Raw genomic sequence first — 288,358 nt, 5'->3', positions numbered from 1 at the left:
CACAAATTATAATTATAGGGCCAGATTATTGAATATTAAACACTAATTTTCACTTTTATAACCTGGGACAAAAAGGCACTTGTGATACAGAGCATTCAGTTGCAATTTCTGTGAAATCAGTCATGATGAAAGATCTCAAAAACTTGTAGAGGCCAGCTAAAAGGGAATAGGCACTTTAGCAAATGCCTTTTATCTTAAGTTTGTTTTTGTTTACAGTGTCGGTTAAAGGTTTAAGGCAGGGTTTAATGTAGGTGGGACATTGTTGTCAGCACGATAGAGAATTAACCTTTTAGCATCATTCACCAGACATTTTATTTCTGTACTGCAGTGATGTTCAACAACGAATTTAATACAATGTTGATAAAACTGAAAAGTTTCACTTTTACAGCAACTCACTGGACAGTTCACTTTGAAAGTGTTGTAAAATGTGTGAGAGAAATGTAATGTCATGATGCAATTTTTTTTGAATGAGCCTGGATTAAATAATAATAATAAATCTCATACGCTTACACAGAGGGTCCTTCTCAAATTCTGGTGTGAATGCAGTTCTTTTAGTGTTTATGTTCAGATGAATGAAAATGCTAAACAGCAATAAAAATGCTAAATTGTGAATGTGTCAGATTTTATGAATGCAGGTTTGTGTTGAAATTTAGGGTTCAGACACTTCAGTGTTGGATGAGAGGGGTCATTATTTTATCAGGCTGGGTAACCCTCATGGGCAGCATGTTGCACAGCTGTCCTCAGATTGTATCACTCAAAGAGTCTTTGTCATTTTTTTCTTCCTTTAGGCCTTCATATCTGAACATCAGATTTCATCAGTAAGCTTAATATTTTAAGACAATGTGCCTTTTTCTGTTTTCATCATGTTTGGAATTATTAAGATTTTGCTGGATGTCACAACTAAATTGTATTTTTTTCAGGTACTCCTATAAAAGTTACGATTGATTGTTTAAAAAAATAATAATTTTAAGTTTAAAAATGCTGAATATGACATGCGACTGCAATTTATCTTGTTTCAAACACACACTGGATTCTACACTACAACCCCAAATGAAAATGAACTGCAACCTACTTATAACTATCACCTAGCAGCTCCCTCATTTATCATGAATTCTCATATACATCACATCAAATTCAAAACATGACATGCTCAGATATTAGATGACACCAGTCTGTTCTGGTCGAGTCAAACATGCCAAAACCATCCATACAGCTGCCAACCCAACATTGTGATGGCTACTTCTAAAAAAAATTTGTCAGTGTAGGACAACTTCAGCATTATTTTCTTTATATTGTTACAGTTATAACAATTAGGTTATAAAGTAAACTTCCCATGACAGTCAGTAAAAGATAGCTGGTAATTTCTCTAGTGTTTAGTGTTTTTCACACTGAGCTTAAGTGCCATTGTCAAAAATGTCAATCTCCATGTGTTAAAATGTATATAGTTTGGGCTTATAAGACATCTGTATCTCAAATTCTTCCGAAAGGTCCACATTTTTCTCACTAATTAGGACATTCATCCTGGAGATTCATCCTGGGTGAAATGCTGCAACTAGGGTCAGCGTTAAACCCATAGCTAAATGTAATGTCAACATTAGCCTCAGGGGGAAATTCACTAAGACTGATTTATGCCATGCCGACAGTGCCATTTTTTAAGCACTCGATTCAGCAGGAGTTTTCATACTTTTTGACATGAACTCACAAATATGATGGCCCCCTAAAGCACAAAAAAGTATTTTTTAAATACAAAGCCAGCTATATATACAACCCAGTCTCACTGTAAAAACATGCCTGTGGCAACATTTCTGCAGCATAATTATATCAAGTTGCTTTTTGCATGTTTTTTGACACTTTCAAATTGAAATACGCATTGAGCAGCAGTAAAAGTGCATTCAGTTTTATCCAAAATGCATGAAGGTGAAGTGGTGAGTGGTGCTTAATTCTCTATTACATTTAAAAATAATATGCCATCTCTAATGAACCCTACCCTAAACCTAACCGATAGTGTATATAAAAGCAAACGTCAGATAAAAACGTGTTTGCTGAAGTGACCATACCATTTTAGCTTGCTTCTACTAGTCATTCATGCTCTTTTATCAGGAATTGTTTCACAAGACTCCAAAAGCTCCACACTGCAATTGCAATAATGTACCAGTTGAGCTATAGAGCAAGTTTACTATATTAGAAAAGCTATAATATATTATGTGATGCAAATGTCAAAATTCAGTTTACAAATCATGCACTATGGTAAAATAGTTTTGAGGTCATAACTTAGTATTGTCTTTATTCTTAATTAAGAATAATAAGTGTGAAATAGAATTAAAGATGTGTTTCACTGCTTAAGTATTCACTTTAGCTGGAAGCTGAATTGAATTGTATATATAGGTATGTGTAATGAAGTATAAAAATAAAAAAAAATGATTTTTTCAATCAGCTTAGGTTTCATTTAATATATAGTGTGAAGACTCATTTATACAGAGTGAGGAAATATAAAATTATAAATAAATACATGTTTCCATGTGCTTATGTGTTATTTATTTAAAATCTACAAGTTTGAAAGTTTGAGTTAGATTAGTCTCCAACAGGACTGTAACACAACAAGGTTGTAAAAGCGGACTAGTGAGTCAATGTTTCTGTTTAGTGTAAAGATGTTTAATGTCCTTGACAAACTTGGTGGTCCCATTTAGCAACTTGCAACTTAAGCAACCCTCTTTTACAAGATACTTAAAAGCTTTAAAACAATCACAAGGAGGTTGTACTGATGTATTTTATGTCATGGAATATAATGTGAAAATATCTTGGACTTTCTTATGTTTACCACATGCCTTATTTCAGGCATTTATCCCAAATCTGTTCAAAAGGCTTTCTAACTCATTTCCAGGTTTTAGGGCTCATTACTACAGCACAGTACATTTTGTAAAAAAATTTTTTTTATAAAATCTCTCAAATTTTTCCACAGACCCCAAAAAGCTTATTGTCGTCTCTAGAGGGCTCCACAGTTTGAAAACCTCTGCACTAAAATAATTAAACTAGTTAACTGGATTGAAGGCACTGGTCTTGCACTGAAATGCTGTGCATTTTAAACAACAGTTCAGGAAATGGCCCTGACTGGTCAGAGGCCCTGACCGGTCAAACCCCCAGAGGCATTGACATGCCACATGTTTCTATAAAGTTCTGTGCATCTTGCCATCCACAACCAGGTCTGAGTGCTTACACTCATGATGGTTGGAGAAAAATCACAGCACTAATGCAGGAGATAAATAGAATAATAGAAACATTAGGATACTGGCAGGGCTGGTGGAAAGAGGCAGGCTCTGTGGAGCAGCTGTTGTATCATGGGATCGGTGATTTGGAGCCAGAGTGAGATGTTTCAAATAAACGCAAATGAACGACAGCTGGCACAGCTCTGGGTTTTGTTTGCCAATAAAGGCAGAATTAGACGAGAGTTGCCCAGGCAATGGATCACTATTCAAACGCTGTTGGACACAAAATTGGAGATTTCTACCGTTATGATAGCAAATATAGTTACGAATTATGAATGATGCCATAACTGTCAAGCGCAACTGACGTAAATGAATAAGTAAAGATGTGAAGACATGAAATGATCAAAGACCAAAGCTGTTACCAGTGTGATCAACAGAGAGGATATGTAAAATGTCATATTTTAAAAAGCAAGTAGCTAGTGGATTATCTGAATGTTTGATAATGAATTATCAACTGTATAAAAGCCTTGTTTGTTTAGGCTCATGTACACCTGATCCTAATCAAATGCATTATTAGCAAGGTATGGGTGTAAACACATCCTTCAATGGTGTAACTGACAGATATTCACCAAATAAATAGACTAAAATAACTGTGAGGAAGTCTGTAACACGGATGCTAGTTCGAGTCATCACTAGTAAAAAAACTTACTGATGGGTTGTTTTTAAGATGTGTCAGCACTGCTGACATTGAACCGTGATGTGCTATTATAATTTTGCAAATGTTGCATTGTATGAGGGCTTCCATTTTGCTGAAATGCTCCCACGCACTGTGCCGGAAAAGAGTTTAGCGTGCTGACAGCCTAACAGTTACTGTATATACCTGTGGATGGTGAAATACATGAGCTCTGAGCTCTACCAAAACCTAATGAGATGGCATATTAATTAAAATTACCTCTTTATTGATTTATTGATTTATTTTTTTTATGAAAATGTTCAGGGGTGTCAAATCCAGCTCCTGAAGGGTCACTTTCCTGCAGAGTTTAGCTCCCCTTAAGTTTCTAGTGATCCTGAAGACCCTGATTATCTTGTTCAGGTGTGTTTAAATTGCTAGAAGGTGGCCCTCCAGAAGCATGATTCGATACTCTTGTTTTAGTTAAGAACTTTAGTAAATTCTACTCAAAAGTCATAATTCTTTTGAGTTATTTCAGTAAATTGTACTCAAATGTAATTTTTTTTTTCTCAAAATAAGAGCCTGTCCTCCAACAAAAAACGACCATATAGGTCGTTTGTGCAAGCACCTTATTACGACCTATATTTACGTTTTCCGTTTTATATTTAAGTTAAGCAGCCTCTAGCGGGCGTAAAAATAATGACAATATCGCGTTGCGTCTGTCGTCATGAAATGACGTTTAACGTCATTACCAATCAAAACGCACGTTTATTTAAATGCAATGTGTGGACTTTTTACACCGATCTCACAGTAATTCATACATATTTTACTAGGTGGCTTTATCGTTCGAATGACCACACCTAACCCCACCCCCTAAACCTAACACTCACAGAAATCATGCTAAATTTTATTGAGCATATACATTTTACGTGCACGTCCGTTCTCCGGGATCGAACACATAATAGCTTGATTGCATATCAAGGTATAACGCAATAATCTACCAACTGAGCTACACGAAACGCAAATCACAGTGCAAATAAAAGAGAACAAAACATTTTAATATGAAAACCACCTTTTTAAATTGCCGATAGGGGCGCAATTGTAGTATACGCTCTGATGGGTCGTATTTCAGGGATTTGGACAAACGACCTATACGAGCGTATTAGTTGGAGGACAGGTTGCAAAATAAACAAATAAATAAAGGGAAAACAAACTTTTTTTTTTCTCATCATAATTTTGACAAAAAAATATATATATACAGTATTTTACTTAAAATCACTTTATTATGTATATTGTCATTGCTGTAAAATTCCACAGTTCTCAGTTTCGGTACCACAGTGAAAACTTTTGGAATTATTTACCTGTTTGAGTTAACTATTTTAAATTAATTAAGTAAATAAGTAAATAAATAAATAAATAAATAAATATAGTAATCATGAAAAAAAAAACTAATTTAAAATAAATAAACAAATATTTAAGTAAACAAAGAAGTGTGTTTACTTTGCAGCATGAAAAAAAAAAAAACGTATTTAAAATAAATATTATCTATGTAACAGCTGTCAATCGCTTCAGTTCAGAGTTCTGCAATCTCGCAAGTACTTCACTGCACAGTGAAATTCTTATTTTTTTAAAGTTGTACTTACATTCTATCATGAAACATGAATCATGAAGCGATTTGGAAGCATGCAAAACTCTGTAAATGTTGTAAATATAAACTATTAACACTTTTCTTAAAGCAGTCACACAAATTGGCACGGGAACATCTGAAAGCAGCTTCCTGTCAGCAGGTACAGAATTGACCATGTACTTGGTACCACTGGTACTGGTGAGTGTTAAGCCAATAAAGTGCCATCAGCATAAGCTAACACATGCATGCAGGTACACCTCATTCATCACATATGGGCAGATTTTACAAGCAGACATCCTGGCTAGTGTGCTTGACCAACAGATTGTATTATATTATGCTGGCCGGGCATCTCTTGCACCATAACACTTTGTAGTGATAAAATAGCACAGGAATATGGTCAGTTTACTTGAATTATGCTGTGAATTATGCAGTCAGTGAGGCAGAGAGCAGCTACAGTATATGGTTTATTCATCTGCAGCATATAAAGTTTGAGGTAAATCAGCTTCTCATATATAAACCTCACACGTCTTTGCTTTTAACCTGACTCAGGCCTGCAGATACTGAGCGTCGAAAGCTGTCTTCAGCAGGGTGCACTGTTTTTCACAGCTGGAGCTCGGTAAATGGTAGACAGACAGTTACATCACACATGTCAACATACAGCTGATTTGAGCCAGCAGCTTTAGATGGGTAGTGTCATACATTGTTAGCCACTTTGGTACAGAAGGTGAGGTAATACTAACTTGATATCAGAAATTAAATTACCAAAGCTGAAAAAAGAAACAACACTTATGAGATGACATATTTTGTTTTCTTGTTTTTCTTGTTAATATTGTTGTATATTTTTGTTATATTAATGTTGACAACATAATAGACAGCAGCCGGTCAAATGCACAGATCTAATATTTTGATGCATTTTAAGAAATATTAAAATTATTTTAAATCAAGAAAAATCAAATACGGATTTTTTTAAACAAGTCTTATTGTCTATTAAGACTGCTCAAGGATCATAAATGTTTTCTGCTTTTAAATATTTAGATATTGTGCTTGATGAACGTTTGCATTTCAAATGCCAATTGAGTTTGATTGTTTAATTGATTGACTGATTATTTATTTTTTTGACTGTACCTCCCAGATTGTGGTAAACTTAATATAAGAATGCTTGTGTTTCTTTATTGCAGAAACTAGATACAGTAAATAAAGGTGCTTCACAATGCCATACTACACTCTTAAAAATAAATCACCATCACATAGAAGAACCTTTTTGTCTAAATGGTTCCATAAAGAACCTTTAACATCTGAAGAACCTTTTTGTTTCACAAAAGATTATTTGTTGAGAAAGATGGTTTTTCAGATTACAAAAAGGTGTAAAAGAGATGGTCCTTTAAAAAAAAATTTGACTGAATGGATCGTTGTGGAACCAAAAATGGTTTGTCTATGGCATCGCTTGAAGAACCTTTTTAAGCACGTTTTATTTTTAAGAGTGTACGGTGTGGAGGTTTATCTCATCATTGTACAGTGTACTGTACAATGAATGTACACAAACAGTCCTCCTTCATTTTAATTTATAAAGTTCTAATTGGTTTGTTGCTGTCATATCTTACCACAAATGCTAATATTTTATCAACTTTGTATTACAGCCTGCATTCTTACAATACAGTTTGTGTTTATTCCCTAAAATGAGAATTGAGGTAAAAGAGTTTTTAATAATTTATTTTTTTCATTTATTAAATCTTTCGTTATTGCAATACTCTTCAGAAAAAAATAAAATAATAAAAACAGTAGTAGTAAATACTTGATGCATACATTAGCAGGATTACTTTGGCTTTTAACCTGTGCTGTCATTGCTGCACTAACAAAAAAGTACAATGGTAATACCATGTTTCTTTGGGATAGTTCTGAATATTCTTGTATATGAATATTTAATAGTTTTTATGGAACTATAAATGTACTTCAAGGTAATAACATGGTAATATAACATCTAATAAATCATTATACAAAGTACACAATAGTATTTTTTAATTTTTTTTGTAATGGTGTTTGTTTGTTTGTTTGTTCAAACCAGTGCCTTAGCCACAAAAAAATAAACTATTGCTTTATGCAAGTTGAGGATGTTAAGTTTGTGCTTCACACTCAAAATATGTTTACTGCATTCATACTGGGACCAAAATGTTAGAATATGAAGGGTGAGTGACACCTGACACAGTTTATTAGAGGATTTTGGGTTCAGAAGATGGCTTTAAGGATTCAATTTATGTCTCATTGAATTCTGACAGTGGCACAACCAGATGGCAGATGCTCACAACTTAATCTTTCTCTAAAACAGATTCATCACCGTCTGTGTTCATCGTTACCACACTCACTGTTGCAAGATGCAACTCCACCTCCTGAACAGCATGTATTCGTTCCCTGATCTCTGATCTCTAATCCCCTTTAAGATCCACATATGTGCAACTGTGCACTTCAATCCTGGACAGACCAAAAAAATTAAATTCACAGCAGAAGTCAAACTCCAAAAAAAATTTAAATAAAATTTTGATATAAATTTTGATTTCTTTCCAAAAAAGGACACTTACAAACTCCAAAAGGACACCAAAGGAGCCCATATAAGCTCATATGAAAGAAACATCTGAATTTTATAGTATGTGAACAGTGCAACAGCAAAGAGTCTTTTTACATTTTAGAGAAGTCAAGCTGCGATACCGAACTGGACCACATGGAGATGCAAAAAAAAAAAAAAAACAACCCAAACCAAACACACACTAACTACAAATATATACAAATCCATACATATAAATTCATTATCTTAAAAACGTGAATATACAAAAAAAACTTACATAAATACTTCACACATGCATAAAAATAATGTGCAATCAGTGCGTCAAGAGCACTCATACATGCATTATTGTCTTTACAATAATTGTCTTTACCTTGATTGCAAATTATTAAATTATTTTAACGCATCAAGGATTGTAAAATTAATTGCATGCATTAACGCGTTAATGATGACAGCTCTAATATATATATATATATATTATATATATATATTGTATATATATAAAATGTATTTATTTTTAATATGTTTTGACAAAAGGAACAAAAGGTAGAGAGACCAATTCATGGGTCACTTTCACTAAAAATATGTTTTGACAAAAGGAACAAAAGGTAGAGAGACCAATTCATGGGTCACTTTCTCTATATCCTTCTGATGTACTGTGAGAGACAGCATGGCATTCGCTTTAAAGCCAAAGTGCTTATTTAGTAATAATTGATGTTTTTTTTTTGTTTTGTTTTGTTACAGTTTTTTTTTTACAGAAAATTTTTTGGATTTTAGGGGGGGGGGGGCTACATTTGTAGATGCACAAGTGGATTTTATATTCGTCCCATGGCTGAGGCTACATTTTGTAAGACATAAAAGCTGTTTGCAAAAAAAATCTTTTTAGATTCATTTGTTCTTTTTGTCCTGATGTTGTTTCAAAAGGCCTATTTCCATGGATTTGAGATGACTATAGAGAGACTCCCTAGAGAGATACATGAAAGCTAAAGTTCTTCTAGCTTTTTGTTTTCTCCTTGCTGTAGGTTTTTTTCAATCCACTTCCCTGTTGCCCTTAGGGATGGGCAGGACTTGTTGTTGACTAGTCGCCATTTTTTTTTTTTTTTTTAGCAGGGGTGCTTTAAGGGGATGAGCTTAGAGATGTTTGTTAACTTTTTTTGTATTATTGTCTTGTTTTCCATTCCATTACACATATAGGTAAAAGTAAAGTAAAAAAAAAAAAAAAAAATGTAAATAAATAAATAAAAACTCTTATTAACTTTTACTACATTTACATTAGAAGTAAAATGACTATGGAGAAAAATTAAGGTATTAAGTCCTGCTTTCTGGAAAAAATAAATAAATAAATAAAACTATAACTAAAAATTAAGTAAGTTCATGCTAAAATCTACAGAAACAGCAACAACATCTGGGGTAAGAAAAATAATCTCGTTTTACCCTTTAAGTTTATTTTTCTTGCCCCACTTTGTCTTGTTTAAAGTATTTAATATGAAAGACATTTAATTTTGATATAATTTTCAGAAAACAGGATTTGATATCTTAAGTCATTTTGGTTCTCAATTAAATGTATCTTGATTTAAGAATGAATAATGTATTAAAGTTTTTTTTTCTTTTTTTTTTTTAGTGTGCCTCTCTAAATTCACTCTAAATAACTTACAGTACATAACATATTCTTTATCTTCAACAATAAATTTCAGTTACTTTGTCACTTTTCTTTTTTTTTTTTTTTTTTAGCATTTCACCCCATGAGTATTTTTTAAATGCTTTGTCAAATTGAAGACATAACTTTTAACGATGCATCCTGAAACCCTTGTATTCTGTTTCATTTCATTGCACTAAATCTGGCTTTTTATTTATTTGTTTATTTATTGAATGAATCCTTTGCTACACCTAACAGATGCAATTTGATCGGGATCTGGTATTATTATTATCTTTATTAAGCAGCTAATCCTTAAAAAAAAAAAAAATCGATTAGATGTTTTTTAAGTATGTTGTTTTGCACAGCTCTATTTGCCCTCCTCAGATCTCCTCAAGGTGTTTTTCTCATCACTTGTGACCCTACTTAAAGTTTTCCCAATGTTTTTACATGCACTTTCCAAATCAGGAACATTGCTTTGAGCTATAGTGACAGCCGGAAGCCTCAGTGTCCTGTAATATGTGGATGTGGAAGCTAATCATGTTGATGAATCAATGAAAGCAGTGCACCTCAAAAGAGCCTTTGAAATCCTCAGAGCTAATGTGCATTTCTTAGAGAGATGTCTTTGCTGTCATTCAAGCTCAAGCACTTATTCATCATTGACTAGTCTGTTCCTGTATGCTGTGTTCTACATCTCTGTCTGGTGTAGTTCTCACTGTACTGCTCCAGTCACAAGGACAACATCAAGTTTAAACTTGAACAGTTAAACCAGAAAGATAATGAAAAATCTATATTAAATATTTTATTTTTTAACATTTATCTTAAAATATGCTATTTATAATGTTGGTATTTACTGTAACACATCTTGACAGTGATTAGACTGTTTCTTGTAGAACAGGGCTCAAGCTAATGAATATTTTTTTTTCCAGCCTGGTTCTCAAAATTCGGTTTGGTCCTCACACTGCACATAGTGTGACCCATTAAATATAACTATAAAAAACAATAATAGTGATGCTAATATTATTTGCACTCTATTATTTTTTTAAATAGAATAATAAACAAAATAATAAAGTGTGACAATACTATTATATTTCAAAATAAAAAGGGAGTATTAAATAAAAATACAGTTATTTTATACTTAAAAATAAAATGCTAATATTTACTTTTTGAATTTTTATCATTTTCAAACTTAAAATCAGCAGGCTTTTATTTTGGCATGTTGCTGGCAAGTAAATATATGCGCTGCTGGGTTCAGCACTGCTGTGTGAAGAGCAGTTTTAGGCTAATATAGTGTTGACAGGTATCAAACCATAATTCATGAGTGCCTGGTGTCAATAGAGGACATAACTTGCTTGTTAGAATTAATTGAAGTAGGCAACACAGTCATTTTCACAACATTTAAAAAGTTATGCCTCAACAATATGCTGCAGATTTCCCTCCAAACACATGCCCTTATTTATTCTCTCATAAATCAGATTTGGACAGGTGGCGTTGGTTTTTTTTCTTCTGCTTCACTCTAAAGCTCTCTTACCATCTGGGATCACCATAGTGCTCTTTGGTGGTGTTTCTAAAGAAAAATAAATAAATTCAGGCAGGACTGCAGTAAACGATAACAGCAAAGACTGAACTCAATGTAAATCTTTGACCTTCATTCTCAAACTTTGTTTGCTGGAGACTGCTGTGCCTTGTGGTTCTTATTTCTTGCATTTGTCAGATGATGCTTTTAGTAACCTCCTGTGTCTGGATCCCCTTTAGTGCTGGATTGATGCTCAGGGCATATAGAGCTGTTCGCTCATGGGAACTGAGATTTGAGTCTATCTTTGGTCATGTCTCAATTCCACTCCTCTCTCTTTTAGCCTCATACTTCATTCCTTACACTCTATTGTCCTATAAATATAAGGAAAAGGAGAATGTTGGCATTGTTTATTTGCACATGCTATTAGGATTTTTAGCAGTCAATTTACTCAAGTAATGATGCCAACATGGCCACAAAATAATTAGAATTTTGCCCTATTCACCAAAGATATGCTGCAATGATGAATGAAAATATATAGAGACATCCCTGTTAAACTTACCTGTGTTTACCACTAACTGTTAGTAGCTGATATTTGTGTCAGCCATATATTTGGTGGATATATTTAAAGGGGTCATATGACGTTGCTAAACTGTGACGTTGTCCTGGTGCGACGAGACAAATCCAATACAAACCATTACAAACAAGGCATTTGTAGCATCCAGTGGGGACATAATTACTGATTATAATGACTTATACTGTCTTTTTACGCGTTGTGTTGCATCGCGCCGCATAAACATAAAACCATGTCTGCATTTGTGATTAAAGAAACGACAAACAACAAGCTCTACTCTACACTGCTCAAAACTCGCGTTTGAATGGTCAGTGGCAAATCATTTAAATACGAAAACGTACTTACAGACTGTGAGTCAGCATTATTTGTCCAAACACACTCATTTCTAGTTGTGTCCTCCCCTCTGGAGTCTAAGGGTATTTTTGGGGCCTGGAGAAGTTTTGTCATGCCCTGACATTTGTGCTTTTTTCAGTTTCTTATAAATATCTAAATGGCTAAAGTCTAATCTCACTGTAATCAGCACAAACTAGGCTATAATAATATGTGAGCAGCATGTATGTACATGATTGTGTTTTTGAGAAAAAAAAATGTTATGCGTGGTTAGTGAAAAACTAAAAATGTTAAATCACTTGAAAAGGCAATAAAACACATACAGAAAATTGGTTCCCAGATATTTTGAGAACTGGAGCTTGTAGCCTAGAATTTTTTTTTTCTAAATGATGTGAAAATCACTTTCAGAAAATAATATATTGATTTAAATTTTCTAAGACACTTTTTGTTGGTAAAAGTCATATGCGAGTAGGCGTCAACTATCATGAATTCACACCTGAGAAGACAAAGGCCCGCATAATGAGCTGCATAATGAGCCATTCAGTCACCTGTGTCACTGAGAGGGATGAGTTACAAGAAAGAATGTGAGGACAAAATAAATCTATATAATTTTATGTTTGTAGTTTATTTAGAATATATTTAATTATCCCACAACATAATTGAGTGCAGTTAAACAGTTTATTAGGAAAAATCAAAGCCTGACTTTCAAACTTTTTTTGCATCATTACTCCAGTCACACAACCCTTCAGAAATCCTTTTAACAATCTTATTTTCTACAAAAAACATTTATTGTTATTATTATAATCATCATCATTATTATTATTATTATTATTATTATTATTATTATTATTATTATTATTAATGTTGAAAAAGAGCTGAGAATATTTTTTTTTAGGTTTTTTTAGGGGGGATAAATTGAAAGAACAGCAATGATTGTTACATTTGTTACAGTTACATTTATTGGTACATTTATATTTATTTACATCAAGCTTTTGAATGGTATAGTAGTGTATATTGTTATTGAAACTTCATAATATTCACTTGATTATACATTTAGTCAGGAATTATAGTTTGGAAAAAGTCTTTGGAAAAAAGTATAACTAGTAAAAATGTTTACACGTTATGTGAAAACTAGTACAAGTATATAAATCAATAAAAGAGACTTACTCATGTTTATGATCTCTGCTGAATAAAGTGCTTCATTCTTTTTTCTGAGGAAATCCAAATCTCAAATCCTCAACCACATCACATCTTTTTGGGGTGAATTATGTCTTATTCCTCTCATCGCGAAGCAAACAGTAAAATAATAAAAACTTGAAGAACAGTCTCGCTGCGTTGTCTTCTGTTGTGTGGGCGTATTCAAAAGCCGCGCGCTTCAGTGAAACATTTGAATCTCAATAGCGCGCTCGGCATTATAAGATAATGAAGGAAGACGTGAAAAACGGACATCGCGTTGTTTTTCATATGGATTACTTTATCATCAGAATATTTGTTTTTCAGCAGCACTTGTTTAGTTTAAAAAGTAGACATGTCAGGCTTTCTATAGATATCTCTCTCATGTCGCTTCGTTGAGTATTCACTGAGTTACAGTTCATTTTAATGACGCATTTGTATCTGAAGATCAGCGCAGACAAAGGCTGCAGACAGCACTCCTTGTTTGTTATCTTTATTTTATAAGTGCACAAAGTTTTGTTGTTATTATGTCTGTATACAAAAAAAAAGTAGACCCTTTACAGATTCGATTGATGTATTGCACTTATCTGTACGATCAAAACTGAAAGTGTAATTTAAGTTATTTTCGGGGTTATCAGGAGAAAATACCCCAAAACGCGTATACGCGTTAATCGACTCCAGTAAAGCTTGAAATAGATTTCTAGTTGTGTCCTCTTTTGGAAGGCCAAACAAAGTATTTTTGCTTTCACAATGAAACACACAGCATCTCCACGGCATGGCGGAGGCGGCAGCAACAATACTACAACAAGTATAAAAGTTACGCCTTCTTTCTTTGCATGAACATTTGGGCGGTGTTATGCAAATCTTCCCACACAGTGACGTAGACATTTTGGGTTGTGTTTAAACGAGGCATTTTAGGAGGGCGTGGACGAGTCTAAAATTTTATAAAGAATATCTCTTTGGGCTTGAGACTTTAGTCTTTGCAACTTTATGCTTCTTATCTATTCACAAACAGCTTGTAACACTCCAAAGATAAAGGAAAACTTGAAATCGCATCATATGACCCCTTTAATGTTATAAAATACAATTTATACAATAAATATAATAAACAGCAACTGTATAGTAAAATATAGCAAAACAGCACCTGATTAATTTAGATTACAAATGGCATGTGAATAATATAATATAATGGTGGCATAATGGATTGAGAGTTGGACTTGTAACCCAAAGGTCGTGGTTTCAAGTCTTGGCATACTTGCAGGGATTGTAGGTGGGGTGGGGGTGAATAACCAGCACTCTGTTCCACCCTCAATACAACGACTGAGGTGCCCTTGAGCAAGGCACTGAACCTCCAACTGTTCCCTGGGTGCCGCAGCAAAAATGGCTACCCACTGCTCCGGGTGTGTGTTTCACGGTGTATGTGTGTTCAATACTCACTGCTGTGTGTGTGCACTTGGATGGGTTAAATGCACAGCGGAAATTCCGAGTATGGGACACCATATTTGGCTACAAGTCACTTTACTTTCAATTTTAATATATTTTGACCAATGAATCAGTCCATTGCATACCAAAAAATAAAAATTACACAAAACACGAAAATGCTAACCATTTTTAGTTTAGCTCAGTGTCAAAGTATGACAATTTATGAGAATAACAATATTATAATACAATAACATATTTTTACTCCAAACTTGCCTTATAGTGTCAATCGAGTGTTTGAAATAACTATTTCTGTGAACTGAATTCTTACCACAAAATGAGGCAGAGGTAATATCAATGTCATATAAATATACATTATCCTTATGAAAATACCTGAGATGGCTATAAAAAAACACAAACCTAATAAAAAACACCTGAGATTTCATCAAAATAAAACAAATACTGTTGCAATCTTGTGTTTATTCCATGAATCATCAGACAAAACATTTCTCTCTGCATTTTACATAACTGGATGCATTTGTCCATTTAAGGAATTTTATTAATCCTGTGAGTCTTGCTTGGGGGCTTCCTGCATGTGGGCACCCTCTGGTGTCGAGTAGGAATGAAACACATGTGAGAGTTTAGCACAAGATAATGAAGCCTCACCACAATATTATGTGTCATATTATCATGTGTACTATTAATTTTTAAATGGCGTAAATACTGGTATATTGCAACACCCCTAACAGCTAAATAAATATTTCTTATTATTATCAGTGTTGAAAATAATAATGCTGCTTAATTTTGTTTTGTTTTTTTTGTTTGTTTTTTTTTTAAATATGATACACTGATTCATGATACATGAGTTCCAGTGATCTGAGGTGTTGCAGATGATGTAGCTGTGCTGTCTAATGCCTGCTGCAGCCACATCGGTAGAGACAGATTTGATAAACAGATACAGAGAGGAGCTTTCAGAGCCTCTGGACACACGGCTGCATTACTGTAACCTGCTGCTGGTGCCTGATGTGTCATAAAGCATTGTGCTCGAGACAGATCATGACCGGAGATGCAGGGGCTGGTAATTGATCATCTTCCTGGTTTTCCACTGTCCAGTGACACTGAAACAAACCTACACTCACACACACACACACACACACACACACACAGAGAGAGAGCTGCGGTCTAATTGGATGGGTTCCTCAAACTTGTCAGATTCACCTGCACAGCTGCATTTTCAGCTCTAATTGGACTCAGAGTCTTCATCAGGGAACGTGCTCTCTCTCCATCCAGCAGTATATTTCTGTTGTTCTTTCTGAGTTAGCTCTCCTTTGTCCTTTTTCATTTTCCCATCCCCCTCCATTTCTCTGCAGAATATCCTTTTTGTCCTGTTCAAACAACTTTGAGGTTTCCTTCCCATTTTTTTTTTCCCTACTCAATGGTCAGCCGGACTTTATGCCTCCTAATGTCTCCATTTCTCTCTGTCAGTGTTTCTGTAATCCTCCTAGAATAACTTGGAAAGGAAAGAACGTCCTTGGAAAGTCAATGGCCCAAGTGCAGGTGTAGGTGCTCAGTTTAAAACAATGTGGAGAGAAGGAGAGAGAACAATCTGGAACAATGAATAAGAGTGTAATAGCCCACTCTACTGCTTTTAAATATGAAATTCAGCTGTTGTGCTTCCAAACGTAGACAGCATATGTTATCTCTGTTAGGTTGTGTTTGTGTCAGGGTTGAGAGCTCATTAAAACAATCATAGAAGCTTATTTGATCTGCACAGGTGAAGCTCTCCTTCTACTCTTTCTAACTCTGCGAAAAAAAGAAAAAAAAAAACGTGTTAAACCAGCACAAGGTGGTTCGCTTATCTTCCAGTCTGGTTTCTTGGTCACTTATCAGCATGGGAGACCAGCTTAGGCTAACTAAGACCAGCAAACCAGTATGCATTTGGGGCTGGTCTCTTGGGCTCACCATCCATCCATCCATCTATTCTTCAAACTGCTCTGTAGGGTCGTGGGGATGCTGGATCCTATCAAACAAATAATAGCAACTATGCAGTTTTTATTTGTAGCATATTTATGTATACCTGAATGCACAAATAAACATAAAGTTGTTTTATTTTTTATTTTATTATTATTTTTTATTAATTTCAATCGTGATTCAATTCTCTACATGTAATTTTAACTAAAATAACTGCTTACCAAAAGCACACTAGAAATTATTTTGTATTACATTAATGTGTGTTTATACAATCTTACATGACAAGTTTACATTTACTTCATTGACAATCATACAGTACATAAACATTTAATAAGGTCATGATTTGTGGAGTGCAGCAAAGGCCAAAAATAAAGCCTTAATGAAGCATTCAGTGTACATTTGAAGAGGTTCAAGTTTGTTTTTTCATGAAGTTTGAAGCCTCACAGCATTTAGAGATATTTATCAACCAGAGATATTTTGAATAAAAGGACCAGCTTTCCCTCAATGTCCTTTTCCTCGCCTCTCCCCCTCCACTCCCCGATTCATTGCTCTTCGACCCAGCACATCAGAGAACATTGTTGGCTCTGTGAAGCAAAACATTACTGGCCATCACTGTCCTATCTGTTTTACACTTCAAGACTCAGGTCAGGACACAACAAGCTTCACATCTCTCAGCTTGAAACAGATCTTAACAGAACGATTGCTTCAAGTTTTTAACTTCTGAGCTGATCGCTTTAACGTGGTCTAATGGAAGATCTCTCAGACTGTCATCTGTGTGAAATTGTCCTTTGTTCTTTGGCTTACTGCATCTGTTCTTCTCTTCTCCTTTTCTTTTGTGTTTCTCTCAAATTTCTCCTCCATTACAAAGCCCAGCGTTCAATTTGTTTTCCACATTATGGTTCAGTTTTCCAGGAGCGGGGTTGACTGCTGCTCTAGCTGTTTGTGTTGTGTCATTTTTTTCTACTCTGAAGGCTTTACCCTGATGTATGACAGTCAAACATTATTGCTTTCGCAGAGTTCACTGACATCTGTATATCTTGAATAATGTCTGTGAAAATCAAATGATGAGATATATCTATGCAGTGGAGAGAATATAGGCCGGCGGTGAGGAGATTATATTTGTCTGCTATATGGCATGACAGGCTTATTTCTGAGATATTAAATTGCAAAGCCGCTCTCATTCTAGCTGAGATGAAAGTCGTAGCTTTGATTCTTTTTGTTGTATGAACAAAAGCAATATGCATTTTTGCAAAGGCGTTCACCTGCCAGAGCTATTTTGAAATCAGTGCAAAGTTGTTACATACGTACTGTGAGTGCATGTAGTGGAGCAAAAGGAGGAAATTGGTTTAAGACTTACATGGAATTGATACCAAGGGAGGATTCATTTATTAACAATATATAGAGAACTACTTATAGCATTGATTTCACATGAATCACTAAAGGAATTATATGAATCAGTTTAAGGCTGCTTACTGTTTGCATAGAGGAATTTTTTTTTTTTTTTTTTTTTTTTTTTTTTTTTTTACAGACAATGGCGTTAAGACAGTGGAGTGGTAAAATTTTCCGAACAGGAACTTGAGGCTGTTTCACACAAGGGGTCTCATTCATGAAACATGAGCAGAAAAATTGTTTGGATGCTGTTATTATAAGCAATTCATGTAAGAATGGTTTTACAAAGAATTTACACAAATTATCAGTGCATTGTGGGACTGCATTAACCATAGGATACATTTGCTAACTGTTTTCAACATCCTTTGTGTCACATAGTATTCAGTCCTACCTCAGAATTGTGTAATGAATAATTTACACTGTTTGTGTTTTAATAATGTTTAAAAAAAAAAAAAAAAAAAAAAAAAAGTAATACATCTGAAAATGTACACTATTCTTTAAAGGTTTAGGGTTGGTAAGAAAAATAATAATAATAATGTTTTTGAAAGTGTCTTATGGTCACCAAGGCTGCATTTATTTGATGTGTGTATATATATATATATATATGTATATATATGTATATATATATATATATATTGCGATATATACGCTCAACCAATCACAGTGCACCATTCCACGCACTCTAGACAACAAACGCTAGTCTCCCTTTTTTGCAGAATGCGATATTTACGCTCAACCAATCACAGTGCACCATTCCACGCACTCTAGACAGTAATGTCGGTGCTTTGAATGCATCCTAGTTTTCCTCATCTACTTTGTACTTTGTGATTAACAAACAAGGGCTGCTCAGTAGCTTGCATGTGATTGCCATGCGCATCTCTTCAGTAAAGCCAGTCCTGTGATTAATCGTACCGGTAAATCTCCATGTGTTTTCAGACAGAAATTATTCAGATGTGTTTAATACACAGAGCCGTAGATCACTGACAAGCTACTCTATATTGTGTTCATTAGATGAATCGCATATGATTATTAACGCACTATTGCGTAGCTTTTAAGTATTATTGTTTTTATTAATGCAATATATGTTTTGTTAATAACTAAAGCAAATTAATGTAACATTAGGCAAAGATCAGAGGGAAATGTCATTTTGGAATTTCTGTGGTCTAATGTGATATTTTTGTCCATGTTCTTGTCCATAATGAAATTTAATTTTATTGCTGTTATTAATTTATAGCATTAACAAGATGACCCGTTGAATTCATTTTGGAAGTGATGACTAATGAATGTATTTTTAATCCAGTAACTGTATATAAGATTAGTATTGAAGTTAAGAGGCTGTTATATGTGGATCAACTTACTATGTTGTGTATTTTCATCAGTTTCAATATGAAAAATAAATTTCATATTGATTCAATGGATTTACTGCATTTTGAAAATAAATAAATAAATAAATAAATATATATAATCTTTGAAAATCAAAATCTGGATTTGAATGTTTAATGTTATTATAACCTAAAGATGCTATATGAAAGTTTGAAACAGAAAATAATGGTTTTCATCTCACCACTTTCTTGGTAAAGAAAACACATTTTTACTCAAATTAATCAAAATGGATTTATAGTGTTTTGGAACCAAACTCTTTATATATATATAAATGTGTGTGTGTGTGTGTGTGTGTGTGTGTGTGTGTGTGTGTGTGTGTGTGTGTGTGTGTGTGTGTGTGTGTGTGTGTGTGTGTGTGTAGTGAAATAGTATTTCAATTTAAAATGCCCTTTTAAAATGTCCTTTTTCATCTTACATTTATCATCTTACATTACATTTTAAAATATCATTAATTTATTCCTGTTCAATTTAGATTTGTTATATTTTAATTTCACAAAAAAAAAATAAATAAATAAATAAATAAATAAATAAACCTGCAGCAATAGCTTAATAAAAAGACACATTTTCATTTACTGTGTAATGACTTCATCATTCAATTTTGTAAAAATTTTGTAAAAAAAAAAAAAAAAATTGTCAGAAAATCGAATCGTGAAGTGAGTGAATCGTTACTTCCCTAGAGGCGGTACATCAGTCTAATGAGGTTTTATTTTGAGTGGAGCTACCCGGCACAATGTCACAGAAATAGACACAAATCGACCTACAAAATGTTAGTGCAGCCCATCACGCCTGTGTCTGGTAAGAACAGTGTGTATATTGCACATTTTTTAATGAGCCTCATTTGCATGAAATGAGGTGTCTTTTCCAAAAGAGAATGACAGTGTAGTACACATGGAAAAGCGCAAAAGCAGTAGATATGATTTTGCACCAAAATACTGTTCATTAATGCGGCACACCTGTAACATTAGCTGCTCTAGTAATTAAAGTGAAGTACTTTGACCCCTGTGATACATTGCTGTATTTATTTACAAGTCTGATTGTTTAAGTTCACAGTGCTTACTCAGAGTTTCTTGTGTTTGTTATGTTAATGAATCTTGTTCAGTCAATCACCCTCGGCCAGAAATTACACCAAGGTTTTTCATCAGCAAACCAAGTCAAGTGATTTTCAGTCATATCACCTTGGAATGACATGTTTACACTTGGAGCATTGAAAAGTATAAAATCCATCCTCTCAGCCCTGAGAACTGGGTTGTGTAAAGAAAAGTGTAATCTGACAGGCACCCTGGGACCCGTGTTGTCAGTGTGCATGAGCGTCAGGATTTGTAAATTAGGAAAACATATTCCCAGCTCTCCATGACCCTTCTCTCCACAGTAGCCATTGACAGGGTGTCAGACACTACCACCAGGGTATTAGATGCTAATGCTTGCGTCAGCACTGCTTCTACTGACAGGATCAGGAAGGTTAGAAAGTGTAAATCTGGGCGTAGAGTTAAAGCACATAGACTGTATTTGTCCTCTTCACCTCTGCCCTGACAGCTGGGTAAATAAAGACAGACAAGACATTAATGACACTACAGATACTGTGCATACAGCGCATACAGCAGCTTAGACATGTCACTCCGCTGTCCTTCCAGGAAATAACCCTCCTGATCTCTGTGCCACATCTCAGTGTTTTCTGATTGTCTGGGCCAAACAGTGGAAGAGGGTGATAGGAGTGCACATATCGGCTCTGCTCCAAACCCAGTGAGCTGCTTTTCTCTCTACAGTCTGCATAGGCAGCTAACTTGCTTCGAAGGAAGTAAAACTACAAGTCAGTACAATGTACAATGATAGTCTCAAATGCTAATAACATGGTGCCACTGTTTACTATATATATATATATATATATATATATATTCGCAGCTATATAAAATATATATATATATATATATATATATATATATATTTTTTTTTATATAAATGAGGCATTAGTTAAAAAAAAAAAAAATAATGGGTTAGACTTTATTTTAGTGTCCTTGTTACAAGTTACATGTATTTACTATAACAATAACAGTAAATTGTGCCTAATTTCAAGCAACTAACGCTATAAACCCTAACCCTATAGTTAAGCACATGTTGTTAATTAATATTACTTATTTGGATGTAATCAATGTTACTCAACGATGCTTTAAAATAAAGTATAACCAAAAACAATCATTGTGTCTTCAATCCGGAGTGCTTGTTGTGTTAAGTCTGCATAGAAACCCCAAAATAATTCTATTGAACACAAGAAGTTTTATTTCATACACCCTCAGAAAAAAAAAAAAAAAGGTACAAAAGCTGTCACTGGGGTGGTACCTTTACATACTAATGTGTATTACCTTTACATACTAATACGTACCTTTAAGGTACCAATATGGACTCTTTAGGTACAAAGGTATGCCTTTTGAAAAGGTACCGTCCCAGTGACAGCTTTTGTAATGGTCTGACAAAAATGTAATATTTATATCACAGTTTGGAGCCCTGATGTACCATGATATTTACATGTTACTTGAAATTACTTCAAGGAATACCATAGTATATGTCCAAGAACCCTGCCAATACTATGGCCGATGTCAGAAAATTACAGTAGTATCAATAGTATTATGGCAATTGTGGTGCTTTGAATGTTCCTAATATTCCATAATACCTAAAATGTTCCATAGCTATCCAGCTTCCTAGGGTTTGAACCTTGCCAACTTTTCCACTTTCTATGATCTCTATGATTTACAATGGCAACCCAGTACAGAATACTACATACTACAATACCAGAATAGTTAATTGTAAACAAGTAAAAAAGAAAGTTTTTTTTTTTTTTAATGAACACTGACATTTAACTTTCAATGATTTTCTGATATCCCTATCAGAACAGGTTGTTTTTGTATTTGATCCATTAGCAGGTGTTTCAGTGTTGTGGCACTCTCAGCATGTCCCCGAGGTGCAGGTCTCTGTTGCAATATGTTTTTGATGTATTTGATCCATTAGCAGGTGTTTCAGTGTTGTGGCACTCTCAGCATGTCCCCGAGGCTCACTGCCTCATCTGGGGTCTTCACACCTCAGATGACTCAGGATTCACGGGCAACTCTGTAGATTAAGAAGTGTGGTCTAATTAATTCACTGTCTCTTCAAGGGATATTGGTCATTGTCCATCCAGTTTACATCCAGTGAATAATAATCAAGTGCTTTTTAGTCCCTGAAATAAAACAGCTCCCACGTCTAAGCCTGAATCACACCCGCGGGTGTCACTCATGATGCTCGAGAGGTTGTTTATAGCGTTTATGATGAACAGATAAAGGATGAAGTGATGGAGCGGGGGAGCTTAATGACAATTCAACAGGCTACATGGGTCTTTGTGATTAGCCGCTAGTAAGGGTCTCCTGAGTGGGCTTTGTTCTGAATGTGTGTAATGTGCCTGCCGTCACTTAACCTCATGCCTCAAGAACCCAGCAGGCCGGGGAACCAGCGTTGGGTTTATTACCATAAGAACTGATGCATTCTGACTTAGAGCAAAAGAGAGTGTTGGTGAGTTTAACCTGAGGGTCACAGTGTGCTTTCATTTTTTTCATCATTTTTTTTTTTTTTAATGGAATGAGTGGTTGAGTGGGTGCCATGCATACTGAGAACAAGAAAACAGATTTGAGCTGTGAACCAGGACTTGATTCTACCCCTCTGTCCACTGCAGGCCTCTTTTCACATTAGAACAGAATATTTGAAGGTATCAATACATTTTGTGTGTTATGTTTTTTTCTTTTGGAGCATGCACACAACGCTGACTACATTTACATTGACATCAGAAATCAAATAATTTACCTTATTCTGAATAAAATAATATTATTAGTAAGGTGCTTACATTAGTTGCTTTTAGAATATTCCTTTCATGTTCCCGTTTTACATGTTATAGTACATACATCAATTAATGGCACACGTCATTACGTCACTATGTGACGCCATCCGACGTCCCTTCCAGAATTTCACATATAAACATATAGTTCGTCTTTGTTATGATTCCATATGCAGTTTTGGGTGTTTCATTTTTAATTTACTGAAAGCTTCAAGTGCAGTTAATTATTTGTCACACTATACGTGCAAGCAGACGACGACGTTGTTGAAGCCATTCTCTTCTGTTTGCCGTCAAACAGTTGATCACTGCCATATGTATCCTGACGCAAAATGTGGCGAAAAGTCATACACGACTGTAATAATGTGATTAAGATGTGTACATTTCTATATTGCACTTCAATAATGCAACTAAAATAGGAATACTCCACATGTCTTAATTCGATTAGTGTTTACTTCGAGTATGACTTTAGCCGGATTAAGGTAATCTAAAATCTCAGTTTACATGGCAGATTCTTAATCAGGGTATTGTCTTAATTGTGTTAAAATTGGAATATTGATGTCCATGTAAACATAGTCACTGAGGCCAATTATAGTCTGATTATTGTGAATACATGCTAAACAAAGCCAAGCTCAATCTCATTATTCGGGTCCGTTAGTCCAACCACTTAAAATTGTTTATATGACTTTTTAAAAAGAAAAGTGATGTTTTTTACTCCAAATGAAATGTAACTTTTAAAGTACATGAGCATACATACATGGCGAAGAAACTTTGAAACCCAAGCTACAATCTACTTGTAATGTAAGTACTTCAACTAAATTACCCTTTCAAATTTGACATGAAATGGAAAACCATTCTATCCATTTTCAAAATATTGATTTATTTATTAGTTATTTATTTATTTTTCCTTGTAATTCTTAATCAAAATGTCACAACTTGTTCTCCTGGTGATTTTTTTTCTGCTTAAGCCCTGCCCTTTCTTAAATCCAACCTCAGTCTCACGATCATAACTGTTGGATGGAATCAACTCGCCATCTTACATTTTATTTATTTTATTATTTTTTTTATTTTATTTTATTTTTTTAATAATTCGATTCACTCTGAGGTACATCACAATACAGGAAAATATATCTGATGCTACTTCTGTTACATTGTGACTTCAAAAAAATTGTTACAATACACTACAAGCTGTCTTTGCCTTATTTGGCACAAATACAATGAGTGGTGACCACATTAAACTGCATTTGAACAAGTAAATTAAGCTAAATGCAACTAGTAAAGCTTGCTACAGTAACATTAAAAAGCATAATGACAAACAGCAGTATTAAGTATGAAATGTAAATATGACAAATGCCATGCAGGGACACAATCGGTTTATCGGTTAAACTTGATAATTTACAATAACTTTCTGAATGAACTGGCTCCTTTGAATGATTAGTGCCTCAGTTTAATTGACTGTAAAACTGAATATGCAGTACAGTTTGCCAATAAATTATGTTTTGTTATGCCACACTTTTACTTTTTTGTGAAACCATAAAACTATTCCATATTGAAGACACCTGAGCTGGGTAACTAGGTAAAGGCTAATCAAAAATTAATTTTTACTCATGTTCATGTCTTTTGGAATTTACTGGCAAAACAATTGGTTCATGTCACTCCAAGCAATTTTCCATAGTGCATTTATAATTGTGACTAGTGCTGTAGAGTGTCAAAAGTAGCGCCACAAAAGCAGCAAACAAAGATGTTCATATGACTGATGATCTATGTTTCAATTGACCTATCAGTAAGCCCCTCCCCTCGAACGCAGATGAGCCAATGGCAGTCGAGTATCAGTTGCACAGGGAGCAGAACTCTTTATCTTTTGGTTTTTTGGACATCTTTAGGTTTCAGCACCATAGAGAAGCATTGGAAGATCCAAAGCTTTCATCAGTTTGATGGTGTTTATGCTATAAAAATGGAAAACCGATGTGCCTGGGGTACTAGAAACACTGATTCCAGGTATCCCGCGAGGATAGGCAATATCATTTTTTTTATTACATTTCCTAAACCCAAACAAAACAGAGCAAAAACGTCCCTAAGCATTCAACCCCAATCCCAATGAAGACCAAAACGATAATTTTCTAGTTGCCATACTCTCATTAAGTTATAATTTTCATTTGCTCAAGCAGAACGCTAATGTCATATTGTGCTTCAGCAAAGTATCTCTGGGTATAAGCAGCGTTAAAGTTAGTGAGTCCATTCTAACGTATAAACCTAAATAGTCAACTGTTCTCATGTCATGTACAGTGCAGTTAAGTCAAAAATACATAAAAGAAGGTCTACATTTCCGTGCCTCTCCATATTAAACTGGTTAAAAGTAAATTAATTTAATCTTACCCTGAAGTACATGAACAGTGTTTATCTGAGATGTTGTCATGGCGATCGTAACGACAGTAACGTGAGACTTCTCCTGTTTGCATTGTGATCTGTATTTTTACATATTTATTTTGAAATTTAGCAAAATTATCTTGGGACAAGGTTTTCACTCTGACCGCTGTCATTGACAAACAGTAGCAACTCCGTTTGTTTATCCGAGTGTGCAACAGTAACTAAGTGGGGAGGGGCTTACCGATTTGTCAATTGTTCTGAAGCCAAGACCTCAAATCTTGGTCTCAAATCTCCTTTAATTGAGATGTGATGTTTTATTAACAGATTTCGTGAGGAGCACGCACAGATAATTAACACGCCCAATCCATCATCAGTAATTACACCATCTATCCAACCAGCACAAGAGAGAACCCCTATAAATAATCAAAGCAGCCTTACCTTGTCTCTAGTCTTTCAGCATCCCTCTACAACCCCAACTCCTCACCTTCAGCCTGTTCCTACCCCAGCACGGGGAGGAGCACTCTGGGTCCGGGCTAAAAGCCGAGCTCGGACCCCTCTCCCCAGACAGTACGCCAAATATGCATAACCTTTACTCAGTTTATTATATGTAAATGTGAACTCGTGAAATGTCCTTTCAAGACAGCATCAGATCATCTTATTTAGCGTGATCAGGAGTGCAAATGAGATTTGAGAGCTATGGTGAGGAAAGCACTATGCTTGAGGAAAATTATGTATCAATTGGGATTCATTTGCAAGTTGTGGCTAGATTGTTTGTGAACTGGATTCGAGTACACATTTTTTTTACCCAGACCACCGTTTGCAAACTGACATGCAGTTTCTTGGTGCTCTGCCATCAGATGAATGAATCTGCAGTTAATGCTTTGGTGAGAAAACATCGTTAAATATTGTATGCTTGTCAGTGTGTATGTGCGTACACTCTGCTCTATAACCTCTTTAGCTTCTATCTCTTATGCTCTTACATTTGCTCTTTAAATGAGATATTGAGTGCCACTGGAGGCCTGTTCTAATCTCAGCACCTAGGCTCACATTTCTGCAGTGATCGTAATCTCTAATCACATTAGCAAATACGCTAAACTCGTTAAAGTGATAACCCACTTTAAAGTGATGACCCCGGCGAGAAACTATTATGTGTTTAGGAAGGAGGGCTCTTACAAGCGGAGATCTCATATCCGTTGTCTTGTTCCATCCGTGCTAAATGTCTGCCAGACAAGACGGCTGCTCCATCTGCTCTTCCATTAGCGTGTAATGGGATCTCCTGCTCGAATGGGCTGTATTCTTATTTTTTTATGGGTGTTTGATAATTGGAAGGGCTTCTGGGAGCTGTATAAAACGTTCTCACTGTACGCAGTCCATATATTCTGTGCAAGTCTTCTTGCCTTCAAGATGATTTTTGACCATGCGACTTCTGCAAGGCTAGTATCGCTCTCCCGCAAACCGTCCAGGGTAGAGACGGCCAAAATGTTCTGGAAGGTAACTGCTGCTTTTTTCCTGTCTTCAGTTTAAGTGTGTTCAGTCAAAGACATTTGATTCAGGGACTAAACATGTTACATACTGAATTACTGCTTGTCTGTTCATGCGCTGTTCTTGGGTTGTTTAACAGCCTGTTGGTTAAATGTGGTTAATCAGGCTAATTGTTTACAGCAGTGAATGCAGGAGGTTAATCACAGCAGATGTTATGTCGTAGTGATGCAAATGTAAAGCCTGTAGCTATTACCAACCACAACCTCTGCTTCGTTTATCTGTAAATGCCTGTTTATATTTATGGCAATGATCGTTCCTTTGTGCAATGATTGTGCTACTAAGATATATTTCAGCACAAATAAGCTCATATAGAAGCCTTTTGGTGGAGAGCTAAAACCTGATTCTGGAGTTCACTGGGTGCCCAGAAACAGGTTGGGAATGCTAATGCTAGAGAGGTTTTAAATGGAGTGCCAGTTTTGTTGTTTTCTTTAATATGATCCATTAAAGATCTGTATATAATGTTTCTTGATAATGCTAAAGTATAAATGAATTCTAATCAACATGAAATCTAACAGTGCTGCTTTTATTATGCAACTGAATTTAAGCTCAAGAAAAAGCCAGAACTTGTAGAATCTTACTCTGAATTAACCGTGACCCCATCTCAGTCTCTTATCTTCTGGATGGAGACGACACAAGATTGCTCTGTCCTCCTCCCTTATAATGTCTCCTGGCCTCATGACTCAACTCCGATAATGTCTCTCTTTCTCCCGCTGTCCCTCCCACAATGTATTGCTAGCCTAACCTCACAAGCTCACAAATCAAACTATAATAATACAACCAAACAACTAAGTTCATAAATTCACAAATCCCCAATTTCCTTAATGGTCTTTTTTCTTTTTTGGGCACATTTATCCATGCTAGGAAATGTCCCTTCAGCAGCACAACCTTTTTTTTTTACCTCTACAATCATTTTGACCCCATAATGTGAGAGGAAATTAGATTTGAAGTCATTTGAAGTCTTTTGAAAAAGTTCCAAAGGCTCCAGGTTGAAATAACCTTCAAAAATGTGATTCATTGGGTCATTCGTGCATCTGGCCCTCAGGGATCTGGATCCTGATTCTTGATATTGCCAATGAAACCAGTGAATTAGGCTAGAATTCCCACAGGGCTCATTACAAAACCCAACTGTGGATAGTCAATTAACCACATTAGAAAGTTCAGCTGGAATACAGAGCCTGGGTAGATTCTTATTTAAAGAATCTGTCGGCGCCGATAGCCATGTGGACACATAGTGCAGTTGTGCTCACAGCGTCCCAAGTTCGATTCACATCTCAATGTGCTTTGATGAATCCACTCCCCTCTCTCTCCCCAGTGCTTTCCTGTCATCTCTCTACTGTCCTGTCCATTAAAGGCATAAAAGACTGAAAATATAACTTGGGAAAAAAAAGAAAAAAAAAATCTATTCTAGACTCTAAAGCCTTATGCACAGCAAAATCAACTCATTTAAGAGTTCAAATCAACTCTGTGTGAGTGAACATATTGTCCCAATATTTTCAGAGTTAAAGTAACATTTTTAAAAGTGATACTAATTTAACACTAAGACTACATTTACAGTGTAAAACAACTCTGGTCCACTCCACAGGGAGTTTTTCTTCAATGCAAGAGTAAAGAGTGAAAATTTAACACTATTAAGATGTATTTTAACTCTGAATATTTTTTAACTCCAGTTTTGTAAAGTGTTAATTAAAGCATATGACAAAGGAGTATTATCCAAAATAGTCTTTTAATTATAAGTCCACAAGGAATACACACAATAGAATCGCAGGAGTAATAACCGGCAATGACTGAACAGAACAGGGAGTATAAATAAGGAGACTATTGAATGAGTAACAGCTGCAACTCATAAGAAGAAATCAGGACTGAACAGAAACTAGGGTAACAGAACTAAACAAGGCAGGAGAACTGGAACAGAGGAAGACACAATCAAAAGTCCATAACTGTGACAAGTGTTATGAGTTGACATTAATGTACTCCAACGAGGTTAAACTAGGAGAGTTGACAATAACTGTCAAGAAATTAATTTATGTCAACTTGCAGTGTTACACTGAAAACATTGAGATTACATCAAAGTGAACCATAAAGTTAAATTCAACTTTAGTCTGGGAACACAGTAGAATTCTGCTCATTCTACAAAGTTAAAAATAATGGCAAAATACAAACAGTTGTTTTAACAAACTAGTTATTTTAACAAACAAGGCCCTGAACATCATGTAAGGTTCACATTTAAAATAAATGATGAAGGCACAGTATAGGCATTTCTGTCATCGAAATTAGTATGAAAGCTGCTTATCAAATGGTCTGTAATACTTCAAGTCCTGCACATGTCAGTGAATGTAAGTCCTGTGTGTAAGTCGCTAAATGTAAGTATAGTTGAGTCAATAACTTTGAATTTGCAACACGGTACGGCAGTGCTTGAGTCAACAACATTCAGCAGATGAAAAATTCACAGGATATATAAATCAGTTGTGTCCAGTTGCAAGCAGTAAAGTTCAGCGCATAGTTGTTTCACAGAGCAGCAAATTCAACTCACACCAAAAATACTCCAAAAATACTTCAAATCTAGACAACACAAAAACAAAAAAAAACAAAACAAATTCATATGTATGCTATTTAAAAAGAACAAAAAATATAATAAAAAAAATAATCTTGTATCCTTGACTCAAACAATAAACTATTTTGGATAGATTCAGAGTTTTGAATTGTTAGATTTCCGAGTAAAAAGGAACAAAGGAAATCATAAAAGTAATCCAGTGGTTTAACCTCAGTTCTTTGAAGCAACGCAAGTGCATTATTTGTTATTGTTATAAAAAAGCAAAAAAAAATTCATGACTTTATTTACAAAATATTAACATTCAATGCATGTTCACACTACAACATCTGCTTTCACATCAACACAACATGCATGAATTTTGATGTTTTCTCAACATGTTAGAGAGTAATATTTTGTAAATAAAGTGGTAAATGTTGTTGAACCACTGGAGTCATATTGATTAATGATGTCTTTATACTGTACCTTTCTGGGACTTGAAAAATTTAATCTCAAATTTCATTAAAAATATGTTCATTTTAGTTCTGAAGATGAACAAAAGTCTTACGGGTTTGGAACGACATAGGTGACTAATTAATGACAGAATTTTTATTTTAGGGTGAGCTAACTATTTAAGAATAAATTAAGACACACCTTAAGAAATCTCACTAAATAGTCAGCTGGCTGAAGGAGGCTGATCGTTGCTCTCTTATTGTGGTTTTGTGATGTTGGGGGCACTACCTTGTTGAGTCTAAAATTAAAGGTCAATAAAATATCTACCCATCAAATTATGAAAACTGTTTTTGACAACAAAACTAATTATAACTACTTATATAATAATTTTTGACTTTTTCAAAGCAAATTAACCACACAAATTCAAAATGAAAAATCTGTCTGTACTTCTCTGAAAGTATTTGGTATTTGGTAATGCCAAATAGCAACAAAGCAGTGATTATTTTTGGTGTTTGTGCCCATGATTATCTCATATGTTTTCTGTTAAATCTTACCATTATCAGGTTCTAGTATGTTACTGTACAGTCTTTAAATGCCAAGCCAGGTACTCTGGGCCACTTAATGCATCATAGAAGTGCTCCTAAACACACACACACACACAAAAAAAAAACAAAAAAAAAAAAAACACACAAACACACACACACACACACACAAACACAAAACAATACATTTAAACATTAATACATTCTAAGAATATGGTCCCTACAAATAAGTCAAGTCATGTCAGTCAAGTCACCTTTAGTTGTATAGTGCTTTATACAATACTGAACAGTGTCAAACAGGACAGGTATAGTGCTTTAAATTATGTCCAGCAACAAGTAAATTACAGTGTCAAACAGGACAATAGTTTGTCAATAATGCAAGAGGACAATAATAGTATTCATTCTCCTTTATTGATATATTATGAATAGAGTCTGAGTTTAAAATTATGTCCAGCAACAAGTAAAGTGTTAGTTCACCCAAACATGAAAATTCTATCATTCACTCTCCCTGAAGTTGTTCCAACCTGTATTATGTTCTTCTAAACACAAAAAGATGATATTCTGAAGAATGGGGTTACCAGTTTCTGGTCCCCATTATTTTATTATTTCCCCCCTCATTCTTTCATTATAATTTTCTTACTACCATCAAGTTGTCACCAAACATTACAAACAACCAAAAAAACAAAAACAAACATAACTTCAATGACATAGCCTCAACAACAGCATACAGTACATGATGAATTATTGATGAATTATTGCAAATCACATCTACATCGCTCAGCATGCCAAATTTTTAGCTGCTATGTTGAGAAAAGAATGATGTCTCCTAAAATATAATGTGTATGCAGGTCAATAATAATACTTTTACATTAATTTAATACATAAGAACATGTTTAATAAATTTGTAGCAGCAGTACCTTCAAATACTGGAAAGAACCTCCCAGTCCAGTCAAAGCTGCCATTGATTTTGTAGCATAAATAATACAAGCTTCACTCTCTCTAGTTATTTAGTGAAGTGATTAGTGAAGTGATGTGTGGCCAAGTATGGTGTGCTCTGCAAACTTATACATTTGTATAATAAAAATCATCACTCACCTTGCTTCTATGGAAAAATTGTGCAATGACAAAATTGTGGCCATCCAGGCAAAACGAAGTTGAAAAATGGGCGTGGTGGTGTTAAGTGTTAATTAAAGCTGAACAACTCAGCTGCCAAAATCAACACAAACATTTCACTCCTGCAGTGTTATGTCTTATACACAGGAGTGTTACAACTACCCTAAATCTCAACATTCACAAGTAACACCAATAAATTAGCACACATATATTTGCTTTGTGTGAGTAAAAGTAAAGGCATAATGACATCTGTCAAGGCTTCAACACACCACTGATCATGCATGACCTCCACATGAAAAGCATTGCGTTTTCAGTGCCATAATAGGGCGATTTTCTTAGGTTGGTTAGAAGGTAAGAAAAATTAGGGGTGAGTATGATATTTTCTTTTTAGATAGATGGATGCTTTTATTAAGCAAGGACACATTAAATTGATCGAATGTGACAGTAAAGACATCCAGCATATTAGAAGGATTTCTGAAGGATCATGTGACAATGAAGACTGGAGGAATGGCTGCTGAAAATTCAGCTTTGCCATCACATGAATATTGTACATTACATTTTAAGTTATATTAAACCAGAAAACTTGAATTTTATACCATTTTAATAAATGAAATTATCCAGAAATGAGGATCTGTGAGGATTAAAAGAATGTGGGGAAAATAAATGAACGTGCTATTTTCTCAGCCCTGATTAGATTTTCGGTGACAAATTCAGTTTAATGTGGAAATAGTTTGAACTTGAGCAAAACCACTGGACCAGTGTAATGCTGTAGCTGCACTCTTCACTTCATAGCATTCCAACCCAGGTTCATTGGAAACACGAGCTTGTGGTGACATTTCTGCAACACCAATTTACGCACCTTACTGTACGTTTCATGGCAGTTTCAAAGTGAAATGTTAGTGATGCTAAAACGCATGTTCACTATGCGTACATGGCCACATGTTTATTACATTGGTACAGGCACATATTGCTGCATTTTTATTAAGTTGCTTTATTGCGATGGTTCAGAATTCACATGTCCTGGGAGGTTAATGCTCTATCATGTTGGAAAATAACATTACCCTACACCAAACTCAACCCTAAACCTACCCGATAGTTTTAACTAAATCAAAAGTGATTAAAAACATTTTTCTCTGATGGAACTTGTGCTATTTTAACTTCCATGTACGGGGGTTTGATGTTTTGTCAAACCATAGTCTTGGGGGATTCGCTTCACCACACAAGTGTAACGCTGTATTGCGTGATCTACCAAGCAAACCTACTGAATTAGAAAATTCATATATATGAAGCTGTGTATGTGACACAAACATTCAGAAGTATCAGCGTTGCAATGTTAAAATTGTTTTGAAGTCACATACATAACATAATGTTGTGCAAAGAACTGTGCGAAAATTAGGATTTCTTAATCGAAACTCTAGTCCTTTAAATCATACTTTGTGTGAAAAGGAATAAAAGTTGATGGAGTTACTGCCTTTAGTGTTCATTTCAACCAGAAACTGCAGCGATTCATATAAATAGGTACGTTTTATTTTGAGTTTTGCAGACATGTAAGTAGAGGCACATATTTCCAATGAGCCTGGCTAACGGCATTGAGAGTTTTGTGGAACATTGTCTCAGGTCACATTTATTCATCTTGTTGAATAAAAGTTCTTCAGCACCAGATGTGTGGTTGCTGTGGAAACTGTAGTCTCACATAATTTAGGGAGCTGTCATCTCAGGTGTTTTCCGTGTGTGACACAGACCTGTCAGTCAAAAGAGATGCAGTGTGTGTGCATTTCAGATAAGAAGTATTAGGCACATCATGTGTAGAATGAAAATTGTTTTTGACCCTTGTTTGTGGCAGGGCAGCAGCAGATGTTTCTGCCTGTGAACAACACTAAATATCCCCTACCTGAATGACCAAAACGGTTGTGTCAGCCAAGACATGAGACCTCTCATCAATTCGGCCTGGACTGCAGCCCAGGACGTGACCCTGACTCCTGAACTGATTAAGGACTTAATGTTCATTCCGTAAAAGACAGCCTTCTTTAGTCCAAATAAGTCCAGTTTCACAATGAAAACATTGCTTTAGTGACAGTATGCCACACACAACAAAGCTGCTGTTTTTTGACCTTGTTTTAGAGGAATCCATATAGCCTTTAAACACAGGTCTATAATACCTGGAAAGATACCCGTTATCATCCATGTTAATCTCACTAGTAGTGGCTTGGCACAGAAGTACACAAGATAAAGGCTGGTGTTTCTGATGTTCCAAAAGTGTTTTTTTGTTTTTTTTTAGCAACCCATCTGAGCTGTACAGTAAATGCCATGCGACTGATACAGAAGTAGCTAAAACTGCAATAATGTCCTATATTTTAATAGTTGTACTCAATGCGAATCATAAGAATTTAAAGAAATTATTTGAGTTTGATTCTGATTCTGAACAGTTCTGCTACTGGTTTCTATACAATGATTATTCTTGAGTAATTTTTTTTTTTTAAAACTTAAATGTATTTTAATGAAAACTAAGATATTTCTGTCCCTCCATTGAAAGTCCATTACACCGGAACTTTGAACACTTTTCAAACACTTCAAAAACATAAAAACATAATAAGGAGATCATAACAGAAATCCATTTGAATCACGCGGTTTAATCCAAGTCTTCTAAACAGACATGATTGCTTTGTATGATGAACAGATTTAATTTATCCTTTTATTCGGATATAAGCATTGATCAGCATACATACAGTACATGGAGCACATAAATTATGATAAATGGAAGCTCAAACATACTTGCTAATCATGAAAAAACTAATGAGGTTTTTCTCACGCATTATACTTTTAGAACATTTTTGGTTACATGGACAAAGAACAGACATCTCTCATGTATGATATATACATATATATTTATATATATTTATATATATTTTTTTTTAAATGGCATGAGTTGAAGTCATATATACATATATGATATATACATATATATTTATATATATTTTTTTTAAATGGCATGAGGGTGAGTAGATTGATGACAGAATTGTCCTTTTTCAGTTGAAGTCCTAAAAGTACAGTACAGGTATTTTGACGGTAACACTAATATGAAATGATAAAGGCTAAATACAACCAAATCACAATGGAATTATGTGAAAGGCCACAACCAGCAAATACATCCAATATAACAAATTACAGAACACAGAATGTGAGCAAGAGCAACATTTTGAAAGCAGCCCTATGTGACATTTCCTCATAAAACTGTGTAATTCAAAAACAAAAACTCTCTGATTGAACCAGATGCCGACACCTTTGATTCAACTGCTTTTTGCCATGGCTGCTCACCCGTATTCATCAGGTGTCCGTTCTGTCAGCATTTTCTAGCCTAGTCAATTAAACTGTCAAATGGAGTGAAACGCAGAGCACCCATGCTGCCCAAATACTCATTGCAGGGTGGCTGCATCTAACCTGTATATTACAGACCCACGCATACTCGTTTGACTTGCATGCAAGCGCTTTGGTGAGTAATGACTCTTTTTCCATTTTCTCTCGCCCATCTCGCTGTTTCTTGATGTGTAAATTCAGTGCGGTGACCACTGATCCCTCGACTGAAGACAGCTGTTCTATATCTTTTCTCTCTGCTTCAGATAATGCGTTTCATGTATCGTCAACCTCTGTAATTGTCGGTAGTTGTGGCAGTCTGTTTTTTTGTTTAGCTTTTTCCACACTCCTGAAACGTTGATATATCAATGGCTTTCTTTTTCTTCCTACCAGCACAGGTCTCTTATTTTTGTTTGTCAAAAGCCTTTTGTAAAAGCTGTCTCTTCTCTCCAAAGACCACTCTCTTGATAAAGGAAACCATGATTGATGAAGGCATTGTGCTATGAGAGTCTAATGCCCGTCAGGTTTTTTGGGGCAGGAAGAAGGGTTGGCTGGTGATGGTGGACATAAGACGTCATCTAAACAAGATTTTGTCACCTGTGCAGAGCCCTATTACAGAAAGTCCTCTGAAGGCCTTAAGACCTCTGATAACTCTCTGTGTAAGTCCAGGAGAACCATCAGCAAACTTGGTTAATACCGCCACTGAGTGGAAAGGCTGGTGGGTTTATTCTTGGAAATCAATCCCTCAGCCACTTCAAATGGGATCACTCTGTCTTAATATGTTTCCAAGAGGAAAAAGGGAGGGCTTTTTCTTTTCTCCCCACCATTTTAAGTGCTTTTGCACGTCTTTGTTCAAAAAATGTTGCCTTGGATTTGAACCAATGACCTGTTAGTGTCAAGCTACAGGAAAGAGAGAGAGAGAGAGAGAGAGTTGTATTTTTCCATTAATTAATTTTCATGGAAAATTTTTATTCTTGACTTGTGCATTAGTACAAATAAGATTCAAGAGCTAACGCATAGGGGAATAATTGGTGTCGATAGAAAAGTCAATTCTGAGAAAAAAAATATTAAATTTTTCTGAAGGTTCCAAAGCAAAATCACCAGAAATGTTGCATCTTTTACTCCACTTCTTTTCTTAATAATAATTATTATATTAATAGTTACAATATAGCTATTTTTTATTTTATCTTTGTTATTATAAATAAGAACAGATGCAAAAAAACAAACAGTTGAACAAATATAAAAAATAAATAAATAATGCATTACCTTTTTTTCATTTTACATCTAAACAAAAGCAATTAAGAAAAACAAATAATCAAATGTAAAAATCCCTTTAGTGTGTTCATTACAAATAAATTGATTATTAAAATGACAAAAGCAGTTCAATCAAGAGTAGCGAGTGTTTCCTTCTTTTCTTTTATTGTTAGATTAATATTAATGAGACAGACGGTCTACATTAAGACCTACTGTGATGCACGGATCTAAACTAATGTTACACATCAGATGTTTTTCACCAACAGTTCCCCAAATGTTCACTTAAGACATAACAGATCATGTTTGCGTAAATACTTAAATACTGTAATTCTGTGTATATTTATTGGAATTGCGCTGTCGGAAGTGCCTCTCAGAAAACATCCAAATAAAGGTAATTGAACATCTAAAAATATAATTTGGAGCATTAGGATGGCCAGATGAGGGCTTAATGAACTGATTTTTGTGAAAACCTCAAATTTGACTAAAATCACATTTTATACTTTTTGTGTGTAGCTCAATATTAGCCGTGCGCATTCCGACTCATTTTGCCAGCACAGGTCACACACACACACACACACACACACACACATATATATGTGTGTGTGTGTATATGTGTGTGTGTGTGTGTGTGTGTGTGTGTGTGTGTGTATTAATATATACATAGTTAAGTCATGAAACTCTTCCAAACAGCTAATTGTTGCTTCTAAAGCTGGCAGCGTGGCCAATCAATCTTTTTGGCATGTGTTCTTAACCTTATTTATTCCACCCTGACATGGCTCAACTGCAGGGAAATTTTCATAGGCCCCCTCTCCTTCCCCAGCAGTGATACAACTGCACACTTCAAGTCTGCCACTTTCAGTGATGGAGTTCTTTAAATTAGGGTGGATTCTGATTAAAAGTTTTATTATTATTATTATTATTATTATTATTATTATTACTATTACTATTATTATTATTATTATTATTATTATTATTATTATTATTATTATTATTTTCATCAATCATTCATCAATTTGAAATCTTTCTGAAAGTGATTCCAACAATGTTCTCCACTGTCATTATTGTTATAGTTGTGGTGTGGACTTCTCTATGCTTGAAGAACTGAAATAATTATTGAAATGTTAGGGTTATAGTTATCATAAATGTTGTAATTAATATTTATGGTCTGAATGGCCATTTGTTGATCTTGATAGAGTCAATTAGGGTTTTTCTTTTGATACAAAGCAAATTTATACATTTATTTCAATATAGAGCAGGGTTCCTCAAATCATAGTTCAGCTGCAGCCCTGTCAAACACACATTAACAAGCTAATAAAAGTCTTCATGATTACTAGAACATTACAAACAAGTGAGTTTGATCAGGATTGGTGCATAACTATGCAGGAAGGTGAATCTTTAGGGCAAAATTTGAAGAGCCATGACCTAGTCTCTGTGGCCGTTTACTCTTCTGAGTGCACTGCATCAATATTTCATTTATGCATTGAACAGATGATGATAGACCCATAATATACCAGATATCTTTAACACTCAGCATGTTCCGCTATTAAGGGTTTAATTGTGCAAGTAAAGCCTTCAAAAGCAGAACTGTAAATAACTGATTACTGTAACAAATGAGTTATTTATCCTCTCAGCCTGCTGATAAATACAGTATTTGAAGATGCTGGGTTTGAGATGTAGAGAGAAACGCTGTTTTTTTTATTTTTATTATTATTATTATTTTATTTTTATTTTTTGTATGTAATTCTGACATTACATAATTGTGGTGGCAGCTCTGCCTTGTTTTCTTTCTCACTGCAGCAAGTACAATCTCCACTCATTGTACTGAAACCTTTGAGTACAGGCTAATTTGCCAGAGAGGCCTATGTTTTAATCAAATATTTATATAGCAATAACCCAGATGACAAAGGGCTCTGTCTTTGAGAGGGGCTCAAATAGCACATTATTGTTTCTAGACGTCTCTTTATGGAAGTACGACCCAACATGGGTAGCACAGCTGCTGAACAAGACTTTATAATAATAGCTGTTCCAAACCTAATGCTACATACTGTATAACCAGACACACATGGAATCTGCAGACACGTTTTCCATAATGACTGTGGGACAAAATCTAGAATTCTGTGCAATGGATTTAAATATGGTAATTTATGTTCAACTGAGGAGAGTTCTACTTTTGTTAAAGGGGCCATAGGATGCGATTTCATGTTTTCTTTTGTCTTTTGAGTTTTAAAAGCTGTTTGTGCATATAGAAGATCTGTAAATTCGCAAAGATTAAAGTCTCAAAACCAAAGAGGTACAGATATTCCTTATAAAAGTGAACGCTCAGCAACGCCTCGTTCAATATTTTCAAGGTGTTCACAGAAATCACAGCTGAAATTACTTGTGGTTCATTTGTCCGTTTGAAAATCAAAGGTCAAGTCGTTGACCTTGCATTTGTGGGATATTGAAGACTTTTCAAGCTGTTCTCATGAATTGTTGAGATATTCTGCTTTTAAAAAGCAGTGTCCTTTAGTGTCCTCACAGGAAGTGGTTTGGATTGTGCATGTGAACGTGTCCATGCTTGGCCTGCACACAGTGGGGTGCGAGGTGAGGTGAGTCAGTGTCAGAGGCAGACACATGGAGGCCGCTTACTCGGCAGCCGATAAGAATAGAATTACTGCTAGACAGACAGCTGTGCAGCGCTGTTGATGAGGTAGAAGTGGCGATAAGCCCTTCATTGCTGTTTGAGGAAGAAGAAACGATATACTGCTGACAAACAACTGTGCCAGGCACAGGCTATTCTTTGGTGATAACAGACAAAGTGCTCTGTTGTTCAGCTTCTACATGATGCCCATCAGTGATGTGGGAAAGATCTGTCCTTGTGTAAATCTGCTTACCTTTGTGACAACAGGAACAAAGCCAACTGGGCTTGTGTTTTCCACAGATGCAGTACATTAATCCAGTGATTCTATATGAGAGACACACACACAGAACTCATACAGTATGTTGCTTGTAATTGTTGTCATATATATTATTATTATTTGTTGCATGTCCTAACGTCTACCCAGAACACCCTAACAAATGTAAAGCAATGGTGTAGCCACTACCCAGAGCCACGTAGCAAATGCATGATTTAAAATAAATAAATAATGATTATAAATCTATACAATGAAAGCCAATGCCTATCAACATTCTTCAAAATAAATTATTTTATATTCAGAAAAAAAAAAAAAAACTCATACAGGTTTGGAACAACATGAGGATGGACAGAAATTAAAACTTTTTGATTGCCAATAGAGTTCAAAGGAACTTACGACCATAAATAGCGAAAAATGCTTTTGGGAAACACACCCCAGATCAAGCTTTGTGCCATGAGCTTTGCGCAGGCAAGAGTCACTCACATTTCTTCAGAGAATGTAAAAGTCTAGTTTTTAATGTTGTTGCTGTTAGGTAGGTTTTATTTGGATCTCAAGCAGCACAGAATTGTCTACATTCAGATATTGAAAGGATTTTGAGACCTCTCCATGTCTGAGCATCCCAGTTCTTTCATTCTCTTGTGTGGAAACAAACAATATTTTTCAAATCCGTCTTGCTTCTTCAGAGAGATGTGCACCATCATTTTTAAGCCTCATCATTTCACTTGCCTGAACAGAAACAAGGGGCTGTTATGACTCCTTTATGGAGGGAAACTAATTAATGTTGGACACTTGAAGTCCAATTATGAAGCATCTGCCTCTGTGTTTGTCTCTGCATTTTATGTCTCTGCAGAAGTGTTCCATAATATGCATAGAGATTTAGACCATGGAAAGATGAGAATATTTGAGAAGAAATATTTGTTGCCTTCATATTTGTTTCACCTAAATAATACTTGAGCAGATCCGAAATGTTGTAAAGCCATGGGGTTGTTTAAAAAGTGTCCAGATGTTCTCTCTGAAGTGCTGTGGTGCAGTATTGAGCGCCTCAGTCTCTTTTGTTTGTGTGGATCAGGTATATGTTGGCCTCTTTCCTAAAGTTGTGCTATGATGGAGTGGCTATCTAGATGTGAGAGGACATTATTTTTCATAGAAAGTCTTTTTATCTGAGCAACAGTGTAGAATATACAAAAATCTCAGTGGATCGGGTATGCCATATTTAATTTTGGATGAACAGAGATTTTCAGAGTAAGAATAATGGAGAAATGTTGTCTTAGTCTCAGATACTTACTGACCTACTTTTTTTTAAGTATTTGAAAGTGCAGGTTCATGGAAATAAACAGACCTTCTCATCACTATCAAGGACCGCTGGTGCAAAATCTATGCAAAAATAGCAAGAACTTTTCAAAATCATAAGCTCCAGTAAAATAAAAGCTATGGAAAAACTTGTTTTAAAAAATGAGGTGTGATGCTGCAATTAACGGCAAAGTATTGCACAGAGATTGCAAAGTTATTGGCTTTTGCATCACTTATAAGAGAGTAAATGAAATATCCACAGGCAGAACTGAATGTTCTTCTTTTTTTCCAGACTTATGTGTGACAATCAGTGCTTATTTATTTTAGATGAACACAAATCTAAACAGATTTATAGCTAATTACTTCAGCATTGTTACTAATAACCACTCACAGAGACAATTGTGCCAATATTTGAAAGAGCTACCACTTCAAATTACTGCTCCTTTTATTTTACTGATTTTTACCAATCCCAAACAAGACAACCTAGGGTGCATTTCCCATACAATAATGTAACTCGCTGCTTAACTAACATAGTGCAATGCATCATTGGAGAAATTAACTAGCTAGTCACGACTGTTTCCCAAAACTGTATTAACATTGTCGCACATCCTTTGTTTGGAGCACTTTGGCTATTTAAGTCCACGTCACACAAGAAATTAATTATGTGGCCAGGAGGGACAATCCTAAATTCCCCCCCCCAAAAAAATATTTTTACTGCATTTACAAAAATTTTTTTAAAAAAAATAGCAACTACGCCACCCAGTATTACTCCCCTGGGATATACAAAAATCTAGACACACTGGTTTGATTTTTCTTTCTTCACACAAACATACATATACATTACAATTATGATACACATATATACACGCATATCTATACATATAATACTTGCTCGAAAGCGAGTGGGAAGAAGTAGAACTTATTTGCTCCCACACCCGATTCATTCCCATATATTACACCATATGGTTGCTGCCATTGTCTGTTACTAATAATTTATAATATTTATATACAAATACGCAATTACAATAGGACCATCTCAATGCAATACAGTTTTTATACACTAACAATCACCCCATAATCACAGTCCTGAGAATACCAAGATCCCTGCCTCAGCCTTATATTTTGTCAACACCATTTATTTATATCTTGATTTAAACAGATAAATATTTGGTCATTGCTTGAGCTGTAACCCCAAACTATTCCAAAGTTTGACACCACACACAGACACACCAAGTCAAGACCTTGTCTCCTAGATGGCCACCAGGACAAGACCACAGGAAACAGATGATTCTTCTGCATAATTTGACTTTGCTGCAGCCTGGAATTGAACTGCTGGTTTCGTCTGGTCAGAGGAGAACTGGCCCCCGACTGAGCCTGGATTCTCCCAAGGTTTTTTTTTTTTTTTTTCTCCATTCTGTCACCAATGGAGTTTTGGTTCCTTGCCGCTGTCGCCTCTGGCTTGCTTAGTTGGGGACACTTAATTTCCAGCGATATCGTTGACTTGATTGCACAGATACTATTTAAACTGAACTGAGCTGGATGATGACATTGAATTCAATGATGAACTGCCTTTTTGCTTTATTGATACTATTTTCCTATTTAATGTTTTTCAGTTGCTTTGTTACACTCTGTATTGTTAAAAGTGCTATATAAATAAAGGTGACTTGACACAAAAACTTTTTCTGGTGGTTCTCACCACCTGGACTTTAAGGTTCCCACATCCCCTCAGATTACAGCCCCCCTCTCTTCCTCTAAAGAACTTTTGAATATTGCTGTAGAGTGGATCAACTTTATGGCCCTGTCCCAAAATGATGCATTCAGCAGTCCTCCTCTGAGTTGGCAGTTTGGTGATGTATTGTCGCAGCAGACTGCATTGTGAAGAACAGTGTAGACTTGGTAAAAAGAGCACGACGAGGGAGTGCTTGTGAGAAACCTTCTAAAATGACAAGTTTGAACAGCCTGCAGTCCTGTGCATTTTATTTAAGTTTATCCATGAAACTCACAAGATTGCCACTTCACATCAACATGACATTTAAGCTTACTGCATGCCAATAGTCTAAACGCTGGCTCTGCTAACTCTGTGAAACTAGTGATAAAGCTGCTTTAACTCAGTTTTCTTGGAAATATGCTAACTTCCCTGTTGGGAAATCGCTGATGTAAACAGATCCCTTTATCAGCATATGAACCGCCATGGATTACTAATTAGAAAGAGCTGTATGAGTAACACTTCTTGACCAGCGTCAATGAGGCACCTCATGGGCACCTGTTGATTCCTGCGTTACACACTTTATCTGTGCATTGACATGTCCCTTACCTGCAATTTAATGCAGACACCCTAATTAAAGGAACTCTGCAAACCGATCGCTGCATAAAAGAAAATGAGATGAAAGACTGAGGACCAGACTCAATTTCATTCCATCAGAGTGTCATGCTGTCTCATACATCCACTTTAATTGCAGAGAGGGTAATTTTCTTCATTGCTGCCTTGCAGATGTTTAATGGTCGTTTCATAATTACATGAGTCGGAAGTTGTCATCTCAGAAACAATCAGGAACATTCTTTCTCAGTGTGCTTTTGAGGCTCAAACAACGCTGCTTTAATTGACGTTCTTTTTTAGTTCCAGACAGAAAATGTATTTTTGTTCTGTGGATTTGAATGAATACTGAGAGAGATGACATGTATTATGAGTGAATCCATAGCTCTTTTTCATCACTTGCAGCCTCAGGCCTGATACTCTATGCAAGTATGTGAACGCAAACACTTCTAGCTACATTAGCTCAATTTCATGCATTGTTGCATTCCAAAATGTGTCAGGACACAATTCATAATGCAACACATTGTGTTGCTTCACGAAAATATTTGCAAGAGCTGCAGCATAGTGGCTTTTAGCCAAGGAAGTCTTCCAGGAAAAACGCTATCCGTTAGCATTCCAGTTCATCTCAACTGCAGTTGCTATTCTGGTGTAGGACACCAGTAGAATACACAGCTAGTTTTGAATGGCAAAACATGCTTTTTAAGTGCAGATTAGGGCTTTTTACACTTGAAATAGTTAACCCTGGTTCATTCTAAACCCTGGCTATAAGCAGTTTCACACTACTTATAATGTAAATAAATAAATAAATAAATATTACTTAGTATTTTTGCCTTGTTTTTTTCTAGTACAAATATCTAAACATTCTTGAATCTAGTTATATTTACTTGAGAACCAAAATGACTTTCAAGAAAGTTTAGATATTTGTACTGGTGTACAGTACTAGTAAGTTTAGTTGTACTGGTAAAACAAGCCAAAATTACTAAGAAAATCATATTTTGCAGTGTACCTGCATATTAGTGGTGTCAGTGCCATTGATTGGACAAATACAGCAACTTGTTTACCCAAATGTCTATAGCTTTGTGTATCCTTGTTTATATATTGCCCTTTATTCTCAAGTTTTTCCTGAATGGACTTTTTGGATTATAAAGGAGAGAATAAAACAAAGTCTCTTCTTCACTTAAATTCATGTGTTTTCCAACACCATTTGATATTTTTGCTGTGCTGTGTTTCTGTGACTGTCCAAAGTGAAATGAGGCACACGATTGGGTGTCTGTTGGTAAGCAATTAGACGTAACCTTTTAATATCACATTGTTTCACACTACAATATTATATTTACAGACATTTAAAGGTAACTCTATTGCTCCCTTGAGTACCAAAGTTTATTACCACAAAAGTGGTACAAGAAGAACAAACAATTAATAAATAAATGAATAAAACTATGTATGTTTAAGGAAAATGTGTACTTCCATAGATTATATTTGTGGCCTTATCTACATCCACCACATTCTGCTGTGTGTGAGAGAGGTGAAGCTGTGTTCTGGGGTAGGTGACTGTATCAAAACTGATCCACTCAGAAACTGCGACGCATTCATTCCCACAGGAGGAGATACTGATGGATTTAATATTCAGTGTGTTATGTATTCATCTGGATTTAAGACAAACAGCAGTGGCTCAGTGTTGGCTTTGCCCTTCGGGGCTGATTTGCTGTAATTTGCAGTGTGTAGAATCACACAGACGAGCAGAGATGGAGAACTTTGTTGCCACAGGCCTGTCATGTACACAGCTGTCTTAAGCTGATAGTGGTGGTTTGTTGATTACTTAGTAATTTTTCTCAATACTGTATATGCACAGTTATACAAATTAATGAAACTTTGATACCAGTGGGTGTCCTCTGACTACATTTTTAACTAATCTAGCATACATAGAAGTCAATCAGAATCAGAAAGAGCTTTATTGCCAAGTACATACAAGGAATTTGTTCTGGTGACAGAGTCTTCCAGTACACAGAGACAACAAAAACAGAATATATATATATATATATATATATCTATATATATATATATATATAATATATATATATATATATATATATATATATATATATATATATATAAAACAGAATCAGAAAATATGTGTATTTACAATTGTGGTATATGGATGGAATAGAATTTAAAATGAATTGAATAAAATGTAGGGTAGTATTAAGTAAATAAAAGTGGTATGGCACATTGTTTTATTGAACACTAGGGGAGAACATTTAACTGTTCATGAGGTAGACTGCCTGGGGGAAGAAACTTTTCTTGTGGCTGGCAGTCCTGGTGTTCGGAGCTCTGTAGCGCCGGTCAGATGGTAAAAGTTCAAAAAGGAGGTGGCTTGGATGTGAGGGATCCAGAATTATTTTCTAAGCCATTTCCCTCACTCTGGATGTATACAGTTCTTGAAGGGTGGGCAGGGGAGCACCAATCATCCTTTCAGCAGTCTGAACTGTACTCTGTAGTCTTCTAATATCTGATTTTGTAGCTGAGCCAAACCAGACAGTTATTGAAGTGAACAGGACAGACTCAGTGATGGCTGAGTAGAACTGTGTGAGCAGCTCCTGTGGCAGGTTGAATTTCCTTAGCTGGCGAAGGAAGTACAATCTCTGTTTGGCCTTTTTAACAATGAAGTCAATGTGATTGTCCCACTTCAGGTCCTGAGAGATGGTGGTGCCCAGGAACCTGAATGAGCAGAGGTACAGTCATTGGTGTAGAGGGCGAAGAGCAGTGGGGAGAGCACACATCCCTGGGGGGTGCCAGTGCTGATGGTGCAGCTGTTTGACATGAGTTTTCCCAGTCTCACTAGCTGTTGCCTATCTGTCAGAAAGCTGGTGATCCATTGACAGACAGAGCTAGGAACAGAGAGCTGGGTCAGTTTGGTCTAGAGGAATGCTGGTACGATTGCATTAAAAGCTGACCTGAAGTCCACAAACAGGATTCTCACAAAAGTCCTTTGTTTGTCTAGATGTTGTAGGATACAATGCAGTCCCATGTTGACTGCATCATCCACAGACCTGTTTGCTCGATAAGCAAACTGCAGGGGGTCCCAAAATGATCTCATGAGAATTTGTATGTATTTTATGTAAATATGGTTCTATTTTACTCGTGTTTCACAGGAAATGAAACGTACAACACAGCTATATTTTCAGCATTTAAATGTACAATACTGACATACCGACATCACCTAAAATGTTAATTATTTTATGTATGAACAACTTTACAGACTTGTTGAAATCTTATGAATACTGAAATTGCGGCATTAACATTTTATTATATTGTATTGAGTTGTCATAGCAATGACATTATGTTTTCAATTGCATTAGTAATGAAGTTAATATAAAATGATAACATTTTGTTCTGTATGATTTTTGCTGCCAAATCATTTTGAAAAATGCATAATGTTAAACAAGACTACACTTTATGCATTTTATGCTTTTTAGCTAAAAACACCTAACAATTTTTACGTTTTAAATGTTGTACGTCCAAATTGTACATTTCGGCATCAATGAAAACGTACAAAAATGTATGTTGTGTGCTTGTAAACTTTAATTACTAATACCTACGTATAAACAATGAGACCAGGCTGGGGGTCCAGTGATGTCCTTTTAGATAAGCCAACACCAGTCTTTCAAATGACTTCATGACTACATAACCACCATGTTAGGGCAACAGGTTTGTAGTCATTAAGTCCTGTGATTTGGGGTTTCTTTGAAATGGGCATGATGGTGGAGCTTTTGAAGCAGGCAGGGACTTTGCACAGCTTCAGTGATCTGTTGAAGATCTGCGAAAAGAGAGAAATCCACACCGAGGCAGCCATATGCTGCGCCATCTTGGCTTGACAATCATCCTAGTTGTCTGTAGCTTTTTACTTTGCACTGAATGAAAGTATTAATGTTGACATGAAATTAATAATTTACTTTCTGAATATTCTGTCCATGTCTTATTATAAATGATTCGTCATTGCATAATTTGGCTGATGTCATCAAGGTCTCTTAATTTTTCAACCTCTCCCTTTAACCCTGTTTTACAGAGAAACTTTCCAACATCCAGACAAGTCCAGGTGGATGACTACCTGTATGAGCACCTGATCAGTGGTATTTCATTGAGTTTCGTAGTGCATTTGTGATTGGTTCCATCCATGACATCTCTGAACTCTGACCCATGAAGTCTGAACTTTTCTTGATATGTTTGCGCTTAACTGGTTTGGGGGGCTAACATAGCAACACTAAAATACAAACCATACAAATATTTGGGGAAATTGTTTATTTATTTTTGATTTAGTAGGAAGTATTTTCAATGTATAATTTTCATTAATTAATGCAATTTAAATATATTTATTATCAGCATTTTACTCCATCTGATTTACTTCACTGAACTCATGCAGTGCATTCCGGGATTTCATTTTTCAATATATGCAAAGCTACCAAAAAGACAATTTGGCCAAAGCATGGCATCTCATAATTTAAGAAGCATAATTTTGCTGCCTACACTTTGTATCAGCCTTTGTATCAGAAGTGTGTGTATGCCCCATTTCACTTTGCTAATATGACATATTACCAAGTGTACAATAAGAAAAATGTTCAGTTAGGAAAAACAGGGCACTACATTGGATTGAGATTACAGAGACATGTTCCCCCCCCCCCACATTTTTTGTAATAATGTGCACTGAAAAAAACAAACAAACAAAAAACGAAGTAAACGGTCCTGATTTAATATTGAAACTAGGCAGTTCACTAGGGTTGGATCTTAGTATGTTTGTAAGAGGTCAGGTTGTCGTCCACTGCCATTTCAAATCCTCTGCATTTAATGGCTTTAACCCCTCTTGACTTCCAGCATAAATATTCATCGTAGGTCATATTAACTACCAAATCAAATAAATTATCTGGCCAGGTATGATCCGTGCCAGCTGAGCATCTTCTGGAGTTCTGAGAATTTCGGGAAGGTCAAGGTTTTGTGCGTCTGGCCGGGCGCCCGTGCTCTCATGGAGCCCAGAGACAGGACAGCTCAATGCAATCAGACCATAGTTCCATTAGCTTCACCCGGCTCTCTGCCCTTCCTGCTGAGGGACAAGGCAGGCCATTTCACAGCTAAATCAGACAGCTGTACGACAATTACCATCAGCACAAATTTAACTGCACACACATCTCGCGCCCAAAGTCTACCGCCTGTCTTGTCCCACTCAGCTCGCACTTACCTCCCTCTCACTCATTTTTATCTCATATCCATTCTGTCCCTCTCTAGCCTATTTTCCCTCTCAGCTACCTGCCTCGGCCGCAATTACACTGCAAACTTGATTCGTGGGAAGTGCTGTCTATAGGGGCTTGCATTGAGTTAAGTGCACTTTGCAGAGGGTTTTGTTTTGTCTGGTTGTTTGAGGTGTTCATCAGTGGGCATGACACATTAGTCAGCTTTTACTGGGAAGACAGTCAATTTGGCACAGTGAATTGGTGAGCTGAAATAGTCGCATGCACCAGTTTCTGGAGACTGCGGTAGGACGTTGAGATGCAAAGAAAGCCTCATGCCCATCCTCCATGGTTTTGGCCTCATTTTTACAGTTGTTAGTGGCATTAAATCAGAGCTCAATTAAAAACTCTTGCTCTCAGATCCGCACGGTTTCTGATAAAGGGCGAACAGAAGAGCTACATTTGAATTGCAGAGGTGTGTGTGTTCTTTTGATTGTCTCTGTGAATTCCGACTGCTTATCCTGCTGCTTATCTCAAACCATATGAGACGAAGACTTTTAATGAGTTATTTTATTACATTTTCTTCAGAGTCTTTCCCCACCGGCAATCTCACCTTTTAATATCCCGGCTTTTCTGCCTACAAAAGAATGTACCCAGGCAGAAGCTTATCTGGAATTTAAAATGCATGTATGATAATATGGGGGGTTGAAGCTTCTCTCTGGCACTTTTCAGAGTCTTTATTGGGGTTGGGCAGTAGGAGGGGACGGTATGATGGTGTGTTATTTAATATGTACTGAAGGTACTTTCTATCTGCTTAAGTGCTTCAAATATTCTAAAGCTTTGTTTTCATGCTTTTCAGTTTTACAGGTTTTAAAAGTACTATTTACATGGAGTATAATCCACCCATGGGTGTTTCTTCTGTAATGCTTTGGAAGTTATGAATCTAGAACAAAATGTTCGTCTGTCTAGATCGGCTAAAAGGACAGTTTATGGCAGTTTATAAGAACTTTATGGCAGAAGCTATTTGCAGTAAGTGCAACTATTGATAGATACTATGTGTAAATAGCACACATTTTTTTTGCTTTGCAGTGAGTATAAATAGACATTTAGGAACAATGCAACTTAAAGGGATAGTTCACCCTGTAAAACCCTGTAATCATTTACTCATCCACATGTTGTTCCAAACCTGTATGAATTTCTTTCTCCTGTTGAATGCAAAATAATATCTTTTGAAGAATGTAGGTAAGAAAGCAGTTGCTGGTAGCCACTGATTTTCATCTAAAAATAAAACAATGGAATTCAACAGCTAACAGCAACAATTGCCTACATTTCCTACATTTTTCAAAATATCTATAGAGAAAACTAGAAGTTGAGTCTAGGGATGACAATTAATTTATTTGATAATAAAAATCAAGTCATGGCTTCATGTTTTCAAAATCAGAAACAACAAATCATATTCAGAGTATATCTAACATGGCTCATATTCAGAGTATATCTAACATGGCTGTCATTCAGAGTATATTCTAACATCAGTGGCAAACATCAAATGTCGATGGCTCTTGCTACCTACGGACGATACATGCATTGATTTGGATTTGACAAATGTCAGAACAGTGAGTGGCTCTTTCCAGTCCAGGACATGTTTAAACAAATGTCAGAACAGTGAGTGGCTCTTTCCTGCTTGTATATGTGTCATTAATGCATTGTTAATGGTGGCCTCTAGAACATTGCCAATGGACAGAGATGATGGTGTGAGTTATTGGTGTACTGCTGACTGCTATTTTATTGCCTGTTCCTGCTGGGCTGACCCATTTTTTCTGCCACATACTTTCTTTGTCATCCTCTGATGAAATGGTATTGTTTTCCATACAAACTCCCCTCACTGACTTTGTGCAGTCATCTCTGGTGTTTTCAGCTCTGTGTTTCTGGTGTGTCTGCATGCTGTATTAACATTTAATAACATGAAGGGGCATGTGCCACCCAGATTTTTGAGAAGTACAGGTTCTAAATGCAAATTGCAAAATGAATTGTTTATTTGATGTACTTTCACGATTGTTGTAGGTAATAATTGTTTATGAATGGAATGCATCAGGAGGCATTGTCGAAACAAAAAATGCAATTCCTGGTGAAACCCTCCACCTCCTCCAGCACCGCCTGTCTAGATCTGCTTTGGGGATATTGTGTGTGTTTTATTTGATGTAGATTATATTATTTCAGTCATGACAACTTTATTTAATGGCTGTGAAATTGTTAATATTTTTGTGGTGTGATTAGGCTACATGCTGTTGCTGCTGCAGAGCAAGAACAGATAGTTGCTACTGTCATACACAGACATGCTGCTGCAAGCATGTAAGATATTCTGCTGCACAAATAGACACACATAATAATACCATAGCAGATCTAGATTAGTGATGCTGGAGAAGGTTTCACAGGGGATTGCATTATTTGTTTGTAAAAGGCCTCCTGACACAAGCGACGGTATGATGCAGCAGAGCCAAACTGCAGAGTATCTTCAGTGTTATTCATTAGCAGTTTATGTAACTTCATTTTAGACTTTGTTCATTCACTTAATGTGCTGAATGAAGAATGTAAACGTATGGTGTGTGTGTGTGTGTGTGTGTGTGTGTGTGTGTGTGTGTGTGTGTGTGTGTGTGTGTGTGCGTGTTTGAGGTTAAGAGTAAGGATGTTGCATACTGTACAAACTCCAGCAGACCAAGAGAGAGGAATTACAGACAGATTCAGTATGACAGAGGGAGACAGAAGGGAAGACAGAAAACTCTGTGCTGAAAGAATGTGATCTCCAGCTGGTGCTCAGCTCATCACAGATGAGCAAACGCATAAACTCATACATTTACATCAGCGCATTTTATGATTATATGAAACAAAATTCATAAGGAATTTGTTCTTTTTGTGTTTCAAGCAAACAACCCCACTCTGAAATCAGAAAAGCAAAAGTTTCAAGGAACTGAACACAGCTGCAAAAAAATTAGTATGAATTTTAGAGTTTATAATCCTCGCTCTAAGCACTTTACATACATAGCAATTTTGCAGTACTAGTTGTACAATTTAAACATGCAAATTTACTGTAGATTTATTGCAATTGTGATGCCAACATACTATTTTAAAACTATAAACACTGTACTATAATTATTGTACAAACAATATCTACCCATATTTCTTTTGTGAAATTGGCCATGAAAATGATTTAGTAGATTTGTACTGTATAATGATTAGCTGTGTTTGTACAGTATACAGCAGGGGTGTGCAGTCCACATAAGCTGCGAATGCTCATGCATCCCAAGTGGAAAAATGGATAAAAATTCATATACAGGTTGTATTTTTTTTTTTTTTTTCAGATGGTATACAGCATGAATTGCAGCATGAATAATATTTATATGCTGCTACTTTTTTTTATATTACTTGAGGATTATGTCTGTGCCTTTTTGGAAACAAACAACTGAGGTGAGACTAGATAGGCTAGATAGGCAGGTGCCAGCAGGTAGAGATCATGTGTGTGCAGGATGCAGGAGAATAAAATTATTTGCGAGGATTCCTGTAAAATAGAAATATCTTAACATAAAATATCTGAAAACAAATAAATTGTCATACATCTATTGCAGAAAAGCAACAAGAACAACTAATATAACACAAAAATGATTAATAGGCGCAAGTGTAGGCAGAGATTCTATTTGTAACACGTGATCGCAGTATTGAGCAATGTAGCCAAACACAGACATATCTGTTGATTTCTGGAATGCAGTGGCCAATCAAAAGTGTTTTAGTTCACCACTCAAAATGCAGGAGTTCCTGTGCAGTGCTGAAATTTGCATGCTCACAAATCCTCTGATTATAACACACAAAGTGTAAACATTATGAGAGATTCACTGTGCATATATTCATTGTGGTATAACATAGCTTTGTGAGATTGTGATGAACTGAGATGCCAGCTTTTTAGAGATTAAAAGGGAGTGCCGCATTCTGCCAGGCCAAACCATGCACCCAGCAGCTTAGACTTGCTTTTCTGTTGAAAATAACAGTGGTTTGTGAATGCTTTAACCTGTTAGCCAGCACCCCACATTATGTGACTCACAGCTGAAAATGACCTACCTAACTTAAAATTGTAACAGTTCCTTACTTTAGTGTGTTACACACATAATTTTTGGTGTCTTTGGAAAGAAGACCCTTTGGGCACTACTTTTTATCAACCAGAGTTGATAATGCTCAAAAATATTAAAAGTTATTAGTATTTTAGTTTTTAGTTTTTTTATTTGATACAAAAATACATGAAATCAGTCCTGGAGCAATCTAGAAAAGTAATGGGTTGAAAGTCAAATGTCTCATGAGTTTCTATTTCAAATCTGCAGAAGATACCATGAAAAATTAGATTCCTGCAACCATTTTCCTGAGACTATGTCTAGTCCCCCCCCACCCCCACAAATATAAAAAATATTTACCAACTGTATTGAAGGGTTCTACAAACTATTTTAGTCATTAAACATACCACTACATATTTTTTTTTTTCAATTATAAAACACTAGACAGAAACTTAGACATCACATAAGTGATTTATTTGAGCACTAGAAAAATACAATAAGAATAATTTGAGCAAGAAAAATAAGAAAAATTTAGATTTAACTTTGTATGCCAATTACAGAACATCCTGAGATCGCTAGAAATGCAGCATTTGCAATGAATTACAATGAAAATACGTGCTGACATTTATGTGCCAGTTATAGAGATGGTAAACATATAAATGCACCATAAAGTCAATAAATCGCACTCTATTCATATAGATGGCGTTCACATCGATAGCTGTGAGTACACAGTAATAGCGAGCTGATTTGCACTCAAACAGATGTAATCGTGCAGATACAGGCACATTCAACATAAAACACACTCACACATATATGAAAACTGTTGAAAAAGAAAAAAAAAAAAAATAGAAAAAGGCAATCGCTAAGTTACGCCTCCATCAGATGACAGGTGCGTCAGAGCGCGTGTCACGAGCCGTCACGAGAGAGTGCCAGAATTCAAATAAACAATCTTCCGCCTATCATTCACTTTTTTTGTGGATCATCTCATTCTGTTTGTGACACTATATGCTACAAAACGATGACATTTTTTTACTACCAAGACGCAGTTTCTGAGCGTGAGTTATTCCATAACAGACACAAACAATGCTGTCCCTGAAGAACTGAAATGTAAACAAAGGAATTATCACGTTATTGCTTCGTTGGACTAAACGTGCTCCATGAGATTTCGTTCAGTGGACCCTTACCTTCCTAACTAAACCGGGATTTATAGCTGTGGATATGTTTATGACTCGTTATTACGACGAATCTGGTATGTACTGCGTTTTCATTCTTCATGTTTTGATGTGTACTGTTTACACAAATTTAGCAAATACATTCTTTATAACTTTCCATTGAAAAACAGCGATCTGTCATCAATGCTTGAGGCTTAGATCTTTATAATGATATATAGTTTGTCAAGATTAAATTTGTCCCGTTTCATTTAATCTATTCGTAAATATTGACACGTGCAAACAAGGGGAGTTGAGGACGTCGGCGTCTAGGTGCAGGTTAACGGGTTAACAACAAGTATTTTAATAGGAGCGTTTATGCTGGGATGTTGTGGCTAGGCAACACAGAACTTAGATTATTTCATGTAAATTTCCAAAAAAAATTATTATCCAAAAATCACTTGCTACTGCCCACAGAATGGACATACTGTGTAGCAGTCCCCTGACCCAAACCTCCCCAGAACACCTGTAGGATGAGATGAAGAGTTAATAATACCATATAACTGTTTAAGTTTTATTGTAAGAAATAAAATGTAAAAATATATATGCATATCATTTCTTGTCTTGTTTGCTTGATACTTTCACAAGCCTCTCTTGTTAAATGGCAACTGCACATGCTCTGTGCTTAAATATTTTCTGTCACTTCAAAACTTCAAAACTCCTTTCCTGTTCCAACCAAACACAGATCTCATGTTGGATATGAAAATGACAACAGACTGAAAGACTAAAAAGAAAATCAAACATACCCTTACTCCAGCACATGATTGCATTTTAATAAGGCTGGCTCGGAGCTGTATACAATGGTGGTTCTCCAGGTTTTTCAGGCCAAACTTCTCTGATCTATGGACGAGTCTGGCCAGGATCACATGCCTTTCAAGGAGTTGCACACAGTGACTGAAGAAAGAAATGGCTCCGGCGATCAGCAAGACCATTGCCAATCTGGTGGTGCTGGAACATCATCTATGGCTAAATCTTAATGAGATCAGGGATGCTGAAAAAATGGCCATTCTCAACTCACAGGTCTCGCTGAAGGGGCTGTTTGGCCCCACCATGGATGGGTTTGCAGAGCACTTGAATGAGGCACAGAAGACATTGCAAGCGCTGTGTTATTTCCTGCCAAAGCACTCCACACCACAGCTACAAGCCGCCAGAAGAACCCATCCACTCAGAAGTCTGCTAAACCAGCACCGCCTCAGCTATGGCAGATGTCTGAGCCTGGGCTCGAGCAGTACCCCTGGGCGGCTAAATGGTATCCATACCTGAAGTGACAAGGACCCTGCCCCTGTGGAGTGCTGGACCCTGAGCTGCAGAAGCCATCCTGATTTGTATGCAGAGAGAAAGAGGAGAGGGTCAGTTCTCGCCTTGTCCGGAACTCCCTCGAAGAAACCTTGCGCTAATTCTCCATCCCTCCAAACATATCTGAACGATGGGGACTTTTTCTAGGCTGGACACATCCTGCAAGTACAGCGCATACCCAAGCACTTTATAGCCGAGCTGTGATAGTGGACCCACATAATTAAAAGAGCATTTCTCCTCTCCTCACTCTCGCAAATGCAAGACCACCCGGTTCAAGGCTTTGGCAGCCATTTCAATTTGGGTTCTAAATACAATAAAATGAGGTTACTCGCTCAAGTTCACTCGCAGGCCACCTTGTTTTAGAGGTATTATTCACACTTCGGGACGGGGCAATGAAGCTTATGTTCTTCTGTCCAAAGTATGAACACTGCTTGCAAAAGGTGCCATGGAAACGATACCTCTGGAGAACAGCAAGTCAGGCTTTTTTCAGCTGCTACTTCCTTGTGTAGAAATAAGTGTTCAGACTTCTGAATTGCTTTCTTATGAGATGGCCATTCAGGAGTTAACTTTGAAACAGATCCTCCCTCAGGTTTGTCCCGAGGATTGGGTTCTGACAGTGTATCTGAAAGATGCATACATTCACATCCACATAACCCCCTGCCACAGACTGTTCTTGAGATTCGCATTCAAGGGAGTGGCTTATCAGTACACAGTCCTACCATTTGGACTGTCTCTGGCCCCTCGCACTTTTACAAAGTGCATTGATGCAGCTCTTTCACGTCTGAGACAGATAGGAATCCACATCCTCAATAACCTCGACGACTGCCTGGTTTTAGCCAGATCAGAACGGGACTTAATCGCACACAGATTGCTGCTGTTCAGCTATCTGGAGCGACTTGTGTTGAAAAACAACCCACACAAGAGTCACTTGTCTCCAGACAACGAGCGGTCTTTCCTGGGAGTGTGTTAGACTCTGTCTGGATGCGGACATGGCTTATGGCAGAATGGTCCCTGGCTATTCAGCAACTGGCGGCATATTTCAATCTAGGGACTTTACGTCCCCTCAGGATTTTCCAGAGGATGCTCGGCCTAATGACAGCCGCCTCCTTTGTGATTCCTCTAGGCCTGCTTTCATATGCGTCCTCTTCAATTTTGGCTCAAAGCCCATGTCCTTTCCCACACCTGGTGCCTGGGCCAGTTTTATGTCAAGGTGACTCATCGCTGTATCAAAGCTGTTGCCCCTTGGACAACTTCTTGCCTATTCCAACTGGGCATGCAGTTGAGACTGACCTCCAGGAGGGGGACACCTCCAGCGCAGGTTCATCCGGCGTTCAGCTCCTGGTCACTCTACTAGCGGCACCTCCACATCAACTTCCTTGAGATGATGGCAGTTTTTCTGGCCCTGAAAACCTTCCTGCCAGCCTTAAGGGGGCACCATGTTCTGGTCAGATCGGACAACATGACATGGTAGCCTATATCAACCACCAAAGCAGTCTCACGTCACGTTTCTTTTACAGGATGGCTCGACACCTCCTACTTTGAGCACAGAGAAAACTCCTCTCAATCAGAGCAGTTCATGTGCCAGGCAGTCTGAACCTTGGTGCAGACATGCTGTCCAGAGGCAATGTAGCTCTGGTAGAATGGACACTAAATCCTCAGAAGGTTCAGGAAATCTGGTCTGTCTTTGGGAAGGCAGAGCTCGCCCATTTCGCCTCAGAAGACAACTCTCACTACCTGACTTATTTCTACATGCAGCAAGATGCGCTTGCCCATGATTGGCCCAGCTCTCGCCTGTACGCCTTTCCCCCAATTGCCCTGCTTCCTCAGGTCATCAAATGGGTTAGGGAAGTCAGATGCTCAGTCCTCCTAGTGGCCCCACTTTGGCCGATACCAATACTAGAGAGACCTTCTCTCGCAGGCAAAGGGCATGATTTGGAGCTGTGGAGCCTTCATGTCTGGAGCCTAGACGAGAGTCTATACAACTCCTATACAATGCTATTTGAGTGCTCAAATAAATCACTTATATGATGTCTAACTTTCTGTCTTCTGTTTTATAATTGAAAAAAACTATGCAGTGGTATGTCTAATGACTAAAATTGTTTGTAGAACCCTTCACTACAGTTGGTAAACATTTTTTATATTTGGGGGGGTGGGGGGTTCTAGACATAGTCCTAATTGTACTATTGTACCTATTGTACTTTGGTTTACAGTGGGGAAGTCGTGGCCTAATGGTTAGAGAGTCAGACTTAAATGGCATAAATGGCTGCCCACTGCTCCGGGTGTGTGTTAACGGTGTGTGTGTGTTCACTGCTGTGTGTGTGCACTTTGGATGGGTTAAAAGCAGAGCACGAATTCCGAGTATGGGTTACCACTTTTCACTTAAAAAAATAGCCAATAACAATTCATTAGTCTCAGAAAAATGGTTGCAGGAATCTCATTTTTCATGGTATTTTCTTCAGATTTGAAATATAAATTCATGAGACATTTGACTTTCAACCAATTACTTTTCTAGATTGCTCCAGGACTGATTTCATGTATTTTTACAAAAAAAAAAAAAAAAAAATCAGTGTGGTAAAAAAAAATTTCAAGGCACTTCAGTGTCTATAACTTTTAATATTTTTGAGCATTATCGACTCCGGTTGATAAAAAGTAAAGCCCAAAGGGTCTTCTTTCCAAAGACACCAAAATTGTGTGTGTAACACACTGGAGTAAGGAACTGTTACAATTTTAAGTTAGGTAGGGCACTTTCAACGGTGAGTCCCATAATGGGGGTCTGGTTAACAGGTTAATGCCAACAAAGTTTTCTAGTCTATGCAAAAGAATGTTGTGTAGTGTCGAACACAGTGTTAAGATTCAATAGCACTAATAGAGAGATACAACCCCAATCAGATGATAAGAGCAGGTCATTTGTAACTCTAAGGAGAGCAGTTTCAGTACTATGATATGGTCTAAATCCTGACTGGAAATCCTCACAGATACCATTTTTCGCTAAGAAGGAATATAATTGTGAGGATACTACCTTTTCTAGTATCTTGGACAGAAAAGGGAGATTCGGTCTGTAATTAACTAGTTCTTTGGGGTCAAGGTTTTTTGATGAGAGGCTTAATAACAGCCAGTTTGACGGTTTTGGGGACATATCCTAATGACAATTATGAATTAATAATAGTCAGAAGAGGATCTATGACTTCTGGAAGCACCTCTTTTAGGATCTTAGATGGAATAGGGTCTAACATACATGTTGTTGGTTTAGATGATTTAACAAGTTTATACAATTCTTCCTCACCTATAGTAGAGAATGAGTGGAATTGTTTCTCAGGCAATCTATAGCACACTATTGGAAGTAAAGTAGTTCATAAAGTCATTACTGCTGTGCTGTTGGGAAATGTCAACACCTGTTGATGCTTTATTTTTTACGTTAATTTAGCCTCTGTATTGAATAAATACCTGGTAAGTAATCAGATTATAATGCTTTTCTGTAGGATAGGTTACATTCCCGCCAAGCAATACAAAATACCTCTAGTTTTGTTTTCCTCCTGCAGCTATCCGTTTTTTAGGCTATTCTGTTTAGGGTGCAAGTGTGCTCATTATACCACAGTGTCAGACTGTTTTCCTTAATCTTTCTTAAGCGTAAAGGAGCAACTGTATTTAAAATGCTAGAAAAGAGAGTCCATAATTTCTGTTACATCATCAAGTTGTTCTGAGGTTTTGGATATGCTAAGGAATAGGGATAAATCAGGAAAAGTTTTCTTACAAAGCAGTCTTTTGTGGTAGAAGTGATTAATCAACCAAAAAAACAACAATTAGCAGAATAAACACAACAACATACTGTATATGAAGTTTGCACAAAACTAAATAATGATCTGAGATATCATCGCTTGGCTGCATAATTTCAACACCATCAACATCAATTCCATGTGACAGTATTAAATCTAGAGTATGATTTTGACAATGAGTGGGTCATGAGATGTGTTGTCTAAACCCAATAGAGTTCAGAATGTCTATGAATGCTGACCCCCATGCATCTTTTTCATTATCAACATGGATATTAAAATCACCAACAAAAACTTTATCTGCAGCCAGAACTAACTTGGATATAAAATCAGCACATTCTTTAATAAAGTCTGTATGGTGCCCTGGTGGCCTGTATACAGTAGCCAGTACAAACATCACAGGGGATTTATCATTAACACTTGTTTCTCTGAAGAATGTTATATGAAGCACCATTACTTCAAATGAGTTATACTTGAACCAGTAGTATAAATACAAGTAGTCCAAGTCCGTGCTGTCCGCAGATGTCCATGTATGCATCCAAACTGGAGTATAACCAAGGCTTAAGTGTGGTGAGAAGTTTGAGATGCACCAATATTGTAAACTGCTCACTGTGTTTAGCTGAATGACTGGTACAGTGGTTTGGCATATATAAATATCTAATTTGCTGGCACAAATAGTCGCCCACCTTTAAACATTAACTGGCAATAAGAAGGGCTTTGCTTTGTACATTGAGGGAAGAGATTAACACTGCTGTAATAATAAGCTCATTTGTGTTCTTCCTCGCCTCTGTGCAGGAATAACAGGCTGGCGTGTTGAATGAAGACAGCAGAACTAATCGCGTTTGATGGCTCGGGTGGCAAAGGAGGATAATGAGTGTTTGTGCATGGCCATAAATAAGGTGTCCTCCTGTCTCTGATCATCTGCTTTTTACTAATCTGAGTCATCAGTCTATCTATCTATTAAGGGTGGAACGATTCAACTTAGTCACAGTTCGGTTTAGATCACGGTTTTAAAGTCACGGTTTCGGTATGGTTCAGTATATGCTATGTTTAGGCAAAAACTATACTGTCAAATAAAAATAAAGAAAATAAGAATAATCTATCTAACTACAAGCAACAGCACAAATAAATAAAACAGAGTAAAGATACAAATAAAATAAACAGTGATTTTAAAGTTTTTTTTTCAGTGAATGAAACATCATAATGTTTCACTTGATTATACATTTAGTCAGGAATTATAGTTTGGAAAAGTCTAACTAGTAAAATGTGTACAAGTTATGTGATGCAACTAATGCAAGCAGGTTAATAAAAAGATTTACTCACGTAAACAATCTCCACTGGATCAACGTGCTGCGTTCTTCTTTTTCTGAGGTAATCCAAAGCTTATTACTCTCAGTATGTCTTCTTCCAGAAACGAACAGTAGCCGAGATGAAATTGAGGAAAAGTCTTGCTGTTTTGTTTGCTGTGATGTGGGCATTAACATGCCGCGCATCTCACGTGGACTATTATATATCATAAGTGAAAGTAGCTCATGGGCATAAACCCAATAGATAATGAAGCCAGACGGGAAAGACTGGACATCACGTTGGTTTCAAATGAATTACTTTATCACAGAATATTTGTTTCCGATAAGAATTGCTTTGTTTAAAAGTAGACACGTCAAGCTTTCTATAGATATATCTCTCATGTCTTTGTTTCGAGTATTCGCTGAGTTCAGTTCATTTTAGTGACACATTTCTAAATGAAGATCACGGAGACCAAGGCGGCAGACAGCACACCCTATTTGTTTTTTCTTTATTTTACAAAAGCACAAAGTTGTGTTGTTATTATGTGTGGATACAAATAAAAGTAGACCCTTTACAGATTTGATTGATGTATTGCTCTTATCTGTATGATATAAACTGATAGAGTAATTTAAGTTCCTTTAGGGGCTTTCAAAAAAATGCAACAGAACGCACTGGCGTGTTTGTCGACCCCAGAGGGTTAACGTTCCCCCTAAGATGTCAAGATGCCAAACCCCCTAATGGAAGAAGAAAGCCATCATGTTTACAACTGTGACAATAATCACTTATCAGGATCAGCTAAAGGCTGAATTTTCAAAAGTATGTGAAATAAGTTTGCAGCATAGACTCTTTAAAATACGTCCAAGAGGTTTACACACCGGTCTGTTATTGTGGGGATATTTCTTTGCCCCTAAACATGACACGCCACAAAATGAAATGTGATTGGTTGCTAAACCTGTCAGTCATATGGCCTCTTGGGCGGTCTTTGGCCATTCAAAGCTGCCATGGATCCCAGACCTTCTGCCGTCTTTCTGAAGGTCTGGTTACACAAGATTATCAACATAGAAACCAGCTGCAAATTGAAACAGCTCTATGGGTGACACAGTTTCAGACTCAGACAGCCCATAACAAACTGGCTGCGTGTTTTCTTTTAAACGTCTCTGAGCTGGCAGGCATGCCAGAAACCTAACTAAATGCAAAAGAAGCTTAATTTTATTTTTTATTTTTTTTTATTTTTTTTTAAAGTAAAGATTTAATCCGATGTCCCCTTTAACATATTACAAATAGATATCACAACAATTCACAAAAAAAGATTCAAGAGTCCCTTTGGTATTCCAGGTCTTTTTCATGGCAAACTATTTAGTTAATCAGTATGTAATACAGTGTACAGTTCATCAGTAGTTCATACTGTGTAAATACATATGTTGATCAGCTATAGTTCCATGTAGCTTTGTAAGGGGGGAAAATAGTGCTCCACTCTATTTCACCAAGGTCAACCCACTTGGAGAAGCATGAAATGGATTTGTTGTAGTTATGATCTAAGTTAGATTAAAGTGTGTCAATTGTTTGTCACGCTGGTCTACTAGCTGGTGTATTCAAAACATTCAGTCCCTTTTATAATAAGCAAACCAGTTTGTGCTAAATTTAACTGTTCTATAGCATTATAACTGAACCTCAATGCAGAAACAATACCATTTACCAAAATCAAGAATGCGATAATGTGGCTAAAGAATCCTGTATACTAAAATATATTGCTTATCTGTTGATTCTGACTTAGTCATACAGGAGACACATCTTCAAATACCTTGTTCAGTTTTCAATTCTTGATAAAACTAAAATAATCAATTTTCATGGATAAAAAATGTCCAGGCAAACGTTTCAGGTCTAAAGTAATATTGTTAAATTCTGAAACAATCCAGTTGGTACGCCATTCTAAATGTTAATTAATTCTCTTTTTATTTCTCCTGAAGGTCTCTGCTGTTCTGCTTTTTGAACATGCTTTGCCTACTCTGTTAATTAAGGGCAAGGCAAAGTGTGTTCTTTTCACCAGGCAAATTATTCTAGAATCCCCAAAGGCATCTGATCATCAGAGGTCACGTGATTCCAAAACCAAAACTCTCAGTGTGGATTTGCTCATGTCCTGCAAGGGTGGAGTTCTGGGTTCAGGAATGTATAGGGAAACAGTAGTGCCATTTGGCACTGTCTCTTAATGAATACACATAAGGTGCTTTATCATTATCCCCTGCCAGCGAAAGACAAGAGAGAAGCCTATATGTGCCAAACCACGTTGAGCAACACAAACTCAACAGTCCGTCCATCAGTATTAAGAAGAGGCTAGTACTTGACACGTATTGTGAGTTCAATAGCAGCAAGTTCAATGTCAACACACTGTCCCTCTTATCATGTCATTCAAATGTTGCTCGAGAATAAAAGGACACATAATTTTGTTATGTGAGATGAGTGGCTTGCAGTGTGTGAAGCTGAGCAGGCTGATCAACCCCCCATGAGCTCACATTCACTGTGCCAAAATTTAACAGTTTTACCATCTGAGTTCTGCTCTACTACTTGTCCTTCAAATCAACTCTTATTTTTCATCAACCCCATGATGGGTGAAATGAAAGATCTCTTCTCGGCAAATCAATCACCTCCAAGCTAATGGCTTTCGTTTTGGTCACAGTTGCCAGCAGCATGCACTTGCTGAAGGATACAGCCACTCTGCTAGCCACATAATAGATGTTATTATGCTGCGGTAGGGCCTGTGCAGTGTATACACAGCCTTATTGGTAATACTGACAAATAACTATTCAGAAAATGATAGATGACCTTGTTTGGCAGGTCTTTAAATACACATTTTGCAGAGTATTACAGATGAACTAGCTGACAAAGGCAGACAGGATGAAAGTATTCCCTAGCCTAATTACTAAACTCCAGTGCCAAACTCAATGGCTTGCACAGTATTAACCATTCAGGGTGTGATGTTACATAGAAACTGCAAATGAATGATTAAATTTGAACCTTACTAATAATGCTACATGAATAAATGTAGTTATCCATACAACTAGCACTATATATTCAGTGCCCTCCATAAATATTGGAACAGTAAAGACAAAACAACACAAATATCTTTTGACTCAAAAAAACATCAAAAATTATAAAGATACAAAACTACAGAATGTCACATTTTATTATTGGGTGATTCAACACAAAGATGTTTTACCAGCTAAGAAGATCAGCACTTTTAGAGTTTCATCTCCCTGTGTGATGTTAGCATAAGTATTGGAACAGTTGCCTCACAGGTCTTTCTAAGTGATCAGCTGTGTCCTGTTGCATTAATTCTTCAGATATTAACAGCAGGGAATGTGTCTTATCAGTTATATCCATTGCTTCTGCATTCTAAGTCTTGCATTCGATGATGGCACACACAAACCAAGGATGAAGACAGTGAAGCCGACTCTGAAAGACAAGCAAGCAATTTGGATGCTAAAAGAAAAGAGGAAGTCAATTAGAACTATAGGAAAAACAAAGGACATGGAGAAATCAAGAGTTTGGAAACTACCGGCGACATCAGCAACCAACGATGACCTGATCGGCTGAGAAAAACAACAGTAGTTGATGACAGACAAATCATAAAGGCTGTGTAAATGAACCATAAAATACATGTCTGTAAAATCACCAACAACCTCCAGAAAGCTGGGGTGATGCTCTGTCAATTTACAGTTCACAGGAGAATTTAACACAGAATTACAGAAGCTACACAACAAGATTCGAACCTCTGATCAGCACCAAAAATAGAAAGGCAAGATTCTTCACAAATGTAAGCCAGTAGAGTTTTGGAACTGAGTTGATGGTCCGATGAGACAAAGATTAACCTTTATCTAAGTGATTGGAAAGCAAAAGTGTGGAGAAAAAGGGAACTGCAAATGATTCTAAGCATACAACCTCATCTGTAAAGCTTGGTGGAGGAGCTGTGATGGCATGACATGCATGGCTGTCTCTAGAACAGGACCTCTTCATTTAAATGATGGCTTAATGTATGATGGCAGTAGCAGAATGAATTTGGAAGGGTACAAAATCATCTTGGCTACCAATATTCAAGAAAATGCCACCAAACTCATTAGAAAGCACTTCATATTGGATCAGGACAATGACCCAAAACATCCTGCAAGTTTAGTCAAGGACTTTATCAGGGCAAAGAAATGTAAAGTCTTAGATTGCCCAAATCAATCTCCAGATTAAAATTCAAGTGAACATTAATTTCACCAGGTGAAGAGGAGACTAAAGAAAGAAACTCCCCAAAACAAGCAACAGTTGGAATTAAAGGCTGGGGAAAAGCATTTCAAAGCATAAGACCAAGAGTCTGGTGATGTCTATGGGTTGCAGACTCACTGCTCTGATTGCATGCAAGGAATCTGCAATTAAATATTAGCTTTTAATCTTTTACATCTGCCTTAAATTCAACTGTTCCAATACTTATGCTCACATCAAATAGTGGTATGAACTTTAAAAGTGCTGTCCTTTTTATTTGGTAAAACATGTATGTGTCGAAAGACCTAATAATAAAATGTGACATTCTGTAGTTTTGTCGCATATTCATCTTTTAATCAGATTTGCAAATGTCTTGACTCCACAGCAGAGAAAGCAATTTTGTCTTTCCTGTTCCAATACTTATGGAGGGCTTTGTAAGTCTTCTAAAGTCATATGATATATTTGTATGAGAAACACGCTTCAATTTAAAGTTTTTTTTTGTTTGTTTGTTTGTTTTTTTTAATGAAAATCTTAATTTCTGCTGATGATATTAAATTTAATTTGTTTCTGTGTCCAGATAGCATAAATATGGCATTGTGTCAGGATTTACTTTAATGCCAGGATTCTTCTATGTTCTTGTACGAGTCAAAAAATATAGAAAGTAAAATGACATTTAAGAGCTTTGAGGTTTTTTGTTTGATTTTCAGTTAATAATGACCTTAGTTTCTTTATCAGCAAAGCTATCATGTGACTTCAGAAGACTTGGAATATAGCATCATTGGCTGAACAACTATTATTATTATTATTATTATTATTTTTATTATTATTATCTTTCTTGAAGCTTGACAGACATGGTCACTCTGAACTCATTTTATGGAGAAAAAAAAAATAACTTAAATGTTCTTCAAAAAGTTTTAACAGGTTTTCAGCATACAGCTTGGGAATGACGTAAGGATGAGTGAATCTAGGGTAAATCTCCATTTTTGAGGTGAGCTTTAACAACAGCATCAACCTTTCAAGCTTGCTGTCTTATTGTGTACCTAATTTGTTTGAGCACTTTAAGAAAAGGGAGGACAAGCACCAGAAACTGAGAGATTCAATTAAAGAACAGGGAGGGTTGGGTGAAGTTAAGTTCAATAAATTTGTGAAAGCGTTTTGAGTGAACCCTGATTAATTCCCCCAGCTATACAGTGTAGCATGAACTCATATTTCAGGAAATTGAAAGCCTGCTCTCTTCATTGTGTATGTTCACCAGGATTTCATCAGGAAAAAGGCCGTGAAACAGCAGTAAGGCCGTGGCCAAACAGGCAATTACATTATACCCTCGGGAAAACGGCTTCTAGCTATAACTGTTATCTCTTTTAAGAGAACTTACGATGCTGAAAAGCTGTGCTAAGGGCGCAGTCCAGCAATAGTTCTAAACAGAGAAACTTTTGGCCTTTTTCTTCTTTGCAGCTGCTGAAGAGCAGCAGACTGAGTGTAAATCCAGGCTTTGAGCTTAGATAGTACTGTCATTCCTTTGTTGGCTCTTAAATATAAAATTTTAATTGCAATTTTTAAAGATCTAGCCTTTTAAAATCCTACCCCTAAATCCACCCAACATCCCAGAGCTTTCAAGATAAAGGCAAATCTGCTGTTGATTTCAAAGTTTGAGGTTTCCTCTGTCTCACAGTAAACTGTCATCCTCAGTGCCTCATAAAGTAAAAAAACAAAAACAAAGCAAAAGTTAGAAATAGAGCAACATTTATTCAGAAGAAGCCTCAAAACCTTGATGCAGTCTATGGAGTTTCTGTCAAAAAGGTCTGTATGTGGAGATCCAACTTATTGATTTAATTAAATATATAGACAGAAAGAACTGTTGAAGTTTATCTCATTAGAATTCAGTGCATCAGAAAGTGATTGTGTGATTGTTTTATCATAAATGTGCAAGTGTAACAAAGCTAACGAGGCGTGAGGTTCCATGTGCAAGCTTTTATTAATAAACATGGTCAAAACACAAGCAGAGTCAAACAATGGCAAACAGGTATGGTATGGACAAGATACGACACAAGAATAATCCAACAGCAGATGAGGGTCTCCGATCAGCAAAGTACATCCAGAGGGCTAGACAGTGAGAGATGATCTAGGTACACAATAATAGTCCAGGCAGGGGCAAATAGAGTTCGAACGGCAAGACGACAGTGCAAGCCAAAAACAAAGTCAAAGATATATACACTGTAAAACAGACAAGGCAAGACTAGACTAAATTAAACAAGGAACTAAGAAAAAGACAAAACTATGACAATAAACTGGCGCCGTATCGCAACTAACATTAGGACAGTGGCAAATGCAGAACAATACTCAATGACTTGAGCAGGATCTGGGTGGGTGTTATATAGTATGTGTGATAGCTTTCAGGTGAGCTTGTGATTGGTAACAGATGTGTGCAATCAGTGCAATGGATGATGGGAAATGTAGTCCAGGGAATAGTGTAACAGTCTGTGTAGTGTGAGAGTCCATGTAGTGAGCGGGTGACCTCTGGTGGGGAGTGAACAGACAGCAGACCACGATGGTGGAGCAGACAGAACAGGCAGAGCAGAAGACCATCACGGCGGAGCAGAAGACCACCACGGCAGAGCAGATGGCCACCATGGCTGTGCAGACAGAGCAGAGACCCCTGGTAGAGAGTGGAAACTAGGGAAAACTGAGACACAAGAAACAGACAGAGCATATACGGTCTCAAGGACCGAGGCAGGAAACACACCAAGTTCAAAAAATATTTTCCCTGGTGACAACTGAACGAGCAGACAGTTCATGAATGGGCTCACTGACTGAAACTGAACAGGCAGACAATTCAACATAGGAATCCTTGGCAAAGACTGGTTGAGTTGACAGTTCATAACTAGACTCATTGAGTGAAACTGGACAGGCAGTCAGTTCAGTGACTGAAACTAGACTGACAGAAAATTCAGACATATTATTTAGCCTGTTAGCCAGCACCCCCCATTATGGGACTCACAGCTGAAAGTGCCCTACCTAACTTAAAATTGTAACAGTTCCTTACTTCAGTGTGTTACATACATAATTTTGGTGTCTTTGGAAAGAAGACCCTTTTGGGCTGTACTTTTTATCAACCAGAGTTGATAATGCTCAAAAGTATTCAAAGTTATAGACAGTGAAGTGCCTTGAATTTTTTTTTTTTTTTTTACCACACTGAATTTATTTTTTTATTTGATATAAAAAATACAAGAAATCAGTTCTGGAGCAATCTAGAAAAGTAATGGGTTGAAAGTCAAATGTCTCATGAGTTTCTATTTCAAATCTGAAGGAGATACCATGAAAAAATGAGATTCCTGCAACCATTTTTCTGAGACTCTCTAGCCCCCCTGTTTGTGACACTGTATGCTACAAAAACATGCCGTTTTTTACTTCCAAGATGCAGTTTCTGAATGTGAGTTATTCCATAACGGACACAAACAATTCTGTCCCTGAAGAACTGTAATATGGACGATAATTCCTTTGTTTACGTTTCAATGTTATTGCTTCGCTGGACTAAACATGCTCCATGACATGTCGTTCAGTGGACCCTTACCTTTCTAACTAAACCGGGATTTACAGCTGTGGATGTGTCTATGACTCGTTATTACGACGAATCTGGTATATATTGCGTTTTCATTCTTCATGTTTGATGTGTACTGCTTACCCAAATTTAGCAAATACATTCTTTATAACTTTCCATTGAAAAACAGTGATCTGTCGTTGATGCTTGAGGCTTAGATCCTTATAATGATATAGATTAAATTTGTTCCGTTTCATTCAATCTATTCCTAAATATTGACACGTGCAAACAAGGGGAGTTGAGGAGGTCGGGGTCTGGGTGCAGGTTAAAATTGGACAAACAGATCAAAGTCAAGAGCGTTGATTAGAATTGGACAGGCTGACATGTCACACACTGGTGCATTAGTACATTGGTTCATAAATGGCCTCAGTAGCCTTTACAGGTCAGGCAGAGAGTTCACAGACAGCCTCCATAGCCGTGACAGGACAGACAGAGAGTTCACAGACGGCCTCCATAGCTGTGACAGGATGGGCAAAGAGTTCACAAATTGCCTTCATAGCCATGACAGGATGGGCAGAGAGTTCACAGACGGCCTCCATAGCCATGACAGGATAGGAAGAGAGTTGATAAATGGATACCACTGACACCTCTGGAGGTTCTGCAGCGGTTGCCGCCACCTCTGGAGGTTCTACATCAGTATCATAAGGAAACAGGGAGAATTCATTACTGGGCGCCACCACTGTGCAAGAAGCTGAAGCAAGCGCCACCACCTCGGGAGGTTCTGCAACATGTGCTGCCACCTCTGGAGAAACTGCGGCAGGTGCCATTGCCTCTGGGGACCGACACCGAGAACCACTACCTCAGAAGTTTCTGCAGCATCAGCCGCCACCTCTGAGACATCATAGTGGCTGCCGCTGCCTCTGGGAGTTCTGTGGTGATGTATGCATCCCAAACACACCCTAAAGCGATCCCGATTATGGGAAGCACTACAGACAGGGGAATCAGTTCAGGGACAGAGGGACTAGAATAAATGGGTCTGGGGATACCAGGTGCATGTGCTGACAGCAGCGGTGGATCCTCCATGCTGGATCCCAGTCTGGGAGACTGAAGAACTCTGGGTGCAACAGACAGGAAGTGACATGACTCTGGATGAACAGATGAGACCTGACAGGACTCTGGACGTTCAGCGGAGATGTGACCAGCATCTGGACGATCAGCTGTGACATGACGAGACTCTGAACGACGATCAACTGTGATGTCACAGCTGATTATCCAGAGTCTTGTCACATGATGAGACTCTGGACGACGATCAACTGTGACGTGATGAGACTCTGGACGATGAACAGCTGAAACGTGTTGTGACTTTGGAAGATCAGCTGAGGTGTGAGGAGACTCTGGAAGATCAGCTGAGGTGTGAGGAGACTCTGGAAGATCAGCTGAGATGTGACGAGACTCTGGAAGATCAGCTGAGATGTGATGAGACTCTGGAAGATCAGCTGTAATGTCACGTGACTCTGGATGATCAGCTGAGACATGAGGAGGCTATGGAAGATCAGCTGTGATGTGACTCTGGAAGATCAGCTGTGATGTGACGGGACTCTGGATGATCAGCTGAGACATGACGAGGCTATGTAAGATCAGCTGAGACTTGACGAGACTCTGGAAGTTCAGCTGAGACGTGAACTGATTCATGAAGATCAAATGTCACTTGACTTGAATCAGGAAAGAGCAGCTGTGACTTGACTCAGGAAGATCAGTGGTGACTTAACTTGACTCATGAACATCAACTGTGATCTGACTTGACTCATGAAGAACAGCGGTGACTTGACTCATGAAGATCCACTGTGACTTGACTTGATTCAGGATTGGCAGCTGTGACATAACGTGACGCTATTGTGTCCGCCTTTTTGCGATTAGGCTCAGCTGTTGCCACCATTTTGTGAGTGTGCTCAAGTGCGGTCGCCATTACACGAGTGAGTTCGAGGTCGCGTTCCTCCGCGACATTCACAGTGAACGATGAACCAGCAGTCAACAGGACATAGTCCAGAAACTGACTGAGTGACGAACGTAGATGTTCACGTCTAAGCTTAAACTTAGGTTTCTGCAGAAAAGCTACATCAAAATAATGTCTGATAAATTTGAATAGTGAACGATGGTTAAAAATTCTCAAATATGATTCTCTAACAATCGTGGGCCTTGTTTAAGGGCTAATAATATTCTTGTTGTGTCCATAACTGAACAATGTCCAATTGAACGGCTGCCGGATCCTTGTGAGGCTAAGTATTCTGTAACGGAGCCGATGAGACTAGAGATGTGTGGATCCATTTGCAAAGCTTTTATTAAAAGATGTGGTCACAAACACAGGCAGGGTTGAAACACCAGCGAACAGGCATGGTACGGGCAAATCTCAAGAGCAGTCCAGTAAACAGGCGTGGGTCGATCGACGGTGAACAGGCAGGGGCAAATAGAGTCCGAAACAGCAAGACAAAAAGAGTAATCCGAAAACACAGGAAAGAATCTGAACACAGGAAAACAAACAAGGTGAGACTATGGCTAAACTAGGAAAACTGGAACTGGCTCCATAAAGTGCTATCACTAGCAGAGTAATAAACACAGACAATACTCAGCGACTTGAGCAGGATCTGGGTGGGTGTTATATAGTGTGTGTAATAGCTTTCAGGTGAGTGTGTGATTGGTTGGTTACAGCTGTGTGCAATCAGTGCAATGGATGATGGGAAATGTAGTTCAGGGTATAGTGTAACAGTCTGTGTAGTGTGAGAGTACATGTAGTGAGCGGGTGACCTCTGATGGTGAGTGAACGAAAGTTCATAGACCAGATTCATGACAGCAATGCTAATCGGCATAGCCTTTATAACTGCTTACAATACTATGAAATATGTGTTATTCTGTGTAAGAAGCCACATCATATCACAGAAGGATTTATTTCAAACACTCGACTGACATTATGAAGTAAATTTGGAATAAAAACATGTTATTAAATGTGGTATATGTGCTTCCAGATATGTGGTTTACATGCTACACAGAGCCACTGTTCACTGACAAGCTACGCAAACAGCTTTCATAATCGCAGAACGATTTATTCGATTTTATAATTGGATGATCAAATGGGTCTGTGATTATGAACGTGGTTTTGCGTACCTTGTCAGTGAACAATGGCTCTACATAGTAAATGCTGCTCTATCTGAAAGCATGTGGAGATTTACTACTGACACAGAACCAGCTTTACTAACAAGATGCGAATGACAATCGCATTAGATTAATTATGCAGCCCTACTAGACGAAGCGGATTTAACCTCTCCTGGTCAGCTTCCTGGAAGGGAGGAGGACTGAAGGCTTGCAGCACTATGGGTCCTTGCTAAGAGGTGGGAACCTTAGGGACATACCCTGGTCTCTGTAAAGGAAGGCCCTAACCATGCCCGGAGCAAACTCCAGGCACGAGGGTGAAACTGACAGTGTCTGATGATCCCCTATCCATTTGAGTGAGGATATAGCAAGGATGAAGACTGTTTTCAAGCTGAGGAACTTATCTGGAATCTCCTCAGTTGGTTCAAAGGGGGCATTGCATAAGCCCTCCAGAACCACCGCCAGGTCCCACGAGGGCACCTTTGTGCACTGTGCTGGCCTTAGCCTCAAAGTGCCATGGAGGAAACAAGTAATGAGTGGGTTTCTTCTCAATGACTGACCAGGGGTGTGTCTATGTGGTGGCCAGGGGTAGTACTGGCCTCCCTTGAAATTTGGCTGGCAACCCCAGGTGCCCCCCCCACCAGATGTCTTGTGATAGGCTTGTTTTTAGTAAATTTCTAACTGCATCTGGCAGTGGCGGATCCTGGCATGTGCAGCTGCCTATAAAGGACCGCTTTCTTCTCCTCTTTATACTTAATTTTAGGCATTTGATATCAAAAATTTCAAAAGACGCACATGTAATCCATGTAATGCACAATGAAAAACACAACCATTAATCTCTCCACTCGCAAGTGGATTTCCTTCACTCGCACAAAACTGAACGTGTGCTTTGAATTGGCTCTGCTCTCACTCAGATATTGTGTGTACATGCTCAAACGTTGTCTTTGCTTCACTGAAGACCAGAAGACTTTTTTCTTTCTAATTCAGGTGAAGAGTAGGCTTATCTTATCACTAAATGGAAGCAAGATGATTATAGTCAGTCTTTTCTAGTTATTTATTTATTAATAGCCTACTTATTTTATTTAAGTGCTTAAATTGTAAATATGCATTTATTCAATTATTTTATTAAGTGCATTTGTATTTTTATGTTTTTGTGTATAGTTTTGCATTAAAAGCGTATCAACCAGGTTCCAGAAATACCTACTTATTTTTCCATTACCAGAGCCTGCTCGGAGCCCACTAGTATGGGAATGACCCCGTTGAAACGAGGCGGGCGAGAACCAAACTGAATTCTGTAGCCTCTCTCTACAGTCTACAGGACCCATTGTGAGACATTTGGCAAAAGTTTCCACACTGTCAGAAAGTGTGCTATGGGAACCAGCCTCTCGGGGATGGCTAGAGAAGTCACTTTTGTGCCCTGAAGTGGATGACTGGCAGGGAACAACAGACCTAATGGCTCTTGTGCCATCATTTGAGAGGACGAGCATTCCCCTGCTGTACAATTGCTGAACAGCAGCTGGGCACTTTGCATGTGGAGCCCATTAAGCCCTGAAGCACTGGTGGTGTCAGGGGTATTTGCAGAATTGAGGACGCCAGTCCTGAGCTAGGGAGTTTAAGTTGGTGTCCTAAAGTGGATGATGGGCGGGAAATTATCAATTTACCCACTAGCGCATCCTCACTTGAAGGGACAGGCATGCTTGTGCTGTACCGTAGCAGGGCAGTTGCTGAGAACAGCGCTCGCTGAAGACTGTTGTACTCTGAAGCACCGGAGGTGGCAGGTTGACAGAACGATCCCCTGAGGACCCTGTGGAGGATCAGGCATTGTATACTGAGGTTTGTACCGCTCCTCCACCGGGGGTCTGCCCTCAAAGCCCTGACGCTTGCAGAGTCAGGACTTCTTGGCCGAGGTCATTCTCGAGAGAATGATGGTCCACAGATCCTCCTTCTCCTTAGAAGACCCAGGCCGAGAGCAATGCCCAGACCCCTGCTCTTTCTGTCGGGGGTTACGGGTAGTGACACTCCCTTTCTGGGCCTGGCTTTATGAGGAGCTAGTGGATGTCTGGGGCTGCTGCATTGAATGGCAAATGGCTCTGGCCTTTTCCTTTGTAGCACGAAAAGAGAGATATGTGGTCTGACGCAGTTACTCTACCTCCTCTTTGTCGCCAAGGTCCTTAAGCAGGTCAGCTTGGTACACCTGTAACACCATCATGGTCAGGGACAATACTGAAGAAGGGGAGAGACAGCTTGCAAGCGTCTGCTCCACCATTGGCATCGGCCCATATCCCTGCTCATTGATCCCACAAAATGTTTGAATAGTTGGAAACCATGGGGCTGAAAAGATGGGACGAATATGGTTTATTATTAAATATGGAAGGACCTAGTGTGAAGGTTGTGATCTTGCACACAGGAAGCATCTGTCTAATTTCTCTAGAGAAGTAACTGCAGAGCGTGTTTCAGAACCCTGAATATATATATATACACACACACACACACACACACACACACACACACACAGTGGTGTGAGAAATTGTTGGCCCCCTTCCTGATTTCTTATTTTTTTGCATGTTTGTCACACTTTTTATGTAGAAGATCATCAAACAAATTTAAATATTAGTGAAAGATAACACAAGTAAACACAACATGCAGTTTTTAAAACATACATACACCTTCCAAAAAGTTAAACTTTTGTCTCTTCAGTCCACAGAGTATTTTCCCAAAAGTCTTGGGGCTCATCAAGATGTTTTCTGGCAAAACTGAGATGAGCCTTTATGTTCTTTTTGCTCAGGAGCGGTTTTCGTCTTGGAACTCTGCCATGCAGACCATTTTTGCCCAGTCTCTTTCTTATGATGGAGTCATGAACACTGACCTTAACTAAGGGAAAGTGAGGCCTGCAGTTCTTTAGATGTTGTTGTGGGGTCTTTTGTGACCTCTTGGATGAGTTGCCGCTGTGCTCTTGGGGTAATTTTGGTCAGCCGGCCACTCCTGGGAAGGTTCTCCACTATTCCATGTTTTTGTCATTTGTGAATAATGGCTCTCACTGTTGTTCGCTGGTGTCCCAAAGCTTTAGAAATGGCTTTATAACCTTTTCCAGACTGATAGAGCTCAATTACTTTCTTTCTCATTTGTTTCTGAATTTCTTTGGATCTCGGCATGATGTCTAGCTTTTGAGGATCTTTTGGTCTACTTCACTTTGTCAGGCAGGTCCTTTTAAAATGTTTTCTTGATTGTGAACAGGTGTGGCAGTAATCAGATCTGGGTGTGGCTAGAGAAATTGAACACAGATGTGATAAACCACAGCTTTAACAGGGGGCAAACACTTCTTCACACAGGGACATGTAGTTTTGGATTTTGTTTTCCATTAATAATAAAAACCTTCATTTAAAAACTGCATGTTGTGTTTACTTGTGCTATCTTTGAATAATATTTAAATTTGTTTGATGATCTGAAACATTAAAGTGTGACAAACATGCAAAAAAAAAGGGGGCCAACACTTTTTCACACCACTGTGTGTGTGTGTGTGTTTTTTTTTTTTTTTTTTTTATATGTGTGTGTGTGTATATATATATATATATATATATATATATATATATATATATATATTAAATAATTAAATATGCACATACTACATATAAACAAGTCTAGCTAAATTCATTCAAGTAAGATTTAAATCAAATCAAAACGTGATGAATCCCACAGCTGTCGATTGTGATTTAAAGGGGGAAAGATTGGACTAATTTTTATTATTTTTGCGCGGGTTTTGGTTCATATTTGGGCTGGAAATATTTCTGGGACCTGGCAACCCTGGCTGTGATTACCTGATAAATGACAGCTGTGCTTATATCCAGAACAACAACACACTTGCTTATGTGACGTTGCTTAATTATTTTGTTGGTGATCAACCCATTTGGTTGAAATGAGAAAGCCATTTCTGAAAAAAAAACAAAAAACAAACTCATTATAAACCAGTTGAAGTATAAAAATAATAATAATAATTTAAAAAATTAATAAAAAAAAATAAAAAAATGTTGAGGTATATCACCCAGCCATAGTGTGAATATCCCTTTATTCACTCAGTGTTATAAAGATGAAGTGGAGGTAGGATGTTTACTGACACACACATCTGTGGGGAAAATGAAGTTTAAAATGGCTTTCCAAATCATATTTCTCGCTGGTCTTACAAAAAGCTCCACACCGTTTTGAGGTGCCAAAGCAATCGTTCACTATTACATTAGCTCTAATGTCTAAGTCTTCAGCTCGGCAAACCACCGGCACCGAGATTACCCAAGAGACCAGAGCGCTGTGCACTGACTCAGAAAAACAGACCTGATCGCTTCAGCCAGTCGCTACAGAAAAAAAGCACAGTACCACTCCTTTTTAAAGCCATTAACACCACACAACAAACAGAATGCGTTGCATGCATAGAAAGAGATAAACATCTTTCTCTTCCCATAAGGCTCCAGCTGGGGTTGTATTGTGGCTGGGATGTAAAGAATATCAGCAGTGCTCATTGCCACTGCTTTATTTTCCACTGGAGGAAAACAAACTATACAACTGCTACAGTTGTATAGAAAACAAAGCCATACCACATTTCATCCTGTGTCCACAAAACTCCACATGAAGTTTCACTAGTTTCAGAACAATTGACACACCCACCATTCATAAAGTTCTAAAATAGGGTTATTAAAAACTAAAAACATAAATAAAATGAATAACAACTATATAAACATATTTAAAACACATATTTAAAAAAATAAATACATACATAAAACACAACAAAATTACTACATGCATGATGTACAACTTAAAGGGATAGTTCACCCAAAAATTTAAATTTGATGTTTATTTGCTTACCCCCAGGGCATCCAAGATGGAGGTGACTTTGTTTCTTCAGTAGATTCCCATCCACTTAGATTATAAGAGTGATAGACTGGAAAGGTTAGAAGTTAAAAATCTTGGTTTGTGTTCTACTTAAGAAACAAAGTCATCTACATCTTGGATGCCATGGGGGTAAGCAAATAAACATAAAATTTAAATTTTTGGGTGAACTATCACTTTAAGAATTTCCCGTGGGTACTGATGGAAGCTGCTTGTTGCTCCCCGGCAACTTTAACATCCTTATGTGCACCCATTCTCTTTAAGTACACTACTTTCGTTAAAAACTTTGTACAAATTAGGTCTTAAGGATAAACATAAAATTAAAATTTTTGGGTGAACTATCACTTTAAGAATTTCCAGTGGGTACTGATGGAAGCTGCCTGTTGCTCCCCGGCAACTTTAACATCCTTATGTGCACCCATTTCCTTTAAGTACACTACTTTCGATAAAAACTTTGTACAAATTAGGTTTTAAGGACCCTTGTTTTACAGCGCCTGTTTTCTGCAACATTTTTTTTTTCAACCTTCTTTATTATTGACAAACTGTTTTCCTGTTTCCTGACACCGTAAAGCTGCTTTGGCACAATCAGTATAGTATAAAGCGCTATACAAATAAAGGTGACTTGACTTGACTTCTTTGCTGAACAGGGCCTCCTCAATCCCCCTCAATGACTCCGTTGGGGATGCTTTGGGAGGCGGCGCTAAACCTGGTACTTGAGGAAGATGTCTTTTGACTTTCAACATGTTTTTAAAATGGAAAGGTTCAAATTTGCAATGAGACGTATGCATCATTTCTTTTTGAAAGTTCGGTGCTCTGCAAAGTTGTGAAACTGACAGAAGTTATTTTCTCTCAAAATGAAGAATCGACTCTGAATCACCTAAATGAGTCATCAAGAATTTGAATCCCACTTCCGTGGTGGCTACACATCACGGGATGACATATTTGCATAATGCCTAACCTATGTTCTACGTTGGCCAGCAGCAAACACGTTGACATTAGTGTTAATTTTGTCAGCCTTTTGTAAAAAGTCTTAGTCCTTTAAATCAGTCTTAGTCCTGTGTCAAATGTACTTTTTAGTTATTATCACATTTAGTCAAGCTTGTCCTGTTTTTTGTTTAGTCGAGTTTTAACTAAATGTCTGAGCATTTCAGTATAGTTTTAGTCACTGAAAACTTTTCACCACATTTTTGTCATGCTATATAATAGTTAAACTGAAAAAAAAGCAAAACACCGGGCAGAAAATGTATTCTCTGATTTGTGGATTTGAAATCTTGATATCTGGCAACTGCACACATGAAAGCTTGTGTAGTAGAGACATGTATAGCAGTCCGCAATAATATTTTGTCGTCTTCTTATTCTTCTTCTTTTTTTTTTTTTTTTTTTTTTTACAAAAATTGATTTTGGTATATATATATATATATATATATATATATATATATATATATATATATATATATATTTACTGAATACATTTGAAACAAATTTTTCATTAACAATAAACGAAATAAATGAAATAAACAAAATTAACACTACTTGACATTCCCTCAAACAGTAGCATTTCCGTGTAGTTAATATCACGTCAAGAAGACGCCGTGTTCTACGCTGTGAAAGTAAATTTGTTTTATTTTCACTTCCGAATGATGAGGCTGCAAAGCATCAGTGATTGACATTCATGTTTTTTAATGATACCACAGCAGTACAATCCCATTCTTTTCTTGTGTTCCTGTCATTTTACTGACGACTGCTACTCTAATCTCGGGGAGTTCAATGTGGGATTCACAAAACACTTGTTTCTGAAAGATGGATCAGTGCCCAGTTTATTTGGACTAGCTTACTCCTCTGAAATTCGACCTGTAAGTATGATTAATAATTGATCTTTATATTTTCTAGCAATCATTCAGAATACACTTAATTCTCTATAAAATAGGTCTCAAATGTTCAACTAATGCAGAAACATTTAATACTACCTGTCGTACTTCGTTTTCACCTTTGCTTGGCATTCTGATGCAGTTCCGATTTATCCAGAGAATTTTTTGTTTAACCTGCAGATTCTGTTTTGGCCTTCCCATCAGTGACACACTAGCAATTTCCTTTATCCAGAGAATTTTTTTGTTGTTGTTGTTGTTGTTTTTTTTTTTTTTTTTTTTTTTTGTTTTTTTTTTTTTAAATCTACACATTAAGCTATATGATGATTTTACAGTCAAACCAGCTTTATGCAGAATGAACCATCTGAACCATCACTGCCCATTATTTATCACAGACAGACAGTTTAGAAATGTATCTGTGCATATGCACCAGTTTGTCAGGTGCATTTGCACACAAAAATTCCACATTGCTTATGTGTGCGTGTCAGTGTTGGGGCTGATCCGTCACAATGCAAAACACTGCTACACACTCCAGCCCAGCAGCGCTGCAGAAAATACCAGGCAAATGGGCATATCAGTTCTGTGAGCGCAAAGCCGTGAAATCTGCCGAATGGGAGTTCCTATGAAAGAAGCAGTGTTACGCGCACACACACAATCAGAAAAGAGACTGTCTTAAGACTGGGGTCCCCAACCTTTCTCAGGGCTTGTTTTTGGACAGAAAAATGGAGCAGAGACTCCTGTCACATGACTCAATTCAAATTTGATTTGAATTTTAAGGTTAGCCAATAACGTGTATTATAGTACTATATTCAAGCATTTGCATACTTTGATTTTATGCTGTGGAAAGCCACTATAATAATCAACATAGAGTCATAAAATTTTTAGTCTCCCTTAATGAGTGTTCTAAAAGACCCCAACTAGTGAAACGTCAACAAGTGTCCATCTCTTCATTCAAATCAGTCATTCCATGAAAAGGAATAAAGCTCAATATGATTTCTCCCTGCTCAGGATATTCATTAAAGTTTTGTTGTCTTGACAACTAAGTGCACATGCATCAGTGTGTGCTCTGAGCAAGAGAAAGCATTTGTCTGTGAGCACATTGTGCATTTCATTTCTGGTTTGGCTGGTTGTAGTTTAGAGTCCATTTAACACAAACACCCAGAGCTCTGACTAAAACATGTCAATATCTTGATGAAACCAGGTATAACAAAATGTCAGACAATGTAATAATCAAAGACTGGTTGCATAAACTGCTTAGACTAGAACAAGTTAGCTATCTAATTGTTTTCCTTCTAAATTGGTCAAACTTTTTAAGTCAGTTACATAAAAAAAAATATATATATTTGATTGGTCTAATTTACACTTATTTATAATCACTAGGACCCATGTCTCAGTACTTAGGTTTCTTTTAAAATCTCTTTACAAAGTGAGCACAACAGCATAGACGTGTGGGTGTAGATCATTTATCATTGCTTTGGCACAAAATGCATTTAGTAACTACACCTTTCAAATTACATTAATTTCTTCTCTTATTTAGACACAATAACCACCCATACTCTATGTATCTAATGGCCAATTTGTACATTTGCATACTCTTTTCAAAACTGTTAAAATAAAGTACAAAACCTAACATTATGCAAAACTGAATAAGACAGCAATTTGCTACATTTCTACAGTAATACTATATTGCTATTTATTCTAAATCCCCCCAAAAAACTTAAATGCTATCAAAACAATCAGATGTAGCTTTGATTTCATCACCATTTACACACAAATGGGCACCTTAGGAATAATTTTGTACTTTAAAGTAAACATGGACTATGTAACATACTGCAATAAATTCTAAAGGGTAGAGTTATTCTTTTGCAAATATTTTTTTACAAAATGTATAATGTTACCTGTTGTTAGTGTTTTTTAGGTCATTGTTTTATGAGTGACAAAGAGTGCTTGTTGGGTGACAAGATTTGCTAGTGTTATGGAAGACTGACTTGATTTGAGACATGTATGAAGTGTGAATTTTGTTTTAGTGCATTTTGAATGGGACATTAACTGCTGTGCCAGGCTGAAAGTTGTTTAGGAAAAAAAAAAAAAGAATTAAAAAAAAAAAAAAAAAAAAAAAAAAAAAAACCTTTGAAAATATCAGTATTGAGAAATGTGTCCTAGCAACGTCTCATTCATTAACTGAGCATACGTACAAATTTGTGTGTGAAATTTGTGGTAAAACTGTCCAAAATTCTGATTATTGAAATTTATCAATAATTTTCATACTAAAATAAATGTGTTAAGATTACATTTTATCCATAAATATGTATAAAACATCTTAAATATATTTACATACGTGTTATTTTAGTATCATCTGTATACTATTATAGATTATGTTAATATTTTGTATTCAATTTTATTTTTAGATTTTCTGCTTTTATGTTTATTTAATTCTTGTTTGTTTTATTTTTTAAGTCTATATAGTTTTTTTTTTAATTTCAGTTTTACTTTTAGTTATTTTAAATTAGAAATGCTGACTTGAAAACTAGCTTTTTTTGTATTTTATTTTATTTCAATTAACATTTATTTTATTTTAAGTAACATTTTTTAATGTTTTTTGTAGTTTTAGGTAACTAACGTGTGGGTGAACATGCTGTGAATTAGGTAGAAAAATATGAACAATTCCTAAAATGATTAGTCGGTGAGACTAATAATTGTTATTCTTAGATAGCTAGCTAGCTAGCTAGCTAACTAGATAGATAGATAGATAGATAGATAGATAGATAGATAGATAGATAGATAGATAGATAGATAGATAGTAGGGGTGGAACGGTTTGCGAAAAAAAAAATAGAACCGTACGGTTCTCCGCACATGGTTCGGCCGCAGTTCAACTTAAATCCGACGCATCTGTAATATGGTTTTCTATAAATAAACCGTAAAACACAAAAAAAACATTCACTCTTGTTCAATGCAAGTGCCATATGCTGGAATATGAGCATTTATTCCGTCATCAGCCGGGTGCTGATAGCACGAGAACAGGTGAGACCTGAATAGTAGGCTACACGTCAATATGTGTTTAAGCTAAACTCATTTAAGCTTTGCCAGTTTAAACATATAAGATCCAGAGGACGCAAGCTTGCGCATGCATTGATACGATTTGTGCCTCAGAACGTGTGCAAAAATTAAGCTTTCTCTGAAGTATTGTGTTTAAAAGGACAAATTCACACAAAAGTTATGTCAAAATGCCTATCTCGGTAAGTATTCTATAGCAGAAATAGCCGACTGAACGTACTTTATTAGTGCACTGAATCAGTGCATTAATATTAAGCACTTAATATTAATCGAACAGCAACAACAAAGAAATCACTCACTGCTCTTGATTAAATAGCTTTTGTAATCTTTAATTTATGCAGTCAAATACAGTATGCAATGCTGTTTTGCATTTCATTACTTTATTCAATTTCTGTACCTAAAATCTAATGTTAGACCTACCAAAAAAAAAAAAGAAGCTGAAAATCAGTTTATTTTTATTTTATTTTTGTTCTATTCTCTTGTTGTATTTATTTGTGCTTTTGCTTTGATTTGTTCCTAATAAACTGTTTAACTGCACTCGCAAGTGAATCTCAAGCGATTTTGTCCTCACATTCTATCTTGTAACTCTTCCCTCTCAGTCACACACCTGACTGAAAGGCTCTTCATGCAGCTCATTATGCGGGCCTTGTCTTCTCAGGTGTGAATCACACTAATATTCATGATCACTCACGCCTCCTTGTATGCCCTTTCGAAAAACAGAAAAGTTTCTTAGAAAATTTAAATCAATGTATTGTTTTCTGTGAGTGAGTAAACAAGATGATTTTCACATCATTTTGAAGCAAAAACTCAGGATCCAGTTCTCAAAAGTCTTGTGAACAAATGTTCTGTGTGTTTTATGGCCTTATTTCAGTGACTTCAAAATTTTAGTTTTTCACTAACCAAGCATAAAAGTTGCTTTCTCAAAAACACAATCATGTACATACATGCTGCTCACATATTATTGTAGCCCAGTTTGTGCTGAATGCCGTGTTTTCAGACTTTAGCCATTTATTTTTTTCATAAGCAACTAAAAAAGCTCAAATGTCAGGTCCTGTCAAAACTTCTCCAGGGCCCCCAAACACCCTTAGAACCATTAAAAAACGTGACACACACATCTCCCAAAAATCCTGTAGAATTCAACCAATAAGATGATGACTTATAAACTCCTGAAGTGTTTCCAATTTTGTGTGCCATATGCATCAGCCAGCAGTCCGTGGGTGTGATGTCTGAAGCTGAGACTACTACATAGAAAACTAGTTATTTGAAAAAGACCACCTCCGAGCCATATACAAAGACAGCGCTTCACATGTCTTGACATGACAGTACACATTAGAGAGAGAAAGCTGTTTAGGATGATTCACTATAATGAACTGAATTCACTATAATGAATTCTGATTCATTATAATGAATCAAATTTAAAAAAAATATAGGCTATATATATGAGGGAAAAAGGACTGTTCAGGAAAACCAATTCACAAATTAATCAGATTTACCAGTGCTAAAGAGAGCTTAAAGTGTGGTTGGTACCACTGGAGCAGGCAATTTGCACTTTATTAATTTGGTCTGTTACGATGCTCTGTGTGTTTGATTACTAATGCTTGTGTAGTACAGCGTTGCACACAGAGGACAAAAATGTTCAGCCTAGACTCTGTCGTCATATGTGTTAAAATTTGCAAAGCGTACCAAATTGAACAAAACTATATATTTGCAAAATTTGAATTCATTAATATATAATAGTATCCACGGCATAGCAATATCCATATCATGGAACAACATAAAACCGGTAGTCACTTTCATACCCGTATAGTGCCACCCCTAGAACAAGCTAATCAATGTCTTCATAGATTACTAAAGCTATACAGGCAGGTGAGGTTTTTTTAAGGATCGGATCTAAACTCTGCAGGACAGTGACTCAATACAAAATAATTTGCCTACCCCTGAGCAAGGCCTACTTTCAAAGCAACTTATAAGTGTTTGGAGTGTCAGTTTTGGCATACTATATATGTGTGCTGGATGTTAAGGACACACTAGCCGCATTTCCACTGTCGGGCCAGTGCGAGCCAGGGCTTAAAACAGGCCGGGCGGGGCTAATAGCCTCGGGCCAGTAGCACCGAGGCCAGAATAGCGCAGCGTTTCCACAGTCGGGCCAGAAGCTCCGCTGCGCGTCACTAAAACACGCCCTTTACACGCCTCTCAGAAACAACGTCATGCAACCCCATCGCTTCACCAACAAAGAAAACTAATGAGAAATAAGTCACTGGAACTAGCGCGATCACAAAACGAACCCGATAACAGCGGCCTTTTGTTTGCATGCTTTGTTAAATATTCAAGTTCAAAAGCATCGATGTTATAAGTGATACATTGAGCATAATTAATCAATTTATCAGGACTCAAAATTAATCACACAGAAATAAATGTATTTCTATTTTATTTATTTATTTTTAACGCTTATGAAAATAGCCTGCTTATTCAGTCGAGACTGTTTCTGTTTATTTGTAGCCACAGTAGCCTATACCTCACATTTAGAATGAGTGATAATAACTCTATTTTTATAAAAGCTCTTATATTTTGATGACATGCTACGCGGAGCTAAACTCTCGAGACGAGACTTATGACATGTTACTAAAATGTTACTAAATAAATACACAATTGTGATCAATACACAATTGATAAAGAGAATAAGAAGCTGACGTCTGATTTCTCCAAGTGGTTGCATTTACCATGTTTATTATGGTAACGTTAATGTTTAGTGTGCATAGTCTTTTACATCGCTTATAAATATTTCTGCCTTTTATGATGATTATAATCCACATCGGATCTCGTTATTTCAAACACTCGCTGCTAACTGAAAGTGAGTTTTGAGCCCAGCTTATTTCAAAAAGTTTTTAATGTTGATGTTCTAGCTGTTATCTTTCTGAAATGAACGGCGTTGACGCTCTCCAGACGCGGAGAAACTCCTCCTTTGTTCATAACCACTCCTCTAGCCCCAACTGGCCCGCTTTGGCCCAAGGTTTTCGTCGGGCCAAAAAACCCTGGCCGTTGGCCCCGAGGAAGCCCCGACGAGGCACGATCAAGCCCCGGAAGTGACAGTGGAAACGCGAGTGGCCCTGGCACGCACTAGCACGCCCGCTTTAAGCTCGACAGTGGAAACGCGGCTACTGACTCCTATCGGATAACCTAAATGCAATAAAGTAATAGCCTAGTTGACAATTACTTGTTTAAACAGGATATATATATATATATATATATATATATATATATATATATATATATATATATATGGGGTATATATATATATATATATATATATATAGGCTATATATATATAATTTAGGCACTTACAGGCTATAGTTTGACATAATGTTCTAATTCAACATGCCATAGGAAGTCAATCTAAATATTTCTTATATTGATATTGTTTATTTCTTACTCCATAACAAGCCCATCAGGGTCTTAATGATTTAATGCTATCTCTTGGAATATCTGAAGGCCGGGTTTTTCCATCACTCATCATTAGAATCCATTTTACACATGGCTCTCGATTTTGACATATTACCATCTGCTTCGTGATAAGAATATTGTTTGCGCAAATCTTACCTTTCCGAGTGCGCTGGTCAACTCGCGCAGAGTAGGCTATACGGTGATTTGCGCGCTGCTCATGCACAATTAAAAGAACTGTGCTTCAGTCATATTGTGCTGATAACTGGTCCGTTTAGTTCGTATGTTTAATATTGGGTGAACTGTATTGGCCTAATGTAGTAAACAGTGAATGAGGGTATAGGGGAGAGTTCAGATTCAGCCTATGTTATGAGGTGGAAAAAATTATCAAAAAGTGAGTCAAAACGGCACAGTTTGAATGGATTATCTAAAAAGAATCAGTCAAGGTTCAATAATGGCCGTCACCACTGTGGAAAGCTAGTTGATCCTTGCAGGTGCCAAATGAAAAAAGGGCAAAAATAGAAAAACGTAATATACACTTTAAAAATGACATAGAACAGCTAGAAAACACATTTAAACAATGTCTAATTCCCGGTTTCCGTGGCCGTGCAATCTACATTAATATGCTCTGTAATATAATTGACATATCGTCATATCAAACTAAAGAAAAAAGAAAAAGAAAAAAAAAACAGAAAAGAAAAGAAAGAAAGAAATTCACGTACGCACACACCTACACCTTTTTTCGTTTGCTAGCTTCAGGCAGAAGGTCGCGCGCGTGTGTGCGCGCTTGGTGCACGGAGGCGGGGGTGAAAAAGGCGGCAAGTGAGTGAAGGAGGATGAGAAAAGCTCGTGTGCGCTGCACTCGTATTCGACCGGTGTCGGTTTCCAGGCTGTGATCGGTGTTCTCTGTGTCCGTTTTTCCTTCACTCCTCTCTCACTCTTTCTCTGTGTAATTTAGCAACAGTGGCGCACTAATCCTCTGAAGAACGACTCTAAAGATCAAATCTCACGTCTAACTTGGATTTTGCTGCGTTTCTACCGTTTTCCCCTCAGCATCTCCTCTCCTCTGTGTAACCGCCAGCGGTCTCGTCACAAAGTGAATGTCTCTTGCTGTCTGTGGTAATTTGTTATCATGACCACAGCAAAGGAGTCAAATATATCGACCAAAGCAGCTCAACAGCAAGATCAGGTAATGAAGTTATTTATTTATGTACTTTTTATGTAGACTATCTATAGCGATATAGATAATTTATTAATTTCAAGAGGTAAATTGGTTTAGCTGAACATGAGGTTTATTATTTATAAAACTGAAAGAAAAAGTTTCTATCTTCTAAATTGTCTTAAATGTTTTGTGTAAGCACCAGAAATATTGACAAAAGATTTATGGCCAGACCATTTAATCTTCAAGGAGAACGTGTCCGTCACAGTTTAAAGTTATCAGCTTCAGTCAGCTGGAAATTCACATTACAAAGAAGTCTGATATGCTGTTTATTCTGGTTTGCATATGCAAAAAAATAACTGCATGAAAGCAAAACTATTTTTAAAGTAATCGAAATTTCATTTTCATTATAAAAAAACTAAAAAAACTAAAAAATAAACCACAAAAAAAACAATAAAATTTACATAAAAAAACAAAACAATAGTAAATAATAACAAAAAAAAAATAATAAAAATAATAAAAAAAATAATAATAATAATAATAATAACAACTAATATTTTTCCCTGTGTACCTCACACATTTCCTGTCATAAAAATAGAAATTAAAAAAAAAATAAAAAAAAATAAAATATATATATTACTATTGATTACTATTGATGATATATATATATAAAAAACCTTAATGATGATCACCAGAGATCATATTTGCCACAATATGGTCAGGAAATGATGTAATATCTCTCCTTTCCCAGTGTGAACTGCTTAAATCACATGACTTCCCTCTTTTTTCAAGATAATAGCCTTGACTACCCCAACAGTGAATGTCTTTGCTTGATTTCAAGAGAGAAAGAGTGGAAACAGGTACAGAAACAGCCACAGGCAATACTGACAGGAACAAAGTGCAGTGCAGGAAAAGCAGTGTGAAAGGTGGGAGCCCCGCTAGAGACGGCAGAGAGAGGGCAGGTGAACACGTCAAGGGCAGGCAAACTTTGACAACAGGAATGGTAGATCTTCTGTTCTTCAACTGTTTCCCAAAGGCAATAATGGCCCAAGAGGAAAGTTGAGATTTACATCAAAAGTCATACAGTGTACACATATATATATATATATATATATATATATATATATATATATATATATATATATGATATATATATATATATATATATATGTTTGTAACATATATATCAATGTATAAAATTAATAAAAAAACATATAGAATATTAATTATAAAACTTAATAAAAAAACGCTGTACACTTAGGCCTGTTTGTAACAATTTAATTTCCATGGTTATTTAAACAACGATAAACATTTAGGCTACTCACCGGAGAAAGAATCAATCTTAGAATATTACCATGATGTGCTGCATGTGGGCATTTTATTTGGCATTTTGCAATGTTTTTTCCAATTGGTGTTTTGAAAGACCTTTTGAGGAGGCATGTCATACAGACATTTTGGTGTTTGAAAAAAGCTATCCCTGAACAATATTACGTTGTGTAAGTCAACTCTCTAGCTTTTATCCTCACCGGGGAAAAAAGTAATTCATATTTATATTCATGTTTTATTAATCACCCATAAAAAAATAAAATCTTAATAATAATAATCATTTATTAATAATCCAACCATAACAGTGTAATAGCTTTCATTTCTGCATCTTCATTTGGGGGCTTTTCAGCTAACATTGATATGTGACTAGTTGACATTTAATTGACAGTTTCTTCATATTTTTTTGATTTGTGCTTGTACTTGTAGTCCGGTTTAATGTAATGTAATGTAGTCGTACAAAAGGGAGTGATGCAGCAGGAAACTCTTTAACCAGTTATCAATGATGAAGAACAGAAATTTTAATGATTAACATAATACTTCATGCTATTTTTGAGTGATTTTTAGGAGTGATTTGTCAGTCTCTTCTTGTCCATGTTTGATGTTTCTGTAGATGAGGAGCACTACTTTGGTCCAGTGCATTGGACCAGGCTTCCTGAGGTGATGTGGCAAAATAAAAACCACATCCAAGTACCTGCAAAATGTGTCGCTTGCCGTGTTGGCTGGTTAGGACAAACGTGGAAGAGGCATCAGAAAATGTGCACAACCGGCCAGGCCGGCCTCAGACAACATTAATATTACTCTGAGGATTTGAAGAATAGAGCACAGACCCAGAGGCTATAGATATTTTGTATACATATAAACACACATAATCATAAACACATATATTCATTCACCTGCATGCTTGTCTGTGGCCAAAGAGGGATCCTATTATCCAGTGATGTGTGGCAGATCACACTGATGTATAGGCTGAGATGAGGTATGCTGTCCTGGCACTGCTGCATAGCATATCATTTACAGCCTATAATCACACACCCACAAACATAAACACACACTCATGGGTGCATTTATCAGATGCGCTCTCACGCACACAGCCCCTGACCCACTCGAGCCGTGTGTGAGTGACCATATATTTCCTTAAATTCATAAACCCGCAAAATCACCATCACTCACAAGACAAATGCCAGCTGCCAGTGGCCGGTGGTGCAAATGGTAGGACGAAATAAGATTATAATAGTGCGTCACTTTGAGGTGACAGGCAGATTTTTCAAAATCTCAACAAAATGGTGTTTGTGTGTGTAGTTTTATGAGCATACTGTACAGCCAAGTGGTGCTGGTGTCCAGAAGTGATGTCTGTTTCGTATCAATCGCAAAAACAAATGTAAGTGTAAAAACCATTTTTGCGGTGTTTCATGCAGTGTGCAGAATTTCTTTATACTGTAGCAGGGCTCCAAACTGCAATTAAAACGGTCACATTTGCGACCATAAATATTAAATTGTGAGTAAAGTTTTTATTGAGGTCGCCACTGGCGACTAGGCCTATGTGTTTACATGATACAACTTAAAAATTTGCATGTAATGCCTTTTTTTCCTAATTGTTTTGCGATCACATCTTTTGTTATGTTCGCGTATTAAACTGAGACAATGTGCATCAAAGTTTTAGTGGAAAAAAAGATTTTCAAACAGTCCTCATGTCTGCCGCGCAGCAGCAGTGACGCACACCTAAAAAACACAAAAAAATTGATCATATAAATCACAAATACTTGAAGAAAAAGTGCAGAAAAACAGTGTTTATTTTGAGCACAACTTGAACAAACTGCAACAGGTAAAGCTGTCAGCTGTGATGATATTGGCAATATCGTTAACAATTCTCGTTTATAATCATTAATATAATGCCTTCTTCTTAACAAGATCTTAGGCCTATGCTGTGTTATGTTAATGTGTGAACTTCATTATTTAAAAAGCGCACTTGCCATCCAGTAATTGCAAAAAGCTTTGTGCTTTGTTTTTTTTTATAATAAATAAAGTATCAGCTTTAAAATTATTCCAAATTCATTATGTAATTCGAATAATAAATACAGTTTTTAGCGCTCTTTAATGTGGCAGGCGCGATCGCGAGTTAGTGCCTCAGTTCAAGCAGCATGTGAAGCTATTATATATTTCTCTTTACTACAAGAGTACATAATGACCATGAATTAACATCAAAAGGTAGGCTATTTTATAAGAGAGCCTACAGTACAAACTGCGGAAAAAGTGTAAAGCTTGTAAACATTGCAAGTGCAACGTAATATACATTCACCTAAAAAAACACTATATCCACAAAATCACAACACACATATAAAAAAAAAAAAAAAAAGAAGAACATTTTGCAAAATTAAAAACACTTTCACATTTTAATATTTTTACTTAACCTGTTGTCTACATGATTCAACTCCTATAAAATTGCATTTTACTAATGAAGAAAAACAGGCTAAAAAGTGTGAAAGACATACACTCTTAAAAATAAAGGTGCTTAAAAGGTTCTTTACAGAACCATTTTGGTTTTACAAAAAAACATTCAGCCAAAGGCTCTTTAAAGAACAATCTCTTTCTCAACTTTTTATAATCTGAAGAACATTCTTTCACCACAAAGAACCTTTTGTAAAATGTAAAGGTTCTTCAGATGTTAAAGGTTCTTTATGAAACCATTTGGACAAAAAAGGTTCATTGTATGGCATCATGAAGCACCTTTATTTTTGTGTATGACAACATTTACAGGATGTATTGATGAGAAGCCCAAACTACACTCAGTGGCCAAGTGATGCTTATGGTCCATGATATTGGTACAGATTCTGTGTAATAAACAATGTGTGACTGTATATTTCAAGCTGAAAAAGACATTTAGTTCCCACTTTAAGTGAACCTTAGTTCCCAGGTCATCTACAAGACGGATTAAAATGCTGATAAAGTCAAGAAAAGATGAGACATAAACATGACACATGATTGAAATATTAAAATGTATAATGATAATAATAATAGTAATAATAAAATAAAACAAAACACGTTTGTTCTGTGGAACCTTAAAAAATCTGAAAAAAAGTTTGTTTGTTTTTTCTTATAGGAGCCGATTACTAATTTTTTTTGTTTGTTTGTTTTTTGGAGCCCTGTTGTAGTCTTGGATAATTTTATTTATAAGGCAGCTTAGTCTCTCAAGAAAAACTTTACTAATAGTTCACCCAAAAATGACAGTTTTGTCTTACTCACCCTCAAACCTGTATGAGTTTCTTTCTTCTGTTGAACACAAAAGAAGATTTTGGGGTAATGTGGGTAAACAGTTATATGGGAGAAAAAAAAAAAAACCTGTGGAGTAGGTGGGGACCAGAAACTGTTTGCTTATACCCACATTCTTCGTAATGTCTTCTTTTGTGTTTAGAAGAAGAAAGGAAAATCACAGGTTTGCAACAACCTAAGGATGATTAAATGATGACAGATTTTTTTTATTTTTGAGTGAGCTATCCTTTTAAACAATATTTATACACACTAGTAACATTTTAACTTTTGGATTTGATGTTATCATGTGTTTCCACATAATTTATTTATTTATTTATTTATTGTACACATATGAATTAGGCAATTGTATGTGATTGTTCTGAACCCTGCATAGCCAAAAAAGAAAAAAGGGCAGAAGTGTAAAGAAAGCTACATGTAAACGTGCGGCCACATTTGCCATTCTGCTATTTTTCTGTAGACAAAATCCAGGCATTTCAAGGAGAATCCAAGAAATCAGGATTTTTGTGTGAGAGCAAAATATTTCACATTGCAGATTTCACAATGGATTTGCTGCATTGACCAACAGAAAGCTTCTTGGTTTGAAAGTGACTTTCATGTAAGCTGTTCTTCATACATGATTACCCCTGTTTATAATGAACCTATTAGCCCACAAAATTTCGCTAATGTGACTGCACCTTAACCTACATGATGTGAGACAACACGATAGAAGAATGTAGTAGGGCAATAATATAAGAAACTTTAATACATAATTAGGTATTAGGTAATTAATAGGGAGGTTCTGATTGATTGGCTGCTGATCGGAATCAGTATGTACTCAGTCACATCACATAAACCAATTACATCTTGAAGACATGAGCCCTTTAAGACTTCCATATTACTTTAACGTCATCACCAATGTGATTATTATAGAAAGCAGCATTAATGACTGCAGCTGTTCAATCTCACATATGCTCATCTTCTCAGCTCTCCCTCACGTGTTCTAATCATATAAGTATACAGCAACAAATAAAAGAGAATCTAAATGAAAATGCAGGGAATGTATGTGTGAATAACATAACTGCATATACAATGTTTACTGTATATACTGCATTACACATAAAATAAATACTGAAATGACAAATATATAATATGACAAATTAATTAAAATGAATACATTCACAGACCTGACTTGTTTATATACACCTACTGTATTGATTATATAATATTATACCAAGGGCCCGTTGAATGCTTGAATCTCATAGGCTGATGAACTTTCTAAGGTGTGCAATATTTTCAGGGAAACTCAAGCCGAACGTAGTTCCAGGCAGGTCTTGACCGTGTTACATGTCCATATGACTTCACCAAATGATTTCAGTTACTTCAAAGGTCCTTAAAGAAAAAACAAAAAAACAAAAAAACACAATGACACTGGCAAGCAAAACAAATAAATAAAACAAAAGAAAAAAAAAAAATAAAAAATATCCTTCCTTTTTTTTTGTTTTGCCATAAAATTCTGTTTTATTATGTACGGAAACACATACTCTATTTCTCCTGCTCTCTCTTCCCTACAGACGCACACACATACAGTACAGATACTTGCACACACGGAAACACACACACGGTAATGTTGTTAGCCCTACTCTGATGATTTTATCAGTAAAACAGTTTAGCAGCTTAAAAGCTACATGACATTCCTCACAAGCGATGTAGCAGCGGTGCTGTTCTTGAAGAAAATGAATTTGAAGTTTCACTATTAGTAGAGATGCTACTGCCAAACACTGTTCAGAGACACACACACTTAATCTCTCTCTCTCTCTCTCTCTCTCTCTCTCTCTCTCTCTCTCCCTCTCTCTCTCTCTCTCTCTCTCTCTCTCTCTCTAATAACTTAGTTATTAACTGCATTAGTCTGCCATTAACTGCTCAAGCCTCTGTTACTACTATAGGTCTAAAATGACGTTTTGGAATTAGCAATGCAGGGATTGGATGAGATGTCTAAGAAATTAATCCTACACACAAGAGTGTTTTGAGGACAAAAACTGGAGGAATGCCTTGAAATATATCATCTGATCGATGTGTGGGAACCATAATATAAGCGGAATAATTTACTCCGGTCCATTGAATTAATGCACACCCGAGGTGTAAAGTCATTCAATGGCCCAACGTCAATTGTTCCTTACTCATTTTGACATAAGCCCTGTATGCTATTTCCTCATAGTCCTTAAGTATATTTTCCGTTGTTTTTATTTATTTATTCATTCAGTCATTCACTCACTCACTCACTCACTATTTGATTATCGCGTAACCAAGTTGCAGTATTTTTGTAAAAAAAAAAAAAATAAAAATAAAAAAGGATAGCTTCAGTAGTACTTTAAGTCAACAGTGACCAATAGTGGAGAGCTTACATATAACTGGATATGACAAACAAACAAATACAAAGCAATCCATATTAGCTGTAAAAATCCTAGCAATTAATGTGGTATGCAGTCTCAACTGTACTGTGCTAAATTGTGCTAAAATGTCACCAGAATGTTTTAAATGTGTGTTTAAATAATGACAATCAATAGGCTGTTTAGTTATCCAGGAGCTGTGGATTAATTTAGATGGAAAATGCCAGCTTTCCTCAAGGGCGTAATTGGATAATTGGATTTTATAAAACCGAGAGAGCACAACTTTGCATGACAGACCTCTGTTTATGTTTGCAGATATTTTTCATATTTTAATAAGGCCTTTTTGGGGTGTGGATGTCATTCCAGAATATCTTCATACTTGTTTTGTTGTACTACTTTGGCCTTTGTCACTGTAAACTGGGGTAGATGGTGTACAAGAACATGCATGCCTCAGGGTTTCTTGCAAGCTCTGTTACTGTCAGGCTGTTCTGTAATGAACAGAAGGAGCAGACAGTGGGACGTGTGTTTGGCAGGGTGCGTGTGCCCTCTCTCCTGGGGCAGCTCCTACCCTTCAGAGTGAGGCTTGGTATTAGAGTCCATATGTTGACTCAAGATAGATCCACTATCCTCAGAGAGCCTAGCCTGATTTATTTACACAAACTCTCTGTATCTGTCACTTATCACTCATAGATTTGTTTAGGCTTGTATAGATATTCTCTCATATGTGCTTTTTCATTAGTTTACTACAAGCTCAGCTCTATTGACATCTGTGATTACCAGTTTGTTCAAAAATAAGCTAAATTTTAATGCACTTACATAGGGCCCTATGATTTCCATGATGCAGAAAACACGGACGGAATCGCGGAATCCAGTCATAAAAACAGAATTTAGTTTAATGCGGAATGTCATGGAATTTTTCAAATTTTGAATGAATTAATCAAAAGTAGATATTACACTTAAGTCAAATCGGGATATGGACTAATATCTGTAAATATTAAGCCGGAAAAAGTCGATTTAAATATGAATCCTGCATGTTCTGCGTGTCTCTGTTAATGAATGGCGCAGAAGCGCGGTTGAGTTTATTACACACATATGGAAGCGTGCGTGATGCTCGCTGTGATTTCAGCATCTGCCTTCTTATTAAATGAGGACGTAAACACATGAACAACATCTCCAGAACTGCTCTGAGAGTCACTTCATGAGCATTTCACCGTTTGATTTGAGTAAAACTAGCATCATATCACATAAACAGAACTGTAAAGGTATTCACGGCAACCAGTCAAAATAAAAGTCTGTTTTAATTTAAAGACAAGTATTTGCCAGAAATGTATTACTATTGTTCAGCAGAATGTACATAGCTTACTACTACTACTACTAAAAAGAAACAAACATTAAGGAATAATCACACAACATTTCTTCCATGTTTAATTTTAATAGTAAATCCCCTTTGTTTACCAAAAAATAAAGTTTGCTTAATTTTCAATAATTAAGAGATACATTAAATCAATGTTTTACGCCTTCATTTGATAACCAGGAAAATGTAAATACACAACAGAATTTCTGAGGGGTAAAAAAAAAAAAATCATAAGGCCATTTTAAGATTTTTTTTTTTGTTTTGTTTTGTTTTTATGCATTTAAATAATTAGACATGCTAAAACTGAATTAGTTAACATTAAAAAACATATGGTGAAGTAAAAATAAAACATTTCACAGGGCCCTAAACATGTTTCATGATTTTAATAATTAGAAATGCTTTTTGATTAATACAATTTAATTTACCATTAAAAAGGAGTCAAAAAAAAAAAAAAAAAAAACGGAATCCAGAAAAATTTAAATGGAAAAAACGGAATGTGGAAAAAAATAAAACGGAATTTGGGAAAAAATAACACGGATTTCATAGGGCCCTACTTACAGTAATGCACTTAAAAATGGAACATTGTTATTTTAGTATTAGTTATATATTTTTATAGTATTTATTTAGGTTTTGAATCAGCTTTTATTTTTATAATTTTTCAGTTTTATTTTTATTTTTAGTAATTTTGTTATGTATTTTGTCTTTGTAATATTTCTATTTAACTTTAATTCACGTATATATATATATATTTTTTTTTTTTGTTGTCTCCTAATGGTTAGAGAGTCTGACTTGTGACTACGTCTGAGGTGCCCTTGAGCAAGACACCGAAACCCCAGTTGCTGCCCACTGCTCCGGGTGTGTGTTCATTGTGTGTGTGTGTGTGTGTGTTCCCTGCTCTGTGTGTGCACTTAGATTGGTTAACTGCGGAGCACAAATTCAGTGAATGGGACACCATACTTGGCCACGTCACTTACACTTTCACTTTCATTTTAAGTAACACATATTATGAAAGAATTTAATATAAATACATATAATATCCATGTTTTTTGAGGTAATTTAACTGGGCACCATTTATTTTAAGCCTTTTAAGTTGATCCTTTTAAACAAACAAACAAACAAACAAACAAAAAACCTTTTGGTGGTACACTTGGCAGAACTGTGAGATAAAAATGATTTTTTTAAAAGTACAAATTCCATTTGTTCTCAGTTAATATGGAGTCATATAACCGCACACAAAAAAATAATTATACAAGAATTTGAGTTTGTTGAATGTAGAAGTGCTTTATCAAATATGCTACCTGTACAATTCTGTTTAAAACCCCATAAAGCTCTGTCTGCGCCTTTTTGTGCATTTTTACAACTGTTGAATGGTTGAAATTGTTTTCTGAAACAATCAACAGAATGTCACAGATGTCATTTATTGATTATTAACTTTTGCTGAACCTGGACTTTTACTCTAAGATGACTGGATTTACTATTCCATTGTGCATGTGTAACCCAAAGCTTCTTCAGATTCATTTTCCTGTATGTTCATGGCCTCAGCAAAACGGCTCTAAAATGGCGCAGATGGAGAAAATTAAAGCATTTGAGGGACATTTGGTGGAAATTATCAGGATTTTTTTATTTTTTTTTCAGTGTCCATGGATCATGTATGAGAGAGTATTGCAAAGCTTCTTTAGCACACTCTGTTTTGAGGGAATGTTTGTCCCCATCACAGTCATGATCAAAATAGCCTTTGGGTTCTACACCTTGATGAGACAATAGATTGGAATCTGGCCATCAGTGCAATGCATCATGGGTATTGCCCTCTGCCCAACAACAGCTACTTTTTTACCAGACAGGCAAAGCTGGCAAAGCTTAGATGAGATAAAAACTGGATTTCTCTCTTTTTCTCATCCTTATCTTTTTTGCTCATTTCATGTCTTTGCTGGATGCCAAATCAAATGGCAGAGTGTTCCTACATTTCTAATAGCAGCGTGTGTTGAGTGTGTTCTCAGATTTGTGGGCAGAAGAGAGTGTATTATTGGAAGGATGAGAGTATTGCTCACACTCATCACAGTAGTAATAGAAGCAGTTTTAGAAGAATAGCTAAAAAGAGAATCAGAAACATTATTATTATTATTCTAAATCATTTTATGATGATTTTATTAGTGACTCCAACGAACCTTTTGATGAAATGCATAACAGGTATTTGTTTGTACTAGGGGTTGCACAACTACTACTTTCTGTTTTCACTGTTATGTGGTAGGAGTTGCTACTACACATCTTCTGAAATAGAACTAAATCTATGGATCAAAACAGCAAAGAAGTATCAGAATCAAGTGACTGCATATGTAAGCAGATGCATATGTTGCCTAGAATAGCGTGATCATCTAATGTTAACCAGCATATAAATCAAAACCGAATTAAATGTTGACCCAGGAATTGGTATAGGACTGTGCAAGCTTTGGAGATGTTTGATGGAAGCGATATACTTCTATCTATGTTTTGATCATCGTTCTGATTCTGATCCAGATGTCTGATGAAAACATGATATTCACAGTTTTTTTTTTCTCCCCACATTCAAATGCTGATTAAAAAAAAAAAAAAAAATGCATGTTGCTGATAAAATCTTTTTTGTTTGTTTGTTTAAAAGCAGAGGCTCTGTCCTTTCTTTTGACATATGGGGTATATATATATGTAACAATAATATTATATATTAATATAAAAGCACACATTTTTGGACCAAATTGGCACCCCACAAACAAGCACAACAAACCTTGTGTTTATTTTTTTTTGTTTTTTAAATATATATATTATTTTTATTTTATTTTTTTCTTCAGAAAACTATTATTTTACGAAAAACTGCAGGGTTACCCGTTAACATGCAGGCAGCCTATAACTATACTTCATTAGAAAGGTCTTATTAAAATGAATTATATTATTATGATAAGAATCTCTGACAGTAATTTTATACATTCACTGTGGGGGGTGAGGGGGTGGTGCTCTTCACAGTTCTTCTGTGTGGGCCTGAGAATGGATCAGGATAGTCGACTGGTCTTCTAACAACAGACTAGACCAGTGTTTCCTAGTCCTTGTTTTTACATCTTGTCCAGGTTGTTGGTGTCCTGGCAAGAGTGTTGCTTTTAAAGATTGTGCGCCATGTTAAAAGTAGTACAACTTTTGAAAACGAAACTTCTGTCTATTGAACTATATTAAAATAACTCACTAACCTGTAGAACCTCTATATAACAACTTTTCATATACAGTTATTTTTGAATGTTCGTGGACTAATGATCTGTTAAGAATTACATATTTTTTGTTATTAACTTGTGTTTTATAAAGTGTATCAAATGTTGATTAATGACCATTAATAATAAAGATATGTTGCTTTCTCTCAACTGTTAAAATGAGCCAGCATTTTTTAAAGTTTAGATTCAAGTCAGAGAAACTAATGAATCACTGTTGCTGTGGTAATTTATTAACCATATTTGTCTGAAAGGATTATGTTTGACACTATTTTTTGAACCATCCAGAAGTTTAAAAACTTAAGATACTGATGGTCCCTTAGCTGTATTGTTTGCTTTTTGAAAATTTAGATTAGAAAAAGTGTTATTTGTCATTGTAAATAAATGTGGGCCATCAATCAAGGCTGATGCTGAAGGGATGTGTTCAACACTCTATCTATTCATTCATGCTAATTGGCAATCCATTACACAAAGATTTAAATTTGAGTGAAAAACAGAAAATATGTTATTAAATGTGGACCTTTGGGGACAGAATAAATGGTGGGTGGATAGTGAAAAACCTCTTGGCATGATTCTGTCACCTTATGAAGTCTGTCTGCTCACACATGCCTCTTTGATTACATTTGTGTCTGTGGGTATTAATCATCAGGCTATGTGATGCACAAAGCAACTTGATATATTAATACACTCTAGAATTCGTTGGGTGTGTGGATGCATGTGTGCATAATGGCTTTGAACATGACATCAGATTTTATAGCTGAAACTAGTAATATTCACTCTGCAGTGAGCAATATAATGAAATTGAATTCTGGAATGAAATTGAGATCCATGTCTTTAAAATATGTAGTTGAACTTGATGCTGTAGATGCGGCATTTAAAAAAGATTTCTCCACCGTAGATATAATGCAAGAGCAATTTTACAGTAATATTTTTTCTCAGCAGACTAGTAGGAAATGAGCAATTATTGGTCTTGTTTTCTCTATAATGGTGGATATATAGGAAGCAATCTCACACTTTAAGCCCTGAATAAGTTGTTGAATCCATTTTTTAATACCCAGATGGCCCTTTCTGTGTTCACATCAGATTCTTCTAAGAGTGGTTGTTTGTAGCAGATTTCGTGATACAGGATAAATGACATCCATGTCTCATGAGGCTCTGTAAAAATAAACTTCATACCCTTGCTAGTGCTTTGTGTTGAACAGAATTAGGGTCCACTGATCATCATCATCATCATCATCCTCATTTCAAACATTATCGACCCGCACTCCTATTTCACCACAGGGGTCTGCCTAATTCCTATCTTATAGTGGAGCACAAGCTGTAATATGAATTAATTGATAGAATATGAAGATTTTGTTATGTTCATAAAAACTGGTGACATTTATGACCACTTTAGATTTGATGCAACGATATGTATTTGTACTGATTTGTACAGATACCAGATTTCTGTGGAATTGTGATCAAAGCTGTTTGTTATGTATAGCTGCATAGCTTTGTGGAATGTAAATCAGAGCAGTGTTAAATAGTGAAAAGAAATAGCCTTTATTGTTTACTAGATTTTTATGCTTAGTGTTTAAAGCTGCAGTCTGTAAGTTTAGCCTCTTTGTCCCCATCTCTGTTTGAAAACCTGGGATTGCAGCTTTGTGAAGAATTATCTTCCTTGCGTGGGTTGTGCTCCAGCGTGGATGAATCTAATGTTTTGAGGAGTATGTGTGTGTGGCATAGGGTTGCCAGGTTTTCACAAGAAAACCCACCCAATTGCTACTCAAACCTAGCCCAATTGCATTTCGAGGGGGTCCCCAGTTAAAAATCATGTTAATATTTACTGTACTTCACAATCACAGATTCTAGTCTACGTCTTGGAATATATGACTCAAATTAAATTTTTTTACTGGAAATTGTATTCTGAACAAGTAAGTAGCCTAACAAGTCTGCCCCGTTTGGTCTGACCAACTGAGGAAAAAAGCATTAAAATAAATTGCGCTAACAATGGTGATTAAGTGTAACAATCGCTTAGCTCATATCATATCAAACCATGCAAATTGTTATTTTTGTTAAACTTTATTCTCAAATTCTTAATGTTATCAACATCAGCATTGCTATGCTGATAGTCATTGTATGAATATGTGTATAGTGTGTATCAGCGTGTGATTTCAGTTTCTGTACAGTCTAATCTCTAATTGTCATACCATTCAAATTTCATATTAAGATTTTCTTTTAACCCAAAAAGCAAATTATGCTCCCTTCAAACTGGTTGTCTTTAAAATACAGATCTTGTGTACTCCCAGGCTATCTGAAATCAGAAGCGCATTTGAAACTGGAATATAATTTAATTTAATTCACACGTGTTTCATAAACACATAATCCTTTCTGGATTACAATCCACCATCAAAATGATAAAATGAATTATTCTAGCTGCTGTGAGAAAAGTCTATAAACGATCCACCACCTGCAGGATCCTCACATGCAATAGCTTAGTAGCCGGGACTGTGTGTTTACAGAAGTGACGTAATCGCGCAGTACTATGCTCAAATTTCCCGCAAAAACCTACCTGTATAACTCATATATACATATATTAGACAATTTTAAAGCAAATATATACAGTAGATATCAAGATATATATTGATTATCAAAAGGTTAAAATGTGTTGAGAAATGTTTGGCTGTCATCCATCCCTGCTTTGATTAGCACAAGTGGGAGTCAGTTGCTCCAATAATTTTAAGGAAACCCCAAGTGATCATGGCAAAAGTAGAAGGTGATAATGGAATAAACTTAGTTTGCTCATTTATGTCTGCAAGCTTGCTCTCTCCTGCTGTCAGTTTCCTGTCTGTGAAGTTGGGCCCATTGGCTGGTCATATCCACTGCTTCTGCCTTGAATACACATCAAACCGTATCTTGGCAGGCAGCGTTTGGCTGCGCAAACTGCCAAACTTCCCACTGCCTCCAAATGAACTAAAAACGTCTTCTCTGCTCGCTATATATGAACAGAGTGTTCTCACTCTTTAAATTCAGAAATGCATTAACCTGAGTGTTTAGACTCTTTTCTTAACACGTTAAAGGGATAGTTCACCCAAAAATGAAAATCACCCCATGATTTACTCACCCTTAAGCCATCCTAGTTGTATATGACTTTCTTCTTTCAGACAAATACAATTGGAGTTATATTAAAAAATGTCCTGGCTCTTCCAAGTTTTATAATGCCAGTGAATGGGGGTTGATATTTTGAAGCTCAAAAAAGTGCATCCATCCATCATAAAATGTGTTCCACATGGCTCTGGGGGGTTAAAAAAGGCCTTCTGAAAATTTGTACTCAACTTAATTTTGTATCAAAGTCAATTAAAAGTCAAAACTGAACCCATTTACTTTCTTAATACGGGTCCCTGGTCCTATTTTGCACAATTCATGTGCACATGCAATAAGAATAGGGGGGGGGGGGGGGTGGGGGGGGGGGGGGGGGGGGGGGGGAGGGGGGGGGGGGGGGGGGTTCAGCCCCTCACCTACAACCAACTGCTTCCATTTTTGTTTGCAACTCCCTGATTGACAAACCAGTCAATTAGAAATGGATGAAACCAAGTCTCAATTTTTCTATCCCATTGTACTCATCCAATATCTTGTTATACTCATCCAATTTTTTGGTTGAATATAAAATGGGATACTAACAGTCTTTCATGTTAACTTTCTGTGCCTGTGTTGTAATTCAAATGTCTCTTTCTTTTCGGACAGACAAATGATTTGACACTGTTACAGTGTAAGTTGTTTAGAATAAAAAGGATATGAGCTGAAGCCCAGCAATCAAACAGCATAAATGCAGACAAATGTCATTGGAAATGACATGCTTATTGTGGATCATGATCCAGCAATCATTGGTGTGAAGCTGTTTGATCCAGACGGATGTCTCCAGTGTGCATTTGGCTGCTTCATTATGACTTGCTGCTGGCCGGAGGAGTCACCCCTGTCTTTCTCTTTCCTATAATGTCCCCAGCTGCACAGTAATGAACTCTTGAGTTTGTAATCGGGTTTGTGAGCTCCTCAGGCTTATGTCAGATGCAGGTGAATTATGGAATGTAGATTGGAAATCGTATTTTTTTCTGAATATATTATTATATTTCACATTTATAATCATACTGCATTGTATTTCATATTCTGTGACAATCTGTAAAGAAGATCTGTTATAGTTACATAAAATTTTGGAATGGCGCAGTTTAGAAACTCCAGAGTTATGATTGAGCTTGTAGCTATAGTTTGGTTGTAGTCCAAGACAGAAATCTTTCTTCATAGCCAATACGTGCCTATGGAGGACTTACACAGCAATGAAGAACCAGTATTTTTTTTTTCTCAGAGAGGCTTAGACACACAGCTTTGTCAATAAATAAATTCTGTTTTTCTAAAAGAAACATGGAATATTTCCCAATTATTTAATTCTTTATACTCAACACAAACAATGCAAGTGTTTAAAGCAGCTTTCTTTTCTTTTTTCTTTTTTTTTGTGAAAGTAAAAGTGAAAGGGGTGTGGGTGAAAATTCTCTACTTATGTTTTATTTTTCAGTCAAATCTGTTCTTCTAGGTGTGAAACAAAGGACTTAGAATTATGGGAGAACAGTAGTGGTGTGTTTGGATAGAAGTGTCAGGCGTTCATGGTTTTAATGAGTGCACGACAAAGGAGTAGGAATAAAGGAGTCTTTTATTGAACATAAACACATGTAGACCATTCAAATAACAGTAATCCAAGACAAAGAAATGACAGAAACTGAAGGTTTATAAAGGGCAAGCAACTAAGGAGCAAACAAGATGATTAATACAACACAGATGAAAACTAATGAATGATGATTAACTAAATGAGCAGGAAACGAATCAAATGATGACAGACAGAAACTAAACAGAAACCAACACGTGAAAGATCGCCCCCTCCAGGGCGGATCAGGTTGCCATGGCGGAGCAGGCAGTTCAGGTTGCCATGGTGGATCAGGGGACTCAGTAGGCCATGGCAGATCAGAGGACTCAGGAGGCCATGGCAGATCCTCCGTGGCTATGGCTTGCTCTGCCACAGGTATATGCCCCCCCCCCCCAAAAAAATAAAAATAAAAATTATTGGGGTAAACTAGGAATCTTGGGGTTCGCTCAGGAGGAGCGGGCTCTGGTGGGCGCTCTGGAGGAGCGGGCACTTGAGGGCGCTCTGGAGGAGCGGGCACTTGAGGGCACACTGGAGGAGGGGGCACTTGAGAGCACTCTGGAGGAGGGGGCACTTGAGGGCACTCTGGAAGGCGCTTACAAGGAGTGGGCACTGGAGGGCTCTCTGGAAGGCACTTACGAGGACTGGGCACTTAAGGGCACTCTGGAAGGTGCTTATGAGGAGTGGGCACTGGAGGGCACTGGAGGGCACTGTGGAAGGCGCTTACAAGGAGCAGGCACTGGAGTGCGCTCTGGAAGGCTCTTATGAGGAGCAGGCACTGGAGGGCACTCTGGAGGAGCGGGCACTTGAGGGCACACTGGAGGAGCGGGCACTTGAGGGTGCTCTGGAAGGCGCTTACGAGGAGCGGGCACAGGAGCGAGTTTTGGGGCTGGAACCAACACTGGAATGAGCTCTGGGGCTGGAGCCGACACTGGAGCGAGCTCCGGGGCTGGAGCCAACACTGGAACGAGCTCGGTGGCTGAAGCTAACCGCCCTCTCCTCCTTAGCTTCCTCGTCTGGCTTGGGGTGAAGGGCATGGTCAGTGGGCGAGAGTGCTGAATGTCCTGCATGCTTGCCACATTAATGTCCGGCGGGCTTACCACATGAACACTTTGGCGGGCTTGCCACATGAACGTTTGGCTGGCTTGACTCATGATTGGCCAGCCATCTTGATTTTGGAGCGGTCGACAAACGAGACTTCGGAGTGGTCGGCGCACTTTGGACCAGAACCAACCACCCTCCCCAACACAGCTCGTCCTCAGCCATCATTGTCATTCTGTAATTTGTCTTGGATTCTGTTAGGCGGTCGTGGTTTTAGTGAGTGCACGACGGAGTAGAAATAAAGGAGTCTTTTAGTGAACATAAACACACGGAGACCATTCAAATAACATTAATCCAAGACAAAGAAATTACAGAAACTGAAGGCTTATTAAGGGCAAGCAACAAAGGGGCAAAGGAGATGATTAATACAACACAGGTGGAAACTAATGAATGATGATTAACTAAATGAGCAGGAAACAAACCAAATAATGACAGACAGAAACTAAACAGAAACCAACATGTGACAAGAAGACAGCTTGGCTCACTGTTTGTTCTGGCAATATTTTGTCTGTACCTGGCATAGAAACGTGGACTAAAAATATATAATACAGTATAGGGAAATCTGAGTTCACGTGATAAAGAAAATTATATGAATGCATGAGTCATGTCACTTTTCTGCAAAGATGTCCTAAAATAGTGATAGACCATTTTATTTGGCTGACCAATTAAATATATAGTCATTTTATTATTGTTAAAAATGACTGAACATTTATCAGCAAAACAGAAGGGGACAACACAGGAACTTCCACAGATGAGGTGTTTATTGATATGGTGAGTTGGAGTAGTGTATAAACTGTAACAGATGAACAATGGAGACTTAGCTGAGATAATTGGAGTGCTTTTGCAGGGTTGATGAGAGTCCACAGAGGAGAATGCACTAAGGCCACATAAAGGAAGATGGATGGCGGATTGGAGAAGGTAAGTACAGCAGGTTGGTAGCCATGTAAGTTGTAACATAGTTAGCAACAATGAGACCAGACAAGGGAGAAATTGAGAGTAAATGTTTTTATGCCAGACTTGATGAAGAGATAATCTATGGGAGGTCTGGTGATGGCTGACTCTGTGCAGGTGGTAACCTGCAAAATTTGGGAGTGAACACCTCCACTTCGCTACGAGTGGGAGAACAGTGTGCAGCCCAAACACACATTATTGCTACCGCCGAACTCTGACTCCTCCAAGCTTGGAACAATCTGGTTGGGCCCTAGCATGATGGTCATGACAGGAGACTCATGATAGCTGGAGATTCTGATTTGGTTGGCCCATTAGTTGAGGACTCTGGCAGACGAGCGGGTACTGGGTTGAGCTCGGCGAAGAGAGTGGGCACTGGGCTGAGCTTGGGGATGAGAGCGGGCACAGAACTACAGTTAAGGGCTTGAGCCATCATTGGACTCTGGTCAGGGGCTGGAGCCTTCACTTGACTTTGGTTAGGGGATGGATCCATCACTAGACTCTGGTCAGGAGCAGGAGCCGACTCTGGGCTATGCTCTGGAATGGGTTTATGGTCTGGGGGCAATTCTTTTACTGATTCAAGGACTGGAAATAAATTAAGGGTTATTTCAAAGGCACGAGTGGGCTCCGATGCCATTTCAGAATTTAGAGTGGGCTCCCCCGACAATGGAGCGGACTCAGGGGTTGGAGCCAACACTGGAGCATATTCAAGGGCTGGAGTCGACACTGGCGCAGACTCAGAGGAGTGGAGTCCTGGGCAAACTCATTGACCTGAACAAACTCTGGAGTGGATTCTGAATTGGTTTGGACTGTAGCGGAGTCTGGATTGATTTGAACTGGTGTAGACTCTAGATTGGTTTGGAATGGAGTGGTCTCTTGGAATAAAGTAGATTCTGGATTAGACTCTAGAGTGAATTCATGAACTAGATTGGTATTAGGGACTGGTGTGAGATGTGATGATGATGAAGAAGTTGAGGAAAGTACACTGGAGTGGTGGTGGTTGGTCCCACTGAGAATAGTATTTTCCTCCTCATCCTCTTCTATAATGGAACACTGCGCCTGTTGCAGACTCAGGACGGGACTGACAATCTCGGACAGGCTCTGGAATGGGTTCTAAACCCGAGGACTGTTGAGTGGAATTTTTAATCAGAGCTGACTTAGACATAATAGGTGAGGTGAATCTCACTCCGTAGTCTCGTGATGATAACATTGATGGTACAACCATATAGGCAGAACCACACTGGTGATGAACGAGGTCCAAAAATTGCTCAGGGGTCTCACATCCCTGGATCCCTGATAACAGCTGGCAGATATCATTGTCTAATCCATCTTTGAAGCAGCGGATAAGAATATGATCATTCCATGTTGTCAGGTAGCAAAACTCTAAAAATTCCTCCACATATTCCGCCCATCTTGAAAGATATTGCATAGATAAGCTCCAGGGTCCATCATTTGATTAGGGCTGGTCAACTCATGAACTTCCACAGATGTGGTGTTTATTGATATGGTGAGCCAGAGTAGTGCATAAACTAGAACAGATGAACAATGAAGACTTGAGATAACTGTTGTAATTTTGCAGGGTTGATGAAAGTCCACAGAGGATAATGCACAACTGCCAGACAAAGGTAAACAAATGGCGGATCAGAGAAGGAAAGTACATCATATAATTAATAAGCAAATACATCACACTCAAAACATTCAAATAAAATAACACAAAAAAAAATAAGGAAAGATAGCAGGGGCAAACCATGCATGTAAGGTATTTCACAAAAGACCTTTGATAGGTTTGAAATGATAAATGAAAAACAATAAATGTATACTTTTTTTTGAAGCAACTGTCTGTCTCTGGAGCTCTAAGCCTTTAGCTTTGCATCTCAGACATGAGCCAAAGGTTTTTTTTTTCTCTCTTTTCTCTCTCTCTCTCTCTCTCTCTCTCTCTCTTCTTCTTTCACAGCATATTGAGCTCATTCAGGAGACTAATAGGAGATCTCACTGTCACACCTCTTCCCAGACTGCATTAAGGGTGAAAAAAATATTATGACTACTGCACAGCAGTTTTGCTGTCTGCTTTGACTGCTTTCTAAAGGCCCAGAAATGCATATTCAATGACAGACTTCAAACACCATACCAATATCTATGTGGCAGAGTGGAGCTGGGGGTCACAGTCACACGTCAATCTATAAAGCTCTTTTGGAAGTTCTTGAATTAGATAAGATACATTACGATTTTCATATCCAGTGAAGGTTGTAATGTCACCTATAACAGGACTCCTCCCTTGAGGACACCAAGGTTCAAATGAGGTTCAGACTACAGAGCTGTGATCCGTGTTATTACAGTCACTGTTTGTGCCTTTTTGAATGACATGGAAGTTTTTATACTGATAAAAAATGTATCTTATGCTGTCCTGAATTGACACTTGTGAACACATCTCAAATGGGCAATCAGTATTTTTCCAGTATTTTTCTTGTTGTGCCTTTGTTTTTAAATGTGTTTAGACCAGAATAAAGGATGAATTGAAGTGGTAGTGGAGGGAAGTATGTTTTATCTTTGTCTTTAATTATTAAACCATATATCTGTGTACATGTTTTGGGGAGTCTTGCTTGGAGGTTCACTGGCTGCTTAAAGCATCTCAGTTGAACACAGCTCTAGCGTAATGTGAATGTGAAAGAGAAAGGTAGACAGGAAAGAAAGATAAACAAGAGGGAAAAAATATTATTATTTTTTATTTTATTTATTTATTTATTACAGATCGTCTCTTGAGCACCAAATCAGCATTTTAGAATGATTTGTAAAGAATCATGTGACATTGAAGACTGGAGTAATGACAGCTGAATTTATTTATTTTTTTAAACAAATGCAACCTTGGTGACAAATTCACATGCCGTGTACCATTCATGTAATTTTACTATTATTATATAAATCAGCAGCAAGCACGTATAGTAGTCATGGTCACCAGATACATTGCACGCAAATTAGTAAGGGCTACGCTACGTCTGTTTATAATGTGCTACACTTAGCAATAAACATGTTGAAAATAGTGCACTATAAAGAAGTTTGCCAACACAGTTTCAAAGCATGCTTTACTTAAGCAAACAAAAGAATGAATTACCCACTGCTTCAAAACAGACATCTGTTGGACAGGATTTAAGTTAAATGCACAATGGCAGGTACACAAAAGTAAATCTGACTGAAAATAGATGAATAAGCAATTTATATTCTAAAAATCTATGTTTGGGATGCGCACTGTATAAATTAAATAACATTTGAATGTAAACGGTCTTCCTCCTGACATAAATGTAGGACACAGAGCCATTACAATGGGTGCATCCTGTGGATCACCTTTATGTGATTGTCTTCATCTGACTTCATCTGATATTTATGGGACACAACAGGCAAGCAGTATATACCTTGGACTTAGGGTGGCCATTTCCATAACACCAAAAAGGAGGACACTTTGCTGCATTTAGTGAGGCAAGAATAATTGCATAGGACTCTGGTGTACTCGTAACTACAATGTACTCGTAATACAGTTTTGTCCATTATATCGATGGTATCATAATACAGTGATTCTGAAGCCAAGCCTACTCTATTCATTGCCGGACAATTTGATGTAGACCACAGAAGAGGCAAAAAAGTGTTTGTTCACAGTATTTGTATTTATTCAAGACATTGTCTGTTTCAAAAAAGTCTTGCAAAGTGCACAGTGCCTGAAAACATCAAATTTCTGGACTTCTGGAAATAAAATAAATAAATAAATAAAATAATCTGGCAGACTGGCACAGTGCCAGAAAACAGCGACACAGTGTGCAAAATCCATGAAAAGCGTCTCTACTGCTTTTTGCTATAAATTTGTGCTACTTTGTCCATTCCAGATTAAACGAGGTCTGACGTTTTGGCATGTTAACGTGATCATATGACGTAGCCAGCATGTGGAGGCTTGTTTACGTTTTTAACCAATTATATATCACATATTTATTTGACACCACTTTCAGCCAATCGTTTGTTTGACCATAGATCTTACGGCAGACGCTATGCTGCTGCGTCCTAATAAAGATTCTGGAGCGGGGTTTTATAGGCTGATTCAGCGCAACTCCAAAAAGGAGGACAAATGAGTGTCCGGCTTGAGTCTGCACCGGACGGCGGACAGGGGGCATAAAATCCGGACTGTCCGGCCAAAATCCAGACGTATGGCCACCCTACTTGGACTATTGTTCAACAAAACACAGATTCATCACGTGACAACATATTATCCAAATAAGATTGGGGGAGGTTATTTAAAAAAAAAAAAAAAAAAAAAAAAAACTATTTAAAATGTATTAAAAATAGCTACAACATATGCATATTTACTCTTGAATTTAAAATATTATAAAAATAAATAAAATAAAATCACTCGCTAGGCCCATGGTTGTAAGTGCACATGCTGTAAAATAAATATATAATATTTATATATAATATGTAAATAAAATATACAAACTAATGCTCTGTTTTAAAATAATATTCATTGAGGTTAAATGCCCATGTGACTCCTTGTGATTTTCAAGAGAGCACATCTCTACAGATATAAAGGCATTTTTGAATTCTTGGAAATGTTTGTACACTAGTGAGTGTAAAAAAAAGTAACAGTTAACACCTGTTTATTCCAAGGATTAAAATTTCTATAAAATGCTTTCCCCCCCTCAAAAGTTGTGGTTAATGTTGGCCAAACTGTGTGGTGAGATAAAAAAAGATGCATAGCAGAGGAAGCCAAAGCTGAACATTATTTAAGCAACACCATAGCTGGGACAGAAGCCCCTAAAGCCGTCTCATTCTGACCAGTTTCAGTTCTAAAAAGTTTAGCCTAATGGCTGTATGATTATATACAAATGACCCTCCCCCAAATCTATTCGTAATCTACTATATACTAGCTTTGCAATACTTTAGTGACCCCATATATGGCAAAGCATACATTTCCTGCAAAAACGCGGGGACTTAACATCCAAGCTATCAATAGGAAGTTATCGCACTTTATCACCCTTCCTTTAATTTTCCATCTTTCTCTCTCTTTGCACAAACTGGTTCAATACTGGGAAGAATATAGCAGCTCTGTCAGATCTAAAGAGGGTCAGCTCATATTTGCCCATCATTCTTATGTCAGATAATAGTGTGAGGTCCCCAACAGGAGCCTCTATAAAGACTCTAATAGAGCAATTATTCTCAGACAAAAGGTCACCTCAGCCATGACAACGGGCTGGAAATCAATAAACCTCCAGTTATGATTACATAACCAATCTGGGGAATTAGATGGCTGGTCCTATATTTGGCTGTAACTGATCAAGGTTGCATTAGAAGATCGGATTTGGAGACACTCCCTGTTCCCTCAGTGTATTTTTAATGAGGGGTTGCTTGCTTAGGGATCATTAAAAATGAATAAATGGTTCTCTGTTCTCCAGCAAACCGCTCCATCCATGGCCACCATCCCAAAGCCAACCCATTGTTGAGAAGCCAACCCAATTGGAAATCGAGCATGTTTTTATTGAAGAGAGTTTGCTTATGAAAGTGTCTGACTTTATGGACTTGGCAAGGATTATACTTAGAGCTGAATCGATTTTTTGCACTTGTTGATATCAAATAAGCTGGCCCTTAGGTGGGTGTTAAAGTTTATATGGCGGAGCTGAAGTCATAATGTGCCAGGGGGAGAGATTATGCCCATCTTATGAACAACATGTCGACTTCTTTCTTTCTTTTTTAATAGCGCTCTCACTCGCTTTTCCCCTCCTTCTCGTGCCATTGGCTGCTCTGCGGGTCATTGCAATAAGTGTTTCCTCGCGTCATGTCAGCAAGTGAAATGTGCTGAGCCCCAGCCACTGGTGATTACTGGTAATTTACACTTGTACCAGAAAGTACTGTTTGTGAACTCAACAAAATAGCACCAGCTATTAATGAATGACACCCATTGTAATGGCGTGCAGTACACTTGTATGTGGACACGTCCTCAAGGCATCTGCAAGGTCTAATGCATTTGTTCCACTAAATTAAGGTTGCCATAGCCATGGCACATGTGATTTTCTGCAGGTTTTATGAATCTGCAACTAGTCACATTGCATTAACATGTTTCTACCATTTAGTCCATGCCCAGGTGTCTCAGATACAGATGTTGCATGTTTAATTTAAATAGTCAGAGACAGTGACACAGTCCTTCCTACACTAGACAGGCAAAAATATGCAATACAGTGCAAATTCAGTATTACAGTATAATGTAATAAATGAGCAGGTGGTTGACTCTGCAGTTGGTAAAATCGATGACTGCATTACAGTCTTTTTTAAGGGGATTTGGCTTTTTTCGACACCTCTATGCAGAGACGACATATGGCATATGGCTTCACTGAGCTGTGTAAAGCTTTGGCCTGTTGAAGTCTCTATCTGCTTATGAAACAGCATTCCATCAAGTCTTTTATTACTCTCTGGATTCACTCGGATGGAGTTTTGATCTTGCAGTGCATAAATCCAGAAGGTTAAAAAGCAAGTATGCATCGTTTGCAGTAATGACTAGGTAAGGGGACTTTGGCCCAGACTGTTTGCTCCATTACCTGGTTCTTTATAGTGACTGGAAAAGCATTTCAGATTTAGATGTTGCTTTTTAAATTCTTGCTACATCTCTTTTAAAGGACTTTCACACTTTTCTTAATGCTAGATTAACATCTTAAAGCCTATGATAAGGCCAATTTAAACTCTGAACTAAGACTTTTTAACACATATAATTTAAAAAGGGGTTTGCTTTTGCATCAAAACAGTATCATAAATAGAATGTGCTTTATACATTCACATTTCAGTTTCATGCATCTGAGGGAAACATAGCATTAAAAATGCTAGCAACAGTGCCAGTAAAGGTCCCAATTCTTTAAAAGAGAATGTGTCATTTATTAGCAAATTAGATTTACTTAGGAAACAGGGGAAAAATAACCCAAAGTTTATTTTGCAATATCCATGAATAGATGTAAATTGCACTTATACTAGTGAGATTAGAGAGTGCTTTACACAATAATGAATTCCCTTCCCTGTTCAAAAAACAAAAACAAAAAACAGCATCTTGAGCATCACTACTCAGGATTTTCTCCATCATAAATTCCACGTTGTGAATGCCATATCATTGTTTGCTTTTGTTGTTTGTGTTTGGCCATCTTTCTCTCTTCTGGCTTCAGACCTTTTCTGCTTCTTCATCCATACATATACAGCTTATCTCACTGTTTTCAGTTTCAGATGACTCTTCACAAGTTTTTTTTTTTTTTTTAGCACTAAATTATTGAATGAAACTTTAACCCAGTGTTAAAATTAACCCTGGGTGAATGATTTCAAATCCTAAGCCCATTATAGGCCTGTTGGTTTGCAGCTGTCCAAATGTATTTAAAGATTTTGACATATGCTCAAAAAATCAAGACAATGAAAATAGCATCAGTTTAATGGGGGCAAGTGGCAGTATACCAAACTTGACATGTTAACTTATTACAATACTGGCAGTCTTAAATCATTTAACTTAGGTTAGGCAAAAATGGCAACTGGCCCAGTCTTCGGTACAGAAACCGCTCCAAACAATTTCCTTTTGAAAAGTCTTCAAACTTCACAGGGTTTTTTGCCCTCTGTTATCATTTGAAGCGAATAATGCTCATCCAAGAGCCCAGAAGTCCACATTTTTTTAGTCATGTTAAAGAAACCTACATGAGGAAAGACTGCAGAGAAGCAGCCTTGGAAAATAATGTTTGTCACTGTAACATTTCCCTGATCCACCCATGGCCTTTTGCTTTTATCCCTCTGCACCGTCATTGAGGAAGAGGGGTAAGCAGAGTTGTGAGGGAGAGTTTGAAGGGGACCTTTATCCATCTGGCCGCTTGCCACAACCCAATCAGCTGCAGTATACAGCTTTTAGAGTCAGGGAGAGAGGAAGTGAACTACACGGAGATACTTCTGACAGCCTTTCAGGTAATGAATTTGAAAGCGCTTGGCCAACTGTTCTCAGCGTGGCTGTGCCGCGCACTTGCTGGAACCCCAGTGCCGCACCATAACATAGTTACTTTATATTGTGTTCACACTACATAGCTGAAATGTTATCTGTTGATGTAATCTTGCTTGCAAGTCACCTAAGCTGTGTAACTCCTCCAAATACTATTACTGCCTTCTCAAAAGACATTAATCAATGTAAAATTAACCGCAAGTGAGAGGAAAATCAAATTACTGCTGCCTGTGTGACTATCATCCCTACAGACGCTGACAGGCAGACCGTTAGATGAGAGAGACGAGGGGCACTAGATGAGGATGTAATGGATACAATATCCAAAGTAATTTCTTGCTATTTTGTGCCCTTTCTCTAATAGCGACGTATAGTACGCTATCTAAATATCACCATTATACCTCTGCCTAATGTTGTTCGACGACACATCCCTCTCGTATAAAGCAGACGATTGCCTCAGGCAGATATTGCCTCTGTGAAATCAGAATATTTGATTTATGTGCTGCCAGACATTAAATTGGATGGCAATCTAGCATTCATTCTCAGCCTCCGCTCTCAGTTCAATGTGAATTACTCATACAAATTAAATGAAGAAATCTTTTTTTTTTTTTTGAGGAGTAAACATGGTGTAAAAAGCATTTCTGTCCAGTTTGGAAGGTTTTGTCTCAGTGGCTCACATTATTAGTATATCAGCAGCTGCACAATGAGCATTCAAATGGATTGAATAGCCAGTCTAATCTCAGCTATATTTAAATGATCTCTTTTAGATTTAGGCCTTCATCTACTTAAATACTCTTCCCTAAATTTTGCCTCTATTTAATGAGATACAAAATACACATCATTTGAAAGTGACAAGCTTTTTTAAAGGCTGTTTGTTGGAGTTAAACAGGGTAGCAGTCCACAGTATGAATGTTGGGTCTACATTAGAGCTGTGCAATATGACCAATATATATATATATATATATATATATATATATATATATAATTATTATTTTTTTTTTTTTTTTTTTTTTTTTTTTTTGGTATATATTATTTGATATCAATATTTATCACAATATTAATTATATGCTATTATTGGGGAAGGAAATGCTGTCCACATGTTAGAACTTGAGAATGAATGTAAACATGTTTTGTTTAAAAGTAAACCCCACAGAATATGCTTACCTTTTACCTTAATTTATAGCCCCATGAAATCCTCATGAAAAAGTTCTCTCTCTCTCTGTCTCTCTCTCTCTCTCTCTCTCTGTCTCTCTCTCTCTCTCTCTCTCTCTCTCTCTCTCTCTCTTTCTTTCACTTTTTTCTATTTTTTGTGTTAATACAAATTAATCATCAATAGTGTGTAATAAAATAATTTCTAAAACTTAAACAATTTATTAATAGCACAAGGTTGTTTTCACCATCACTTTTGTGTCCCCGGTTCCACTTATTTTTTCATCATCTCCAGATCTTTATTCACCAGTAGCTCTAGTATTTCTGCTTTGTGATAGGCTATTAGATTTATCAATATCGATTAAAAAAATTTATTTACTCACCTTCAAGTTGTTTCAAACCTGTATGAATTTCTTTCTTTTGTTGAACAAAGAAGAAGATATTTTTAAAAAATATGGGTAACCAAACAGGTGATGGTCCCTATTGACAGCACTTTTTATTTTATGTTATTATTATTATTTTTTAAATATAGAATTCATAGGGGTCCATCAACTTTTTGGTTACCCACATTTTTCAAAATGAAGTTTTATGTTTTACTATTATGTACAAGATAAGAAGGAAACTCAGGTTTGAGAGTAAGTAAATGATGACAGAATCTTCATTGCTGTAAACTATTCCTTTAAGTAGCTTTTTGGGGGTGCCAGCATACATAACTGGGAAAGACTGATATGTCTACTGATATATCTTGAGAGCAGAGTGGCAAATGGCTGACAAACTGCTGATATGTAATATTATTTAATTTCAGCAAGTGAAACATAAATTAATTAATAAATTGTTTAAATTAAATGAACACTTGCTGTATTTTTGATGAATTTATTTATTTATTTTCTGTCTGTTTTACTGTACATCATCAATAGGCTGATACAGAGTCTCTATAAGAGTTTGGAGAAAATAGTCTCTCCAGCACAATTTGTAAATCCAAACTACTTAATAATTCCTCTGGAAATAAAGAAGAAGAAGAAGAAGGGTTGGATAAACAGCTCTGAGAGAGCAAGAGAGATAAACTTAGTGAGATATTTGGTGAGCATCACTCTCTGCTGAATGTGTAATTGTGTTCAGGCAGGTCTATTTTTGTGACTTTAATGAGATGGTGTTTTTGCGTCATGCTGCTGGGACCCATGTCAGCAGACTCTTATTTGGAAACCTTGTCAGCGAGTGTTTTTCACATACTCACTGCAGTGCTCGCTCACACTCTCTCTCTCAAGCACACAACCTGTAGTTTTTCTGCTTCTCAGTAGTGATCTAATCCAATGTTGGAGAGTAACCAACTAAAAAAGGTGACTAAATTAACTACATGTTTCAGGAGCATGACAAGCACTTACTCTCTATCCAAAAACAATGTAGCTTTCCCAGTAACAAGCTACTCCTTTTTTTTTTTTTTTTTTTTTTTTTTTTTATTGCCAGATTACAGTAATGAAGCTTTACAAGACAGCAATCTAAGGAAATGATCAAACGTGCAGTCCTGGATCATGCTGTCCATTCTAGTTTTGGGAATACTGATTCAATGCTGAATTGTTTCGCTTGTGTTTGTTTGGGATGTTTTAGTTTCCAGCCTCTTCTTAGACATAAATATGATATACACTTTATACTGTTGAGTATGTATCTAGAGAGAGAGAGAGAGAGAGAGAGAGAGAGAGAGAGAGAGAGATTTTTAATTAATTGTACTAATAAATATATAAAGTTGCTAAACAGTACTTTTTAAAAGTACTTTTTATGGGTTTATCCTTGAAATAAGAATTGCAGGTTCTCTCTCTCTCTCTCTCTCTCTCTCTGTCGTGTACAGTTATGCAATTTTATTTATTTTTACAAAGAATGAATTACATCACATCTTAGTAGAAGTGTCAAAAAAAAAAACATACAGACAAACACATCTGACATTACTCAATAATAATCATACTCATAAGCATAAAGCAGTCATTTAAAACAGTAAAACCTTTAGAAGTACAAGAAATTGTCTAAGTAGAGATTTGGATTATTAATGATGTATATACTGATACTGTTGACAAGAAATATAGAATTTTGGATCATTGCGTTAACCCATGTGAGAGATGTGTATATGGATTATATATATATATAATTATATATATATATATATATACAAGATATATATATATATAAAATATATATATATATAATGGAAATAAAACTACTCTTAAAATATTAAATAAAATTTGTGAAATAAACCTACTCGTGATATATATTGTGATATAAGATTTTGTTCATATAGCCCACCCCTAACTTATACTGTAATTACAAATTCAGTAGGACAAATACAAATAAAAACTTACTGTTTAAAATTTATGTAAAACTTATTAAAAAGGCTATATCAAGTATAGCACATTTTGAGGTTTACAGTATAAAGCTGTTTATCTTCAGCAAGAATACCTAGTGCTTATAAATAACTTTGTAGGTATCTAATGCCTGGTAATCATCCTCCTCACTTGGAGAGAGTACAGTCCATTATTCATTCTCACATTGCACACAGAAATAATCACAACTTAAAGCAACAGTTTCATTATGACATTCTTCTTTAACTTCCACAAGCAGAGGTACAGTAGAGAATCATCAATCACAGTCTATTGTAACACCATATGTTTATGCTTTTGGTAAACATGACATCTAAAGGTTTCATAATTTGAAAATGTTCTCTGACAGTCATTCAGACCACATTATTGAAAATTGTGCCTCATAAGCATGAATATGACCAATGTGTTGCATTCACTGGACAATCATGAATATTCTCCAAGAGCACAGAAACAGAAAAGGCAGGGCATTTTTGCAGGTGTTAATGTAGGAGGTTGATTACTCTTAACTGTGGTAGGTAGGGGGTTGTCACTATCCACAGTAAGTTCTTCAGTCACTGGCTTCCTGTACTTAAACTTGGTGAAGATACTTTGCTCTAAATGAGAAAGCACAAATCAGATTTTATCTGTCAAATTTTCTCACCAGATTATTTTACTGATGGAGAACATATACAGTACATACATAAAGTATAAGATAATTATTACATTATACCATTTGTATGTTGTATATATGGTAGGGGTGCACCGATCAAGATCGGCCGATCGTTTAATGCGCATCTCGTCAGTAAAGCCGGTTATCTAATCAGCGATAAATTCCATCAGGTGCGTTATTTAACATAGAGCAGCTGTTACTACACAGAGCCGTTGTTAACTGACAAGCTGCGCAAATAAACGCTGATAATGAACGTGGATTTGCGCAGCTTGTCAGTTAACAACGGCTCTTTGTAGTAACAGCTGCTCTATGTGAAACCACGCACCTGATGGAATTTATCGCTGATTACATAACCGGCTTTACTGACGAGATGCGCATTAACGATCGGCCGATCTTGATCGGTGCACCCCTAATGTATGGTATGTTATATTGTAAAAAATGATACAGTATGCTGTAACCAAAGGCCTTGTTATTGTGTAGTCTTTTTGGTTCTTCAACATCCTCAAATTTAAACTCACATTTCAGAGACATGCACCATGTGTGCTGTTTAGAATAACATTCTAAATAAAAAATTCCACAAAATAAACTGCCTGAACAGAACCAAGAGTAGAATATTATAAGAAACCCGTCTACTTACATATCCATGTCTTTTAAAAAGGGGTACCTCAGAGTCAGCCTTAGCCATTTGAACATACTCTTCATTCGTTGAAGACCTACAGAAATATGAGTACAGCTTTAAATGTTTCAAACTGAATGTAAGTCATTAAGACCTTGGCACAGTTAATGAGGAACACTTACATCTTGTAATGAGCCATGTTTTCATACAATGTTTTAATAAATTTGTTCCCATGTGATGCCGAAAGTCTGCACTCCTTTTGGTCCAACTTAGCCTGAACATTAAAAGGGAATCTTTAGAATTTCAAAAACTGCAGGAAAAAACTGTTGATGGGCTGATATTACTATGGTTAAAAAAGTGAAAATAATAATTAGGCATTGCAATGTCACATGTACATAAAATAGAACTAATAGTTAAATACTGAAAAGACAAATTATTACATTAACAATGATACTAACTTCAACATTTTACCAAGCAAGTTTTACTTGAAATATGTGCCCCACCCATTTCTTGATAATTTTAGCATTGACCTTGATTAATGATATAGAGTATAGAGTAAACATAAATAGCGATGCATAATTCCATATTAGAAGCACAAATGACCATCAGTGGACTAACAGAACACAAATAAGTCATCAAGTGTTTTTTTTTAACAAATACATTTTGGCTTGCATGCTGTCCTAATCACTTGCTTGCCATTTGATGGCTCAATTTAACACAAAATGGCCTTGTATAACGTTAACGTTAGTCTGAGTGAGTGTGCTGAGTAGAATTTGTGTGGGCCCAAAACGTCATCACACTCGAAACAGCGGTTAAAAAATTGTCTCAAAATATAAAACATTGCATAATCAATAATTACAATGGTAAACATTTCAAATATACAGTTGTTGAAAGTTGTTATTAATATGAGAAGCTGTGAAATATAACGTTAGTGACACCAAGAAAATCCTAACGAAAACACTCTATTATCTTAAGACTTTTAAACATGTAACAGCATACTTACCGTCAAAAACACCGTCCTCTCCTCTTCTGTGACATCTTTACAAGATTAAATTAGCTGCACATGTCTCCTAGAAAAAAAATTGTACACCAAGAAAATCCTAAAGAAAACACTCTATTATCTTAAGACTTTTAAACATGTAACAGCATACTTACCGTCAAAAACACCGTCCTCTCCTCTTCTGTGACATCTTTACAAAATTAAATTAGCTGCACATGACTCCTAGGAACAAAATTGTACCTTTACCATACCTTTTTTCTGACAGTGTAAGTTGGCCAAGGGATGTAGTGGGATGTTTTGTGGAAATCCACCTGATTTCCCGTACTGTCTCTCTGATAACCTTTAGCTGTGCAGGTCTGTGTCTCGCTGAGATGACAGCATCGCTTGAGGGACGAAACAAGGGCTGTCTGCAAAGCCTCGGCTTATTTCTAATCAAAGAGAAAGACTCAAGCCTTGCAGCAAAGCTCAAAAGGATGCTTTCTTTACTGTTTCTGTGCATGTTGCTTATCTGCACATGCGTTTAAGAAGACAGAGGCCTTGAGGTTTTGTCCTAAATTCCACTTCAAACGCTCTTAAAGATACAGTTTCTTCCTCACAGATGTCCAAACTTCCCAATGAGTTTCTCTTTCTCTGTCTTCTGACCAGAGCTCATTAGCTCTCTTTTCCCTGTCTTATCCCTCATGTGTGCAGACCTACCTTTCCCTCCATCACAGCGGCACACAGCCACCACTATACCCAATTCCATTCTGTATAAATACCAACTCAAGTTGACACAATTTCCACAGCGTACATTTTTCTTTTCTCTACAATTGTCTGAAAATAAGCAGCAGGATTGCGTCTCTCTGCTCTGTGATTTTTTTTTTTTCTTTTACCGCAGCTCACTAAATCCTCATAAAGTGGATTCAACCTTTACGTGTGTCAGAGAAACCGAACGAATGGGGATTTGTAGATGGTGGGTAGATTCTCACAGCGGCCGTCTGTCATCAGTAGGCCTGTTTTTAGAGGAGACTCCATCAGCCGCCCCTTCTCGGGCTGTGCCGTTACTGTGACTAATGCCTCCTAGCGCTGTCCATGACTCACAGACCCATTTTTAAGGCTTTGTTTATTATAGTTGCCTCAATTTCAGTGCTAGGTTTCATTCTCTCCCATGCATCCAATCATCCAGCCTGTTGTTTTGCAGCTTGGCTGATGTTGAAATAGATTTCTAGAACCAAAAATCAACAGAATTGTACAGACTTTTGTTGTTTGATTTGATTTTGTTTCAGATGTGTCTTAGTTTATGTTTGGCTAAACAGTTAAAAATGTTTTGCTCTTTTATGCTCTTTTATTAAGCATGTTAAAGATGTTATCCCCACCCCCCAACCCCAAATCAGTTAAGCACTAACCCTGTCTCACATCCGTCAACCATTTTTCAACTCTTTTTTTTTTATGAAAAGTTCAGACTTCTTCAGAGTAAAAAAAAAAAAAAATCATGGATGGATCTAAATTGCTATTAACAGACTAAAACACTGCTGTCAGGATATGCTACCAAGACTATACTAAGATTATAGTTAGTCTTTTTTGTTTTCCAAGAGGTTTGTGTATGTATGTGTGTATGTATGTGTGTGTGTGTGTGTGTGTGTGTAACTCTCATCACTGTGTGTGTGTGTGTGTGTGTGTGTGTGTGTGTGTGTGTAGGCAATCAGCACTTTTATTGATATGAACAATAAAATCTTTAGACTCAGCTTTGGGGGAGGGGTTTGAGCATAATTGGTTTGGGGGAAAATCATCTTCAAGTGAGTTCACAAGCTGTAAGCTGCTAACAAACTGCTAACAGGTATCACTCTTCAGTTGTTCTGTACGCTAATAACCATACAACCAACAACCATAGTGACAATTAGCAATAGTCAATATCAATACCTTGGGCAATTCCTACAGTTTTTATTTTCTCAAACAATTATCATAATTGCTATTTTTATATCTTGAATTTATTATTATTACTACTACTACTACTACTACTACTACTACTACTACTACTATTAGCAGTTTTCACTTTTTTTCATAATTATAGTCTGTAAAAAATATATTTCAATCATGACAACTCTGAATATTTTTAGTATGCTGCTGCAGAGCAATTATGACTTGCTACTGCCAAAAGATATGCTATTGTGAGCATGCAAGAAACCCTGCTGCTGTGTGAATAGTCATACATAAATCCTGTAGCAGATCTAGACAGGTGGAGCTGGGGGAGATGAAAGGCTTCAGAGGAACTCATTGGCAATCTCATTGACTGCAGAATGACCGAAGCCAATCAGCTTGTGGCTTGTAAATGATGTGATTGGTAGCAAATTACATGTAATGGACCTATCATTGTGTGCAATCTGGAGTTTTGTGAATAAACTTGGTATGTATCACTCCAACCAGGGCTGACAGCTGTCTTCTGCTGTTGTATAGATTCTGTGGTGTTTGTGTTGAATTATTTGTCGATAAATCAGCCACTGGTTAATTTGTGTACATTCTGATTTCGTAATGTGCATTAGCGAGAGGTGTGGTGGTCCTGAGAGGATATATCACATGAATAATGTATATAAATGGATAAAGCAGGTGGCGGAGAGTAATAAAAAAAATGAAGCAAACAAAACAAATGAACTCAAAAGGATCCCTTACGAAGAAGAAGTTTATTCAAGTGTGCTATTAGTATACTTCTTTTAAACTAAAAACAGGACAGTATGCTTTTAGTTTACTTTTTATGCACTTCTCAAAAATGGGCTTTATGTACTCCTCAGAAATATACTTTAAATGACATTTAAGTATACTTGACTTATACTTACAAAAAGTCTAAATATATTTGAGCTATACTCCGAGAATCCATGTTTTCATTATTATAGGGTAGAGGGCACTAGTACACATCTTCTGCACAGAATTTCCAAAAAAACACAAGTGAAGAAAAAAAAAAAAAAAAAACAGATACCAACACATGTAATCTAACACGATCATCTGACATGAAACAGCATCAAAACTGTAAAGTTATGGAATAAAATGTCTACCGATGAAGAGATAATAATTACAGTCAAGCTTTGGGGTGTTGATCGACTCCATCTACGTTTTGTTTATCATTCTGAATCCAATTCATAGTCTTTTTTCAGCTTTTTGTTCAAAATTTTATTTCTTTATTTTTTATGAAACTTACCCACATTAAAGTGTTTAAAAATGAATGCATGAAGCTAGAATAAAATACGTTCACAAGCAGATACCCTGTTCTTTCTTTGGATGTTTTGTATGTTCAGATATTCATATAACAAAATATATACAAATTAAAACCTAAATAGGAACATAGTAGTATACTTAAAGTAGGATGTAAAGTTCACATAAAGAAAACTTATAGAGTATACTTGCAGTATAAAACTAATAAACTAGTAGTTTACTGAAACTATACTTCAAAGTGTACAGAGTATTTAATTAGTAAACTATCAGTACACCTATAAGTTCACTTTTAGTATAATTGCAGTACAAACTACAAACATAGAGGTAAACTAGTTGTGTACTCAAAGTTTGCTACTGTTATACTTAAAGCATACTTAAAAGTATACATTTATATACTAGAAAGTAGGCCAATTTAGTCCCAAGGAGTATTGAAACAGTACACTTACAAGTATTCTACTAGAACACTGCTATTTATGTACTTGCTACATAAAGTATACTTAAAAATATACTTGAACTTTAAAGTATACTTAAAATAAAGTTGAAGTATACTACTTTTTGGTAAGGGATACATGAAATGGAAAAGAGTTTTTGTGTGTAAGACAGAACAGCAACAAGAGTGCTTTTAAGAATGAGATCTTGAAATTTATCATGGCCATGAGCATCATCCCCAGAAATAGCAGGGGGTCGATAAAACATCATAAAAGCCATGCTCCCTCACTGTTATTTGGAGCCTGTGCTTTGAGTTGTTTGGTTTGGTTTGGTTTTATTGGGTATGTTAATAAAAGACTCAAGCTATTGTTAAATTATAACACTTAAAAACATTTACTCTGCAAGGTCACCATCACTTGGGTGGGTGACATTAAAGCATTCATGACCTCCTTATGTATTTAGTAAGACACAAGAGCAATTATTTAAGTAACTGCTCCCCCAAAAATTACATATCTATCATTATTTATGCTGTTCAAAACCTGAATAATGTTCTTTTTTTTTTCTGTGGAACACATAAGGAGAAGTTTTCTGTCTGTTCATACAAATATATCACGTGGCTTTATTAGACTTGTTATGTAGCTGTATGTAGTTGTATAGATCACTTTTTGATACTTATATGGTTCTTTTTTTGTCCTTTCTGAACCTGGACTGTCCTATTCCCTATTCAGTACAACTGCTTGAAAAACATTGTACTTAAATATGGAAATAGAATGGCAGAGTAAGTAAATAATGACAGAATTTATATGTTTGAATGAACTTTTAATTTATCCCGGTAAACTTCAGAGGAAACAGAGCTTTTGAAATAATTGGCATATTGGCTTCCAGTGCTTCCCACAGTTTTGAAATATATTGATAGGCTACAATTACATTTAATTACTTACTCTTATTATGCATTATTATGCATTGTAAATTATATTGTAATTACAGCATTTAATTGGTAGAATTCTCCTTCCTTTTCATATAGTGTCTCTCTCAGTGAATGGCATGCAGATTTTACTGATAAAATGTATATATTTGATCATATGTGTCAAATATATATATATATATATATTTTTTACATTTCTTCCTGTGGGGAAGCATCCTAGCCTGAAACTATAATAGTTTACTATGAGTTAAATGGAAAATAAATTAAATACAATGTATTGTGTAACCAAAATACCAATAATGCCCAGAAAAAAAAAAAAAAAAAGAAAAATGAAATGTTGAAATGTCTAAATTATTGCCAGCTGATCCTTCAGATGGGAGATATAATATGCATTCCTACAACCATCTAAAACATATATAAAGATCATAAAGTAGACATTGTCATAATTCATCAACTCGAGTACATAAGCAGTCACTTGGCATGAATGTGTGCTATTCATTGATTGAGAATGACTTTGAAGCACTGTTGTGCAAGCCTGTAGGCACAACAGCTTCGCCTTATGACACTGCGACGTGCATCGCTCTTTTTTTAATGAAATCATAGCCTTTTGAACTTTAATAATCAATAGGCTGTATCACGATTAATGTTTTTCCATCTGCAAAATATGTCTTAAAATGATCAAGACGTTTGTTTTACCATATCATATACAGTATTGAAGACTTTTTTATGACATTAAATTTAAGAAAACTCAACTGGAACACATTCACCTAAATACACACAAAAGCACCCAAACACATATCACAATTATCAAATGAAACACCCTAGTTTCAAATGTGACTGAAGCACCCTCACTGTTGAGCCCTGTCTTTGTCTGTGAAATATTCACCGCATCCCTGCAGCGCACGAGGGAATGCCAGCAGGAGTAAACTGTTCTTGTGCACACAGAACGAGCAGATATGAAGCATGTAGTGCGAGGGGAGATTTTCCACTAGTTAATCAATCACGGGTGGTTTCATTATTTCGAGTGGATAAAAAAAGTATAAGAGGATAAAAATAATAAAACCAAAAAGGGTTCTTCAAATATAACTGGGCGGCCCACCCAAGTAAAGTCTATGTGTAAGAAACACTGGCTTCTAAACTGCAGAGTCTGAGCTTTTCCATTTCTAAAGAAGACCATGCTGTTACCTTGATTGTATTGTTTGCATGGAAGCCATTTATTTCTCATAGGCAATGGCAATCATCCAGTTGTGAATGAAGGAATCTTTTGATAGATAACACCAATAGAAAAGAGACTTAGTTCTTAATGTTCCTTGGAAATTAAGCAGCCCAGCATAGCAGTAGCATGGTGATGCTTGATTTGCACCTCAGTTGGCTTTGTAGAAAGATTTCACTGAACCACATTTAACTTGAGTATAGTGTTAACCAACTTTTGGTTCTACCAAAAAAGACTCAGAGGGTAGGTGAGTGTTTACATGGTATTTATTCCATAAGGAATTAGCAGACGGAAATGGGCTACAATGATTCAAGTCTAGATGTGTGGAAAAGTCATTTGTGTTGCCCTCGTCCTTTGTGCAAATCCTAGAGATGCAGATGTGGCTGGTCCTGCCTGAAGATGAAGGCAGAGGCGGAGCCTACCCCCTTTGGATGTCCAGGAATCAATCTGGTGGTGGTGGGGAGGATAAAGGGGGAGGTCTGATTCATCATCTGCAAATGTAGAAGATAAAGTTCAGTGCTTATATACTCCAAGTGTCAAGAAGTGATTGGCCAGAGCTAATTGTCATGAATGAATGATGTAACATAACCCCTTATTTATACTGCACGTGTCTACGGCGCGTTACTGCTCCTACGCGGCCACCAGAGCTGATCGCAGCCACTCTAGTCATTGCTTGTGTTTACACCAGCCGAGCCACAGCACGATTCAGAAGCAGCTCTCTGCACCTCTTCGCTAAAGATAGGCACTTTGACTATTTTTGATGGATGCTGTGTCCAAGCTGCACAGTAGATACAAAAATAAAAGTAAAAATCCTGTCAATTTCAAAATAAACACCCTATGCAGATCGTGTTTCAAAAAACCAATTCACTTAACACAACTCCACAAACAGTATGATAAATATAGTAGAAAATCAGTTGAAAAAAACTAAAATTCTACCCAAAGAAAACCTTACAATGTGTTGAAATAAACTGAAATTTTACCCAATGTACCGCTTAATTTCTCTGTACACTCAGGTCTCTGACCCAAGGTTTCTACCCACGGAAAACCTGTTCATATTCACGAAGTTCACACAAATCATAACACCTACAGTAAATGCTAGTCTCTTGGGCTATACTTGTGCTTGAAGCATTAATGGCCTTTCCGACCTTCGCAAGTATTACCATCCACAATTCTCTCTGACAAGGGTTTGTCCATGGTGTTTCTGCAAGGTACATTCATATTAATAAATCAACATTATGTAATTTACATATTGATTCAGATCATAGAGTTCACAAATTTACAGTGAATATGTGGATGCTGTTCAGTTGTCAGTTTTGATTACTATCAACAGAGACCTTTCTGATTCTAGTTAACTGTGATATATTTGCCTCTATTCTGAATAACATTTCACATTTTGGATGGAGCCTTTGAGAAAATTACACCCCTTTCAGTGTATTTTGACATGTTAAAATGATGTGACCCACTAAACATTGGAGAGAATCTTTGGCTGCCACCTCTGTAGATATGTATTTTAGATGTGAAAATTAGTCAATGGGACACTTATTTTTGTGCCTTACCTGCGCAGACAATGGGAAAATATGTACCTCTACAGGTCTGAATCCAGAGACAGTAAGAATGACAGACAAAATTGATTGTGAATTTGGTACAGCATATACAGAGTGGAAAGATTCAATCAAAGATTTGACACCTTTAACCCATGTTATTTAATCATTTCTGAGGTGATTCATTCAATGTGATTAGTTCTCATACTTGGTGATGGAAAAACACGTTTTAAAAAGAAAGCTTGTGAAAGCTAGCAACAGTAAGCAAGGGGTAGTCACTTAGTGAAAGGTCAGTTCTTCCATTCTTCCCATGTGTAATAAAAGACAGATGTTTGTGTGTATGTGGATGTCTGGAGGTCACCCTGTCATTGACATGTTATTTACCCTATTTCAGACAGAATTCAAGCTACTATAGTCTGTCTTCTCTATTGGAGCAGAAACATTTCCATAACAGTTCAGCCAATCCATGCAGAATAAAAGTATGCCAAGAATGAGTTAGTGTGTGTGTCATGGACAGATTCTTTTATGCTTATATTCCTTGTCTTCTTTTGAGAACACACTGTCCGTTTAGAGTCTTTCTTTTTTTCTGCTTCTGCTTCCATCGCTGATGCAGAACATGTTTGTTTAGCAGTAAAATCCCACTTGATTTCAACTTAGCTGGAAAACACTAGAGACATGGCAGGAATATTAAGAGAAGAATGAATGAGAATTTGCATATTAGTCTCTTATCCAGCTCAGTGAAACATGAGCATGCACACAGTCTGCAAATCAGATCTCAGAAGTGTGTGGCATCAGAAGTGCCACATCTAAACATGGACCCTCCATCAAACACCTGCAGTCCTAAAAATCCATCCATTCTCCAAGCCATTTATCCTATATAGGGTTGTGGGGATGATGAAGCATATTCTGAGATCTCGGGATGAAGGCAGGGAAACAGTCTGAATGGGCGGCCCGTCCATCACAGGGATAACACATACATACATATAGTACACACATACATACTCACACTAACACCTACACACACACTCACCCCTGCAATTTACAGTCTTAAATGTACATGTCCTCCATATCTTTGAATTGCGGGGGAAACCAGATCACCCAGAGAAGACCCACACAGAGACTGGGAGGACATGCAAGCTGGGACTCGAACCAGAGACATCCTTGCTGTGAGTAGACAGTGCTACCCACTGAGTCACACCTTTCTGTGAGAAGAACATGCAAACTCCACGCACAAAGGCTTCCTGGCTCAAATGAGACTTGGATCAAGGACTTTCTTGCTGTGAGGTAACAGTATTGAGCCACCATGCCGTGGTTAGCAGTCTCCAGCATCACTTCACATAAAGGATCACAATCTGGCTTAGAGTGCACAGCTGACTGAAACATCTGTAGGGTCTCGTAAAGCTCTTTATTATCTCCAGAGACTGTCTGTCTTATACACACATTATCCATACCACCTCCATTTAACGCTTCATCGGTCTATCCCACATAAAAACAAATCTTGTAACTTCCACTATGCTTTTGATCTCTCAGTCTGTGTTGATAATGTTTTTATTTTATACATTCAATCTCACCTTCTACACACCAGCTAAGCACTGTGAAGTATTTCCAGTGGCTAGATATGAAATAATTTTATAAGTGTTTGGGTGTGTGAATAATAAAATCATAAAATTAACTTTGGCATGTAGCAAGTCGTATGGACTACATTATGGTGCTTTTTCACCTTTTATTGTAGTACAATATTGTAGTAATCAAGATTGTCATGGTCTTGGTCATGTCTTGAACTTGAGAACATTTGAACTTGGTCTTTATTCAAACTCCATAACCAAATAACCAATACCAAAACCATATAGAGTTTTACAACACTGTGGTCTATGCAAACTTGCACATATGGTCTGCTTTGTGTAGTTGAGTTTCTGGACTGAAGTACACTGTGAGTGCACTGCAGAGGTTTTGCATGGAATCATATTTATACTGTCTGAATTGTTCAGACCCTCTGTCTCGGTTTCCAGTCAGGTCACGTCCTGGACTTACTAAAATGAGCTGGTCTCGACTACAATGCTGCTTGATAGACCGTGTACATTGTGTGTTAACTATACTGAAATTAACAGCTTAAACATTCTGCCCATTCTGACTCTTTTTCATATAGGTTATAATAGTCACATAGGTTTGTAATGACATGAGGGTGAGACAATTATGACATAATTAACTATTTAATTAACTAATTAACCAGAAATAACAATTTTATGACACGTCCTCAGCCCCTCCATGCAATATTCTTTGATCTGCACACCTTTGTATTTCAGGTACTGTAGTTGCCTTTTTAAATTTAGCTCTAGCCATAGCTGTTGAGGTCACTACAGTACTGTATGTCTATGATGTGGGTCACAGGTTCAGAAGTTTCCAGCTGGAAGTGGTGGACTGTCCCTGCATGACTGCAGGCGGGATGTTCTCTTAGACCTCTGCTGTGATCTCTTTGCTCCAGGGCTCAACATTTGGTTGTCACCCCAAGCACCCAGCTCTTGCCTGGGGCTCTATGTTGGTCTTTCAATTGAGAACTGAAACCCTGTAACCCTACAGGGCCCTGCAAGGACTGTGGGCTTAGTCTCATGACTTATTCACAAAGACACATATCAGGACATGTTGCTCCTTTGGTTCATAAACTACAATGTCTATGTTTCACACTGTACACAGTCCTGACAATATCAGCCTCCCCTATATGAAATTGCTTAATATCAAAACAACAAACACCACAACTATTACAATTCTTTTAATTTACCCTTAATATACCCTACATATGTTTGACATGGACCAATTATAATAATAAGTTAACACCAGATGTGGAGTGGCACTGCGAGTCGCCAACAGTTAACGAATGGCCCATTCTATTTCTGATGTACTACATGTATTTGTGTTACTTCCGGCAACAGAACAAACAGGATTTGGAACATTCTCATGAGATTGAAAGCTCTTGTTGTGCAGCAAAGCACAATGCGAAATGTTAGCAGACGCAAAGACATAGTGTAACACTTAAGATGGACACTTCCAAACCCTGCAGAGCACTTTTCACAATACATATTATCCCCCACAATTATGTAGAATATATGAAAAAAAGTTCCAAATTAGGCTAGTTATCACTTAAATTACCAAACATGATTAGAAACGTGTTTAGATTGATGCTTTGAAGTGTTTTTGTCCTTTTCTTTTTCTCTGATAATCAGAGATTACTGTTCCCTCATACATTATTCAATATCCTGATCTTTTTTGATCATTCTTCTTTTTCTGCAGCTTTATATTGATTCCTTGTTGGATATCAATCTGTGTTGTTCATTACATTCTTTGGGATTCTTTCCTAGATGAAACTTGCCACCCCTTACTTATGTTTTGGGTATTATGTTTGTCTGCATTCATTGACCCTGGAGTTCAGGTAATTCTCCTTATCATGATTACGATTGCAGATCATAGGGAACCAAAGGTTCTCTCTACTCTTAGTGATGGGTGGAGATGAATGATAAGATGTGTTAGACTGAACACTACAAATGTCTTGTCCACTCCTGGGTCTCAGCTGGAGAAAAGTGAGAAGGGCTTGATGAACTGGCTTCCCGCTCTGCATTGATCAATAATAGCATGTTACACAAGCGTTGCTCGGCTCGTTTATGTTCAATACTCAATGACAAGGTGGCTGTGTTGCAGGTAATGAGACTCACTTATGGATTGTCACATTCTCCCCAATCGAATAGAAAGCCTTCATTTCAAAGCCTTAGTCTGCTGGAGAACATGAATATATTGCAGTTTGCACCATTAACAACAACCGGTAACAGAGAAGGAGGACTGACCATAGTGCTTAATCTCTGTATTAGGGGTAAGTGATTTAATTAAAATCTTGTAGTAGTCTATTACCGACATTACTGATTTACATAAAAAAAGGTTGTTAGTAACATAATACACTACATTACACATTTTAGGTAATACATTGATTTAAATAAGATAATCACGTACCATATTGAAAATATATTCCTTTCATCATTATTAACAACATGAAGTGCATTAAATGTTACATTACACCAAGGTTTCCCAAACTGGGGTTTGTGAAGCAACTGCAGGGGCTTTGTGAGTTTAATAAAAAGCTAATAATGAATTAAATCATAAAAATGTTAATTCTTTACATTAAAATGTTAAATTAACAAATACATTTTAAACAACCACAATCAAAATAAAACGCTTATTAAAAAAAAAAAAGATTAAATATTTTATTTGTTTACCTGTATGTCATGTGAGCATTAACCAACATTAGAGATAACCCTCCATAAAATTTAATTTTGGAAATTTTTGTAAATCCAGTGGTCAAATGTTGTGTGGCCTCTCCATATTATGTGTAATTATATTCATTAGTAATTCATATATTAATAATATATCAGGCAGAGATGTTAGTTGATAGAGTAGTAGGGATACTGAACTCACACTGTGTTTGACTGTTAGGTTTTGATTGTGCATTTCATTTAACATGCTATCATAGAGTTTCCCACGTTTACTGTTAATCTTCCTTTTAGCCCAGCTCCCCAGTTACACATTCTTAACAAGTCCTGCCGTTTACACCTATAAGGTCATTTGAGAATCATAAAAATGTCTTTCAGCTGGCTAAGAAAGATATAACAGGGAGAGCCCTTAGGCCAATGAGAGGTGAGAGTGGCTGGGTTGAAATTCCCCTTCCTTATATTTGAGATGTGTAATAAAGCATGTATTCTGCCTTTAATGGCCAATAAAAAAATAAATAAAACCGGGATCCTATTTTCCATTTTAAAGAATAAATGTGTGTTCTTTGAGTCAGAAACAGCAGTTATTTTTAGCAAATGGCTTCTGATGCCCTCCCAGCCTCCTCCATAAGGTATTGCCAGGCAATTGCAACCTGCAGACATCTCAGAACAATGCTTTGAGAGCTAAGAGAGCACAGCAGGAATGCATTTAGAGTTGTGCAGGCTGGGGAACTGGGGGCTTCTTCTCTCCTCCTCTTTTTCTTACTCGCTGTCTGATGTCGGTCGATGATGAATTCCAAATCAGCCTCTGTGAAGTGTGAAATTTCAGTATTGTGTTTCACATACATGGACGATCGAAGCTTGTTTTGTCTGACGCAAGAATAGCCAGTGTAAAAACCCATTGCTCTCACATACAGAAGGACTATCATCTGACATGTAAATGTCACTCATCACAAAAAAAAAAAAAAAAAAAAACGATCTTTCTCAGTTGGTTGTTAAAGTATCCATAAAAGCAAAGAGCTCATGTTAAATAATAATTTAATCCTTATTATACTGACGCTAAGCGAATGTAACAGTTGCCAGTCTTTGTAAAGCTGATTTCACCCTGCTATACCTTAATCATTCCGCTTGGTATCTCGAAACCGTGACCCTGGTGTTGCTAGCACACTGTTCTCCTACTTGAGCTGTTATTCTTAATGTAAGAGAATCATCATTTAAACCCTTTTATTCAGTCTCACTCAATTAATCTCCTATACTTAGAGATCTGCCATCACTCAGAATGTCTTACCAGTGATTCTGGTGTGAGTTATTGTTGACACAGGCTGTAGAAAAGCCTGATACTGTGGTACTATCGAAGTCATTTGTCTTTCAGAGCAGTTAACTGCAGGAAGTGTTAGACTCAGAGTTAGTCCTGCTGATGAGATGCTTCCAAGTGGAATTAAAGGTAGGGAAACATGGGCAGTCTCACATTTACGGCCTCCTTTCACTCAGTGTGATGGAAGAACACTTACCACTGTGCTGTGCTCTCTGCTCGTATGGAGACAGGTACTGTAGAGCCTTTGTGCGCATTAAAGATACAAGTGCACAGTGGTTGTCATACTTCAGGAGTGATAAAATTCTACTTAACAATGTATTATTGCTCTGTGCCATGCCATGTTTTGTGTATCATGTGACGGCATTAATGGATTAATTGAAAGGGCTCAGGAATCCACCTTCTGTTGTTTAGACATTTCACAAATGTCACTGCCACTTTTGTAATGTCAAAGCAAGCCTTATTAACTGGATAATTTCAGCTCTAAAATCTAACTTGACAAGCCATGTTGAAAGTTAAATAGTATAGGCAGCTTTTGACAGTTAGGTCAATGGACAATATTATTGTATGTTTTTTTACTAGTGAACTTTAGATATTATTAAAGGCCCAACAAAAACCACAATGGCATTTACGCTTAAACAACAATGAATTAATTCCTTTACCTGTCCAACAAAAAGAATCAACATGGGAGTCACTGATCAGGATTCTCTATCATCGGATATTTCCACCTTGTGTGTGCCTTACCGATGTGTACACTTGTTTTTTTTTTTGTCTTTGTCTTCTGCTTTTCTGCTTTTTGACACATATACACCAAAGTTCACTATTTTAGGGAACTGTGACATTTAGGAACAATTTAATCTGATTCACTATTTTAGGGAACTGTGACATTTAGGAACAATTTAATCTGAAATAATATATAACCCAGAATATAGATAAGAGAGATAAGACCAAGCATATCTCATTTACTTTCTAAAAATATTTCTGACAAAACATTGAATATCTAAAACTATTGGGAGACCATCAAATATATATATATACACACATATATATATATATATATATATATATATATATATATATATATATAATATATAGATATATATATATATATATATATATATATATATATATATATATATATATATATATATATATATAGATAGATAGATAGATAGATAGATAGATAGATAGATAGATAGATAGACTGGTGCCAACGAAAAAATCAAGTTATTGTCACATTAAAAATATTAATATTGTACATTCAATTCCTGTGTTTTTATACAGGGCATTGCCAGTCCCTGGTGCCAACGATAATGTCAAGTTATTGTCACATTTTATACTCCAGTGCCATGTTTATTTATAGATGCAAATCTTTTTCATTCATTTCCACCTCCAGCTGTTTAGATACTAGAACTCAAGTATTGGCAAATAGCAGTGCGGTATTCACATATGTAATACAGACCACACATTCTGTATCTGTAAAGAAATTGATTAGTGCTATATGTCAAAGACAGAAATACAGCTTGTACATTTACCTCACATACTTCCTCCTGTCTGTCTGTATCCATTTTTTTTTTCATTGGCTTTGTAAGCTGTAGTCTCCTCCAATCAGGGAATGAAAGCTGGAGTACTCTGTTCTCTCTGTTGTTATCAGCAGATCTGTATTCATTTCACACCTGACAAAACACTTTCTCTTTTTTTATTTCTTTTCTGTATGCTTTCTCTTTATGCACACAACATGGCAGTAGAATATTATCTAATGTGTGTGTGTGTGTGTGTGTGTGTTTTTTGTGTGTTTGTATTTTTTTTTATTGTTTTGAGTTGCTGGTAAAAAGAAAAATAAACACACACACACACACACACACACACACACAAACATAAACAAGAAGTTACATATATATATATATATATATATATATATATATATATATATATATATATATATATATATATAATATATATATATATATATATATAACATGATGTTGTTCTGGACTGCAGCCATTATAAAGTATAATAGCTCTCCTGGCAGGAAAGTGTTGCAGTGGTTTAATGGAAGGCAGAGGGCTTGTCGTAAACATGTGTGGTGTGTTCACTAAGCAGCAGCTGTAATGGCACAGCCATTATGATAATGGCCCAGGATGGATGTCATAGATCTGGGTTGTCCCTTCCTCATGTGTTTGTATTACGAGAGGGCAGGTGTGGGCCTTTGCTGGACTGTATTGCATATCTCACACAACCAGTCTTCTTTGGGCCACACACATTATTCAGTGAAATAAAAATAGATAAAAGTGTTTTATTTCTCAGGTTTTTCTGAAACAGCCCACAAAAAGAGACCATTTAACCAGTCAAAAAGTGAATCAGGTAAAAAGTGAACAATATTTTATGTTTTATTATATTTAAAAGTGTAGTATATTCATGTGATGGGAAAGCTGAGTTTTCAGCAGTTATTACTCCAGTCTTCAGTGACACATGGTTTATCAGAAATCATTATAAAATACAAACATTTAGGTGTCACACTCCGGTGCACTCAGAACACTCACAAAGATGATGGAGATAAATGTGTAAACTAAGCTTTTTTTTTTCATTATTTTTGTTAGGTGTCACATTATTTATTTTGATTCCATTAGTTAGGTGTCACACTTAGCACACGGGACGATCCGCAGACAGATAAAAATAATCTTTGATATCCACACAGAAGGTAAATCTACAAGAGGAAGGCTTAGCACACGGGAAGATATAGAAGAGATCCGACAAACACTAACTTTACAGACAGAAACTTAAATACACAGACAAATAAAGATAATTAACTAGACACAGGTGAACAGAATGAACTAATCAGACACAAGGGAAAACTAGGTCAAGGGAAACATGAGGATTGAAAACAAACTAAAAGTCCATGATAGTGACATTAGGACTTTATGGTAAATACTTTTCAATTCCAGAACCCACCTAGACAAGTATTATCTATCTATAATTTTAAAAGTACATACGTTGGATTTTTGTATTTTTTTATGTGTTTTAGTAGAGATACACACATACACATACAAATACACACATACACACATTATACTTGAATCACTACAATGGAAAAAAATAAAATTAAAAAAATATAACTTTTTGATACCTTGAAAATATCAATATTCAGTACCATCTTCAGTATCATGGGGAAAAACTGCCGCAACATACCAAACGGCAGTTTATATACCAGAACTTTATTTATTTATTCAACAAACACATTTTATTAATAATAATAAATGTAAGTGAGGATGATGAAAAAACAAAAAGAAAAATAAAAATTAAGCTAAAAAAAAAAAAAAAATAAAATCAAAATCACAATCTCCCTCTCCCTCACACACACACATCCTACTCATACAATTAGCAGCAGCTAGCAACAGCTGCTTTGACTCCAGTCTAACTTTAAAAAAATGATTTATAGGTAATTTACTAAACAATGTCATAGGCCGTAACTGTGGATTATTAAGGCTAAGTTTTATAAACACTCTGCTAAATGGGGTAAGCACACTTACTTCTCATTTTTCAGATGTTTATGGTTCTTCTAAGAAGTAATGATTTGTTATACTTCAGGACTGACGGGCAGCACCGACAAACCATCTTGATAATGAATCGCGCTCAAAGGAGTCATGTAGGTCGCGAATCGGACTACGTGTTGTGTGGGGAATCCTGGCTGTTAGGACATCGCGAAAGATTTGTCAACACACACCACACACAAAAAAAAACAACATAAGTGGATAGATTTTTTTTTTTTGCCTTTATTAAAGTTATGTCAGCTGCATGTGCGGAATGCTTGACACAAGTTGTAAGAGAAGATAAGGCATAATATTTTTTTTTATTTATTTATTTCTTTCTTGACTGCAATTCACACCCAGCGGTAATGGGGAATGCACACGTGAAACATGGATTCGGTCTTCCGACCATTAGGATCAGTTGATTTTGATGCGTGGGAGAGAGACAAAGACAGAACTGAAGACGGAGGGCCCTATCATACAAACCGGCGCTATGCGACGCAAGGCGCAGCCAGCAGTGTGTTTTCTGATCCCGTCGACGTTCGCATTTTTCCCGTCCACGCCACGTTTTAATTAGCAAAATAGCGCCGCATTTGTGCGCCCATGGGCGTGAAAAAAGCTGTGGTTCAGGCGCATGGCTATTTTAAGGAGCTTTAGCCTGCGCCATAGACCAACTCAAACCTGGTCTCTGTAGGAATGTTTTTTTCTTTGTTATTTAAAGAGCGTGTTAGTATAGGCGGGTCCCACAACGCGCGTACACGCTGCTTATTAAACACAGGGACGCACAGCAGCAGCACAAAACATGCAAATTGGTAAAGGATTGCGATGCATAAGAATTTTTTTGTAAATACATGATAATGATAGTCATCGATGTATCAGAATTAGGCTATCTTTTGCTAGCACACGAGCAGCTCTTCATCTCGGAGACGCGGTCTGTCTACTTGTGTCAATTCCGCCGTGTAAATAGCAAATCCGTCCTGGCACGATCTCTCTCTGCGTGGAAGATGAACCATATTTTTAAAATATAACACAAAACAAACCAAAAAACACCAATTTTTTAAGGCGACTTAAAAAAATAGCTTGAAGTCGTGTGCGCCTGGGCGCGCCAACACCGTTTTTTTCAGTCGTTAAACTAGCAAAAAGTGGATTGGGACACGCCCTGAGTGCACCTGCGCCGTGGGCGCTTTACACTTTGCGTTTAGATCGTTAAAAATAGGGGGCCAGATGCAATGCGCGCGCGGGGGTGGGGCGCTGTGCTCGTTCTCTCCGTCACTCCTTCTGTAGCCTGCTTCACTCACAAAACCCAATTACAGATCAATTGTCATTCAGAGTGCATATGTGGGGCAGGACAGTTATAAACACTCAGATTGCAGATAAGGGTGAAAAAAGCTGTTATTGTCATTCAGAGTGCATATGTGGGGCAGGACAGGGTGAAAGGCTCTGCTGGTGGTTAGCTCTGTAATGTCGTGTCAGGTTCAGCAGCTCCGTCTGCATGCAGGAGAGGAAGAGTCTGTCTGTGTAACCCTGGAGAGGAAGAGAGAAATAGTGCTGAAGAACAGAAACAGAGAGAGAGAGAGAGAGAGAGAGAGAGAGAGAGAGAGAGAGAGAGACAGAGAGAGAGAGAGAGAGAGAGAGAGAGAGCGTTAGAGACAGAGAAAGGGACTTTAATGAGTCTCTGTAATGGGTGTCCCAGTAAACAGGCTCTGGCTACTGTTATCTCCAGGCTAATGATGTCTGCTGCGCTATTCAATTAGGACATGAACAAGGTCACTAACAGCTCAGGCCTTAAAGAGTTTAATGCCGCCATCACCAATAGACTTCCACTCCATTAGTCTGTGTTGAGTCCAATAAAAACGTCACCTGCGAGAACACAGGGCACAGCCGCATGCTACTTTCAACTCTGTTTGCATGCATTCTGATTTAAGTTCAAATGCTTTGTGTCTACTGTCTGCTTGCTGTGATTACTATATTTTGGTGGCATCTGTATGAACAAGAGATGTAATGTTCTCTGCTCTGGTTTGAGTTTATTGTCTGTTATTCACATCTGATTCATTGCTATTTTTGAAATAGCTCCTGTCATTTCAATACACATTTCAATACACTCGTGTTGATGTTTTCATGCGGAGGAACTTTCATTCATTTATTACATTTGTTTAATTTATAGCTACTGCCAAATATTTGGCAAGAAAATATGCTGTTTTAGGCTTAATATCAATTTATTTGTCTCACATTTGGAAAATAGTTATTTTTTACATTAGTGTTTCTCAACGGGGCTATTCAGAGAGCATCGGGGGGCGCTGGAAGTTTGTGTTCTTTGGGGGCGTTTTGTTAAGGCGAGTTTACACTTAAGAAGATGAGCTGAAACTCTGCTGAAATGGTCTGCCACATCCTAACACGTCTCTACAGTGGATTCACCAAAGCGCACTTTCTATATTTCTGTCAACTTGTCAGTAGCATCAGAAATAGAACGCAGCATCCATTTACTGTACCGCTTGCTCTCAGTTACTGAACGACTGATTATAACTCGATCTATGTGCTTTGATGCATCATATTGCACCATTTGCACCCAGTGTATTTGTGTTAGTTAGTGTTAGATGCTAGTTTGCACCAATCCTACCGCTTCTAGAATAGACGGTGTATCATTTCCATAGCAACGACTTTGCTTTCTGTAGCACAGCTGCCGAACTTCCCGTGAAAATAACAGCGAGCATTTGACACAATGAAGCATGATATGCTTTTTCTTGTTTAGACAAATGAATATGAAGGCTTTTTGTTTACTGACTGGCTGCGGTTGGTTTGAATGTCAAATTTCAGAACAGCTTAGGCTATTCGGTGCTCATAAATATAGCCTAAATTATAGGCTTTAAAAGCAAGATTTAAAATGTAATGGACTATAACAAAGTTATAAATGAGGATAGCACTAAAATAGTAACTATTTTGAAAATGAGTTTTCTTTGAAATATTTTTAAGCAAACTATTCTCAAAAATCATGAAATATAGTAAAGAAGGGTTCACATTTCTTCCATTTGCTTGTGTAAATGTGATATTTACCCACCAAAATTACCATGCTCACTATGGTAGAAACAAAGGAAATTATATCAATATATTCTCAACAAACATTCTCCAAAAAAGATAGCGAACCACTGCTCTACATAGTTTTTGCAACATGTATCAAATATAAATGATGTATGCATTTTCTGGCCTTTAGAAATTAAAACGCCCTCAGGCTTTTCAGAGCCATATACTTTATTTAACAAATAAATCTTCCAGCATTGCTGAGAAAACAACAAAAAAAAAACAAATTTGCCTAAATTAAAATTCATTAAAAATATTTAAATAAAATTGAAAAAAATTAATATTTTTCAATGACAAATAAACATTAAAATGCTCAAAAGTGACAGTAAAGACATTTGTAATGATACAAAATGTAAAATAAATGCTGTTCCTTTGAACTTTTTATTCATCAAACAATCCTGAAAAAAAAAAAAAAAACTCATCATGCTTACTACAAACATATTAAGCTGCAAAGCATCAATGTTGATAATAAAAAGAACAGTTTCTTGAGAAGCCAATCAACATATTAAATTGATTTCTGAAGGATAATGTGACACTAAAGGCTGGAGTAATGGCTGTTAAAAAAACAGCTTTCAATGAAATTTTTTTTTTTTTTTTTTTTTAGTATATTAAAATGAACAACTGTATGTCACACCAAATGACACTTATCTTTGTACAGAGATGGTGGTAGAAATCGTTTTAGGCCAACAGCAGTTCCCAGGAGGTGTTGTTCACTGACACACAACTGTCCTTGACTAACCTCCTATTTGCATTCATCGACTCACATGTTTTCTTTCTCTTTGTCCATCTATTACTTTAGGAGCTGGTGGGAAGTAACCCTTCGCAGAGGAACTGGAAGGGAATAGCGATTGCACTGCTTGTTATTCTGGTCATCTGCTCTCTGATCGTCACCTCTGTCATTCTGCTGACTCCAGGTATGCAGCCTGCGAGCAAAGGGCCCGGGGCCATGAGCCTCTGGACCACAGCACACATAGCGCGCGCACACACACACACACACACACACACACACACACACACACTTATATTGCTGTAAATAAACCAGCACGTTTCAAGTGTCTACATACAGGTGCACAATCCTATTACAGACACAGCCTCTCATGTCAGCACATCCTGCCAGAACACCTTGAATGTTTTCCAGAACATCTTGTCTTGCATTTAGAAATTTCAATTGGGACAAGTTTTCACATATGTGACACAACCACATAAACAAAATTAACACTTAGAAGGGTTCTAGTGAAGTGTAATAACAGGCTTCAAACTGCAACTAAATTGGTTGCAAATGTGCCAAAAAATAAATATGTCCCAAAATAACAAAAAATATAAAAACTAATAACAAAAGACAAAAAAAAATAATAAAAATAACAAAAAAATAAAAAAATAAAAAAATAAAATAAAACAAAAAAAAAAATATCAGAGATTCAAGTTGGAACCATAATCAGTACACCCCCCAATTGTTGTTACTTGGCATATGAGATACAATTGTTAGACTGTATCAACTTTTTTAGAGAGGCATGTTGGAACCATAATCAGTACACCCCCCATCCTCCAAACAAGCATTATTGATACAAAAAGAACAATATTTATATGACACAAATACACAAATACAATCAGGATCATTAGAGTAACAGAATTAGGAACTAATTTCTAACTAAAAAATACACTCTAGTATACACTACAGTTCAAAACTTACATGTAATTAATATCTAAACAACTCAAAAACAACACAAATTCTACAATAAACAGATCAGAAACAGAAATATTGTGAAATAATATTACAATTTAATTTAATTTAATTCTCTACTTAGTAAATGTATTTTAAATTTTAGTTTATTCCTGTGATGGCAAAGCTGAATTTTCAAAAGCCATTACTCCTGTCTTCTATCATCCTTTAGAAATCATTCAGATGGATCAAGAAACATGTCTTATTATTACCATCTCTCAAAAACAAAATCATAATACAATTTAAAAAATACTCCCCCCCCCCCCCCCCTCTCTCTCTCTCTCTCTCACTCTCTCTTTCTCTCTCAGCTTAAATTATTATTTAATTTAATAAATACTTAAATTAATATCACATATACCCCAAAATTTAAAATAAGCAGTGACTTGTTTAAAGGTGAGGAAGCAAGTTATGTCCTCATTGAACTCATTGAACTGAAACGCTTCTGCACAACCATTGTTGAACCATTGTGTGATTCTGCATTTTTTTCCCCTCATTTAAATTGTCATTTTAGTCAAATGCAGATTATACCTTTGAATGCAGAAAAAAATAGCACAGTACGGTATCTCAGATCTGCCTTGTTTTTTTTTTTTTTTTTTTTTTTTTTTTCCAAAGAATTGAATGTTAGTAAAATTCCAGTCAGACTCACAGCATTTTTTGTCCTTGTTACAGAGTAATTACACAATTAATAATATACTGTAAGTATCAGGCATCAAGGTGCTTGTAATTATGCATAATTTACTGTTTAGTACATACATGTAAAATGTAAAACAAATACACTGTAAGGTGTTACCTAAATTGCTTAGTCCCACAGCCAAAAATCAGCTAGTTAGGTTGTAGTTTTGTTCTCTGCCATTAAAACAGCAACAAAAGAAGCAAACAATCTGTGTACAGAATGGGATTAAGCTCTCACTAGAGGAGGATCTACCAAGTTTAACTGCAGTGTGTACGTGGCCAATGAAGCCTGCTACTGGGCAATATAAATCTCTGTTTTCCCTTGCTCTCAGAAAGCCATTAAAATCTCCCAGCAGTGCTTTAATTAGTGTGTTGTGAATGCTGGTTTGCCTTCATTAAGCTAGCAAGTTCAGTCTTTGAGAAACTAATTGAGAAGTTTTGTCTGTTTCCATACATTTACATTTTTCTCTAATAATAAGCTTAGTGTAAAGTCTTCTAATGGGAGGCACATATTGAGATGTGACACCCTGTTTGATTTGTTTTCTGTCTGTGAGCTTAAGAGCATGTTTGTGTGTGTGTGTGTGTGTGTTTGTGTGTGTGTGTGTGTGTGTGTGTGTGTGTGTGTGTGTGTGTGTGTGTCGTCACATCCTCTTCTGTCCATTTGGACACCTTGTCTGGCTGCAGTCCTTTACTTCACGTCTGTGCTCTATCTTAACTGGAGCAGGGGACAGTTCAGGCAGTCGGGCTAATAGAGGAAGAGAGAATGAGCACAGATCATACAGACTGAGCAGGTGGTGTCTTTAGCTTGAGTCCTGATACCACTCCAAAACTGTGGCACGGGACATAGGACAGCATTTGAAAGATCTCTGCAGAGTGCTGCATGCCTGTAAAACAGGTCACACTGTGCCAGAATTCCACCACCGCACACAGAAGCCTCATCACCTGCAACAAGAAAACTAAGTTAACCAAAATAGTCTAAAAAAAAAGAGAGTGAGAGAGAGATAATAACAGCACTAATATTTACAGCTTAAACAATAGAATACGAAGAAATAGATATTTAATTATTAAACCAGGAAAGATTATGAACACAAACACCTACAGTACTAGGAAGTTCAGAATCTAGCAACAAAATCAAAGTACAGTGGGTATAGAAAAGAATCACCTTCATTTAAAATAATCACATTTTGTTGCTTTGCAGCCTGAAATAAAGATGGAAAAAGTTTTTGTTCTATCCAACTGTATTTACTTAGTGCAACTTATAACATCCAAATAAAAGATAACACATATGTCATAAAAAATAAAGAAATTAATAAAAAAACAGAAGTTGGAAAAAGGAAAGGTCATGTTGGAAAGTAAACCTTCTTCCCATTGACAACTTTCTGGCAGAGGGCAGCAGATTTTCCGCAAGAATTTGACAGTATTTACACCCTTTTTTCCTTTTTTTCTGACAAGTGCTCCAGTCCCTGCTACAGAGAAACACCCCCATAACAGGATATTATCAACTCCATGTTTTACTGTAGGAATGCTGTTATTTGGATAGTGAGCTGTATTGGATTTCCGCCAGACATATCGTTCGGTCTTGAGGCCAAATAATTCAATTTTAATCTCATCTACCTTCAAGGTCTGTAGTGGCAAAGCTCAGTCATGACTGCATGTGGCAATGCATGTTGTCTTGCAATCCTCCCATACAAGCCACATTTGTGTAGAATTTGGGATATTGTTGTCACTAGGGATGCACCGATCATGATTTTTCTTGGCCGATTCCGATACCGATTTTTTACAAGCAAACTGGCCGATTCCGATAACGATTTACGTTTTTTTTTTTTTTTCTTTAAGCAACAAACAAGAAAGAAGGAAAGTATGCATAAACAAGATGTTTATTTGGTATTTAATAGGCCAAACTGGCTTTTGGCTATTGAAAACAATAACCGTAACCATCTGAAATTAACGGCAGTAACTGCACAGTAAGTAGACTACATTCAATACAAACATAGATGGTACAGACATCAGCATTTAGCTTTTGTTTTTTAATTGGGTTGAAAACATCAACTGGCCTTAAATGAAAAGATTAACTGTAACCATGTGAAATTAAAGGCAACAACTGCATAGTTCTACAATCCAAACAACACAATCAACACACATTCAATAAGATGTTTCTTAATCAGCATTCAGTATTTGTTTTAGTTTTTAAATTTGGTTTTAGTCTTTACCAGTTCTCTTACCCAGTGAGACTAAATAAAAGTATGCTATATATATAAATTATTCCAAAATGTTAAAATCAAATAATGTTGGTGCGAATAAAACAAAGATGCAAAGTGTTTCATTCGTCCAATTAAAGCTCTTATTTTGTGCAGTTGGCTGTTCGCTTTCTGCTATCTGTGCCTCAGATATGTAACTCTGCACCTCCATTGCTGAACAGCTGCCCGTGCGCACAGATTTCGAAATACTTCCACACAAATGACATGATAGCGAATGATTACAATGTAGTCTGTGCACGCAGGCGCACTTCCGGAAAAATCAGCCGAAAAAATACCAAAAACCGGCCGGTTCCGATTTATGGCCGTTCAACCGGCGCATCCCTAGTTGTCACATGCACACAATGACCACTCTGTCATAAATTCCTGCAACTGCTTCAGAGTTTCTGTAGGCCTCTTGCGACGTCCTGATCCAGGGAGGGTCTGTGTTTTACCAAATACCTTTCACTTCTTAATAATACAATTCACTGATCAACTATTCATTTATTAATTCTTTGAACTTGTTTTGTATCCATCTCCTGACTTGTGCCTATAACTCTGTCCAGGAGATCTTTTGACAGTGCCTTGTCACCCATAGTTGATTTTTTTGCTTCATTTGCACAACTTAGGTCTCAAATGCTCCAGGAAAGCTCTTTTTTTTTAATGCTGAGCTATAATCAAAATGATCACAGCTGATCACAGTTGTAAGTAGAATGGCTTTGTGTGCCTTTGAGAAAGTGATTAGCTACACCTGATTGCAATTGCAGGTCATTTTTAGAAGAAGGTGATGCAACTCATTGATTTTGGTGGGTGGTTTCTGGGGGGTGATTCTTTTCTATACGCACTGTTGATACCCAAATACCTCAATATGAAGCAAAATACAATACAAACAGCAAAAATAAATAAATAAATAAATAAATAAATCAACTAGAAGCAAGTAGAAACAAACAAATAAATGCAGATGAAGCAAATACAACTAAACAAAGCACAATACAAATAAACGCAAAGACACAATAGAAGCAAACAAATACAAAGCAAACAGAGACTAGAGATCAAATTTGCACAAAGCAAAACAAATATGACAAGATAATCCAGTAAAGAACAAGCTTAAGCAAAACGTAACTTAAGAGATAAAAATAAAATTAACAAAGAAACCAGATAAGAAACGTTGAAGAACAAGTTCAGTCACAGGAAAAACAATGCCAACAAAGCAGCAGCGTCAACAAATGTTGCTCCACAGGCTTCGTTAAACACAATGGGTCCCAAATCAGAGTATTCCTCCTAAAAATGGCATAAAATCATTTACCACGTAAAAAGAATCTGCAGCAATAGAGGTAATTCCATACTTGTTCATGTTGAAATGCAAAACTGGAACAGGCGGTCCTCAGGCAATGATGCAGAGTGGTGCTCTGACACACAAGCGGTACCCTAAAAATCCCTTCTTATGTACAGTACACACTGAAATTATGTGATTGGACAACTCACATATTGCTTGTTAAAAATAACAAAACAAAAACATTGTAATACGCACAGTTTTACCCACTACATAAATGTTTATAATATCTATTTCAAATAAAAGTAGTGCTGTAAAATTTCTGTTCATCAAAAAATCCTAAAGGAAAAAAAAAAAAAAAAACTTTCCATACTTCATAAAGAAACACAACAATTTTCAACTAATGATAATAAGAAATGTTTCTGAAGCAGCAAATCGGCATGTCAGAATGATTTCTGAAGCATCATGTGGCACTGAAGACTGGAATATTGGCTGCTGAAAATTTAGCTTTGCGTCACAGGAATAAAATATTATTTTAAAATATTTAGAAAATGTTGTTTTAAACTGTAATAATATTTCACAATATTGCTTGCCATTTCGATCAAATAAATGCAGCCTTGGTAAGTATAAGACATTAAAAATATTACAGAGATAAAAAATTATATTTTCATTTATAATATTTATAATATTTATATTTATAATGTTTATTTTTATTTATGTTATTTATTTGTTATATAATTATGTATTTATCATATTTATTTATGTTGTGAAAAAAATTTAAAGAACCTATTTTTTCTAAAAAAATAATTTGAACTCTGAAGCATTGCCCTTCTCGCGAGTCCCAAGAGAAGGTCATAGTAAAAGCACCCCTGTCAGTTCACCATCCTCCCCGCTGCTCCATTGATGAACAGTTCAGCATTATCCACATTGCCAGATACAAAATGCTCCTGACACCCTACCACACTCCATCATTGATGTTACTCTGAATTTCCTTTAGCCCGAGTGTTTTTTTCTCAGTCTCCACTGTTGTCTCGCTGTGACACGTCCTCTCTTTCATGTAATGGATAGGTTGATATGATGGCGCGTGATCGGTGCTTTGACTGGAAAACTGGGTCAGGTCTTCTTTTATCCCAGCTTTATTATTATGTTTTTTACAGGAAACATTTCCCACTGAAGACTGACACTTGACTGACACAATGACAGCTAATTGGACATTTTAGAGGAGCTCATTTTGTGTTTGTGATGGAAAACCCTTTTTCTCTGATTTCGCGAATCTCTCAGGAACCGTTGCACATCACGGCACCATAGCAGGGGGTCTGTCAGATAACCTTCCCACAGTTATTTCCACTTCTCTTTCCTGTTGTTAGAGAAATTGCACTTTCCTTGTGCGTAGAGATCAGCCAAGTCATCTTCTGACTCTCCAGGAAATTTTCAATGCAGCTGCCAGAGAAATATTTCCCCAAGAAAAAAAAAAAAGTTATTTTAAATGCCTTTTAAATAATTTTTCTGATATCTAAGCTGACAGCAGTGAATGGGGTCAGTTATGCCAGACTCTCTCATGAATACTAACACTGTCAGAGTACATAGACAATGCTGTGTGTACATGTTTTAAAGCACAAGATTCAATGAAAACATTGTCATGGCATCAAAAACGCAGATGGCCTTTAATTATTTTTTCTCCCTTAGCATTCACATTGCATTTTCACATTGGCAAATGAAATTAACACTTCTGCTCCACATCAACGAAGCGTGATCTATTAACAAAAATAATGAGTCATTCACCAAACTGGAAGGTCTTCATTTCCTCTTAATCGTTTTATTAACTTTGGGCCGAAGGGCTGACAAGTAGGATCCACATGTCTGTCAATCAAAGAGCAGTGCATATGAAATCAGCACGGTCTTACAAATAACACTGTGATCTTCTTAACCAACAAAAGTTCCAAAAGACTCTTTGAAATGGAGAGCATCTCACATTTCTGCTGCTTATGAGAGCTCTTGCTGTTCTTTAATTAATGCCTGTGATTGTCCTCATTTTATGTGTTCAGTTTTTGTTGGCAGTGGATTTCTGGGAGAGGTTCTTCAATACTCTAATATAACACAAAGACATCCATACGGGAATTCTCACCCATTAACAGCTCATTACACACAAATCTAACAACATATCATCCACGATGCAGGATGTATGCAAAAAAGCATTTTTATACACCATGCTATTGCTGCACTACATACCATACATGCTGCACAGTATGCATGGAAGTAGTGACAAATATGTGCAGCATAACATGGATTTAAGTAAAATCTGCTTGGTTTTAGGAGGGAAAAAATATTTGCTCAGACTGTCAGAAAATATGACATTTTTAAACTGATTTAAAATGCATTTATATATATATATATATATATATATATAATATATATATATATATAACTATACATTTGAGAAATGCAAAATACATTAATCTCATAAAAAAATCAACAATTTAAACTAACATTAATTGCTTTGATAAAATCATTAAACTTTAAAAACAATTATCAAAACTATCAAAACTGCTTTTATTTGGTCAAAATAAAGTAAAAACTGTAATGTGAAATATTATTACAATATGAAACTTTTTTTTTTTCTATAAAACAGCTTTACATAACTTAAAAAAGTCTGATTCCTGTGATGGAAATTTTTCCAGTTTTCAGATTCTTCATAAATCATTCTGCTATGCTGAGTTGGTGCTCAAGAACCGTTTCTGATTATGCTGAACACACACACACACACACACACACACACACACACACACACACACACACACACACACACACACACACACACACACACACAAATACTCCGTTCTACATTCATATAATTTTTTGAAACTTTAGGCATGTTTAGCATGAGAATCCAACTCATTAACAGTGTATATAACTAAAAATGCATGAAGTGCAATATTCTCAGTAAACATGCTGTATCCCTGTCTGCAGTATTTTACTATATAGCAAGTGTGGCTCCTTTGATTGCCTTCAAAATCGTAGTGTGATGAAAAACAGAGTGCCAGAAATGCTTGAATGTGAAACTGTTTCTGGCAGATTTTAGGCTACTATTACTCAAAACCCATAACAGAAGAGTGGGAGTTTCCGGCAAAATGCAGAGCCAAAACTGCCACAACATGTGTACAATGTTTTTTGTCATTCTCCAAAGATCTTATTTATTTCCACTTGCTGGAGTGCTTGACTGTTTTTCACTAATAATAAAGGCCTATTACTGAGTTTTGTGCTCTAAATGGCTGCTTATGGCAATGCAGTTTGTAAATGGGCGTTTACAGTGAAGAATATTCATCTAGTTGCAATGGTGGGCAGCTCATCTTTAATAGTGCACAGTCCAGACATGCTGCAGACTCTGTCTATAGCAGGCAGCCAGGCGGAGAAGCTTCCAGCTGGGCTCATTTCTCCTCTTTGCACCATGCAAGAAAATCAGCCCTCAGCTGTCAGCTCTAACATAGACACAACAGCAAGGCGTAAGACTTGAATACATGTCCCAGACATTTCTTTTATTCTCACTCATTGAAAATCACTTGACTGAGCTCATTGGCAAGGATTATTATATTTTGTTTGCCTAATTGCTGAATGTTTCTGTAATGTGTTGGTTTACCAGCTGAGCTCTTTTTCTGCTCACATTTAAATGTTTTCTAGCATGAGCCTCAGGCAGCATTCCCACAGACTGTTCATGGGCCACCTGATGCATATTATGCACAAAAATGGTGGCTGACATCACAAGCTCCTATCAGATTGCCTGGATTTTGTACAATGTTTGATGCAGTTTTTAACAGCCCACCAGGAAACAAAGTCGTGTTTACAAATTCTGCTAGCATTTTGAGAATTTTTATTATTATTATTTTTATTTTTTTTCCATTATATTAAATGAGACTGTGTAGAACCAATAGGAAACTGTAGGGATAGATAATTGGGGCACGACATGATTCAAGAGGTTCTCACTCTGTAGGAGTCAATGACAAATAAGATACAGAACAGAACACAGGAAAGGAAAAATCTTTTAAAAATTGTGTTGAGTTCTTTGAGATGTACTCTTTGTAATCTGGCTGATTTCAAATGGCTTTGAAAAACTTTTACACATTTTTTACTATGTTAGCTGACAATATCATGAACTAATAATTCATAAATATCATTAAGTGTTTTGTCCAATTATCAGATATTTTAAGAGACTTAATGACCCCTTCACAGTCACACAATCTTGAGTCATGCAGGTGGTCCTCTCTTTGGGACTATTTTACAGTTAACTGTTAAATGTTTAATAAAAATGTTAAATGACACATATTAAAGAAATAATAATACGGTTATTTATTTAAATTATTGTATTCTCATAATGTTTTATGGCAAATGACACAGACAGTTTTCAATAATTTATTTCAACTTCAATATATATATATATATATATATATATATATATATATATATATATGTTGTATCACCAGTTGTATCACCCTGACATTTTGCCTATATTTTAGATTCAACCATTTGAAAAAAAAGAGGTATATTCCATTCATTGTATATTTGAATATATATATTTTTTAAATAGAACTGTAATATCCAAAGAACCCTATCCCAATTGCCACAAAATAGAACTGTAATATCCAAAGTTTTCTAGGTTTGTGGCTTCAAACCTTTTCCCAATTGCCATGAAAAACCTGTTTATATGATTTTTTTAAATTGCGATTTCCAAACCTTAAAAAGCCATGTGGATTGCTATTTTATGCTTACTTCTTAAAATAATTTAGAAACAGATAATCTACAAATTGCCTTTTTTTGTATTATTGGTTAGGGCTATAGTACAGTCCGGACTCGAGACATTTTTCTATCGTCTTGGACTTGTCTCTGATTCCTTGGTGTTTGCACTCGGACTTGTCTCGGTCATTGGACTCGCCAAATGTTCTCGCTGGTCTCGACAGAAGTTCCAGCAAAGGATAAATGGATTTCCAGCACTAAAAATCCCTTGCAGTAGCTCTGCTAATAAATTAATTTAAAAAATGGCTATCCTTGTACAGCTATGAACAGCTGTTTCTCCATCCTGGCTTAGTTTTCAATTTTGTTTCAGGAAAGGATGAAGCTGATTCGTTGATTCTTGTCACATGACCAGCGGTGCACTTGCTGCGTTCTGAAAAGTTTCGATGTTTCTAATTTAATTTTCTACCTGTTAGATTGTGTTTTATTAATGTCTACACCTACATAGCCTTAAACTTACCCTTTACAATAATGAAATACTAATTAATGTTGTACAGTGTGACAAATTAGGCTGTATTTATGTGCACATGCCCAGTGGTGCCAAACGTATCCCCATCTTGCTTTAACCGCGCGCATGCATCATATCCCGACCTTTGCGTGTGTGCACTGCGCCAAGGCATCAGTCATTTAAATTTTTGACCACAGACATGTTATAAAGTAAATTTAATATAAATAAAGTACATAAAAAAACATTTTATCCTACAGCTCCAAACTCGGTCCTAGAGAGCCAGTGTCCTGCACACTGTAAAAAATATGCAGAGCGAAACCTCGTAACTTCCCGCCTTTCAGTATGGCAGACTGCCACGCTCAGTCGCACAGCCGTGAAAACATTATCCAAAACTTTTTATCGCAATGCAATTCGGGTATTATTATTTTAAATAACTGGGTATTTAACAATTAAACCAATGAATACAGCGTTTTCTTTACTCAAACACTATGTCTGCTAAAGGCGAATGCTTTTCCCGTGTCCATTCAGACTGAAGATCATTTATATCATGAGATTTTGGCCAGTTTAAATAATACAGTGTTTTCTTTACTCAAACACTATGCCTGTAAAGGCTAATGTTTTACATTTTAACTATCCTGTGCATAAGCGCTTAATCATTTATATCATGAGATTTTGGCCAAGTGTGTTAAACAACAAGAAAAACTAAGCACCCATATAGCAACAATAAATGTTATATAACCTGTAAAAGTTCATGAAAGCATGTAATGTGATGCTGTTATATCACTATAGGCTACTACACCATGCAACTATACAATTAGCAGAAATAGCTGAAAAGGTTTTGAGGTTAATGTGTTACAAATAAATCATGCAAAAAGCTTGAGATATTATTATAACCTGGTGAAATGTAAATGACACAGGGCACAAAACTAGTTTATTTTTTAAAATCCATCTAACCGGACCATAGAACGGGACTCGCAAACCCTTGACATCCGGGTATCTGGGAAATAAGTCAGTAAATTCTTGAAATCCATACTGAGTAGACACACTAGAAACTTCCAGATAAGTGTGTTAAGGCCAGTTGGAGCTAAACTCTGCAGGGCATTGGCCCTCCAGGATCTAGTTTGGAGACCCCTGTCCTACATAGTTGTTACTTTGCACATGCTTTTTGATTATTACAAATGATAATATAAAATAATTTTCTTAGAATAGGAGATATGCTGTCTCTCGCATCACATACATTATCAATAGTTAAGTATGTGGTCTTGAAGAGGATCCTTTTTTTCTCTCATTTGGACTCGGCCTTGACTTGGACTTGAAACTTTTGGATATGGACTTGACTTGGACACGAACCTCTTTGGACTCGGTCTTGACTCGGTCTTGGACTTGTCTTGGACTCGACAAAGCTGGACTTGACTACAGCTCTATTATTGGTCATGTGGAACCCTGTTAGTAACAAATAAATGACACATCCTTGGCCACAACTGTGTATTCTGTTCTTAGTTATGTTCAAATGCATATTTATATCATAAATAAAAATATACTGTGGTTGGCCATTTAACATCAGCCAGACAGTCCTTTCCTGTCTAAATGGACAGCTGTTGTCCAGAATAACCTGCAGAATTGACCAGACTATAATCCACTAGCCAATGTAAGACTAAATGCTTCTTTAGTCTGTCTCAAAGTTTATTTCTGAGGGTTTCTGATGTTTGCTCTTTTGAAGTCTTCCTATTTAGGACATACAAAACTGCTCATCCTGACAGCAAAGTGAAACAAATCAGATATTGCTTTTTCTGCATCTTCCTGTGCATATAAAATGAGTCATAAGCTAGACGAAAGCACTCTGTGATCATATCTGATGTGCAGAATTATGACTAAATAAATCAAGTTAGTGCTGGCATCAGCTGTAAATGCACAAAGTCCATTTTAATAATGAAACATTCAATTCGTCTAAAGCAGTGCCTGGAGGAATGCCTGATTGTGTTTATTTCCATGTCCTGCCTTTTTTTCTTCTTCTTTTTTCTCCTCTGCAGCACTGGAAAATTGCACCCGGCCCACGCATGAACCTCGCACGCGTACACGAGTCAAAGTGACAGCGTAATATTAGTTGGGCGCGTGAGTTGATAGATTCTTCCCCGCTTTCTCTGTCAAACACACTGAATACATTCTGGTGTTCATTCTCACCTTATGGGGCTGTCATTTAATGCAAAGCTCTGCTGCCGCCGCATTCCTTCTCAATGCGTGCGATTTAAAATGGTTTTCCACTACGCCATGTGTTCGGTCTCTCTAGGTATTGATGTGGGGTGAGTTTGTGCACTCGTGCCACATGCTGAACGAATGAGTGGTAATGTCAAACAGAAGTTGCCTGATGGAGGTGATCTTTGGGCCCTGAGCGCAGTGGTACAGCTGAGATAATGAGCCCATGCACTGCTGGAAGCTGGAACAGTCAGAACTTTCCAGCACAGCATTAAGAGAGCACTGTGCTTTTCACATAAAGCCCAGGAACTGCAGTTGCCATTACCAAAGAGACTATCACTTCTTTTAGAAGAAAAATCACCAGGCTGCCCTCTAAGAAGAGCCTGGCAGCCAATTCAGCTCAATGCAGATGCAGTTTGCCTCCCGTGAACATGAAAAGCTGATAGTTTTTGACTTGCACTAAAGAGAGGATGGAAGCGTGAAGATTGTGATTGTGAGTCTCGGTGCTAAATCTAGTGATGGGCGTTTTTTATCCAGTTTTTGTGAAGTTTCAAAACCTTTGCAATTTGTTTATTCTGAATCAGTGATTCAGAGCACTTATCACACTGTGAACATCACGTGATTTCGGTAAATGCGGCTTTCTAACATCATGGCTGTTTTGAAATCTTTCTAATTTCAGTGGTTCGCCACTAGGGGGTGATTTTTGCGAAACCTTTGTCTATGGCTGCATGCGAAATCGGATACTGTGTAGTAGGTACAACATCTGTTTTGAAACTTGCTTTGCAGCTGTTAAAAAAGTATGTCTATGTAGTATAAATGAAAATTGTAGACAATTGTAGAACATCTGCCAAGTTGTCTTTGTAATGTGTCTGTTTTGTTGCTTCACTTCCGTTCACAAATCCTCTCCTGTGGCCTCATGGGATAGTAAAGAGTCAAATGTCAAGATTGGATGCACACTTCATAATCTTACCGGAAGTAGTAGGTCATCCGGGTACTTTTTGTCTACTATTTTATGAGTGCTTATGAATTAGGACATACTATATATATATATATATATATATATATATATATATATATATATATATATATATATATATATATATGATCGTTGACCTCTTTTATATATTTATAGACATTTAAATCATTTGTGTAATAAAAAATAAGAGTTGTGGTTAATAGTCTCTTATTGGCCCGACTAACTAAACTCTCTATAAAACAAACAAGTCCTACAATTTAATAAACACATACAGACACTTCATATTAAGTAGTATTAGATTATTTGTAATTACATCTAATAGATTAAAGTTTCAGTAAAACAACTGCAATTGGTTTGCAATAGGTTTTTGATGCATATTTGAGCTGAGTTTACATTGCATTTATACCATTCTCACCAGCAGCCTTCACGAGTGTGTGGCATTTCGAGAGCTCCGAAACAGTGAATCATTTTGTGAAGCAAAGTTTCTTCCATCACTAGCTAAAAGTCTTTTGTGTTCTGCATTTCTCCCTATAGGTGAGGACGATAGCCTGGCCTTTAAGGGGAAAGTGACAGTGGAAGAAATCTTCAAGAAAGACTTTAAAGTTCACGACCCTAATGCTAAGTGGATCAGCAGTAAGTGCTCTCATCAGCAGACATTTGATTTCTTCTAGTGTGGTTCTTCCATTAGCTGCCCAGTATCTGATATGATTGCAGGGATTATCTCAGCATTGAGTTACAAACGTACTATAATTCTCATTGTGCACATAATCAGTTCAGGGAGGCAGTGAATTGAAGGCTTGTGCATTGCTTATTTCCTCTTCATGGTAAAACGAAAGTATTGAAAGTATTTGTTTTTTGTTTTTGTTCTTTCAAAGTCATTAATTTCAAACATGTGAGAATAGGGCTGTGCAATATGGACAAAAAAAAACCTATCGTGATTTCTTTGATCAATTTTGCGATTTCGATTTTAATCACGATTTTGACACACATACATGCTTTACAGTCATGAATTCATTCAGTATGAATTTGAAACATATTTCCAAAAGAAAACCAATTAGAGCTTTATCAAAAAGTTGTAACATGTCTCTAGAACAGACATAAGTCAAAATAATCACTACGTAAAGGTGTTACAAAATGTCTAGACATGGCAAAATAAATAAATAAATAAATAATTCATGTGTCCAGGGATTATTTTTTTCTTTTTTGCCATGCATTGGTCATAGAGCTCATTGTAGTGGTGCCTCAGGTGTTGAAATAGATTTGTTATACATTATACAGGTTCACACGTACTCCGTCTGCAGTGCGTATACAGTATGTGTATGCGGGGCAGAAGCAGCAGCGAGAGCGCGTTATTGTAATGCGAAAGCACATTAAAATAATGCGCGAGTGCAAATCTCTCTGCTCGCACGCGTATTTCCTTTTCTCTGTTACAAAACCAGACCCGCGTGCTCAGATACACGCTGCTCTCGGCCGGAGAGAGTGCGCGCACTTAAAACGTGTCTTGTCCTGTCACTCTCAAACTCTCTCTATGCTCAAACGCTGATATTAATTATGTTCGCACCTTTCTATTTCTAACTATTTTCTGGTCACATGCGCACGTAGATATGTGCCCAGTGTGAACGCTCTGATCCGTTAACATGGGCTCGGAAAAAATACGCATCACAGACAGAGCTTGTGAACCTGGAGTTACGTAGATATGTGCCCAGTCTGTTCTGTTCTCACGCTCCATTTACGGCACGCTGCATTCTGATTGGATCGGATAGCATACTGCGGGACGCCGGGGCCGCGGAAAATCATGCTATAAAGCGATTTAGAAATCGTGCATGCTCAAATCGTGATTTTATGACAATTTTGATTAATCGCACAGCCCTATGTGAGAATCATGATCTTCCTAAAACTCAAGTAAACCCCAGTGATCAAATAAAGAAATTTCCCATTTTAATGGTCTTAACAGTTTCCAAATACAGTGACCGCAGAAAGTATCTGAATATATAGCAATGTCTTGTCTGAATTACATGAAATGGCTGGAATTTATTTTGTAGAAAGCATAAGCATACTCTTCAAACAAAACATTAAAAAATAGGATTAAAATGATAGATATAGCTTTTAAAAAAGATTCAAAAAAAAAAAAAAATTGACAAAAAAATATTGTGACACTTTGTGGTTGTGAAATGTGTGGTTTGATCATCTGCAAGGACACCTATGTGAACTTGAGAATAAAATCAAACATCCAATCCGCCCTGTGAAAAGAAGTACAATTTAAAAAGTACTTTTAAAAGTAGTAATTATTACATAAAGAATATACTTCAAAGAATATATTCTTAATTCACTACTCAGATGCACTTAATTGCAATGAAAATGTATTGTAGTTTAAATTTATATTAAATTCAATTTGCTGAACTTGAATTGATTTCTGACACATTTAAGTAGGACTTACATCTTTATATGTCATTTCATAATTACTTTTAAATAATTATTTTTTGCAATCCTAAATATTACATATTTTATTTTATATTTAACTAATATTACAGTATTGGAAAATATTTATACTTAAAATAATAATAAAAAATACTTACAATACTTAAAACACTTTGTTTTAAGTGAAATCAGAAAAGTTTCCAGCTGCATTCGAGTGCAGATGACCTGCTTTGATATTTTATTTCTAATGAAATAACCGTTCAAACTTATTTAAGTGGGTCTGAAGGTTTCCAAATAGTTTTTTGGGGGCAACTCTACAAAACTGAATTAAGTCAGAATAATGGTGATTAAATCTTTGTGGACACATGTCTGGATTGTGATGTCTTTTCCTCATGCAGACTGATGATTTAATGTGAACAGAGCGAGGCGTTTATCAGCGGGTAGATTAATTAAGCAGTCTGATTTGGTTTGAACTTTATTGAGCCGTCTCCTCTAATCAGCTGCTTTAGGCTGTGCAGATATGGAAGCTCTCTTCATGCTCTAGTCTCAGCCACAAACGCTTCAGAGACAATCAAATGCATACTGCACACAAAAATGGCCAAAAGCTCAGTGAAGTTGTTTATTTATTTATTTATTTATTTATTTATTTTAATTAATCCTTGCCTATTATTGCAGTATAATCAATTTCAGATTCACTTACCCTTAAAGACAGCATGGAATGAAAATTCATCCTGTCTATTTTCTAAATGCATGTTATTGATCTTATTGTGAACATTTCATCCATGCATATTGATTTTTTTTTTATATATTTAACCTAAAGGGATAGTTCACCCCAAAATTAGAATTGTTGTCATTTGCTGTAGCAAAACTGCATGACTTTCTTTATTCTGCTTCCATGCCTTTTCCATGCAGTTACAATGAACAGGGAATAAAGTTTTCCAGCTTCAAAAAAAGACATGAATGCACCATCAAAGTTTAAAGTGATCCATACTTTTTTGTGTACTACATTCCATGTCTTCTGATGTTATACAGTAGCTTTATGTTCACAACAGACAGAAATTTACATTGCTATTCACTCAAAATCTTGCATTTGGGAATGTTAATGATGACACAATCATCTTATAGCATAACATTCGCTGCAGGATAATCATGCTATGCAAGACCTGCTAAGTCAACAAAAGCGACGTCGCTTAGTTCTGTAGATGTTGTTAAACATTTAAACCACAGTGATGATCATTCTGTTCATTACAATTTTGTTCATGATCCTGCATTGCAGCTATATGGAGGCATCAGCGGACCCTCATCACTCTCACACAGGAACATTAACTCAGCGCTCACAGTCATTCATCTCATCTGGCTTTGATTCATAACATAACAAAGCGCAGTTCACCGCCTAGCAAGCGGGTGGAGTAATTTAGCTGGAAATTATGGCACAATGTCTCTGCTCTCGTATTGATTGATGCTCTGCCCATTTTTCACACCATCGTTTTAGCTAGTTATCGTTCATGTCAGTCCAGTAAAGGTAAACAGACCTGCTGGAAACTAATAAACTGAACGTTGATGAGAAACCTCTCTGCTTCAGTAATTTCAAATACTGTTCTTTCATTTTTTTTCAGTCTTTATTTTTCTGCATTAAATTATGCCCCAGTTACTTTTATACTTGTTGCTATTTAACTGGTAGCATAAAATAATAATAATAATAATAATAATAATAATAATAATAATAAACAATAAATAAAAATAAGATACAAATGAGAAAAAAAAACGTGTTAATGTCTGCACACAATAGTTTACAATAACTAAAATGGAAATACTTTTACACCATTTAAAAATATTTATTTTAAATCTTCTTTGCATACTAATACATTATTTAAACATTAAAGTAAAAATATATACAGATTAGTATAACATATTTTAAACTTATTGGCATTTTAATTTCTGCTAACAGCGAAGAATAGTACCTTTTTCAAATTCAACATCAAGTCAAATAAAGATCAGTGATCAGTCTGACATTTCAGTCAAAATTCTCTATAGTTGTGAAAGACAACTAATATACACCTAATATAAAGTGGGCGCACACATACAATTGAAAACCTCTCCCTTGCTCATAAAAATATATACATATAACATATTTCATGTAGACAGCATGTGACAGTGATTCGGTGTGGAAAAACTACAGTCTTCCTATTAATAAATGAAGCTGTTAATGCTGCAAACAGTGTGACATCTACACAGGGGTTTAGTCATTGAATGCAGACTGTGTAGAGGGCACAAACACTTCAGAATAGCACTTAAAATTCAAAAAACACCTGTGGCACTGTTCTAGAAGAGGAGTCTCAATCAGCTAACAGAAAAAAAAAATAGCCTAACATGTTTCTGTATATATAAAAAGGAAAATATTAATCCTGGCAGCAAAAAAAATAAAAATAAAATAAATAAATAAATAAATAAAATTCCTATAGTATATGGACAAAAATCCTTGAATGTTTTCCTCAAGAACCTTAATTTCTTTTCAACTGAAGAAAGAAAGACATGAACATATTGGATGACATGGGGGAGAGTAAATTATGAAAGTAAAATTATTTAAAAGTGAACTAATCATTTAATGGAATATATTTTTCAAATTGAAAACATCAGTCTTTTAAGTCTTCCAATGTCAAAACAAAAAATATTGTAAAAATATACTTCAAATGGGCAAGAAAATACATTTCCAATTTTGGAATTATCATTTCCATTTTGGGTACACTGAAATATACAAAAAAAAAAAAAAAAAAAAAAATATTTAATTGTTTTTTAAACTATATATATATATATATATATATATATATATATATATATATATATACACACACACACACACAGTTGTGTGAAAAATTGTTGTCCCCCTTCCTGATTTCTTACTTTTTTGCATGTTTGTCACACTTTGTTTCAGATCATCAAACAAATTTAAATATTAGTAAAAGGTAACACAAGTGAACACAACAGTTTTTAAATTAAGGTTTTTATTATTAAGGGAAAACAAAATCCAAAACTACATGACCCTGTGTGAAAAAGTATTTCAAGCGTTTGCGATAACTTGCAGTGAGTCTGTTACAGCGCTGTGGAGGAATTTTGGTCCACTCATCTATGCAGAATTGTTGTAATTCAGCTACACTGGGGGGTTTTCGAGCATGAACCGCCTTTTTAAGGTCATGCCACAGCATCTCAATAGGATTCAGGTCAGGTAAAAGTTAAAGTTAACTAGGCCACTCCAAAGTCTTCATTTTGTTTTTATTCAGCCATTCAGAGGTGGACTTGCTGGTGTGTTTTGGATCTTTATCCTACTGCTGAACCCAAGTTCGCTTCAGCTTGAGGTCACAAACAGACGGCCAGACATTCTCCTTCAGGATTTTCTGGTAAACAGCAGAATTCATGGTTCCATTTATCACAGCAAGTCTTCCAGGTCCTGTAGCAGCAAAACAGCCCCAGACCATCACACTACCACCACCATATTTTACTGTTGGTATTATGTTATTTTTCTAAAATGCGGTGTTACTTTTACGCCAGATGTAATGGGACACACACCTTTCAAAAAGTTCAAATTTTGTCTCGTCAGTCCACAGAGAATTTTCTCAAAAGTCTTGGGGATCATTAAGATGGTCCCTCAGCAAAACTGAGCTGAGCCTTTATGTTCTTTTTGCTCAGCACCGGTTTTCGTCTTGAAACTCTGCCATGCAGACCAATTTTGCCCAGTCTCTTTCTTATGGTGGAGTCATGAACACTGAGCTTAACCCTCTAGGGTCTAAGGGTTTTTGGGGGCCTGGAGAAGTTTTGACATCCCCTGACTTTTGTGCTTTTTTTCAGTTGCTTATAAACGTATACATGGCTAAAGTCTAATAACACTGTAGTCAGTACAAACTGGGCTACAATAATATGTAAATAGCATGCTTGTACATGATTGTGTTTTTGAGAAAACAACGTTTATGCATGGTTAGTGAAAACGTCTCAGGTTACGAATGTAACCATGGTTCCCTGAGTAGGGAACGAGACACTGCGTCCTCTAGGGGTCGCTATGGGGAACACCTCGTCGTGACCCGTGTCTGAAGCATACATTGAAAAAACACCAACGAGTTGGCCGGCGACAGCCTCTGACGTCACTACCAGCGCGACTATAAACAGGCACCGGGATAACACGTCATTCACTTCTTCGTCTGAAGCTTGCGTCCGAAGCATGGCAGGGAGCTAGAGGACGCAGTGTCTTGTTCCCTACTCAGGGTACCATGGTTACATTCGTAACCTGAGACGTTCCCTTACAATATAAACACAAACAACAGTATACCCACGCCGCCACTATGATGAACAGTATACCCACGCCGCCATGCTGAGGGGAGTGCAGCCCAGAATCATGGCGAACACTAAGTACCAACTCTACCATTTCCATTGGAGTTGCCCCTGGGACGTGACAGTACCCCTTACGGCCAAAAGCCTAAGCTACTTACCCAACTTAATTGTTAGGGCCTCGGCCCGGGGTAGAGCTGAAGGCTTAGAATCAGGAAAGATTCCTTTAAAGGGATACGGCTAGGAATCTAGGATTTTATACTAAATCTTAACTGTCACACTGGGGCTACCGCTTGCTCTCGCAAAAGCTTGCTGAAGGAGCTGTCTCAACAGATCTCCAGTAGCAACACCCTGTTTAGGTAGGTATCCGAGGATACATAGGTGGAGTGGCGCCCAAGATAAACGGGGCTTTTACAAACTCAAGAAAGGGCACGAAGAAACCGCGCGAAGCCCTCACCATATAGGATTTTAGAAAAAACGCAGAATACTAAAGTGCGAACTTACCACAGTGGTGGATTTCAGAAAGTGTGCAAAGACTTCACGTGCACACTTACCATAGCATGGATTTTCAAATACTGTTCTAAGGAAGGGCTCTCGTGGTACTCTGATAGAGCAGCTCATAGATGGAATGGTGCATCCCAAAACAGTATGTTTGAGAGTCATCAACTCGATCTGTGGAAATAATGCTGGAGCGCTCTGGGGAAAAACAGAGAACTCAGTCTCATATGAGAGGAGAACTCCGAATCCAGAGTAGCTCATAGGCGACCCTTCTTGGAAAAGGGGAGCGCTGCTTAACTACCATGATAATCACCCAAATAGCCACTCATGTTGAGGGAAGCGATGCTTGAAGTGTATAAACAAATACACACTGGCTGAATGGAGCCCAAGGAACCAAGGTCTAATCATCTCAAGAAAGGGAACGAGGCGGAGCGCGTAACCCTTACCATACAGGATTTCAGAAAGTGCACAGAGACTTGCGTGCACACTTACCAATACGTGGATTTTTAGAAAGTGCGCAAAGTGTTCACGTGCACACTGATCACCATGTGGTTTTCAGAAAGTACACAGAGCTTAGCGTGTGTACCTGAAGGTTCCTAAGCATCGCGGAGGCGCTGAACCGCACGGAGAGGCAAGCTCAAAATTTACAAACTTCTAGCGAGGGGAGCATCACCTGAGGCAGCATATACAAGAAGACTTCTGTAACTGCCACCTTCACTTCCCGCTGGATGCGACAGCACAGCTAAGTGGCCAGGAGACCCCTCAGGGTGACCTGGCTGGACATCCATGAAATTCCCTGCAGTGCTATGCCAGGCCTGATGATCAAGGAGGCTCCCGCAGAAACCTGTGATCTCAGCCGCCTAATACAAGAACATGAAGCCGGATGGATGGTGCTGACGAGTGTTTAGTAAACACTGTAACTGAGCACTGCAAAGGAAACTCACAGAGTTTATTAGTAGACACATAACCACCAGCAATTTACACATAAGTATATACAGAAAGGGTTATTTTTATACTCCCACCCTCCTGCACTGGAGCCCCGCTCAAGGGGCGCCTCCTTTTAGTCCGGACCATCAGTAAGGTGGTTGCTATGAACATTAGGTGGTTGCCAAAAACATTATAGGTCCAGCATATGAGACTGTTATGCGAGAGGTTTCCACCTAACCTCGATTAGGTGGAGAGCTGGTGGTTACAGGGGAATTAGGAAGGGGAGGATAAAAGCAGAAGTTAAAAATCCATAAAGGGAACGAGTAGATACCTCAGTATCACTCTGATTCAGACAAGAATGCTGCCTCGTCTGGATCACATCCCTTAGGTTCTGCTTACCCCCTTGTGACCCACAATTCCTCTTACCCCTGCCCGCAGGTGGGGGAGGAGCGCGAGTCGCGACACTAGCCTTCTGTGCCCGTCTTTGATCCTCAGATCGAGACTGGCCAGGACCCCTATGTTGTTCGGGCTCAGACCTGGACCTTCGTGGAACGAAGGATCTGAAAGCAGCAGAGTGCGCCCCGAACTTCTCGATCACCGTCTCAACTTAAATACCGAAAAGTTCAGAAGGCGAAACCTGAGCATCGAGAAGAAAGCCTTTTCTTTCTTCCCGATGTCTGCCAGGTTCATCCACAGAAGTCTCTCTGCTACCACCATGGCTGCCATAGTCCTGCGCAAATATTTCCTGCTTTTCCTGGGTAAAAACCCAGCAGAGCACTAACCTCAGTATCAGAAAGTGTTAAAGATATAACATCATCCTCCCGAGGCTCTCTCTCGTCCGCTGCCACTATGAGCGCGAAAGAGAAAGTCCCTCTTTAAACCATTCAGACAGATCCACCTGAAATTCTCACAAGCTCATTCTCTTCCGTGCCTCAGCAGCGGCGGGTCCTGAGCGTGTGTGCTCTTTACCCAAACAAATGACGCAAAGATCGTGTGTGTCATCGGGTGTCAAATAACGCCGACACGGATGCACACATTGTCTAAACGCTTGCTAGTATTCGCCATGATAGACAGAGAAAGAGCGCTCTTACTGAACGCTCTTACAGTCAGTTTTGAAGACGAAGAAGAGAATGACGTGTTATCCTGGTGCCTGTTTATAGTCGCGCCGGTAGTGACGTCAGAGGCTGTCGCCGGCCAACTCGTTGGTGTTTTTTCAATGTATGCTTCAGACATGGGTCACGACGAGGTGTTCCCCATAGCGACCCCTAGAGGACGCAGTTCGAAGTTCCCTTGAAAGGGAACTACAATTTTGAAATCACCGAAATAAGGTCATAAAACACCTAGAGAACATTTGTTCACAAGACTGTCAAACATGCCTAGAATATTTGCTTCAAAATCATCTTGTTTACTCACTCACAGAAAACAATAAATTGATTTAAATTTTCTAAGACACTTTTTGTTTCAAAAGGGCATATGCGAGTAGGCGTCAACTATCATGAATATCTGTGTGATTCAGACCTGAGAAGACAAAGCCCTGCATATTGAGCTGCATAACGAGCCTTTCAGTCAGGTGTGTGACTGAGAGGGAAGAGTTACAATAAAGAATGTGAGGACAAAATAAATTTATATATTTTTATGTTTGTAGTTTATTTAGAATATATTTAATTATCCCACAAAATAACTTGAGATTCACTTGTGAGTGCAATCAAAGCTGACTTTCAAAGCTGAATTTTTACCATCATTACTCCAGTCACACGATCCTTCAGAAATCATTCTAATATTCTGATTTGCTACTCAAAAAACATTTATTATTATTATTATTATTTTTTGATTAATTGAAAGAACAGTATCATTTGTAACATGATTATTGTATTTATCATCACTTGTGTGCTAAATAAAAGTTTTAATTTCTATATATACTGACTCCCAGCTTTTGAATGTTATAGTGTATATTGTTACACTTGGAGTAAGACTGGAGTAATAATGCTGAAAATTTAGCTTCGATCACAGGAATAAATTCAATTTTAAAATCTATTCAAATAGAAAGCAGTTATTTAAAATAGTAAAAATAATTCACAATATTACTTCTTTAGCAAACGCTACTTTCTTTATTTTGGATCAAATATTTGCAGGCTTGGTCAGCAGAAGAGAATTCTTTACAAAAACATTAAAAATCTTACTGTTAAAAAAATTTGACTGGTATTGTATCATGTTGAAATGTATAAATGAACATCACATACCTGGCACATACCTCATATTACTTTTATATCTTATTGCTGTCTATGTTATACGTTAGAATATAAAAAAAAACATCCTTGCATCGTAAAACATTGAGATGATGTAAATGAAACTTCATAATGTTTCACTTGATTATACATTTAGTCAGGAATTATATTTTGGAAAAAGTCTAACTAGTAAAACGTGTACAAGTTATATGAAAACTAATACAAGTAGATTAATAATAAAAAAGACTTACTCATGTTTATGATATCTCTGGGTCAAGCCGCTTCGTTCTTCTTTCTGAGGTAATCCAAATCTTATTCCTCTCAGCGGTCTTATTGTGTGAATTATGTCTTATTCCTCTCAGCGCGAAGCAAACAGTATTTAAAAAACATGAAGTACAGTCTCGCTGCTTTGTTTGCTGTCATGTGGGCGTTTACCAGCCGCGAGCTTCACATAGACTATTGTAATATCAATAGCATGCTCGGCGCATGGGCGTGGTCACATTAGATATAATGAAGGGAGACGTGAAAGACTGGACATAGCATTGTTTTCATATGGATTACTTTATCACAGAATATTTGTTTTCGATAAATTTAAAAGTAGACATGTCAAGCTTTCATTAGATATATCTCTCATGTCTCTGTGTTGAGTATTCACTGAGTTACAGTTCATTTTAATGATGTGTTTCTAAATGAAGATCACGCAGAACCAGCGGCAGACAGCGCATTCTGTTTGTTTTCTTTATTTTCTAAATGCACAAAGTTTTGTTGTTATTATGTGTGTATACAAATAAAAGTAGACCCTTTACAGATTCGATTGATGCATTGCTCTTATCTGTACGATTCTTTTCGGTCTTATCAGGAGAATATGGCACAAAACGTGTTTCCGCGTTAGTCGACTCCAGAGGGTTAACTGAGGCAAGTGAGGCCTGCAGTTCTTTGAATGTTGTTGTGGGGTCTTTTGTGTCCTCTTGGATGAGTCATCGCTGTGCTCTTTGGCGTAATTTTGGTCAGCCGGTGACTCCAGAGAAGGTTCTCCACTGTTCCATGTTTTTGCCATGGAGTCCCAAAGCTTTAGAAATGGCTTTATAACCTTTTCCAGACTGATAGATCTCAATTACTTTCTTTCTAATTTGTTTCTGAATTTCTTTGGATCTCAGCATGATGTCTAGCTTTTTTGTTTTTTATTTTATGTTTGTTATTATTTTATTTTTTTGGGTCAAATATGCCATTGGATTAAAAGCTTTATGAAGAGGAACCTGACCATTTTTAAACAATAGGAAATGTGGGGTATGACACTGTTTGTCACGCGGCTCCCCCGTGACTCACCTGCAGTGAAATCATAAATGTATGTAAAGACTTTGGCCTTGCCACAGTCAATTAGAGAAAGGAAAGAGAACTGCTCTGGCCATCATTATCTGATCATCATCTGGCTGATTATTTGATCTTCGTTAAAATGTCAGAAGCACTTAGTTGGGCAGATTCACAGAAAACAGGGCCCATAGTTCCTATCTGGAACATTAGCTATTACTTGATTTCCAAGGACAGGCCAGAAATTGAATTTTCTAATACCGATTTGGTGCAGAATATGTTTTCCCTCTTTATTTTTTTCTACAAACAACTTTCCACAACTCATCAATCAAATTCAGAACGTCACAGCTGATGCAGCTCATACTGAATTAATCTATAAATGAATCAATGATACAGGTAATTTATTTACACAGGCAAAGCCTTTCTGTCCCTCAGGCTTCTCCGACCATCGACCACTTGCTTCCATCACAGAAATCTAGTGTTTTCAGAAGTGCTCTGGTAGTAAAACTCAGACAAATGAAAACAAATATAACACTTGGATTTCTTCATTGCCTTCAAGGAAACATGGGCTATTGTGAAAAAAATAGGATCACATTCAGTTCAGGAAATAAAAGCTTTTGACTTCACTCTGAAAGGGTTAGTTCACCCAAAAATTTAAATTCTATCAATTACTCACTCTTATGCAAACCCATCTTCAGAATGCAAATTAAGTTATGTTTAATATTCTCTTACCATTTTTTGTCCATCCATTAAATAATTATGTAATCAAAGGAAACTCAAAGGAACAAACCTCATTGGTTCCAGTGTGTCAAGCAAGCACATTTGAGCTTCCATTGATCATATTTGATGTGCTCTATGTGTGTTTTGATCAATGTTTTTAATGAATAATGTAAATAAAAAATGTGAATAAAAACCTAAATTAAATTCAGTGATCGTTTCTCTGAAGAAGACTTGGATTAAACCACTCGATTCATATGGATTACTTTAACAATGTCTTTATGAGTATTTTGAAGCATGACAATTTGAATTACCTATACTTTCAATGGATGGACAAAAATGTATTCTGTTTTGAATTTGTATTTTGAAGTCTTATTGGTTTGGAGTGACACAATGGTGAGTAAATAATGACAAAATTTTCATTTTTGCATGAACAAACCCTTTAAGATCTGTCTTGAATCATCTTTGCCATCATGAATCGTTTTTTTGCCAAACCAGTCATTCAGTGTTCTTTATCCCAATGTTCTGTCCTCTGTCTCCCTTTGGCTGTAATTCTGTCTGCCTGCCCCCATTATGATTGTACTAATGCAGCTATATAATTGCATAATTAGCGGAGTCCATTGATCTGCCTCTCTAGCTAGGAGTCTAAATCAAACAGATACATCATCGGCATTACTCAACACTCGCAACGAGAAATTAAACTGAGCTAATGCCTGCTGTGGCCTAAACCATCTGGTTCCATTTTAATGGCCCACCCCTGTGTCCTTAGCCTAAGTAGCCACGTGAAGCCTTTTATACGCTGAGTGTGTACACACACAGATTTGCTGAATGCTGTTAAGCAAACAAGAGTATAAATGTCTTTTAACCTTGATGGAAGTCATTGACTTGCCTCATATGATAATTTGTCGAAGTTAGCAGCAGGATCAAGCAGACCAGCACCCCCAGTGTCAAAACTCTCACTGCCATCAGAGTTCGTTTAGCAAGAAAACCGCCCTGTGCTGAGGGATATGTACAGAATTCTAATTTTGCTGAAGGTTAAATCATTTGCATTATAGTTGTTTTCTAATCCTCAATTCCTAGCATATTTATCAACATGACTAAACCCAACAAAGACTACAGAGTGATGAATTTTATCTGGCGATAAGAGAAGGCATACATAAGCTGTTCCAAAAGCTAGTGAGCTGCCTACTTTGACCGTGTTTTAAGGCACACTACTGCCGTAAAAACTGTTGCAAAAGATGGGATCGCACATATTCTTCACTAATTAGTCCAAGAATCAAAATAAGTAGGCTCATTGAAAAAAAAATCAAATCCAATTAATAATTCTGAGTAGTGTTGATTATTTTATTTAGCATTCAAAAAATGGGTCAAGTTACACAATATACACTGAACAAAATTATAAACGCACTTTTCTAAATGCAACACTTGTTTTTGCCCCCATTTTTTCATGAGCTGAACTCAAAGATCTAAGACTTTTTCTATGTACACAAAGGGCCTATAAAATAATCTATAAAAAAAAAAAAGTCTAAAAAAAAAAGTCTTAGATCTTTGAGTTCAGCTCATGAAAAATGGGGGCAAAAACAAAAGTGTTGCATTTTGAATTTTGTTCTGTGTATGTGTGTGCTATAGATGGGTTGTGCTTTTCAGAGTCAGGTTATTAGTTTATCAACATGCTAACATCAATATCTGTTTGAATTATTAAGTCTAAAGGCTTGTTGTGTGAAAAAAAATAGATTGATCAATTTACAGTCAATAATGTTGGAGACTGACCTGTTTCAGCTGCATGACAATGAATGAACACCCATAAATCGAAGAGCTTTGTTAGCAACTTTATTTAAAAACAGGGCATTATCCGTTAAGTTTACTGATGTTTTCTTTAACCCTAAAACATAACACAATACATTGCTTTCTTATGCTTTCACCTACAGTACGGATGTGCCCGAATCTGATATTCAGAAAGGTATGACATGTACTACGGCACCCCTAAAGGGAATAAATACGAGATATATGAGAAAATATATTTCAATGCTTTCTCTCACAATTATATAGTTGGGTAATTATCCTTTATATAAACTGCGGGCATCAGGGAGCCGTTATTAATATGCAGGACATTGAGATCACTTATGCGTTCACACGTAGCCTACTCTACTACGGAGCGGCAGTACTTACAACACATTTCACAAGATTAGATGTTTGTCAGTGGTCAGGATGTGCAAATCATTCGCCATCGTCCTATCAGTCATCTCACCTTACCTTTTTCTGCTTATGTGTAAGTGAAATTTTAAGTACTGTTATGTAAAAGGCAACTGCTAGCAAGTGGCTAACCATGTCTCTTTAGTGGCTCCGTAGAACGCATTATTCGTTTCATGTGCCTTTCTGAATATGGATTTGCTATTCGGGCACATCCCTACTTTCACCATACGATGCATGTCTATAGCACAAACAGTGAAGCATGACGTTAGCAACGCTAAGGCCAAGGGAATGAAGGTCCCAGGCAATGAATGAACTGATCAAATGTACAACTTGCAATGTAAGCCACTTTGGATAATAATGTCAAAAAGCAAAACAAATAAGTCTAAAACAAAAGACTGTGAAAATGAACACTGGCATCACATCAACAGATGTTCCTCATGTAGGTAGGGTGAAAGATAAACAGAAAAACACAGCAAAGAGATGTAGGGTTATATTCATTTATAGTGTGTGATGCAGCTGCCAGCATGTATTTTCATAATAAATATCTTGTTCTCTTTAAGTGTTGTCTGTGGGAGTTGACCTCTGCTCTCAATCAGCTCTTAGTTAGATTAGTTCTCGCACCTTCTGTTTCAGCCATATCACATGCAGTTGATTGATAAATTGGGATATTAAAGGGGTCATATGACGTTGTTTTTTTATGCTTCTATGCGTCAATATCAATTCAGTAGGCACCTGCCTAATATTTGTACAGCTTTACAAAACTCCAGAGTGATTGACTTGTAAAACATGGAGTTTCACACTGTATTGCCTGGATAGAATTATAGGGGTTGTTAATTTTATCGGTGCACAGAGGTTGAGAAAGAAGCCCTGATCAAATACCCATGAGGTTTATGTATCCTGTGAATCACGGTTGAGTGCCTTGAAGACTGAAGGGAAATGTGTGTGTGTGTGTGTGTGTGTGTGTGTGTGAGAGAGACTTGAAACCGATTGTGTGTGTGTGTGTGTGTGTGTGTGTGTGTGTGTGTGTGTGTGTGTGTGTGTGAGAGAGACTTGAAACCGATTATCAGAGAGTTGATCTGTGTAATCATATTCAGTGTTTTCAGTAAGATATCTGAACAATATTTCTCTTTGGTACAGTACGCAGGGTCCACAATTAACACAATTGTAAAAAATTGGCTTTAATGAGGATATAAAAATACTTGCCAGTTGTCCTGCAACCACAAAACTGCAGCATAATATGCTTTTATTATAATTCAATCATTGTATGACCATCACTTATGCACATCAGTTTGATTCAAAAACATTCGCAAACAGTTCCAAGTTTATTATTATTATTATTACCCACCATACACTGCATAAAAAGTTTTTTATAGATAGATAGATAGATAGATAGATAGATAGATAGATAGATAGATAGATAGATAGATAGCCCAATTTACTCAGTTTACTCAAACACCAGCTTTGCAAGTGTAGTGTCTGTGTGGATGATCAAGAGTATCTGACCAATGTTTATGCTTGTTTTCAGCTTTATGATGGACAGCCATGGCTTTGTATAATAAAGCATCATGTTCTTTAATGTGGCTGCTCGGGGCAGGCTTTCCTGTGGCTAGCAGGATCGCGCTCTGGGTTCTGACAGCAGGTGGTGAAAAATGAGCCACACGGTCGATCTTGATCAGCATTGCTGATAACTATAAATCACAGAGAAAACAGCCATTCAAGGCAGGCAGGAGGCATTGGTGGTTCTTTTATATTACATCTGCTTTGGAGAAGGAAGGGGAATGTGGCAAGCCTTCCCCAAGGATACACGTCTCAGATCAGGATATGTGAAGTGAAATTGGTCCAATTCGAGGGGCTGAGGATGTGTTTTACACTGTTTCAGTTATGCATGGGGTATCTTCATTGATGGTTATTTTACTTGAACATTTGATAAATAAAATTTAAAAAGCCAAATGTTGTCTAAATTGAATTTCAAAGAAAACCTCAGACAGCAATAAAAAAAAAATACTACCACTACTACTACTACTACTAATAATAATAATAATAATAATTGAAAGTTATTTTTAATTTAATTTAAGGAAATAACTGAACAAACTCAGGTCTGTATTTTTTGTAATATTTACTCATTTCAGTAGGCAATAACAAGATTAACTAAATACTAAATTAAGTGTAATAATTAAATTAAATGTAAGACTTTATGTCTGCTTCCAACTGTAGTAAATGAATGTCTGCTGTCCATCATTTTCCCTATGCAAAGAGCACTCATGATGCTGATGATAATAAGGAACCAGACCAGTGAAGCACGGCATCTGGACGGGACCCAAAATGATGTGTTTAAAGCACATTATGAGATAAGATAACAAATAAAAATGACAAGAAACTATTAAGTATACAGAAGTCATACTATTGTACTAATGCAACCAAACGAAAAAATAGTACATGGTATTTACATTGTACAAGACTACCATATTTTTTACATGGTAAATGTTCAGAAAAGAATGGCAATGCTATAGGCTGAAGTTAAGTCAATTGAATGACATCAATCTCAGTTCTGCGTGATGTGACACCAGGATCGATGGATCACCTTTACATTGAAAGCATTTTGAATAATTTATAGTTGCATTTCCTTTTATATGTGTCCTGAGCCGGAGGGCAGCTGAGGTTTAAGGTGGATTTACAGCACAGCACATTTCCATTCTTTTACAGCTCACTCTTTTTCTCCAGCCCTAGCATACACCTCTTGCAGCAAATTACCTGTACAAGAAGAAGAAATCAATTTAATCAGGAGCAATTAAGCAGGAGCTGGAGTTGAAAGGAAAAGATGCGCTTGTTACATAATCATCAGACTGCATTCCCTGCTCAGCGTGAAGCGTTTTTTGAACAGAACCATTGATAAGAGTACCAAGTATGTGCTGACACTCACATGCATTCTATATGTCAGAATTTATTTGTGTAAGAAATCTCCAACTGAGGGGTTTTCAGGAAAAATGCTGGGTTCTGCAAAGTCAGCACAAACTTTGACAAGCAGTCATTTTTTTCTCAAAGGTGCTGTCAGTGAATGTCGAGAATGGGTCCAACTTTGTTCATTTCAAGGGTCAGAGAATGGTTTGCAGATATTTTGGAGCATAACTCATAGATGGTCCAGAAACAGTCATGCCAGACCAAAAAAAGTTTTCTTATATATTTACAATAAATAAATAAGAATTGATATTATACCATAATATTCTGGTGAAAAAAAATAAAAAATAAAAAATGTGTGCATGGACTGGGATTTGTTCACTACCATTTTATTTTTTGTTTTCTGATTTATTATTGTGACCTGTATGTACATATGTACTCAGAGGTTATAATCATTCATATGCAACGAAGAAAATCAGCAATCACAAGCTGAAAGGTGACCATGCTTCACCATCTCTGTAGAATCTCACTAGGGTCTCTGTGCAGTGACATCTGAACGACCTTGTGCACTGCAGCTACATACAGTTCTTTTCTGAGCTTTGTAAACAAAGTGACAGTCACATTCTACAATCAAATTTACATCTGAATACATCAAAAAAAGTGGCAAACAAATTTCCTGAATTCCACATTTGTACAAAGCCAAACTCAAACAAGTCCAGTGAACCAAACAGGCCAGCCTTTTTTATTTGAATTATAAAACAGATAACAACAGAAAATATAAAACAGAAAACAAAAGAGAAATTATTGGTGACTCACTTAATTTAAATAGGATGTTATTTGCAATTTAATCATTACTATTATTGTTTTGGAAATATGTTTAGTGTACTGTCAAATTACAAGCATTTATTTTTAATTTCATTTCTATTAAAACTATATTTAATATATTTGTAATTACACGTTTGTAATGATGAAGCTGCAATTTGTATGCAATTTGAAGATGCAATTTAGTACATTAAAAATATAAAATTTAAATGCAATATTAAATAACAGTTAAAATTGACGTACAAAAAGTACATTAAAACTACATTACATATACCTTAGTATTGCATGTCATTCAACACATCAAAATAAGTGTACTTCTATAAAGCATGGCAAAAGATTATATAAAAAAATATATATATTTAAAACTTAATTAATTTTGAAAATTAAAGGGATCATATGACGTTGCTAAAAATAACATTATTTTGTGTATTTGGTGAAATGCATTGTGTTTATGTGGTTTAAGGTCCAAAAAACATTATTTTCCACAATTGTACATTATTGTTTTTCCTCTATGCCCAGCCTTTCTGAAACGCGTTGATTTATACAAAGCTCATCATTCTGAAAAGCGAGGTGTACGCTGATTGGCCAGTTATTTGTGTTGTGATTGGCAGAAAACCTTAAGTGTGTGACGGAAATGTTGCGCCCCATTAACACTGCCTTGTGTCCCGGCTCAGTGAGACAAAACCAACAAAAACCCATTACAAACGAGGCGTTTGTTGCATCCAGTGGGGACATAATTACTGATTATAATGACTTATACTGTCTTTTTATGTGCTGCGTTGCCTTGCGTATCACGCTGTCTAAACATAAAAGCATGTCTGCATTTGTGGTCGGAGAAACAACAAACAACAAGCGCTAACTTTACTGTACACTGCTCAAAACTTGCATTTCAATCAACAGTGGCAAATTCTTTAAACATGTAAATGTAGTTACAAAATGTAAGTCGAATTATCCCACTTTATAGAAACAGACACCGGCATTGTAGGCTACTCGAACAGATAACAGTCCTTGTCCCATGCAAAATCCACTGCACACATCTGAATATTTGGGTTGAACTGTTCTGGAACAGTGTTGTAAATACAACTTAACCACTGATTTCTAGTTGTGTCCTCTATTGGAAGACCAAACAAAGTAGCTTTGCTTTCACAATGAAACACACAGCGTCTCCACAACATGGTGCCAGCGGCAACAGTGAAAATAAAAGTTAAGCCTTCTTCCTTTGGACCTTCGGGGGGCGTTATGCAAATTTTCCCACATCGTGACGTAGACAGGTGGGGACATGTTAGAATGAGCCGTTTTAGGTAGGAGTGGTTGACTCTTAACTTTTATAAAGAATATCTCTTTGGATTTGAGATTTTAGTCTTTGTATCTTTACAGATCTTCTTTATGCACCAAGAGCTTGCAACACTCCAAAGAGAAAGGAAAAATTGAAATCGCATCATATGACCCCTTTAAACTAAAACTGTTCATTTGCACATTCATTTGCAAGTGTACATAAGTGTATTAAACAGTTATGAAAGTATACACTTCAATTACACAAAAAAATACAACAAAGCAAACTTCTAATAAAAATTTAATCCAATTTGTTAATTATTTTATTAATCAAAATTCAATCTGCATTCAGTACAATTAAGCACACTTCTTTTCACAAGGTTATCCAATTTGTTAATTATTTTATTAATCAAAATTCAGGTGTTTATATGAAATGTATGTGGGCTTACAGATGTTGGTAGCCATAAAAGGGACTTCTTTATTTTATACTTACAGAATGATTAGTTGGGGGATTCATATCCACAAATACATGTGGTTGTCACTCCTAAAACTTTATAGCGTGTACATGACTAACATGCATCAGGCAGAGAGACAGAAATAAAGACCCGCTGTCAGATGGAGATATGTGGAAGAGTCAGATCAGAGGCAGAAGCTTGTCCTAGAACAAATTGAGACAGAAAGGACTGATAAAGAAAGACCAGGGTAAAGAGGGATGAAAGGATTCATGCTTAGGAGTGCGTAAGAGAGAACAATAGGGGAAAAGAAAGATAGAAAGAAAGTCAAGGTGAGTGTGTTATGCCCTGAAGAACAAAAAAGCAGAGTGAAGGAAAGTGCTGTTTGAGTGAGTGACCCCGGGCTCCACTGCAGAAAGTGCTGCGTGCCAGTTCCTGCTGCTCACCTTCATCAAACACTTAGAGAGGACCAGAGAGATGCTGGGTTTGCTGGGGCCAGGAGACTCAGAGATCACAATATTTACTGACAGGAATAATGTGAAGGGAAAGTTCTTTATAACAAATCAAACCATAGGAAATGCATATGAAGCATATGAAATGACATGAAAACCGCCCACCTGGCAATGTGTTAAGGTATGCACTTGTGACTGCTGTTCCAAACAGCAGGCACCAAAATAATGCTGCCTTATAATAAGTTACTTTGTTTTAACCCAGAATTTAGGGCAGATTAGCTTGTGTCCTTTTATTTATAAGCCAAAATCAGAAAAAGATCCGGGAAAAGTTTCATCTGAGATGACAGACAGGAAATATCAGTTTCAACTAGATTTGTATTTCCCAAAGGAAATATCAGTGTTAGCAAGGTAGCAAAATAATATTGTTGAAAGTTTAGGTGAGATTAGGCTATAGTATAGTATAGCCTAATCTCTGGCTTCTGGCTTTGCTACTGTTCGGACACTCTAGTTTACTGCTCTGTGCTTTGATCCCTATTTATGTACTTTAACTTAAGCAGATCAGCACAGTGCTCAAACAATACATTTTTGGCACAAGCACTAAACTTAAAACTTTTTGGGACTGGAATAACATATGAAAAAGAAGACTCTTTGCCTCCCACTGCCAGCTGCTTACATTCCGGAGACAGGAAAACACAGCTGCCTACATTCAAATAGACAAGAAAGAAAATGCTTCTTGTGGAATCTACTTGCTGCATGAACTGCCACAGACTTCTACAAAGGATTGCTGTTCTTGAAACTAGGGCTGCACGATAAATCATGTGTTTATCATGCGCATCTCGTTAGTAAAGCCAGTTTACTGACAAACTGTCAGATAACTTACAAGCTACGTAAACAGCTTTCATTATCGCATGCGATGCATCGCTGATAATAAACGTGAAATTGCGTAGCTTGTCAGTGAACTACGGCTCTGTGTATTAAATGCCACTCCATTTGAAAGCACATGCGTAAGATTTACTACTAATCACAGAACTGGCTTTAATAACTAGATAAGCATGATAAATGCATGTGATTTATTGTGCAGCCCTACTTGAAACAAAGTTACCTGCTGGACTTCCAAAACAGGCGGAACACACAGTAGTCCATCATCACGGACCCCACAGCATACAGCCGGTAAGTCCTGTGAATCTAGTGAATCTCAACAGTTTATACCAAGTGTAGAGGAACAAGCCAAAACTGATCGACAGACTAATCGATGGCACACACAGGGAGCAAGACCCAAAGGGCACTCGAGACATCAGATTGTCACGAGTATCTTGTATTGCTGCCGTAGCATCCTCTACTCCAGATACGGCTATGACAAGGCTTGCAAACACTGGTATTCTACCACCCCCTATACATCTTGAGAACAGATTTGAAGCATTAATGGATGTCGGTGAGGAATCCTCAAATGTGATTGAACATGGATTGCATCAGCCAGTAGCTAACATTGCTACTAACAGGTGCTACAGACAGTGGCATTTAGTTTAGAGTGCAGCCGAGTCCAGGACTCTGATAGTGGGAGACTCTATTATCTATCAATTCCTTTGCTTTTTTTTTTTTTTTTTCTCACATTCACTGTAAAATTATTATATGTATATGTATGAATGCCTAAGCTAAGGTGGTGCATTAAAAGAAGGGTGTGGTGCATTAAAATCAGCATGCAATGCATTAAAAACATGTGTGGTATATGTTGGGTGCAGATTTGATTTAGTTATATTTATATATTTTAAGTATATATATATGTAGGGTTATGATCTTCATTAAACCATTACCGTCCTTATACAAAATATCCTCCCATCAACATCATCTTATTACTGCTCAATGTTTCTATGATAATTATCATAATAATAATAATAATAATAATGATGAAAACACTCATAGCATTACTAAAACCTTGTATAAGCTGCTCTATTTAAAGATGTCTATCAATGCAAGCAAGTGTCATTTGGTCAGTACTTGTCTTTTGAATATATAGGTATTGTGCTGAAAGGTTCTCCACACATTCTGATTGTCATTATTTACAGGCCCCCAAAATACTCTCCAGCCTTTGTTGAAGAGTTCACAGAACTGTTATCAATGATTTCTTCTGAGTTTGGCTGTTTTGCTATTGCAGGGGATTTTAATATTCACATAGATAATGCAGAAATCAAAACTACAAAATAAATCATAACTGTTTTAAACACTTTTGACCTGATTCAGCATGTGCATGGACCCACACACAATTGTGGACAAACTCTAGATTTACTTATCGTTAGAGGTCTAAACATTTCATCCATTGTTGTTAAGGATGTAGCATTTGATCTGATCACTTCTGTATTTTCTTTGATATATTGATCTCTGCTGCCACTGAATCTAGATACAGTATGTCTCTGTCAGAAAGAGATGCATTAACAAAAACACTAGTGTGCTATTTATGAAGGCTATTTCTTTAACACTAAGCATTTCTGCAGACTCTGTTGATCTTCTCCTTGATTCCTTTAACTCAAAAGGTAAGAATGTTATTGATGATATTGCTCCTGTGAAAGTCAGTAAGACTGGCAGACAAAAATCACCTTGGAGAAAATCAACAGCAGTACAGAGTATAAAAAGACAATGCGGAAAAGCTGAGCGGATGTGGCAGAAGACAAAACTTGAAATTCACTATAGCATCTATAAAGACAGCCTTCATGCTTTCAGTGTGGAACTAGCCACAGCTAGACAGACCTTCTTCTCAAACCTTACATTAATTTAAACTGTAACTTAAACAAAACTCACAATCTTTTTGCCACTGTTGAGAGACTGACAACCTCAATTCTTGCACCGAGAAAGAACCAAATTGCCGATCTCCAAATGACTACAGCCCCATTGACTCCCTCTGCCAATGCATTGATGAAATTAACAGTTGGATGTACAAGAAATTTCTTCAGTTAAACAAGGAGAAAACTGAAGTCATTGCATTTGGAAGAACATTGCAAGAATGAAATGTTTGTTTCCAATCAAGACTTGAAGAAACTTGTTCATGCCTTTATCTCCAGCAGGGTGGACTATTGTAATGGTCTCCTCACCGGCCTTCCCAAGAAGACTATTAGACAGCTGCAGCTAATCAAGAATGCTGCTGCCAGGATTCTGACTAGAACCAGAAAATCTGAGCATATCACACCAGTCCTCAGGTCCTTACACTGGCTTCCAGTTATATTTAGGATTGATTTTAAAGTACTTTTACTCGTTTATAAATCACTCAATGGCCTAGGACCTAAATAGATTGCAGATATGCTCACTGAATATAAACCTAACAGACAACTAAGATCATTAGGATCGAGTCAGTTAGTAATACTAAGGGTTTACACAAAACAAGGGGAGTCCACTTTTAGCTATTATGCCGCCCGCAGCTGGAACCAGCTTCCAGAAGAGATCAGATGTGCTAAAACATTAGCCACATTTAAATCTAGACTTAAAACTCATCTGTTTAGCTGTGCATTTATTGAATAAGCACTGTGCTACGTCCAAACTGATTGCACTATATTTTATATATAATAATTATCTAATCTTTAACTGTTTTAAATTCATTTTAAATCAGTTTTGAAATCATTTTAAAAGTTTTTTTAAGTTCCTGTTTTATTTTTGTGATAATTTTTTTTTATGATTATTTTACTTCCTTTTATGTAAAACACTTTGAATTACCACTGTGTATGAAATGTGCTATATAAATAAACTTGCCTTGCCTATATGTAAAAGAAGTCGACTGTTGCAGCCAGGGTTTAAAATTAACACTCACCAAGCACCAAATGATAGTAAAAATGAGCATTGGCAAGTAGAAACAGTGTTAACTGCCACTCGGTTGGCAACTTGTTATATAAACAAAATATAAAATAGATAAAATAAGTTATATGAATTTAATAATAATAATAATTTAATTATTAAACACATTATAGTTCAGTAGTATTATGATGATATTTCTTTACTGTTTTTTTTTCTAATTTAATAAAATAATAATATTAGTAATAATAATTGCAATTATTTTTTTTATTTTTTTTTCCCAGTTTGTTCTACCTGCTGATAGATATGATACCATCCATCCTAAGGATATCAAGCATGTTTGATATGTTGAGGCAAATTTAGAACATATACCATGTTGCTGTCAGTACAGGGCGCACTAACCATGTCTTCCCACCCAAGACCCACTAAGACTTTTTTTTCCACGACTCAGAACACAACCAATTACTGCAGGCTCCTATACATACATTTTTGTTTTCATCTATCATTCATCTTCTGGCAATGAGGCAGGTGTTTCTGTGTGAGTTTGTTGTGTTTGGAACAACATGAATATCTGTGTGTGATCTTCAGTTGTTTAGTATGATGCCCAGTTTTTCAGGCAAGTATATGTCTGATGCCTAGTGTTTTAAATTCTGTTAATATTGTGTGTGTGTGTGTGGATAAATTCTAGCAGCAATTCACCACTTCATGTAATATTTGTTTTGTTTTTTTCTTTCTTTTTTTTCATGCTTACCGTATTGAATCATTAATCAAGTCTCTTGTGCAGTTCTTTTTGTGTGGTTCATGAGCTACAATGGTTATTTGGGTTGTCGAGGCTACAGTCTTGACACAATGCATAATTGAAGGATTAAGCACACATTTAGCAAAAATCGGACTGCTACAATTTCAGGTTTTTTAAAAAAGAGAGAATGTTTTAGTCTTGCTGTAATCAAACAAACTTTTAAAATGTAAAAATGAACTTGTAACTTTTTTTTAACATTGCATATAAATATAAATACATATGCAGTGAATATGCATATAAATACACTCAATGTAATTAAGATTTATTAATACTTTTTTGTAATTATGACTTTTTCAAATTCAGTTTTTTTCTGAAAAAGCTATTTTCAAGCATATACACTTTTGGAAAAGAAGTTCACTATCATACTTGTAAAAAGAAAAATAATATTTTAAAAGAATGTACTATATAAAAGAATATACATTCAGGAAAGTGAATGTTTTTGAATACTTAATTGCATGTTAATTGCATAATTAAATGAAAGTGTATGATAGATTAATGTAAATTAAAAGGAATTAGTTAAATTTTAAATTGCTGTTGTGACCCACTTAAGTGCGACAGTAGGTACATCTTTATATGTAATTTCATAATTACCTATATTAAAATATGGTTAAAATGTCCTGCTGAATGTACTGAAAAGCATTTATAAACTAAAATACTGTATACTGTAATGCCATTATCCTTTAAACTTAAATCCATCTGTCCATCCATTTTGTCCATCCATTTTTTTGATAATCAATGACCAAACAATACAGAATCCACAGTAACAAATGATGATTAAAGTAAATTTTTCATTTCTCTTTGGAGTGTTACAAACTCGGTGAATAAATGAGATCTGTAAAGTTGAAAGACTAAAGTCTCAAATCCAAAGAGATATTCTTATTAAAAGTTAAGAGTCAACTACGCCTACCTAAAACGGCTCATTCTAACAAGCCCCCACATGTCTACGTCATGATGTGGGAAGATTTGCATAACACCGCCCAAATGTTCAAGCAAAGAAAGAAGTCATAACTTTTATTCTCGCTGTAGTATTGTTGTTGCTGTGCTGCCGTGTTGTGGAAATGCTGTGTGTTTCATTGTGAAAGCGAAACTACATTTTTGGCCTTCCAAAAGAGGATGATATCCGCTTCCGCACATGAGAATATCACATGAGGAGCACAATCAAATGACAAAAGAGGAGCTAGCGAAAGGGACTGAGTGGCGGTTCAAATGAAGGACAGTTTGAAGTCTAGGGTGAGCTTAGAGGAGTCCCAAAGAATGAATGATGTGTGGAGAAGTGTGTTTAGAGCACACCTGTCTGAATGTGTGATGGATAGAGTGTGAGAGATGAATGAGAGCAGTGGAGAAGACAACGCTTGATGAGGTTCTGATCTGAAACGTACGGACCAACATCAGGTCAGAGGAAGAGCGAGAAAGGAGGAATTTGTCAAGTCGACAAATGATTGTTCTGGCATCTTATCAGCTTGCCAGTCAATTTCAGGCATGGAAATACCAGAGCGAAGGGCACCTTTGTCCCAACAATCACCATAAAATAAGCAAATTTAACATTCGGAGCATTACAACAACCATTAAAGAAAAAAAAAAACTGCATTATTCCATTATTATTCAGCATGCAGCACATTAAGCAACTTGTGTTTTATGTCCATCTCAGATTATTTATTTCATACTAATTCCATTTTTGGTATCTACAGCAAAAAATAAAAAATAAAACAATATTAATTGCATTCCATTTGACCACAGTCATCTGACCCATTAGAACTGCAGTGCTTTCAGTGCCTCCCACTTTAGCTTTAATGGGTGCTTCTCTAACGGAAGGCTGCATCCTTCCTAGCTCAGTCCTTCAGGGGCTTGTAGGCTAGAGTCCTTCTCGGCATTAAACGCTGGAATGAGACAGTCTAGTAAGTGCGCATGGCTACGTCATGTATGTTCCTGCCCTCACCGCCACAGCATGAAAATTCTAATAAAACTTAGTTTTGGAAGAATACTTTTTTATTACAAATCATTATATTATTTAGCTTTCTATTAATGCAATAAAATTAATCACAGCCGTCTAGTCTCCTAGTGGCTTACATCATTGGCACTTTAGCATTTAGTGAGTAATTTACATTAAAACAATAAATAACATCTATGCTTTCATGTCCAAAAACATTATTTTTGTCTTACATTTCATAATAAATTCAGACAAGCACAGTACTGAATCATTCTTTGTCAGTTTATTTTCATGAAATGGAATGGGTACAAAGGATTATGGGTGATTGAAGGTCGCGAAGGATCCATCCCATGCATTCTTCAAATTCAACTGAATAAAGGAGGTGACACGAAGGCTGCCTTCCAAGGATCCTTCCGACTGAGACGGCCTTCAGCGACATTTGATGACGTGGCAGCCGAGATATGAAGACTTTGGGGGATGCAGCCTTCCGTTTGAGAAACACCCAATGTGATTGTGATGATAATTTTGTCACCTCTTATCACTGATTAGTTATGCAAATGATGAAAAAAGCCTTTGCATACCACTCCCCTAATCCGCAATTAAAAGCGGCGATGGGGCTGTTTTCTCGTTTTTCTCACCGAGGGCTCTGTGCTACATTCCAGACCTCTCAAAGAGCTTTTTGCTGATGTCTTGCCAAAGTCATCGTCACATGTGGAAAACCAAAAATTAAAAGTTTTGTCATTCCTTTTCAACTGTCAGCCCCCCAGTACAGCTAGAGAGCGTTGAGGGACATATTCATGACTAGATTATTGACAGAGAGCACGAGTGAGAGACAGTCACTGGCTACTGGCTACGTTTACATGCATCTGACTGTAGTGTTTACATTAACGCTAAATAAAGTGATCGGGTTGATGAGCACGTTTATATGTCACAAGCTTCAAATCAGAATTTATTTTTTTTTTTTAACATGCGCACACTGCACAAATATATAGTTTCTCACTGTGATTGCAGTGTTTGCACATAATAACCACTCTCCTACATGGTTTCTTTATTTGTTTTTTAACAGCAGAATTAATTTTTAACCATTTACATATAAATATAGGCTTACATATAAACCGCTGTGCCGTGCTGCTCCTATTTATCACGAAATAAAAAAGTCCCTCCCCGTGCCCGAAACCGGTTGCCTGTGGATGAGTATCCAAAACAAGGTTGTCCTGCTCCACTTCACAGTTGCCGAGTGAAAGGAGAGTTTTAAAATGAAAGGACACGCATTTATACAACACTTTATTCAAAAGGAAGAGCCTCTCGTTCCATGCGCCATACGTTATTACGTTATTTCTGAAGAAGAATAAACCACACCCTTCAATTTGATCGTAATTTCACTCCGATCGAGCTCAATCGGATCGAACTGTCAATCCGATTACAAACGGATTATTTGGTTGCATGTAAACGTAGCCACTGACTAATTTCTCCTTCACTTTTTATCCTACTAACTCTCATTATCTGATCCTCTCTCTTTTTAGGTAATGAGCTCCTCTATCGTACCCGTGAAGGTGATGTGGTCCGCTTTAACATGGAGACCAACGACAGTACAATCCTGGTCACAAACAGGAAGTTTGTAAGTGTTTTACTCCAACTCTTTCTTCCCCTAATATTGCGAAGCCCTTCAAAGGAAAATTTGAAAATCACCTCAAAATGAAAATTTGCTGCAAATTTAATCTCAGGCCATCCAAGATGTAGATGAGTTTGTTCTTCATCGGAGGAGATTTGGAGAAATTTAGTATTACATTACTTGCTCACCATTGGATCCTCTGCAGTGAATGGGTGCCGTCAAAATGAGAATCACAAAAAACATCACAACATGACTCCAGTCCATCAGTTATCATCTTGTGAAGTAAAAAGTTGTATGTTTGTCATAAATAATCCATCAAGATGTTTTCAACTTCAAACCATTGTTTCCAACTAAAAATTGAGTCCTCTAGCCATAATAAAAGTTTACAATTCTTAATAATGCATTTGATTATACAAACACACAGCTTTTTACTTCAAAACTGTTATTAGATGAACTGGAGTCATGTAAACTGTTTAATAAATGTTATTGCTGCTACTTCAGAATGGTTCATCTGTTAAAGTGATTCCAAAAAGTATTAAGTCACTATCATTTAGTCATCATCGTTTTGGAGCTTATTTTTTTAAATCATCTGGTGTTTTGATGATTTTAAGTGGATGTATGAAGTCAGTTCTCCTCAAGTTCACACAGGTGTCCTAGCAGAGGAACCACAGGTGTAGAGAATCACATTAATCAACATGATCCACATTATTTGACTAGAAAATGCCACACTTTTAAACAATCTTGAATCTTTTGTTTTATTATTTGAAACTTTATTTTGTGAAAGGTTTTGTCGGAAAATGCATTTGTGCTTTATTCTTTAGAATAAATGATACACTGATTAGACATGACATTATGTAACACCGTAACACTGAATAACACTTATTATATCTTCTCATTACAACACCTACTAGTGGGTGGGATATATTAGGCAGCAAGTGAATGTTTTTCCTCAAAGTTAATGTGTTAGAAGCAGGAAAAATGGGGAAGTGAAAGGATTTGACAAGGGCCAAATTGTGAGGGCTAGATGACTGGGTCAGAGCATCTCCAAAACTGCAGCTCTTGTTGGGTGTTCCCGGTCTGCAGTGTTCAGTATCTATTAAAAGTGGTCCAAGGAAGGAACAGTGGTGAACCGGCAAAAGGGTCATTGGCAGCCAAGACTTACTGAGGCACGCGGGGAGCGAAGGCTGGCCTGTGTGGTCCGGTCCAGCAGACGAGCTACTGTAGCTCAAATTGCTCAAGAAGTTAATGCTGGTTCTGATGGAAATGTGTCAGAATACACAGTGCATCACAGTTTGTTGCGTGTGAGGCTGCATAGCCGCAGTCCAGTCATGGTGTCCAAGCTGGCCGAAAGCGCCAACAGTGTGCACGTGAGCATCAGAACTGCACCACGGAGAAATGGAAGGAGGTGGCCTGCTCTGATGAATTGCGTTTTCTTTTACATCAAGTGGATGGCCGGGTGTGTGTGCATTGCTTACATAGGGAACACCAGGATGCACTATGGGAAGAAGGCAAGCCGGCGGATCCAGTGTGATGCTTTGGGCAATGTACTACTGGGAAACCTTGGGTCCTGCCATCTATGTGGATGTTACTTTGACCCATACCACCTACCTGAGCATTGTTGCAGACCATATACACCCTTCCATGGAGACGCTAGCTGGTGGCTGTGGCCTCTTGCAGCAGGATAATGCGCCCTGCCACAAAGCAAAAATGGTTCAGGAATGGTTTGAGAACCACAACAACGAGTTTTAGGTGTTGACTTGGCTTCCAAATTCCCCAGATCTCAATCTAATCGAGCATTTGTGGGATGTGCTGAACAAAATAGTCCTATCCATGGAGGCCCCACCTCGCAGCTTACAAGACTACTAACATCTTGGTGCCAGATACCACAGCACACCTTCAGGGGTCTACAGGAGTCCATGCCTCGACGGGCCAGGGCTGTTTAGCAGCAAAAGGGGGACCAGCACAATATTAGGAAGGTGGTTATAATGTTGTACTTGATCGGTGTATGTTATTTATACATTTTTAAGTTAACATATTTGTGGGGTCACCATATTCGACACACAATTTTTTACTCGTATATAACTTTTGTCATAATCAAGGCCACACATGTGAGGAAAATAATATTAGACAGAGTAATATCATACACTTATTGTTTAGAGTTCAAGTAATTTATCCCCTTAACAGGCATTTTACACATAATAGAAACAAATAGTAAGTTTCAAAAATGTATTTAAAATAATGTACTCTGACATGAAAAAGCTGTTCTTGTGAAAAAAAAAGTGAAAAAAATAAAATAAAACTACTTGATGATACTAATAATGTAACATTCTAGACTATCTCACATAAGTCCACTTTAAAAATTGCATTTTATAATAATGTTAAATTAAGGTTTCATTTTAAAGTACATTTTAAGACATTATGGTTTAATAATCTTTTGTCATGCTTTGAAGAAGTACACTTATTTTGATGTGCTGACTAACATACTAAAGAACATAAAATACTTGATTAAGATTGTATCTTTAGTGTGTTAATATTACATTTTAAGTTAAATAGTTAAATACATGACAAACATTGTAATGACATTGCAGTACATTTAGTTTAGCATAAATGCTTGTCCGAACATTCAGCAGTACACTTTAACCATATTTCAAAGACATTTGAAGTAATGATGAAATTACATATAACGATGTACTTTAGTCAGTCAAAAGCACTCTAAGTTTCAGCTAATTCCATTTAAAATAAATGTAAACTATATATGTAAACTATAACTATAATACATTTTCATTTAATCATACAATTAACATGCAATGTGGCTGAAAATAGTTCACACAGTTCACAATTCAGTTAAGTATATCCTTTTAAAGTATATTATTTTCTGTAATAAGTACTCTTTTTAAAAGTATGCTAAAGTGTACTTTGAGATCACATGACCAGATGAATACTGCATGTTTTATAGTCTTCATTAGTTATTCCCCTATTATTATTATTATTTTTAAAACATTCAATAAAATTACCAATAGCACAATACTACTGTACAACTGTACAATGGTTAAAAAAAAAATTAAAATAAATAAAAACCCTTTTGCGAAGCGATCAAAGGCAATGGATACATTCAACCCCCACCCTAAATTATGTCCTCATGAATACAGTATGTCACATTATGAAAGATAAATGCATTGTGAATGTCTGTGGTGCCAACAGCACATGCAAGCAGAGTATAAATGACTTCACCGTCAAACAGCACATCACTTGACAGACAGTTCTATTGTTATTAATAGAGCAAAAGTGTCCATCATTAGAGCAATGTTCTGTGTAACTCTTTAACAGCCTCAGATGGTTAAAGTGGAGCTGGTGGGATGCAAAACAGCGGAGGCAAGGCCACAAAACATGATGTTTATTAAGAATCCAAGAGTGGCAGCTCTGATTAATGCTTTGACTCTCGCTGTGTCTGTGCAATGCGATCTGTCACAGTCGTTTAAGGGATATGGCAATGGAACTATGCTTTCTAAAAGTTTCATTTACCTTTTCTCTTTTCTTTTTCCAGGAAATGTACAAAGCCAGCAAATATGAGGTTTCCCCAGATATGAAACACGTTCTGCTTGCCTACAACGTGCACCTGGTGAGGCCTGTGTTTATCTGGATGTTGTATGTGTGTGTTGAGATGAAAGTAATCATTGCACGATGTGAAAGGTCCGTCGCGCTTCACTGCCTCACCAGAACCAAATACACCCCACTGGAGTGACAGAAACTGAGCAAGCGTGGGCACACACACACACATACCTGCCAGTCGAGGGAGAGGAAGACAGAGGCTGTTTTCACACTTGGTTTGATTGGTTGTTCTGAGCTCGGCTTCTATTCCACCCTCACCCCCATCTCTTTTCATATTGTGTTATACAGTATGGCTCCAAACCACAGGGTGTCTGCATGATTGTAAGAATTAGCCGCAGGTGTTACTAGCTACAGTAGGCAACAATTCAAGAGGAGACGGCACCAAAAATCAGAGTTTCTACACTAAAAGAAACCCTGGAAATAGCAGGGATATTTAAAGTGATTTCCAGACTTTGAAATTGAAATGTAAATTTAAAATGTAAAAAAATATCTATGTTGTACTTTTCAGTTCCAAAGTATTTCATCAGCTGACAATTACTCTGCCCAATCAGATGGAAAATTATAGTGTAAAGGAAATTTTGTACTTTCTAAGGAATGCATTATACTACTACCCACAAATTATCATCAACAGCAGATCACTTTCATATATTTGGTCAAACTGTCTTTTGTAGTTTTTTTTTTTTATTTTTTATTTTTTTTATAGTTTTTCATGTTTAAAACTGTATATTTTTATTTTTGTATTTTAAAATAAGATAATTAAATATGTTATGAATAATATTGTTATTAATTTAATTATTATAATTTTTTATTTTTTGTTTATCAATGTTTTCCCAGTTTTACTTTTTTTAAAGTATACAATTAGTTTTAATATTTTAAGTTAAAAATCTATTATTGTAATTATTTTTCGATGACATTTTATGAATAATATTAATATTAATTGAACTTTTATTTATATATTTATTACATTTATTTATTTATTTATTTATTTATTTATTTATTTATTTTCACATATGAACCAAAGATCCGCACTCAAACTTTTTTTGTAAATGATGACATCAACACAATGGTTTAATAATAAGTGTGTGGAGGGATGAAACTATGTGACATGCTGAAGAAGGCATAGAGCTGAAACGTTTGTGTTTCCCATGTGGTGACAAGGGTAAAATAAAATGTACTAGCAGATTTTAAAAAAAGTTTGAGTGCTGATCTTTGGTTATGTGAAGTAATTAAATTGATTGACGCACCAAATAAAATATAAACGCAAGAGTGCAGTGTAAATGGCTGTGTGGAATTAAATGTTGTTTGCCAGTTTTGTTATTTTTTATTTGCTATCAAGAGCAGTTATCTTTAATAAATTTGGTAAAACTGTCTTATAGTTTGGCATCTCAAGTGTACATTGTACATTTTATTTTAATATTTAAAAATAAAATTTATTTTTTAAATAATTTTAATATTACATTTAGTTAATAGTATAATCAATTGTAATATTAATTTATTATTAATAATTTTAATTTTGTAACATTTTATTTCTTATTTTACTATATTAAATGTTTTCCCATTTACAATTATATTAGAATATGTAAAGCAATTGTATTAGAACTTTCATTGCTTTTTTTCCCCCTGACATATTTGATTTGTAATTTTTGTTATCATAGTTATTATAGTGATCATATGTACTTTAAGATTAAAACTGAATCTGCACTTTCATTTGAATTTTGATCTGACATGTGCTTCCATAGACTTTGAATTTTAATTTGTTTTGTTGTTTCTTTTGCCCATCTGAATTTCTCACAGAGTCTCATCACACATAATTGTTCCATACCAATAATGTACATTATCAGTGTCAAAGATGCTGGTGAACGTCTTAAGTAACCATATCTGTTCTTTTTTTTCTTCTTCTTCTTTTGGATCATTCCTACCATTTAGTTTGCATTTGTTGTTATGTTGTTGTTATTGTGCTATGCAAACCACAATATTCAAGCTAACACAAAAAACCATCCCTTCCACATAAACCAAACAAACAAACAACTCCTAACTTAACCACACTGTCTTCATACAGACCACACTTCAAGCTTAAGTGTGAAAACAAATGATGAAAGCACAAACTGACGCTAGAGTCGGACACCACAGGTCTGAGCTGCAAGTGATGAGTTAGTTTGATCAGGGCAGCTGTCGTACAGAGCTGAAGAGACGGAGGAGAAGGTGTCATCATCTCTGGAACAGTGACACCAGAGCACTTCACACACACACATGACAAGAAAGAGTGAGCCAAATAAAAGAGTGTGAGCGCTGCCTCTAGTTTGTTATTCAGTGCCCGTCCCAACATCACCTTGATGGATGACAACCTCGTCCCCAGCTGTCATTGCCTATGCGCACACACACACACACACGTTCATAACACCCCTCATTCTCAAACTCTGTCATGGTGCTGCTTGCCCTTCACAAAAGGAGCTCTCCATCTCTCTGCATCTGTAAGACAGAGTGTGGTGGTGAGTACAGGTGTTGAATGTTAATCTTTGACAGTATTAACAGCTCTGATACAGCACACGTGTCATGCTCATGTCAGCTGTGAGCATATGCTGCGGTCAGCCCTCTGGCTCACGGACAGCTGTTGACACTGTCCTCAGAGTGATACAACAGCGCTCCTGCCTTATTTAGCAACGATGGGTTAGGATTTTATAAAATGAGTTAGTTCTGCCTCTGAAATCTGATTGGGCGTGCCATATCTGAAGCACACCTGTGACCACACGTTGAATTCTGTATTAATGCACCAAGAAGCAGCCTACAGAGAGGCTAATGTATTATAGTTGTTTGTGTTTGTTTGTTTGTTTATTATTAGTTGTATTATTAGTTGTGAGTGTTTGATTATTATTATTATTATTATTATTATTATTTTAATATTGTTTAAATCCTTAAAAATATTTAACTTCTATAATTTGAAAGAAAGATAAATAAAGAAAATTTAATAAACTATTTTAATTTAAAAATTTTAATAAAGTTATGCTAAATTAAATTATTTTATTTCATGTTGTGTAACCAACGTCAAAATATTCATCATATTAACAAATATGGTAAGAAATTTAACAAATATCATAAATTATTAATATACGTAACACAATTCCAAAAACATTAATTTATTACAAATTACTGTAAATTATTAATTGTAATAATTATTGGGGTGTATCTTGACATTTTTCAACTTAAACTAACCAATGTCAAAAAATTGTTTAAATATATTAATAAATTTAATATGCAGACATAATATTAAAGACTTTCTCTGCACTTATCCTCTCCTCTAGCTTGCTTCCTAAACTTGTTGTCTAATGAACCTGCCATTGTATATTACAAATATTGTTGCCTCTTTGACAAATTGATTTGATTCTCTTTTTGAAGTCGCTTTGGATACAAAATAATCTGCTAAATGTGCAAATGTGAATCTTAATAAATAAATGCAAATTAGAACCAATGACTTGAATCCTCTCTATTACATGTATTTAATTATTTATTTTATGAATAAGTGAATCAATCAATCAAAATTTATTTAGATTTTTGCCAGTGAGTTTTACGCACAATCCTCATATTGGCCACCAAAAATTTAAAATGCAACTTTTTTTTTTTTTTCTTTACTGTAATTGAACTAATGGTATTATTAATTAAACACTGGTGTCTTTTACATTTTGATTTTGTTTTAAAAATGCAAAAAGCCATTTGATGTTGTGTATTATTGTGATTTTACCATAGTAAAAATATGTCCTCTTCACATTGTGGCTAAAATTACCCTTTAACTTAGGTAAAATCACTGTGATGCATATCCTCTCAAACGTTATTGTTAATAGAGGTATTTTGTTTTGTTTTGTTTTTGGTGCTTGTAGTGGCAGTATCTGCTGTTCTTGCACAATTTAATTTCTCTCTCTGTCTTTGTGTTGTTCAAACTCTCAGGTTTACGAGCACTCCTTCACTGCGGACTACATCATTTGCAGTCTGGAAACTCCGTAAGTCGCTGAGCTCATGTAACAGTCGCATTAGTTTACAAAGTCCATTTGTCATTATACAACCGAGGAAAACATTGATGTGGAATTTTGCTGCTCATGTCACATCGAAGCCATTCAGAGAACTGAATCTTTCAGTACTGCTATCTTATGGTCCTCCCAACAAATTCCCAACCTATCTGTCCCACGATTAGCAAAGGGACGTACAGCTTGTGTCTCTTGTTATTTTTGGGCCTGCAGTGCACAGCGTCTTTGTAAACGGCAACAGAATAAAGCATCTATATTTATGAGACGTCAGACGGCACAGATGCTGACACAGTGCTGGGCTGCTGCCCTGGCTGGATTTAACAGCACACCGGGATATACTATCACTGTTAGATTTCCTGCCTCAGGAATTCCCTCATGGTGCTTTATTTGCCGTGCTGTTGTGTTGGGCTGTGTAGTACACCATGATGGAATCAATATCTGTTGCCACACGCTCCACTGCACCACATAGAGGAAGTGTGCGCTGTTAGCCCTCTAAAGACATGAATGTTTGACTGATTGCCTGTCTGTCTGTCTGTCTGGGTCAGGATGGCAAACTAGTGTGCTTGTCATCCAATAACCAACTAGTTTTTTAGTAATGACTTTGCTTCTCTTTTACAGGGAAACATGGATCCTGAACCCTCCAGAAGTGCGAAATGCTCATCTGCAGTATGCAGGATGGGGACCACGAGGCCAGCAGCTGGTAAAGAAGACATTTCCCACACTGTAAACATTAAAAATGTAAAAAAAAAAAAAAAAAAAAAAACTGGCAGCAGTGAAAAAATAGAATAGGAACATTTTAGTTTTTAAACATTGAACTAAATTCACAGTATATTTTATTAACTTATACAGTATAATATTAATATACCAACCTACCAAAGCACATACATCTGTTTTGTACCTTTACAATACACTGATAATCACCAAAAAACACAGGTGGTAATAAGAAAACCTGGTAACGCTTTATTTTAACCCTCTGGGGTCTGAGGGTGTTTTGGGGGCCTGGAGAAGTTTGACATGCTCTGACTTTAGTGCTTTTTTCAGTTGCTTATCAACATATACATGGCTAAAGTCTCTACAATAATATGTAAATAGCATGTATGTACATGTTTGTATTTTTGAGAAAACATAAAAAAAAAAACTACAGTTTTAAATTCACTGAAATAAGGTCATAAAATACATACAGAACATTTGTTCACAAGACTGTCAAACATGGACATTGTAGCCTAGAATTTTTGCTTCAAAATGGTGTGAAAATCATCGTTTACTCACTCCCAGAAAACAATAGATTGATTTAAATTTTCTAAGAAAATTTCGAAAGGGCATATGCGAGTAGGAATCAACTATCATGAATATTAGTGTGATTCACACCTGAGAAGACAAATTCCCTCATAATTAAAATCATAATGAGCCTTTCAGCCAGGTGTGTGACCAAGAGTTACAATAAAGAATGTGAGGACAAAATAAATGTATATATTTTATGTATGTAGTTTATTTAGAATATGTATAATTAGCCCACAAAATAACTTGAGATTCACTTGCGAGTGCAGTTAAACAGTTTATTAGAAACTATAAAAGCCGACTTTCAAAGCTTTTTTTAGCATCATTACTCCAGCCACACGATGCTTCAGAGATCATTCTAATATTCTGATTTTCTACTCAAAATAAAACATTTATTTATTATTATTAATGTTGAAAAGAGCTGAGAATATTTGTTTCAGTTTTTTTGATGAATTGAAAGAACAGCATTGTTTGTAACATGATGAAAGTGACGTGACAAAGTATGGTGACCCATATTCAGAATTCGTGCTCTGCATTTAACCCATCCAAAGTGCACACACACACACACACACCGCGAACACACACCCGGAGCAGTGGGCAGCCATTTATGCTGCGGTGCCCAGGGTGCCTTGCTCAAGGGCACCTCAGTCTGGTATCATCACTTTTTTAATAACCCACAACCTTAGGGTTAGGAGACAGACTCTTTAACCATTAGGCCACGACTTCCCCCAAAGTAATTAATGTCTTTATCATCACTTGTGTGCTAAATAAAAGTTTTAATTTCTATGTATACTGACTCCAAGCGTTTGAATGGTATAGTGTATATTGTTACACTTGGAGTAAGACTGGAGTAATGATGCTGAAAATTTAGCTTTGATCACAGGAATAATTTAATTTTTTAAATATATTCAAATAGAAAGCAGTCATTTTAAATAGTAAAAATATTTCACAATTTTACCGCTTTAGCAAATGCAACTTTATGAATTTTGGATCAAATAAATGCAGGCTTGGTGAGGTGAAGAGAATTCTTTACAAAAACATTAAAAATCTAACTGTTCTAAAGCTTTTGACTGGTATTGTGTCATGTTGAAATATATAAATGAACATCACATACCTGGCATTTCCAAAATGTATATCGTTTACGTGCTCTGAAGGACATTAAGTTTTTTTTTGAAGAGACTCATGGGAGTGTGTGCCTCGCTTGGTCTTAGCTGTGTTCCAGATTCCTGAGTGGGCTGCTTATTTGCATTGGCTCGCTTTGCAACAGGTTATTTTGCGGTGTTATCCTCACATCTAAAATAAAAAACTAAGCTGTTTACACAAATAAACTGCATTATTAACATTATTGTGATGGTCACTGACACTAGTAGTAATTTATAGGGGAAAAAGAACACAATTACCACTTAGCACACATATTATCAGTGATATTTACAGCTTACTTGATACTTTTATACCTCAGACGATCGCAAACACCAATGACGGAGTATAACACATTCAAAATATTTACACCAGAGCAGATATTCATGAATAGATTCATAAACACAAGCATGCTTTGTATGTGGGCCTATACAATATATATAGTTATAAACATATATGGCTATATTTGTGAACAGAGTATAGCCACAGTAAAGATTTGTCTATCGTGTTACTTTTATATCGTATTGCTGTGTATGTTATAGAACATAAAAAAAAAAAAAAACAAAAAAAAAAAAAAAACAAAAAACAAAAAAACAACCCTGGCCTCTGAAACATTTAGATGATGTGAATGAAACTTCATAATGTTTCACTTGATTATAAATTTAGTCAGGAATTATAGTTTGGAAAAATCGAACTAGTAAAATGTGTACAAGTTATGCGAAGACTAATAGATCGCTTCATTCTTTTTTCTGAGGTAATCCAAAGCTTATTCCTCTCAGCGCGTCTTCTTGAACAGTAAAATGTTAAAAACTTGAGAGTGTGTCTTCAGCGCGTTATGTCTTCCTTGAGCACGTGGGCGATGTTAAAAACTTGAGGTGTAGTCTCGCTGCTTTGTTTGCTGTGAGGTTGGCATTTACCCGCCTTGCGCTTCACGTTGTCTATTATAATATCAATAGCGCGTTCAGCACGTGGGCGTGGTCACATTAGATATAATGAAGGAAGCATGAAAGACTGGACATCGCGTTGGTTTCATATGGATTACTTTATCAAAGAATATTAGTTTTCAATAAGACTTGCTTAGTTTAAAAGTACATGTCAAGCTTTCTATAGATATATCTCTCATGTCTCTGTGTTGAGTATTCACTGAGTTCATTTTAATGATGCGTTTCTAAATGAAGATCACCACAGACCAAAGCTACAGACAGCACACCCCATTTGTTTTCTTTATTTTCTAAATGCAAAAAGTTTTGTTGTTATTATGTGTGTATACAATTAAAAGTAGACCCTTTACAGATTCGATTGATGTATTGCTCTTATCTGTACGATCAAAACTGAAAGTGTAATTTAAGTTCTTTTCGGTGTTGATGCCACAAAACACGTATCCGCGTTAGTCAACCCCAGAGGGTTAATAACTTACCCCCATTTTGTTCCAAACCCATAAAAGCTTCGTTCATCTTCGGAACACAATTTAAGATATATTTGGATGAAAACCAGGAGGCTTGTGACTGCCCCATGTATTTACGCTTTGATTTGAATGAAAACAGCGCATCTGTGCAGCATGGCTGACACAGAAGAGCATATGCTGCTTGCGTTCAGCGGATGTTCTCCAAAATGGCGCTACGGTGATGCGGAGAGACACAGAGGAGACAAATTGTTGAGTGAAGTCGTAATTTTTGTTTTCTTCGTGTACAAAATGTATTCTCAGTGCTTCATAAAATTCAAATTGACCCATTGATGGACTATTCTAACGCTTTTATTTTTTTCTGGACCTTGACAGTGCAGTTTACTTGGCAGTCAATGGGACAGTCACAAGCCACCCACTTTTCATCCAAAAAATCTTAAATTGTGTTCCGAAGATGAACAAAGCTTTTACGGGATTGGAACGACATGTGGGTAAGTGATTAATGACAAAATTTTCATTTTGGGGTGGAGTATCCCTTTTATAGTTAGCTAATAGTGAGAATTAGGATCTTAAAATAAAGTGTGACCAAAAACCACATGTTAGCTGTGTCTCAATTCTGGGACTGCATTCTTCGAAGGTACAAAGTATAAAGTACTTAGAAAGCGAAAGGAGACAATTGAAAATTATACAGAGAGTAGCAGGTTTCGTTTCTGCTCTGATAGCTGAAATTGACCACAGCAAAAACTGTGGGTTTGTAATAGAATCAGGACTGGTAAGAGAACATTGTGCTCTCAGTAGGCAGAGAGGCAGTCATTAGTGGCTGTTTAGAAGCTCATGTGGTCGAACACGTTCAAACGTGTCTACACTATGAAAGCGGTTCGGTCAAATGTGTTTTTGATTACCTTTGGAAGGGGTAGAAAGTGGACAAGCTCAAAACATTTCAGACCTTGTTTACACCTATATTTAGCATTGTCTACTTGTGATCGGATCGACACAAATGCACTTTAATACCAGTGCCTAAGGCTGTCCCATTTTGAAGGCTCCTTCAAATGTGGCCTTGAAATGCATCTTGAAATGCGTTTTATGGGCCACAAAGGATACAAGAAATGGATCCTTTGCCACCCTGACGATGGTGACGACAGTTATTTATTTATTTATTTATTTTTATGAGAGAAAATGCAGAATTAAGGCCTGTTCACACCAGGAACGATAACTATAAAGATAACTATAAAGATAACAACATTAGTGTCCACACCAGCGAACGATATCATCTGTTTATTCTAAGCGCGTGCATCTGCCTCTTTAAATTCTCAAGCTCGTTACAGCAGGAAGGATTCTGATTGGCTGTCAACATTTTTATCATTCATCAGCTGGAAAAAAAATCGTTCTGAAAGTGATTTTCAACGATATCCTTTCTCTGTGTCTTTATCGTTATAGTTGTGGTGTGGACTCTGCTATTCTTTAATATTGAGGATGATTTTTAGAACTATATCTTTATTATCTTTACAGTTATCATGCTTGGTGTGAACGGGCCTTTACACTCATAAATGTAGGAAATGGGTTTCAAGTTACTTGAAGTTCTAAAGATACAAATATAATAATAATAAAAATTACTTTAAAGTGGTTCAAATGCTGAATTTTTTCTTAACAGGATGTGATTTTATAGATACTTTTTATCATGTACATTAATGAACCAAGGTGAACATATTTAGACGGGTTGTGAAATCTGTTTTGATTTCAGACAGCTGAAAGTATCACAAAAGTCCAGATCAAATGTTATTTGGAGCTCATTTTGCTTTTAACCAATTAACTCTTTTTACAAATGTACAAATGTTACGTTTGTTTTGTTCTTTAATTAATTTTACCTAGCAATATTTCTTAATGGCACATGTCCACTGCACCGATAAAACTCTGCTCAATACCACTTAAAACACCGAACACCGAGCAGCACTGAGCGGAATTCTCTCACTACAGTGGACACGTGCATTTTATCGATTATGGGGAGGAAAAAGGTAGAATAATAAATGTGCCAATGCACCAATTACAAAAAATAATCATTATTTTCACACAACAGGATGGGGCACAGTTAAAGAGGAAGCTAACATGACAGTAGATTACAGACAAGTGGGTACACCTAGGGTATACGCACATATTGATCCTTAGAAGTCATAATACAAAAAAAAGCACTAGGCAAAAAGTAAGCATAGAGTACGGCATAGCCGTGCATATGGCCCCGACCACACCACTGAGCAGTAGGGATAGCAAAAGTACTCATATTTTAGTAGTAAGTAGAAAAAAAAAATATACCAGTAGTACAAGTGCAGACTCTTGAGTCTTTGTGATGCGTGACTAACAGGCAGCTGCAGATGAGCGTTCACATGTGTATTTGCATGTGTGTTCTGTAAAAATCAGCTACACCTTACTGTAATGCACCTGCACTTGTAAACTGTCAGATGCATTTTATAGTAAATTTCTCGTCCTGGCAAGGTATTGGTGTAAACACACTTGGTTTATCTTCAGTAAGTGTAAACATGCGGTATGAAAACAATTAAGATTTGTGTGCAGTAAAAATGCAGCCTGCTAGACCTGCAGTCTGTTTTAGTGAGAATATTAATCAAACAACAATACTGACCCAAAAAAAAGAAAAAAAAAAAAATTATCTCACTGCTCTGCATGTATTTCATGTTTGACTGTTTATTTGAATAATTACTTGTTTACTTCATCAAGAAATACTTGATGGCTTCATGTCATTGTTTTTAATTACTTTTGTGTGTGTGTGTGTGTGTGTGTGTGTGTGTGTGTGTGTGTGTGTGTGTGTGTGTGTGTGTGTGTGTGTCTGTGTTATTTGTTTTTTAAGGCTGAGTAATATAGTTTAAAAAATATGCTTGTTTTTTTAAAGTAATTAAAGAAACCATTGTTTCAATCAAACACTTCCTGCAAAGTGGATTACAAATGTTTATTTTTAAAGATCTAAAGCACTGTAAAGCATCTAATTAAAAATTATCAGTGAATGTTTTCTATAATAAAATATATCTAGTCATTTTCATTTGCATGCACCATTAACAACACACAATAATGCACAGCAATATTTACCATCACGTTTGGGACCAGTAAGATTTTTTTTTTTTTTTTTTTTTTAAGAAATCTATTATGTTCACAAAGGCTGCATGTAATAACACACATTGTGATATATTATTGCAACTTCAAATAACTGTTATCTATTTTAATACATTTTAAAATATAATTTATTCCTGTGTTGACAAAGATGAATTTTCAGCATAATCACTTGTCACATGATGCTTTTTGAAATCATTCTAATATGCTGATTGTCTTAGCTGTCACTTTTTATCAATTTGATGCATCCTTAATGAAGAGAAATATTATTAAAATAATAATAATAATAATAATAATAATTAAAAAAAAATCTTACTGACCCCAAACATTTGAACAGTAGTGTACTTGTATAAAAACATCTTAATACAAAACACACACACACACACACACACACACACACACACACACACACACAGAGAGAAGACTTTTTTGATTTGATACATTGAAACAATTTAATTGAATTCACATAATTGATTTTGCTAATTCTACAATTTAACAAAAAAAGTCAAGATAATGAATTATGACACGCTTTAGTAAATGTACTGACCAACTGAAAGCAATCACAATCACAGTTTGCACAATGGTACTTAATTACATATTTTTGGGTGTAATTTGATATCTGGCATAACTTTAGGTGCTTAGAATATTTTTGTGGTGTTAAAATTGATATAGAGTACTGTGAAATTGCCAGAGGTGGAACTAAGTCACACATGTGCAAGTCACAAGTAAGTAAAGTCAGTTTTTTTTGGAGAATCAAGCAGTTCAAGTCAAGTCGTAGCTTGGGTCAAGCAAGTCAAGACATACAAATGTTTGAGGATTTAACTGAATGTGTATATTGAAATAAGTTAAAACTACAGTAGTTATGAACTATAGGAGTTTTATTTGCAAAAAAAAAAAAATGCATTTCTACTCAAAAGCTGAGTTGTTAATACAATAAAAATCTAAAAATAAAAAATAACTAAAAATTAAAACTACGTAGCCTAAAATGTAAATGTAACTGAAATTAGGCCAACATAAAAGCATGAAAAGTCATGCTTTTATGTCAAACTCTCTAACCATTAGGCCACAACTTCCCCTGGTGTAGAAAAGCGCTTGTTTGTCATTTCCCTGATCACAAATGCAGACATGGTTTTATGTTTAGGCGGCGCGATGCAACACAATGCATAAAAACACAGTATAAGTCATTATAATCCATAATTATGTTCCCACTGGATGCAAAAATGGCTCGTTTGTAATGAGTTTTATTGTTTTTGTCTTGTCTCGCCAGTGTTCTGAGCGGGACACACATCATAGTATGGCAAGGGGCATAATGTTTCAGTCACATGCTTGAGGCATTTGGCCAATCACAAGCACTGGATAGCTGGCCAACCAGAGCACACCTCACTTTTCAGACCAATGAGCTTTGTAAAAAAACGATGCGTTTCAGAAAGGCGGGGCGTAGAGGAGAAACAATAATGTACAGTATGTGGAAAATAATGTGTTTTTTTAACCTTAAACCGCATAAACATTACACCAAATTATAAGTAATTACAACAAATACACAAAATAATGTTATTTTTAGCAACATCATATGACCCCTTAAAATAGCAAATGGATTTGCACCCATTTGTGCACCCATGGGTGTGCTGGTCTAAAAAAAGAGGTGTGTTTAGGCTCATTGTTCGCAGGTTGCTATTTTGAGGAACTGAAAATAGACTGCACCATAGACCAACTCATACCTGGTCTAAAGTCTGGCGCAATATTTTTCCTTGTTATTTAAAGAGCGCGTTAGTAATATGCACCTATAGGTGGGTGCACAGCGCGTGTACACTTTGCTTATTACACACCCAGGGATGCGCAGCAGCACACAAACATTCATAAAAAGTCAAAAAACTACACCCCCACATCTACATTTAATGTTCGATCCCGCCATGGCGCGAGCGCAACTGGTTTTTAAAGGGGATGGGAGATTAGACTCTGATTGGTTTATTGCACGTAAAGGCCAAAAAACATCCATTACTCATTAAGAGAATAGTGGCCACAAAATCCAATTGCAGAAGTGAATCACTCGACTCTACCTCCTCCTCCTTCTCCTTATTATATATATATATATATATATATATATATATATATATATTTTTATATGATGAAGTCAAGTAGCTTCAAAAGAGATGAGCTTTCAGCTATCGCTTGAAAATGGTCAGGGATTCTGCATTCCGGATAGGGGTGAGAAAGTGATTTTGAGCCTCTCTGTGTTGGTATCATGAGGCGTCTCTCACTAGCGGATCTCAGACTTCTGGAGGGGATGACGATTCGTAGTAGTGAGTGGAAGTAGGTGGGTGCTGAGCCTGTGGCTGTTCTATATGCAAGCAACCGCAACCGATAGCCAGTGCAAGGAGATAAAGAGAGGCTCTTTTTGGGCTCATTGAAGGCCAGTTGTGCCGCTGCATTCTGAATCATTTGTGTTTTGATTGTGCTTGATGGAAGTCCAGTCCAGAAGAGCATTGCAGTAGTCCATTCTAGAAATGACAAGGGCCTGGACAAGAAGTTGTGCAGCATGCTCTGTTAGAAAGGGCCTGATCTTTCTGATGTTGTGCAATGCAAACCTGCAAAATTCGAGCAGTCTTTGCAATGTGGTCTTTGAAGGTCAGCTGGTCATCAAAGGTTATACCAAAACTTCTGACTGAAGTTGATGGGGTAATTATAGAAGAACCTAGCTGGATGGAGAAATCATACTGTAGTGTTGGAGTGGCAGGGAAGACAAGAAGCTCAGTCTTTGCCAGGTAGAGCTGTAGATGATATTTTTTCATCAATGCCAAGATGTTGCCAGGCAGCCTGAGATCTGTGCAGATCCATTGGATCATCTGGTTGAAATGAAAGAAATGAAGAGCTGTGTGTCATCAGCATAGCAATGGTAGGAGATGCCAGGTGCCTGTATGATGGGACCCAGTGATGTTGTGTATGTGAAGAAGAGGAGGGATCCAAGAACTGATCCCTAAGGAACCCCAGTGACAAGCTGATGTGCTTTGGATACTTCCCCTCCCCAAGCCACCCTGAAAAAAACTACCAGTGAGATTGGATTCAAACCAGCGAAGTGGAATCCCTGTGATGCCCAGTGATGAGAGGGCAGACAGGAGGAGCTGATGACTGACAGTGTCAAAAGCAGCAGATAGATCCAGCAGAATAAGAACTGATGATTTGGAATCAGCTTTTGCAATCCACAGGGCTTCCGTGACTGACAGTAGCGCAGTCTCAGTTGAATGGCCACTCCTGAAACCTAACTGGTTAGCGTCCAGTTTGTTGTTCTGTGAGAGAAACAATGATATCTGGTTGAAAACAACTCTTTTGAGGGTTTTCGCTATGAATGGAAGGAGAGAGACAGGTCTGTAGCTATCTGAAAGTGTAGTGTTTAATGTAGGTTTTTTTGATCAGTGGGGTTACCTGAGTCTGCTTGAATGCAGTGGGGAGGGTGCCTGTGAAGAGAGATGTGTTGATGATGTTTGTGAGAGCTGGTAAAAGTGTAGGGGAGATTGCTTGGAGGAGGTGTGAGGGGATTGGGTCTAGAAGGCATGTTATAGGGTGGCTGGAGAGGAGAAGTTTTGATACTTCTGGCTCAGTGAGGGGACAGAAGGAGAACCTGGGAGTTTTAGCGGTGGGTGTGGTTGGTTTGAAGTCCTGTGTGTGTTGGGTTGAGAATTGACTACTGATTGTTCTGGTTTTGTCTGTGAAGATTGTGTCAAAAACATCAGCTGTTATAGAAGTGGTGGGAGGTGGTGGAGGGGCACAGAGGAGAGAATTTAATGTTTTGAAGAGATTACGCATGTCTGGAGTGCTGTTGATCTTGTTGTGGAAGTATGAAGATTAGGCAGTATGGACTGAAAGAAAAGACTGATACATACTCAGGTCTGACGGATATTTTAATTTGCACCATTTTCTCTCTGCTGCCCTGAGTTTGGTCCGATGCTGACGAAGAACATCAGATAACCAGGGGTTAGAAGGGGCAGCCCGTGCTGGCCTGGAGGAGAGAGGACAAATTTCTAGACAAGATGTTAATGTAGAGCATAAAGTCTCAGTTGCTGCATTCACATCCAGAGATGAGAAATGGGTAGGTGAGGAAAGAGAGGAGGATACTACAGAGAAAAGATGGGAGGGGGAAAGGGAGCGTAGGTTTCCTCTAAAAGTAACCGGTATAGGGGTTGGTGGCGTAGTTTAAATGTAAAATGGTAGAGATTAAGTTGGTTTACCTGATTTGTCTGCATGCTTGTAGTGTAATAAAGTCAAGTCCTGATTTTGTGAGATTGAGAGCAAGTCATTTGAAAGAATGGAAGTGAATGGAAGTCTGTAGCAAAAGGCTTGTGCAGATGAATGTCGAAGTCGCCAAAGACTAAAAATGGACTGCCATCCTCCAGGAATGAGGACAGCAGCCCATCCAGCTCCTCTAGGAAGGTGGATAGAATTTGCCCAGGAGGGCGGTAAATTACCACAACCTGGAGTTTTATAGGAGCTGTTACAGTGATCACATGCGATTCAGATGAGTTATAATTGCATAGGAGAGAGTGGGTTGAGTATTTCCAATTGTTAGAAATGAACAGACCAGTGCCCCCGGACAGCCTGATGGGGTGAGTGAGAGAAAGAGAAATCGTTAGAGAGAGCAGCTGGGGTTGCTGAGTCTTCTGGATGAATCCGGGTCTCAGTTATGCCCAAGATGCTGAGTGTGGAGTTTAAAGATAAAGCAGTAATAAAGTCTGCTTTGTTGACAGCTGACTGACAATTCCAGAGACCCACAGAGAAAGAAAGAGGTGCAGAAGAGGATGTAGAGATAGGATACAGATTAGCAACATTGCGTTGCCGTCTGCGTGTGACGTAAAAGAGATGACAAAAGACAACCAGAAAGTTTTGGAAACACAAAAAAGAGGTGGAAAAGAGAGGACAGAAAAGGAGAGTGTGTACAGGGAAGATAAAAAATATACTTAAGTGCCTTGCCAGATTTATTGCTTGGTGAAGTTGTGCAGATAAAGTCGCAGGTCTTTACACTCACTGGTCTTCACACAAGGAGGGCTGAACGCTTCCGCTAATGCTTCCGCTGATGCTTCCGCTGAACGCTTCCGCTGATGCTCCTCATCAGCACACAGACATCAGATAAATCCACAGTCTAAGACACTAAAGTGAAAACAGCCTATAGCCAGGCAATTCCTCAAATCTAAACTATACTTCGCACTTAAATGCAGGAAGGGCGCAATGCAAATTACACAGGCTCCTTCTTAGCTGAGGGCAATTATTATAATTACCAGTAAGTACAATCAAAAATACAAACACCAACGAAAATGCAAAGTATAAATAGTCAAAAAACGAAATATTAATTCCTAGCAGCAAGTAATAATTCAAACAGCAGATCTATAAACAAGTATTACGCAAAACACTCACGCGCAGCGGTCCATCTCTTCTGTTGACTAATCGCTTGTCCCAGTTAATGACAGTGACCAAGCAGTTTAAATAGTCTACAGTTGCTGTGGCCACCTTCTAATTATCGAAATCGAAATCGCACTTTTATAGTCAATATCTGAAAGCCATTTCTCTCCCTTTGACGGGGGAACATTTCATGGGGGAAATGGAAATGTATTTGAATTACAGATGTATATAGAGATTGCTTGCTTTTATTATATTCACACCGTGTCCCTGTTATTGTTTTTAAAGTTACCTTGAGACTTTTACACTCGCATATAGCTCCACTTTAGTTTAGAGTTTGTGTATTTCTAGCTGTCATTATATTCATGTTTCAGCTGTATGAATGAACAGTGGTTGTTTATCTACACCTAGCCCCTAAAATATAACTATATATCCAACTCGCCATTGAAATTTAGCCATATATCTTAGTCCTGTCCCAGTTGCAGAGCTGCTATTGGGATAATTGAAATCAATGAGTGTTTTTCATCTCACCTTAAATAATTAAACCGTCAAAATTGTCAGATTTATTTTTAGATAAATTAGATAAAAGTCTTAAATGCCATTTGAAGCATGCTTCTTTTGAGGGGTTGTTGTTAAATGGTTCTTGTGAAAAGTAGTACACATTAGCATGTTTTTAAAAAGTGAAAGTGAAAGTGATGTGACATACAGCCAAGTAACCCATCCTATGTGCACACACACAGCAGTGAACACACACACACCGTGAACACACACCCTGAGCAGAGGGCAGCCATTTATGCTGCGGCGCTTGGGGAGCAGTTGGGGGTTCGGTGCCTTGCTCAAGGGCACCTCAGTCGTGGTATCGAGGGTGGAGAAAGAGCGCTGTACATTCACTCCCCCACCTACAATCCCTGCCGACCTTTTGATTACGTGTCTGAATCTCTAATCATTAGGCCACAACTTCCCCCTGCATGATTTCCATAAAAGAATTCTTAGTATGGAAATAATATACTTTAAAAGAATATACTTAAGTGCAAACTGAATGTAATGTTTTTAGACACTTAACTGCATTTAAATTGAATTTTTATTATACTTTAAATGTATATTAAATGCAAGTTTACATTTTAGAGTTTTTTGACCCAAATAAGTAGGACTTAAATACATATTTATATGTAATTTCATAATTACATTCCTTGTCTTTGAAATATTATTAAAATGAACTGCAGAATGTTCTGACAACAATTTATGGTAAACTAAAATGTACTTAAATGTAATTTATATTTAAACTTGAATGTCATGTGTTTAATTACATTTATAATTGCACATTTGTAATGATAAATTTGCAATTTAATACATTTAAAATATATTAACTTTAAATGTAATATTTAATAACACCCTACTGTTAAACGTATAATCAAGTATTTCACATGTCAGTAATAAATAGTATTATAAGGAAATAAATAGTAAATAGTAATAAAAGGAAAAATAATAAATAATTAATAGTAATATAAGGAAAAATAAGTGTACCACTAAAGCACAACAAAGATTTTTTAAGCGTAATGATTTAAAATGTACTTAACAGTAAACCCTTTAAATTAACATTATTACAAAGTGCGCTTAAAAGAAGTCCTGAAATGTATAATTTAGTATATGATCTGCAAGTAGAGTTTATAAGTAAACATTCAGTACAATTAAGCAAACTTATTTTTACACAAGGGTCAATCAGTCAGTTAATCAGTCTTGTCTTTCATTAGTTGTGCAAGTTTTAAAACTTAAAATGCCTTAAATTTCATTCCCTTATGCAGAAAACTGTTTTGTTTTGTTTACTGTTCCTCAGCCATGCCTGAATAAATCAGTGTGTGTCATCCAGTGCGCTGTGAAGTGGTTGTGGTGTGTTTAGGAGAGATTACAATTTAATGCTTCTCCTGAGTCAGTCCACTGTCAATAGTCTTTCTGATATGTTATCTACACACCTCACATTCAGTGCAGTGCATGAGCTCCAAGTAAAACATCACATAAAAACAGCATCAAGATGTTCATAATGAAATTGGACCACAAGGACTTTGTGTTTCCCTTGATTTGAGAGGGGTTAGCTTGCAACAGTATATATTTTCACAATCAGGAAGAAAAAATGGATTCATAACATTTAAAATTTTATAGGACATAGACCCAGTTCTACAGCCAACGTTGGGTTTACAAGCTGATGTCTGTGGAATATATTCAGGAGTATTGACCAGCAGCTGGTCTACTCCAGCCATCTTCTCTTTTTGAAATATATTTATTGAGATGTTAATCGTAAATATCTGTCTAGAAGCCATTAAAAAGTCTGCATGTTAACAATTATCATTAATGGAAGTCAGATTACTTCATGAATCCTATATAAAACCCTTTTATTAGGGTTATAAGTATTGTGGAACTGCCTCTCAAATCTCAGTAACACTTTCTTTGCCGTGTAAGCGATTCATAATTAAAACCACTGAAATAAACAAAACAATTAAAGGGATGGTTCACCCTAAAAAAAAATTTCTGGTACATAATACAATAACATACAAACCCTAAAATAATCAAAAATATTCATGAATTTCTTTCTTCTGTTGGACACAAAACAAACAGTTGCTGGTATATAATACACTACCAGTCAAATTTTAGAATAATCAAATATAGTCAATATAATATTTATATTTTAATATATATATATATATATATATATATATAAATATATATAATATATATATATATATAATATATATATATATATATATATATATATATATATATATAAATAATTGTATATCATCAGAAATATATATATTACACATTTTTTTTTTTTTTTTGGTGATATTTTCAGAATTCTATTATCAAAAGAAAATTCAAAAGAAAACCAAATATAAACATTTAAAAAAAAAAACATTACAAATATTATTAGTAGCTTATCAGAATTCTATTTTTGTAACTGATTACGGAACTTAAATAAGGTAGCCAGGGCAGAGGCTGTAGTATTTGGGGTAATATGCTCAGATTATCTTGACCTGGTAAAGACTCTAGACGCTGCATTTTTGGACTACCCTGTAGCCTTGTTTATTGAGGATGCAGGACAAACCCACCTAGCAGTTTGCATTTACAATAGTTCCAGTCTAGAGGTCATGAATGCATGAACTAGCTTTTCTGCCATCAGAAAAAAGGCTAACATGTGTTTCGTAGCTTGGCAATGTTTTTCTAAGCTGGAAGAATGCGTTTTTGTAACATGGGAAATTGGATTTTCAAAAGGACAAAGTGACTGTCTACTATAACACCCAGATTTTTACAGTAGAGGAGACGTAACAGTTACATCCGTTCTAGTTGCAAATTGTAACACTCTACAAGAGTTCTGTGTAATGTTTTTCTGGTCCAATAAGTAATATCTTCGTCTTATCTGAATTTAATAGTGAGAAAAATTGATTGGTCATCAAGATCTTTTTTACATTTTTAAACAACACTCTGTGTTAGCTTAGATAATTTAGAAAAGTTCACCTGGGGGAGTCTTGTCGAGATATATGAGTTGAGTCTCATCAGCATAACAGTGGAAACTAATCCGGATTGTATAATGATATTACCAAGGGGAATACACTGTATATGAAAAGTAGCCGAGGACCTAGGAGCAGAGCATTGTGGACACTCCATTATTTTACTGGTGATGATAATGAGATGACCCCTATTTAGATAAAACAAAGTGCGTCGCGACTCGGGGACAGGTAGGATCTAAACCATGTCTTAAAGCCTGCCCTGGATACCTGTCTAGTTTGTGTAAATCTATATATTGGGTATGTCGTGATCTGTGTGTGTCGAACGCAGCAAATAAGATCAAGTTAAAACTAGCAATGAGATGCAGCCTTGGTCTGAGCAAGACAAGAAAGCAAGTCATTTGTAATTTTAACAAGTGCAGTTTCTGTGCTATGATGGGGCCCTGAAATTCTTAATAGAGATAATTTTTTTTGCAGGATAGGAGCACAATTGAGCAGACACAAACTTTTTCTAAAATTTTTAGGACATAAATGGAAAGGATTTGAAATGGGTCTGTAATTTGCAGCAGTTCAATAGGATCTAGTTGTGGTTTCTATATAGAGGCTTAATAACCGCCAGGCTTGAATGGTTTTGGATGTGACATAAAGATACACGACGGAGTTAATAATATGGAGAAGCGCGTTTTTCTGCTACAGGTAAACAACTCTTTTCACAGTAAGTTAGTGGGGTACAGGATCTACTAAAAATGTTGATGGTTTAGATTGCAGTGATTAAGTTTATTTAGCCTCTTCCTGTTCCTATAGTTGTAAAGCCACTGCAGTTGATCTTGGGTTCGTAGAGAACACCTAAAAGTATTAGACGCTGTAGACGCGTAGAATCTACCATTTGTTATGTATTTCTGATGTTATCTATTTTAAGCAAGTGAAGAAATTCATAAAAAGTCATTACTACAAATTAACTGTGAGGGAATATTTAGATCGTGTGGCGTCTGGTTTATTTGTTAATCTAGCCACTGTGCTAAATAAAAACAACCGTGGATTGTTTGGTGTTTTTCTATGGAGTTTGTGTCGAGTATGCTCGGCCCTGGCCAGTTTTTTAGAGCCTGTCTATAGATGGACATTACTGTTTTCCAAGCAATTCTTAAAAACTTCCAAGTAGTTTTTCTCCATTTGCGCTCAAGAGGGCTACGAGTTTCGTTCTTGAGAGAGTGGGTATTCTGTTGTACCATTGGCACACGTACGTTTTTTCTATAACCTTTTTCAATTTGATGGGGGAACAGCTTCTAATGTATTAGAGAAGCATATGCCCATATTTGCCAGTAATTTTTGTCTAGTTCATGTGTATTTATGGGTCACACAGAGCAGTTGAGAATAAATCAGGCAGGTTATTTTGCGGAATGCGTGCTTTGAGTGGCTGGAACAATAGTTCTGCTCCGGAGCACGAATAACGCGAGAAGCTAATGATATTGTTATTATTATTAATACGCAGAATGCACGATACAAGGAAACTGGTCAGTAAAACATCATCACTTTGAGGTACAGATCTCTATGTTCAGTAATATCGAGTCCATGCGATATAAATCAATGTTCTAGCGTATGGATTAAAACGATGACGTGGGCCCGCGGTGACGGGTGAACATTTTTGCTTGAACTCCAAAAACCGTTTAATAAAGTTAGTAGTCAACGCAAGTCCTAATGCATCATTGTATTATCAATATGAATTGTTAAAATCTCCGAAAATTAGCGCTTTATCAGTCCCCCCCAGGTAAACAAAAAGGTTCTCTGAGAGGAAATCTCCAAAATTCTTTTAGGAACTCTGTATACGGCCCTGGTGGTCTATACACAGTAGCCAGGAGAAAAGAATTACCGATTAGATTTTCTTTGTCACTATCCTGACAGTGTACATTAAGCATAAGTTATTTCAAACGATTTAAACCAGTATCCGGTTTTCTGGGTAAATCCACTGAGCATATAATAATAATATTGTTGACAAACCCTCCCCACGACTAAGTCTGACAGGGCTCATGTTGGTATAACAGTAGTTTGATGGGGAGTAGGACTCATTTAGGAACCAAATAATCATTTGGTATAGCCAGGTTTCAGTCAAGCAGGAGTACATCAAAACTATTATCGGTGATCATTTCAATTCACAAATAAATGGCTTGGTGTGTGAGTGATCTAATGTTATGAGCCCCAACTTTAAAAATTGTTTTTGGTTCATTTTATTTTACGTTTTCTGGTTAATTCCCGAAAGATTTTGTGCTAGATCCTACATTAAAATGTATTTTTGATTCATATTCGGGGAAACAGACACAGTTCTTAAAAGTTACCATTAAATACATTAATGACTTAATAGTAATACTGCAATAACAGAAGCAATGGGGTGGAAATACAATACTGCAATAACAGACATTCCTATCTGGGAATTTTTTTTTCCTCAGAGGACTGCCGGGTTAGCCGAAAAACACTGGGCAATTTGCTCTTTAATTTTTACAGAGGTTGTGCGAGCAAAACACTGACATGTTTGATTCAGATAGGATTGATATTACAAAGTATGTAAGACAAACTTACCTGACCCCTTTAGGGAAAACTAATCCTGTTTGAAAAGAGGAAGATGCACAACAAAAAAGTCGCTAAAATAGATAGATCTATGAGCGTTTGTTCAGATCATTAATAATTTATTCAGATTTTTCAGCAATTTTAGTTTGGTTTAATTTGGCTAACATATATTGAATTATTGTTGTAAATATTTTAAACTTTAAACTGAATGTTTTCATTTTAAGGAAGGTTTTCATTTTAAAAGTCCTGTCATCTTCCCACAGGATCTTTTTTTCTGTGTTCTTAAGCATAGACTGTGTTCCTTTTCATTTCTGAGTGCAGAGGTTATTTTTAAAGTTGGTGCTATGGAAGTTGTTTTATTAATGAAGCCACCAGCTGACTCCTCTGTATGTTTTATGATTATGGTTTGGATACTGACACTCATTTCAGCAAATAAATGACAGTTTTGTGTAAAGGCCTGAGTTAAATGAAAAGATGTCTTTGAATCCGCATGAGCTCTCTGTCAAACTGTCCTTGATGTGCTAAGAAAACATACATTAACTGACAGAACTGACAACCTTCCCAGTCCAAAATACTGTAGATAAAGAAATACCATTTATTGAGACTAAAATGCAGAAAAATGACTAAAAAAACTTGCTGACAGATATAAAATTAAATTTGACTTGCCAAGTCAAGGTGAAAACAAGGTAAACATGATTAATCCTAATAAGCAGATTTTAAATGTGTACAGGTTCACCAAACCTGGTGCTATTTCTGTGTAGCAGTTGCTGCCCTGTAGATGCTTGTGAAGAATCTTGGTGTTATAATCAACAGGATGATATTAATAAAAATAAAAATAAAAATAATAATAAGATAACTCATTATTTCAATCTGATTTCAACTGAATCACCCAAAATTGAAAATGTACAGGTTATGCCAGATGTAGTTTGTTCTTCATCAGAACAGATTTGGAGAAATTCAGCATTACATCACCATTACATCACTTGTTCACCAGTGGATCCTCTGCAGTGAATGGGTGCCGTCAGAATGACAGCTGATAAAAACATCACAGCAATCCACAAGTCATCCACACGACTACGTTTTTAATAAATAAACTCATTATTAAGCCATTTTTAAACTTCAAACGAGTCCTATATCCATGAAATGTATTTCTCCAATGAAAAATTCATCTCTTCTGAATCAGGAGAGAAGTATGCACAGATCAAGTACTGCTTGTAAGTGAAAACAGTACAAATCATTTTAAACAAATATACTGGTGGATTTTGAGAGGACAACAGGGGGTGGACCTTTTCTCTCAGAAATAAAGGTATAAAAGCTGTCACTGGAGCAGTACCTTTTACTCTTTTGTAATTAAAGATTCAACATTAGTAGCTTAAGATACATATTATTACCTAAAGTGTACAGTACATATTAGTATCTACAAAGTTCACAAGTGTACGTTTTGAAAAGGTACCACCCCAGTGACAGCTTTTGTACTTTTATTTCTAAAAAAAAGTGAACAAACACGCTTTTGCTTCACACTGGAATTCATGTGGATTACTTGTGGATTATTGTGATGTTTTTATCAGCTGTTTGGACTTGGCACTATAAGGTTATTTAGTTCAAAATGGAAATGTATATAAATAATCACAATTAATTATGATTAATTACAATTATTTATATGAGCTGCCAGAATTAAATTGCCATCAATTAATCTGTTCGTCCTGTGAACATTTAGCGTAATTTGATTTCAACTCTAAGAAAGGATATTTGTGTGGCCACAGAAAATACTTTCATACAGTATTAATGCATCAGAGCATGTAGCGAGGATCAAAATCGTAAGGGACATTAATTTGCAAGGCAGAATCAGAAACTCATGTAATTTGTGCATAAGAGTTTTATTAACCAAACACTAACACAAACCAGTTTAACAAACAAACAAACAAACAAACAAACAATCACTCATACAAGGGAAAGGGCAAATGAGATTTGATGGATGATACCATCAGGAAAACCAGAGAATGAAGCTATGAAAAGAGTCAGTTAACCACCTGAGTAAAACCATCAGCGCCGTATGACGTGGTCTATAGCTTATACTAAACCTCTGTTTCATTTAGTTAACCCTTAAAGACCTAGAACATTTTTGGGGTGCCTGACACACCTGCACTTTTCTTTGTTTTTCAGACCTATTCTAGAAGTCAGCATCATGTACCATATATCATTATAAACAGGAGAACTAAGTTTATGTCTAACTAATTTAAAGTCCCAATTTTCCTTTTGTTTTCTCTAAGAATGAATGAAATTACAGAATTTTAAGAAAAACGCAAGCAACATGTGGGTGTTTTTTACTGTGTTCTCAAACAGAAACTCCTAAAGTTTGAATATTTTTCTTTAGAAAGCTGTATCTGGGTGTTTTTCACTTCCAAATAAAATTTTGTTTACATATAACATTCCCCAAGCAAGTTATAGCCATTTATAACAATATTGTTATCAGAGCTTTTAAGTGAAAAATAGGCATATTTCGTTTACTAACAATAGAGATTGTGTCCAAAAACATTTAGGGAGTAAAGAAAATGGAAAGAGCCTTATATAATAAAAAAAAAAAAAAATTCTGAGAAATATTTTTTCAATCTGAGTATGAACAATAAACACAAACCGTGCAGCAAGCAGTAAAAACAATTGCACAAATTGTCTTCTGCAACAATACAAAGAAATATTCAGAGTGCAACAGAAAAAAGAGTGCAAATTATCTAGAATTATTTACTTACGTAATATACATAATATAATTGATATTTTGTATTTTGCATCTGGCTGCATCAGAATAGATTTTACCGGGACGTCACCTAGCGATGCAAAGACATAAATTCCAGTGCTTTATCAGATATGTATCACTGTTTCATCCTTGTTTTTTTTTTTGTTTTTTTTGTCAAAGTACTCTGTTGTGTGTTTTTCTGTGCTTTTTTAGAGAGTTTTCTCATGCAAATGTTTTATTTTGTGTTTCTTTTCATACATGCATGACAGACTTTACTTTCACTTTGCGTTCGTTCATATTTCCAAAGAAATATGTTAAATAGTGGTTCAGAAGTCCAAAACCTATGTTAATTGGTTGAATATGGGACAGTTTGAACCAATCTGGGCATGGGGGTGGGACTAAGCGTCAACAATCATTTCTGTTTGGCTCAGAGGAACAAAATGCATTGGTTTCTTCTGATGAATCAATGTTGTTAAAATGTGATGACATAATCACGTACACTTCGGAGCCTCTGAATATCCAAATGAGAGAAATAGGATATCTCCGAGGATAATCTCTGCTTTACGGCAGTTTTAAAGCATTCAGATAGGATTAGTGGTTCAAAAGTTATTAAACATTTAATAACAACAGTTATTTTTAGCCGTGGGCAGCTGTCTCAGTCTTTGAGGGTTAAATGTACAATACTTGCATGGCCTTGGCCTGGAATGAGCGTCTGGATGCAAAGTCTTGATGGTTTGGATGTTTGGTGGTGTAGGAGTTGCAATCACGTTCTTCCGGTTTTGAAGTGTGATGAATTCCAAAGATGTCCTTACTCAATGGTGATTGGGAGTTTCTTCCCAGTGGAAAATGAAAAAGAGCTAAGAGAGACATCAGCTGAGATCCTAGGATCTTTGGTGAATGGAAAGTCAAGGCACGAGGCCTGGCACAAACTAAGGGTGTCCTTAGAAGCGTTCTAGCTCACATCCTCATCTTCTCAGAATCTAACAGAACTGCAAACTGGGTGAGCTAAGTGTTGGAGCTTTATCTTCTATCGAGGACACACCTCTGGGATTTGATTGAGCCAATGAGAAAAAGATGTTTTGCAGATGAAATTATATTACACTTGGTCTCTAGCAAGATGTTTTGCATATGAAATTAGATTGGATGTTCAAGAGAAGAATCTTCAAGATTCTTATAATGCTAATGTGTTGCATAGGTATCAACATATAATATACACTCTCATTTAGATCATGAAAATACGATAATTTCTCCAAATCTTTTTTGATGAAGGAACACTTGGTTCGATGGTCTGAGAGTGAGTACATTTTTAATCTAATTTGAATTTTTGGGATGAACAGTTGCTTTAACAACTATATGTGACACAACAAAAATCGCAGTATGTGTGTAAGCAAGCCAAAGAACTGTCATACCTGCAATGGGGCACTTATTAAAGGCACAGCAGCAAAAAAAAACCTGAATGTTTCTAAGGGTCAGAGAGAGGGTGAAAACAAAAACAACTTACTAATATTATAAATGGACCTCAGAGTGGAAAAATGTAATAATAAAAACTGTATGATATGAACCCTTTAAAGTTCTCCATACACACTGTAAATGTCATCACCAGTAAACCCCTCCTGACCTATCCATCAAATTTTGATTGCAATGTGTTTGTGTTTGTGTTTCTGTCCATTTCTCTAGATTTTTATATTTGAGAATAACATCTACTATCGGGCCACTGTGGAGAACAGATCCATCCGCCTTGTTTCCACCGGGAAGGAGGGTGTGATATTCAACGGCCTGAGCGACTGGCTTTATGAAGGTATAAAAGATTTGGATACAAACATGGACATTTGTTTTCTATGCCTTGCAAAGCTGCAGTAAATGAGGTCTTGTCAGGACAAGTACTGGCCAGAAAAATCTTTATTATTCTGACCTGAGAAGAACTAAGGTGAACGTTCAATAAATCTAAAGCAAATATGCATCTTTAAAGGGGTCATATGATGCAATTTCAAGTTTTCCTTTCTCTTTGGAGTGTTACAAGCTCTTGGTGCATAAAGAAGATCTGTAAAGTTGCAAAGACTAAAGTCTTAAACCCAAAGAGATATTCTTTATAAAATTTAAGACTCATCCATGCCCTCCTAAAACACCTCGTTTAAACACGCCCCCACATGTCTACATCACAATGCGGGAAGATTTGTATAACGCTACCCAAATTTTCATGGAAAGAAAGGCGGCGTAACGTTTATTCTCGCTGTTGCCGCCGGTGCCATGTCGTGGAGACGCTGTTTCGTTGTGAAAGCGAAAATACTTTGTTTGGCCTTCCAAAAGAGGACACAACTAGAAATCAGTGGTTAAGTTGTATTTACAACACTGTTCCAGAACAGTTCAAACCAAATATTCGAGTGTGTGCTGCACATTTTATGGAGGACTGTTTCCTGATCCTGAGAGAGAAGACTACTCTGACTCACAGTCTGTAAGTTTGTTTACATAATGTAAAGAATTTGCCACTGATGATTCAATGTGAGTTTTGAGCAGTTTCAGATGTTTGTTCTATTAGAACGTAAGTGCCCTGCAAAGTGTACATAACAGGATATTCCGCCATGATTCCAGTTCGAAGCGAACGTATATGTTCCATTCAAAGTGCATTGAAGTATGCAAGATGTTAATTTAAATTGTATTTATTTACAGACATATATGATGTCACACTTGTCCGTGTGTGAAGACGTTGCACAGAGCAAATCCGTGAATGAATGTTCCAAAGTGAGGAAAACTTCAACAGATTTCCCCTGCTCAGGGAGTAGGGAGCAATGAACACCGTGTAGGGACCATGTCAATGGGAACACAGTTCATGCATGAAGCTCACTTCTAGCGAGCTGATTATCCGAGTCAGGTGTGTTAACAAAGAGAGACGTGCAAAATATGCAGAGCTGGGGGGCACGGGGCATAACATTTCCATCACACGCTTGAGGCATTCAGCCAATAACAATGAACTGGATAGCTGGCCAATCAGAGCACACCTCGCTTTTCAGACCAATGAGCTTTGTAAAAAAGGACAAATTTCAGAAAGGCGGGGCATAGAGGAGAAACAATAATATACAGTTTGTGGAAAATAATGTGTTTTTTTTTTTAACCTTAAACTGCATAAACACATTTCATTACACCAAAAACACAAAAAAATGTTCTTTTTAGCAACATCATATGACCTCTTTAAAGATTATGTACTGTGATCTGCATGAAACAAGTTGTATCTAACTGTAAAGATAGTCCACTGAAGGCAAGCGTAGTGAGAACCCAAGTGCAGTTTATTTACAGAGTGATCCAAAACATCCAAACATAATCCAAACAAGAAACAAAGACTTGACTCAACTTAACTTAACTTAACTTAACTTAACTTGAACAGACTTGACTTGACGAGGCATGAATCAGACTTGACAGTAACAGACTAGACTCACCAACAGCAGGTTACAACAATAATACACAACAAGGAATAATGGCAAAAACATGACTACTTATAACAAACAATACAGGTCACATGACAAGAACCGACCAATGGGGAACAAGACACATGACTAAGACAACCAATCAGAACATGACACAATGAACAAGAGGAACCAATAGCATAAAGACAAGAAGGCAAGGGAAGCATGACACTAACAGCATGAAACAAACTACAAAGTAAAAGACATGAAAACAATGAACAACAAACAAAACCCAAAACAGACCTTACATATTCCCACATTACACTAATTTAGAAGAGGCAGATTTTTTTGATTGTGGTAGATTCTGTCAAAGAATCAAAGAAAGAAAAATCAATATCCCAGCATCTTCCAGAATGCACCACTGCTTTTAACAAACCATAGTGGTTGTGGATTTTCATGGTTGTGCTGTGAGTCTCCCATTTAAACTGTAATCTGGGCTCATATTGCGGGAGAGTGACCCTTGCCATGAGTTTATGAGGCGTCGAAGGTCTCAGAATGGACACTTATTATTTATTGAAGCAGATGAATGTATTAAAGAGTGCAGAGACTCATCCCGACCTATTTCTGATGCTCCTGATCTCAGTCTCTCTGCTTCGGTCTTTACCACATACAAATTAATTGTAAAACCAGCCAATAATCACACAGCTGTCATAATTTATGAATATTTGTTACTTGGAAACCCTAAACAGACTACAGGGTGACCTCCATCATGCAAACCCTAAACAGACTACAGGGTGAACTCCATCATGCTGATGTCATTCTTTGACATTTGACAAATATACAACACATCTGAGCCCATTGCACACAGTAATGTTTTATCTAGTTAAAGGGTTAGTTCAGCCAAAAATGAAAATTATGTCATTAATGACTCACCCTCATGTCGTTCCAAACCCGTAAGACCTCCGTTCATCTTCGGAACACAGTTTAAGATATTTTAGATTTAGTCCAAGAGCTTTCAGTCCCTCCATTGAGAATGTATGTACGGTATACTGTCCATGTCCAGAAAGGTAATAAAAACATCTTCAAAGTAGTCCATGTGACATCAGAGGGTCCATTAGAATTTATTGAAGCATAGAAAATACATTTTGCTCCAAAAATAACAAAAATTATGACTTTATTCAGGATTGTCTTCTCTTCCGGGTCTGTTGTGAACGCGACTGCTGGGACTGTTGACGTGCGACACTGCTGACGTGTTCTCTGGTGTGCCCAATAACAAAGAAAACAAGTCAGCAGCGTTGTACATCAGCGGCGTCACTGCAGTGTTGTGAACGCGCTCGCAACAGACCCGGAAGAGAAGAAAATGCTGAATAAAGTCATAATTTTTGTTAATTTTGGAGCAAAATGTATTTTCGATGCTTCAATAAATTCTAACGGACCCTCTGATGTCACGTGGACTACGTTGAAGATGCTTTTATTACCTTTCTGGACATGGACAGTATACCGTACATACATTTTCAATGGAGGGACAGAAAGCTCTCTGACTAAATCTAAAATATCTTGGAACTGTGTTCCGAAGATGAACGGAGGTCTTACGGGTTTGGAACGACATGAGGGTGAGTCATTAATGACATAATTTTCATTTTTGGCTGAACTAACCCTTTAAGTTGCTCATTATATCCAAGTACTCAGAATCCAATTTATGAAAACTTGAAAATAATTAGTAACATTTACGAGATTTCTCTGAGGCAAGAAATTTGCAAGATATTTTCAAGTAAAGCTAATAAATTGAAATTTGCAGGACACAAATGTACATTCAATACAATTAAGCACAGTTCTTTTTCACAAGATATTAACATTCACATTTTATACATTATTTATTTCTGATAAAAATTTACATTTCCATTTCTTCTTTCCACTTCTTCGTTCTGGCTGATGATAATATATGAACACATTAATTCATAGCGAGTTCTTGCTGACATGCTATTGCATTTTTGGCCATGAACAAGTGTTTAATGCTAGTACTAAAGTGATATCACACCAATCTCGCCGTGAGACAGGACAACACTCTGCCAAATTAAGGGGAAAAAGCACTCTACACTTCAAGGGACTGTAATACAGTAACTTCCTATCTTGATTCTGGACTTATGATTTTAATAAGTGAAATAAGTATCATGGTTAGGATCCTAAGGTTAGGATGTTTCTGTAATACAGCTCCAGCACTCCAAAATTCCAGGACTCGGTTGCCGCTCACATTGTGATCTAAGTTGTTGGTTCAAGTTTACATGTGCCTCATTGACGCCTCTCTGAACTGTCCTTGACTTCCTGTCCACTGCTTTTAAGTCAGTCATTGTCATGTGAATGGCTCACAGTCGTCAAGTTCACCATCAAGGATCATCAAGCTTTGTGCAGTCTAAGGCTGTAGAATACAAATCCAGAGTCTGTTCTGTGTTTCGAGCAAAACAGATGGCCATGCATTCATTGACGATGGAGTTTATGCCTGTCAGACCCTTCTGGATATGGAGTTCCCTGATGTGCTTAGGGAAAGGTTAATGTATGTTAATTCAGATTACCCATGGCAACCAAAAAAGGCTGAAACAACCAATATTCATCATTCCAAGAGCAGTTTAATTCCTCCAGCTGTATGGAGTTGCATTAAAGTTGAACGATCCACAGTGTTCATTTACTTAATGTGATTTGAAATTGGCTGAAAGTTATTATGAGGAAAGTGTTCTAATCAACCTCACACCTACACTTTCTCCTCTCTGTACTTTGGAGATCAAGAATGTAGTTTGTTGCATTGTTGTGAGTATCCTTTCTTAGAGTAGTTCATCACTTTACCGAGAGGATATTAATTACCTCAATCAGTCTGCATAATCAATGCTGAGTTTTAATTACCCCTGGATAATCAGTGAACCGCATGTAGTTCTTGCTGTGGCAGAACACGTCTGCTCTAATGAAGATCATAAAATGAACCCTGCAAGAAGCTCACAGTAAGATGCACTTCTTGCAGTCTTGCGGGGTTCGCTTATACGTGTTCGCAAAGGTCGTAGAACATCCTGTTTGCTGTATTATGATTCAGAAAGGTGCTCACAAATTACTGCTGTCCTTTTTGCCCAAACTGCAGCAGTGCGGATTTCATAGCAACAATGAAAATGTAAATAATCCTGCTTTATTTATTTATTTATTTATTTTTATTTTGGAGCCTATTTAAATATTTAGTTATTTAGTTATTTGCAATCAAAAATGTTGTTGTTTGAGACATTGATGAGGCTATATATTTTTAATAGAATTTTAAAACTAAGAGATTAGTAAATCAAATGCAAAATAATATGATTTGTTCTGGTATTTTAAAGCAATGCTTTATTTGAAAGGATGGATTTTGTATGTTTTTGGAGCTAGTGCATGATACTGTGGTTGCTAATAACATAAAATGAACACATTCAAAACTATTTCATCTTCTGTTTGTAACTATTATCCAGAAAACTTTTTTTTTTCTTTTTCTCAAGTGGATTTTTAAGGAGCAGCTTCATTGACATGTAGTTCCTATTAAGCCCATTAAGCTAAGAATATGTTAAACTGTTTATATTAACATACATTTTGTCATGACAAAACTTGAGTGTTAAATCTTCCATTTAATATTTATCTTATTGGAGAACCTTTCAGATATCTATCAGAAATATTTAAAATGTAAATTTACGTTGGTGAGCTTAATATTGTTATGTTTCCCTAATTATGTCATTTTAAAGGTAAAGTTCAGCCAAAAATAAAAATTTGCTGCAAATTTAGTCATACTCAGGCTAAGATGTACTGTAGATGAGTTTATTCATTTGAACAGGTTTGGAGAAATTTAGCATTACTGTACATCACTTGCTCACCAATGGATCCTCTGCAGTGAATGGGTACCATCAGAATGAGAGCCCAAACAGTTGATAAAAACATCACAATAATCCACACGTAATCTACACCGCTCCAGTCCATCAATCAATGTCTTGTGACGTGAAAAGCTGTGTGTTTGTAAGAAACAAATGCATTATTAAGGTGTTTATTAACTTTAAACTATTGTTTAAAACACATTGTCTCACATTAAAATTCACTGATGGATTTGTTTCTTACAAACACACAGCTTTTCACTTCATATATATATATATATATATATATAGAGAGAGAGAGAGTATATATATATATATAGAGAGAGAGAGAGAGAGAGAGAGAGAGAGAGAGAGAGAGAGAGAGAGAGAGAGAGAGAGAGAGAGAGAGAGAGATGTTTTGGACTGTTTTTGCTTGTAAATATTACTTGATCTGTGCATATTTCTCTGATTCAGACTAGACAACTTTTTCACTGGAGAATTAAAACTTGTAATGTAACCAGAAACAATGGTTTAAAGTAAAAAATGTCTTAATAATATATTTGTTTCATACAAACATGCATACTTGTGTATTATTGTGATGTTTTTATCAGCTTTTTGGACTCTCATTCTGACGGCACCCATTCACTGCAGAAGATCCTGGTAAGCAAGTGGTGTAATGCTAAATTTCTCCAAATCTGTGCCAATAAAGAAACAAACTCGTCTATATCTCGTATGGCCTGAGGTTGGATACATTTTCAGCATTTTCATTTTTGGGTGAACTGTTTCTTTAAGCACAAAATCTGGCTGAACCTCCAGCACTCCAGACAGATTTACACTACAGTCAATCACACAACCCCACACACAACACTGACAATTTCTTGCCATTTATTTGTATTAAGTTAAGGAATTATTTTGATGCTCTTACCCTTTGCTTTACACTACAGTCAATCCCACAATCTCTTGTACAAGTCTGCCATTCGGCTCCCATAGAGAAATAACTGAAAATGCTACTCACTCTGCACCAGTGAAAATGTATGATAAGAAACGTCTCGGTTACGTATGTAACCCTTAGTCCCAGAAGGAGGGAACTGAGACGTCACGTCGGTTTGGGATCTCACTTCAAGAGACCAATCTACTTCGAGTGTAAACTAAATGAGCCAATTCACATTGGCATTCAATTGTTGCATCCAGCTGCAGCTGATCACAGTGTGAGCATAAAATGGCAGCAGCTGCAATGCATACCAGGTCTTCGCAGAGGAGCCGAGCCGGTGACCCGGCGGCTCAGCGGTAGTACAGTATCCGTGGTTGACCATACGTAACCGAGACGTTCCCTTCCAGTCGGTCACTTTCAACGTCACATCGGTGACCGACTAATTGGGATCCCTACCAAAGCGCCATGGGTGCTGCCCCTTCCAGTGCCCTGTGCGAGCTGCCTGCGCTCCATTTTGGTATAGGCTGGGGCTCGCAACAAGAAGACCACTCACTGTTGTCGTAGCACTACACACTCAGTTAGATTGGATAACACGGGGAAAACGTACCCGTTTCACTTGGAACAGGGATGCTGCAGAAGCCCCATGCTTTCCGAACGAGGTCTTGGCAGCAAATACACATATGAACATCCGTTTAGGTGCATATGGAAAATTGTGGAGGTGATTGTAACCCTCTTGGAAATGGCAGAAGTCTGCCGAGGAAACACACGCTCTGAGGCTATACTGTGGAATTTACACATATGGGATCCACTTAGGTCTAACATATGGAACCCAGCCTTCTACCTGTTCTCGAGGATTCATTGAGTGAAGGCCTGGGGTGTTCCACCACATCTGGCTGCCGATGGGATGGAGGAGCTCGACAGGGTCTACAGTATGGACACTCTGGAGTAGTTTCAGCAAGCCGACACTTACCGGGGCCTCTCAGTGCCACTACCAATTTGAGGTGAGAACACAGGAGGATACCGGCTCCACATGAAGGCTATAGAACCTAGCAAAAGTTTTGGGGGTCGCCCAGCCCACAGCTATACAAATATCTGTCAGCGAAGCGCCACGAGCCAGCACCCAGGAGGATGCAACACTTCTAGCAAGACCTGCTCCTTGTCTTCCCTGACCTTGCACAGCGTCTGTGCGAGAAGGCTCACTGGGGGAAACGCATACTTGCGCAGGCCCTGCGGTCAGCTGTGTGCCAGTGCGTCCGTGCCGAGTGAACAACTGGCAGTGAGAGGTCTCTGAAACATCTCCAAATCAGCTGGACCATCCGGGGATGGAGTAGCCACTCTCCTGGGAGCATAGTTTAAGACAGCTCATTTGAGATGGTTCAAGGCAAGGCGCACTGCTAACAACTCCAGGCAGTTGATATGCCAGTGCAGATGGGGGCCCGTCCAAACCCCTATACTGTGTGCCCGTTGTACGTGGCCCTCCAGCCGGTGGTATAGACATCTGTGCCATGAAACCATTGCTGAAACGGTCTCATATGCAATAGCCATAGTGGTGAAAGTGCCGCTGCAGCTGCAGCTGCCATATGCCACAGGAGCCTCTAAAATAGAATCAGTGGGACCGCCATCCTGCCCTTGATCAAATTCAAGCAGGTCAGCACCGACCGCGCACTTTCCTCTGTGAGGTGTGCTGTCTGTTCGAACAAATCTAACTCCATACCGAGAAAAGAGATCCTCAGTGTCTGGGAGAGTTTGCTCTTTTCCCAGTTGACTGTTAGTATAAGCCAACCGTCGAATTAGTTGAGGTTGCAAACACCCTGTTCTCTGAGGGGAACAAGAGCCGCTTCCGTGACTTTTGTGAAGACACGGGGAGACAGGGACAGCCCAAAGGGCAGAACCTTGTACTGATATGCCCGTCCTTCGAACGCAAACCACAGAAATGGTCTGTGGCGCGGAAGGATCGACACACGAAAGTACTCGTCCTTCAGGTCGATTGCTGCAAACCAATCTCAGGGATGGACGCACCCAAAGATGCGTTTCTGTGTTAGCAACTTGAACGGAAACTGATGAAGGGCCCGGTTTCAAGACGCGCAGGTCCAAGATTGGACATAACCCACTGCCTTTTTTGGGTACAATGAAGTAAGGGCTGTAAAACCGCGTCCTCATATCGGCTTAAGGGGCAGGCTCTATCGCATCCTTCACCAGTAGGACTGCAGTCCATCAGGCTGGTTTTCAGCAGTAAAAGGCCTTCACTGTAGTGAAGCGGATGCCGCTGAACTTGGGGGGATTCAGTCTGAACTTAAACACAAACACAAGGCAGATGGTTCGCAGAAGCCAGCAGAAACACACCCAGAAACCGTGCAAGCAGGACCAATGGAACCACCGCCATAACCGTCCCTCACACAGGACGACCACACACAGCCAACGATGGTGCTCCTGGACCACAAGTGTGGACATCACACAACCCAGAGAACTCACGGTGACCTTCGTCTCTCTGAGCGCGAGGTCAGTGGTGTTTTGGAGCTCTTTCAGAACTTCCAGATCGTGACCACCCTCGTGCAGGTCCTTAAGTGCCTTGGCCTGGTGCACCTGCAGTAAAGCCATAGTGTGTAAGGCGGAGGCAGCTACTTCACAGGCCGTATAAGCATCACCAGACAGGCCAGAGGAGTATGTACAGACCCCGGGAGGAGAGGCATGGTATGCCCTGCCAGGTGGAGGCGGTATTAGGACAACAGCATCGCAATCGACTGCACCGTCGAGGGTGGTGAGGGAGAAGGAACCATCAGGCTGGTTTTCAGCAGTAAAAGGTGCCGTCCACGACCTGGTGAGGTCCTCATGCACTTCCGGTAAGAAAGGCACTGGGCGCGGCGCTGAGAACCAGCGTGAGCCATCCCGAGAAACCAATCATCCAACCTCGAAGGCTCGGGATGCTACTTCCACTCGAGCCCTACCCTCTCTGTGGCCCGGGAAAGCATATCCGTCATCTCTGGATCCGATTCAGGCATTGCCACTATCCAGGAGGGCGGTAGCGCAGCTGAATCTTCAAAAGATACCAATACCACTTATAAATCGAATCACACCCAATAGACTTGAATATAACAGAAAAATACCACTGGTACGGTCTTTGAACAGGGCCCAACACATTCCTTTGGCCACTTAACTGGATTGGAAGCGCTAGGAGCAGTGGGCCCCTGAGGGTTGGTTCCCTGAGGGGTTTGCCACCGCTGTAATCCTAAAACCACCCGTGCTACTGCTGGAAGTAGCCCTCGCCTGGCAGCCGCCAGGACGAGCACTAGATCACGGCAGAGGCAAAGGAGCTCCGCCCCCCTGGAAGAAACGGAGACTGGCCCGCAGCTCCGAGATGGTCATCTTCCTGCAATGAGAACATGACTCATCCGCAAATGCCAACTCACTGTGTTTAATGCCCAGACACGTGAGGTAGCGATCGTGACCATCACCAGGCGCCAGGTAAAGACCGCATCCAGAAACGCACAGGTGAAACGCCATCTTTAAAAAGACGGTCCGTCGTCTTTACAAAGATGCACCCGTGAAGCTCTTTTAGATAAATTGATCTTTCAGGGAAATGTTCTTTTAGTGCTGAGGTGCACAGGGGAAATGGCCGCTTGCAGCATAACAAGGGGTAGTGCAACCTGAAGTGCGCAACCCACTCAACACAGGAACAACCACCGCTGAAGCGCCGTGCCGCGAACACCAAAAGCTTCCAAGAGCGCATTGAACTCGTAGCTCCCTGAAGATACTTGGATGGAGCAGAACGATGTTGTCGCTCGGCTCTGAAGCGAAGAGCTGGTATGCATTGCACCTGCTGTCTTTTTATGCTCACACTGTGATCAGCTGCAGCTGGATGCAATAATTGCATGCCAGGGTGCATTGGCTCATTTAGTTTACACTCAAAGTAGATCTCTCGAAGCGAGATTCCAATTCATCGGTCACCAACATGACATCAAGAGTGACCAACTGAAAGGGAAGGCAAACTTCCCAGCCACATTAATGGTGTCGCTCTCAGTACTCAGTACGCTGCAGTAGACTATCCTCATATGACCGTATTTCTCTGATTCAGACTAGACAACTTTTTCACTGGAAAATTAAAACTTGTAATGTAACCAGAAACAATGGTTTAAAGTAAAAAAATGTCTTAATAATATATTTGTTTCATACAAACATGCATACTTGTGTATTATTGTGATGTTTTTATCAGCTTTTTGGACTCTCATTCTGACGGCACCCATTCACTGCAGAAGATCCTGGTAAGCAAGTGGTGTAATGCTAAATTTCTCCAAATCTGTGCCAATAAAGAAACAAAACTCGTCTATATCTCGTATGGCCTGAGGTTGGATACATTTTCAGCATTTTCATTTTTGGGTGAACTGTTTCTTTAAGCACAAAATCTGGCAGAACCTCCAGCACTCCAGACAGATTTTAAAGCGTCTATGACAGACCTCCCTACACCTCACAATGGTATGCTGCTGCCCAGAATTTCTTGCCATTTATTTGTATTAAGTTAAGGAATTATTTTGATGCTCTTACCCTTTGCTTTACACTACAGTCAATCCACAATCTCTTGTACAAGTCTGCCATTCAGCTCCCATAGAGAAAATAACTGAAAATGCTACTCACTCTGCACCAGTGAAAATGTATGATAAGAAACGTCTCGGTTACGTATGTAACCCTTGTTCCCTGAAGGAGGGAACTGAGACGTCACATCGGTGACCAACGATTTGGGATCTCACTTCGAGAGACCAATCTACTTCGAGTGTAAACTAAATGAGCCAATTCACATTGGCATTCAATTGTTGCATCCAGCTGCAACTGATCTCAGTGTGAGCATAAATAAAAAGGCAGCAGCTGCAATGCATACCAGGTCTTCGCAGAGGAGCCGAGCCGGTGACCCGGCCACTCAGCGGTACGTAACCATATGTAACCGAGACGTTCCCTTTCAGTCGGTCACTCTAAACGTCACGTCAGTGACCAACGAATTGGGATTGTCTACCAAAGAGCCATGGATGCTGCCCCTTCCAGTGCCCTGTGTGAGCTGCCTGCGCTCCATTTTGGTATAGGCTGGGGCTCGCAACAAGAAGACCACTCACTGTTGTCGTAGCACTACACACTCAGTTAGATTGGATAACACGGGGAAAACGTACCCCGTTTCACTTGGAACAGGGATGCTGCAGAAGCCCCATGCTTTCCGAACGAGGTCTTGGGCAGCAAATACACATATGAACATCCGTTTAGGTGCATATGGAAAATTGTGGAGGTGATTGTAACCCTCTTGGAAATGGCAGAAGTCTGCCGAGGAAACACACGCTCTGAGGCTATACTGTGGAATTTACACATATGGGATCCACTTAGGTCTAACATATGGAACCCAGCCTTCTACCTGTTCTCGAGGATTCATTGAGTGAAGGCCTGGTGTTCCACCACATCTGGCTGCCGATGGGATGGAGGAGCTCGACAGGGTCTACAGTATGGACACTCTGGAGTAGTTTCAGCAAGCCGACACTTACCGGGGCCTCTCAGTGCCACTACCAATTTGAGGTGAGAACACAGGAGGATACCGGCTCCACATGAAGGCTATAGAACCTAGCAAAAGTTTTGGGGGTCGCCCAGCCCACAGCTATACAAATATCTGTCAGTGAAGCACCACGAGCCAGCGCCCAGGAGGATGCAACACTCCTAGCAAGACCTGCTCCTTGTCCTCCCTGACCTTGCACAGCGTCTGTGCGAGAAGGCTCACTGGGGGAAACGCATACTTGCGCAGGCCCTGCGGTCAGCTGTGTGCCAGTGCGTCCGTGCCGAGTGAACAACTGGCCAGTGAGAGGTCTCTGAAACATCTCCAAATCAGCTGGACCACCCGGGGATGGAGTCGCCACTCTCCTGGGAGCATAGTTTAAGACAGCTCATTTGAGATGGTTCAAGGCAAGGCGCACTGCTAACAACTCTAGGCAGTTGATATGCCAGTGCAGATGGGGGCCCGTCCAAACCCCTATACTGTGTGCCCGTTGTACGTGGCCCTCCAGCCGGTGGTGTAGACATCCGTGCCATGAAACCATTGCTGAAATGGTCTCATATGCAGTAGCCATAGTGGTGAAAATGCCGCTGCAGCTGCAGCTGCCATATGCCACAGGAGCCTCTAAAATAGTATCAGTGGGACCGCCGTCCTGCCCTTGATCAAATTCAAGCAGGTCAGCACCGACCGTGCACTTTCCTCTGTGAGGTGTGCTGTCTGTTCGAACAAATCTTACTCCATACTGAGAAAAGAGATCCTCTGTGTCTGGGAGAGTTTGCTCTTTTCCCAGTTGACTGTTACTATAAGCCAACCATCGAATTAGTTGAGGATGCGAACACCCTGTTCTTTGAGGGGAACAAGAGCCACCTCCGTGACTTTTGTGAAGACATGGGGAGACAGGGACAGCCCAAAGGGCAGGACTTTGTACTGATATGCCCGTCCTTCGAACGCAAACCACAGAAATGGTCTGTGGCGCGGAAGGATCGACACACGAAAGTACTCGTCCTTCAGGTCGATTGCTGCAAACCAATCTCAGGGATGGACGCACCCAAAGATGCGTTTCTGTGTTAGCAACTTGAACGGAAACCGATGAAGGGCCCGGTTCAAGACGCGCAGGACCAAGATTGGACAAAACCCACTGCCTTTTTTGGGTACAATGAAGTAAGGGCTGTAAAACCGCGTCCTCATATCGGCTTAAGGGGCAGGCTCTATCGCATCCTTCACCAGTAGGACTGCAACCTCCACACACAAGACAGGAGCATCGGCTGCCTTCACTGTAGTGAAGCGGATGCCGCTGAACTTGGGGGGACGCCGGGTGAACTGAATCGCATAGCCAAGGCAGATGGTTCGCAGAAGCCAGCAGAAACACACCCAGAAACCGTGCAAGCAGGACCAATGAAACCACTGCCATAACCGTCCCTCACACAGGACGACCACACACAGCCAACGATGGTGCTCCTGGACCACAAGTGTGGACATCACACGACCCAGAGAACTCACGGTGACCTTCGTCTCTCTGAGCGCGAGGTCAGTGGTGTTTTGGAGCTCTTTCAGAACTTCCAGATCGTGACCACCCTCGTGCAGGTCCTTAAGTGCCTTGGCCTGGTGCACCTGCAGTAAAGCCATAGTGTGTAAGGCGGAGGCAGCTACTTCACAGGCCGTATAAGCATCACCAGACAGGCCAGAGGAGTATGTACAGACCCGGGAGGAGAGGCATGGTATGCCCTGCCAGGTGGAGGCGGTATTAGGACAACAGCATCGCAATCGACTGCACCGTCGAGGGTGGTGAGGGAGAAGGAACCATCAGGCTGGTTTCCAGCAGTAAAAGGTGCCGTCCACGACCTGGTGAGGTCCTCATGCACTTCCGGTAAGAAAGGCACTGGGGCGCGGCGCTGAGAACCAGCGTGAGCCACCCCGAGAAACCAATCATCCAACCTCGAAGGCTCGGGATGCTACTTCCACTCGAGCCCTACCTTCTCTGCGGCCCGGGAAAGCATAGCCGTCATCTCTGGATCCGATTCAGGCATTGCCACCGTCCAGGAGGGCGGCAGCGCAGCTGAATCTTCCTCAGAGAGCTCTCCCTCTGATGCAGCGATTGACATCCGGTCGTCGGGAGGATTACCGAAAGATACCACTGGTACGGTCTTTGAACAGGGCCCAACACATTCCTTTGGCCACTTAACTGGATTGGAAGCGCTAGGAGCAGTGGGCCCCTGAGGGTTGGTTCCCTGAGGTGTAATCCTAAAACCACCCGTGCTACTGCTGGAAGTAGCCCTCGCCTGGCAGCCGCCAGGACGAGCACTAGATCACGGCAGAGGCAAAGGAGCTCCGCCCCCCTGGAAGAAACGGAGACTGGCCCGCAGCTCCGAGATGGTAATTTTCCTGCAATGGGAACATGACTCATCCGCAAATGCCAACTCACCGTGTTTAATGCCCAGACACGTGAGGCAGCGATCGTGACCATCACCAGGGGCCAGGTAAAGACCGCATCCAGAAACGCACAGGTGAAACGCCATCTTTAAAAAGACGGTCCGTCGTCTTTACAAAGACGCACCCATGAAGCTCTTTTAGATAAATTGATCTTTCAGGGAAATGTTCTTTTAGTGCTGAGGTGCACAGGGGAAATGGCCGCTTGCAGCATAACAAGGGGTAGTGCAACCTGAAGTGCGCAACCCACTCAACACAAGAACAACCACCGCTGAAGCGCCGTGCCACGAACACCAAAAGCTTCCAAGAGTGCATTGAACTCGTAGCTCCCTGAAGATACTTGGATGGAGCAGAACAATGTTGTCGCTCGGCTCTGAAGCGAAGAGCTGGTATGCATTGCACCTGCTGTCTTTTTATGCTCACACTGTGTTCAGCTGCAGCTGGATGCAATAATTGCATGCCAGGGTGCATTGGCTCATTTAGTTTACACTCAAAGTAGATCTCTCGAAGCGAGATCTCAATTCATCGGTCACCAACATGACGTCAAGAGTGACCAACTGAAAGGGAAGGCAAACTTTCCAGCCACATTAATGGTGTCGCTCTCAGTACTCAGTACACTGCAGTAGACTATCCTCATATGGCCGTTTGTTTTGACTGGAACAGTCTGCGATGCTTATAGCTGAAATTAATGTTTTTTTGTTTGTCTGTTTGTTTGTTTTTTAAGATTCATTCACTTTAATTTCATCTCTATTTTGTCATCTGACTTGCATCCCATTATTCGGTAATCTCAGAGGCTGGTTTTGAGAACACAGTGAAATGCAGACAGCTTCTTATTTTTCTGATAACAAGATATCGTTAATCTGATTAAAGCATGTGTGAGGTTTGTGTGCAGTCATATCTTGAAGTATCATTACAGCATTAAGACTGCAGTCTCTTACTCAGGCTCTCTCCTGCCCCTGCTAAAATGAGCTACTAAACTGACCTACATTGGTTGCAAAGAGACAGGAAACTTTTTTTTTTTTAAAGAAAGAAATTGATCGCAAGTATGCATTAAATTGATCAAAAGGGACAGTAAAGACATTTGTAATGTTGCAGAAGTTTTCTATTTTATAAAAAAGGTATATATTTAAACTTTTAAAATTTCTATTTATCAAAGAATCCTGGAAAAAAAAATGTCATGGTTTCCACAAAAATATTAAACAGCATAGCGGTTTTCAATATTAAGCATAAGTAATGTTCTTTGAACAGCACATCAATATATAAAAATTACATAATATGTAATATAAAAAATATGAAAATCATTATACTAAAATGATTTCTGAAGGTTCGTGTGACACTGAAGACTGGAGTAATGGCTGATGAAAATTCACCTTTGCATCACAGGGATAAATTACATTTAAAAATATATTCAAATAATATACATTTATATTATCACAATATCAATGCTTTTAATTTATTGATCAAACACATTTACTGCTTGATCTAATAAAAAAATAATAATAATAAATGCAGCTTTGATGAATATAACAGACTTTTTAAAATAATAATAATTATAATCATAAATGAATACAAATAAAAAATCATAACGACCCTAAACTTTACATCTGTAGTATCTAAGAATCATTTGATAATTATTTCTTGTGAATCATTATCTCAGGATTAAAAAAAAAAGTGAAAGTGAAGTGACTGTGAACTTCAAATTCCACAATCACAAACCACAACACTAAACACAAAACTAAAAAACAAAATAAAACCATAAAATCATAAAACAATTACAAACACCAGCATTAAAATAAATATTTTACTGCAAAAAAAAATAATAAAAAAAAAAAATTAATAATAAATAATAATAATAATAATAATAATAATAATAATAATAGTAATAATAATAATAATAAATTAACTTTTTAAAAAAATTAAATCAGTGATGTAGTATTTGTCTTTGGCTTGTTTCTGGAAAATGAGCACTAATCTGAAAACAGCTCTTCTGTCATGCTACTGAAAAAAAAAAATGTAGCCAAGGTTGCAACTTTGATTTATTCACTCCCCTACAATGCTGCAGACAGACCTGTTAGAGAAATGTCTTTGTGTCATACAAAGTGTAAAATAGGCCTTTAGATTAGCTGCTAATGAGGCTGGTGTGTTTTACACACCTCTGTATAACAAGAGAGCATAATCACATAGTTTTAGCAGCCCACAAACATGACTAGCCCTCTTTCAACACCCTCCAATTTGTGGCTGGGAGATATACTCTACTCATATTCTGCACACCTCCCAAAAGAAGTGTTAATGAATGCTGTTCTTGATCTAAAATTGAACTGCATGCTCACATGAGTTTGGTGCTGTAGGGATGGTCAGGAAGGTCGACTAGTCAGCTGGTTCACATTGCCTGCTAAATTTCTCCTGCATGACTGCAACAGCAGAAGTGCTTTGAGTTTTTACACTGGCAGTGTTTCTGAAGTGTGACACAGCTGAAACTCAACAAAAAATAATTACGATATTGATTATTTCCTTTGATAACTGCCATACATTATAGAATGGTCTTTATGAAATCTTTATGAGGTGGAGCACCACAACATTTAATTCAGTAAGGTTTAATAAAGAAAAGATGTTTAAGTGCCTGTTACTGCATGTTTAACTTGCATCAAGCCTGACAAACATAGTTTTCAAACAACGGGTGAGTAATTCAGACCACAGTAGAAATCAAACACATGACTTTGGTGTTAAAATAAAACTAAACTATTAAGAGATAGATAATTACCTGCATGAAAAAAAAAACATCATGAACAAGCAGCCATACAAAATGGAGACACCTGGAAAAATCACTTTGAACAACTTTATAGTGAAATTACAAGAAACCGAGAACAAACCCAAAAATATGAAAAAAAAAAAAATATTCATATGGAACATACAATTGGTAAATATCAAAACACATTAGACTACCCCATTACAGAAAATGGGGTATTGGTAGGTAAACAGGTATTGGGGGTAAAACATAAAAGAAAAAAAAAATGTATTCAAACAATCAATGCACAATTAAAATTGGAAATAAACAAACATAATTCTTCATTCAAGGGCGGGTTAAAGGCAGGGCTGCCCACTATCATCCACCCTTTTCAATAACTACCTTAATGAATTGCCGAAACTCATAGAACAATCAACTGCACATGGCCTTACAATACATGACTCCAACATAAAGTTATTGCTATTTGCAGATAATCTGGTTCTTCTGTCTCCAACAGAAGAGGGTCTACAGCAGAACCTAAACATCCTGCACAAATTCTGTCAGACCTATTAATCCTATCAAAACTTGTACTAACATTCCAGAAAAGACCCAGAGTTCAGGGAAAGAGAAACAGCTTCACCCTTGGTATGACCAAAATTGAACATGCCACAAACTACACATACCTCGGGCTGAAAATAAGTGCAACTGGTAAGATTAATTTGGCTGTGAATAAACTGAAAGAGAAAGCAAGAAGGGATTTTTTTTACCATCAAAAAATCTATCCAAATTGAAATACCAATTAGAATCTGGATCAAAATATTCCAATCAGTCATTGAACCTATTGCATTATATGGCAGCTAAGTGTGGGGTCCTCTCCTAAATCATGGATTTAAAAAAATGGGACTAAAATCAGACTGAAGCCCTGCATCAGGAGTTCTGTGAGAGTATCCTCAGAGTACAGAGGAACACTACGAACAATGCATGCAGGGCAGAATTAGGTCAATACCCTCTACTAATGCACATTTAGAAACGAGCCATCAAATTTTGGAAAAAAAAACTAAAAATGAGTGACCCCAACTCTTACCATTTTAAGGCCCTTAAAATCCATGAAGTGAACCCTGAAAAAAGTCACCTGATTCAGATGGTCCCGAAGCTGCAAAAACAAACTAACATGACTAACAACATCCAGAATCAGGACACTGAAATATTCATCCACAAAATTTGGCCCAACCAAGTTCTAAAAGCAAAACAATAAAATCATCTAACTTATTGTACTGAAACAACAGAAAAACAAAGTAAAGTTGAATGTTATTTGGCCCTAAATAGAGATTACACAACTGCAGATTATCTGAGTAGAGTGAAAGACTGTAAATTAAGAAGACAAATGACGAGGTACAGATTGAGCAATCCTACTCTGACTATAGAGACGGGTAGATATCGACAGCACTATCTGCCCAAAGAGAGCCGCATCTGCCCATATTGTTCCCACAGAGCAACACTTCCTCACCAGCTGCCCTAACTATCAAGACATTAGAAAGACATTTTATCCAAAATTTGAAACACTTTGCCCTGACTTCAAAATGTTAAACAATAAAACACAACTTCAATATTTATTAGGTGAAAAACAAGATTATATCTTACTAGCAGCAAGATACATTAATGTATGTTACAAAAAGAGGGAGGAGTCAACAAATCAGTGAATTTTAAATTGTTAATAGGATAATAAATGTTGATTTGTTCTATTTTAATTATATATACATGCATGTATTTTTTATTATTTATTATATATATATATATATGAATATAATACATATCTGTTTTAGATTCAATGTAAACACTATGCTTTGGCAATACATTGTAACAACTGTCATGCCTATAAATAACTTTCCTATGTGAAAGTTGTTAAATATTTTGTAATGAAAGAAGCCAAACCAAAAAAATGCTGTGCTAACATGCAGTAGTGTTCGTAATGGTAAATGGCTTTAGTTGAGTGATTGTGTTCGTGTTTTAGCGGAGCTGATCAGACCTCCACAGGCCTTCACCCTCATTGAATTATCTTCTCAATGAACTCCAGCTAATTAAGTTGCTAATGGTTTGTTAGAAGCCTGTTATTACCCTGATCAATCCAATGAAGGTGATGAACAACACTAAAGTCATGTTTGTTAGGCCTCTTTTGAATTTAAATGAGAATATTAGAAATGTGCTGCTTACAGAAAGACTTGTATGATCAATGTAAAGCAGAAATCAGCAGACTTTAAAGAGGACATGTAACACATATGTACTCTGTTTGTAGATTGTCTGAGTATATTCAACTAAAGTGTATGTTCAGGGGAAAAGGACAAGACAGCTTTTGCAATCTAATTCGTTCAAAATATATACATGCATGTATTTGTATTTATATATACATAATAAATATGCATAGTACACATACATATATTAAGTAAACAAAAACTTTTATTTAGGATGCGATTAATCATTTGACAGCACTATTATTTATTTATTTCATAAATTACATATTTTTTAGAAAATTACCAACTTCTCATTGGTGGGCCACACTTTAAGTTAACATCTTGCAATTCTTGCAAAACTTTTTTTCTTATGATTGTAAAATTTTTTAACACAATTCTGAATGTATTTTGAAATTGTAAGTTTATATCTCACAATTTTGAAATACAAGTTTAAAATTATCACAAAATTGTGATAAAGTCAGAACTGTTTTTTAAACTCGCAAATTGCAAGATTTGAACTTGCAATAATAATAAGAAGAAGAAGAAGAAGAAGAAGAAGAAGAAGAATAAACAGTAAGAATTGTAAGATATAAACTAATAATTTTGACGAATAAAGTCAGATCTGTTGTAAACTCTCAATTCAGAGAAAGTCCAAATTGTGAGATTTAGACAACTTTCTATTTTGAGAAAAAAAATTGTCAGAATTGCAGAATGTTAACTGAAAAGATAAATAAAGTTTTAGTTGTATGTTGTAAACTTGTAATTCTGCGGGTGGAAAACAGAATTGTGAAATAGAGTAGGTGGCCAACCAGAGTGGGTTTTTCTACCGCCGCGAGCGCCGCTGCGTCTGCAAAGTGCATTTGCAGCTTTTGACCGTTGAGTGACGCTTTAACCACAAGTTATCCAACAAACGCATCAAAGCACATTTTCGCTGGTGTGTTACATTTGTGTTACATTAAACTCAGAATTGTGAGAAATAAAGTCAAAATGTGTTACAGCACATAAAACATTTACCAGATTTAGTTGCCGTTGTTGTTGTTTTGGATAATTGGGGGAAAAAATGGATGATAGAAATGCTCGGTCTAAACAGTAAATTTTTATGGCTTAAACTATCAGCTCATTCCCCCATATCCTAAAACACACACTCCAGAGACTGTTTGTGTGCTAGACACAGCTTTGCTGTCCCCCAGCTCTTAAAACACACACTCCTGTTTCATCCGTCATTCAGCTCTGCCATTAAACCTCCCTGTGTGGGCAATCAACAGCCCAACAAGCTTCCTGGCTCACTACTGAGAGTGTGAGTGTGTGCATGGTAGAAGAAAGAGCACAGAGAGACAGAAAACGGCTATGAGAGAGAGATGTGTTTGCAGGGTTTCTGACATCTTGTGCCTAATGAGAGCCATTTTTGCTGTTTTGTACAGAGATGTCTGCGGCAGGCTTGCTTTGGTTCATCCACGGGTCAGCATCTCTGTAATGATCAGATTCATTGAAAAGCTCCCATGACAGCCACAAGCACTTCCTCTAAAATATCCACATCATGGTCTCTAGGCATTAAAATACGTTATTGAAACTCTTTGCTGCTGATACTGATGTGGTTATTGTCCTCAGAGGCATTACAAGATCTAGTTCAACCAAAAACTGTGAATCAAAATGTTTTCCTAGCTATTGTACATGGATTAGTCAAAATGCACAGGATTATGCTATATGGACCCATAACAGGATTGTGGGATATCATTGGCAGTGAAGTATACATGTACTGTAGAAGCTAACCATATGGCAGCATCTCATTAGACAAGATGTTAAGCAAACATGGATCCAGATGTGTCGTTATGTCTTGTCACCTCTAAGAAGCTTTCTTACTGACTAAAAAGGCAACATTTTTGAGGTTTTGAAGCCATGGGCAAGGGAGAGTTTTGTGGCTCCAACTTACAGTATGTAATATTAAAACTAATGCAATTTTTCTCAAATGTCTGCTACAAATAAAAGCAGTTTGAAAATACACAAATTAAATATGTAGACTATATAGATTAATGTGAATTACAAAAAGTCTTGCATGTTAATACTAATGCCTTTTAAATTTGTACATTGTGTAATTTGACATTCATTTGTGAAAGTCAGATTTACTTCAGATTCAAAATCATATTGACATCAAAACATTTTCATTCAAATTGGTAAACATGTAGAAAACACTGTTTTTCAAAACCGAAAATTCAAAATGATGAGTATTATTATATATCAGTATAATATACAGTATATTATTTAATGTTAATAAATAAAAAGAATTATGGTCAGTAAAATTTTATAATATTTTTGAAGGAACTTTTTTGTGCTCACCAAGGCTGCATTTATTTGATAAAAAATACAGCAAAAAAAAAAAAAAAAAAAAAAAAACTATTATTGTGAAATATTATTTAAATATACGTCTTTTCTGTTTTGACATATTATTACTCTTATCTATATGAATACATTTTAAAATGTAATTTATTCCTGTGATGCAAAGCTGGATTTTCAGCAGCTATTACTCGTCTTCAGTGTCACATGAGCCTTCAGAAATCCTTCTAATATACTGATTTGCTGCTTAAGAAAAAAAAATCTTGGATGTTGAAATATTCATGATACATTTTTGAACTTTTAATATTTGTGATACATTTTTTTCTGGATTATTTGATAAATAGAAAGTTCAAAAGAACAGTATTCATTTGAAGTACAAATCTAACATCACAATGTTTTTTATGAATTTAATGCATCCTTGCTAAATAAAAGTATACATTTTGTACATTTTGATATATATATATATATATATATATATATATATATATATATATATATATATATATACAACAGAAATATATAAACATACAGTAGGCTAACAACTATTAATAACTGTCTAAATCTTCAGATGTCAACATAAGCTTTCTGAGCGCATTCGTTTACTCACTCTCTCTGTAGGTGATGAAGTGTGCAGAACTGTGCTGAACATGCAGCTTCCTGCCCATTTGAGCACAGGAAGAGGGGTCAGACTCAGACCCTATTCCCGCAGCCTTTGGTGGCATCCAGAAATTGTTTTTTTCCCTGAGATTGTAGAAAAGGAAGGGGCACTTGATGGAGAGGGCCGGCGAGAGTCACTCACTCTCGCCGGCCCCGCTGAGATTACAGTCCACCCTGTGATTTATGGGCCACAACCTTCCACGGTGCCTCTGTGTGAGGGAAGCAAAGATTCATACAGAAACAGGTGGTTACGGAGAAATGCTGTTAGCTGTGGCCAGGTGCATCGACTGTATCAGAATGAAGATGGGAAATCTGAGTGTGTGTGTGGATGTAGCTGGAATGAGACCTGAGAGATGCTGTGTCATGGATGATTACTTTTTACTATTCCTGCAATTATTCGAGTGATTGAACCGCTGTGAAATACGACTGAGAGAAACTCCTGAATCTTTCTTCCACAGCGGAGATCTTTAAGTCCCACATCGCTCACTGGTGGTCTCCGGATGGAGCCAGGCTCGCATACGCGACCATCAACGACACGCTGGTGCCCAGAATGGAGATCCCCATGTTCACAGGTTCCGTCTACCCTACAGCAAGACAATACCATTACCCCAAGGTAAAAATTATGCATGGCCATAAACATGATGATAGGGCTGAAGATTATAATGTGTTATGCTAGAACGTTTTTCTTCCAGGCAGGAGAGGAAAACCCTGTCATCTCTCTTTATGTGGTGAATCTCAACGGCCCTCTGCACACCGTTGAGATGAGAAGACCGGAGGACCAAAGAATAGGGTAGGCTGACTGTACTCTCATTTATGAGTCAAATTAATAGGTTTAATCTGTGGAAATCAGTTCACATCTGGTAAAATGTGTTAAATACGGAGGCTGTAAAGGGACATGGTTATAGGAAAAAACTGAGACGGGTGGAAAAAATTTTAATTTCAGTGCTTTGCATCCAAGAAACATACCTTTCACTCATAAATTTTGAATTCAGTAGCGAAAGATTTTTGATGAAAATAATATGAGGTGAGAAGAAAAATATATATTTCAATGCTTTTGCAGGGCAATGCAATACTTTTGCAAGAGTAAAAATACTTGTGAGCAAATGCAAAGTTTCTTGGCGGAATGCAACACTTTTTGCAAGAGAGCTCAAATGCAAAAGCATTGAAATAATTATTTTCCTCCTATCTCATAAATTTTCCATCCCATATCCTCTTGGGGCAATGATTTTTCTATGGCCGAGAACCGATAAATGGACGATATTAAAATTTTGTACTGGTAGGTGCATAAAAAGTAAGAACTAAAAAAACGATAAAATCATTTGACATTCTAAAAGTGAATTTATGCATCACAACATTATAATGTTCAGTATTAAAAATGGTTATTCTTTTAGAGATTTGCTGAAGATTAAGTAAATAATAAAAAAAAAATTTATTATTATTATTATTATTATTATTATTATTATTATTTTAAATAAATACTAATTTGTTTATATATTTTTTTTTATATTGTGTTTTTAAAACACAAGGTGCAAGGTCCAACAAAGGTAATTTAAATTTAGAAATTGAAATAGACTAGCATGCACAATATCATCCAAAATATCAGCCTGTATGGTACTATATTATGCATCCCCAGCTGAACATACTGTATAGTCAAATCTGCCAGAAGATGTAATAAACATATACCAAATTTGATGGATGGGCGTTTAAAGTCTTTGAAGACATTTTAAAGATTCAGTCCAAACCTAGTGATTGGATATATTGATTATTCCAGAAGACTTTTCTGCTATTTCTTGTCTATATTACAGTGAATACTATGTGACGATGGTGAAGTGGGCCACAAGCACGAAACTGGCTGTAAACTGGTTAAACCGAGCCCAGAATATCTCCATCCTGACCCTCTGTGTAGCCACAACGGGTGTCTGCACCAAGGTACTGTATACATCGATTTGTGAAGTATATTTCGAAGTGCAGTGTAAAAGCAATGGATGCACCGCGTATTCTGACGCACTATATACTCTAGTGTGTAGCCACTTGATATTGCTATGCTGAGAGCACTCTTTTTTTCCTCACATGCGAGAAAGAGTATGAGAGAGTCTTACATATCACGTATCATTGACACGCTTTACATGTAAATTTGTTTTCCGCCTCCAGTAATGGGCAGAACTAATGCGCAATCAGCAATCTCATTGGCTTAAGCCAACCTATTACCATTCCTGTTTTGATAAGTTGTGAATGCTGACAACATAATTAAATATTTATTACCCAGCAGCTCATCAGACCTTACCATGACCAACAATGTCTCAAGCACCAAGACCAGCCTGTTAATATGCCAAATATGCTGTCATATATTTTTATTCATAAATAGTCACCACATTTTAGTTCTAATTACTAAAGTTCTATCATTTAAAAATAAAACAAAATACTTGATTTCACTGATATTAAAAGTGTAATTGTTATGCTTTCAGATCATATCACATATGAATGTATCTTAGTAAAAAGCTGTGCTATTTTACAAAGATAAGCTTATTTTGTAGAATCATGCATTTCCAAGGTGTGCGCAGAGGGTTGAAGCCGAGATTTCATTAAACTGGACTAAATGAACCAAAAACAAGATTCTGCACTCTTGTGGTGTGTCAGGCATTTTTTTCAATGTGATTTTCTGTTTTTGTTTTAGAAACATGAGGATGAAAGTGAAGGGTGGCTGCACAGACAGGCAAGTATTAACTTCATTCACCCAGACAAGGGCAAAAAAAAAAAAAGAGAGAGATGTGCCATGTCAGTGTTTGTCAACGACAACAGCTTTGAATAGTCGAGGACATTTGATGCTGTTTGTCTTATCACATTCCCCACAGTACCTTGCTTGAGCTGATATTGTTTTTCCTGATTAGTCTTTCATGTCTGTTTTCACCAGAGGGAGGAATTGGCCGTATGAATTGTTTTGCAATAACATGAATAAAGGATTGTACGACTCCTGCAGAAATCAGCCTGAGGGCTCAGACTCACTATTACATATGCGCTGCATCATCATAATAATTCATATTCTAAAATATGTTGTAATGGTTTTATATTTTTGGTGTTGCTTGGAGAAATAAAACTGCTCTGTCCTGTGGACACATTCTCTAGTGCTCCTGCAGGTCTTATAATTCAGTAATTATAAAACTATAGCGCAAACCAAATTATAATATACTACCATGGGAGGAGAATATCATGATGATGACAGTAATGATCGTTTAGAGTTACATTTCTCAAACAGAATGAAGAGCCGCTGTTCTCTAAAGACGGTCTGAGGCTGTTCTTCACCAGAGCCATCCCACAGGGAGGACGAGGGAAGTTCTTCCACATCTCCATGTCCATCTCACAGGTACACGCTTCAGCAATTGTTTTTCCATATTAAATCTTCAAAATATGCTTAATATACTTACAGTATACTTACAGTATCTTAGATGTATAAACCTTAAGATAAATTAAAACTATGCTTACCAGTATAAAATACATTTTAAGTCATACAAATTATTTACAATTTTAAAACCAGCATGTTGTAATTTTGTTTTTGTTAAAAACGAAATGAGAATTTAGCTTTTGCAAACAACATTAGTCCATAGTGACATCTACAATGAAAGACAAGATTGTCTATCAATAATGTTAATTAAACAGCAATATTTAGTTCTCTCAATACTCCAAAGCAAAGAGATTAATTTTACTAAATAATATGATTATAGACTGCCCAATTCAAACAAGTTCCTTCATTTTCCCAAGCCAATTTATTTTTTGATAACTAATCACGTTTTTACAGCATTTAATTGATTAGTTTTAACCCTTTACTTTAGTAATTTCTTCAAACATGCTCTGCCTTCTCTATTTGTAAAATGACACACACACACACACACACACACACACACACACACACAGGTACATACATATATATACTGTATATTCACAATATTGAGTTCCATTCAGTATGACTGATGTCTGTTCAATGTGTTTTCTCTTCATAAAGCCCAACAGCAGCACAGATACTCTGCAGTCTATCACATCAGGAGACTGGGACGTCACGCAGGTTCTTGCGTATGATGAGTACAGCCAGTTAATGTGAGCCAATCCACCACCTCCACAAACTGAACATCAGTGATTCATTTGATATTAAGGATCGAATTATTTTAAAGGCAGTATGCAATCAAAACTGACCTAAATTACTTTCTCAATTCACATTTTTTCTGCCTTAATCTCAATGCATTTTTGGTGCACATTATACCAAACAGTTTTTTGTTTTTGTTTTTGTATCAAAATGTAACTTTCTCCACCTCTGAATGATTTTCCTTTCACCTGATGTTATCAATGTCTCTTATTTTTAGCCTCAGCACTTCAAACACCTGCTTTTCTTCTCATATGAGGCACTCGCTTTCTTGATTCAGTCAGTACCCTGGACTATAATGTAAATCTTTTAGTACCATTGTTTATGTTTGTAACCAAACAGCTGTCGTTTGCCATTGACTCCCACAGTATGTTTTCAGTTACTGTGGAAGTAAATGTTCCATTCAGCTGTTTGGTTACCAATATTCTTCAGTATATCTTAAGAAATAACTTTTATACTTCAAATCTTGAAAGTATATTTAAAAGAAAAAAATGTATATGCAGATAATGAAATAAAAGTCCACTTAAGTTAGCTTAAATAGATTACACTTTCATGACTGTTTCTTAACACGCTTACTAGTAGCATCCTAAAGCAGATTTAAAGTACTTAATTATAAGTACTTATTTTATTGTTTTATCTGTACTGTGTTGATACATATAAAGTTAATATATTTTAAATGCACTAAACTGCAAATTCAGCATGACAAATGTGTAACTTAAAAAAATAAATAAATACATACAGGTTTCAACAGGAATTATGTTAAAGTATATTTTAGTTTATCATATATTCATGCCAGTATACTTTAACTGTATTTTAAACAGTAGTTATAAAATGGTACTTAATGGTACTATAAAATGTACTTAAGTGGGTCAAAAAAGCACTCTTAGCATTAAATTTAAATTACAAAAAAGCACACATATAAATAAATTCAAACTAAAATTCTTTAAAAAAACACAAATAACTTAAGACAACAATCAATTAAGTTTAAAAATATATTAATATAAATAAAGTTTATTACTACATTTATTATATATATTTTTTTCGTATGAACAGATATTTCCTTAGCACTGAGGATGACCCTAAAAGAAGACATCTCTACAGGTACATACAGCACGTATATATTCTTGTTTTGTGCCGTGTGAAGTTAGACTTGTGGCGTCACAGGCTTGTTCTCGCTGAAAATGTTCATGTTCCTGTGGTTGTTCCAGCGCAGACACGGTGGGCACCTTCAACCGCCGCTGTTTGTCCTGTGATTTCACTGACAGCTGTGGGTATGTCAGTGGCCTCTTCAGTCCCAGCATAGACTACTTCCTGCTCAACTGTAAAGGTAGACAACTCTCTGATTCTATTTGCTTGTTCTTACTATGTTACTTATTATGCTTTATTAAATTTTTTTTTTATGTACCACGGGTATATGTGCAAATAAAATAACATATATATGTACATATATGATGTTTAGTAGTAATTAGAATTGTAGATCTATTTATTTATTTATTTATTTATTGTAAAAAAAGTCAAGAAATGAAATGTCAGGAAATACTTGTGTAAAGTTTTTGTTTGGCTGAAAAGTTGAGAATTAAAATCTCTGTCTCTGAGCTCACCATAACCCTGACACATTTTCAGTAAACTCTTGTGAGTTGACACTGTGGTGAATGTCGATTTAGAGCCCATGAACCTTTACTTTTATATTGTCTCCTAACAAGCTTTATGCATCCGTGATGAGTTCAGTGTTACGCAGGGGATGGAGACAGTGAGAGTAGATGCATTGTCAAAGAGTGTGTTGTTATTGTTCAACAGTAAAGTTTTCATTCTGCAAAGTGCATTGATTATTTGGAGGGCTTGTAACTACAGCGGCTGATGTGTTCTGAAGGCTTGAATGCCTGTATTCACTGAACTGTTGTGACAGAACTCCTGGAGAAATGACGATCAGTGCTGTTGTGGCACTCGTTAAATTCACCGCAGACGCTCATTAACTAAAGCTTTCATGCACCTTTTTCAGTTTAGTGGCAAGCTGTCTATAAAATAAACTTTAGAGAACTTGTAAAATGACTTGATAAACTGCTCTTGAAAAGTGCTAATATGTACAGCTGAAACAGAATCTATGACTTAACAATACATAACAATAATGTACCATCAGTTATGGTTATTAGCTTTGGACAAGAGCATCTGCTAAAATGCATAAATGCAGTTTTAAAAATTTGTTTGTTAATTATTTATGTACTGTATGTATTTAGTAAGTTAGTTTCAGTTCTAAATTTATTTTTCATATTTTATTACCTCCCTTTTAGCATAGCAATACCAATTGTTCCAACACTATATGAGAAACTGTGTGATGATCCAAACTAGATTTTTAACAAGAAAATGTGGGAAGGTAGGTAGAAATTGAAAGACAGATCGCTAGGTAATTGCACAAATTTCCGTAAGAAGAATGTTGATGTGAGGTATCATTATGTAGCACAAATGATGCAGAATGCATTATGTGCCAAAGTGTTAAGGTTTTGTCACATTTAGTGTTGCTCAGTGAAATTGAGTTAATGTATGTGAAATAATGTTATGTTGAGCTGATGCATATTAAATAATAATAGTGGAAAAAAAAAAAGTGACATGATGTGTAGTCAGGTATGGTGTCCCCTACTAAAAATTTTATGCTAATCATGTCAATCATACAAAGTATGCAGGGCAGCTGGTCCCCAGGACTGGAGTTAAGAACCACTGCTTTAGGGTTTAGGGTTCGTTCAAAATTTTAAAGGGATAGTTCGCCTAAAACAATACAATTACTCACCCTCAGGCCATCCAAGATGTAGGTAACTACCATCACTTTGAGAGTCAAAAAAGCATTATCAAGCAACACAAAATGAATACCCGTGGCTCCTGACAGTATATTAAGGTTTATGAAGTGAAACGATTGGTCTGTGCATGAGTTTGTTCCTGTATTATTGTGCTTCAGACTCTTGTGAACATGTTCAGGATTTTTTGCTTGAGGATATGGATTATAATGTTGTAACTATTGTTCAGTTTCTTGCACAGACTGATCGTTGCACTTTGCAAGACCTCAATATATTGTAAGAAGCAACTGTATTAATTGTGTGTTGCTTGTATATGCTTTTTTTTCTCCCCTACATTTTGGATGGCTTGAGGGTGAATAAGTTAACAGCAAATTTGTAGTTTTGGGTGAACTGTCCCCTTTACTCTAGGTATAAGTAATAGTAGTAATGATGCTTGGCTTTGTAAATGCTGATAATATTTACAAATTGGTCATCAAAGTTCAAGATCAAAATTCCAGTTGTTGCAACAGTTGATACAGTATGAGTATGTGCAGTTTTATTTGATCAGTATTATGCATGAAGTGTATATAAAACATTTGGACAAGAAAGAAGCATTCTATAAGACACAACACAATAGCTACAACTCCCAGCTGTGAGAATTACCTGTTTACAAACAAAAAATAACATGCATACTGTTGCAAAGCATTTGTTCAAACTATGAAAAACAATGAATGTCCTGTGTCATTAATTATTGATTATTATGTTGGCATGTTGTCAGGTCCTGATGTTCCGTATGTGTCGGTTTACAGCACCCATGACAGACAGAGTGAGTATCCAGCCTTCCTCCTCTCTGTATCTGGTGTGTGTGTGTGTGTGTGTGTGTGTGTGTGTGTCCGGTGTGTGTGTACTGGTATACTGTATATGGTTTATGAGATGTGTATACTGACATGGGTACTATAACGTAAACATGGTTAATGAGGAAACTTCCTGTGTCCCATAAAACAAAAGGCTTAAAACATACAAAACAGTGTTTTATGAAATTCAGAAATTGGCAGTAGCTTTCTGTAAGGGGTAGGTTTAGGTGTAGGGTTGGTGTAGGGCAAATAGAAAATACAGTTGTGTGTGTATGTGTGTGTGTATGTGTGTGTGTGTGTCCACAAATGCAAGTGTGTGTGTGTTTGAGTTCTGAATTAACTGCTTTTAAATGCTCCACACAATTCACCTATAAAAAATATTAAAATGCACACACACATTGCCACATTTTTTTCTTTTTTTTCTTTTGATTGTGTTTAAAGGTGCCATAGAATGCATCTATACAATATTTTAAATTGTTCTCTGATTTCCCCAAAGTGTGTATTGAAGTTTTATCTCAAAATACCCCACAGATAATTTTTTATAGCTTGTTGAAATTGCCACTTTTTGGGTATGATCCAAAACGCGCCGTTTTGTGTTTTTGTCCCTTTAAATGCAAATGAGCTGGTGCCCCCCTCTCCCTTTTCAGAAGAGTGTGGAGCTTCAAGAACTCATGCTCGTGGGCATGCCACCAACTACAACATTCATCTGGTGGAGACCATGTTACTGACATCACATTGCTTCCAAATGCAATTTTTAACTACCACATTCCTATTTACGATCATTCTGGTTGCACGTGAAGGCAGCATTATTGAAAACAGGCAGAGACAATGGTAGCTTTAGCAACATTAGCCTTACAAAGAGCCAAAAAGCTCTTTTGGAAAACAAAATATGAGGCGTGATGCTTACTTTGTCTGGAGTCTGGACCTTTGCGCACAAAGCGTGGTATCGATCCCTCTTTCAGATGCAATCTTTGCACAACTCCAGTGCTGAACTGAGGCAGTCTGATGTTCTGACGATTTGTGCTACCCTGTCAGATTTTGTTACCTCCCATTAAAACAGATGGTAGCATAATTCGATAGCGAAAAGTGCTACCTATCAGATTTTGCTTCCAGCATGATATTAATAAGGTGTGAGGCTTTATTAACATGTACACCTACCCCAACCCTAAACCTACCCTTACAGGAGGATAAATACAGTGTTGGTAGCATATATTTGTCAGAACACCGGAGTAAAATGTTAGTGCAAACGTATAGGACTTTTCAGTTTTTTTCCAAGACATTTCCTTTGAAAATGAAATTTAATCACCATGTCCTCATAAGTCTATGGAGACTCCTATGTTCGTTGGTGCATCCCAATACTTGACATTTTAATTGCTATTTGGCGCTGACATTATACCTCCAGCAGCTACAGCAAGAAAACAGTAATGGCGGACCTCTGTTTCTCACTTAGGGCTGTGTATATGCTAATAGGGCAGAGAGCATCACAAATGGGTGGGACTTTTTCTGACTATAACGTCATAGTAGTGAGAAATCTAGAGCTGCTAGTGTGGAGAGACAGATGAGTGGGTGGATTTTTACCATTATAGGCTGGTTGTTTTCACACACTGCAGCCACACAACTGTGTTCAAACACCTTATAAAAGTGATTTTTGCATTCTATGGCACCTTTAAGCTTCTGCTTTTAAACTGCATGCTCTCTCTGTACTGCAATGTAAGTGTTATCCAGAGGGCCAGTGGAAGCAACTTTAGAAAAGAGACAATCTCAAAATTGACCATGCATGAGCAAAGATTTCAGGGGTCATGTGCCATCAGAGCAAGTGCCAATAAGATTAATGCATTTCTACAGACTGTCACTGATGAATTAAATACTAGTGGAAACCACTAGTGACGTGACAACCAAGTATGGTAAGTTAACCCATACTCTGAATTTGTGCTCTGCATTTAACCCATCCAAGTGCACACACAGCAGTGAGTAGTGAACACACACATACACACCGTGAACACACACCCGAAGCAGTGGACAGTCATTTGTGCTGCGGCGCCCGTGGAGCAGTTGGGGGTTCAGTGCCTTGCTCAAGGTTCTCACCTCAGTCGTGGACATTGAAGGTGGAAGAGAGCGCAGTACATTCACTACCCCCACCTACAATTCCTGCTGTTACTGAGAAGCGAACTAACGACCTTTGGGTTACAAGTATATTAGTATAGAAAACAGTTATTGAAAATTGTAATATTACTTTTACAGTATATATGACTGTTTTTACTGTATTTCTGATAAAATCAATGCAATCTTGATGAGCATAAGAGACTTACCCAAAAATAAAAAAATTAAAAAAATCTGAATGTTCAATATAAATTATATGCAATCATTAGAAAGCAAGTACAATAGCATTGTAGTGTATGTCAGTGGATGTGTAGTAGAGGCAGGGCACACTTAATTAACCTCAATCTCATCTATGCCATTATCATCCCTCCCTATTTTGGCTTCTAGCAGGTCAAGCTCTTTTTATAAGTGGACCATTTATCCTATATTTTTGGTGCAGCCAAAGTGCAAACAAGGGTGGCAAAACATAAGGAAGTGCTCGGAAAAAGTGTGCAACAAGGTCACAATTCATTTTCGGTGAGAAGGTCAAATCAGAATGAAGAGTGGGTGCAATTCTGCGAAACCAGAATGTGGAGCGAGCACCTGGTGTAGAGAACACTGCCCTGGGCGACTGCTCTAAGCTATTCAATTATCACAGTTCATTCATTTTATAAAGTAATGGAGTCATATTTAATTGCTGGGTCATTTCTACAGTTTGGTGGATTTGGTCCCCGCAAAGCAATATTTTGCATAAAATGTTAACCAGCTTTCATGCATGATTGTCCATGCATAGGTGTTGACACAAATTTAGAATGATAGGTACCCCCAATGAAAATAATTTCTTTGTGTCTGGAACATGACTTATGCCTTTACATCATTTAGTATACACGGATCCATGAATATGTTAACTAGTCCCCACCTCCACTCAATCACACCAGCTCGGACCTGTTCCACTTTCACTTCTTAAGTGAAGTAGTAAATGCTACACAATGGCAAGTGGTAATTTTCTGAGTCAAGTTATCAGGGACGTGAATTTATTCAAATTGTAAATGGATTATAGCCTAGAAAGCATGCAAAGAGTGCATCTCTTATAATCACCAAACAACCGTCACTCAGAGTTGTGTTATAATCAGTGAAGTTCTACACTGCACAATTAATCTCAAATTTACATCGCTTTCTACACTTTGTTATAACAAAAGGATTTGTGAGTGTGCATAACTCAGTACTGGTTTTGAGCAGTGAGTGGATTTTGTCTCTGATTGGCAAACACGTTCATGAAATCAACAGATATCTGTGACTGGCTACATTGTAAAACGCTGCAAAAATATGTTGTAAATAGACACCTATTACAAAGTGGAGATAATAAAATGAAATGTCCCACCCTGCAAGTTGAGGATTGGTGGGATTGATTACATGTTTGTGACACTATTAAACAGGCACGGTTTCAAACCGCATTTTTGAGACTGTCTTTGGTACACTGCAGTTTTTAGGAGAAAATGCTCAGCAATGGTGTACATGGTTGCACATGGTTTGTCTTTAAGCATATTTAAGAATCCAGACAGACATGCAAAACAACATTAAAAACTTGATTTCCACAACAGGGGGTCTTTAAATGTAACATTTGGCTAGGAATTAAACACTCAAAAGAAGAGTGACATGTTTAGGAAGATGCATTACCAAACTCTGCTTTACACACTGACACAGCCTGACTCACACACACACACACACACACACACACACACACACACACACACACACACACACTTGCACACTTGTCTCATTGCATTATATACCCACAGCATGTCAATTGAGGATCAGAGCTCTTCCCAGGCCTACCATAGACTGTGTGTGATTAAATAGCTCTACACACGCCTGCTTGAACAGTGAGAGCACTTACAGATGATTGGATTATTTCCAGACGTACCATGACTTCCATAAAAACGTGACCTCTCTGTGTTAGAGGCTGGTAATTGTGTTATTATGTATATAATATCCTGTAAGCCCATCGATATCACAACAAGAGTGTGATTCAGTGTGACAGTCCATCACAAAAATCCTCTTACAGAGCTCACATCTGTGTGTTGTGTGTGTGTGTGTGTGTGTGTGTGTGTGTGTGTGTGTGTGTGTGTGTGTGTGTGTGTGTGTGTGTGTGTGTGTGTGTGTGTGTGTGTGTGTGTGTGTGTAATGTTTAGAAACGCTGTTTGTTTACAATTGAATCTTAAGTTCTTACTCTGCCATTTAAATTTTTTTTTTTCATCCATTCCCTTCTCTGCCAGGTCCATTCAGTAAATTCTAAATGTGACACCAAGGTCAAATTCAGATGACTTACACGGCGCTCATGCGGATACTTCTCTGTATTGACAAAAAATCGTTGCTGTTTTTCAAATGTGCAGCTATGTCAATAGCATTGGTGCAATGGGAGCAAGTGTTCTTTGTGGAGCTTGAGTCTGAGCAGGCACTGATAAGCCTGTCCTAAAACGAAACCCTCAACTGCAATGTGCTCTTAATTGTTACGGTGCACTTCCAAGACTATCGCTGCTGCTCAGAAAGGAAGGTCTCCATGTTTACAGCAGCAGTCATGATATCTGCTCTATTTAGTCGCTCCCTATCAGAAAAGCCAGCTGTTCACCGGTCTCTCACAAACCTCTGAACATCTACAACTGTTAATCCTTCAACTGGTTCTCATTATGTCATTACTGCAGGTTTGAGGAGGTTTTGCTTGTAGAAGCTTAGTTTGAGATAAACAATGAATTGTGCCTTGACTTGGTTTATTTCTCCCAAAAATTACATTTCCGTCATTATTTAGTCAATCATTCAATAATTATTTACCCTCATTCCACACCAGTATTAGTTTCTATAACGTTTTTCTATAAGGAGATGTTTAGCAGAATGCTCACACTGCTCTTTTTTACTAAAACATAACCTGGCATATCCCATTAAAAAAAAAAAGTATTAAAGGAATATTAAAGGAATTTTATAAAACCATTTACATTAAAGGTGTTGTATGTAGGATTGACACCGAGTGGTTGAACTAGATATTGCAGTCCAAATTCAAAATATTGGAGAGGGTTTTTTCACCCAGCACCTCCTCCTCAGACTTGACGCACACGTAGGTTTCCAGATTGACGACACATAGAAAACGAGTGCACTTGACAACATTATACCACAAGTGATGCATATATAGTTGTTGCTGCAAAGTGTGAAAGAGATTTTGGGAGCTATAAAGGAGGGCAAGATTTTGGAGTGTGAGCAGCATGAACATTAAGCTAAAGAACTTAATTGTTGTTTGGAACTTTTCATTTTTGGGGTGAACTGTTCCGTTAAGTAACTGTTATTAATTACATGAATGGTTTCTTTCTTTCTGCAGAGGTGCGTGACATCGAGTTGAATCTGAACTTGAGGAGAATGGTGAACTCGATGCAGATGCCGAAAGTGGAATACAGAGAAATAAACATAGAGGATTACAGTATGTTAACTAAATCGTGTTCAAATGCTGATGTTTAAGAAGGATTGTAATATAATACAGATGCAGATGAATCTCTGATTGTCATACACAGGCCTCAGTATGCAGATCCTGAAACCTGCAGGCTTCATAGACACCTCACACTACCCACTTTTGCTCCTTGTGTGAGTAAATATCAATATCTGCAACATTTTCTTCATTTCCTTACAGGTCCTTTGCCTTTCCACACAACACCACATGTTGCCACAAACAAACTTTATGTTTTATGCAAGAAATGTCAATTTCCCAACAGTTTCTCTGAACTCCCCCATGAACTTCCGTCTGGTTTTAATCCCTCATTAAAATAAATAAATAAAAGTCATAATCTACAATTTTCTTGCATGTTATTATTTCTCTGAGTCTTACTTATAATGTTAGTCAAGGTTTATTGGGCTAAAACCTATTTTAGTTGTTAATTTACCCTATTTTCCACTCTTTCTCAATTATTCTCACATGATTAGCTAAAAATATTGATTGACCAATATACAGTATATGTCAATATTTGAACTGTACCTGACTGATCAGTTAAGATGTCTTTTTTTTTCAAATATTAATAAATAAAATTACATTCAAATAATATAAAAAAATTACAGTTACATTTTATTTAAATGCAAATGTTTATATTGTCATTTATTTTTCATCAAAAAAAAAAAAAAAATCTAAAGAAATAATCTCAACAGGCCAATAAATTAAAAACACATAATGGTCAACAATTAGTGTGAAATGAATAACGTCATGCCAAGCTGCTGAATACCAATGCCATTTAACATGCTCATCGTTGAGACAACTTATAGTCATTTTTGTAATTAAGTTTGAATACATGGTCTGGGGAGGAAGCTTTGAATCATAAACATTGAGCAATTAATATTTCAAAGAGAAAATCCTGTTTTCCATGATATAAGTGCTTTAAAGCATGTGCTGCAGGTCATCCTATTAACTCACAAACAGCAGTTCCTCTCCCACTCTCTGTTCCTGCGCTGTGCTTCAGGTCTCATCAAGAGTAAGAGTGTAACTCTCAAATGGACTTTAGTCAGTGCTATTAATCTTGTCTTTTCAGCCGTACACTTTCAGCCACTGTAATTACACCACAAATGAGTTCACCTGCAGCCCGCCTTCAATTAACCCACCGCACACATCATATGTACCGCAGCAGACAATCACCTGTGCTCTCTATCGAGACACCAGAGCAGTGAGTCTATATTGTGTGTTAGGAATATAGTGACTGTCTCAAAACCCAGTGAGCTGCTTACCTATCTATCTTTAGAATAAAAAAGTACACTTTACTAAATAATACTAATACTTATAAATAGTATACATTAAATATAATGGTAACACTTTACAGTAAGGTTCATTAGTTAACATTAGTACAGTAGGTGGCCAACCAGAGTGTGCTTTGTACCGCCGCGAGCACCGCCGCTGCGTCTGCAAAGTGCATTTGCAGCTTTTGACCGCTGAGTGGCGCTTTAACCACAAGTTATCAAGCAAACACTTCAAAGCACATTTTCTCAAATAGCCGTCAGCTTTGCCTCACAGGTGTGTTACATTTGACGGCTGCAGTCAGAGGAAAATGAAAGAAAAACACTGTAGTTAAAATATTTAATATTCACAGATGAAACTTTAGTAGTACTAAAATACTACTAGTAGCCCACAGTAACAAAATTTAACCGATGAATTGCCTATTTTTGTTTGTTGCATGTTTTTAAAAAACACGCTAAAAATAAATAACGTTTTTGAGAGGGGAAAAAAAATTCCATGTATAAGTCGCATTTTATTACATTCAGAAATAATAATGTCAGGCCTAATAATGTTATAATGTACCAAAAGGGTATTTTTTAGTTCCCCTCCCTTTACAACAAAATTCTTTCAATTTAACTATCAGAAACAGAAAAAGAATTAAAAATATTTAATTCTAATGGATACAGATAATTGCAGTATATAATAGTATAGGCTTCGATATAAACAATATTAATAATAATAATAATAATAATAATAATAATAATTTAAAGCGAAACATAAGGTAAGGTTGGACTTACCTCTTTCATTCGGGACAAATCCAAATGTTTCCATATTCGTGATGTTGCCCATTTTGAAGCTATTATTCATTAGGTAAAATAGGCTTTATAGTACACGCTTGTTTCAGTATCGATGGAAAAAAAATCATAATGAGCAAAAAATATGCCAAAGTGGACCGCTACTCATGCCACACACCCACTAACGCTACTAATGCATTATGGCCACTATACATACTCATGCCTTATGGCACTTTACAGTAAGGTTCATTAGTTAACATTAGAACAGTAGGTGGCCAACCAGAGTGTGCTTTCTACCGCTGCGAGCGCCACCGCCGCGTCTGCAAAGTGAGGTCTTTCTTTTAATTTTTTTATGCGTAGACTGTAGCCTAAGACTATCCCACATTTTGAAATTAACTCACTGTAAATTTTCTAATGGATTTTAAGTATGTTACAATGTTATATTATAATGTTATTGTTGTTTTACTTTGTTGTTCCATCTCCGTTTACAAACCAAAATTTTACAATTACAGTCAGTTTGCAACCCGTGCCTTTGCGCCACCTGGCGGTAGTTTCGCGAATAACTTTAACACGTGACTGACTTGCAGTTGCGGCGGTATTACCCATTTTGGTTGTCCACCTACTGTATATAGTATATAATTTCAACATTTACTAATGCATTATTAAAATCAAAAGTGCTTGTTAACATTAGTTAACACCCTGTGAATTAAAATGAACTAACAATGAAAAACTGTATTTTCATTAACTAACATTAATAAATATTAATAAATACTATAATAAATGTATTGTTCATTGTTTGTTCATGTTAGTTAATACATTAACTAACATTAACTAATGGAACCTTATTGAAAAGTGTTACCAGTATAATATACTTTAAAAGAATATATATTATAATTGTTCAAACAAAATTATAAATTTGCTGAAAATGTTCTCAACCTCAGGCCATCCAAGATGTAGATGAGTTTGGGAGAAATTGAGCGATACATCAGTTGCTCACTAATGGATATTCTGCAGTGAATGGGTGCCATCAGAATGAGACTCTCCTTCTGACGGCGGCACCCATTTACAGAGGATCCATTGGTGAGCAACTGATGTAATGCTAAATTTATCCAAATCTGTTCTAAAGAAAAAACAAAAACTAATATACATCTTGGATTGCCTTAAGGTGAGTAAATTTTCAGCAAATTTTAATTTTTGGATGAGCTATTTGAAGTAAACTACAAATACTTAATACTATTAATCAGACTTCTTTTTCAGAAGGGTAAACTGCATTTTTGGACATCATATGCATCTGATTCTGCTAGTCAGACTTGGACCATGCCTGTGATGTCGCAGAATGTGGCAGAAAAGTTTACTAAATTTAGAGACAGTCAGTATGTCCCAGCATAACTTAAATGTTTGCTTTCTTAGGAAAACTTGTTTTTTACTCTGCCTCTCTCTCTCTCTCTCTCTCTCTCTCTCTCTCTCTCTCTCTCTCTCTCCTCTCTCTCTCTCCTCTCTCTCTCTCTCTCTCTCTCTCTCTCTCTCTCTCTTTTAGAGATGGGACTCCAGGCAGACAGTCAGTCTCAGAGCAGTTCCACATTGACTGGGCGTCAGTGCTGATCAGCAGTTTTGGGGTGATTGCATTGCGCTTTGACGGTCATGGAAGTGGCTTCCAGGGGACTAACTTACTCCATAAGGTGCAGCGAAGGCTGGGAATGTTTGAGGAGAAAGACCAGCTGGACGCCCTCAGGTAGTTGAGCAGCCATCTGCGTCCAGCACACAGTGAACATCCATCAGTGCCAACACACAGCTGCACACGCAGACACACATGTGCTACATCTCTTTAACCGCATGGTAGCTCTACAGCCATTTAGAATACCACAGTGTGACTTAAAAACTCAATGAAATGACTGACACTGATTATTCTGCATGTGAGAAGTTCAAAGTGTCAGACCGTTTAACACTTTGTCTTTGTGTCTGGCAGTATTATAATGCAGGAGCCTTATATTGACAAGACCAGAATTGGAGCTTTTGGTCAGGTAAATACTTAACTGCATTTTATTGTTAATACTTGTCCAGATAAAATAGCTTGTCATACACACAGACACACACACTGATTGTATGATTTTCAGTTTCACACTGAGCACAACTGAGAGACTCATATGCAACTATTACAAAAGGTTTAAATGGTCACTGATGCTCCAGAAGGAAAAACGATGCATTAGGAGCCAAGAGCTTTCCATCGTGTGGTTCTTGGCCTCCTCGTCATGCATTAAAATCGTTTAATGCACAGCTAGCCGTGCATTATCCCTTACATATAGGGTAACACTTTATATAGGGAACACATATTCACTATTAACTATTTATTGGGTTGGGTTAAGGGATCTACATCATGGTAATACATAATAAGGCATTAGTATGTGCCTATAATTACTAATAAACAGCCAACATAGTAATATGCATGCTAATAAGTAACTAGTTAATAGTGAGAATTGGACCTTAAAATAAAGTGTTACCATATATAGTATACATTTATTTTATTTCAGTTAACTATCATAATGCTGTTTCAGCCTTAATAAACACTACATACAACATAAATTGGGTATATTTATTGGTTGATATTTTATGTGGCTTAAAATTTTATGTTGTATATGTCTAGGGAATTAGGAATTCGGAACGAGGTAGAATTAAATTATATTATGAATATAAAGATTTGCTTGCTTTTTACAATTTAGGAATGTGCCACAAAAAGCCATCGCGATTTGAGATTTTGTCAAAAGGTTGCCTTTGCTGCTCTTTTTGGAACAGCCTTCGTATCAAGAACGTATCTTACATTGTTTTTTGGAGTAAACTTTTTAAAAATAAATGTTGTTTATTAGCATCTATGGTTACATGAAGATCCTCTAACATCCATGGAAACTTTCCCTTGGACAAAAGGTTCTTTATAGTGAAAAAAAAAAGTTTTTAGATTTCCAAAATGTTTTTCATTTCAACTGTTCTTAAAAAAAACACATTTTCTAGCACTGTGCTTGGAGCTCTTAGTCTCTTTGTTCATACAAGAACCATTTTTTCTTAGTGAAGAACTGTTTATTGAAAGTTGCTTTAGTCAGACCAAAAATAATTTTTATATGGCATCACTGTGAAAACAATTTTTTGGAAATGTTATTTTTAAGAGTGTAGGCAGCTCACTAGGTTTTGGAACAGAGCTACACTGTCAATGTGACCCATCCAACAGCATTTCTGATAATGAGATTCTATAGAGACTTTCTGTATTTTGGCACGTCAGTTAAAGTCTTCCTGAAGAGGAGCAGAACAAACTGGTTTCATGCAGCAAGAAGAAATTAATTGAGACCATCTATATTTCTGGCTACATGTTCCTTTTTGCCTGTGCCTATTTCTTAGATTGTCGTTTTTTCAAAGGATTAATGAATGCATGTTCAAAAGGCCGAATTCCTGCCTCACTTTAATGAGCACAGACCATATCAGAAACTTCTGTAACTAGTAATGAGGGTTGTGCTATCTCAGAGGTCCAGAGTTGAGTATTTTGTGTTTCAGGTGTATGGAGGTTACGTAACCAGCCTTCTGCTCAGCTCTGAGGACTCCATGCTCAAGTGTGATGCAGTGCTCTCGCACATCACAGATTTTGCGCTATATGGTAGGGTTTGTATAATCTATTCTATTATTATTCTATTATATTCTATTATTAAGGGATTCATTCATTTATAAAGGAATTAATTAAAGGATTTAAGGGAATTAAGAAAAAAGAAAGAAGAAACAGTAAAATATGTTTATTTGTATAACTTTGAAATATTTGCAAAAAAAAAAAAAAAATAGGCATACAAATAAGAGTGAAAATGCAAAAAATGGTAAAATTACATGAGTTCATGGCTGTAAACATACCTTGAACATTGGGGGGGGGGGTTATTTATTTTATTTATTGTTATTTTTTTTTTTAAATAAAGTAATAATAAATGAAATGGAACGGTGAAGGAAGGTCTAATTCTAGTTGGGAAGTTGTCTCATCACATTCAATGAATGATGTAAATGACAATATTTTCAATTGGTTTGCATGACCAATATGATGAAAATGCAATACGTTTCATGTCTCATCACATTCAATGAATGATGTAAATGACAATATTTTCAATTGGTGAACTTTGAGGAGGAAAAGTTGAATAGTTGCATCAACTGAATATTACTGTCGGTTGTTTAACATTTTTATCACAAAACAGTTGTCAAATATTAATGTTTCATTACTTCCATCTTCCATCTCTTTTTCAATGTTAAAACTTAAGTTTCACGCTGGAATTCATGCTCTGCTTGTCACGGTACTGCTGCTGTGTAGGAGCGCGGAGCAAAGGAGCGAGGAGACGTAGAAGAATTTTACTAATATTAATAATCAAAAAGAAACAGGAAAACACATGTAGCAAGGTTGACATAAACAATTCCAGACAAGGGAGGATAGAATGGGCTAGAACTCAAATAAGGCAGATAATGAGGGGCAGACAGGTGATGAGGATAACTAATAACAAGGATAACAGGAACATACACGTGACATTACTCCCCCTCCCGGAAGGCGCATCCCGCGCCATAAACACAATATCACCGGATGGGGGGGGGCACCCTTGGAGGCTGTTGCAAGACAGGGACATGGGAAGGCCTCCAGGGTGGATCAGGGAGCTCAGGGAGCCATGGTGGAGCAGGCAGATCAGGTTGCCATGTAGTAGCAGGTGACTCAGGAGGCCATGGCGGAGCGGGGGACTCTGGAAGCCATGGCGGAGCAGGCAGTTCAGGTTGCCATGGCGGAGCAGGTGACTCCAGAGGCCATGGCGGATCAGAGGACTCAGAAGGCCATAGCAGATCCTCCATGACCTGAGCCAACTCTTCCACCATGGCCAAGGGCATATGCAAGGGCAATAAACTTTCTTGGGGGAAATAAGGAATTCTGGGGGGTGCTCTGGAGGAGTGGGCATTTGAGGGCACTGTGGAGGAGCGGGCACTTGAGGGTGCTCTGGAGGGGATTCAGGGACTGGAGCCCTCCTTTGGCTAAACACGTGGACAGGAGCCCTCACTTGGCTAAAATCGGGGACAGGAGCCCTCCGTAATCTATACTCATGAACCGGAGCCCTCCATGGGCTATACTCGGAAACAGGAGCCCTCCGCGGGCTACACTTGAGAACAGGAGCCCTCTGGGGGCTATACTTGAGAACAGGAGCCCTCTGGGGGCTATACTTGAGAACAAGAGCCCTCTGTGGGCTATACTTGAAAACAGGAGCCCTCTGTGGGCTATACTCAGGTACTGGAGCCCTCCATGGGCTAGACTCGGGGGCTGGAGCCGAGCGAGCTCTGGGGGGCACTCTCAGGCGAGGAAGAGGGCCGTGAGCCATCAATTTCTCTTCCTCCAGATAGTTACGGGTGAATAGGGTGGCCGGCAGGCTTGAGTTCTTGGCGGGCTGGCAGGCTTGTGTGAGCCGCAGCTTGGCAGGCTTGACATCAGAGTGGCCGGCAGGGTTGTGTGAGCCGCAGTACTGTTACACTGCTGAGGTGGACCAGCCTAAAAATATAACTGGTCACACTTTATTTTAATGCCCAATTCTCACTATTAACTAAAACTTTTGCCTCAATAAACTCCTAATTTGTTGTGTAATTAATAGTTAGTAAGGTAGTTGTTTAGTTTAGGTATGGGGCAGGATTAAGGGATCTAATATATGGTCATAGCACAGCCATTAATATGTGCTTTATAACAACCAGTCTGCTAGTAATATGTATGCTAATAAGCTAGTTAATAGTGAGAATTGTCCCTTAACATAAAGTGTTTATCTTTACAACTCACAACAAATAGAGCAGAATCAGTATTAAATATTAGGGCAGACTACAGCTCTGCAGAGAGGAGAACATAGAACTGTTTGGGTCCATCTGATCCTCAGATTTAGATATGAATATCTCCAGTAAGCACAAGACATCTGTTGAAAGAATCAACAGTTCTAAATCAAAACATCTGCTGAATGTCCTTTTAGCATCCAACAGGGAACATTTTACAAATGTTGTGTGGATGATAAAATACCAAAAAATCACAGATGTAGGTGTGATATCAGGAATGGGAAATATCATCAAATTTTTGTCCCACCCCCAGCTTTTTCTGATTGCTTCTCCATTGTTGTAAAACCTCATCGAGGTCACAGTTGTTCTATTTTTACCTGGACACAATATCTTGAAAATATTGCAAGATGCTGAAAAATTAGTGAGATTAGATGTGATGCAAGATGTCACCAACAACTGAACCAACAATTGAAAAATGGCAAGAATGCATCCTGTGTGAACGCCTCAGAGGAGGAGGAGTGTCCGATTCATCATCCATAGCTTCCTGTTTGTGCGTGGCAGTGGATCCCATCAGTATTCTGAGAGCAGGCAGGAGGACTGAAGCACTCCAAGAACTCTGAAGGAAAAGAGGGATGAAAAATGAAAGCATGCTGCGTGTTCATCATAAACAATACTTCACCTCTCACAGTGGCAACAGCACAGAAATCTGCTCATAAGTCAGTGTGTATTGTGAAATGGCCGTGCAGTGATTTTTTATCAAAGGAAATGCTCGAAATTAACTCTGCCTGTGACAAATGTCACTGTTGACTGATACCGTTCTTATTTCCTGCTTTCAGCTTCAGCTTTCTTCAGAGAGATATCTAGGCCCTCCCAAGCCAGATCGGAGGCCATACGAGGTACACTTCCTTTTTATAATCTGTATTTTGTATTCACTGTTACCTGACAACACTTACAGTATACTCTTTAATATTTCCACAGATGGCCAACCTTGCATACAGAGCGTCCCAGTTCAGTGATAAGAAGTTTTTAATCATTCATCCTACAGCAGATGGTACATTTACTTTCTATTTCTTACAATGTCTTTGTAAAAGAAATAATATTTGTCAACTAAAACATCTCATTTACCTTTTAGAAAAAGTTCATTTTCAGCACACAGCCAAATTCATCTCCAGGTTAATCAGCGAGAGAGCAAATTACACTCTGCAGGTAAGAGATATTGAGAACTTTAAAGGGGTCATGAACTGGCTTTTTATTATTATTTTATACAGCTGTTTGAGGTCTGCTTATGACGTTTGTGTGGTTTTTACATTCAAAAACATAAAAATCCATATGTAATAGTCAATTTTCTACCCTGGTTTTGAGGGCAGCTCGAGAAATGCTTGGTTTTTATGGGCTGCTGCATTGAAGACTTGGAAGTAGACACCCAATGCTATGATTGGATAATAGTTTTACATAGCAAACTAACTATGAACATTTAAAATAAAGTTCAACCACACATCCTAATATTTGAATCCGTAGGAAGGTTATGCCCGACTGTGTTCTTCCAAAACCAGGCACTGCACAGTATTTTGCGATCTTCAACAGCATGATTATTGCTTTGTTGCTCGATCTGGTTTAGCGCCACTTATGTTATTTCCCTACTATGTCATGCCTGAGTCAGTGGGCGGGGCTAAAGAATTAGGCATTGATATTCTTCTGTGGAGGCGGTGTTTAACCTATCTATTATAGATAGGCACATTCCATGATCAGGCGTTCACTGGGCCTGGTGTCAATAAAAGCTTTTATTTCCGTAAAAATTATGTTTTCAGTTCTGAAACTTACAGGATATTATTTTAGTGCAATGACCTCTTATATAGTTGATTTCTCAATCCATGACCCCTTTAAGAGAAATGTCTTAGTTTCTTAGATTTAGAGGTAATTCACACAAAATGTTTGTGTGATGGCAGTGGAATTAACTCAAAAATCTTGAAACATGTTTTTTAAAAGTTGTTCTTAAAATGCAGCGCTCATGCTCTAAATGCTGGAAAAGATATGAGTGCAGTGGTCAAAGACATTTGTCAAGCGCATGTTTACATGAGAAGCAGCAAATAAGAATGTAAAAAAACAACAACAAAAAAAAAGTTTGAAAACAGGAAACAGTCATATCATGGTTTGTTACGCTTAATGTTTCAAACTGTATTTCCTCACATCAGGATGTCAGCGGTATTTATTATAATTTCAAATCTAAATTTCCATTCATTTTTAAAATATTGTGTGCTTAAAAAGTAAATACTTTGATACTCATTAAAGCTATGATTAAGTTTTATTTGTTTAAAGGCGGTTGAACCACTCCTTGTTCGTAAGCAGTTTGTTCTCAGTATACACTATTTTTTTCTCAGTATACACTATTTTACATTATTTTATTATATTTTTAAGCCACAATGTTATTTTAATATCACTGAGAAACTATTATATTTTTATTAATAATATTTTTTTAAATAAATTCTAATTCTAATAATTCTTTAATTTTAAATTTTAAGTAATTTTGTTCTGATTTTGTGTTTTGATGTCTATAGTTTTATTCATTTTTATTTTAGTTTTAAATATTTTTGTACATCAAGTTAAACTAAATAAAAATGCGATGATTCCTTGGCAACTAGCTGAAATAAAAATGTATATTTTAATATTTATATTTAATTATATAAATTAAAACTTTTTAGTTTTAGTTAAAGGTGCTGTATGTATTTTCTGACAGTGCTAAAACATATAGATACCATAAAATTTTTGCAAATATTTAAGAAACATGCTAAGTTCGCATGAAAAACAATGCTACAGCCAGTTTTTCTACTCTTGAAATGTGCATTCTGTGTCAGAATGTCTGTTTCCAATATTTGAATTTGCACTGCAGTATCTATTTCCAACCGCTAGTTGTCAATATTAAATACTGAACCTTTAATTATAAAAATCACCCTGTGCAGCAGTGATTGTTCGCTTTTACAGCTGCTTTGATTCCAGAATTTTTTTTTTTCTATTTCCATTTTCAGCAGAGCATTTTCAAAATATTCTTCAAGTTCTAATCTAAATTAATGAATGATGAATCACATTGCAAACTTTGATTTGAATTTCAAAAATAATCAAAGAATACATTTTTTTTACATTTTTGCAAAATACACAGAGAATCAAATCATCAATCAGTCAAATTAGATTACCAACAGAGCTTTATGTTTCATGTTTGCTTTGATTGTGGTTGAGCACTTTTTCCATGAATAACATTCCGTGGGAACATTAACATTAAATTCTCTTCAGGATTGGGGTATTGTAGTTCTTTACTGGAAATTACACATTTAAATGGTTTCTTTGTCTACACTGATTTGTTCAGAGTTCACATGCCATCCTCAGAGTTAATGGCAGTAAAGGTTTATAAATTATTGTTAATCAATTTATCTATGGAGTAAATGAATTGGGGTTTAACTGTACACTGTGCATCTCAGCCTCTGCGATCATTCAGCAGTGTGAGCGGCTGTTGCTAGCAGTGGGATTAGACACACTCAGTGCATGCAGCTCAATTAAATAGATTATACAGGCCACTCTCATGAGCCACACGCTGAATAATCCCATTATATTCCCACACTAGGAGATTTTCTCTTTGCTTCCTGGTCCATAATGGATTTGCTATTAATTGCTGGCTGTTGAATGACTGTGGAATTAATTAAGGCATATATTCATCAGGATGTGTGTGATCGTCACTTTTTCAAGCTGTTCTTCTCAATTTATGATCTATTCGGAAGGGTCACAACTGCCCACACACACAATAAAGTTTCTGGATGTTTACACACTTGGTTTTGATTGTTTGGTTCAAACCCATGATTCAGTACACATTTGTACCACAGTTTAACAATGTTTCTCCAAATGTATATTAAGTATGTGGTCAAATCAAGAAGTTCAGAAATTTTGTTCATTCTCTCTACTGTCAAATTGCTGTACAGAAAAGAAATGCCCAATTATATTTACTCGCTAACAATGTCTAAAATTGGACATGCAATTTTGAAAAAAAAAAAAAGAAGAGAAAGAAAAGAAGATTTCTCACCACTTTATAAATTACATTTTTAAAACCCTTTTTGGGATAAAATAAAGCTAATTTCCCATTTAGCATTTTATGTTTCCTAAAAAAAAATGTAATTAATAATATTTGTGTAATTTTTAAAATTTTAGCAGTGACTTGTGTTGGACTTCTGTGGGACAGTCATATATATATATATATATATATATATATATATATATATATATATATATATATATATATATATATATATATACACACACACACACACCAATGAGCCATTACATTATGACCACCTATGTAATACCCTGTAGGAGCTCACAAAACAGCTGCAAGGCTTTGTTTCAAGCCAGGTGGCAATAGGTCTCCCAGGGTATCTGTTCCCATAATGTCAACAGCAGATCCTCCAGTTCCTGTACATTGCGGGTTAGTGGTGATGTACAGTAGCATAAACCCGCTTTTTGATTGGGTTCATGTCCTGACTCTTTGACGATTCTGGGACTGTGCTATTAGGATAATGGGACCTAAAGTTTCCCAAGAAAAAACATCACCCACAGCTTAACACTACCGCTGCTGGCCTGTGTCTGACCAGCAGTGCCTCCAGGTGCCATAGCCCTCTGTTGGTTGTGTATCGTTGTATCCACGCTGGGCTGTCAATGTGATGCACCAGGAATCTTGATTCATCAGACTAGGCCACCACCGTCCAATCTAGATGATCTCAGGCCCATTTCATGCATTGTTGGTGATGGCATGCAGTTAGCATGGGGGACCTGGCTGGGTGGTCAGCTACGCAGGCCCATACACAGAAGTTTGTGATGAACCGTGTACTGTGGCACATTGCCCTGGTCACCACTGTTGTAGATTTTTCACACTGTGACCCTGAAGTCACTGTGAACAATGCACAACAGTCTCCACTCCCCTCTGGCATCATGAAGCTGCGGACGACGGTTTGTCATTTGGCCATCCGTGCACCACTTTTGATAGATAATCACTACAGCGGCAAATGAAAAACCCATAAGGCGCACTGTTTCTGAGATTGAAGTTCCGAGGCGCCATGTCATCACACATTTGTCCTTTATCAAACTCTGATAAATCAGCTTTTCCTATTCTGACAATTAATTCTCTACTGACAGTGTGAACTGCACCTGCGGCAACATATATACTGCTCTGTGAACTGCACCTGCGGCACCATTTGGTTGTCAGGTGCATTTATTGCTATAGGCTAGGAGTAGTCATAATGTAATGGCCTCATATGCATTGGGTGTATGTGACTCAGTGTGACTCTTTTATTTAGGCTATCATAGTTTTAGGTCTAGATTTCAGATTTGTTATATATATATTTATTAGAGTATCGAAAAAAGATGAATATATAAAAAGTCATTAAAATTGTTTAAAAGTGTAGATCTAAGTGTTTTCAGCTACACAGCCTTCTTTAGGATACACATCAAAACTGTTCAAACAAGTCTTCTTAAAAAAAATAGTAAGCAATCATCAAAGACACAGCTGGTTGATCTGGTCTAAAAGTATACACACACACACCACACACACACACACACAACACACACATATATACCCCTACACATACATATTACTGGAGTATGTTTTACAATCAAATGTGTTTGAATTCAAAAAAATTCAAAGACATAAAAAAAATTAGACCTTTATACAAAAATTTTTGTCTCAATAAACCACTGAGAACCCTGATACTATACAATACTATACTATACAATAAATGCACAGAGACTCTTCTCGCACATGCTAAATAAAACTAAAAGGGTAAAACAAATTATAGATAATGATGAATTCACCATTGTTTGATGAATGCAACAGACTTGCATTCACCCCCAGAGAGATGCAGGGTGAAAGCAGAATCAGTCTGACGTGATGTTCTGGAGTGTTGTGATAATTGAGCTCAATACCTTGTCTTGTGCCTTTCATTAGATCTACCCAGACGAAGGACACTTCATTCACAATGAGGGAACGAGGCAGCACCTCAGTCAATCACTGGTCAACTTCTTTGAGGAGTGTTTCCGGCTCCCGGACCAAGTGTTCGAGGAGGCGCTAGAAGAGGAGAGCGAAGAGGAGGGTTAGTTCACCCGTTCCATGATGTCCAAGCACAAAGCCAGCTCCTTTTGCCACCTAATATGCAACCCATAGATTTGAACCCTCCAGTTTTCAGTTCCCTCCCGGTGTCGCATGCTGACTCTGAGTCTGCCCTGCCTCATGCTCCTGCCTCAGCTCCCCTTCAGGTGCTCCTCACTATACATCAACCCTTGACAGACCACAGCTGTGCAGCGTGACACAGCAACCGGCTGGCACCATATCATCTCACTCTGCCCAGCAGGCCAGTTATGAGCTTCTGAAGGTGTTAGGAGTCTCAGGTCTGTCCATCAAGTTGACGAATGAGACGCTGCGATATTAACTGACCGCCGAGAGTGATGGCCTTTGAATCCCTAAGAGCTGTGGGACTTGCAGAGTTGAATCAGTGTTTGATTCAAATAGATATTTGATGTTTTGGGCAAAGGGGGTTGTTGTCGGGAGAATGTGTCATTTTGTGGTTCAAAAGGTCTTCTTATGTCCAATTGTGTTCGTGTCTGGTGTTGCAATGTAAAGTCGCACATGAAAACCATTCACTTGGATATCGATAAAACTTGTTTTCAGTGTTCAAGCGTGTCCGAGTCTTGGAAATCTTGTAGCCTCAAGTGTGGTATTTAGATGGTGTGTATTATTTCATTGCAGAAACTTCATCAAGCAGAAGGGGAGCAAAAACGATCCTCATTATTCTCGCAGACCATGACAGTTGTACAAGACTGTTGATCCCACTTCTCAGCGCATGTATCCTTGAAGTGATGGTCTGTCAGTGCTGAAGAAAGCACTCTATGTTGATTTAGTCACTGTGCCTTATTACGGGGGCGAACAATCGTTTTCAAGGAGCCTCCTTGTGAATATCACCAGTCATTCAAGGCTTATGTTGGATTGATTAAAATCCTGTATCTAAAACGCTCTTGTTACATTGTCAATGACATCACGGAATGCATTATTATTGTCTGTAATAGCATTACGATGACACAGTTATTTTCATTTGCGCCTTTGTGAGCCAGTGTTGTTTTAGCATCAACAAAAACAAACTCGCTCACATCCTGCTAATAGCGGTTTTCCATCCACTTTAAGGATCGAGTAATGGAGCATGAAATTAAAATGTATGATTTCAACAGTACCTCAGTATTAAACTAAAGCCCCTCTAAGGCTTTACAGACACTTTGTAGAACATTTGTTAATTCATGCCCAAAACAAATCTGTACATAAAAAGTATATTACAGAAAGTAGGGTAGGAAACACTTCTGTGTTAAAGGGATAGTTCACTCTGAAACAAAAGTTCGGACATTTACTCAACTCTTGTGTCTTTCCAAACCTATATGACTGACTTTCTTCTGTAGAAGAAGAAAGAGGTGTTTAGCAGAATGCTCAAGCTGTTCTTTCAGTACAGTGAGTGTCAATGGAGTCATTGAATGGAAACAAGCCTTCAGTGTTTCATGGAAGAAAGTACAGTTGGTCATACAGGTTTGCAATGAGGTTGAGCAAATTATGACAGAATACAGTCCCTTTAATGCTCATGACATGCAGTACTGTGCAAATGTTTCACATTACAGCAGTGGCATTTTCATTATTTAAGTCACATATGGCATTGTTATATGTTTTGCACAGTACTGTATATGAACAGTCACTGGTTGTAACTTTTGCCTATAAAAAGTACTTGAGGATGAACTATTTTATTTTCTTTGAATGAAATGTTCATGTTCGATCTTGATGCATTCATAGTGCATGTTGAAAAACCATTTGCAACTCAAAAGCTATTTTTTAAAAATGGTCAAATATCTATATAGTATTTTTAATGGCTTGAATGTTCCGACCTGCATTTCATTTCTGGTAGTTTTGTGAGTGAGATCTCAGTCTCGTCTGCTTGATGTATAAATGTTACTCAAATATCATTTAAGTCTCTGAATATGTGAGTGTTTCTTGTACATAAAGCATTTGAAGGTATTTAGTTCTCCTGTGCAGAGCAGAGCTGCAGAAGTCACTACGATCTGAAATGAGCAATGAAACATCACATGGGACCAAGAGAATAATGGGATTGCTGTTTACTGACTCAGCAAGAACAGTCATATTGTGGCACCTCTCAGAATACAAACTATTTTATCATCACCTTTGTTATTTGTTTTCCTCACTTGGAGAAAAGAGGATGAATATGTAAGTAACCAAAATAAACTGAAAGCCTTCAATGTTGATGTCCTGCTTTCTTGTGAATAAAGTAAATGAGTGCATTTACATGCATGACCTTAAGATGACGACCTCTAAGGTTATGTAAACATTTAAGAAGGTGTTTTTATTTTATCTGGGAAAGATCGTGAATGGTTTAAATAAAACCCAACTGAAACATTTCAATTTTTGCCTGTGCTTGAGTCAGCTTTGCAAACGACTTTTATCACTAGATCTATCAGCTTCTTCAATAATACAAAAAAATTAAAGGGATAGTTAACATAAAAAAAATAAATTATGACCTCATTTATTCATCCCTGTGTCATTCCAAACCTTTATGGCTTACCTTCTTTTTGTACAACAGAAGATATTTGAAAAATGTTGGTAAGCAAACAGTTTTGGTTACCATTGACTTTTATGGAAGAAAAAAACAAAACAGTGATAACTCGAAATTTGTGTTTGACAAGAAACATACATCATACATACAAACATATGTCATACATGTTTGGAATAACATTAAGGTGAGTAAATGATGACAGTATTATTACTTTTATATGAACTACTATACTTTATATTATATATATATATATATATATATATATATTATATAATATATTTTTTTTAATTTTTTTTTTAATTTTTTTTTTCATTTATATTTAAACCCTTAAAGCAATAAGCCACACATAGCAACAACAGCTATATGATAGCAATGATTAATAAATTGTTATATTGTCACCTAGTAATATTTTATTATGTAGCTGTAAGATGTCACAGTAATTTAGCAACTATCAGCATAAAATAAAAACATTTTGTAATAAAACCTTTGCGAGACTGGGAAAAAGTCAAAAGTAAGGCTAATTTATGGACTTGGGTAACATGAAATGGAATGAAACTATATCCCATTACATTACTGCCACCTTGTGTTCAAATTGACGAAGTGTGACCATAATGTTTGGGGTTTCTTGACAGACATCACCATCTAGTGGACATCTGCAGTTATTATAGGTCACTGGACTCTCAGAAATGAGTCTTGTATCACAGCTTCTACTTTATCTGCAAGCTTGTTATAGTCAGCCTGGAATATCTTATGTGGATGATCTCCGCTGTCTCTCATGCACTTCAGCAGAGCTTCATGCAACTGTTCTAGACATCCGATGGTGCAGAGTTTATCCAGTTGTTTAACAGGGTCTTGTGGGATATTTTGACACTGAAGGGCTTTTAAGACAGCTGGCGCAAACTTCCCATGGTGTGCAGTGGAGCATATCACTAGCGGGCAGTTTTTGTCATGTATACGATTGCCGACTACTTTACCAACCGCTGTGTGAGTATCTATTATGTAGCCTGTTGTTGCATGCACCTCCCTTATGGCCCTCAAACAGTCATCTTCTGAGCACAACCAGCTTGATCTTCGAGATTTATCTTCTGCTGTAAAGTCTCTGATACTTAAAGAAAAAAAAGATCTCTTTCTAGATTCAAAAACAGATCTCTGACCAGACTCCCATCCCCACCGGATGCATGATAGATGAACTTGTCAAGGTTGGATGAATTTAGGATATCAAGGTCAGGAGAGTTGGAATCCAGCAGCTTCCTGATGCTGAGATCATACTCTCCACTAGCAATGAAGTCGGATATGATGCAGTTAAGATTGGATGCACAGATCACCTTCGGTATGGGGATTCCCATTTGTTTGGCAAACAGGGCTGACATGGCATTACCAAAGTTTCCAGTAGGGATGCACACGTCAGTGGGGTCTCCAAACGTCGATGTGTGATTTCTTAGCAGGTCCATATATGCCGAGCAGTGATAGACCACCTCAGTAAATCAGTGGAGCCGAATTTATCGAGTTTGCTGTGCTTAGAACTGTGGCATATTCCACAGTTAGATGTCCCATCAAGCATTCGTTTAATGGTCCTCTGGCAGAAGTCAAAGTCGGACAGGACGCTGATGGACTTGGCTTTGCCCTCTTGAAATCCTGTCATCTGTAGATTCTGAATATCACTCACTCCTTTCTCAGGAAGGAACACAACCACACCAGTTCTCTCACGGTCACTGTTTCTGGAAGCCATTCAGCACAATACTTCCTGTATCTCCAGATGTGGCCACTAGAATAAAGTAGTTGCACTTCTGTGGAAGGCAGTGGGCGAACAGCTGAGGAATTAACTGCAGTGCCAGGTCTTTAAAAGAAGCAGTGTAACAAATGCAACACCCCTGCTCCTGTAAAGCTACTGTCCTGCAGAGTTCACCACAGTAGCTTTCCAACCCCAATCAAACACACCTGAACCAGCTAAACAAGGTCTTCAGTTACAGACAGGTACTGTATGTTGGACCAGGGTTGGAACTAAAAACACAACAAAAGTATATATCCACAAGACTCTAGACACCTCTCCCCCACACTCTTGTGTTTAAAAAACAAAATATATTAATAAATCACAACAACACAACAAAAAATGTGCCATTTAGGACAGGATCGACAGATATTTTCTTCCACATCGTGATCGTACATCATCAGAGTGTAACAAATTATAGAAAATAAAAAAATGTAGGGCAGGGACTTGGTTCCACTCATTGAATTCTGAGGTGGTAGGCAGTGCACTTACAGTAAATTGTACGCAGATTAATGCAAGCTTGCAGTGGCAGGTTTAAGCAGATTAAATTTGGAGAACCTGACATACATCATCAGAGAGAATTAATTGGACTGTGTCGATTAATTTGAAGATCAAGATATTTTGATTAAAAATTACAAGGTAAAAGAAGGAAAGAAAGAAAGAAAGAAAGAAAGAAAGTAATATATGCATGGATGAATCATTTGCAACAAGAAATATGCATTTAGAAAATAGATGAATGGGTGAATTTTTATTTCATGATGACTTTAGGGACTGATGTGGTGTGCATTTAAAATATATACTCAATGACGTTGATTTTAGTCTAATAAAACAAAAAACGAATAATATTTGTTTTCATTATTTAGACAGCAAAAAAAAAAAAAAAAAAGAAATATATATATATATATATATAAATCGATTTCGAATTGAAATGTACATTAAATACTGTATCCACCCACCATGCTGTACAAATGTGAAATGAATAATTTAAATGTATGTCAATTTTCTAATTGTAATATACATTCAAAAATGATATTACCTTAAAATGCAAAGAAAAATAAATAAAATACTGTACACTTCTTCAGGACCGTGCACATACATTCGAGAGGCAGTTGCCCAAACCAAAAAAGGGGCACAAGGAGGGTGGGTGCTTGTTAATACAAATTATCCAGTTCTTACAAATATACAATTAAAAGAGAAGATAGCACACTCCATAATAATGGACTTTATTGTACATGTTTTGATAAGAGTGGGCTCTCCCTCACTCTCTGAGCCTGCTTCTGTCTCATCTTCAATGGAAGTAGGGGAGAGTGGGGTAAGTTGACCCACCCCCTGCATCTCTGCAACTGTAAACTTTTACTGTCATGTGACCATGTTTTTTGGAACCACCCATCATTTCTGCCAGACTGTGAAAAGGAGAAACACATTGAGGGAATGGAAGGCACCATGGCCGTAGCCAGGGTTTGAAAATTAGTGTGGTCTGGGTGGGAATTGTGCCATAATAACCCCACTCATCATATACACTAAACACTTTAAAAGAGACAAATATGTAGATGTTTGTGAAAGATGTTTTCTCTGTTTGAGGAATGAGCATTGTTAAATTATATCACATTGCGCCATTACTTTAGGTTAGGGGTATATAATTATTCATTCAGTAATAGGGGAAGTCGTGGCCTAGTGGTTAGCGAGTTTGACTCCTTACCCTGAGGTTGTGGGTTCGAGTCTCGGCCCAGCAATACCACGACTGAGGTGCCCTTGAGCAACCCCCAACTGCTCCCTGGGCGCCACAGCATAAATGGCTGCCCACTGCTCCGGGTGTGTGTTCACAGTGTGTGTGTGTGTTCACTGCTGTGTGTGTGTGCACTTTGGATGGGTTAAATGCAGAGCACGAATTCTGAGTATGGGTCACCATACTTGGCTGTATGTAATAACTATAATAACTATAGCTACTGTATATAGATGATAACTTTGTCTAGTGCCCTTATGAATGACTTTGTGAAAATTTAACTACAATATGAAATAGCATAGACATAACATACTTGTTCTACAGATCTCTGCACTAGTGTTATATGCTACTGTTTTGATAGTGTTGATAACATTTCTGACAGATATTATCATGATGTGTTGCCTAACCGCATGTGGTATCCTTTCAGCAATAACATGTCTGTGGGCTCTTTTGATTACTATCAGTTCAAGTTCTGGCAGCAGATATTGCTATGAAAACAAATAAAAATAAATAAATACAAATATCTCTCCACCTGTAGTCACTAATGGCCAACAAACTCTGTTTAGTCTGTTTTTAGGAAGGCTACAACTTTGGTGTTCAACATATTTTTTCAGAAATGCAAACAATTAAATATTGAAATTTAAACTTCATTTGGTTGGTTAACTTCATGCTGTTAAAGTTAACTTTAAGAAATTAAATATGACTGTTTGTAAAAGGAAATTTTTAAATTAGTTTTTAAATTATTATTTATTTCACATGGGTTTGAATCAGATTTGGTCAGATGGTCATTTTACACCCAGATGGTGCATCTTACCCACTGACTCGACTCGGGTCAACTTACCCAAACCCAGGGCAAACTGAGCCATGGGAAAACTTTTTATAAGAAGCCATATTTTTTAGAACCCTGTCTTAGATACATTCTGATCATTTAAAATGAGAGGAATACTTTCTTTGGAAAGGACAGATACTTTCACTGTACTTCTGCATCATTTTCCCTTATCTTTAGGACCACAATAGTAACAAATGGCTAATCTTACCCCACTCTCCCAATAAGTATTAGACATTTAATTTAATATATTACTGCATAAATCTATATTATATACTAATAAACAACTAATTTAGAACATTTATACTATATTTTTTTAACTACTATTAATTTGGTTTTAATAAAATATGATGTGTTATAGATTACTAGTAACAAAACAGGTGATTATAATGGGAAATATACTTAATTACAAGAATTAAAGTGTGAGAAACTGCTAAATATTCTATTTGATGATTTACCTGCTGGCTTGCTGGAGCATTGTATTCATGTTTCCAATGTTGAACTGCCTTTACCAGCCTACATTCCCTCTTTCTCTCTGTCTTATTTTTTTGAAGGCATTTTTTTTATTTTATTTTATTTTGTATTTTTTTTCTACAAAGTTTGCCAACAACAGAAAATTGGTGTTATATAGCTATATAAGATCTATCCAGGTACGATAATATGATTAGACATTCTGATTCTAAGAACATGGATATTTTGAACAACACTTTTAAAAGGGCGGGTAATTACCGACAAAAACAAAAACAAACAAACTACCAACTAATTACTAATTCAGCGGATCAACTACTGACTAATGTGGATCGTAATGCATCTACCTGGTAATGCAACGAGCTTCGGGGCCTGTGGTCTCCACTCTCCAGAGAGCGACACAGATTGTGAGTGATGCTGCGGAGAGTGGATTAGCGGAATCAGCGGATCTTCAGCAGCGGTAACAGACAGCTTTGAGCTGGGCTGATGAGGGAGGGATTGGTGAGAGGGGCACCTCAGCTGATGAGGGCAAAGGGGCAGTGGCTCACCACCGGGCCACCCCTCTGTGCACGGCCCTGACGCTCACCTTCAAATAATAAAAATTAAATAATTATTTTAGCAATATTTAGCATTGCGTGTGGTATATAGTGTTGTGTTTAAAGTTTGTTATTTACACTTAACTGAAATTATGAAACGTTTGACTAACACGGAAGAAAATTAAACGAGGAAACGTGTTTAAAATAGACTGTCATTAAACAACACAGATACCATCGTCAAACAAAACCTATTCCAACACACATAAAACTTTTTAGGTTTTTATACAGCCTATGGCCATAACGCTAACAAAACACTAACGTTACTGTCTTGAAAACAGCGGCAACTTTTTTTCTTGTTTCTCTGTCATTTTTTGCATCTATCAGCCATCATGAGCGAAACAATACATCCTCCCGAGAGCATCTATAATCTTATTCCCAGAGAGGAAGAGAAACCCATAAAAGCACCCAGGTACAGTTTCAGACTGATTCAAAATCATATAATATTGGTATAATATTTGGCCACAGTAAGTGATCTCTCTCTTTTACTAATTTGATATTTTAGAAGGTAGTGCATTATATATATATATATATATATATATATATATATATATATATATATATATATATAGTAAAGTATTTGTACCAGCATTTGTGTGTGTATCTCATCTTTTTTTCTTTTTCTTTTTGATTTTGGGGTGAAACTCTCGACATGTTCTGTGGAATTATTCCATTAAGATCTCTTATATCTTAATATGTTCATTTTCAGGTACATGTCAAAGTTCAGGGAGCAGGAGAAGCTGGAGAAAGAGGTGAACAAAGCCCCCAGTAAAACTATGGGACCAGCAGAAGTGGATGTGCCGTCGCCACAGAAATATCTACTGAAACACTCCAAGGAACCCAAACTCCCTGAGAGTACATGTCCTGCATTTATTGTTTGAGATGTTCTGAGAATTAATATATAATACTGACCTTTTTAAGTACAGATCATCACAATCATACATGCCAATTTCATGCGCAGACGTGTTGAGACCACTGAAGGTATCCTAATTTTGCTTAGATCATTTATTTGTACCGTTTCAGAGAAGCAATTTAAATATGAAGATGATGAGCTACATAGTAAACCACCAATACCTGGCAGAACAGACCAGCCGCTCATGGGTCTCCATACCAACAAGAACTTTATTAAGACCAACACTGTTGAGAATATCATGGCAGTCCTGAAGAAACCGCAGCTAGGGTATGCTCGTACCAAAAAGGAAGACAAACAGCTTTTGGAGAACTCTGGTCTCGTGCCCAAATACGTAAAGAAGAAGGTGAGAAGAGAGATGGGATGTTGAGCTTCATGTTTCAGATGCTCTTGTATTCCATGCATACAAAGCATACTGTTCACAGTACATACTGAATAGTGTAAAAAATAGTAAGAAAAGCCTCTGCTTTGCTTTTATGCATGTTCTCAGGACTATGGTCAAACTCCAGAGTACCTGATCCAGCGTAGAGAGGACGTGAAGAAAGCACAAGAAGAATATGACCACTATGTCAAGGAACGAATGAGAGAAGGGGCCATGAAACAGCTTTCCGGTGAAGAACGCCACAATATCCTTCAGGTAATCAAATACAAATAAACTCTGAATGAAACCATTTCTAATTGTTTATAGCCAGTGTTATGATGGAAAGCCTATTGTCTTCCTCTACAGCTTTTCATTGCAGAACTTGCAGCATTCAAATCCTCACAAAAGCTGCATTTAATTTAAAGTTGTTCCTCAGTTTAGATAAACGTATGGATAATGTTATATGAATAAATATAAATTAATGAATGAACTTTTTTTTTCATTAAATTTTGAAGCAGAAAGACTGAAATACTTTCTTGTAAAACACACTGCAAGTTTTTAATGCCCACAAAGGCTGCATTTATTTGAACAACAATGCAGTAAAACAGTAATATTATGAAATATATCATTACAATTAAAAATAACTGTTTTGAGTTTGAATATATTTTAAATATATATAAGATTTATTCTTGCGATGGTAAATCTGAATTTTCAGCAGTCTTCAGAGTCACATGATATGAATATGCTGATCTGATGTTCAAGAAACAGTTGCTGCTTAATATTTCCTGTGGAAACTTACTTTTTGCTAGAATAGAAAGTAAAATTTTTTTACTCTCATCTTCTCATAATACTTTCATTTAAAACAATTTGAATGCATCCTTGCTTAATTAAAGTATCAGTTTCTTAAAAAAAAAAAAAAAAAACTCAGACTTTTAAATGGTAGTGTTTAAGAATTATACGATATTTTTTATATATATTACAAGTAAATGTCTGATGACTTGATGACTTTTGGCAGGCTCTGAAGAAGAACTGGGACGATCTTCATCACCAATACCAGGGCCTCTCTGTTGTCACAGACACAGCTCCCAAAAAATATAGGAAGGAGCGTCTGGAGCAGGAAATGAAGCAGCTGGAGACAGATGTAGAGCTGACTGAGCGGCACAAAACCATCTACATTGCTAATAACTGAACATGATGTTAGTGTCACTGAATTCAGCAAATATCCAAGAATAATGTTTGAAACAGGCAAAACTGCCACAGTGTCTTTTCTCGTCCTCTTTTATGATTCTGCAGAAATAGTTTGAAAGGCTTCGGTAAAGCTTTACAGCAATACATCTGAGTGCAATAAAAATCATTTTACATAAACTGAATGGTCTCTATAAATGATTTTATCCATTTAAAGTCAACATGAAATCAACATGAACCACATTTTTTTGTCTTAATATGTTTCTGGTCTTGTTCGTGATTCTTCTGTGAACATTATTCCAAAAAATTATGTCTTAAACTTTCATCAAAACATTGATCACCAAAGCTTCATTTAATATATAAATGCAACGAAACTTTGCCCATGTCTATCAAAAAGGAAAGTATTTTGATAATGAAATCATTGGAAACACCTCCCACTCTGTTTACTCGTGTGAAAATGGGTGGGTGCACAGACGTCTGTTTCTCTCTCACAGCTTAATTCACTCTTACACATACGAGCACTGACATGGCAGCTGACCAGAGAAAAGAACCAGGCGTTGTGGTAAATATGCCTAACATACTGGATTTTATTCATTACAATTGCAACAGACAGCTTGTTCATTTTACATCCTTACTTAGTGATTTTCTTTTTGCTTTGCTTTTTGCATTTCTACTAAACATTACTATGAACTATTTTATTTTCTGTTCTGTCTTTGGTTGGTTTAGATTAAAGACGGCTGGTCAGGTTACAGTTTGGAGCTGTTTAATTATCCTGAGCATTATCGGGGTGATCTGGAGTGTGTGTACATCCCTCATGGAGTCATCATGAACAGGTAAACACACTGCTGGACACAGAGCACCTCCATACACAATTGTTACACAGCTTTTCTAAACGTGAGATTCCATGGGTCTATTTCTCAAGAGAAAAAACCTGAGGAGCAAAATGTTTGTGAGGAACAATATATCAAGGAGATCTCAGTATAATATTTCTGTTACTTTAATATGTCTGGCATTTTGTAATACATAAAGAAATGTGTAAATTAATACATAAAAATAGGTAATATAGAGAGTTTATGTTCTCAACTATTCATTGTTTAGTCTCGTGCTTTCTTAGCTCCGCAATCACATTCCAAAGATTTTGGGTTGCCTATTAACTTCATGTGACCCTTAAATCTAATTTATGACATCACATGACCTCCTCACACACACAGGGTTTGTGACATTGTGATCTAATGTGATTTGTAGGATTGAGTGTCTGGCCAGAGACATCCTTGAAGACATCGGACATCATGATCTGATGGTTCTGTGTGTTCTGAAGGGAGGATATAAGTTCTGTTCTGACCTGGTGGAGTCGATTAAAGCTCAGAGCCGCAGCGCCAACAGAAGACTGACTACCAGAGTAGAGTTCATCCGCTTCAAGAGCTATCTGGTGAGGAAGCACTGCAATCATACACATAATAGCCAAAACTATTTCTGTTTGATAGCAGAGTGCTCATATCCACAGTGTTCAGAGTTTAGTTCACATAAAAACACACCCATCAAATCCCCATTAGCTCTTTTTTAAACCCAGAAATTACAAAATAATCCAAACAAATTGTCACTAAATTACTCTATATAAATGAACATATGTATAAATTAAAGTCTTCTCGTTACATGGTCCTCGTTGTAGTACAATCGTAACAAAGTGTCCGTCATTGGCTGTGATCAGCAGATGGTGCTTGAATTCTATGTGCATGTGCAAATTTGAATTTTAAATCAAATCCCAAAAATAAACAAATAAATACTTGAAATGCAATAAATGAAATACAATATACAATCTAAAAGGCTAATCCCAAAAAATAAAAAAAAAAAAAATAAAACAATTGAAATGCAATAAATTTTGAAAAATTGGAGAAATACAATATACAATCTAAAAAAAAAGTGTTATTTCAGTACCCCAAATCACTAAAAAAAAGTTTTTAAAAAACAAACTTTAAACATCATACATCAAAAAAAAAAAAAAATTAAAAAAAAAAAAAAATAAAAAAAACAAAAAACAACACATTAAAAAAAAAAACTAATAATACTAGATAACTAAAATCAAAAATGATCCTCAAAAATTGACAGAAATAAAATTTTAAATGGAAGAGATTAAAAAAAATAGTATCTCAATTGTAATTATACTAAAAATATCACTGGCACACTGATAAATTAAAATCAGCAACAGAATAGCTGATTTTTGTTTCAAACTTGTGGAAAACATTGTAATCTGAATTAATGATCTCGTTACATGAGATGATCTACCCTCAGTACACAACGTGATGAGTCTCATAACATTCTAAAAGTGTTTGGGCACTTTAAGCCATACTTTTGTGTAGGTGATTTGCATACATAACAGAAAGGTTAGGTGGCATTTGTCAACTAAATATTTCACAAAATATGCAGATACTGTATGCTGTTCAATCTAAATAAAATATTGTGGAAAATATAGTGGAAGTAACGGGTTTACTTACCTACTCCAACTAAAAAACAGATAAAACACACTAAAAACCTTCTACACAAAACAGAAAAACAGAAAATGAAAATGCCTCTAACAAAATGATATTAATAAATTATTTCAATCTAGGACCTTATAAATTGATCGGTTTGATGAATTGGTTCAAAATGACTCACCCATTCTTCTGAGTCAAATTCATTGTTATAGTACATATTTTAGTTAAAACATGCTACCTCGTTATCAAAACGTTTCTGTTATATTAAAATAATTTTTTTTTTTTTTTTTTGGCAGTGGTTTCACACACACCTAGTCTGAATCAGTTACTTTTGAATATGTTATCGGCTAACCTACTGATCAGCCAGCAGATGGAGCTGTTTGCACTTTTGAATATGTTATCGGCTAACCTACTGATCAGCCAGCAGATGGAGCTGTTTGCACAATTTAGTCCAAAGAGATGCACTGTGTGTGCGAGTGTGTGTGTGTGTGTGTGTGTGTGTGTGTGTGTGTGTGTGTGTGTGTGTGTGTGTGTGTGTGTGTGTGTGTGGAATGTCCCCATAAAACATGGAAACGTAGTTTATGAAGACACAAATGTGTATAATGACATGGGTACTACAATATATACACGGTTTACTTCCTGTGTCCCCATAAACCAAATGGCTTAAAAAAAATAAATTCACAATTTGTTTTGTTAGTGTATCTTTAAAGACGTTTTTTCTACCCTTGCACAAATTAACCATGTTTTTACAACAAATAAACAAAAAAAAAAAAACTATAGTTTACTATAGTTAAACCATGGTAACCACAAATTAACCTTGGTTTTTCCTACACTAACCATAGTTTAACCATGGTATTTGTAGTAAAACTGTGGTTATACAAATGCTAATCACTAAAAAAACATGGTTTACTACACTTTTGCTACAATACAATTTTGGTTAATTTTCATAAGAGTACCACTGTAGAGAAATCCAAATTTACCACTGTAGTAATCAAATTTATCGTTTAATACATATCATTAAAATATGTGTCTATCTACACTTCCTGTCTGAACACATCCAACCCGGAACGTTCATCTCAAGCACAGAAGAACTTCCTGTCTGAACACATCCAACCCGGAACGTTCATCTCAAGCACAGAAGAGCCACTTCACCCCTTCACAGAAGATCAACTTGACCCTGAGAAGAGGACGCAACCCAGTTGTCTCATCAGACAAAAGCAGCGTCTGTGGGGCGTACAGAAGTTGATTGTGTTCGTGGTGCTCTTGTCTATAGAGACTGTATGTGCCGATCATATGTGCCGACAGGGCCACAGCAGGGGGCTTTAACGTCTGTCTCTGTGTTTTCCCCACTGTGTGTTCTAAAGAATGACCAGTCCACTGAAGATCTGCACATAATTGGACCAGATGACCTCTCCGTGCTGAAAGGCAAGGTATTGTACAGTTATTATTGGTCATAAGAATGCATTAAAATAAAATGGCTTTATTAGTAGTAATTATAAGGCACTATTGCTCATACACGATTTAGGGTTAGTGATTTGAACAAACCCTATTGAAGACTGCTAAAAAATTAACGATACCTCAAATCATATTGTGGCTAGTTGAACAGAGTTGGAATTTCTCTTCCTAGGGTATGTTTACATGACAATTATTGTACTAAAGACAGAAAAGTTCTTCCTTTGCATTTTTGAAAAGTTTAATGTACAGACGGTACATTTTATGTACATTCCTATCGACTAAACATGTAATATGTATGCACAAGACGTCACAGTTGATGTCACAAATTCTCTATTTTGTAGTTTATACAGGGTGTCTTACAGTGTGAAAAACCGCTGAACACGATCGAGTGCATTAGTGAACAGTCTGAATGAATCAAACTGAATCGCAGACCATATTTTGCAAACTCATTTGACTGAATAAATCAATAGTGATTCATTCAGTGCTTCTGCTTTCAAAAAGAAAGCTGCTTGGTTTTCAGATTTGCATAAGCTCCTTTCTTCAAAGTACAGGTGCTTCATCCCTAGTGAAAACTAAATATACTAAAATGAATTTGAAATACATTTATGTCATGCTAAATATACTACAAATACATTAACATATTTATGTACTTAATATAAATACCCTTATACTAAAACTGGTAAACCTGTAAATTGGAAACCAATGCATTTAAATATCAATGTTATAAAATCCCTGAAGCCCAGCTAAAGATGTGCTGAAGTATATTTGATTGTGCTAAAGTGGAACTATTGCAAGTATACTTTAGATACACTTTAAATATAATGCATTTAAAGATCAATGTTATACAATCCTCATCAACAGTGACATTAAAACATATTTTAGGCATAATATTAAGAAATGTGTACACAATAAAGTTTACTTATATTTTTATATCAGTATTGTTTCAACCCAACTTTGGGCCAAATGTGGACCAACCCATTTTTGTGTTAAAATTTTAATTCAGAAATTTAACCCAACAGCTGGGTTTGTCCATATTTGACTCAAAGTTGGGCTGAAACAACCCAGCATTTTTTAAAGTGTATGGTCTGGTTACAGCAACCATATTGCTTAATTATAAATTGTTTAATTATTACAAATCTTCCTCTGTGTTTGATATGGACTCATCATCAGGCCAGTCTAAAGTGAGCAGATGACTGTAATTGATTATATCCATTAGCAGCAATCAATAATCTGTGCATCATCATAGCAGTATGACATCATATCTTGTCTAATGAGTGTGATTGATGCTTTGTTCCTTATAAACTTTAGTATCACATTTCTACAGCTTGTCCAAAATGCATTTATACAAGATCCAGTAGGTTCATATAAGAAACTGAACTATGAAATTCTTATATGAAAAAGGGTTAAAATAGTAATAAATTATCCAAAATAGGACTACATTCAACTTTTAATGTGGCATTGTATTAATCATTGTATGTAACTCAAGTCTATGCCATTTTTCTAATGATTACATCCGGAATTTATTTATTTATTTGGGGGGTTGCAGTCTCTAAATTCTGACATTTTTTCTGTTTTTTTTTTTCTCCCACATGCCACACAGAATGTCTTGATTGTGGAGGTAAGCTTGTGTGTGTGTGTGTGTGTGTAAGTATGCACATCCGTTCATTAAATGTTATCACAGAACAGAAGAATTGCACAATCCTTGTTTTGTTTTATCAACAAAAACAAAAGCACAAGAGAATAGCAAAAAAAGCATGATGAGCCAGCTGAAATAAAAGTACAAGAGAGTAGCAAACAGAGCTTTTTTTTTCTTTTGTTTTATGAACAATTCCCATGGCACATGTGCAGGGTAGTGTGGTTTTTGTCTGGAAAACAATAGAGTAGAAAGGTATTTTCCTTTCAGATCAGATTTCACAACAGACATTTTCCAGTCTGAAATCACCCGTGCTGATCACTCCATTACATGTGCTATTGCATTAAGTACAAACAGTGCTGTTGATCTTTTTTTTCCCCCAAGAACCTCAGTCGGTTTGTTATATTGTTATATACTCTTATTAAAAGTTGTGTTTCATTGTTCTTTTATACTGTATGTTTCATTTGTAAGTTAAACACTCATTTTCTCTCACTCTGAAAAATTAGCTCTGTTATAAAAGGCATCATAATATAGCTGTGCTGTAGACATGAAGCTGTCAGAATGCACTGCAGTGATCTCAGTGAAAACTGAAAGATGGAGGACAAAGTCGAGATGGATGTTTTCAATGTGTGTGTTCTGCAAGGATGGATTTAAATTGAAGAAAAATGATAATAAAGACATTTATAATGTTAAAGATTACTATTTCAAATAAGCTGTTCATCTAAAATTTCGGTTCATCTAAGAATCCTAAAAAAATGTATCATGATTTCCAAAAATAAAAGAGCAGCACAACTACTTTCAAATGATGACAATAAGAAACATTTCTTGAGCCCCAACTCAGCATGTTAGAATGATTTCTGAGGGATCATGAGACACTGAAGACAACTTTTCCATCACAGAATACATGTAAAATATATTCAAATAGAAAGCAGTTATTAAATTGTAATAATATTTCACAATTTTGCTGTCTTACTGCATTTTTGATCAAATAAATATAGTAAGAGATTAGAATTAGAGACTTCTTTAAAAAACATTAACTATTCTCAGCAACCGCAAACTTCTGAAATATAGTGTATGTTAATTTGAGTATTGCATTGTTAGCGTCGTAAAATCAAACTCTTTTGAAATCAATTGTGAGTTTTTCTTGTGTGCTTCATGTGAAGAAAGATATTTTTATGGTTCACAAAATTGCTCTCTATGTTTAGTACAAGTAATCATTTATGAGCAAACCCACCTGCAGAACTCCACTGGAAGACAAAATTCAAACAGCCAGCTTATTAGAGCTTTTGTCTCATGTAGCGCCACATATCCATTCCAGTGTAATCTTACATGTATTAATTTCCTCACAGGCAATAGTGGACACAGGAAAGACCATGAGAGCCCTTCTACAGCACGTGGAGACTTTCCAGCCCAAAATGGTTAAAGTTGCAGGGTGAGATCAGAGGAATTACTTTAAACCAATGTAAGATGATGCGCAGCCTGAGAACGAATCTACAAATCTAGAGGGGAAGATCTTGACATTTTCATTATTTTGAATGAGATCTAATGGGGGTAAGAGTGTTTCGTTAGCAATGTCAATGTGTTCCTGTGTCTCCTCACTCAGGCTGCTGGTGAAGAGGGTTCCTCACGGGGCGGCGGAGCTCCCAGACTGTGAGTGTTCAAGGGTGCTCAAACACTACTTCTGGCTTGCAGAAATGGGTCGTAATGAATCACAATATCACACAGGGAATAGAGAGATTATTTGAACATGACTGTGATTAGTGTGATCTGGTTATTTATGTTTTTCTGCAGATGTTGGATTTGTCATTCCTAATCGTTTTGTGGTGGGTTACGCTCTGGACTACAACGAGTACTTCAGAGATCTCAATGTAAGATCACGTCTATTTTTACAAAAAAAAAATAAAAAAATAAAACCACAACAAAGACAATCACTGACAAACTGAAGAGAACCACAAGGCTAGATATATACAGAGGAACTCAGCCAGACACAGGTGAACACAATCAGAAACCATGTAAACATAATTAGTAACTATGGAAACAAACTCAAACACAGGGAGAAAACACACGCAGAGAGAATAGAAACCATGAAACAGAAACATCTTTCAAAGTAGTCTTAAGACCCAGTTTCACCAAGGATGATCGCTTTAATGACAACTAAAACTATAAGGTTTTAATTATTGCTCTGTTTCTATGAGAATAGGGAGGTCCAAATCACAGTTATAACAACAACAATAACACAGGAATGATATAATTTAAATCATTTTCAAAATGATTTTTTTTTATTTTTTTTTATTTTTTTGCAGAAGACCAATAAAAGCACAGACAGCCATTCAGAATCCACTTGACTTTAAATAGCTTGAGAATTTAAAATGGCAGTGTATGCTTATAATAAACAGAATGGTATAGCGTGTTGGTGTGGATGCCAATATAATTATCATTGTATTTATTATAGTTACCATTCTTGGTGCAAACAGGCCTCTAAACAGGTATAACATGACACTTATTTCTGGAGCCACAGGAAAAACACCCTCTAATGACAATGCATAACATGATTTACATTTTAAATTTTTATGTATTTATTTATTTATTTTGGTGAATTGGTGGGTAATTTGTATGAAATTGTACAATTTCATTCATACTTTTTTTCTACCATTAGCTTATGCCGCACTATAGGTGGAGGGAAGGACCTTCATGCTTACTTTTTTTCTACAAATCGCCTCCTTGTAAAATAGGTTTAGATGGTGTAGTTATGGCATTTACCAATTGGGCCAGACTTTTACCCCTTGGAGTAGCCTAACTTAACAACATTGGCTGAATTTGGGGCAGGACTAAATTCAAATGCATCAACATACAGTACAACCAACAACCTGAAACTAGCCAGTAACTAGAAAAAAATAAATAAAATAAAATAAATATAAACAGCAAAGGTTTAAAGCTGCATAAAAAGTCCTACCAACCTCAAAGCTCATCATACAACATTATATAAGAGATGAATCTCACAGTCATCTGAACCTGCAGCTTGAATGTCACCACTAAGCATTGAGTGGGACTTGGTGAACATCCAGATGAAATCTGGCATACAGCACAGGATTCATCTTTCCTAAAAACTCTAATCAGCCTCACACATCATGTGTAAAAGTCCCTTCTGCAGCTTTAAATGTGATGGAAAACATCTTTGTCACACTGCACACAAGCAGAAGCAAACATATTTTCTGATTTATTTTTCGCTTGACTCACGTAAGCGATTTCTTCCCCTTCACAGCACATCTGCGTCATCAGTGAGACGGGGAAGCAGAAATATAAAGTGTGAAAGAACTCCTTTCAAGAGGAATGGACATTTATATTACCATAACAGATGAAAACCTTGTTGTGACAAAAGATTACTGTAACACTTGCTGAATTATGTTTGAAATATAATATATGATTTGCATGTAAGTCACATCGCAATACTAACATGATATGATGTGGAAAACAGACTAACTGTGTGTCATTTTATATGGTCTGTCTGTTTAAGAGCCCAGCTGTTCATTTTTGTCCTCTTAGAAGACATTTGTTTAAGAGAGCATCCATGCCACTGACAACATCTCACGCTTGTGGGTTTGGTGATAACAACTCTTTTTCCTTCTCTTGGTTTAAAAAAAAAGATGTCTGACATTTTAATAGCTTCTTTAAATAAAATTTCAGTGATTTCTTTATTGTTTTTTGCAATGGACATCAGGGTGTAGCAGAAATATTCCATCTGTTGAGGAGACATTACAGATCAATAGTATAAGTTTTACATTCATCCATTCTCTAAACTGTTTGTCCTATGAAGGTTTGCATAGATACTGGAGTCTATCCCAGTGTTTTACATTAAAAACATGTTAATATAAAAAACAGACTTCAAAATTATTGATAATATTAAAATCGCTAACAGGTGAAGTGAATGACATTGATTATCTCATTGCAGGCACACCTGTCACGAGGTGGGATGCACTAGGCATTCTTGAATTGCATTTGTTGGAAGCTGGAAAAAAACATATTGTGGGGTGTTCCCGGTATGCAGTGGTTACTATTATCTATAAAAAGTGGTGCAATGAAGGACAACTGGTGAACCAGTGTGAGGATCATGGGTGCCTAACGCCCCATTCACATGGGGCATCGGCGTCAACATCTCTCGTTTACTTTGAATGGAGTGACGTCAAGTGTTGGCGAAATGAATTGTGGGTCTGCTGCATCGCATTTGGTCCATTGCTCGCGGCAGAAGTTGAAAACTTTTCAACTTTACAAGCACCAACGCAGGCGTCAGCCAATCAGATCACCTTATGCAAATACCCTAGCGCAGATGCTAGCTAATCGCGTGAATGCAACACCAGAAGACTAATATGATTGGCTGTTGTCACTATGACGGTCGCATCAGCACCAAGCTTCAGAAACGCCCTCCATCAAGCGTTAACGCCGACGCCCCGTGTGAATGTACTGTTAGGCTCACTGATGCACATGGGAAGCAAAGGCAAGCCAGTCTGGTCCATTCACAGAAGTGCTACTGTACTTCAAATTGTTGAAAAACTTAGTGCTGGCCATAATAGAAAAATGTCAGAACACACAGTGCATCGCAGTTTACTGCGTATGGGGCTGTATAGCCAGAGACCGGTCAGAGGGTCCATGATGACCCCTGTCCACCACCGGAAGTACCTACAATGAGCAAATGAGTGACAGACCTGGACCATGAAGCAATGCAAGAAGGTTGCCTGGTCTGATGGATCACTCTTTCTTTTAGATCTGGTGGATGGTCGGGTGCATTGCGTTGTTTATCTGGGGAAAAGATGGCAGCAGGAAGCACTATGGGACTATGGGAAAGAGGCAGGCAGACAGAGGCAAGTGCACCCTTTCATGACAATGGTTCAGCAGGATAATGTACCCAGCCACACTGCAAAAAAATGTTCAGAAATGGTTTGAGGAACATGACAAGAGTTAAAGGTGTTGCCTTGCCTTCCAAATTCCTAGAGTATCTATGGGATATGTTGGACCAACAAATCCGATCCATGGATGCCCCGCCTTTCAGCTTACAGGACTTAAAAGGGTCATATGATGCGATTTAAATTTTTCCTTTCTTTTTGAAGTGTTACAAGCTCTTGGTGCAGAAAAAAGATCTGTAAAGTTGCAAAGACTAAGGTCTCAAATCCAAAGAGATATTCTTTATAAAAGTTAAGAGTCAAGCACTCCTACCAGAAATGGTTTGTTCTAACACACCCCCACATTTCTATGTCACAATGTGGGAAGATTTGCATAACACCACCCAAATGTTCACGCAAAGAAAGAAGGCTTAACTTTTATTCTCACTGTTGCCGCCAGTGTCATGTTGTGGAGATGCTGTGTGTTTCGTTGTGAAAGCAAAACTACTTTGTTCGGCCTTTCAAAAGAGGACACAACTAGAAATCAGTGGTTAAGTTGTATTTACAACACTGTTCCAGAACAGTTCAGCCCAAATATTCAGATGTGTGCTGCGCATTTTACAAAAGTGTTTCCTGAACCAGTAGCCTACAATGCTTCTGTGCACTTTTATGTTTCTATAAAGTGGGGCAATTCCAACTTTGCAAGGACAGTCTGGCACTTCTGACTTACAGCCTGTAAGTACGTTTACATATTTAAAGAATTTGCCACTAATGATTCAAACGTGAGTTTTGAGCAGTGTAGAGTAGCGCTTGTTGTTTGTCATTTCTCCGATCACTAATCCAGACATGGTTTTATGTTTACGCAACGCGATATGCAACCCGATATGCAAAGCAACACGTAAAAAGACAGTATAAGTCAGGGGTGGCGAACCTCGGTCCTGGAGAGCCGCAGCCCTGCAGAGTTTTGCTTCAACCCTAATCAAATACACCTGAACAAGCTTATCAAGGTCTAAAGGGTTACTAGAAAGCTACAGGCAGATGAGTTTTAATTAGGGTTGGAGCTGAACTCTGCTGAGCCGCGGCTCTCCAGGACCGGAGTTCACCACCCCTGGTATAAGTCATCATAATCAGTAATTATGTCCACACTGGATGCAACAAATGCCTACACTGTAAACCCTAATAAGTTCACAGAACTCAAAAAATATTTTGTAACAGATTACACAAAAACATTTAAGTGAGATGTTTTCAAATGTTTTAAGTTTACATAAAATAAAATTACATTTCCATTGCCTTAAATTATGTAAATATTATCTTATGAAAATTGATATTTCTCAACTTAGAAATAGGGAGTAATTCACTAAAATGTTCACTATTTTCCAACCTTATAATGCGGGAATACACACTCAAATGTAACTACAAATGTAGTTACCAAAAAGACTCACAGGCATATTATTATTCAAACATCATGCAGTAATACAAAGCCTTTAAGTTTTGCTTTCCATCCTCAGCCTCCGGCTCTACTCTTCACCACAACGGTAACACTACAAAACTAACATAACAGAAACTATTGAATCATAAGATAACACAACATTTAAGTACTAACTTATGCCTCTATGTTATTCTTGTGTAAAAACACAAATAGCACCTAATTTCTACATTTATTTTCCTTTGTTGGCTGATGCAATGCATGCTGGGAACTTGAAAATGCAATAATTTTAAGTTCACCTCACTACAAACAGCATTTTGAGTTTACAGAACTTATTTTTCAATTAAGTCCAATGAGCTTATTCAGCCAATCACAATGCACCGGAAAACTGCCCAACAATATCATCCTGCCAGGAGACGGCTTTACAGTATGGTAAGGGGCGTAAAATTTCCGTCACACGCTTCAGGCATTCAGCCAATCACAAGGCACTGGATAGCTGGCCAATCAGAGCAGCACCCTCGCTTTCAGAATGATGAATTGTAAAAATCAACGCGTTTCAGAAAGGCGGGGCACAGAGGAGCAACAATAATGTACATTATGTGGAAAATAATATGTTTTTTTATTTATTTTTTTACCTTAAACCGCATAAACGGCACAAAATGTGTGCACACTACACAACAGATTGACTAGAGTGGGGGCACACATTATACAACTTTTCAATATGAAGAATCACCATTAAGTCTGTCTGGTCTACAAACTACATTTCACAACCAAACACAGATGAGAAATGATATAGGAAATAATGAAAGATATGAGTTGTCTGTATGCTGAAAAAGGGAGCATATGAAGGAGAGAATGGTTGCTTGTTGATGTTCTGTTGCAGGTCTATTATGACTCCTCCCCCTGGACTTTCTCTTGCCCTGTATCTTGCTCACTTATTGGCTGTAGGTCATCGCCAATGTCTTTTTCAATCAAAACACATTTCACACTGCTGGACTCAGATATTAACATGCATAATATCTTAGGGACATCACCGTCGATTTGTCACTTCTCTCTGATTGCGTCTTTGATAACACACACTGCTATTTGACTCCAATTTCAGGCATTTGTCGGTGATTTCCACAAAACAGCAAGTGGAAATCATGTAGTGTGTCGCCTTAAACTGAAAAACTGACAAATGCCTTGATTGTCTTGTCTTGTTTTCTTTATAACTGGGTCCTGATGTCTTCTACAGAGGACATACAATAAAATATAAAAAAATAATAGTCAAACAAACAAACACATAAATACATGTATGCCTTCAGCTTGTTCTGTTGGGTTCCAGAAGGATGTATTTGCTCACTATAAAGGGGCGCTAAATAAAGAACATCTGAAAAGCCCTGAATAAAGATGATTTATTAGAAATTGCTATTGAAACTTTGGATGACGTTATTTCCCCAGTGTTTTGCCTGGGGTTTGACCTCTTTGTCAGTGGACAAGCAGACAAAACCAACATGAGGGCTTGATTTACTTTACAACCTGCTGTGGTTATCTCACATCTCAGACAAGACTGGAAATTTACTGCGCTAATACAGAACTCAAAGCTGATGTTCCCTGAGAATCCTGAAAAAAAAATATATATATATATAATTTCTGCTCATCTGCTTTGGATTTGCTGTTTTACAGGCAATCTGCTTGAAAAGTCTAGCTCTTGAATTCAAGTAATAAGCAAAAAAAAAAAAAAAAAAGGATGCTAACACCTCCAAGGGCATTAGATAACGCAACCCAAGGTGACCTTATAATGATTCATCTTATATATGACATTATATTTATAACTATTTGCCCTAATCCACTATCAAAAAATGACTTTCTAAATGTTTTTTGAGTCTGATTATAATATTGTCCTGCATGGTCGGTTTAAAGTATCGAGTGAGAGCTGTTTGTGCCTCACACCGAGCTTTCCATGACTCAGTCTGGGCGCCAGCCGGGTACAAATGCCAACAGCCGCCATCTGCCATCAGTTACTGCTCCTCATGGCTGGAGAATGCAGTGCTGCACTGAGATACAAAACGTTTTATTTCGTTAGATCAGTCAGTGGGTCACAACAATGCATGAAGATTTGTCTTACAGTGGTCTTACAAAAAGCATTTTTCTGTTGTGTATTTCTAAATGGTAAGTCATTTTGCAGACAATTTGCAGGCCTGTGTGACTCTACCTTATTCTTTTATTTTTCTGAAAGAAAAATTATATTTTAGACTTAGCTGTGCTTGGTGTGGGATTAAACTTGATCTTTAATGATATCAACCTTACATGAAACAAATATATATATATATATGGGAATATACCTGAAAATATAATGCAATATACTGTAGTAAATAAAACTTTTCCATATATGGGAAACTAGTGTTTAATATACACATGCACCATGTATGGCTATAGATACATATAGAAATATATAGCAATGAAGACAAAACAAAACAGCTCATCATTTTTAACAAAAAGAAAAAAAGTGTTTACTGAAACCAAGACAGTTGGATGTCTTGTTGAAGTCATGGCAAGTGTAAAATGCCTTAAAATATTGTGTGTTTTTATATATATATATATATATATATATATATATATATATATATATATAATAAAAACATAGATCCATATATATATATATATATATATATATATATATATATATATATATATATATATATATATATAATCTATCTATTCAACTAATCTATGATATTTTTTGTAATTGATTACATATATTGCACATACATAGTACATATATTCTTGCAAATGTGTGTGTGTATAAAACACATAAAAACATATTTTATCACATGAACATCTATAAAATATAAAATGCTTTACTGAATACAAAAGTACATACATTACATATTTTCTCCATGTATTACTCAATATATTTTAATATACTATTTACACAATATATAATCAGTGTTGGGTAGATTACTTTGGAAATGTAATAGGTTACAGATTACAAGTTACCTTATTTAAAATGTAATGTAAGTAGCCTTACTATTTCAATCACTTTTTTAAAAAAATAATGTAACTGATTACATTTGATTACTTTTTTCAATCTCTAACAAATGTTTTCAACTGTTAATGACGTTCAAACATTTAAACCAGCCAGGGTTAATCTTACAGTATGACACAACACTGATTACTGTCAGACTTTCAAAAAGCTTCATCTCTTGAATTAAGATTCATTTTAAAGCACAGCCACCACAAAATCAGACTTTAGCACCTCTTTCCACTTCGAGATCGTTCTGAGGTTAAAAACAGGTTTAAAATCATAACAAGAAATAGTGCATATTAATACAAGAAGTATTCTGATATAATTCTGTAAATTTAATATAAATGAAATAATTTAATATATTGATTGTTAATATGTAAGGAATATGTTTTCTTTCCGTAAGGGCTGAAAGGTAAGTTAGTAGGAAAACATGGAATAGCACGCCAAAGAAAAGTGCTTTATTGGTGCGCTCACAGAAACAGTACGCTGGGACTGGTTTGTAGTTTTGAAATGGTTTAACATGCAGCTTAGTGCAGCTACAAAAATAATAATAATAATAAATTAAAATAGAATGAAGGAAAAGACAAAGTCAGATCTCAAGCACACAATGTACAATGTATCATGTTGCTTTTCTATACAATACAAGCTTACAGGCCTCAGTATAGGTGTTATGGGCTAAATGCCCCTTATGTAAGTGAAGGATTAACAGAGCGCTCTTAGCTCCGGCTAGAGTATCCGATGTATAGCTGCAGATTACAGAGGAAAAAAATCCACCCTTTGTCCCCCTGAATAAAAAGGCATTTTGGGTCTATGTGACAGAATTGACAAAGTCACTCTTTGTTGGCTTTGCTGTGACTCGTTTGGTCTTATCAGACATCAGTACTTAGGAACGGTTAACTTACCTAGCCGATAAACCACACCTCTGTGGGAACCTGGCAGCCTCTCTCCCAGCAGCCTAAACAAATTCTGCTGAATGACAGACAAAGAGATGGGTGAGTTTCTCATGCTGGGTCTCTGAGGTACAACATCACCAGAGGAGCATGGTAAGAAAAAGACCATGTACAAAAGACACAATAATGAAATGTATGCCATGGTACAGAGGATAAAATTTCATTTCTAAATAGGTGACATGTGGCCTGGATTTGTGGGTTGAACCAAATGATTTGTGTTGAGGCTATATTTCATAAGCTTACATTCTAGCTTTTTGTGAAAGCAGAAAATTGCGGGAATACACTAAATGCATATCACAGTTTTGTTGTCATTTTAACGATAAAATGATGTCTTTAAACAAAACTTTCTCTCAGTGAACTAATTCAAAGAAACCAGTTCACCAATTTGTTTGAATCATCACTAAGAAGTGCTGCTGGAATTATAGCTCTTAATTAAATAAATAATTATATATGTTATGTGGTTGCAAAAGGTTTGTTTTAATTTTATGTAACATTTTATTAATTATTATTTTAAAAATACATCTTTCTTCGTCCTCTCATGAATATATATACATATATATCTTTTAATTGTTTTCACCATTAAATGCATATTGAAAAAATTATAGTGTAGAAAGTTTTTTCACTCAGAAATTGCTAGATTGCTGGAAAAACTGTCAAGTAATGTCAAATTAAATGTGAAGGAAGACATTATTTTATTGTAAGTTATTATTGTATTGTAAATTAGTCCAATAATCTTTTTTCTCTTTTTTATTTTCAATTTAAATAATAATAATAATATATATATATATATATATATATATATATATATATATATATATATATATATATATATATATATATATATATATATATATCATTTTTTACACTGCATATGCATGCTGTCGTTAAACTAAAAGTGATCTTGTTTTAAGCATGAATTTTTTATTATTTCTGTATGTATAGGATGCATATGAACATGCAATATCAATCAAGTCAATCAATTTTACTCATAAACCTGTAGAAACATCAGGATTTAAATGTTAATTCTGGGATTATAAGTGGTGGACCATTAATAATATGGCAGCAAATCTAATTACTGTCGGTCAAGTGCCAAAGCGTGGAGAGCAACGGATGAAAACTTTTATTATTCACATTATCAATATAATAGTAGTAGTATTGTTGCTGTTGTTGTTTTATCAACTAGGATGTCTAACCAAATGCCTCTAAACCTTATATTGTCTCGGTCAATAGTAACCAGGCCTTCAGACAATAGGAGAAAAGCTGCTCTTTGAGATTCAGCAGTCTTTTATTTCAGAAGGGGTCACAAGAGTTGTCCTATTGTTCCTGATGCATTGTGGTGGAAAGAGGCAAACAAAACACTGATGCCCTCCATTGCTTTTGTCCGAAAGCTTCACACTGCATCCATGCTCTGTGCACTATAATGGAGTTTGAGATTGGAAATGGACTTTAAACCCAAAAAGATTGTGTTGAAATTTTAGACGAATTGTGATAGAATTGTGAGCTGAGATTTTCACTGAACGGATGCATGAGCAGCTGGTTATGGCAAATGTGTAAGATATATTTTGGAAGGAAGTGTGATCACTATGAGGGTTTAGACATCATAGACATTAGCTATCATAATGTCAGGTTGTCAAGTGTGCTCAACTTGTGAAAGCATTCTAGCCAGTGATCATGCCGCCACTGTTTTGAAGAACTGGATTTGTTTAATCATGATTACATAAAATACCACCAAGAACTAGTGTTTGGAATAAACCCTTGGAAGAGGATCTGATTATTTTAATTAAACCCAACAGAAAAAAAGAAAGAAAAAAAAAGTCAATTACTTCCAAAAAAAAGTTTTCAAGAGAACAAAATGTTTACAGCATGGTCTTGATAATATCTCTAAAACATTTACTGCTGGCAGTAAAACATCGTTGCACGTCAGGCTTTAAAAACAGGTTTCTGAGCCACTAGACTAGTAGTGAATTACACAAGCACTCCCAATCCGCATTAATAAATAGTGACTGTAAGTAATTGAGCAGAGAATACATACGCATGTGCCTCTTATGTAAGAAGAAATCCGGTTGGTTGAAGTGGACAAGCATATTTGAATATCGCATGGTATTGGACAACAGGCCGGCGGGCAGTCAGAGTGGGAGGGGCTTCGGAGTAACTGAATGCCAGTCAATGTAGTAAATGTATTTAGCGTTGGGAAGTCCGAGTCTGTGAGCGAGTCGGTTCGTTCGAACGATTCGTGAGCTAATTCAAATGAACCGATTCACCAATGTCTCCGAGAGACTTTTTATTGTTTCTGTTTAAGTAGGCTTTTAGTTAGGTAATACTAGTACTGATTGTCAATATGTTATTGATAAGGTTAAGTGATGTGTTGTTCATGTTATCTAATGGCACATTTATTTTGGAGATTAGAGTTTTCATTAATTGTTGCATTAATTGTTAAATTAAAAATTTAATTTAATTTAATTTAATTTAATTTAATTTAATTTAATTTAATTTAATTTTAATTAATTGTTAGGCTGCTGTAAAATCACATTATGACATCTTCAAACAGGACCCTTCCAAACTCAAACTTTTTTTTTTTTTTTTTTTTTTTTTGGTGGTGTGGCTAATTATT

At 36.9% G+C, this 288,358-nt stretch overlaps 4 protein-coding genes across 4 annotated transcripts; 3 read left to right on the top strand and 1 right to left on the bottom strand.

The window, feature by feature from the left end:
• Positions 1–84,765: 84,765 nt before the first annotated feature.
• dpp6a (dipeptidyl-peptidase 6a) lies at positions 84,766–261,946 on the top strand. The gene is made up of 26 exons (XM_042714127.1): positions 84,766–85,159; positions 137,403–137,517; positions 151,436–151,534; positions 179,421–179,515; positions 183,054–183,128; positions 187,058–187,110; positions 187,753–187,834; positions 209,915–210,035; positions 232,759–232,913; positions 232,993–233,090; positions 234,106–234,229; positions 234,975–235,013; positions 235,554–235,661; positions 236,298–236,389; positions 237,486–237,533; positions 237,641–237,759; positions 239,976–240,023; positions 245,498–245,596; positions 245,688–245,757; positions 249,200–249,394; positions 249,629–249,683; positions 251,200–251,304; positions 254,307–254,360; positions 254,443–254,515; positions 254,597–254,670; positions 259,445–261,946. The coding sequence occupies exons 1-26, from the start codon at positions 85,103–85,105 to the stop codon at positions 259,592–259,594; spliced, it is 2,403 nt and encodes an 800-aa protein (XP_042570061.1). The 5' UTR covers positions 84,766–85,102; the 3' UTR covers positions 259,595–261,946.
• Positions 261,947–262,524: 578 nt separating this feature from the next.
• Positions 262,525–264,025, bottom strand: LOC109050181 (threonine synthase-like 1; the record flags this gene model as incomplete). Its single annotated transcript, XM_042714126.1, is given in 5 exon segments — positions 262,525–263,155; positions 263,158–263,578; positions 263,580–263,655; positions 263,657–263,812; positions 263,814–264,025. Coding segments are annotated over 5 exon segments (1,254 nt in total), but the record flags the coding sequence as incomplete, so codon positions are not given.
• A 3,660-nt stretch (positions 264,026–267,685) lies between these two features.
• On the top strand, positions 267,686–270,083 carry enkur (enkurin, TRPC channel interacting protein). Its single transcript, XM_042714123.1, has 5 exons — positions 267,686–267,887; positions 268,185–268,330; positions 268,499–268,731; positions 268,876–269,022; positions 269,762–270,083. The coding sequence occupies exons 1-5, from the start codon at positions 267,808–267,810 to the stop codon at positions 269,933–269,935; spliced, it is 780 nt and encodes a 259-aa protein (XP_042570057.1). The 5' UTR covers positions 267,686–267,807; the 3' UTR covers positions 269,936–270,083.
• A 240-nt stretch (positions 270,084–270,323) lies between these two features.
• prtfdc1a (phosphoribosyl transferase domain containing 1a) lies at positions 270,324–279,773 on the top strand. The gene is made up of 9 exons (XM_042714124.1): positions 270,324–270,493; positions 270,658–270,764; positions 271,177–271,360; positions 273,767–273,832; positions 275,458–275,475; positions 276,840–276,922; positions 277,094–277,140; positions 277,282–277,358; positions 278,753–279,773. Exons 1-9 carry the CDS (start codon positions 270,458–270,460, stop codon positions 278,798–278,800), a joined length of 666 nt encoding a protein of 221 aa, XP_042570058.1. The 5' UTR covers positions 270,324–270,457; the 3' UTR covers positions 278,801–279,773.
• Positions 279,774–288,358: the final 8,585 nt, after the last annotated feature.

The sequence above is a fragment of the Cyprinus carpio genome, chromosome A24 (assembly GCF_018340385.1).
Source record: "Cyprinus carpio isolate SPL01 chromosome A24, ASM1834038v1, whole genome shotgun sequence".
Classification (NCBI taxonomy): domain Eukaryota; kingdom Metazoa; phylum Chordata; class Actinopteri; order Cypriniformes; family Cyprinidae; genus Cyprinus; species Cyprinus carpio.
The sequence above is the reverse complement of the archived record's forward strand: the minus strand, read 5'-3'. Positions and strand labels throughout refer to the sequence as shown.

Bases quoted from the DNA above. Each gene is read 5' to 3' on its own strand.
- enkur (XM_042714123.1), top strand. From the start codon at position 267,808: ATGAGCGAAACAATACATCCTCCCGAGAGCATCTATAATCTTATTCCC. The intron at 268,732-268,875 runs GTGAGAAGAGAG...GCATGTTCTCAG, and splicing joins CCAAATACGTAAAGAAGAAG to GACTATGGTCAAACTCCAGA. The intron at 269,023-269,761 runs GTAATCAAATAC...GACTTTTGGCAG, and splicing joins AACGCCACAATATCCTTCAG to GCTCTGAAGAAGAACTGGGA.
- prtfdc1a (XM_042714124.1), top strand. From the start codon at position 270,458: ATGGCAGCTGACCAGAGAAAAGAACCAGGCGTTGTG. The intron at 277,141-277,281 runs GTGAGTGTTCAA...GTTTTTCTGCAG, and splicing joins GGCGGCGGAGCTCCCAGACT to ATGTTGGATTTGTCATTCCT. The intron at 277,359-278,752 runs GTAAGATCACGT...TCCCCTTCACAG, and splicing joins AGTACTTCAGAGATCTCAAT to CACATCTGCGTCATCAGTGA.
- dpp6a (XM_042714127.1), top strand. From the start codon at position 85,103: ATGACCACAGCAAAGGAGTCAAATATATCGACCAAAGCAGCTCAACAG. The intron at 187,111-187,752 runs GTAAGTCGCTGA...TCTCTTTTACAG, and splicing joins ATTTGCAGTCTGGAAACTCC to GGAAACATGGATCCTGAACC. The intron at 237,760-239,975 runs GTAGACAACTCT...GCATGTTGTCAG, and splicing joins CTTCCTGCTCAACTGTAAAG to GTCCTGATGTTCCGTATGTG.